General features: G+C 43.8%; 3 protein-coding genes across 8 annotated transcripts; 2 read left to right on the plus strand and 1 right to left on the minus strand.

The window, feature by feature from the left end:
- The first annotated feature begins 3,640 nt into the window (after window positions 1-3,640).
- On the plus strand, window positions 3,641-145,777 carry LOC115139576 (serine/threonine-protein kinase MRCK beta). Of its 4 annotated transcripts, none has more exons than XM_029677119.2 (38): window positions 3,641-4,559; window positions 15,349-15,440; window positions 43,354-43,437; window positions 49,215-49,310; window positions 51,164-51,312; window positions 57,863-57,956; window positions 66,607-66,807; window positions 71,225-71,473; window positions 76,883-77,126; window positions 77,322-77,441; window positions 86,783-86,916; window positions 87,638-87,880; window positions 90,359-90,469; window positions 93,022-93,275; window positions 93,697-93,802; window positions 94,049-94,173; window positions 94,325-94,430; window positions 97,759-97,907; window positions 102,311-102,399; window positions 104,898-104,977; window positions 105,942-105,971; window positions 109,482-109,565; window positions 109,942-110,022; window positions 110,126-110,231; window positions 110,449-110,585; window positions 111,025-111,164; window positions 111,257-111,338; window positions 116,590-116,806; window positions 117,262-117,324; window positions 119,378-119,619; window positions 119,977-120,331; window positions 122,148-122,245; window positions 125,197-125,281; window positions 130,670-130,787; window positions 137,743-137,860; window positions 140,251-140,359; window positions 142,105-142,175; window positions 144,152-145,777. In XM_029677119.2, exons 1-38 carry the CDS (start codon window positions 4,385-4,387, stop codon window positions 144,254-144,256), a joined length of 5,142 nt encoding a protein of 1,713 aa, XP_029532979.1. In that variant the 5' UTR covers window positions 3,641-4,384; the 3' UTR covers window positions 144,257-145,777. The 4 variants fall into 4 exon arrangements, with proteins under 4 accessions (XP_029532979.1, XP_029532980.1, XP_029532981.1 ...); XM_029677120.2 differs by having other exon boundaries at window positions 130,673-130,787; XM_029677121.2 differs by lacking the exon at window positions 105,942-105,971.
- Window positions 145,778-159,729: 13,952 nt separating this feature from the next.
- On the minus strand, window positions 159,730-166,986 carry LOC115139577 (cell division cycle-associated protein 4-like). 3 transcript variants are annotated; one of them, XM_029677124.2, is made up of 3 exons: window positions 166,785-166,986; window positions 165,266-165,338; window positions 159,730-161,961 (listed from the first exon to the last, which is right to left on the minus strand). In XM_029677124.2, the coding sequence occupies exon 3, from the start codon at window positions 161,952-161,954 to the stop codon at window positions 161,148-161,150; it is 807 nt and encodes a 268-aa protein (XP_029532984.1). In that variant the 5' UTR covers window positions 161,955-161,961; window positions 165,266-165,338; window positions 166,785-166,986; the 3' UTR covers window positions 159,730-161,147. The 3 variants fall into 3 exon arrangements, with proteins under 3 accessions (XP_029532984.1, XP_029532985.1, XP_029532983.1); XM_029677125.2 differs by lacking the exon at window positions 165,266-165,338; XM_029677123.2 differs by lacking the exons at window positions 165,266-165,338; window positions 166,785-166,986 and adding an exon at window positions 163,195-165,251.
- Window positions 166,987-187,717: 20,731 nt separating this feature from the next.
- On the plus strand, window positions 187,718-195,333 carry LOC115139578 (probable G-protein coupled receptor 132). Its single transcript, XM_029677126.2, has 2 exons — window positions 187,718-187,847; window positions 191,958-195,333. The coding sequence occupies exons 1-2, from the start codon at window positions 187,805-187,807 to the stop codon at window positions 193,034-193,036; spliced, it is 1,122 nt and encodes a 373-aa protein (XP_029532986.1). The 5' UTR covers window positions 187,718-187,804; the 3' UTR covers window positions 193,037-195,333.
- The last annotated feature ends 22,723 nt before the right edge of the window (window positions 195,334-218,056 follow it).

Below are 218,056 nucleotides of genomic sequence, written 5' to 3' on the forward strand. Positions count from 1 at the left end.
TCATGGTTTGGGCCTGCTTTTCTTCAGCAGGGACAGGGAAGATGGTTAAAATTGATGGGAAGATGGATGGAGCCAAATACAGGACCATTCTGGAAGAAAACCTGATGGAGTCTGCAAAAGACCTGAGACTGGGACGGAGATTTGTCTTCCAACAAGACAATGATCCAAAACATAAAGCAAAATCTACAATGGAATGGTTCAAAAATAAACATATCCAGGTGTTAGAATGGCCAGGTCAAAGTCCAGACATGAATCCAATCGAGAATCTGTGGAAAGAACTGAAAACTGCTGTTCACAAATGCTCTCCATCCAACCTCACTGAGCTCGAGCTGTTTTGCAAGGAGGAATGGGAAAAAATGTCAGTCTCTCGATGTGCAAAACTGATAGAGACATACCCCAAGCGACTTACAGCTGTAATCGCAGCAAAAGGTGGCGCTACAAAGTATTAACTTAAGGGGGCTGAATAATTTTGCACGCCCAATTTTTCAGTTTTTGATTTGTTAAAAAAGTTTGAAATATCCAATAAATGTCGTTCCACTTCATGATTGTGTCCCACTTGTTGTTGATTCTTCACAAAAAAATACAGTTTTATATCTTTATGTTTGAAGCCTGAAATGTGGCAAAAGGTCGCAAAGTTCAAGGGGGCCGAATACTTTCGCAAGGCACTGTAAATACACCTGTACTGCGATACTATGATGTGTCAAAACCTGTCACGATTCAGAGTGACTCGAGCCAGTATGAACTTGGCTGTTGCCTCATGCAACAGGGCCATCCTGTGGCATTCGCCTCTAGGGCACTCACACCAACAGAGCAGAAATATGCCCAGATAGAGAAGGAGTGCCTCAGCATTGTGTTTGTATGCCAACACTTCCACCACTACCTGTACGGGCATGACAACATTATCGCAGTAACAGATCACAAGCTTCTGAGTGCTATATTCAGCAAGCCTCTTCTGAATGCCCCAAAACGACTGCGGAGCATGCTACTGGCCCTACAAACTACAACCTCAAGGTGGTGTATAAGCCAGGGCCAGAGATGTATGTGAGTGACACGCTCAGCAGGGCTACATCAGGCACACACACTCCATGCATGAACAACACACAGTGTGTAGCTTACAAACAGAGAAAGTGGATGTTGAACACATCAACCAGACTGACTACCTCAATGTTACGGACCAGCGCCTTACACAAATCAGACAGCACACAGACAGGGACGAGCACTTCCAGGCATTGAGGTATGTGATTCTGATGGGCTGGCCTGACTGCAAGGAAGAAACTTCTCTAGCCGTCAGAGAATATTGGCCAGTCAAAGAGGAGCTCAGTGTACAGCCACCAAAAATACTTAATCTGAAGGTTTCCCATTTGGGATCGTTGACAGACAGAGATATAAAAAATATAGACAAACTGGGAAAAGTGAAGAAACTATCAAAATGTGTTAAGTTAATACCTGAAAAAATCCTAAACTGTTCATGTTGGAAATTATTACTAGGTTTGTTTTGTTAGTGAATTGACAGCTCCTGTCCTATTTTATAAAAGGGCAGATGTTATGGGTGTAAGATGGCACAGTGATGACATCTGTTGGTAAAGGTTAATTGCTACATCTCCAGTGTTTTTACCAGTGTGCTTGATATACCTGGATGGATTGTAATGTACTGATCAAGACTGGTTACTCGCATCAATGCCTCTGTCTCGTCCTTTAACATCCAAACAGTCACACCAGATACTGACTGATTTTCTGATCCATGCCACTACCTATTTGTTTTAGGTATCTGTGACCAACAGATGTATATATGTATTCCCAGTCATGTGAAATCAATAGATTAGGGCCTAATTAATGTATTTCAGTTGACTGATTTCCTTATTTGAATTGTAACTCAGTAAAATCTTTGAAATTGTTGCATGTTGTGTTTATATTTTTTGTTTCAGTGTAGCTACAGAATTGTGACGTGATATGTGATGCTCCATATCATAGTGTCAAATATATTGATAAAAGTCTCTTTGTCTAAGATAGATTTACATGGTTATCAAAACATGTTTCTACAATTGATAAAATGAATGGTGAAAAAACTGTTGGAAACATTTCTGTGGTTGACCGCTAGGTTTTATCGGTATTATGACGCCTCCACTGTGGGGCTCAGTTGGGATGCAGCTACCCTCATTTCTCTTCAGTCTAGCCTGAGTCCATCAAAGAACAGGAAGTTAACAAAACAGAAAAGAAAATGTAAATATGTGGTTTTCAGCGATGGCTTTATGGGATAGCTAGCAACTTGTAAAAAATGACCCATTCCTATATGTAAGTGCTATTTTAATAGTAATATTAAATAATACACATTGGCTGTTAAGTCACATGACTGTTGACTTCCATTTATGTTTATTGGGATGGTAATGACGTTTGTTTTTGATTAGAATTATTAGGTGGAGGTCGCTAGCTACAATAGTGTCTTCAACCTAGCCTAGCTTTAAGTTAGCTAGCTAGCTGCTCTGCAGTGCAAGCTAGCTTGACTTGCTATAAAGTTAAAGAAACAAGTTGAGGAAAAAGTAACTAAACAAAACATGTTTTATTATCACCTGAAACAATATTTGTATCATGTCTTGAATAAAAAGGTCATATTTTGCAATCTCCCAAAATAAATGCAATCTCTGATGAGAGACAGGCTCTCCTCCAGTGGTGTGTATGGAATGGGATGGGTAATTGTTTACAAGTTGCTAGCTATCCCATAAAGCCATCCCATGAAGCCCACAGTAGATGCATCAAAACAGCACCCCATATAAAAAAATGTATCTTCCGTCTCTCTGTGTTTCATCATTTTCCTTCTATTCACAAGAGGCTGAATGTAAACTCACTGGAGAAAGCATCCATCTCTGTATGTGAAGCCCATTTATCTGATGCTGTCTGGTCAAAAATAATATGATATTGTTACATTGAATACAAGGGAAGCCAGCGAGCATTTGGCTTCTCATGATATATATATTTTTTTACAATAGCCAATCAATGTTGCGCTAATCTGAGAATATGAATGATCCTGGTGCACCAAAAAAAAGGGTAAAGGGAAGCCAATTTGGCTTCACACCAATCACATCACCTCAAAAGCCAAAAGTCATTTACAGAAAAAACTTTAGGCCTATGGTAATGACATTTGTTTTTGATTATAATTATTAGGTGGAGGTCGCTAGCTACAATAGTATCAAGGCACAGTGTCAAGGCATATGTACTAACAGGTTATAGAGGAAACAACACAATTATAACAACACATAGATTGTAATATGGCCCCTTTTCCTGGTTTAGCTTCACATGTGATTTTGCACGCTCTCCTCCAATTTGCATAACAAACACTACACTTCTCCATTCAGGTTCAGCAGTGGGGCAAGACTCCATGAAGATGACTGACCTAAGATGTAATGACATACGTTACGATGTAAACGGGCACAAGACTCCGTGAAGATGACGTAAGGCGTAATGAAAAGCGTCACGATGTGTACAGGGCATTATTTGATGTGTATATTTTTTGACAGGCAAATACCCAAAAAGCGTTCCATATTAAAGCACCATTGCTCCCAGTGTCCGTCAATCATAGAATGACGTCACCTATCCATTGCGTTTCCGGTGTGGGTAGGCAGGGGGCTCCATATTCCCTGGTCTCGACTCTTCTGCAAACTAGGGAGAGACAAGGCTGGACATGGCTTCAGCTCCGTTGTGAGTCACACCGGCTACTGTTGGATGCTATTAAGAAAAAATGGTTTAATCTACGAAAAGACAGCCACTCCACAATTTTGTGTGTATACCCCTCTTTAGCAGTGTTGAAGAAGATGTATTGGGAATGCGAATGAGTAGATAATCCGACCGGTCAACCTGAGATTCGACGGGAGGAAAACCCGACATCACTTGTCGGGATTAAAGCAAATGGGACCCACTGAGCCTCGAGTCTGAGTGAAGGGAACATGGTGGCGACGCTTAGAAGAAGGCAAATCCATGGATAAACATTGTTTATCAAAATGTCCGTCTTTTCTTTTTTCTAGCTAGCTAAATTGGAGTTTGGGATTTCAGGGGTGTATTCATTAACTCTAACGTTAACTATGTATTGTTTAAGCACTAGACGGAAGCAAACAGTGCAAACTAAACGGGGAGGGACCCACTTGAATTTTGTCGAATAGAAACTCGTTTTCCTTTCAAAACGTTTCATTTTGGAGTGAGTGGTTTTTGTTTCAAAACGTTTTGCAACATACTCGGCATAATGAATACACCCAAATGCTCCACTTTGGGAAAATAAATCTTTACTTTTTCGGTTGCGCTTGAAGGGGGTAGGGTTAGATTTCTTCTTCCATACCAACCCGGGGAGCGGTTTTTCGACTAAGAGTGGTAACTATCTTCGCTCATTGATAGAAAAATGTCAGCGAAGGTACGCCTGAAGAAGTTGGAGCAATTGCTCTTGGACGGAACCCAAAAGAACGCAAATTCACTGAGCGTGGAGACCCTTCTGGATATACTGATATGTTTGTACAACGAATGCAGCAACTCTCATTTGAAACGAGAGAAACACGTGACGGACTTTCTGGAATGGGGTACGTTTTTACATTTGGTAACCTGCTCTGATTTCACGGTCTGTGACAGGGCTTGTGCTCTTTATGTGCAATTATACGTTCTCCGTTACTTGTAACCAATCTATGCGAACTCTGTATCTGACAAGCGAACTGCATTTCTGGCCTAGCTAAGAGTCAGTCATTTGGAATAATTACATAAAGCTCTAGCATACTCGCACTTAAACCAATTAGGCTACTTATATTTAAAAAATCATGGTACATTGTGCATATAGTTTGTGAAATAACCAATACCTTCATGATCATTATTTTGTCTATACCTCTTCACACTAAACATTCGTTTCTGAAATGTGGCCGGGTTAGTGTTCTCTTACAGAGGTGAATGTACTGTTTCTATTGGATTGCTTATCTATTGTGACTCGGTGTGTGTGGAATCAAAATACAAACAGAATGCACTCAAAAGGATTGTGTTTTGTCGGGGAAACCAGTTGCTGATTTTGACCCTCCTTCAGCCTGTCCTATCAGGCACTGTTTACATTTTACTTGTCAGGGCTGTTCTACAAATGTGACCACATCTCCAATTTGAACCTCATATCCAAGGAATGGTGTTCAGAATCAGGTGAGGCTCATAACCTCGTGGTTTATAGTTTCCAGGTCAAGGGAAATTGAGGAATGTTCCAACTAAAATTGATTAATTTAGCCAAATAGGCCAATTGTTATTATTCAGAATGAATAACAAGCAAACTATTCTTCGTGACAGAATTCCTCATGTTTTATGTCAGGACCCCCCCCTCCTGCTCCAGTCCAGACACACAAACTGTAGTCCACCCTGGCCTTTGGGCTGCAGTCATTCGATACAATGAGAGGATTCTCTAACTTGGGCTTTTCATTGACGTCATTAATGAGATTACACCCCGGTGTGTCTGCTCCTGAAAATACGGTCGCTGTCATCAGAAGGTGCTACAACTCTGTTTTCACTGTCAAAGAGAGTCCAGTGCACCACTCCTCCTTGGGTCCTGGAACTATCTTAAGTCAGCATCCGATGAGGGGGGGGAGAGAGTATGGCTACACAGTTTCCTGCCCTACCACTGGATTCATCACATGGGCTCATTTGGTTTATCTTAGGCCTGTTTGTGAATGGTCCTTCAACCAGGGCAGCTAAAATGAGATCTACTGTCCTGTGGGTTTTCAGTCCAACCCTAATTTAACACACCTGATTCTACAAATTAGCTGCTTAACGAGCTGAATCAGATATGCTAAATTAGGGTTGGATTAGAGTCAAGTTTATTGCTGTGGTCTTGGTCAGATCGAACACCTCTGGGTTGTGTTCAGTCACCACAAAATGGGTGAAAGGTAGAGTGATATACACTACCGGTCAAAAGTTTTAGAACACCTACTCATTCAAGGGTTTTTATTTTTTTAAACTATTTTCTACATTGTAGAATAATAGTGTAGACATCAAAACTATGAAATAACACATGGAATCATGTAGTAACCAAAAAAGTTAAAAGAAATCCAAATATGTTTATTTGAGATGCTTCAAATAGCCACCCTTTGCCTTGATGACGGATTAGCACACTCTTGGAATTCTCTCAACCAGCTTCCTGAGGTATTCACCTGGATTTGCATTTCAAATAATACACTGCTAAAAAAAAACAAGGGAACACTAAAATAACACATCCTAGATCTGAATGAATGAAATATTCTTATTAAATACTTTTTTCTTTACATAGTTGAATGTGCTGACAACAAAATCACACAAATGATCAATGGAAAACCAATTTATCAACCCATGGAGGTCTGGATTTGGAGTCACACTAAAAATTAAAGTGGAAAACCACACTACAGGCTGATCCAACTTTGATGTAATGTCCTTAAAACAAGTCAAAATGATGCTCAGTAGTGTGGGTGGCCTCCATGTGCCTGTATGACCTCCTTACAATGCCTGGGCATGCTCCTGATGAGGTGGCAGATGGTCTCCTGAGGGATCTCCTCCCAGACCTGGACTAAAGCATCCGCCAACTCCTGGACAGTCTGTGGTGCAACGTGGCGTTGGTGGATGGAGCGAGACATGATGTCCCAGATGTGCTCAATTGGATTCAGGTCTGGGGAACGGGCGGGCTAGTCCATAGCATCAATGCCTTCCTCTTGCTGACACACTCCAGCCACATGAGGTCTAGCATTGTCTGGCATTAGGAGGAACCCAGGGCCAGCCGCACCAGCATATGGTCTCACAAGGGGTCTGAGGATCTCATCTCGGTACTTAATGGCAGTCAGGCTACCTCTGGCGAGCACATGGAGGGCTGTGCGGCCCCCCAAAGAAATGCCACCCCACACCATGACTGACCCACTGCCAAACCGGTCATGCTGGAGGATGTTGCAGGCAGCAGAACGTTCTCCACTGCGTCTCCAGACTCTGTCACGTCTGTCACATGTGCTCGGTTCACCAACTACTTTGCAGACAGAGTTCAGTGTGTCAAATCGGAGGGCATGCTGTCCGGTCCTCTGGCAGTCTCTATGGGCGTGCCACAGGGTTCAATTCTCGGGCCGACTCTTTCCTCTGTATATATCAATGATGTTGCTCTTGCTGCGGGCGGTTCCATGATCCACCTCTACGCAGACGACACCATTCTGTATACTTCCGGCCCGTCCTTGGACACTGTGCTATCTAACCTCCAAACGAGCTTCAATGCCATACAACACTCCTTCCGTGGCCTCCAACTGCTCTTAAACGCTAGTAAAACCAAATGCATGCTTTTCAACCATTCGCTGCCTGCACCCGTACGTACGCCCGACTTGCATCACCACCCTGGATGGTTCCGACCTAGAGTATGTGGACATCTATAAGTACCTAGGTGTCTGGCTAGACTGTAAACTCTCCTTCCAGACTCATATCAAACATCTCCAATCTAAAATCAAATCTAGAGTCGGCTTTCTATTCCGCAACAAAGCCTCCTCCACTCATGCCGCCGAACTTACCCTAGTAAAACTGACTATCCCTACCGATCCTCAACTTCGGCGATGTCATCTACAAAATAGCTTCCAATCTCAACCACACTGCCCTAACCCATCTGGACAAGAGGAATACCTATGTGAGAATGCTGTTCACCGACTACAGCTCAGCATTTAACACCATAGTACCCTCCAAACTCGTCATCAAGCTCGAGACCCTGGGTCTCGACCCCGGTCTACAAAAAAACAATTGAGGTCTTGGCTGGTTTCTTTTGACTTTCCCATGATATCAAGCAAGGAGGCACTGAGTTTGAAGGTGTACCTGTGGATGCATTTCAAGGCCTATCTCCAATAGGCTAATCGACATCATTTGAGTCAATCACAAGCTTCTAAAGCCATGACATAATTTTCTGTCATTTACCAAGCTGTTTAATGGCACAGTCAATTTAGTGTATGTAAACTTATGACACCGTGAATTATAAGTGAAATAATCTCTGTAAACAATTGTTGGAAAAATGACTTGTGTCATGCACAAAGTAGATATCCTAACCGACTTGCAAAAACTATAGCTTGTTAAAAATACATTTGTGGAGTGGTTGAAAAACAAGTTTTAATGACCTATGTGTGTGAACTTCCGATTTCAACTGTAGGTGCCTAACTTTATGCTAGGCTAGTGGTTAGGGTTACATTTAGAAGCTAGTTTAAATGGTTAGGGTTATTTATGCTAGGGGCGGCAGGGTAGCCTAGTGGTTAGAGCATTGGACTAGTAACCGGAAGGTTGCAAGTTCAAACCCCCGAGCTGACAAGGTACAAATCTGTCGTTCTGCCCCTGAACAGGCAGTTAACCCACTGTTCCTAGGCCATCATTGAAAATAAGAATTTGTTCTTAACTGACTTGCCTGGTTAAATAAAGGTAAGTCAAATTTTCAAAAATAAAATGGGTAAGGTGATAGTTAGCGGAAGGGTTCGCTAACATGCTATGTAGCTCAAGTTGTAAGTAATTGAAAAGGCTAAAGTTGTCCGTGAGGAGATTCGGTTATATACGCCCACCCATCCACGCGGACCAATCAGCCTACTTTAGTTTTTGCGTTAAGAAACCATGTCTAATGTAACTGTACCAAACGTAACCTAACATACTAATTATAGTGTCCTGGATTTACGTTTACGATGTTACGTCTGAGACCAGGCTGGCAGAGTAGGCAGGCCAGCTCAATGGAGAGAGGCAGAAGCCTGCTCATACAGTGCATTCGGGAAGTATTCAGAATGTTACTTTACAGCCTTATTCTAAAAAGTATTAAATGTTTTCCCCTCATCAATCTACACCCAACACAATACCCCATGATGACAAAGCATCATCCTCCCGTGCTCCAATTTGTGTGCTCTGAGCACGGTAGTATGCATTTTGAGAAACACTGTGAGAGAATCTGACTAGTAGCTTAGCATTTGAAGCAAACTCAAACATTGAAAAACAACCTAATTGTGAACAAAACAATGTAAATCACCAAGACTTTAAAGTCAATTAGACCAACTTTTATGCCTGTGCCAGCTCTTCTAAAAAGGGATCTTCACCACTTAAATCAGTGAGCACAGCACCCCATCTATGCAGTGTTCCTGCACGTCAGGGGATATATATATATATATATATACACACACACACACACACACACACAGGGGCAAAAAAGTATTTAGTCAAATCAAATTTATTTATATAGCCCTTCGTACATCAGCTGATATCTCAAAGTGCTGTACAGAAACCCAGCCTAAAACCCCAAACGGCAAGCAATGCAGGTGTAGAAGCACGGTGGCTAGGAAAAACTCCCTAGAAAGGCCAAAACTTAGGAAGAAACCTAGAGAGGAACCAGGCTATGTGGGGTGGCCAGTCCTCTTCTGGCTGTGCCGGGTGGAGATTATAACAGAACATGGCCAAGATGTTCAAATGTTCATAAATGACCAGCATGGTCGAATAATAATAAGGCAGAACAGTTGAAACTGGAGCAGCAGCACGGCCAGGTGGACTGGGGACAGCAAGGAGTCATCATGTCAGGTAGTCCTGGGGCATGGTCCTAGGGCTCAGGTCCTCTGAGAGAGAGAAAGAAAGAGAGAAGGAGAGAATTAGAGAACACACACTTAGATTCACACAGTCAGCCACCAATTGTGCAAGTTCTCCCACTTCAAAAGATGAGAGGCCTGTAATTTTCATCATAGGTACACTTAAACTATGACAGACAAAATGAGGGAAAAAAATCGAGAAAATCACATTGTAGGATTTTTACTGAATTTATTTGCAAATGATGGTGGAAAATAAGTATTTCTGTCTGGGAACCCATGCTTTGGTAATGATGATGGATGGGGTGTACAGTCTGGCCCATACTGAAGGGAGCAGGAGAGATTTACTGCTGTAGATTGAGTTGACTTTGGGTAGTGCTGCACATCCATCAGGGTCAGATTCTGAGTAGGGCTGCCAGTCCAAGACGGTTGGAAGCGGTCTTCACGTTCCTGCTCTGTCACCGGTAGCCTATGTCATGGCTTCGGTGTTGGAAAGTACTGACTGACTTTTGCCATCAATCCCTCTAGCCAGGACAGCGGAGTCAATCACCACCTTCCGGAGACACCTGAAACCCCACCTCTTTAAGGAATACCTAGGATAGGATAAAGTAATCCTTCTCACCCCCCCCCCACTTAAAAGATTTAGATGCACTATTGTAAAGTGGCTGCTCCACTGGATGTCATAAGGTGACTGCACCAATTTGTAAGTCGCTCTGGATAAGAGCGTCTGCTAAATGACTTAAATGTAAATGTAATGTAAATGTAGGCTATATCATCCTGTTACATCTGCGATTTATTACCTCCGCCCTCTGAGTCCTGTTCAGTTTAGGTGTCCTGTTTAAGATGACAACATACTTTTAGGCTAATGTTTCATATAGACGGATGAATGAAATACATCTCGGGCGAGGGGAATTAAGTTAAATATACTTAAATTATATTTAAAGCTTCCTCTTTAACATCTTGCAGTGCACGTCCACAAATCGTAGTTGCGGTTGACATGAATGGCATTCGTTTAAGGCTACCAGTAATCTATTTAATTAGGAGACAATGGTTCTTCTTTCCATCAGTGTGAACAGCTGATGCCTCTGTCACTGGGCTGCCCGTTCTCCAAGTGGCACTCTGTCCTGTGCCAAGCGTATACCCTCTGGATCTGTACGGGAGCCTAAAGCAGCTGTCAAAGCGGCAGGCACCCTCCTGCATACTGAACATTCTATGGCGTAAAGAACGACCAACTACCTAAGGGGTTCAAAGACACTGGCTGCTAGAATTGTTGAAGTACTCTATGTACTGAATACATTTTTCCAAAGCAGCTCAGTGTAGGCAGAGACCTAATTAGAGTTTGAGCTATGAATGAAAAAGCACTGCTCTCTACATTTCCATTCGCGCTATTGTGATGTTTGCCAAAAAAGTGCAAGTAATTTCATGACTGTTGCGGAGATCCTATAAAAAGTACATTAATACAAAGCTTCTGTAGCTGGTGTTTCACTTTCCGCATGGAATCATTCTGATTGCCGGTGATGGGAGTTTATTGTAATTGACAAGATGGGGCTTGCGTGAATTACAGAAATAACACATCATTTAGGCTGAGGATATGAAAGTCCGGTCTTTGCCTTCAAAGGGTTTAGCTAGAATCATGTTGGCACTTCAATCGACATAGGACGCCTGATGGTTGTGTGGAGACACTAGCGTGCAAGTAATTTTCGTTGTCACTTTCCTTATTACTAACAAGGCCCACATGTCGGCCTTTCACTGTCGCTCTCTTGGTATGCTTATGCAGAGCGTCAAATCGAGATTATAATCTGAGAGCTCATTTCATAATGCTGGTTTACGTAATCGTTCAGGCAATCCAGTGTTTGGGTGATTGGTGGGTGGTCACTTGGCCCTCTGCTATCTGCTCTGTCAAGGGGACACTGCCTACCCACATTTTTATTGGTTAAGTAAATCCTCACCACCTCACCTTGAATGCTGCGAGGGACCAATCACATCAGAGATTTAAAAAGAAAACCTAACAGGGACCTGAAGGCAAAGGGTGCGCTCAGTTTAAGTTGTCAAAATCATCAGTGCTAATGGTCCACAGTTTTTAGCATGCACGTTTGTTACATTTTGTGGTAGCCATTACTCCACACTTCATGTGTGTATCGTGACCCTTTTGTGAGCTCCATTGCCGAGCCGTGAACCCGTCATTCTGCGTGTAGGCTATGAAGGATCTGCCACAGGAGGGAATGAACGTCTCGTCTGTTTAAATGAACACCGTCGAGAGGCAGGTTGCTCCCTCTGTTTAGAGAAAAAGGCTTGGGAGTGATAAACGCACTCTACACAGGATCGGTCTGCATGTCCTCATATGGCGAGGAGTGCTGCAGATTGGCTCCTCGCAGGCCCTGCTTGGGTCGGTGCCAGCCCTCCCGCAGAGCCTTGTAAACCGGGGAGGAGGGTTGGAGAGATGGGGTACAGTGCTCAGTTTGTGGCTGTGTTGTGAGGTCTGTTGGCCATACTGGCTCATGACTTCGTCTGCTGGTTTGTCTGTTTTGACCAGATCACTGTGGAGACAGGTTTATTTTCCAAATAAGCATGCTCTATTAGACTTGGCTGCCGTTTCCCAAATAGTTTATGATGGAGTTAAGGCATATTTATACAGAATAAAGTGTCAGCACTTGGAAGCTAGGGATGGGCACGATTAATCGACTATCTGAACGGGCCTATTTTAACAATGGAAAGACTGTCTAAATTAAATAATTATCTCTATGACATTTGAAATTCAAAACTTGTATGACAGACATACCGTAGCATAAATCAAATGTATTTATATAGCCCTTCGTACATCAGCTGATATCTCAAAGTGCTGTACAGAAACCCAGCCTAAAACCCCAAACATCAAGCAATGCAGGTGTAGAAGCACAGTGGCTAGGAAAAACTCCCTAGAAAGGCCAAAACCTAGGAAGAAATCTAGAGAGGAACCAGGCTATGTGGGGTGGCCAGTCCTCTTCTGGCTGTGCCGGGTGGAGATTATAACAGAACATGGCCAAGATGTTCAAATGTTCATAAATGACCAGCATGGTCGAATAATAATAATAATAATAAGGCAGAACAGTTGAAACTGGAGCAGCAGCACGGCCAGCCTACACAGGCTGTAGCCTACACAGGTTTCACGCGCTTGTTGTTATTGTCGGGCATTCAAAGTGACACTAGGCTACAGTCGGGCTCCATGTGTAGCTATCAATGTCAGATCTCTAATCAATGCAAAATGGAATTAAAATTACAGAACTCAATTGGCTAAATGAGGAGTAGGCTACAACAAGCAACCATCAGGTAGGTCGTTTTTAAAATTTGAATAAAGTTGTAGACAAGGACAAAGTGCAGCACAATATGGCTGGCTATCTTTGTTAGCTTCGATTTGAAGCAGTCAAGAGAAGCACTACCAGATGGGATGATGGATAATGTATGGGATCTACAAGTTTGTTTCACTTGCACCAGTCTGCATGGCTCTCTCCCTCCTGTGTGTAATTGACCGGCCCCAGCCCATCCCCCGCTCTGATGTAAGCAGAGCTCCCAAGTCAGCAGGCTGCACATCAAGCTAGTTCCCAACTTTTAACCTCTTCAGTCGACCCTCTACTTTTTTGAACATTCTGTTAAAAATCGCGCAACATTTCAGCGCCCTGCTACTCATGCCAGGAATATAGTATATGCATTTGCTTAGTCTGTGTGGATAGAAAACACTCAGACGTTTAAAAAACTGGTTAAATCACTGCTGTGGCTTTACCAGAACGGCATTTACATCGAAAAGCACAGGAAAAACTGATCACTGAAAATGGGGAAAATATATCCATGCGCTACTTGAACCCATTGATAAACGTGAACCACAATTAATTGACTGAGGTTGCAGTACCTACAGCTTCCACAGGGTGTCTAGAGTCTTGTCATTTCCCTTCGAGTTTTTTCTTGGTCAAACACATACAGGACACCGTATCTAATCCGGTCTAGGACCGGATATTTTCGTTGAGTTTCTAGCCGGACATTTTTCCAGACGGACAGCTAATGATCTTTACATCGCCTCCTGATTAATTTTATCGCTTATTAACGTTTACTAATACCTAAAGTTGCATTACAAACGTATTTCGAAGTGTTTTGTGAAAGTTTATCGTCGACTTTTTGAATTAAAAAAAATGACGTTACGTTTTGAAACTATGTTTTCGTTTATCACACAGTCTACATATAACGATATCTAGGCTTTATATGGACCGATTTAATCGAAATAAAGACCCAAATAGTGTTTATGGGACATCTAGGAGTGCCAACAAAGAAGATGGTGAAAGGTAATGAATGTTTTCTATTTTATTGTGCGGTTTGTGTAACGCCGAAATGCTAATTATTTTGTTTACGTCCCCTGTGGGTCTTTTGGGGTGTTGCATGCTATCAGATAATAGCTTCTCATGCTTTCGCCGAAAAGCATTTTAAAAATCTGACTTGTTGCCTGGATTCACAACGAGTGTAGCTTTAATTCGATACCCTGCATGTGTATTTTAATGAACTTTTGAGTTTTAACTAATACTATTAGCATTTAGCGTAGCGCATTTGCATTTCCAGAGCTCTAGTTGGGACGCAAGCGTCCCGAGTAGAAGCAACAGGTTAAACATGTATTTTGACTATCTGGGTTTCCGAAAACATTTCATGATTATTGAAATAGTGATATTTTAAATACCCATCCCTATTGAAAGCCTAAGTAACATTTTCAATGCGGTTGGTAACATTGCCACAAACCCTCTTTGATCCCATTTTGTATGTAACACATCAGCATAACAGACAAAGATAAGTTGTCACCTTCTTTCTATTCATTGGATAATGTTGTCAAATGGTCTAATGTAAAACATCATGGTCTTTTGAAATTTGTGTGTAACAACGTGTGGATATTCACACAGGTTCGTCCTATGGTTGAGAAACTGAGGAACACAGACCGACTGCTCGTGCTTCATGCATGGCTCATGTGAGCGAACTGCTATACTAAAACAGATTCACCTAACATGATACAACAGGGACATTATATGATGGTGTAATGTGAGTGAACTGCTATACTAAAACAGATTCATCTAACATATGATACAACAGGGACATTATATGATGGTGTAATGTGAGTGAACTGCTATACTAAAACAGATTCATCTAACATATGATACAACAGGGACATTATATGATGGTGTAATGTGAGTGAACTGCTATACTAAAACAGATTCACCTAACATATGATACAACAGGGACATTATATGATGGTGTAATGTGAGTGAACTGCTATACTAAAACAGATTCATCTAACATATGATACAATAGGGACATTATATGATGGTGTAATGTGAGTGAACTGCTATACTAAAACAGATTCACCTAACATATGATACAATAGGGACATTATATGATGGTGTAATGTGAGAGAACTGCTATACTAAAACAGATTCATCTAACATATGATACAACAGGGACATTATATGATGGTGTAATGTGAGAGAACTGCTATACTAAAACAGATTCACCTAACATATGATACAACAGGGACATTATATGATGGTGTAATGTGAGTGAACTGCTATACTAAAACAGATTCACCTAACATATGATACAATAGGGACATTCTATGATGGTGTAATGTGAGTGAACTGCTATACTAAAACAGATTCACCTAACATATGATACAACAGGGACATTCTATGATGGTGTAATGTGAGTGAACTGCTATACTAAAACATGATACAACAGGGACATTCTATGATGGTGTAATGTGAGAGAGGTGTATGCCCAGAGTTAATTTTTCCCCATTTTGTTATTGCAGTGAAGCCGTTCACCACCACCGTGAAGGAGATGCGTCTGCACAGGGAAGACTTCGAGATGCTCAAGGTGATCGGCAGGGGAGCATTTGGCGAGGTAAGAGTGCCTGAAACAACCAGTCATGCTTCAATTCAGTATAAAGCTTTATTGGCATGAAATGCATGGGTTACCCTGTCACTATCGTGAGTGGAAAAGCTTTGATGAGAGCCAGAGAGGAGGTATGCCAAAGTTTTTCAAATGTTTTCAGATGTCCCAGGGCCATCTTGTCCCCGCCCCAGGGCCGTCTAGTCCCCGTCCCGTCTAGTCCCCGTCCCATCTAGTCCCCACCCCAGGGCCGTCTAGTCCCCGTCCCGTCTAGTCCCCGCCCCAGGGCCGTCTAGTTCCCGTCTAGTCCCCGTCCCGTCTAGTCCCCGTCCCGTCTAGTCCCCGCCCCAGGGCCGTCTAGTCCCCGTCCCGTCTAGTCCCCGTCTAGTCCCCGTCCCAGGCCTATCTATTTTGTAGATCCATATAACTTGCAGATCATATTCAGTGATGATATTTTGTGTTATCCACCTCATACGTCGCTATGGGCACAAACAAACAACGGAAGTGATGGATTCGACTTTGGCTTTACTTCCCTACTGCAGTGTGCCGGTGGCAAACTTCCTGAGTAAAAGTGTTAGGTTAGATTAGGACCTAATGAATATATTAAAATTGACAGACTTTCTTATATGACCTAATTCTTGCATGTTGCGTTTTTATTTTAGTTCAGTTTATTTGACTTATTTCCCCCTGACCCTACCACCGCGCCCCTAATTGGAGTAAACTAATGGACAATGACACTTGGGCTTCTACTCCCAGCTAATACACACTTCATACATTTGACATTAGTTAGCTTATTTTTAGTCCCTCTCTGAACACCATCCAGGTTTGATTTCTATTTGACATTTTCCAGCTGTGCGGTGTTGTTTCACAAAAGCTCTGAGCCTTTCTATTCTCATAGTTTCTACTGATTGTAAATGAAAGATACACATTTTTGCTAAGAGTGTTTATTATATTATTGACTATGATGTTTCAAATCACCCAGCAGTGCTATTTGCAGAGTTAGCTCCAGATAAATGTTGTAATTCTTCAGCCATTCCTGAACGGGGCGGCAGGGTAGCCTAGTGGTTAGAGCGTTGGACTAGTAACAGGAAGGTTGCGAGTTCAAACCCCCGAGCTGACAAGGTACAAATCTGTCGTTCTGCCCCTGAACAGGCAGTTAACCCACTGTTCCTAGGCTGTCATTGAAAATAAGAATTTGTTCTTAACTGACTTGCCTGGTTAAAAAAAGGTAAAAAAATACAAAATAAACCTATCAAAAACAAGCTACATATGGACAGTACCAAAACAAATGACCTAATGTTTCTGTCTCTTCGTAGAAAAATCTGCAGAGCTGGGATGCTTGTATCCCCCATATATATACCATTCTATTGGTTTCAAGAATTTTGTATTATAATTTAAATTGAAAAACTAAGTTTCGTATCCGGCGTCGTTTTGTGTATCAGTTAGTAAACCATGTGCTATGGAATCGGTATATCAAGAATCTCTTCCCAACTTTTTTGCAATCTATATGGCCAAGCTTTTTTGTCATTACATTTAATTGGGGTACTTTTTTATTTATCACAATTGTCTTTTAAAGACCAAAATTGGTTAATGCAGGGTCGACAGACAAGTTCCTTACTTTCTCACTCTTCCACTTGCCTCTTCCATTTTTGCAGCAATGCTGCAATTAGTTAGTTGTAATTTTTGGTAGAGCAGACATTTCAATATATTTTTGTTTGTGAAATACTTACATATTGTGAAATACTTACGTATTCCAACAATGTAGAGAGAAAAATAGAAAAATAATACATACACAATGACTAATGATAACTTTGCTATAAACACAGGGTACCAGTGTATATAGATAATAAAACAGTAGCAGCAGCGTATGTGGGTCAAACGAGTTGGAGCAATGCAGTTAGTTCAGGTAGCTATTTGATTAACTATTTTAGCAGTCTTCTGGCTAAGGGATGGAAGAAGCTCTTCAGGGGCCTGTTGGTTCCAGACTTGGTACATTGGTACCGCTTGCCGTGCGGAAGCAGAGAACAGTCTGTGGTAGCTGGATTCTGACCTTGTTTAGGGCATTTTTTATTTGATATAGAGGTCCTGGATGGCAGGGAGCTCGGCCTTGGTGATGCACTTGGCCGTATACACTACCCGCCGTAGTGCCTTGCGGTCGGATGCCAAGCAGTTTCCATACCAAGCGGTGATGCAGCCAATCAATGGCCAGTCCATTAGCTGCTCCGGCCCACAGATGGAAACCCCTGTCTGTGTCCCAAATGGCACCCTATTGTTAAGTTCATGTTTTAAGTAGCCCAATACTTCTGTAATTACAGCGCTGTCCCTCTGTTGTTAGTGTGCTTGCTCAGAAGTCACTGTTGGACCGGGCCTGAGTGTAATGGCCATTATGTACTGTGCTGATACTGTGAAGTAAACGTTATTCAAGTGGAACCTGATCATCGCGTCATTTGGCGTTGAACATTGGTAGCAGAGGATGCCTAATAACAATGTGCCACCTTGCTTCGACGAGAAGAGGTCGTGTGAAAGTTTGGAATTGAACTTGGAATCTGGACGCGAGTTACCAATCTAGACAAGAAAAAATGAGCACTTGCGATTATATTATAGTTCAAGGGTAGCCTGAGAGATACAGCACTGCGCCAATAACGGATGGAATCCAAGTGAGTTACGTGGCATACTATACTGATCAGCAGAGAAATGGCGCGAACAAGTCACGTTCTTAAGACAGCCAGACAAGGGCTCCATTGCCTGGAACCAATCCACTGGAACATTTGAAGGAGATCAAAAATGTGCAATTTGTCAAAGCACTTACCATTTGGTTTGAAGACTGTCCGCATAAAAACAAACAACTTAAACTAACAGAGGAAAATGTAAGCACTGAGAGAGCAGTATAACATTACACTGTTATAAAACAAATGTTTCAGATACCAAGATTTTTTATAGTTGAATCCTTAGGATATGCTGTGATTGATACTGCATGAACACGCACAGTGTGTGATTTTAAAAAAATTACCTGATAGCTATGTCAGTGAATTAAATCGGAAGGATGTTCAAAATATGATTTGACCTTAACCAGTCCGGTTTCAAGGCAGCTCAGTCAGACTCTCTCTCCACTGTTCTCAACCTCCTTCTCGATCTATCTGCAGCCATTGACACCGTGAACAATCAGATCCTCCTCTCCACCCTCTCAGGGTTGAGTGTCTCAGGCTCTGCACTCTCCTGGATTGCATCCAACCTGGCAGGCTGTTCCTACCATGCAGCGTGAAGAGTATTTGTGTCTGTACCATGTGCTCGCTCTACTGGTGTCCCCCAGGGCTCGGTTCTGGGCCCCCTCATTTATCTTTACATCAATTTCTCTGCTCTGTCATATCCTCACATGGTCACTCATCATTGCAATGCAGATGACACAACTACTTTTCTCCTTCCCCCCAACCTTCCTTATTCTCCCATGTCATCCCGCTATTCCGAATACTCCACTGGTTTCCAGCCAACGCATGCATCATCTTCAAGACCCTGGTGCTTGCCTAGGGAGCAGCAAGGAGAACTGTCCCTCCTTACCTTCAGGCTATGCTTAAACCCTACACCCCAACCCGAGCACTCTGTTCCGCCACCTCTGGTCTCTTGGCCCTCCCACCCGTATGGGAGGGCAGTTCGTGCCCAGCAATGCTGCCCTACCTCTTTGAAGGGTATCTTAAATAACTCTCATGGCACCCTGACACACAAATTGGTTATTCTAAGTGTCACATTGAAACAGAGGTGGTTCCTGCAGATATCTCCTTACTATTAAGCAAGACTTCCTTCAAGAAGGCAGGAGCTGTACTAAACATGGAAAATGACAAGGCAGGGATGTTTAAACACCCAGTGTCCCGTGAACATACTACCTCAGGACACTATTGTGTACATTTTTTTACAGTCACAGAGCACATGGATGTTCTGACAGTCACAGAGCACATGGATGTTCTGACAGTCACAGAGCACATGGATGTTCTGACAGTCACAGAGCACATGGAGGTTCTGACAGTCACAGAGCACATGGAGGTTCTGACAGTCACAGAGCACATGACCACAGAGTGAAAATACGGCTGAAAGTATTGTTGAAACTTCAGAAACAGTTTGGACATGCTACAGTTGACAGACTTCAGAAATTAATCAGCGGTACTGGGAGTAATGATGAGAGTATTTCTATTCAATGGCAGATAGTGAGCATGTCAATGAAACAACAGGCCAGAAGTACAAAAAAAACCTAAGCCCAGACCAGTTTTTTTCAGTGCTGGATGCCTTGTGAACACAAAGAAACCCAGTGACGTCATCAAGCACTTCATTCATTACTGGATAAGTGTGCGTGGCCCTGCCCCAGAAATTGACAATGGAGAAGAGTTCAATAATAATGAAATGGCAGACTAATTCAACATGGAAATAAAAACTGCTGCATCCAGTCCATGGAGTACTGGACTTGTGGAGAGACATAATCAAAGACTCAGAGATTATGCTGGAAGTGATGCAAGACAATGAATGTGACTGGGAAACAGCCCTAGATTGGGAGCTGATGGCAAAGAACTCCATGCACAATGTGCCTGGCTACAGCCCATACCAGCTAGTGTTCAGGCAGAACCCTAATCTTCCCACTGTACTAGTTGACGAGCCACCAGCAACCAGAAGCTTTACTCAAGCTGACACTTTCTGTTACTGAGTGTCTTTAGGAGCACAAGATCCGATGCTTCTTTTTATAGTCAGTCACAGAATCCGCTGGGGGACTGCACCTTTCAGCACTACATGCAGCGGGAAAGGCATTCACTGAAGAGGTGTTCAGAGAGAATTTGCAGGGCTCTGTAAACAATTCTGTCCCACAGATGAGAAGTACGAGACTGGAGACAAAGTGTACCACAAATGAGTTGACTGTCGAGTGGAAAGGACCCGGAGTCGTTATTGGCCAATATGGCGATATTTGTGAGGCACAGAGGCACCATTGTCTGGGTGCACCACTGAAGATTGCAGAAGTTAAATAAATGATCAACAAGTTGGAAGGGCTGTTGCTGAGAATCTGCATATCGAAAAGGTCACCGACACAAACCTACCAGATGTCGCATCCACTGATATGGACACTGAAACTGACACAGGAAATGGAGCAGAGACCTTCAACCATGACACAGGTAATACTTTTGAGGAAAACATTGAACAGCAGGCACATGTTAAAACATGGTTGTTCCAATCTGAAAACTGCACAAACTGTTAAATGCATGGACAGAGAAAGTGGTATTCCACACACAGCAACATTCGAGCAGAAAAACATTCGACCAGAACTAGAACAACTTTCAGTACTCTGAACCAGCTGCCCTTTCTGTTACTGTGGTCAGTGGACCTGTCACTTGTAGATATTCTCAGAATTGAAACAATCTAGAATGACTGAATGACATTGATGAGGATGATGTCGTCGAAACAAATGACGTGTCATTTGACCTGCTTTAACAAGATGAGCTCAGTAATTGGAGGAAAGAAACTGAGGGTGTCAAAGACATTGGCCAAAAAAATATCTCAACACGGTGGATGTGTTCCCTTGAATAATTCTTTACTGGAATAGTGCCAAAAGCATGGCTAGAGGTTTTGAGGAGCTGGCAACTAAAGAACTCTCAAAAGACTCACCGACATGAGTCTGTGTCATTGACAGTGGTCTGGTAGAAAAAAAATGCATACTTAAACAACTTCTTGATGCACCCATCCCGTTAGCGGGATCATTTTCGTCAACATCCGCTGAATTGCAGAGCGCCAAATTCAAAATTAAATTACTAAAAATATAAAATGTTCATGAAATCACAAGTGCAATATAGCAAAACACAGTTTAGCTTGTTGTTAATCCACCCGGTGTGTCAGATTTCAATAAAGCTTGTCGGCAAAAGCTATCCAAGCGTTTATGTAAGGACATCTCTCTCAGTAGACAAAATATTACAAACAGCTAGCAGCCAAGTAGATTGGTCAGAAAAGCATTAAATTAAATCGCTTAACTTTGATGATCTTCGGATGTTTGCACTCACGAGATTCCCAGTTACACAATAAATGTTCCTTTTGTTCCATAAATATTATTTTTATATCCAAAATACCTACATTTGGTTGGCGCGTTATGTTCAGAAATCCACAGGCTCAAGCGGTCACGACATCGCAGACAAATTCCAAATAGTATCCGTAAAGTTCATAGAAACATGTCAAACGTTTTTTTGATAATCAATCCTCAGGTTGTTTTTACAATATATAATCGATAATATTTAAACCGGGACTGTAGCTTCTTCAATAGGAGAGGGAGAGAGTAATGTCTGCTCCAAGCTGTTGCGCATGCAAAACTCTGCTGGCACCCAGACACATCCACTGACGCGATGTGATCTTTCTCGCTAATTTTTCAAAATAAAATCCTGAAACTGTCTAAAGACTTCACACCATGGGGAAGCCATAGGAAAATGAATCTGGTTGATATCCCTTTAAATGGAGTGAAGGCAGGAAATGGAACAGAGAGCTTTCAGGAAAAACACTTCTGGGTTGGATTTTCCTCAATATCAGTTCTGTTATACTCAGACAATATTTTGACAGTTTTGGAAACTTTAGAGTGTTTTCTATCCTAATCTGCCAATTATATGCATATTCTAGCTTCTGGGCCTGGGAAATAGGCAGTTTAATTTGGGTACGTTTTTCATCCAAACATCAAACTACGGCCCCCTACACTCAACAGGTTAATTCTATGGACATAAGCTGCATTTCTGCAGGGAACATTGCTGTCAAGGGACATTCACACCCGACCTCTGCCTGAAGTTAAGGGTGAAGGAACTGTGGGAACTAAAGTGTGTGTATGGCCTGGAAGATGCATCACTCTACTGGTACAACAAAGTCAAGGCAACAATGCTGAGTACAGAAGGAAAAATGTCAAGTGGATCCTGCCGTCTTCTACTAGCTTGATCAAGACTGCAATGGCTGGAGTTCTCTCCTTTCATGTTGATGACATCATCTGTGGTGGCTCACAGACCACAACAGTGATTCCACACCGCAAAGCCATTTACCTGGACAGCTGTGAGGGGCGTGGCACTCTTTTTTTATGTTGTTTCAGTTGCCGGAATAATACTGATGCAACAGGAGAGGTACATCATGAATCTTCAACCCATCCATTTGGATTCTTCAAGAGCCATATAAAGAGACTCCTTCCTCCCTCTGCAATTGAAGCTGATCAGCTGAGGTCAAAGATGGGTCTAATTATATGGGTTGATAGACAGAGGAGACCTGACGTAATGTTTGATGGCTGCAACTTGGCATTCAACACAAAACATGCCACTGTACAAACCATGCATGAGGATAACAAAGTGGTTTGTAAACTGAAATCCGAACAAGTGACTAAGGTTTCAGCATGTGGGAAAAGATGACTCTGAAACTAGTTGTGCCTCCACCTTTATGTTTATGGAGGCACAAAAGGTGGACATCTAATTGTCTTATTGGGACGAGGAAGGAAGATTCTCACCTATCTGTTATCAAAGTATCAGCAGGGTTGTCAGGAGCACACTTGCTAGAAAACAACCTTGCTCCTGCAGATGGAATTGACAATGCAACATTGTTCTCAGAGCTTGACTAATTTAAAAAAATGTTAAATAAAATACCACTGGTGAGGCAAAAAGGCCTGTGGTGTGTGTCACTGACAGCTACTCCCTAGTTGATGCTGTCAACCAAGTCTGTGACAGAAAATAGTTCATTTTGAGATTAGCAGCGTCAAGGAACTTATTCTGGCTCTGAGAATCCAGCGGATTCTGTGGTCAGCTACAAAGGAACAGCTGGCTGACTGACAAAGTGTAATCCTGAAGGCACTCAGTAATGGAAAGTGGCAGCATGTGTAAAAATGTCACGTGACATTGCCACATGACCCATTGAAATGAGGGACTTGAATAATGCTTAGCCATTTAATTATTTGTTTTGTCTTTCAAGAAAAGTGTGAGAATAAGTTAAGTATCCTTAAACTTTTGTAATTACGCTGCTCTCTCGCTCTGTTATTAGTGTGGCTGTGCAGAGGTTACTGTTGGACCGGGCCTGAGCATAATGGCCGCTATGTACCGTGCTGTGAAGTAAACGTTGTTAAACTGGAACCTAGTCGTTGTGTCCTTTGGACTTAACGCTATTCCCTATATTGTAAGTGCAATACTTTTGACCAGAGGCCTATGGGCCCTGGTGCACTGCATAGGGAGGGAATAGGGTGCCATTTTGGATACAGCCCATCATTCATAGAATGTGAGGGAGTTTAACTGTGTGTGTGTGTGAGAGAGAGCGCGAAAGGGAGACAAAGATGGGGAAGAGTGTTTCCAATGTGTGTGTGTGTGTGTGAGAGCCTGTATCATTTTGTGTTCCTGCCTTGTCTCAGCTAGAAGTCCTCAGACTTGGACGACTACTTGGTACTATTTAAAATGCACACACACACACACACACCGAACACACGCTAGGCACAAGGAGGTCCGGACAACAGCCCTGCTTCCAGGAAATCCTCAGGAAAGGAATACCGTACCCAAGGGGAAACGCTGACCAAAATAGTGTTTCCCTTAACAGATAATGTCCCGTACACACGCGCACACTGATAACATGCCATTTCATTTAAACTGGGCAGGGCCACTTAAGTTCAGTCCAGTGCTTTGGCTGCTAGATAGGATGTGGTTTGTTTGCTATAAGGGCTGGTAACACTGCTAAAGTTCAAACTTGATGATACTTTTTGGGAATCCAATACTCAATACTCATGTCACTTTTTGCTAGTTAACACAATTCAACCATTTGTTATTGTCGATTTGAAAATATAAGACCTAGTTGTAAGCGCTAATTTAATACTTGGTAACTCACACACTTGTTACTTTGCACTTTCTCACAGTGAGTGTTTCTGTGTGAACAAGGCTGCAAGTCTCCACGTCTTGTAAGCTGTTGTTGTCGTCGACTCTGCCCTACCTCGCGCCCTCTGCAGTTTCCTGTGGGCTTGTAAGTTACACGATGCCTTTCCAGATAAACAGGAAATGCAGGCCAAACACTTATGATGGATAGTGCCTCTGTCTCTCTTACCACATTCAACAAAGTCCTTTTCAGGGAGAAATGGAGGTCAGAGAACCATCCCTCTCCGACTAATGCCAAAAAACTCACTCCGTCCTGACTGTTCCTTCCTCCCTTTGAAACTCACCCTGCATGACTTTTTAAAACAAGGGAGAGCAAGAACGAGGGTGATTAAAGTTAGAGGGAAAGAAGAGGGAAAGGGAACCAAGAGACGGGAGAAAAAGCCAGATAATCACAGAGTGATGTATGAGTAGAGGGAAAGGGAACCAAGAGACAGGAGAAAAAGCCAGATAATCACAGAGAGTGATGTATGAGTAGAGGGAAAGGGAACCAAGAGACAGGAGAAAAAGCCAGATAATCACAGAGAAAGCGAGGGGGGATAAGGGACCCAAGAGACGGGAGCAAACGTCAGATATTCAGAGAGCGAGGGGAAATAAGGGGGATACGGGAACCAAGAGACTGGAGCAAGCGTCAGATATTCAGAGAGCGAGGGGAAATAAGGGGGATAAGGGAACCAAGAGACAGGAGCAAACGTCAGATATTCAGAGAGTGAGGGAATTAAGGGGGATAAGGGAACCAAGAGACAGGAGCAAACGTCAGATATTCAGAGAGCGAGGGGAAATAAGGGGGATAAGGGAACCAAGAGACAGGAGCAAACGTCAGATATTCAGAGAGCGAGGGGAAATAAGGGGAATAAGGGAACCAAGAGATGGGAGCAAACGTCAGATATTCAGAGAGCGAGGGGAAATAAGGGGGATAAGGGAACCAAGAGACAGGAGCAAAAGACAGATCCTCACAGAGAGGGAGGGGAATTAAGGGGGATAAGGGAACCAAGAGACAGGAGCAAAAGACAGATCCTCACAGAGAGGGAGGGATGAGAAGAGGGAGCCAAGAGACTGGAGCAAAAGCCAGAATCACAGAGGGCGAGGGGAAAGAAGAGTGAAGGGGAAAATAATACAGAGACCAAGGGGGAAGGAGAACGCAGATGGATGCCAAAGTGGATTTGGTCCAACACAGACTAGACCGGCTACTCTGTGTGCGCAAGCGTTTTTTATTTATTTATTTTTTTACATGTATTTCAATCAGTTCACCCACACTGCTGGCACCTGTCAACCAGTGTTTGTGTTGCCAAACACTGGTCAGAAAGTATTCAGACCCGTTCACTTTTTCCACATTTTGTTACGTCACAGCCCTATTCTAAAATGGATTCAATAAAAAAAAAATCCCATCAATCTAACCACAATACCTCATAATGTCAGAGCGAAAACAGGTTTTTAGAGATGTTAGCATATTATTCAAATTAAAAAACATACCTTATTTACCTTATTTGCTATGCGACTCGAAATTGAGCGCATGTGCATCCTTTTTTCATTGATCATCCTTGAGATGTTTCTTCAACTTGATTTGAGACCACCTGTTGTAAATTCAATTGATTGGACATGATTTGGAAAGGCACACACCTGTCTATATAAGGTTTCACAGTTGACTGCATGTCAGAGCAAGTCAAGCCATGAGGTCGAAGGAATTGTCCGTAGAGCTCCGAGACAGGATTGTTTCGATGCACAGATCTAGGGAAGGGTACCAAAATATGTCTGCAGCATTGAAGGTCCCCAAGAACACAGTGGCCTCCATCATTCTTAAATGAAAGAAGTTTGGAACCACCACGACTCTTCCTAGAGCTGACCGCTCTGCCAAACTGAGCAATCGGGGGATAAGGCACCTAAAGGACTGTGATCGTGGGAAACAAGATTCTCTGGTCTGAATGCCAAGCGTCACGTCTGGAGGAAACCTGTCCTTGAGTGGCCAAGCCAGAGGCCGGACTTGAACCTAATTGAACATCTCTGGAGAGACTTGAAAATGGATGTGCAGCGATGCTCCCCATCCAACCTGACAGAGCTTGAGAGGATCTACAGAGAAGAATGAGAGAAACTCCCCAAATACAGGTGTGCCAAGCTTGTAGCGTCATAACCAAGTAGATTCTAATGCATGTAAATGATATTTCAAATGTATATTTTTATACATTTGCCAAAATGTCAACAATCGGGTGTTCCTTTGACATTATGGGATATTATGTGTATATTGATTAGGATAAAAAGTACTTTGATCAATTTTAGAATAAAGTAATGAAATGTGGAAAAGTCAAGGGGTCTGAATACTTTCCGAATGCTCTGTATTTTGAATGCTAGAGAGTGACTGCTAGAGAGAGTGACTGCTAGAGAGAGAGAGAGAGTGACTGCTAGAGAGAGAGAGAGTGACTGCTAGAGAGAGAGTGACTGCGAGAGAGTGCCCGTGCAATGATTTATAGCAATGATATTCGACTGATAAGCTGTATAAAACTCTGCAGCTGCCATAAAAAATGTTGAAGAATATAAGGTGACCCTGAAAGCCAGAAGGAGATGGGTAAATAAGACGCGCCGCCGGTCTTTACAGGCAATGCTGCAGCAAATGCAGCCTACCTGTCACAAGACCATGATGATACTGTAGGTCTACACACTGAGGTCTGTCCCCACCATGAGCATTCATCATGCAGAGGGCAGTAGTTATGCCGATTTAGACATCACTTATCATTTAAGTTCATGCTGTTCATATAAATCATTTATTCTAATTTACTGGTTTCTCGCAGTTATTTATCCTGGGAAAAGTGACTCGTTTTGAGGGGTAAATCTCGCTTACAGAGTTCCCGCCATTCCACCCTAGTAGCGTATGATTCAAAAAGTTAGCTACGCTAATATATATAAAAGTATGTGGACACCCCTTCAAATGATTAGAGACAGCTATTTCAGCCACACCCGTTGCTGACAGGTGTATAAAATCGAGCACACAGCCATGTAATCTCCATAGACAAACATTGGCAGGTGAATAGCCTTCCTGAAGAGCTCAGTGACTTTTTCAACGTGGAACCGTCATAGGATACCACCTTTCCAACAAGTCAGTCCGTCAAATGTCTGCCCTGCTAGAGCTGCCCCTGTCAACTGTAAGTGCTGTTATTGTGAACTGGAAATGTCTCGGAGCAACAACTGCTCAGTCACAAAGTGGTAGTCCACACATGCTCACAGAACGGGACCGCCGAGTGCTGAAGCGCGTAGCGTGTAAAAATCATCTGTCCTTAGTTTCAACACTCACTACTGAGTTCCAAACTGCCTCTGGAAGCAACATCAGCACAATCACTGTTCTTTGGGAGCTTCATGCAATGTGTTTCCATGGCCAAGCAACGGCAAACCAGCCTATATTGACCATGCTCAATGCCAAGCGTTGGCTGGAGTGATGACTCATGCTTCACCATCTGGCAGTCTGACGGATGAACCTGGGTTTGGAGGATGCCAGGAGAACGCTACCTGCCCCAATGCATAGTGCCAACTGTAAAATTTGGTGGAGGAGGAATAATGATCTGGGGCTGTTTTTCATGGTTCGGATTCGACCCATTAGATCCAGTGAAGGGAAATCTTAACACTACAGCATACAATGATATTCTCAACAATTATGTGCTTCCAACTTCATGGCAACAGTTTGGGGGAAGGCCCTTTCCCGCTTCAGCATGACAATGCCCCCGTGCACAAAGTGATGTCCATACAGAAATGGTTTGTCGAGATCGGTGTGGAAGAATTTGACTGGCCTGCACAGAGCCCTGACCTCAACCTCATCGAACACCTTTGGGATGAATCGGTGCAACATCAGTGCCCGACCTCACTAATGGTCTTGTGACTGAATGGAAGTAAGTCCCCGCAGCAATGTTCCAACAGCTAGTGGAAAGCCTTCCCAGACGAGTGGACTCTATTGCAGCAAAGGGGGGACCAACTATATTAATGCCCATGATTTTGGAATGAGCTGTTCGATGAGTAGGTGTCCACATACTTTTGGACTTGTTTATTTCATCTAACATATCCAGGAAATGGTACTAAGGTAACATATGGAATTATTTTGAGATGGTCATACCATGGCATTTAGCTATTTGATTTGAAATTGTCTAACCCCTTTTGGTATATTACATTTTTAAAATAATATTTCATGAAATATTGAATTTGGCCTTTACTAAACTCAGCAAAAAAAGAAACGTCCTCTCACTGTAAACTGCGTTTATTTTCAGCAAACTTAACATCTGTAAACATTTGTATGAACATAACAAGATTTTACAACTGAGACAAACTGAACAAGTTTCACAGACATGTGATTAACAGAAATGGAATAATGTGTCCCTGAACAAAGGGGGGGGTCAAAATCAAAAGTCAGTATCTGGTGTGGCCAACAGCTGCATTAAGTACTGCAGTGCTTCTCCCCCTCATGGACTGCACCAGGTTTGCCAGTTCTTGCTGTGAGATGTTACCCCACTCTTCCATCAAGGCACCTGCAAGTTCCCAGACATTACTGGGGAGGGGGGTAGCCCTAGCCCTCACCCTCCGATCCAAAAGGTCCCAGACGTGCTCAATGGGATTGAGATTCGGGCTCTTCGTTGGCCATGGCAGAACACTGACATTCCCGTCTTGCAGGAAATCACGCACAGAATGAGCAGTATGGCTGGTGGCATTGTCATGCTGGAGGGTCATGTCAGGATGAGCCTGCAGGAAGGGTACCACATGAGGGAGGAGGATGTCTTCCCTGTAACACACAGCGTTGAGATTGCCTGCAATGACAAGCTCATTCCGATGATGCTGTGACACACCGCCCCAGACCATGATGGACCCTCCACCTCCAAATCGATCCGCTCCAGAGTACAGGCCACGGTGTAACGCTCATTCCTACGACGATAAATCTGACCATCACCCCTGGTGAGACAAAACCGCGTCTAGTCAGTGAAGAGCACTTTTTGCCAGTCCTGTCTGGTCCAGCGGCGGTGGGTTTGTGCCCATTGTCGACGTTGTTGCCTATGGGTGTGTTGAGGAACTGCCTTACAACAGGCCTACAAGCCCTCAGTCCAGCCTCTCTCAGCCTACTGAGGACAGTCTGAGTACTGATGGAGGGATTGTGTGTTCCTGGTGTAACTCGGGCAGTTGTTGTTGTTGCCATCCTGTACCTGTCCCGCAGGTGTGATGTTCGGATGTACCGATCCTGTGCAGGTGTTGTTACACTTAGTCCTTGTAGTGGCAGACCATCAGCTGTCCGTCCTGTCTCCCTGCAGTGCTGTCTTAGGCGTCTCACAGTACGGACATTGCAATATATTGCCCTGGCCACATCTGCAGTCATCATGCCTCCTTGCAGCATGCCTAAGGCACGTTCACACAGATGAGCAAGGACCCTGGGCATCTTTCTTTTGGTGTTTTTCAGAGTCTGTAGAAAGGCCTCTTTAGTGTCCTACGTTTTCATAACTGTGACCTTAATTGCATACCGTCTGTAAACTGTTAGTGTCTTAACGAGCATTCCACAGGTGCATGTTCATTAATTGTTTATGGTGCATTTAACAACCACGGGGAAACAGTGTTTAAACCCTTTACAATGAAGATCTGTGAAGTTATTTGGATTTTTACGAATGATCTTTGAAAGACTGTCCTGAAAAAGGGATGTTTCTTTTTTTGCTGAGTTTGATTAACATGTTCATAAATGGTGAAAAAGAAATATCATAATCAAATCAAGTTTATTTATAAAGCCCTTCATACATCAGCTGATATCTCAAAGTGCTGTACAGAAACCTAGCCTAAAACCCCAAACAGCAAGCAATGCAGGTGTAGAAGCACGGTGGCTAGGAAAAACTCCCTAGAAAGGCCAAAACCTAGGAAGAAATCTAGAGAGGAACCAGGCTATGTGGGGTGGCCAGTCCTCTTCTGGCTGTGCCGGGTGGAGATTATAATAGAACATGGCCAAGATGTTCAAATGTTCATAAATGACCAGCATGGTCCAATAATAATAAGGCAGAACAGTTGAAACTGGAGCAGCAGCACAGCCAGGTGGACTGGTGACAGCAGGGAGTCATCATGTCAGGTAGTCCTGGGGCATGGTCCTCCGAGAGAGAGAAAGAAAGAAGGAGAGAATTAGAGAACGCACACTTAGATTCACACAGGACACCGGATAAGACAGGAGAAGTACTCCAGATATAACAAACTGACCCTAGCCCCCCGACACAAACTACTGCAGCATAAATACTGGAGGCTGAGACAGGAGGGGTCAGGAGACACTGGCCCCATCCGAGGACACCCCCGGACAGGGCCAAACAGGAAGGATATAACCCCACCCACTTTGCCAAAGCACAGCTCCCACACCACGAGGGATATCTTCAACCACCAACTTACCATCCTGAGACAAGGCTGAGTATAGCCCACAAAGATCTCCGCCATCATAAGGTTGTGCGGTGTCTGTCCACATCGCTGATGTGGAAGGCAACATAGGCTGATGCGGTGTATTGAGATGCAGCCCATGCAAAAAAAGTATCTTTGTCTTAAACGGACAGGTTTTGATGGATGTTTTTATTATGTTACTTTTATTGACGTATGGGTGCGTCAATAGACTTATGGTTTGATTCAGTTGGTTTTGGTATTTTAACCTGCATGTTGAGATTGTGTCTGGTGGGGATAAACACAATGATCATGCAGACGATGGTGCACACGGATGCATGGGCGGAACGGTTTGGTCATTGTGTAAGAGGTCAACATCATGACTGAAAATGACATCCTAGCCTAAATAGTGCGCTAGTGGTTAGAGCGATGGGCCAGTAACCGAAATGTTGCGAGATCAAATCCCATTTACATTTAAGTCATTTAGCAGACGCTCTTATCCAGAGCGACTTACAAATTGGTGCGTTCACCTTAAGACATCCAGTGGAACAGCCACTTTACAATAGTGCATCTAAATCTTTTAAGGGGGGGAGTGAGAAGGATTACTTTATCCTATCCTAGGTATTCCTGAAAGAGGTGGGGTTTCAGGTGTCTCCGGAAGGTGGTGATTGACTCCGCTGTCCTGGCGTCGTGAGGGAGTTTGTTCCACCATTGGGGGGCCAGAGCAGCGAACAGTTTTGACTGGGCTGCGCGGGAACTGTACTTCCTCAGTGGTAGGGAGGCGAGCAGGCCAGAGGTGGATGAACGCAGTGCCCTTGTTTGGGTGTAGGGCCTGATCAGAGCCTGGAGGTACTGAGGTGCCGTTCCCCTCACAGCTCCGTAGGCAAGCACCATGGTCTTGTAGCGGATGCGAGCTTCAACTGGAAGCCAGTGGAGAGAGCGGAGGAGCGGGGTGACGTGAGAGAACTTGGGAAGGTTGAACACCAGACGGGCTGCGGCGTTCTGGATGAGTTGTAGGGGTTTAATGGCACAGGCAGGGAGCCCAGCCAACAGCGAGTTGCAGTAATCCAGACGGGAGATGACAAGTGCCTGGATTAGGACCTGCGCTGCTTCCTGTGTGAGGCAGGGTCGTACTCTGCGGATGTTGTAGAGCATGAACCTACAAGAACGGGCCACCGCCTTGATGTTAGTTGAGAACGACAGGGTGTTGTCCAGGATCACGCCAAGGTTCTTAGCGCTCTGGGAGGACACAATGGAGTTGTCAACCGTGATGGCGAGATAATGGAACGGGCAGTCCTTCCCCGGGAGGAAGAGCAGCTCCGTCTTGCCGAGGTTCAGCTTGAGGTGGTGATCCGTCATCCACACTGATATGTCTGCCAGACATGCAGAGATGCGATTCGCCACCTGGTCATCAGAAGGGGGAAAGGAGAAGATTAATTGTATGTTGTCTGCATAGCAATGATAGGAGAGACCATGTGAGGTTATGACAGAGCCAAGTGACTTGGTGTATAGCGAGAATAGGAGAGGGCCTAGAACAGAGCCCTGGGGGACGCCAGTGGTGAGAGCGCGTGGTGAGGAGACAGATTCTCGCCACGCCACCTGGTAGGAGCGACCTGTCAGGTAGGACGCAATCCAAGCGTGGGCCGCGCCGGAGATGCCCAACTCGGAGAGGGTGGAGAGGAGGATCTGATGATTCACAGTATCGAAGGCAGCCGATAGGTCTAGAAGGATGAGAGCAGAGGAGAGAGAGTTAGCTTTAGCAGTGCGGAGGGCCTCCGTGATACAGAGAAGAGCAGTCTCAGTTGAATGACTAGTCTTGAAACCTGACTGATTTGGATCAAGAAGGTCATTCTGAGAGAGATAGCGGGAGAGCTGGCCAAGGACGGCACGTTCGAGAGTTTTGGAGAGAAAAGAAAGAAGGGATACTGGTCTGTAGTTGTTGACATCGGAGGGATCGAGTGTAGGTTTTTTCAGAAGGGGTGCAACTCTCGCTCTCTTGAAGACAGAAGGGACGTAGCCAGCGGTCAGGGATGAGTTGATGAGCGAGGTGAGGTAAGGGAGAAGGTCTCTGGAAATGGTCTGGAGAAGAGAGGAGGGAATAGGGTCAAGCGGGCAGGTTGTTGGGCGGCCGGCCGTCACAAGACGCGAGATTTCATCTGGAGAGAGAGGGGAGAAAGAGGTCAGAGCACAGGGTAGGGCAGTGTGAGCAGAACCAGCGGTGTCGTTTGACTTAGCAAACGAGGATCGGATGTCGTCGACCTTCTTTTCAAAATGGTTGACGAAGTCATCTGCAGAGAGGAGGAGGGGGGGAGGGGGAGGAGGATTCAGGAGGGAGGAGAAGGTGGCAAAGAGCTTCCTAGGGTTAGAGGCAGATGCTTGGAATTTAGAGTGGTAGAAAGTGGCTTTAGCAGCAGAGACAGAAGAGGAAAATGTAGAGAGGAGGGAGTGAAAGGATGCCAGGTCCGCAGGGAGGCGAGTTTTCCTCCATTTCCGCTCGGCTGCCCGGAGCCCTGTTCTGTGAGCTCGCAATGAGTCGTCGAGCCACGGAGCGGGAGGGGAGGACCGAGCCGGCCTGGAGGATAGGGGACATAGAGAGTCAAAGGATGCAGAAAGGGAGGAGAGGAGGGTTGAGGAGGCAGAATCAGGAGATAGGTTGGAGAAGGTTTGAGCAGAGGGAAGAGATGATAGGATGGAAGAGGAGAGAGTAGCGGGGGAGAGAGAGCGAAGGTTGGGACGGCGCGATACCATCCGAGTAGGGGCAGTGTGGGAAGTGTTGGATGAGAGCGAGAGGGAAAAGGATACAAGGTAGTGGTCGGAGACTTGGAGGGGAGTTGCAATGAGGTTAGTGGAAGAACAGCATCTAGTAAAGATGAGGTCGAGCGTATTGCCTGCCTTGTGAGTAGGGGGGGAAGGTGAGAGGGAGAGGTCAAAAGAGGAGAGGAGTGGAAAGAATGAGGCAGAGAGGAATGAGTCAAAGGTAGGCGTGGGGAGGTTAAAGTCGCCCAGAACTGTGAGAGGTGAGCCGTCCTCAGGAAAGGAGCTTATCAAGGCATCAAGCTCATTGATGAACTCTCCGAGGGAACCTGGAGGGCGATAAATGATAAGGATGTTAAGCTTGAAAGGGCTGGTAACTGTGACAGCATGGAATTCAAAGGAGGCGATAGATAGATGGGTAAGGGGAGAAAGAGAGAATGACCACTTGGGAGAGATGAGGATCCCGGTGCCACCACCCCGCTGACCAGAAGCTCTCGGGGTGTGCGAGAACACGTGGGCGGACGAAGAGAGAGCAGTAGGAGTAGCAGTGTTATCTGTGGTGATCCATGTTTCCGTCAGTGCCAAGAAGTCGAGGGACTGGAGGGAGGCATAGGCTGAGATTAACTCTGCCTTGTTGGCCGCAGATCGGCAGTTCCAGAGGCTACCGGAGACCTGGAACTCCACGTGGGTCGTGCGCGCTGGGACCACCAGATTAGGGTGGCCGCGGCCACGCGGTGTGGAGCGTTTGTATGGTCTGTGCAGAGAGGAGAGAACCGGGATAGACAGACACATAGTTGACAGGCTACAGAAGAGGCTACGCTAATGCAAAGGAGATTGGAATGACAAGTGGACTACACGTCTCGAATGTTCAGAAAGTTAAGCTTACGTAGCAGGAATCTTATTGACTAAAATAATTCAAATGATACAGTACTGCTGAAGTAGGCTAGCTGGCAGTGGCTGCGTTGTTGTTGTTCTATCTCTCTATAGTGCTGTTTCTTGTATTATGGTCTCTTGTTTCTTTAGAGGTTTCACTTTGTTGTCCTTTTCTTTTCCTTTTTCTTCTGTCCCAAATCCCGAGCTGACAAGGTACAAATCTGTCGTTCTGCCCCTGAACAAGGCAGTTAACCCACTGTTCCTAGGCAGTCATTGTAAATAAGACTTTGTTCTTAAACTGACTTGCCTAGTTAAATAAAGGTTGGATTTAAATAATGTCACTTAAAATATAGCCCCAGTAGGTAACCTATAATAAGTTAATCAATGCATAGCAGTGGCACTAACATACCTTAAGGGAACTTTTTTTGACATTTGCCATATAGTTAGTGAGAAAGTCCCTTACTAGACGTCCGACAACTTTTCTAAAATTCGGACGGTGTCGGGCCGTGCTGCAGGGCCGGATCTTCCAGGAAGTCCTCAAACGAACTCTCTCGGACATTCGGTTTCAGTTTTATAAAAAAATTCCTCTCTCCCGGTAAATCCCAGAAGAGGGCGAATGGAATCATATTGCAAATGTACAAAACATCACCAATCACGACGTGGCCTCATCTCCTAAACGGAAAATATTTAGACGAAACTTGGTGAGCATAGGTTTGGCGTAATGGGCAGTTGGCCCCGAACAAGATGGCGTCTAGGTCTCAACGGTTTTTGAGTTATGGCCATTTTTCTGGGATTAAAGGTAAAAAAGGTCAAACATTTAAATAGAGAAATAATTTTTCCGCTTCACGTCAAAGTAAATGAACCTACGGTGTCAAAAACAGAACCAGCCATTTATTGATCGTCATTTAAGAGAAATCGTACAATGTCAAATTGGTGATGTTCAAAAATAGGTGTGTTTTTTTTTATTTTTAAGTTACAGATCCAGTTGCAGTGTGTTCATACGAATCGTTTTAAACTGTGCTTCCGAGCTCTGCAAGCTCACCCTCCGTAAATAAGTCAGTTCTTAACAGACTTAAAACTCAAAATTCTATAAGTGCCTACCCCAAGGAGGATATTTGTTCACTTTCAGCTTCCTGTGTAAACCGGAAGTGCCATAAAATTATGTCATAGGTGCTATTTTGAAGGGTTAAAAATGTCTGATCTTTTCAAAAACTGCATGTGTTATTAGGCAACCGTCATGAACTGTAAATCAGTAATTTCTCCCAACAGATGTCAAAGAAAAGCTCTACACACACACACACACACACACACACACACAGCAAGGATGGAGTGACAAAGTGCGGTGCTTAAAGACACACAGAGCCAGGCCTCCCGGGTGGCTCAGTGGCTGTGCCACCAGAGACTCTGGGTTCGCGCCCAGGCTCTGTCGTAACCGGCCGCGACCGGGAGGTCCGTGAGGCGACGCACAATTTGGCCTAGCGTCGTCCGGGTTAGGGAGGGCTTGGCCGGTAGGGATATCCTTGTCTCATCGCGCACCAGCGACTCCTGTGGCGGGCCTGGCGCAGTGCGCGCCAACCACACTGGTCAAAAAAGAAAAAAAAGAAGACACACAGAGCCTACAATGGCATTTCCATATTCTCAAGGCCGTGCCGAGTTCAACAAGATGCCCCGCATGACCGTAGCTCGCTCTGAGTGCAGCGACCGTGAAAAAAGTAGGCCCAAAATTAAGCCTGGCCCTAAATTTCATTTGCTTTTGGGTGACAGTGGGAGAACCTTTAGGGTGAGAAGCACAATTTGACCTCAGGAACGTTCCTGAGGTTCTCCCGATCTGTGCAAGCCTAACCTTGACCGTGTGGCATTAACCCTTAACAGTTAAAAGGTGTTTACATCAAACAGTTTTCAATGACTTCTCTCCCCATAGGAATACATTGCCTGCACCCCTAAATTCAACCTGAAGCCTATGTGGGTTATGAATGTCTTTTGAACCTGTCTTCGATGACAATCCATCATGCCACTATGACGTCTAGCTGTGTTGATTCTAAGATTCCTGGACCAACCGGAAGTGGTTAAAATCAGCCTAAAAGTGTTTTTCCATACCCAACCAGCATTTTGTGATAAATAGTGCATTCAACCCTGTGTAAATCGGTCAGTTCTTAACGTAAACACTTAAAACTCAGGATTCTGTAAAGGCATAGCCCAATCAGGATATGTGTTTACTTATAGCTTCCTGTGTCAACCGGAAGTGCCTTAAAAGGTGTCGTAGGGGCTGTTTCGAAGGGTTAAAAAGGTCAGATCTTTTCAAAACTTCATATGTGTGATTAGGCAACCCCCATGAACTGTAAATCAGTCATGTCTTCCATAAAAATTTCCAAGAAAAAAATCACACACACAGCTAGGGCAGAGGGACACAGAGAGACAGACAGACAGTGCCTGCAATAGTTACCTTTGTTCAAACTAATAAAGAACTGTCAGATCTAGAGTTCTGAAACTTTAGAAACCTGTTCTAGACCTCAGGTCGATAGTGCGTGGTGAGTTACGTGGCTCTAGAAGGTTCTCAGGCCGAGAAACAGCCTCGTACATTTGCAATGACTTCAATTCATTTTGACCATTACGAAAATGATGACATTTAGAAAAGTCCCAGAGTCGCAAGACTAGGTGCATTGAAACCGGCTCGGCCCATAGAGACGGACCCCAACGTTTCTGTCCGATAGCTCATTCAAGGACCCCGTAGCAAGGCATGGAAAAAAGTGGATTTTCAGCACCAATTAAAATCTTGCTCTGGCACCAAATGACCTATCGAGCCGAAACTCAGGATTCGGGGTCGCCTCACATAGGCCTACACACAATGTCAGAACTGGACCCGCAGCTAGAACGTAACTGTGTTTTACGTTTTTATTATGTTTTAAACTGAAGGCGCTATGAATTTCGGGCCTGCTCTGAAATATGTGATAGTTGGCTTCTAAACGAGTTGGGAAAAGTGGGTTTGGTTCAGATGGTATCAGTTTGGTTTCAGAATGACATCTAATTAACTGATGGACACGGACTTGCTAGTTGACTTTTGTACATTTGCAATATGTTTAAACAGAGAGGGACCATCACTGAAATGGCATTCTGAAATCAACACCAACGAGCGATGGAGAGGAACCAGAAACACTGCCCATCCCGAGTTCATCGGGCCAGTCAATTTCTCATTTCTGTAGGATTTTTGAGCATGACTAATTTGTGATGGTAAATGCCTATTGAAACATGTTGCGCATGCACAGCCGTGCACCTGGTGATTGGAACGTGTTACCAGGAGCACATTTTTCAAATGGTTTTTAAATGCCATTACGGGGTAGCAAGATGTCCACGGTTGGATAGGGAGCACCCCCCACCCGTGTCCATCCAATTTGGATGTTTTTCAAAAAAATCGTTAAACAACAGTCCCACTTCTCCCTCATCTTACATGACAAATAGACCATCTAGGTTGATTCATGGCTTAACATAGTGCTATATATCATTTTGGCAGTATAAATGCCTTTTGGACATGGTTCACTGACTTTTGGGTTTGTAAACCGACTTCCATTGATCGTACATGGCAAATGGGCATAACACTCTGATTTGGCACTTTCAAATCTTTCATATTGCATTTGGACATTTATTATGGCATTTGGCCAAAAAGAAAAGTGACTTTTGACTTCCTATTTAATCATATTGCAAATGGACAAAACATATGCCTTATGCACAAGTAAAAAAAAAAAAAAAATGATAATAAAATATGACATGTGTAATACATGTGTAATTGACACAAATCGAAAGAATTTCAAAAACGGTTTTGGAAGTTTTTGGAAATTTATTCAGTTTTTCAAATTTGCAATATGAAAAATCACAGTGGAGGGCACTCGCCATCTGTTGGATTTTTGGAGTGTTACACTTGGCATTTGCAATATGGCATTTGCAATCAACTTTGAATGAAATGACGCCGAATTGAGTGGTATTGGACACCGTGTATATGGTTCGTACAGTGCCAATGACTTCCATTCATTTTTGTACATTTCAGGGGGGTGTTCCCTTACATTTTGATCACCACCTGCTTTCCATATTCACTACAGCTACACTACTATCCTCACCACCTGCTTTCCATATTCACTACAGCTACACTACTACCCCCCCCCCCCCCCCCCCCACACACACACACAGGGCTGTGCAAGTGCATGAGGGCTTTGAGGGATTCTGTACCCGATAAGTCATTCAGTAACCCGGGCATCAGATCCAATGGAAGCTCTTCGACCTCTCGCCTTCCACTCAGTCAATCATGACGAACTTGGTGCAGATTGTATTAGAAAGTATTGGAAGGCCTTTGTCAAGTCTCTTTTAACTCCTTAGTTTCACTCTCAACACACTTTTTTTTGTTTTGTTTTCATGTCCTTCCATACAGTGCATTCAGAAATCATTCAGACCTCTTGACTTTATCCACATTTTGTTACTTTACTACAGCCTTATTCTAAAATGGATTAAATAGTTTTTTTCCCCCAAATCTATCTACACATGATACCCCATAATGGCAAAGCAAAAACAGATTTCTATCAATGGTAGCATATGTATAAAAAATAATAAACTGAAGTATGTAATACGTATTCAGACCCTTTACTCTGTGCCTTTTTAGGTGCCTTTTTGGAAAACTCCAAGTGGGCTGTTACAGTTGAAATCGGAAGTTTACATACACCTTAGCCAAATACATTTAAATTAATTTTTTCACAATTCCTGACATTTTAATCCTAGTAAAAATTCCTTGTCTTAGGTCAGTTAGGATCACCACTTTAGAATGTGAAACGTCAGAATAATAGTAGATTGATGTATTTGAGCTTTTATTTCTTTCATCACATTCCCAGTGGGTCAGAAGTTTACATACTCAATTAGTATTTGGTAGCATTGCCTTTAAATTGTTTAACTTCGGTCAAATGTTTCGGGTAGCCTTCCACAAGCTTCCCACAATAATTTGGGTGAATTTTGCCCCATTCCTCCTGACAGAGTTGGTGTAACTGAGTCAGGTTTGTAGGTACCCTTGTTCGCACACACTTTTTCAGTTCTGCCCACAAATGTTCTATAGGATTGAAGTCAGGGCTTTGTGATGGCCACTCCAATACCTAGACTTGTTGTCCTTAAGCCATTTTGCCATTTTGTCCGTTTGGAAGACCCATTTGCGACCAAGCTCTAACTTCCTGACTGATGTCTTGATGATGATTTTACTTCAATATATCCACATAATTTCCCTGCCTCATGATGCCATCTATTTTGTGAAGTGCACCAGTCCCTCCTGCAGCAAAGCACCCCCACTGCATGATAATGCCAACCCCGTGCTTCACGGTTTGTATGGTGTTCTTTGGCTTGCATGCCTCCCCTTTTTTCCTCCAAACATAACGATAGTCATTTATGGCCAAACAGTTCTATTTTTGTTTCATCAGACCAGAGGACATTTCTCCAAAAAGTATGATCTTTGTCCCCATGTGCAGTTGCAAACCATAGTCTAGCTTTTTTATGGCGATTTTGGAGCAGTGGCTTCGTCCTTGCTGACCGGCCTCTCAGGTTATGTCGATATAGGACTCGTTTTACTGTAGATATAGATTGTACCTGTTTCCTCCAGCGTCTTTACAAGGTCCTTTGCTGCAGTTCTGGGATTGATTAGCACTTCGCAAAACAAAGTACGTTCATCTCTAGGAGACAGAACGTGTCTTCTTCCTGAGCGATATGACGGCTGCGTGGTCCCATGGTGTTTATGCTTGCCTACTATTGTTTGTACAGATGAACGGGGTACCTTCAGGCATTTGGAAATTGCTCCTAAGGATGAACGAGACTTGTGGAGGTCTACAATTTTCTTTCTGAAGTCTTGGCTGATTTCTTTAGATTTTCCATTACATAATTTTCCAAGCTGTTTAACTTCTCCAGGGTAGGGGGCAGCATTGGGAATTTTGGATGAAAAGCGTGCCCAACTTAAACTGCCTGCTACTCAGCCACAAAAGCTAGAATATGCATATTATGCATATATATTATGTTTTGGATAGAAAACACTGAAGTTTCTAAAACCTTTTGAATGATGTCTGAGTATAACATAACTCATATGGCAGGCAAAAACCTGAGAGAGAAAATCCAACCAGGAAGTTGGAAATCTGAGGTTTGTAGTTTTTCGACTCTTGCCCTATCGAATACACAGTGTCTGTGGTCATGTTGAACTTCCTAAGGCTTTCACTAGATGTCAACAGTCTTTAGAAACTTGTTTGATGCTTCTACTGTGAAGTGGTGCCGAATGAGAGGGGAATGAGTCAGAGGTCTGCCAGCAGCCACAAGCTCCACGAGCGACCTGTGTTCCATTGCATTTCTGAAGACAAAAGAATTGTCCGGTTGGAACATTATTGAAGATTTATGTTAACATCCTAAAGCTTGATTCCATACATCATTTGACATGTTTCTAAGGACTGTAACGGAACTTTTTGACATTTCGTCTGCTCCTAGTGAACGCTCTTCGTGACTTTGGATTTGTTTACAAAACGCACTAACAAAAGTAGCTATTTGGAAATAAATGATGGACATTATCGAACAAAACAAACATTTATTGTGGGACTGGGATTCCTGGGAGTGCATTCTGAGGATCATCAAGGTAAGTGAATATTTATAATGCTATTTCTGACTAATGTTGACTACCAACACGGCGGATATCAATTTGGCTTGATTTTTCATCTGAGCGCCGTACTCAGATTATGGTTAGCTTTTTCCGTAAAGTTTAAAAAAAATCTGACACAGCGGTTGCATTAAGGAGAAGTTTCTTTAATTCTGTGAATAACACTATCGTTTATCAATGTTTATTATGAGTATTTCTGTCAATTTAATGTGTCTCTCTGCAAAATCACCGCATGTTTTGGAACTACTGAACATAACGCGCCACTGTAAACTCAGATTTTTGGATATAAATATGAACTTTACCAAACAAAACATACATGTATTGTGTAACATGAAGTCCTATGAGTGTCATCTGATGAAGATCATCAAAGGTTTGTGATTCATTTTATCTATATTTCTGCTTTTTGTGACTCCTCTCTTTGGCTGTGTTTTTCTGTGACTTGGCTCTGACCTAACATAATCGTTTGGTTTGCTTTCGTCGTAAAGCCTTTTGAAAATCGGACACTGTGGCTGGATTTACAACAAGTGTATCTTTAAAATGGTGTAAAATACATGTATGTTTGAGGAATTTTAATTATGGGATTTCTGTTTTGAATTTGGCGCCCTGCAGTTTCACTGGCTGTTGACAGGTGGGACGCTACCATCCCATGTACCCTAGAGAGATTAAAGGCACAGTCAACTTAGTGTATGTAAACTTCTGACCCACTGGAATTGTGACACAGTGAATTATAAGTTAAATAATCTGTTTGTAAACAGTTGTTGGATAAATGACTTGTCATGCACAAAGTAGATGTCCTAAAAGACTTGCCAAAACTATAGTTTATCAAGAAATGTGTGGAGTGGTTGAAAAACGAGTTTGTAAACTCCCGACTTCCACTGTAAGTTTATGAAATTTATTTTACCTTTATTTAACTAGGCAAGTTAGTTAAGAACAAATTCTTATTTTCAATGACGGCCTAGTGTTTTGTTTTAAAAGATTCTAATTCAATTTAAAACCATGTGGGAACATGGTTAACTGCCTTGTTCAGAATGACATATGTACCTTGTCAGCTCGGGGAATTGAACTTGCAATCTTTCTGTTACTAGTCCAACGCTCTAACCACTAGGCTACGCTGCCTCGCCTTTCCCCAGATATGTCTGAAGCACTATGACTGTTGGTTTAGATGTATTTGGCCTGTAAGTGCATGTGTACGGTTTTGAATTGGCATCTTAATAAATCTTATTTTTCTTCAATTTCTGCCTAAAATGACATACCCAAATCTAACTGCCTGTAGCTCAGGACCTGAAGCAAAGATATGCATTTTCTTGATACCATTTGAAAGGAAAAACTTTGAAGTTTGGAAATGTGAAATTAATGTCGGAGACTATAACGTAAAAGCTAAACCAAACCAATTTGTTCCCCCCAATCTTTGAAATTTAAGAGTACATTGAGACAGCGATTTTAGGTGTAATTTAGTTGTCCACAAGATGGCAGCAGTGTGTGCAAAGTTAGACTGCCAGGAGTTTGCCAAAATGTGCCGAAGTCGTCAATTTATACATCTTTAAAGACTTTTTAATCATAGCTCATTAACAGCTCTCATACATATGTCTAGGGTCAGAACTATTTTACGGACCAGATTCTCCACAAGCCAGTTAACTACAGTGTTTTTCCCCTAACATTGTACATTGTACATTGTACGATGTTAGGGGAAACACTGTAGTACGCCGACTTGCAACGGAAAAATCTAAAGGAGCGTTTTTTTATTGAACTAGTCCAGTTAGTCCCTCCCTTTTTCTGTCCATTTTCTTCCATTTGCTGCCTAATGAACACAAGCCTATATTCCCCCTTAATGCATACTGGATGTTGGTGTGAGGATCAAAACTCTATGGCTGCCACCCATGTTGCACCCCAATCCCTAGGGCTCCCGAGTGGAGCAGCGGTCTCCGGTACTGCATCTCAGTGCTAGAGACGTCACTACAGACCCTGGTTCCATCCCAGGCTGTATCACAACTGGCCGTGATCGGGAATCCCGTGGGGCGGCGCACAATTGGCCCAGCGTCATCCGGGTTAGGGGAGGGTTTGGCTGGAGGTAGGCCTTCATTGTAAATAAGAAGTTGTTCTTAACCTTTATTTAACTTGGCAAGTCTGTGAAATAAATACAAATAAATAGTGTACTACTCTTGACCAGGGCCCAATATAGCGACTATGGTGCCATTTGGAATGCACCCACTATCTTAGAAAGCATTGTGTCCTGGGGGAGGCTCCTAGTTTACAGTAACTAGGCCAGTAGGAACGGGCAGGAAACATCAATAAGGAAGAACCTGCAATTCTCAGGCTGCATTTTAATTGTGTATTAATGATTTCTCTCTCCCACTCTCTCCCCTCCTCCATCTCTTTATTTATCTCTCTCCCACTCTAGGTTGCGGTGGTGAAGATGAAGAACACAGAACGCGTTTACGCCATGAAGATCCTGAACAAGTGGGAGATGCTGAAGAGAGCCGAGGTAAGGATCATACTGTAGTGTCCAAAATCTCCAATTGAAAGCTATAAATAGAAGAGCTAGAAGGTATATTCCCAGTCAAGTCAAGGTCCTGTGCTGGATGTAGTTTTATTTGTGATAGAGAAGAGCCATTTCTGCATACTGATTTGTGCTCCCAATAAGTGCTCAAGGCTTCATTTTCAATACACTTGTATTTGTTATGGATCCCCATTAGCTGCTGCCCTCTTCCTGGGGTCCAGCAAAATTAAGGCAGATTATACCAATTTAAAATCATTACAATGCATTCACATATTTCACAACACACTGTGTGCCCTCAGGCCCCTACTCCACCACGACCACATATCTACAGTAATAAATCCACGTGTCTGTGCCTATGTTTGTGTTTCTTCACAGTCCCTGCTGTTCCATATCGTGTATTTTTACCTGATTTTAAAATCTGATTCTACTGCTCGCATCAGTTGCCTGATGTGGAATAGAGTTCCATGTCGTCATGGCTCTATGTAGTACTGTGCGCCTCCCATAGTCTGTTCTGGACTTGGGGACTGTGAAGAGACCTCTGGTGGCATATGTATGGGTGTCTGAGCTGTGTGCTAGTAGTTTAAACAGACAGCTCGGTGCATTCAACATGTCAATACCTCTCACAGATACAAGTAGTGATGAAGTCACTCTCCTCCACTTTGAGCCAGGAGAGAGTGACATGCATATTATTAATATTTGCTCTCTGTGTACATCCAAGGGCCAGACGTGCTGCCTTGTCAAGGGCCAGACGTGCTGCCTTGTCAAGGGCCAGACGTGCTGCCTTGTCAAGGGCCAGACGTGCTGCCTTGTCAAGGGCCAGACGTGCTGCCTTGTCAAGGGCCAGACGTGCTGCCTTGTCAAGGGCCAGACGTGCTGCCTTGTTCTGAGCCAATTGCTATTTTAAGTCCTTTTTTGTGGCACCTGACCACACGACTGAACAGTAGTCAAGGTGTGACAAAACTAGGGCCTGTAGGACCTGCCTTGTTGATAGTGTTAAGAAGGCAGAGCATCACTTTATTTTAGACAGACTTCTTCCCATCTTCGCTACTACTGCATCAATATGTTCTGCTTAAATGACTACAGACCCCTAGCACTCACGTCCGTAGCCAAGTGCTTTGAAAGGCTGGTAATGGCTCACATCAACACCATTATCCCAGAAACCCTAGACCCACTCAAAATTGCATACCACCCAAACAGGTCCACAAATGATGCAATCTCTATTGCACTCCACACTGCCCTTTCCCACCTGGACAAAAGGAACCCCTATGTGAGAATGCTATTCATTGACTACAGCTCAGCGTTCAACACCATAGTGCCCTCAAAGCTCATCACTAAGTTAAGGATCCTGGGACTAAACACCTCCCTCTGCAACTGGATCCTGCACTTCCTGACGGGCCTCCCCCAGGTGGTGAGGGGTAGGTAGAAACACATCTGCCACGCTGATCCTCAACACTGGAGCCCCTCAGGGGTGCGTGCTCAGTCCCCTCCTGTACTCCCTGTTCACCCACGACTGCGTGGCCAGGTACGACTCCAACACCAAGTTTTCAGACGACACAACAGTGGTAGGCCTGATCACCGACAACGAATGGACAGCCTATAGGGAGGAGGTCAGAGACCTGGCCAGGTGGTGCCAGAATAACATCTTATCCCTCAACGGAGATGATTGTGTACTACAGGAAAAGGAGGACCGAGCAGGCCCCATTCACATTGACGGGGCTGTAGTGTCCACATCACCAAACTAGACAGTCTTGAAGAGGGCACAACGAAGCCTATTCCCTCAGGAAACTAAAAAAATTTGGCATGGGTCCTCAGATCCTCAAAAGGTTTGACAGCTGCACCATCGAGAGCATCCTGACTGGTTGCATCACTGCCTAGTACGGCAACTGCTCAGACACTGACCGCAAGGCACTACAGAGGGTAGTGTGTACGGCCCAGTACATCACTGAGGCTAAGCTGCCTGCCATCCAGGACCTCTACACCAGGCAGTGTCAGAGGAAGGCCCTAAAAAAATGTACAAAGACCCCACCCCAGTCATAGACAGTTCTCTGCTACCGTAAATCATGCAGCGCGTTGTTTCAAGATCGCAGATTTTAGAGTAACAACAAATGTCAGTACATATGCGTCTTACATCGGCTGAAAGCTTCAATTCTTGGTAATATAACTGCACTGTCCAATTTACAGTAGCTATTACTGTGAGAAAATGCCATGCTATTGTTTGAGGAGAGCTAACAACAAAACACTTTGTTCAACGCGATAGGTTTGATAAATTCACCTCTGAAGGTGAAATGTGTACTTACATTAACCCGTCTTGAGAAGTTGCTTCAATATACCCACATAATTTCCCTACCTCATGATGCCATCTATTTTGTGAAGTGCACCGGTCCCTCCTGCAGCAAAGCACCCCCACAACACGATGCTGTCAACCGTGCCTCATTGTGGTTTTTAGTGACTGAGAGGAGGAGGGTCATTGTGGTTTTTAGTGACTGAGAGGAGGAGGGTCATTGTGGTTTTTAGTGACTGAGAGAAGGAGGGTCATTGTGGTTTTTAGTGACAGAGAGGAGGAGGGTCATTGTGGTTTTTAGTGACTGAGAGGAGGAGGGTCATTGTGGTTTTTAGTGACTGAGAGGAGGAGGGTCATTGTGTTTTTTAGTGACTGAGAGGAGGAGGGTCATTGTGTTTTTTAGTGACTGAGAGGAGGAGGGTCATTGTGTTTTTTAGTGACAGAGGAGGAGGGTCATTGTGGTTTTTAGTGACTGAGAGGAGGAGGGTCAAATGTGGTTTTTAGTGACTGAGAGGAGGAGGGTCAAATGTGGTTTTTAGTGACTGAGAGGAGGGTCAAATGTGGTTTTTAGTGACTGAGAGGAGGGTCAAATGTGGTTTTTAGTGACTGAGGAGGGTCAAATGTGGTTTTTAGTGACTGAGGAGGGTCAAATGTGGTCTTTAGTGACAGAGGGTCAAATGTGGTCTTTAGTGACAGTGGGTCAAATGTGGTTTTTAGTGACTGAGGAGGGTCAAATGTGGTTTTTAGTGACTGAGGGTCAAATGTGGTTTTTAGTGACTGAGGAGGGTCAAATGTGGTTTTTAGTGACAGAGGGTCAAATGTGGTTTTTAGTGACAGAGGGTCAAATGTGGTTTTTAGTGACAGAGGGTCAAATGTGGTTTTTAGTGACCGAGAGGGTCAAATGTGGTTTTTAGTGACCGAGAGGGTCAAATGTGGTTTTTAGTGACCGAGAGGGTCGAATATGTGGTTTTTAGTGACCGAGAGGGTCGAATATGTGGTTTTTAGTGACCGAGAGGGTCGAATATGTGGTTTTTAGTGACCGAGAGGGTCGAATATGTGGTTTTTAGTGACCGAGAGGGTCGAATATGTGGTTTTTAGTGACCGAGAGGGTCGAATATGTGGTTTTTAGTGACCGAGAGGGTCGAATATGTGGTTTTTAGTGACCGAGAGGGTCGAATATGTGGTTTTTAGTGACCGAGAGGGTCGAATATGTGGTTTTTAGTGACCGAGAGGGTCGAATATGTGGTTTTTAGTGACCGAGAGGGTCGAATATGTGGTTTTTAGTGACCGAGAGGGTCGAATATGTGGTTTTTAGTGACCGAGAGGGTCGAATATGTGGTTTTTAGTGACCGAGAGGGTCGAATATGTGGTTTTTAGTGACCGAGAGGGTCGAATATGTGGTTTTTAGTGACCGAGAGGGTCGAATATGTGGTTTTTAGTGACCGAGAGGGTCGAATATGTGGTTTTTAGTGACCGAGAGGGTCGAATATGTGGTTTTTAGTGACCGAGAGGGTCGAATATGTGGTTTTTAGTGACCGAGAGGGTCGAATATGTGGTTTTTTAGTGACCGAGAGGGTCGAATATGTGGTTTTTTAGTGACGGAGGAGGAGGAGGGTCGAATATGTGGTTTTTAGCGACAGAGGGTCGAATATGTGGTTTTTAGCGACTGAGGAGGAGGGTCGAATATGTGGTTTTTAGCGACTGAGGAGGAGGGTCGAATATGTGGTTTTTAGCGACTGAGGAGGAGGGTCGAATATGTGGTTTTTAGCGACTGAGGAGGAGGGTCGAATATGTGGTTTTTAGCGACTGAGGAGGAGGGTCGAATATGTGGTTTTTAGCGACTGAGGAGGAGGGTCGAATATGTGGTTTTTAGCGACTGAGGAGGAGGGTCGAATATGTGGTTTTTAGCGACTGAGGAGGAGGGTCGAATATGTGGTTTTTAGTGACTGAGGAGGGTCGAATATGTGGTTTTTAGTGACCGAGAGGGTCGAATATGTGGTTTTTAGTGACCGAGAGGGTCGAATATGTGGTTTTTAGTGACCGAGAGGGTCGAATATGTGGTTTTTAGTGACCGAGAGGGTCGAATATGTGGTTTTTAGTGACCGAGAGGGTCGAATATGTGGTTTTTAGTGACCGAGAGGGTCGAATATGTGGTTTTTAGTGACCGAGAGGGTCGAATATGTGGTTTTTAGTGACCGAGAGGGTCGAATATGTGGTTTTTTAGTGACGGAGGAGGAGGAGGGTCGAATATGTGGTTTTTAGCGACAGAGGGTCGAATATGTGGTTTTTAGCGACTGAGGAGGAGGGTCGAATATGTGGTTTTTAGCGACTGAGGAGGAGGGTCGAATATGTGGTTTTTAGCGACTGAGGAGGAGGGTCGAATATGTGGTTTTTAGCGACTGAGGAGGAGGGTCGAATATGTGGTTTTTAGCGACTGAGGAGGAGGGTCGAATATGTGGTTTTTAGCGACTGAGGAGGAGGGTCGAATATGTGGTTTTTAGCGACTGAGGAGGAGGGTCGAATATGTGGTTTTTAGTGACCGAGAGGGTCGAATATGTGGTTTTTAGTGACCGAGAGGGTCGAATATGTGGTTTTTAGTGACCGAGAGGGTCGAATATGTGGTTTTTAGTGACCGAGAGGGTCGAATATGTGGTTTTTAGTGACCGAGAGGGTCGAATATGTGGTTTTTAGTGACCGAGAGGGTCGAATATGTGGTTTTTAGTGACCGAGAGGGTCGAATATGTGGTTTTTAGTGACCGAGAGGGTCGAATATGTGGTTTTTTAGTGACGGAGGAGGAGGAGGGTCGAATATGTGGTTTTTAGTGACAGAGGGTCGAATATGTGGTTTTTAGCGACTGAGGAGGAGGGTCAAATATGTGGTTTTTAGCGACTGAGGAGGAGGGTCAAATATGTGGTTTTTAGCGACAGAGAGGAGGGTCAAATGTGGTTTTTAGCGACTGAGAGGAGGGTCAAATGTGGTTTTTAGCGACTGAGAGGAGGGTCGAATATGTGGTTTTTTAGCGACTGAGGAGGAGGAGGGTCAAATATGTGGTTTTTAGCGACAGAGGAGGAGGGTCAAATATGTGGTTTTTAGCGACAGAGGAGGAGGGTCAAATATGTGGTTTTTAGTGACTGAGAGGAGGAGGGTCAAATATGTGGTTTTTAATGACTGAGAGGAGGAGGGTCGAAGATGTGGTTTTTAATGACTGAGAGGAGGAGGGTCAAATGTGGTTTTTAGTGACTGAGGAGGAGGGTCAAAGATGGGGTTTTTAATGACTGAGAGGAGGAGGGTCATTGATGTGGTTTTTCAGGAATACCTCATTCAGACTGACCTGTATGAAATTGACATTTAAAAAAATAGTATTTTACTGTTTCCAATACTCTGTTGATCCACATTTGTTTGTGTGTATGCTCACCCTTGTGTGCATGAAAGTAGGGAAATGTCATAGCTGACCCCTCGATGTCATTGTTTCCTACACAGACGGCGTGTTTCCGCGAGGAGAGAAACGTTCTAGTGAACGGAGACTGCCAGTGGATCACCACCCTCCACTACGCCTTCCAGGACGACAACTTTCTGGTAACAGTTTTACACACACGATGTTCTTCTATCCTCGTGGGGGACCTAAAGTACATTTTCATTCAGAATCCTATTTTCCCTAACCTAAACCCCAAACCCTAACTCCTAAACCTAACCACTAAACCCTTACCCTAATTGTAACCCTGAACCTAAAATAGCCTTTGTCCTCATGGGGATGTGGGAAATGTCCCCACAAGGGAGTTTTGTTTCTTGTTTTACTATCCTTGTGGGGACATTTGGGGATTTTAGTTCCCCACAAGGATAGAAGAACCAACACACACACACTTGTGTATAGTCTGTCTGGGTGTGTAGGATCTGTGTGTGTTTATGTATACAGTGTATTCAGAAAGTATTCAGACCCCTTCACTTTTTCCACATTTTGTTACGTTACAGCCTCATTCTAAAATTGATTGTATTTTTTCCTCATCAAATCTATACACAATACCCCATAATGATAAAGCGAAAACCGTTTTTTTTTTTTTTGCGAAATTATTAAATATTAAAAACAGATACCTTATTTACATACAGTGGGGAGAACAAGAATTTGATACACTGCCGATTTTGCAGGTTTTCCTACTTACAAAGCATGTAGAGGTCTGTAATTTTTATCGACGGGCCTGGACATGCGCTGGCTTGAGCAGGGGGACCTTGCGTGCGCTGCAGGATTTTAATCCATGATGGCGTAGTGTGTTACTAATGGTTTTCTTTGAGACTGTGGTCCCAGCTCTCTTCAGGTCATTGACCAGGTCCTGCCGTGTAGTTCTGGGCTGATCCCTCACCTTCCTCATGATCATTGATGCCCCACGAGGTGAGATCTTGCATGGAGCCCCAGACCGAGGGTGATTTACCGTCATCTTGAACTTCCCTCATTTTCTAATAATTGCGCCAACAGTTGTTGCCTTCTCACCAAGCTGCTTGCCTATTGTCCTGTAGCCCATCCCAGCTGTGTGCAGGTCTACAATTTTATCCCTGATGTCCTTACACAGCTCTCTGGTCTAGGCCATTGTGGAGAGGTTGGAGTCTGTTTGATTGAGTGTGTGGACAGGAGTCTTTTATACAGGTAACGAGTTCAAACAGGTGCAGTTAATACAGGTAATGAGTGGAGAACAGGAGGGCTTCTTAAAGAAAAACTAACAGGTCTGTGAGAGCCAGAATTCTTACTGGTTGGTAGGTGATCAAATACTTATGTCATGCAATAAAATGCAAATTAATTAAAAATCATACAATGTGATTTTCTGGATTTTTGTTTTAGATTCCGTCTCTCACAGTTGAAGTGTACCTATGATAAAAAAGTACAGACCTCTACATGCTTTGTAAGTAGGAAACACTGCCGATTTTGCAGGTTTTCAAATACTTGTTCTCCCCACTGTAAGTATTCAGACCCTTTTGCTATGAGACTCTCAATTGAGCTCAGGTGCATCCTGTTTTCATTCATACCCAAGAAGACTCGAGACTGTAATCACTGCCAAAGATGTTTCAACAAAGTACTGAGTAAAGGGTCTAGATGCTTATGTAAATGTGAAATTTCAGCTTTTTTATTTGTATGAATCCATTTTTTGCTTTGCCATTATCTCTGCAATACCTGGTGATGGACCACTGTGTGTTAACACAATATAACCTGTCTCTCCTCTGTAGTACCTGGTGATGGACCACTGTGTTAACACAATATAACCTGTCTCTCCTCTGTAGTACCTGGTGATGGACCACTGTGTGTTAACACAATATAACCTGTCTCTCCTCTGTAGTACCTGGTGATGGACCACTGTGTTAACACAATATAACCTGTCTCTCCTCTGTAGTACCTGGTGATGGACCACTGTGTTAACACAATATAACCTGTCTCTCCTCTGTAGTACCTGGTGATGGACTACTATGTGGGCGGTGACCTCTTGACCCTGCTCAGTAAGTTTGAGGACCGTCTCCCAGAGGACATGTCCAAGTTCTATGTGGCAGAGATGGTGCTGGCCATCCACTCTATACACCAACAACACTACGTCCACAGGTAAGAGGGATGTGTGTCAGTGTATCTGTGACCGATATGTAGAATGGCAGATCTCTCTCTGGAAGTGTTGAAAAGAGGTGAATGTGAATCTGTAACAGGTACAGAGTAGGCAGATCTCTCTCTGGAAGTGTTTGAAGAGAGGTGAATCTGTAACAGGTACAGAGTAGGAGTAGTACCACTAGACTACCTGCCGCCCCAGTGTGTCTGTGTCTGTGCGAGTACGGCACAGTACTTCACCGGGACCAAGCTTCCTGACATCCAGGACCTCTATACCAGGCGGTGTCAGAGGAAAGCCCTAAAAATCATCAGACACCCTAGTCATAGACTGTTCTCTCTGCTACCGCATGGCAAGCGGTACCGGAGCGCCAAGTCTAGGACCAAGAGGCTTCTTAACAGCTTCTACCCCCAAGCCATAAGACTCCTGAACAGCTAATCAAATGGCTACACAGACTATTTGCATTGCCCCCCCCCCCCCCCCAACGCTGCTACTACTCTGTTATTATTTAACAACTTTACCTACATGTACATAATTACCTCAAATTCCTCGATACCGGTGCCCCCCACACATTGACTCTGTACCGGTACCCCCTGTATATAGCCTCCACATTGACTCTGTACCGGTACCCCTGTATATAGCCTCCACATTGACTCTGTACCGGTACCCCTGTATATAGCCTCCACATTGACTCTGTACCGGTACCCCCTGTATATAGCCTCCACATTGACTCTGTACCTGTACTCCCTGTATATTTAGCCTCCACAATGACTCTGTACCGGTACCCCCTGTATATAGCCTCCACATTGACTCTGTACCGGTACCCCTGTATATAGCCTCCACATTGACTCTGTACCGGTACCCCTGTATATAGCCTCCACATTGACTCTGTACCGGTACCCCCTGTATATAGCCTCCACATTGACTCTGTACCGGTACACTCTGTATATAGCCTCTACATTGACTCTGTACCGGTACCCCCTGTACATAGCCTCCACATTGACTCTGTACCGGTACCCCCTGTATATAGCCTCCACATTGACTCTGTAACCGTAACACCCTGTATATAGCCTCCACATTGACTCTGTACCGTAACACCCTGTATTTAGCCTCCACATTGACTATGTACCGGTACCCCCTGTATATAGCTTCCACATTGACTCTGTACCGGTACCCCCTGTATATTTAGCCTCCACATTGACTCTGTACCGGTACCCCCTGTATATAGCTTCCACATTGACTCTGTACCGGTACCCCCCTGTATATAGCCTCCACATTGACTCTGTACCTGTACTCCCTGTATATTTAGCCTCCACAATGACTCTGTACCGGTACCCCCTGTATATAGCCTCCACATTGACTCTGTACCTGTACTCCCTGTATATTTAGCCTCCACAATGACTCTGTACCGGTACCCCCTGTATATAGCCTCCACATTGACTCTGTACCGGTACCCCCTGTATATAGCCACCACATTGACTCTGTACCTGTACTCCCTGTATATTTAGCCTCCACAATGACTCTGTACCGGTACCCCCTGTATATAGCCTCCACATTGACTCTGTACCTGTACTCCCTGTATATTTAGCCTCCACAATGACTCTGTACCGGTACCCCCTGTATATAGCCTCCACATTGACTCTGTACCGGTACCCCCTGTACATAGCCTCCACATTGACTCTGTACCGGTACCCCCTGTATATAGCCTCCACATTGACTCTGTACCTGTACTCCCTGTATATTTAGCCTCCACAATGACTCTGTACCGGTACACTCTGTATATAGCCTCTACATTGACTCTGTACCGGTACCCCCTGTACATAGCCTCCACATTGACTCTGTACCGGTACCCCCTGTATATAGCCTCCACATTGACTCTGTAACCGTAACACCCTGTATATAGCCTCCACATTGACTCTGTACCGTAACACCCTGTATTTAGCCTCCACATTGACTATGTACCGGTACCCCCTGTATATAGCTTCCACATTGACTCTGTACCGGTACCCCCTGTATATTTAGCCTCCACATTGACTCTGTACCGGTACCCCCTGTATATAGCTTCCACATTGACTCTGTACCGGTACCCCCCTGTATATAGCCTCCACATTGACTCTGTACCTGTACTCCCTGTATATTTAGCCTCCACAATGACTCTGTACCGGTACCCCCTGTATATAGCCTCCACATTGACTCTGTACCGTAACACCCTGTATTTAGCCTCCACATTGACTATGTACCGGTACCCCCTGTATATAGCTTCCACATTGACTCTGTACCGGTACCCCCTGTATATTTAGCCTCCACATTGACTCTGTACTGGTACCCCCTGTATATAGCTTCCACATTGACTCTGTACCGGTACCCCCCTGTATATAGCCTCCACATTGACTCTGTACCTGTACTCCCTGTATATTTAGCCCCCACAATGACTCTGTACCGGTACCCCCTGTATATAGCCTCCACATTGACTCTGTACCGGTACCCCCTGTATATAGCCACCACATTGACTCTGTACCTGTACTCCCTGTATATTTAGCCTCCACATTGACTCTGTACCGTAACACCTTGTATATAGCCTCCACATTGACTCTGTACCGGTACCCCCTGTATATAGCCTCCACATTGGCTCTGTACCGGTACCCCCTGTATATAGCCTCCACATTGACTCTGTACCGGTACCCCCTGTATGTAGCCTTGTAAGTAAGCATTTTGCTGTAAGGTTGTATTCGGGCACGTGACAAATACAATTGTATTTTATTTGGTCTAATGCTTTGGGAATCTGTGAGGAGGACTGAACGGGGAGGGAATTTGACCACAGCCAGAGAGAGGAAGGGTCTGGTACCATTTCGATCTGTAGTCCTTTTCCCTTAGCCCCTACCCATCTGAATGGGATAGATATGTGTAATTGCCAACAATGCGGCGAAAGTAGGCTTTCCAATTGGGCTAAGTGGAGCCTTCTGCAAATTGCTATTCCCCCTATGGCATCCTTTCAGATTTGGGAACACCGGAGGGGCCAGGGACCACAATGGAATGTGCCGTATGAGACTGATGTACTGCAGTGAGATAGAGGGGGAAACGGAGGGAGAGGTACAAGATTAATCCACGGAGGGAGGGTGGGATAGAAGGGGAACGATGAGCGAGGGAGAAAGAGATGAAGTGTGAGAGAGGGGGAGCGACAGAACAAGAGAATGAAAGTGTCGGGGGAAGCCTACTTTCTCTCTGTGACACACACTCCGACACACTTGCTGACTCACACACTCCAAAACAAACACACATACTAGAGCTGGGACTATAAACCGAAAATGATTCACTGACTTTACCGATCAGTTATCAAGAGAAATGTGAAGTTTTGAAATGAAATACGTTTACGAGTATGAGTGATTGTTAACCCTTTACAGTCATACCTGTACACGGGGTGAAAATGGCAGATCTGAGCACTAATATGCCCTTAAATTGGAATGTAGAGGCTGTACAGTAATTGTCAGAGCTCTGGCTCTGCGCTTCACGGTGCGGTTTTGACTGACAACCGCTCTGAATTTGAGCACCTCGCGTGACAGGAAGTTGTCCCCATCCCTCCCTGTAATTGGACAACTTTTTGCAATTTTTTTGTTGTCTGAGGGAAATACTGAAAATGAAGATGACTCTATGTATTTTGAAAGATGAGACGTTGACGATTATAATAAATACCTCTTTGATGTCATGAAAGCGAGTCCAAATATGCATTTCACGTTTCCAATTCATAAATCTCCCGTTCGATGCACAGTTCCAGGATTACGTCATACCCTAGATTGTTCTGAACACAATTATTGCGAAGACAATTTGCCGCGGCACACGTACCTGAATGCACTCATGACTCCTTTCTCTCCGCACCGACATTGCGTTCTGTTTCTCTGAATTGCCTTGTGAAAGCCTGACACTGTAAGATCGTATTTTATGACTAAACGAGTCATGTTGGCAATAGAATAAGCTTTCAAATCATGGCCACCTGAACCATATTATGATTTATAATGGACCGTTTTTGGATTGTGTAAACAACAGGAATTGTGTGATGGCGGGGATGCAGGGCTGTGTTCCAAGGGAAACAACTACATGTTGTTCCTGAACGGCAAAGCAAGGAGAGCTCAAAAAGTAGCTTCTAGTTAACTTTTTGTCAAGTCATAAAAGTGCATTGAAATTGCTTAGGATCTGTTCACACTTTGGAGAGGTGTGTGGCCACTTGGAGACACCAGTTTGTCCTCACTTTTAATTGTTTTGGTCTTATATTGCACCTACAGTTGAAGTCGGAAGTTTACATACACTTAGGTTGGAGTCATTAAAACTAATTTTCAACCACTCCACAAATGTCTTGTTAACAAACTATAGTTTTGGCAAGTCGGTTAGGACATCTACTTTGTTCTTGACACAAGTAATTTTTCCAACAATTGTTTACAGACAGATTATTTCACTGTATCACAATTCCAGTAGGTCAGAAGTTTACATACACTAAGTTGACTGCTTTTAAACAGCTTGGAAAATTCCAGAAAATTATGTCATGGCTTTAGAAGCTTCTGATAGGCTAATTGACATCCTTTGTGTCAATTGGACATGTACCTGTGGATGTATTTCAAGGCCTACCTTCAAACTCAGTGCCTCTTTGCTTGACATCATGAGAAAATCAAGCCAAGACCTCAGAAAAAAATGGTAAACCTCCACCAGTCTGGTTCATCCTTGAGAGCAATTTCCAAATGCCTGAAGGTACCATGTTCATCTGTACAAATAATAGTACGCAAGTATAAACACCATGGGATCACGCAGCCGTCATATCGCTCAGGAAGGAGATGCGTTCTGTCTCCTAGAGATGAACGTACTTTGGTGCAAAAAGTGCAAATCGATCCCAGAACAACAGCAAAGGACCTTGTAAAGATGCTGGAGGAAACCGGTACAAAGTATCTATATCCACAGTAAAACGAGTCCTATATCGACATAACCTGAAAGGCCGCTCAGCAAAGAAGAAGCCACTGCTTCAAAACCGCCATAAAAAAGCCAGACTATGGTTTGCAACTGCACTTGGGGACAAACATGGTACTTTTTTGGAGAAATGTCATCTGGTCTGATGAAACAAAAATAGAACTGTTTGGCCATAATGACCATCGTTATGTTTGGATGGAAAAGGGGAGGCTTGCAAGCCGAAGAACACCATCCCAACCGTGAAGCACGGGGGTGGCAGCATCATGTTGTGGGGGTGCTTTGCTGCAGGAGGGACTGGTGCACTACCCAAAATAGATGGCATCATGAGGGAGGACAATTATGTGGATATATTGAAGCAACATCTCAGTCATGTAGTTAAAGCTTGGTCGCAAATGGGTCTTAATGGACAATGACCCCAAGCATACTTCCAAAGTTGTGGGAAAATGGCTTAAGGACAACAAAGTCAAGGTATTGGAGTGGCCATCAAAGCCCTGACCTCAATCCTATAAAAATGTGTGAGCAGAACTGAAAGTGTGTGCGAGCAAGGAGGCCTACAAAGCTGACTCAGTTACACCAGCTGTGTCAGGAGAAATTGGTCAAAATTCACCCAACTTATTGTGGGAAGCTTGTGGATGGCTAGCTGAAACGTTTGACTCAAGTTAAACAATTTAAAGGCAATGTTGCCAAATAATAATTGAGTGTATGTAAACTTCTGACCCACTGGGAATGTGATGAAAGAAATAAAAGCTGAACTAAATCATTCTCTCCACTTATTCTGACATTTCACATTCTTAAAATGAAGTGGTGATCCTAACTGACCTAAGACGGGGAATATTTACTAGGATTAAATGTCAGGAATTGTGAGTATTTGGCTAAGGTGTATGTAAACTTCCGACTTCAACTGTATCCCACATTTTCCAGGAATATTGTTACTGAATGTATCCAGAGTATTTTCAGATTTCCTTATCAACAAATTCGGTGAAAAGTACTGTAAAATGTCACAAAATCAACAGTGGTAATGTTTGGATTCAGTCTTGTCAGGTGTAAAGGGTTCATGGGAAAATTGATGGCTCCAACCATCATGGTAGTTGTTTAAAGGATAAAATAACTGTGAAATTAGAAGAGGACAAACACCACCGTACACTTAGTTTGTTCTCTCCTCTAATGGTTGTGTGAATGAGTGTATCAATACACAATCATATACAGTGTATTGATATTGTGTGTGTGTGTGGCCTATTAGTTTGCATTGGGCTTGTTGCGTTTAGGTGTTTATGCCGTGCCCAGCATGGTGCCAGGATTAGTACAACAGAGGGCACTGCCAGGGTGCGGGAGTAGAGGGGGAACGGGAGAGAGAGGGACGGTGGATAAACAATGGCGAGCTGTTCAGCTCAGATAGCCACCCGGGAGAGAAATGTTGAGGGGAGGGTGTGTGTGTATTGATCCGTACATTTTATCTGATGCAATTTAAGGTGCTCTTTAAGACAATGTCACAATCATATACAGGGCTATATATTGGTGGAGAGGAGACGCACATGGCCAATCCTAACCATTTCTGTCTCTCTCTCTACCCCTCTCTCTCTACCCCTCTCTCTCTCCCTCCTCCAGAGATATCAAGCCAGACAACGTGCTGCTAGACATGAACGGCCACATCCGGCTGGCCGACTTTGGCTCCTGCCTGAAGATGATGCAGGATGGCACGGTCAGTCAGACACACAGGTTTAGCCAATAAGTTGGAATCTGCCCTCAGGTGGAAACCGCTCCACTTGCTGCCCCACCACCATTGATTTTGATGCCGAGCTGAGGAGCTACACACAGCATGGTTAAAAGAACACACTGAACAGCACTGGCACTGCAAACTGCTTCCAGAGGGAGCCACTGCTAGGAAACAATACAGCTTCTCAGCTCTTCGTGGGACTGGTTTTTGCAGGGCCTGGTCAGCACGGTCGGAGTAGTACGCCATGGACAGGTAGACACATGAAGGGTACAGCTCCAGGTTGAGGGAGGATGGATGCAGCACTGGGTCACCTACAGTGCAGTGCCCATGGAGCAATGTAAAGCTCTCTAGACACATAGGACTTGAAGCCTCTCTTTCTCTACACATACCAGCCCCTTTAGCTCCAATAGACAGGAAATCAAAATGCTTCTACTACTGTATGTGTGTGTCACGTGTACACGTGTGACAATGACATAACCCCACAGGCTATGCCTCATCTTCAAAACACGTCACAAGCGTAGAATGCAGTTGAATATACAGAAGTTCAGGCTTTTTTCTCACTGACTGACCCTGTGTCCCAAATGGCATCCTTTTCCATATACAGTACACTGCTTTTGACCAGAGCCCTTTTTTGTTTACAAGAAAGCGTCACGTTCCCGGTACCAAAAAGCTCTGTAGCATGATAGCTAACATTTAAAGTCCTTGACAAACTTAAGTGAGTGGGTGATGACCATGAAAACAAGCTTGACTGCTTCTGGCTTTATCTAGCTCTATTTGGGATATTTTACCTCGCTAACTTGCTAGGTAATCAATCCTCCTCTGACATATGTGATAATCTAGTTGCATGTGATTGTATCCCGCGCTTGGTAAACAGGGGTTTCTGATGATGAACTGGGCTCGCTACTTTTCATGACGGGCCGGTAAATGGGTCTATAGGGGATAGGGTGATATTTCGTGAGATTAGTCAGGTCAATGAGGAGTGGCTTACAGTAAATACTTCCAACTATAGAAATACAATGACTAGAGATTACAGTAGATTCTAATTATTTACATACAACAAGGACCTGAACAATCTTAAAGAGAACTAGTACCACAAGTAGAAGCCACATTCGAATGTAACAGCCTTGTGCAGCAGCAGCACTCCGGGTGAAGTTTTCCCTAGGAACAGATCTAGGATCAGCTTCCCTTCGTCAAGGGGCAACTTCACCCTACTGCAGCAGCAGCACTCCGGGTGAAGTTTTCCCTAGGAACAGATCTAGGATCAGCTTCCCTTCGTCAAGGGGCAACTTCACCCTACTGCAGCAGCAGCACTCCGGGTGAAGTTTTCCCTAGGAACAGACTGCACAGCAGCTAACATCATCCAGTTTTAGTCGATTCAAATGGTAATGGTGGCTATATAATCTGATTTGGGTGTCATAGGGGGCTTCACTTAGTGTCTTTTTCACAGAACCTGATTAACTCACAACAAGAAATATGCTCAATTTAGGTTTAGCCAGTAAGTGTATATTATATTTTTAATCAGTGTTGTTTAAAGTTGGAATCTGCCTTAGGGGGAAAAAGTGCCACCACTGTTGTTGCTGAGCTGAGGAGCATCGCTCAGCATGGTAAAAATACCCTCCAAGGATGCTCAAACCTCTCCCCAAGCTTCCTCTGACTTTGCAGTTTCCTCCATTTCCCACAAAGCCACTCAGGATTCTGCTCTCTGAGCCACTGGGCAGCACCATGCAATAGGAGAAATGTGATGGACCCTCCTGTTAAATGACACATTTCTTCATGTAACAACATAGAAACAAAAGGATCAATGGCTCATTCAAGAAAATACAGTCTCCCTCTTTGACATGGGCCAGTATAAATCTGACATATGCGATATACATTTTTGCGTTCTAAAAGTAATCTTCCTATTAACTTCTGGTCTCGTGAGAGTGGCTTTATCACAATGCTATGTCGTACCAGCTGTATTTCGACAAGGGCTCATGATACACATGAAATGACCCGGAGAATCGATAGAACATGCTCAGAGAAGCCCCCAAAATATATATCATTCAAAATGGGTGAATCTTTCCTTGAAGGTCTGACTATATGCCTTTAGTCTCTAAACTTCTTACACAAAGCTTAACGACAGTCCAAGCAGTGTATGCAATGTCAAATTACCATTAAATTTGATTAAAAATCAAAGTAGCTCAGGAGTGGCGTAATCTGTCTAGGAATCAAGCTCTTCATTTTTTATTAAGATTTGTCTCCCTCTTAAAAACCTAGCATCTGTAAATGAAAAGTAAATGACGTGATATGCCGAGCGCCCTCAAATTTCAGCGGGTGTAAAATGGAAAGAAGGTCTGCATCCCAAATGGCACCCTATTCCCTACTACAGTGCCTTGCAAAAGTATTCATCCCGCTTGGGAGTTTTTCCTATTTTGTTGCATTACAACTTGTAATTTAAATAGATTTTTATTTGGATTTCATGTAATGGACATGCACAAAATAGTCCAAATTGGTGAAATGAAAAAAATTACTTTTTTTCAATAAAATTGAAAAAATTGAAAAGTGGTGTGTGCATATGTATTCACCTGCTTTGCTATGAAGCCCCTAAATAAGATCTGGTGCAACCAATTACCTTCAGAAGTCACATGAATCTAAGTGTCACATGATCTCAGTACATATACACCTGTTCTGAAAGGCCCCAGAGTCTGCAACACCACTAAGCAAGGGGCACCACCAAGCAAGCGGCACTATGAAGACCAAGGAGCTCTCCAAACAGGTCAGGGACAAAGTTGTGGAGAAGTACAGATCAGGGTTGGGTTCTAAAAAAATATCACAAACTTTTAACATCCCACAGAGCACCATTAAATCATTATTAAAAAATGGAAAGAATATGGCACCACAACAAACCTGCCAAGACTCACGGACCAGACAAGAAGGGCATTAATCAGAGAGGCAACAAAGAGACCAAAGATAACCCTGAAGGAGCTGCAAAGCTCCACAGCGGAGATTGGCGTATCTGTCCATAGGACCACTTTAAGATGTACACTCCACTGAACTGGGCTTTACAGAAGAGTGGCCAGAAAAAAAGCCATTGCTTAAAAAAAAAAAAAAGCACACGTTTGGTGTTCACCAAAAGGCACGTGGGAGACTCCACAAACATATGGAAGAAGGTGCTCTGGTCAGATGAGACTAAAATTGAGCTTTTTGGCCATCTAGGAAAACACTAGGTCTGGCGCAAACCCAACACTTCTCATCATCCCGAACACCATCCCCACAGTGAAGCATGGTGGTGGTGGCAGCGCCATGCTGTGGGGATGTTTTTCCTCGGCAGGGACTGGGAAACTGGTCAGAATTTAAGAAATGATGGATGGTTCTAAATACAGGGCCATTCTTGAGGGAAACCTGTTTCAGTATTCCAGAGATTTGGGTCTGGGATAGAGTTTCACCTTCCAGCAGGACAATGACCCTAAGCATACTGCTAAAGCAACACTCGAGGGGTTTAAGGGGAAACATTTAAATGTCTTGGAATGGCCTAGTCAAAGCCCAGACCTCAATCCAATTGAGAATCTGTGGTATGACTTAAAGATTGCTGTACACCAGCGGAACCCATCCAACTTGAAGGAGCTGGAGCAGTTTTGCCTTGAAGAATGGGCAAAAATCCCGGTGGTTAGATGTGCCAAATTTATAGAAACGTACCCCAAGAGACTTGCAGCTGTAATTGCTGCAAAAGGTGGCTATACAAAGTATTGGCTTTGGGGAGGTGAATAGTTATGATTAACATATACAGTGAGGGGGAAAAGTATTTGATCCCCTGCTGATTTTGTATGTTTGCCCACTGACAAAGAAATGATCCGTCTATAATTTTAATGGTAGGTTTATTTGAACAGTGAGACAGAATAACAAAAAAATCCAGAAAAATGCATGTCATAAATTGTATAAATTGACTTGCATTATAATGAGGGAAATAAGTATTTGACCCCCTCTCAATCAGATAGATTTCTGGCTCCCAGGTGTCTTTTATACAGGTAACGAGCTGAGATTAGGAGCACACTCTTAAAGGGAGTGCTCCCAATCTCAGCTTGTTACCTGTATAAAAGACAACTGTCCACAGAAGCAATCAATCGATCAGATTCCATGTACCGGCACATAGACTCTGTACCGGTACCCCCTGCATATAGTCTCATTGCTAACCGGTGCCCCTGCACATTGACTCTGTACCGGTCCCCCTGTATATAGTCTAATTACTAACCGGTGCCCCTGCACATTGACTCTGTACCGGTACCCCCTGTATATAGCCTCCACATTGACTCTGTACCGTAATACCCTGTATATAGCCTCCACATTGACTCTGTACCGGTACCCCCTGTATATAATCTAATTACTAACCGGTGCCCCTGCACATTGACTCTGTACCGGTCCCCCTGTATATAGTCTAATTACTAACCGGTGCCCCTGCACATTGACTCTGTACCGGTACCCCCTGTATATAGCCTCCACATTGACTCTGTACCGGTACCCCCTGTATATAGTCTCCACATTGACTCTGTACCGGTACCCCCTATATATAGTCTCATTATTATCCGGTGCCCCTGCACATTGACTCTGTACCGGTCCCCCTGTATATAGTCTAATTACTAACCGGTGCCCCTGCACATTGACTCTGTACCGGTACCCCCTGTATATAGCCTCCACATTGACTCTGTACCGGTACCCCCTGTATATAGTCTCCACATTGACTCTGTACCGGTACCCCCTATATATAGTCTCATTATTATCCGGTGCCCCTGTACATTGACTCTGTACCGTTACCCCCTGTATATAGTCTCATTGCTAACCGGTGCCCCTGCACATTGACTCTGTACCGGTACCTCCTGTGTATAGCCTCCACATTGACTCTGTACCGGTACTCCCTGTATATAGCCTCCACATTGACTCTGTACCAGTACCCCCTGTATTTAGCCTCCACATTGACTCTGTACCAGTACCCCCTGTATTTAGCCTCCACATTGACTCTGTACCAGTACCCCCTGTATTTAGCCTCCACATTGACTCTGTACCGGTACCTCCTGTGTATAGTCTCCACATTGACTCTGTACCGGTACCTCCTGTGTATAGTCTCCACATTGACTCTGTACCGGTACCTCCTGTGTATAGTCTCCACATTGACTCTGTACCGGTACCCCCTGTATATAGCCTCCACATTGACTCTGTACCGGTACCCCCTATATTTAGCCTCCACATTGACTCTGTACCGGTACCCCCTATATATAGTCTCATTATTATCCGGTGCCCCTGCACATTGACTCTGTACCGGTCCCCCTGTATATAGTCTAATTACTAACCGGTGCCCCTGCACATTGACTCTGTACCGGTACCCCCTGTATATAGCCTCCACATTGACTCTGTACCGGTACCCCCTGTATATAGTCTCCACATTGACTCTGTACCGGTACCCCCTATATATAGTCTCATTATTATCCGGTGCCCCTGTACATTGACTCTGTACCGTTACCCCCTGTATATAGTCTCATTGCTAACCGGTGCCCCTGCACATTGACTCTGTACCGGTACCTCCTGTGTATAGTCTCCACATTGACTCTGTACCGGTACTCCCTGTATATAGCCTCCACATTGACTCTGTACCAGTACCCCCTGTATTTAGCCTCCACATTGACTCTGTACCGGTACCCCTGTATATAGCCTCCACATTGACTCTGTACCAGTACCCCCTGTATTTAGTCTCCACATTGACTCTGTACCGGTACTCCCTGTATATAGCCTCCACATTGACTCTGTACCAGTACCCCCTGTATTTAGCCTCCACATTGACTCTGTACCAGTACCCCCTGTATTTAGCCTCCACATTGACTCTGTACCAGTACCCCCTGTATTTAGCCTCCACATTGACTCTGTACCGGTACCTCCTGTGTATAGTCTCCACATTGACTCTGTACCGGTACCTCCTGTGTATAGTCTCCACATTGACTCTGTACCGGTACCTCCTGTGTATAGTCTCCACATTGACTCTGTACCGGTACCCCCTGTATATAGCCTCCACATTGACTCTGTACCGGTACCCCCTATATTTAGCCTCCACATTGACTCTGTACCGGTACCCCTGTATATAGCCTCCACATTGACTCTGTACCGGTACCCCCTATATATAGTCTCCACATTGACTCTGTACCGGTACCCCCTGTATATAGTCTCCACATTGACTCTGTACCGGTACCCCCTGTATATAGCCTCCACATTGACTCTGTACCGGTACCTCCTGTATATAGTCTCATTATTATCCAGTGCCCCTCCACATTGACTCTGTACCGGTACCCCCTGTATATAGTCTCCACATTGACTCTGTACCGGTAACCCCTGTATATAGTCTCATTATTATCCAGTGCCCCTGCACATTGACTCTGTACCGGTACCCCCTATATATAGTCTCATTATTATCCAGTGCCCCTGCACATTGACTCTGTACCGGTACCCCCTGTATATAGTCTCATTATTATCCAGTGCCCCTGCACATTGACTCTGTACCGGTACCCCCTATATATAGTCTCATTATTATCCAGTGCCCCTGCACATTGACTCTGTACCGGTACCCCCTGTATATAGTCTCATTATTATCCAGTGCCCCTGCACATTGACTCTGTACCGGTACCCCCTATATATAGTCTCATTATTATCCAGTGCCCCTGCACATTGACTCTGTACCGGTACCCCCTGTATATAGTCTCATTATTATCCAGTGCCCCTGCACATTGACTCTGTACCGGTACCCCCTGTATATAGTCTCCACATTGACTCTGTACCGGTACCCCCTATATATAGCCTCCACATTGACTCTGTACCAGTACCCCCTGTATATAGTCTCCACATTGACTCTGTACCGGTACCCCCTATATATAGCCTCCACATTGACTCTGTACCGGTACCCCCTATATATAGCCTCCACATTGACTCTGTACCGGTACCCCCTATATATAGCCTCCACATTGACTCTGTACCGGTACCCCCTGTATATAGTCTCCACATTGACTCTGTACCGGTAACCCCTGTATATAGTCTCATTATTATCCAGTGCCCCTGCACATTGACTCTGTACCGGTACCCCCTATATATAGTCTCATTATTATCCAGTGCCCCTGCACATTGACTCTGTACCGGTACCCCCTGTATATAGTCTCATTATTATCCAGTGCCCCTGCACATTGACTCTGTACCGGTACCCCCTATATATAGTCTCATTATTATCCAGTGCCCCTGCACATTGACTCTGTACCGGTACCCCCTGTATATAGTCTCATTATTATCCAGTGCCCCTGCACATTGACTCTGTACCGGTACCCCCTATATATAGTCTCATTATTATCCAGTGCCCCTGCACATTGACTCTGTACCGGTACCCCCTGTATATAGTCTCATTATTATCCAGTGCCCCTGCACATTGACTCTGTACCGGTACCCCCTGTATATAGTCTCCACATTGACTCTGTACCGGTACCCCCTATATATAGCCTCCACATTGACTCTGTACCAGTACCCCCTGTATATAGTCTCCACATTGACTCTGTACCGGTACCCCCTGTATATAACCTCCACATTGACTCTGTACCGGTACCCCCTGTATATAACCTCCACATTGACTCTGTACCGGTACCCCCTGTATATTTAGCCTCCACATTGACTCTGTACCAGTACCCCCTGTATATAGTCTCCACATTGACTCTGTACCGGTACCCCCTGTATATAACCTCCACATTGACTCTGTACCGGTACCCCCTGTATATAACCTCCACATTGACTCTGTACGGTACCCCCTGTATATAACCTCCACATTGACTCTGTACCGGTACCCCCTGTATATAACCTCCACATTGACTCTGTACGGTACCCCCTGTATATAACCTCCACATTGACTCTGTACGGTACCCCCTGTATATAACCTCCACATTGACTCTGTACGGTACCCCCTGTATATAGCCTCCACATTGACTCTGTACGGTACCCCCTGTATATAACCTCCACATTGACTCTGTACCGGTACCCCCTGTATATAGCCTCCACATTGACTCTGTACCGGTACCCCCTGTATATAACCTCCACATTGACTCTGTACGGTACCCCCTGTATATAGCCTCCACATTGACTCTGTACGGTACCCCCTGTATATAGCCTTGCATGTTATTTTGCTGCTGCTGTTTAATTATTTGTTAACTTTATTTTCTATTTTTTACCAAACACTTTATTTAAAATAATATATATTAACTTAAAGCATTGTTGGTTAATAAGGGCTTGTAAGTTCACTGTAAGGTCTACACACGTACTCTGAAAACAACAGGTAACAGACTAAATTTGATTTTCTTTTAAATGTTTCTAAAAATTGAAATGTTTAAACTTGATGAGGTGCTTGAAGGCCGTAGTGGGTTTTTCAGATTGTATTTGAATATATATATATATCAGAGCAAACACACACTGGGTTTTTAATACTTAAATAGGGTCTCATTATACACACCCAAACCCCTTTGATTTCATCACAGCAGGACCTCTTTACAAGTACAATGTTAAATCGTGCTTCTCTGACAACCTTTCAATTCCACCCCTCATTTGTAGTTCCCTACCTCTCTCCCCCCTCTATCCTCTCCTATTCTAGGTCCAGTCGTCTGTGGCTGTTGGCACTCCGGACTACATTTCCCCTGAGATCCTGCAGGCCATGGAGGACGGCATGGGGAAGTATGGCCCAGAGTGTGACTGGTGGTCCCTGGGGGTCTGTATGTATGAAATGCTCTACGGGGAGACGCCCTTCTATGCAGAGTCACTGGTGGAGACCTACGGCAAGATCATGAATCACGAGGTAAACTTGGAAACTGGCTGACATTTTTTTTAAGTTTAGTTTGTTGTGACAATGTGGTGATGTGAAGCGGAAAGTGGGCCTTCAAAGTCTATGCTTTCACACATTTGTGTCCATTCCTAAAAACAAGGAAAGTAAGCAAGGATAGGATGCCATGCAAGAGAATTGGGTCACAGGTATGTGTAGGGAAATCTGGTATTAGATCTGTGTTTAAGGACCAGCGTGTTGCCTACCTCTGAGTCAGGACAAAGTGAGGGGGCCCTAGTGACTAGCTTGCCACAATCTAGTGAATTTAGCTTGTGTGTGTGTCATTAGCATCCAAACTGCCTTAGTGACAGCTAGCAACTCGCATATGCTTTTCCTGCCTCCTTTTCTGAATCTATTGGCCAGCAATAAGTGCTACATATTCCAAACATTTGATTAATGATTTTTTTTAAACGATTTATTGATTGTTTACTTCCAAATGTACAGTATTTCACCGTGTTTAACATAGTGTTTAACATGATTTTTGAATGACTACCACATCTCTGTATCCCACACATACAATTATCTGTAAGGTCCCTCAGTCGAGCAGTGAATTTCAAACACACATTCAACCATAAAGACCAGGGAGGTTTTTCAATGCCTTGCATAAAGGGCACCTATTGGTTGATGGGTCAATATTAAAAAAAGAAAAAAAAAAGAAGACATTGGATATCCCTTTGAGCATGGTGAAGTTATTAATGACACTGTGGTGTATCAATACACCCAGTTACTACAAAGATCTAGTCATCCTTCCTAACTGTTGCCGGAGAGGAAGGAAACCGCTCAGGGATTTCACCATGAGGCCAATGGTGACTTTAAAACAGTTTGATCAACAGCATTGTAGTTACTCCACAATACCAACCTAATTGACAGTGGGAAAAGAAGAGAGCCTGTACAGAATAAAAAATATTCCAAAACATGCATCCTGTTTGCAGTAAGGCACTAAAGTAATACTCTCAAAAATGTGACAATGCAGTTAACATTCTTCCCTGAATACATTACTGAGGACCACACTCCATATTTTCAAGCATAGTGGCGGATGCATCATGTTATGGGCATGCTTGTAATTGTTCATATGCGGAGTGCCAGAATTGCATAACTGCTAGAATGGCCATGAAGGTCATTCTGACTGTTGATATTTCAATTGTATAAATATTCCATAATAAATCATATGTTGCTAAATAAATGCATTTATTATGTTAAAATAAGTCCTAAGAAACCTGACTGGAAGACAAGTTTCCCACCCAGCTGGCCCATCCAAACTACACCTAAACAATATTGAAACTAATTCCACACATATAATAATAGATGTGGCCTAAAGACAACATTAAATTGACAATAGTCTGATGGGTGACAATTATAAATTGTTGAATAGAGAATGGAGAGACTGATGACCTGCGGAGAATGTATTGATAGCGTGTATTGACAAAGAAGCAAGGAGCTTACCAAATAGCACTCCGTCTATATCGTTCTACAGATGTCCATGCAGGCCAGATGTTTTGATTGCTATACCCTACTAGAAAGAGCAGATTTCAAGGTTTCTGATTAACCTATTTTTGTCTAACAATTGTACAAATTGTCTTAGCGCATAGTTGAAACAACGGCACTCCACGAGTGAAATCCAATTTTGTATTTGAAATGCTGTCTTTTGATGGTTTTACGTACAATGCATTTGGAAAGTATTCATACCCCGTAACTTTTTCCACATTTTGTTACATTACAGCCTTGTTCTAAAATTGATTTAAATTTTTTTTTTTTTTTATCTCATCAATCTACACAAAATGCCACATAATGACAAAATGTCACATTTACATAAGTATTCGAACCCTTTACTAGTACTTTGTTGAAGCACCTTTGGCAGTGACTACAGCCCTGAGTCTTCTTGGGAATGACTCTACAAGCTTCGCACACCTTTATTTGGAGAGTTTCTCCCATTCCTCTCTTTCAACTCTTCCAGCTCTTTCAGGTTGGATGGGGAGCATCGCCGCAACAGCTATTTTCTAGTCTCTCCAGAGATGTTCGATCATGTTCAATTCCGCGCTTTGGCTGGGCCACTCAAGGACATTCAGAGACTTGTCTCGAAGCCACTACTGTGTTGTGTTGGCTGTGTGCTTAGAGTCATTGTCCTGATGGAAGGTGAACCTTCACCCCAGTCTGAGGTCCTGAGTGTTCTCGAGCAGGTTTTCATCAAGGATCTCAATGTACTTTGCGCTGTTTTCCTTTCCCTCGGTCCTGTCTGCCAGTCCCCCGCTGCTGAAAAACATCCCCACAGCATAATGTTGCCACCACCATGCTTCACCGTAGGGACGGTACCAGGTTTCCTCCAGATGTGATGCTCGGCATTCAGGCCAAGAGTTCAATCTTGCTTTCATCAGACCAGGGAATTTTGTTTCTCATGGTCAGAGTCCTTTAGGTGCCTTTTGGCAAACTCCCAAGTGGGCTGTCATGTGCCTTTTTACTGAGGAGTGGCTTCCGTCTGGTCACCCTACCATAAAGGCCTGATTGGTGAAGTGCTGCAGAGATGGTTGTCCTTCTGGAAGGTTCTCCCATCTCAGTGGAACTCTGGATCTCTGTCAGAGTGACCATCGGGTTCTTGGTCACCTTCTTGGACACCTCCCTGACCAAGGTCCTTCTCCCTCGATGGCTCAGTTTGGCTGGGCGGCCAGCTCTAGGACGAGTCTTGGTGGTTCCATACTAATTCCATGTAGGAATGATGGAGGCCACTGTGTTCTTGGGGACCTTCAATGCTGCAGAAATGTTTTGGTACCCTTCCCCAGGTCTGTGCCTCGACACAATCTTGTCTCTGAGCTCTACGGACAATTCCTTCGACCTCATGGCTTGGTTTTTGCTCTGACAGGCACTGTCAACTGTGGGACCTTATATAGATGTGTGCCTTTCCAAATCATGTCCAGTCAATTGAATTTACCACAGGTGGACTCCAATCAAGTTGTAGAAACATCTCATGGATTATCAATGGAAACAGGAAGCACCTGAGCTCAATTTCTAGTCTCATTTCAAAGGGTCTGAATAATTATTTAGATAAGTTATGTATATCTTATTTTTCCAAACATTTCTGAACCTGTTTTTGCTTTGTCATAATGGGGTATTGTGTGTAGATTGAAGGGGGAAAAACATTTAATCAATTTTAGAAAAAGGCTGTAATGTTACAAAATGTGGGAAAGTCGAGGGGTCTGAATACTTTCCGAATGCACTGTATAGCCTACATTAACATAAATTAATGAAATGATGTTCTTTCAAGTATTTACATTTCGTATTCTAATGTTACTAACACCTTCATAAACACAACCAAATGACATTGGCTCGAAGGGGGGGTCCATTTATTTATCAAACTGGTTGGCTATTGGTGTTCCTCGAGGCCCAGCTGTTCTACTGTTAAATATACATATGGTCATTGTGACCTTCATGGTGCTTTGAGGATCAGTTTTTGTAGTTTGTTATATTTGTCTGCTAGTACTGCTAGTGTAAAATACACATATTTAGGGAAGGTGGATTCAAGGTTTTTATTGAAAATGGTCAGATTGGCTGTTTTCTTTTTTAGCAATTCTAGTGTTTAGGATTTGAGTTTTTCAGGATGAAAAGGAAACGGAATGGAGCTAAGCACAGACAAAATCCTACAGGTAAACCTGGTTGTCTGCTTTTCCACCAGAAATCAATTCCCCTCTCAGCAGGACAATAACCTAAAACACCAGGCCAAAATGGTTGTCTATCAATGATCAACAACCATTTTGACAGAGCTTGAACAAAATTTTTTCAATAAAAATGTATACATGTTGCACAATCCATGTGTGGAAAGCTCTGAGAGACGTACCCCGAAAGACTCACAGCTATAATCACTGCCAAAGGTGCTTCTACAAAGTATTGACTCAGGTGTGAATATTTATGTAAATGAGATATTTCTGTATTACATTCTCAATAAATTAGCAAACAATTCTTAAACATGTTTTCACTTTTTCATTATGAGATATTGTGTGGAGGTGGCTGATTTTATATATATTTTTTCTTGATTCATTTTTAGCTCAGGCTGTAACACAACATTTGTTGAGGGGTTTGAATACTTTGTGAAGGCATATATACATGTATATCTCTGTAATTCTGTGGATTTGCCCTTTTCCTGCTGTCTTTCTGACTTTTTCTTTGTAGGTCTCACTGCTGTCCTACTTCTTTTGCCGTTCCTGTGCCTCATTTGGTCAGGCTCCCTTATGTTACTCCCTCTTTCTCTGAACTCGCCTTCATCGCTCCCCCTCTCTCTTTCATCCCCCTCCTGCTTCTTTTGCAGATGTTTATATGTGAGTGTTTAGTGTTATTGTAATGAATGCTATTGACACTATAAAGGAGATTTTAAGTCCTGATTCCTCTCTTCCCTGCTCTCTCACAGGAGCGTTTCCAGTTCCCCTCAAACATCAGCGATGTGTCGGAGGACGCCAAGGACCTGATCTCGCATCTCATCTGCGGCCGCGAGCGCCGCCTGGGCCAGAACGGTATCGGCGACTTCAAGGACCACCCCTTCTTCGCCGGCATCGACTGGGATCACATCCGCTCCACTGAGGCGCCCTACATCCCTGACGTCAGCTCGCCATCTGACACCTCCAACTTCGACGTAGACGACGATATTCTTAAAAACCCGGTGGGTGGACTTGGGGAAACAAGCCATCTAGTTAATGATAACAGAAAAATAGCTAGCAAATGCTACCTAGACTCAAGCTAGCCCGTTAACACAAACTGGAAACAAGCTAGCCCGTTAACACAAACTGGAAACAAGCTAGCCCGTTAACACAAACTGGAAACAAGCTAGCCCGTTAACACAAACTGGAAACTAGCTAGCCCGTTAACACAAACTGGAAACTAGCTAGCCCGTTAACACAAACTGGAAACTAGCTAGCCCGTTAACACAAACTGGAAACTAGCTAGCCCGTTAACACAAACTGGAACCTAGCTAGCCCGTTAACACAAACTGGAAACTAGCTAGCCCGTTAACACAAACTGGAAACTAGCTAGCCCGTTAACACAAACTGGAAACTAGCTAGCCAGTTAACACAAACTGGAAACTAGCTAGCCCGTTAACACAAACTGGAAACTAGCTAGCCCGTTAACACAAACTGGAAACTAGCTAGCCCGTTAACACAAACTGGAAACTAGCTAGCCCGTTAACACAAACTGGAAACTAGCTAGCCCGTTAACACAAACTGGAAAATAGCTAGCTCGTTAACACAAACTGGAAACTAGCTAGCTCGTTAACACAAACTGGAAACTAGCTTGTTATGGGTGTAAGATGGCACAGTGATGCCATCTGGTGGTAAATGTTAATTACTGCAACTCTAGTGTTTTACTGGTGTGCTTGAGATACCCGGATGTATTGCAATGTACTGAACAAGACTGGTTACCTGCATCACTGCCTCTATCTAGTCATTTAACATTCAAACATGGTGTCGGATAACTAACCTTGCTTTCTGCAAATTAGTCACCTGTTCTGGTTTACCAAAAAAATGCTTATTTGAGTAAAACTTCACCGGAATTGGCCTTTAGCTTCAGTGTTGTTAGCACCGGTTAGACATGACAGCGAACATTCCCCCTCCCGCCGTTATGAAGCTCAGCGGGGATTGGAGCACGAACTGGGATACTTTTAAAGGTGAATTAGAGGACTATGCGCTAGCAACGGGACTTGTGGAAAAGGACGATGAGGTAGTGGCTGCCACTTTGAGGACTACAATGGGAACTGAATGCCGACACGTATATACAAACACAACCTGAACCTGACAGCAGCTCAGCAAGGTAACGCTACAGCTATTCTTGATGCTCTTGAACATTACTTTAAGCCAGCAAAGAACGTTATCTACGAGCGTTATGTTTTCGGGTATTGCAAACAGGAGAACGGGGAGTCCATTGACAGCTTTGTCAAGGGAAAAGGCAGCTTATGGTGCTTTAAGAGATGAACACATCAGAGATAAGATTGTGCTTGGCCTAACTGATGAGGGCACCCGCAGACGTTTGCTGACAGAACGTGACCTGATGCTGGTCTTGGCAGTGGAGACATGCCCTGCAGCAGAGCTTACTGATATACGGATACGGTCCATGGAGCTAGAAAGGCAACATATGGACAATGTCAATGATACATTCAGGCAGCCAGTAAAGAAATCCCCCTTTGCCACAGCTAATGCTAATACTACAGCCAACTCTGCTGTAGACAACCCCAATACATGCCGATATTGTGGCATTTCTCATGGACGAGGAAAAGAACACTGCCCAGCCTATGGAAAAATATGCAAATCCTGTGGTACAGCTAATCACTTCGCAAGGGTCTGCATGAAAAGCAAGAGAAAGGAGGGTAACGTGCACTCCATGGAAACAAACACAGATGAAGGGAACGACAGCACAGAGGATGTACATGCTAGCGAGTGCATAGGGGCAGTGAGGGAAAAAGGACAAAAGTGGTTTGTCACTCTGCTACTTAATAATAAACCACAGCAATGCCAGATAGATTCAGGGGCCACATGTAACGTTATGAGCCTTAAAGATAAAAGGAGGCTTGCACCCAGAGACAAACTCACACAGAGTAGCACCAAGCTGAAACTGTATTCAGGCCAGTTCATGACCTCTTTAGGCCTGTTTGTGACAGTGTGTTTTACGTGGCCAGAAACACACCCTTGAGTTTGAAATAGTTGAGGCTAGTCAACAGCCATTACTGTCAGGTTCTACATGCGAGCGCCTTGGGCTTATTAACTTTACCATCCCAGCTGATCTTAACATTCTAGACAAAGTCCAGGCTGGGCCCCTGAGCAAGGAGACACTCCTAAGCAAGTACCATGATGTCTTCAACGCACCGGTCGAGTCAGTTCCCGGGGAAGTCCACTTTGAGTTGGACGCAGCAATCCAGCAATGTACCAGTGGCCATGAAAGCAGCTACGAAGGCTCAGCTTAACAAACACGAAGCAGATGGCCACATCATACCCGTCAGCCTACAGACTAGTTAAGTAATATGGTAATCGTCAAGAAACCAGATAAGCTACGGATATGCATTGATCCTAAACGCCTCAACCGGGCTCTGCGGCGTTCACATTACATTATGCCCACGTTGGAGGGTGTTCTTTACAAGCTCCCAAAGGCCAGAATCTTCACGCTCGTGGACACCAGAGATGCCTTCCTGCAGTGCAAGCTCGACGAGCCCAGCAGCTACATGACCACCTTTTGGACACCCTGGGGCAAGAAGAGGTGGTTGAAGCTTCCGTTTGGTGTCTCCGTGGCTCCAGAGGTGTATCAGCGGAAACAGCATGAGCTGTTGATGAGACTCAGTGGCGTGGAACCCATAGCAGATGACATCGTCGTAGTGGGCTGTGGGAACAGTGATGAGGAGGCAGAATGTGACCATGACGCCAAGCTGCTGGCCCTGATGGTCAGATGCAGACAGGTCAAGCTAAGGCTAAGCATAAAAAAGCTTCAGTTTAAAGTGCCAGAGGTCCGCTTTCATGGGCACATCTTGTCCTCCACTGGATTGAAGGCGGATCCTGAAAAAGTGAAGGCTGTCTTGGAAATGCCCCACCCATCTGAAGGGAGTGCAGCGCTTCTTCGGATATGTCACCTACCTGGCCAAGTTCCTACCGCGGCTCTCTGAGGTGTGTGAGCCACTAAGGAGGCTCATGGACAAGGACAGCATCTGGCATTGGCTCCCAAAACATGACGCAGCGGTGAGGGAAATAAAACAACTGGTCACCCAGACACCTGTACTGTGATACTACGATGTGTCAAAACCTGTCACGATTCAGAGTGACACAAGCCAGTATGGACTTGGCTGTTGCCTCATGCAGGAGGGCCAGCCTGTGGCATTCGCCTCTAGGGCACTCCAACAGAGCAGAACTATGCCCAGATAGAGGAGTGTTACAGCGTTGTGTTTAAATTCCACCACTACTTGTACGGGCGCGACAACATTACCGCAGAGACAGATCACAAGCACCTTATTGCTATATTCAGCAAGCCTCTACTGAATGCCCCGAAATGACTGCAGAGCATGCTACTGGCCCTACAAAACTACAACCTCAAGGTGGTGTATAAGCCAGGGCCAGAGATGTATGTGAGTGACACGCTCAGCAGGGCTACTGCATCAGGCACTCGCACACGGCTCCATTCATGAACAACACGCCGTGTGCTGCTTACAAACAGAGCAAGTGGATGTTGAACACATCAACCAGGCTGACTACCTCAATGTTACGGACCAGCGCCTTATACAAATCAGACAGCACACAGACGGGGACGAGCAACTCCAGGCATTGAGGTCTTTGATTCTGATGGCCTTACTGCAAGGAAGAAACTTCTCTAGCCGTCAGAGAATATTGGCCAGTCAAAGAGGAGCTCAGTGTTCAAAACTGAGTAATTGTCAGAGAGTCATTATTCCCCAGTCTCTGCGCCCTGAGATGTTGGCGCGTGTGCACTCGAGTCGCATTGGAGGTGAGGCCTGTCACAGACCAGCACGTGACACACTGTATTGGCCAGGAATGCAGAGTGAAATCAGACTGTCAGTAAATGCACAATCTGCAATGAATATGCCATTGAGCAACAGAGAGCGAGACGATGATGTCACACAAGCTACCGATGCGCCCCTGGCAGAGAGTAAGTCTAGATCTCTTCCAGCACAGTGGCAAAGACTTTCTGCTGGTAGTCGATCATTACTCAGGCTTCTGGGAGATTGACCTCCCCGACCTCTCAGCAGAGACAATGATCAAACGCTGCAAGGCTCAGTTTGCCCGCTATGGCCAGCCAGATAGGGTAATTTCATACAATGGACCCCAAGTTGAGTTCCGAAAATTTCCTGCAGAATGGGAATTCGAGCACGTCACTTCATCACCACGGCACCCAAAAGCAGCTCTGCCAGTAGCCAGCACTCTCCTTGAGCCATGTGTGGTGACAGACATGCTGGTGAAGCTACGTCACAGAAGACAGGTCTCCAAGTTCATCTACGACAAATCAGCAAAAGACTTACCTGAGCTCAGGGTGGTTGAAACGGTGCGAATGAAGCCACTGCCAGGGGACCGGACAGGCCTCTGGAGACTCGGATCCTTTGTACAGAAAGTGGCACCACGCTCTATTATTTGGTCGAAGTGAATGGATCACTGATCCGTCGTACCAGGGTTTACCTTCGGATTGCTGAGCCAGCACCTACTCAGAACCCCGATGGTCAAAGGGGTCGCATGACGAAAGACGGAACCCCAGCAAGTCACATGGGGACTGAGGGACTGGGCGAAGAGCCAGGGGATCACAGGTCGGCCGTTCCCTCGCCCATCAATACTCCCCTTAAACAGTCAGGTGACACGCCTTTTCGGGGACCCGCAGTCCTCGCAGACAAGCCCCCTGCCTTTTCACACTGCGGGCGTCTTTCCCAGCCACCAAAAATACTTAATCTGTAGGTTTCCCATTTGGGATTGTTGACACAGAGATAAAAGTGAAAAGAGTATCAAAATGTGTTAAGTTGTTACCTGAAAAAAATACAAAAAGAACCTACACTGTTCATGTTGGAAATTATTACTAGGTTTGTTTTGTTAGTGAATTGACAGCTCCTGTCCTATTTTATAAAAGGCAAGATGTTATGGGTGTAAGATGGCACAGTGATGCCATCTGGTGGTAAATGTTAATTACTGCAACTCCAGTGTTTTACCGGTGTGCTTGAGATACCCGGATGTATTGCAATGTACTGAACAAGACTGGTTACTCGCATCAATGCCTCTGTCTCGTCATTTAACATTCAAACAGAGCTAGCTAATTAATGCTAACTAGAAACAAGCTAGATCGTTAACACTAAATGGAAAGGAGCTAGCTAATTAATGCTAACTGGAAACGAGCTAGCCTGCCAAGCTAAAGTGAATGAACTCTATTTCACTGATTGGCCAGCGAAAGACACTCAGTTACAGTCCCAGGTCCCTGGTTAAGAATGAAAACCATAAGTGGTTTTGTCCTCCACGACCTCAGTAGTTTAATTACCTCTTCCCTTGGTCAGTTTGGCTGTTCGACTCGACCCGATTTCTCTTTCTTTCTCTCTCCTACCCAACAGGACATTGGCCCTCCAGTTACGCTCACAGGCTTCACTGGCCAGCACCTGCCCTTCGTGGGCTTCACTTACACCACGGACAGCTGCTTCTCGGACTGTGGCAGCGTCAACAGGGCCGGACTGTCCGACGGGGGCTCCCAGGAGGGCGGTCCCAGGGACCAGGAGAGGGAGCTGGGGGTTGAGGTTTTCGAGAGGAGGATCCGCCGGCTGGAGCAGGAGAAGCAGGAGCTGAGTCGCAAGCTGCAGGGTGAGAGGGCAAAAAGAAACACACACACACACAGATCGCATGCGTAGACACACACACCAGCGAGGCCAGGAGAAACACTCACACAGCATGCACACACAGACAACCTTGATACACACCCTTAGTGTCCCACAGTTTAAAGTGGACATGACTTCTGACCCTTGACCTGTGTTTCTTGCCCCCTATGACCCCCTCCAGAGTCCACTCAGGCTGTGCAGTCTCTCCACGGGCCAGGCCGCGGTGCCTGCACCCAGGGCCGAGACAAGGAGATGAAGAAGCTCAATGAAGAGATTGAGAGGCTCAAGAAGAAACTTGCAGGTCAGTGTCTCTCAATGTAACCCAATCTGGCAACCCAATGTCATTGACTAGCAACTCAACATTCTCTGGGCGTTGAAATCAGGCCTGGCTGGAACACAAAGGTCAAATACCTGAAAGTGTTTGATGTGCCCTTGGTTTACTTTTGGGGCTATTCCTGGGAAAAAAACGTAGTGTTCTGACCCAAAAGGTTTTCTTCAGGAGAATCTACCAAGATGGATACCATTGCTACAAGGGAGGAAGATTGAAATTCAACGGGCACACCGAATCTACAGTGGCAGTAATAACCATAGCCGTCCCCGCACCCTCATATTCTGCCTGTTAACAAATGAGGACCGAGTGGATATTCTGCGGTGAACCAGAGCCCTGGAGAACCCACCAAGACATGGGAGATCCAATCTGGCACTCTACCCAGAATACAACAATGAAACTGAAGAGGAAATCCTTCGACAATGACAAATGACAGCAAGAGGACTTCACCCGTTCCTAATATACACAGCCATCCTGAAGATCAGGAAACGAGTTTAGGAACACTCCAGTATTTTCCATAATGTGAAAGAGGCATAGGCATGCCTTGCAGTTGAGGGCAACTACTAAAGAAGGACCCTGCTTATCGCCCCCCCAATTCTTCCAGATTCTCCCCATGGCAAATTAAAGAAACAGATAACCACGGCCCCCCTCCTTCCTTGGATACCCCATCGCATGAAAGGTAATCTTAACTAGTAAGATGGACACAACTAATGCTAAGCTAACTAGCTAACGTCACCCATGTTTATTTGTTATTCAGTGACATAATGTAGTTTATTTGGTATGAGGGGCCTGGTGGATTTGTTAACAGGGCTGTTGGCATGCTGGTTATATGGCTAAGATGCAGCTGGCTGGCACATGGCTCTCTAGCTGAGTTGGCTAGCTTGCTAGGTTAGCTGGCTGGCAAGTGGTTCGCTAGCTGAGTTGGCTGGCTAGGTTAGCTGACTGGCACGTGGTTCGCTAGCTAAGTTGGCTGGCTGGCTAGGTTAGCTGACTGGCACGTGGCTTGCTAGCTGAGTTGGCTAGCTTGCTAGGTTAGCTGACTGGCACGTGGCTTGCTAGCTGAGTTGGCTAGCTGCCTAGGTTAGTTGGCTGGCACGTGGCTCGCTAGCTGAGTTGGTTAGCTGGCTAGGTTAGCTTGCTGGCACGTGGCTCTCCTAGCTGGCTGGCTCGTGGTTCGCTTGCTGGCTCGTGGTTCGCTTGCTGAGTTGGCTAGCTGGCTAGGTTAGCTGGCTGGCACATGGTCGCTGGCTGGCTAGGTTAGCTGGCTGGATAATTATTGGGTTCAGGCTGCAAACTGTAGCTGGCTAAAATATTTAGTCGTCAGTAAAGCAGTCCTGGTGTAGGGTAAACATTATGGGGATTGACTTTCAGAGCACTCAGCTTGGTATGAACGTGTTCTGTGAAAAGTAATTTTGCCACGTATTCATGTCATGTTGGATAAAAACAAGTGGCTGACAGAATGGCACTGGACATGGGATGTGTGTCGCTGTTTGGGAACCTCATGATGTTAGCAAATTTGAGTTCCTACCAGCCAAAGAGAGCAGTTGACGCTATAGACTTCCTCTCTTGTGGGTGGTTACTGTTTCTATTATTGTTAAAAACCTGAGTTTGTTCAAATATATATAATGGTGCACAAATATATTTTTTCGTCTATATTGAAGTAGGTGTTTTTTAAATTGAATTTCTTGTTTATTTTGTCATACACACATCCATAAATATTATAGGACTAAGGTTTTAAATGAACCGTGAGCTCACCGTAATGTCGTTAAATTCCCATGGTTTGAACTCTGCTATCAAGTGTACCAAATGCTTAGAATACATCGGACGCAAAAAGATTGTCTATATATAGATTCCAAAACAGGTACTATAAATGTGTTGCTCAGTCCTCAGCCACTAACAAAATCAAAGGGGTTTTCATATTATTTGATAGAAAACTACGTGTTCAGATTGTGGGTTCTGATAATGACGATGCAGGACATTTTGTATTTGTAACTACGGTTATAAATCACACTAAGATGTGTTTCGCCTCAATCTACTGTCCAAACTTACCTGATTCTATTGTCCTTAGTTCTATTTTTAAGACTTTCAGAATACCAACTTGTTGTGGGAGGAGATCTTAATCACGTATGTAATTCTCAGATAGGTCTCATGTTTCATCTCACTCTCAAGCTGGTCAGGCCTCTGGTGATCTCATTTGCTGCTAATATTTTAGACACCTGACATCTAAGGAATTTGACTGTCAAAGATGCTACTTTTTTTTTCTTCAAGACATAATACATTTTCACGGATAGACTACATATGTGACAACCTATATAAACGGGTGTATTCAGACAACCAAGCTGCTCCCCGTTGTCATTTCTGACTATGGAGCTGTCCTCTATAGTACCTTACTTGACAGCTCTAAGCAGAAAGGTACCTACCAGAAGATGGAGCATTGCTGCAGAATAAGGCTTTTTTGACACAAATTTCAGCAAAGTTGACATTTTTATTGTTTAATACAGATACAGCCACATCCCCCTCAGTTACTTTGGGAGGGGACAAAATGTTTAAGGGGAAACTGTAGCTCGTTTCCCTCAGATCTTAATTTAACTCGCAGTAAAAATTTAAAAAAGTAGTAGATCTGGAAAAACAGATTGCTCTGGTTGAAAATGAGCAAAAACAAAAATGTACAGAGCAAAAGGGGAAGATTTTTTACATGATTAAAAGATGGTTAGAACACTTTACTGCAATCTAAAGAAGAGTTTATAATGCATCGCGCAAGATTAACATACTATTCTAAGGGGGAGAAAGCTAGTCGTTTTTTGGATGCAAGGCTTAAGCAAAATTAGGCATTTTCTGGTATCAATACAATTCAAACACCATCTGGTAAGATGTCACATGACCTGGCAGAAATGAATAATACATTTAGGCAGTTTTATTCCCAATTATATACCTTTTGAGGTGGACCCTGATCATAGTAAGATGACACACTTCTTATCATCATTGGACTTTCCCAAACTCCACAGAAAGCAATCTGGAATCCTTGATTCCCCACGTACTCTTGAAGAACTCAGGAGTGCATTAACATCTATGAAAAGAGGCAAATCACCAGGACTTGGTTTCCCTCCTGAGCTGTTTCTTGATATATGGTACTAATTCTTGGTTCTATCAATCATGCATTCAAATATGGAGAATTCCATAGAGACCTCACTGATTGTGGTTTGTTTATTTATTTTTTAAATGCAAAATCTCCCATAGACTGTAAAAGTTATAGGCCCTCAAGCCTTAATACAACAAAGCACAAGCTGTTTGCAAAGGTACTTGCCATCAGATTGGAACTGCTTGTTGGAAATCTAATTGGTGATTATCAAACTGGGTTTATAAAGGTTCGTTTAGCCTCAGACAATATTAGACGTCTATTCCACATCATAAATGAGTCCAAAAATGACCCAGTCCCTGCTGCACTTTTTAGTTTGGATGCAGAAAAAGCCTTTGATAGGCTAGAATGGAACTATTTATGGTGTGTTTCGGAGGCCTTTGGTTTTGGTAAAGGATTTATCTCCCATGTTAAAAACATTGTATTCATGCGTCCCAAGGAGTTGTGCATACAGGAAAAATTATATCTAAGACTTTCTGTTTACAACGTTCCACAAAACAAGGATGTCCGTTATCACCAACGCTCTTTGCACCATCTTTGGAACCCCTTGCTCAAGTGATTAGATTCAACTTATTTCACCCATCAATATTAAAGGTAGCATAAAGTCTCACTCTGCCGATCACACCTTATTGTATTTCTTAGACATCTCAATTTCTCTTTCACTGATTCTAAAAGTATTTACTATTTTCAGTTAATTCTCTGGATATCAAATAAACTGGGGAAAAATCTATACTGGTGCCCCTTAATTGCCCTGCGAAATTGCTTACTTTGCTTGCTACATATCCAGTGCAGTGGCATGAGGCAGACTTTATTTATTTGGACATATGCATACCCACCAAAATTTCTCAAGTTTGCAGAATGAACTATGTCAAACTAAAAGAGGAGATCACCTCTGATTTGCAGAGAGGGTTCTCTCTTATCTCATTACAAGGTAGGATTGCTATAGCAAAAATGAACGTACTCAGTCGACAACATTTTATTTTCTCTGTGCTGCCTGTACCACTTCCGCCAAAATACATTGAGGAATTGAAGTCAATGACCTCAGTTTATTTGGAATAATAAAAAGCCACACATTCGATATGATACTCTTATGCAGTTAAAGGGAATAGGAGGCTTGTCTCTTCCACGTTACAAATTATATTACTTGTCTTTACAAATAAAATCCTTGAGTATGGTCCGATGATTCTATTGCAGCTTCTTGTAGAGGCATGGAGGCACTTGTTGCACCGCATAGACTTACAGTGAAGGTTCTTCCGGTATCAAGGTCAAAACAGCATTCATAAAATTTGGTTCAATTATTTCCAACTCATTACAAGTATGGTACTACGCTGATGAACATATAGGCAACACTAAGACGTTCTGTGAACCTTCTCCTATATGACATAACCTGCTGACAAACAATAAGCCTTTTGTGTACCCATTGTAGACGGATAAGAGTGTGCATACGCTGTGATGTATAATGATAAGGGACTGATGCCTTTCCAGGACCTCAAACAAATGTATTCACTTCCAGGCTTTTCATGGTTCCTTTACTTTACTTTACAGTTAAGATCTTTGTTAAAAGCTTATGGTGTACCATGGGATGCCCCGTTAACATCCCACATAATGCTTACATGGATAGACCCTTCATTAACATCTAAAATGGTCTCTGATACTTATGATTGGCTGCTGTCTGTTAACATCCCACATAATGCTTACATGGATAGACCTTTCATTAACATCTAAAATGGTCTCTGATACGTATGATTGGCTGCTGTCTGTTAAATGCTTTACATTGGGTGTCACTAGTATGGAACTGTGAAATGCAGGGACTGGGACACAACCTGAACTGAGATATCATTTGGGAGAATGTATTTGTTTCCTCTAAAAACCCAGCACACCAGCTTATACATAGAAGTTATGGAACCCCATTTAGACGTTTTTAAGATTAAGCTGATTCCTACTCCAATATGTGATAGATGACATATGAATGCTGTTGGAACACCACTAATGCACATGTTTTGGGAATGTCCTGTGGGGTCCCAGTTCTGGTCACATGTTTTGGGAATGTCCTGTGGGGTCCCAGTTCTGGTCACATGTTTTGGGAATGTCCTGTGGGGTCCCAGTTCTGGTCACATGTTTTGGGAATGTCCCGTGGGGTCCCAGTTCTGGTCACATGTTTTGGGAATGTCCCGTGGGGTCCCAGTTCTGGTCACATGTTTTGGGAATGTCCCGTGGGGTCCCAGTTCTGGTCACATGTTTTGGGAATGTCCCGTGGGGTCCCAGTTCTGGTCACATGTTTCAGATTTCCTTACAAAATGATGGGTTTCCCTGTGAACAAAGATGCACCTTTATTTTTATTGAATGATGACTCTTCACTTGTTCTGCAAATGGTTCAGAACAGAATCATTCATGCGGGGTTAACAGCAGCAAAAAGGTTATCCTTAGTGCTTGGATTACCCCTACAATCCTCCCGTCTCAAACACGGGGAATCATATTTTCAAGATATTGTTCGTGTAGAGCGATCAGTGGCCATTATAACAAAGCTCGGGCAAATCCAGTTGATGCAAGGGATCTATTATGCTAAACTCTATCAGATGTCAACAACTCTTGACCAAGCAATGGACCTGCATGGTAGGGGAGAGTGGGGACGACATTTTATTTTCTGACAATAATAAAGAGTATTTTTTTATTGTAAACTCAACTTCCTTTCTGTATATGTCATATTGTGCACTCAAATAATTGACTTCTGACAGTATGAAAGTATGTTTATTGTAAAAATAAAATATATATAATATACACACACACACACACACACACAGTTGAAGTGTGAAGTTTATATACACCTTAGCCAATTACATTTAAACTGTTTTTCACAATTCCTGACATTTAATCCTAGTAACAATTCCCTGTCTTAGGTCAGTTAGGATCACCACTTTATTTTAAGAATGTGAAATGTCAGAATAAGTGCAGAGTGATTTATTTCAGCTTTTATTTATTTCATCACATTCCCAGTGGGTCAGAAGTTTACATACACTCAATTAGTATTTGGTAGCATTGCCTTTAAATTGTTTAACTTGGGTCAAATGTTTCGGGTAGCTTTCCACAACCTTCCCACAATAAGTTGGGTGAATTTTGGCCCATTCCTCCTGACAGAGCTGGTGTAACGGAGTCAGGTTTTTGGCCTCCTTGCTCGCACACGCTTTTTCAGTTCTGCCCACAGATTTTCTATGAGATTGAGGTCAGGGCTTTGTGATGGCCACTCCAATACCTTGACTTTGTTGTTATTAAGCTGTTTTGCTACAACTTTGGAAGTACGCTTGGGGTCATTGTCCAGTTGGAAGACCCATTGCGACCAAGCTTCAACTTCCTGAATGATGTCTTGAGATGTTGCTTCAGTATATCCACATAATTGTCCTCCCTCATGATGGCATCTATTTTCTGAAGTGCACCAGTCCCTCCTGCAGCAAATCACCACCACAACATAATGCTGTCACCCCCGTGCTTCACGGTTGGGATGGTGTTCTTTGGCTTGCAAGCCTCCCCCTTTTTCCTCCAAACATAACAATGGTCATTATGGCCAAACAGTTCTATTTTTGTTTCATCAGACCAGAGGACATTTCTCCAAAAAGTACAATTGTTACGAATCCCTTTTGGCCCGACAGTCTAGGGGGGATGGTAATGAGACCCGTAACATAACTCATGCAAATTATAATTGTGACAAAGTAAAAATGAGAACGAAATAACCACGACTACTGAAATCTACCGTCAAACTCAGGGTTTATTAATAAACACACGGTAATGGGGGGAGCAGGAAAAGGGGCTGAGCTGGACCCAAGAAAAGAAACAATAAGTATTCAAAAACACCCCTAAGCTAGACTAGCCTACTTTAACAACAGCTAACTAACTAACCAAAAATACAGTGGGTGGTCCGGTCCGCCCAGTTCTAACTAGTGTATTTAACAAAGTCTACCTACGGGTAGTGTATGCCCATGGGCGACTTGTCTTGGTTTCCCCTTTTCCCACCAGCAAACAAACACAAACACCATAACCAAAAACAATACTCACAGGTGAGGACAAAGTGCTTATGGAGGTGCTCAAACAAAAGAGAGGTTAATACACAAAGAGAGAGTAAAACACAGAGACCTACAGACATGGCATTTAGAGAGAGATTGAGCTCTAGAGCAAACAACTGACAGGGTTTTTAAACCAAGGGAAAGGAACTGTGATAGGGTAGGAAGCAGGAGGTGTGTCTTCTGATTGGGGAGTGATGATTTTCACCTGTGAGGGGAGAAGGAGAGAAAAGAACACAGGATATACACACACACAGGATACACACACAGGATACTGGTATCCGTAACAACAATATTTGTCCCAATATGCAGTTGCAAACCGTCGTCTGGCTTTATGATGGTGGTTTTGGAGCAGTGGCATCTTCCTTGCTGAGTGTCCTTTCATGTTATGTCAATATAGGACTTGTTTTACTGTGGATATACAGTGGGGCAAAAAGGTATTTAGTCAGCCACCAATTGTGCAAGTTCTCCCACCTAAAAAGATGAGGCCTGTAATTTTCATCATAGGTACACTTCAACTATGACAGACAAAATGAGGGGGAAAAATCCAGAAAATCACATTGTAGGATTTTGGAAAATAAGTATTTGGTCAATAAACTTTTGTTATCTCAATACTTTGTTTGCGCGTTTAGTTCACAAATCCAAATTGACGAGACGCAGGCACTTAGTCCAGACGAAAAGTAAAAAAAGTTATATTACAGTTAGTAGAAACATGTCAAACGAAGTATAGAATCAATCTTTAGAATGTTTTTAACAATCTTCAATCATGTTTCAACCGGACAATTCCTTTGTCTTTAGAAATGAAAAGGAACGCAGCTCACTCTCACGGCCGCATGCATGACTTAGCTCATGGCATTCTGCCAGACCTCTTAGTCAAACGGCTCTCATTCGCTCCCCCTTCACAGTAGAAGCCTGAAACAAAGTTCTAAAGACTGCTGACATCTAGTGGAAGCCTTAGGAAGTGCAATCGGACCACATTTTACACTGTATATTGGGTAGGCAAAGACTTGAAAGCCTACAAACCTCAGATTTCCCACTTCCTGGTTGGATTTTTTCTCAGGTTTTTGCCTGCCATTTGAGTTCTGTTATACTCACAGACATCATTCAAACAGTTTTAAAAACTTCAGATTGTTTTCTATCCAAATCTACTAATCATATTGCATATCTTAGCTTCTGGGCCTGAGTAGCAGGCAGTTTACTCTGGGCACCTTATTCATCCAAGCTACTCAATACTGCCCATAAGAAGTTAACAAGAAATTTGTGAAGTGGTTGAAAAATTAGTTTTAATGACTCCTAAATGTATGTAAACTTCCTTCTTCAACTGTATGTATATATATGTGTGGGGGTGCTTTTCTGTTGACACAGTCAGTGATTTATTTAGAATTCAAGGCACACTTAACCAGCATGACTACCACAGTATTCTGCAGCGAAATGCCATACCATCTGGTTTGCCCTTAGTGCGACTATCATTTGGACAATGACCCAAAACGCATCTCCAGGCTGTGTAAAGGCTATTTGACCAAGAAGAAGAGTGATTGAGTGCTGCATCAGATGACCTGGCCTCCACGATCACCCGACCTCAACCCAATTGAGATTGGTTTGGGATGAGTTGGACTGTAGGAAAAGCAGCCAACAAGTGCTAAGCATATGTGGGAACTCTTTCAAGACTGTTGGAAAAGCATTCCTCATGAAGCTGGTTGAGAGAATGCCAAGAGTGTCAAAGGGTGGCTACTTTGAAGAATCTCAAATATATGTATTTGTTATTTCATAGTTTTGATGTCTTCACTATTTTTCTACAAAGTAGAAAATATTAAAAATAAAGAAAAACCTTTTGAGTAGGTGTTGTCCAAACCTTTGACTGGTACTGTGTGTATATATAAGGCACATCTATGGTTCTTCATCTGTAGGGCTCAGTTCTTGTCACCTTTTGCATAAACAAAGTAGTATGTTTTATTAGTTATTTATTAGTTAGTTAGTTTATTTTTACAAAATAAATCAAAGATTTCTTCCTGAAACTCAGTCTGAAGCCCTTCTCCAGTAAAATTGTGACCTTTTGGGAAACATTGACCCTAACCTATCACCATCCCGCTAACCAGGAAGTCCCTCCCCTTTTTGCCATCTTTCAGACTCTGATAAGCTGGAGCACCAGCTGGAGGAGGTGGTGGTGCTGCGCCAGGACTTCGAGAGCTCCTCCTCCAAGCTGAAGACCCTGGACAAGCAGGTCAAAGGCCTTAGACTAGAGAAGGAGGAAATCCACAAGGTAACATCACTCTTCTCCCTCCCCCCGACCTCCAGGCTCATTTTTATTAGTGCACACCATGTGTTTGTTATTGGACAAGTTCAGGCAGCCATAGAAACCCACCATTTTCACATTTTGGTGTGGAGCTGGAGATGATGCATTTGTTCGGTGCTAATTATCTATGTACGTTTTAGTGTCAGTCGAGCTTATAATTGGTAGTTCACTGATTACTTTTTATTTCTCTCCCGATTCCTCTCCTCTCATCCTCCTTTCTCTCTCTTTCTCTCATGCTTTCGCTCCCTCTCCTCATTTCATCTACTCACCTTTCATTCTGTCTGTCTCTGTCTGTTTCTCTCTCACCATCTCTCCTGCCTCCTCTGCTCTCTCTCTTTTCTTTTGCTGCCCTCTCACTCCCTCCCACCCTTCCTCCTCTGCTCTCTTTTCTTTTGCTGCCCTCTCACTCCCTCCCACCCTTCCTCCTCTGCTCTCTTTTATTTTGCTTCCCTCTCACCCTTCCTCCTCTGCTCTCTCCTGACTTTCTTTCTCTCCATTTCCCTCGCCTCTCTCACCTACCCACCCACCCTTTCACTCAACCTTTCTCTCCCTTCCTTCTCTTCCCTATCTACAACCTACCTCCCCCACATCTCACCCTCCTTCCTTCTTTCCCACTCTCTCCCTCCCTTATCTACTCTCTCCACCTCTCTCTCACCCCCATGCTTCCCCTCTCCTTCTCCACCAACAGCAACTGGTGGAGTCCCTGGAGCGCCTCAAGTCCCAGACCAAGGAGCTGAAGGAGGCCCATAGCCAGCGGAAACTGGCCCTTCAGGAGTTCTCTGAGCTGAGTGAACGCATGGCCGAGCTGCGTTCCACCAAGCAGCGCCTCTCGCGCCAGCTCCGCGACAAGGAGGAGGAGATGGATGCTGCTGTGCAGAAGGTGGACGCAATGCGCCAGGACATCCGCAAGACTGAGAAGACTCGCAAGGAGGTGAGACGGAAAAGTGACTAGCGCGCTGCTCACTAATGCTAACACTTAAAGTGCTAGCATTTAGCTTGTAAGTAACAATTTGCTTGGTTTTGCTTTATAACACTTAGCTCGCTAACAGTTAGCTTACTAACCTTTACCTTGCTAGTACTTAGATTGCTAACTCTTAGCTTGCTAATGTTTATCTTGTTCACTTGCTAAGTCTTTGCTTGCTAGCATCAATAATGGTGGATAATTTAAGAGAGTTCACTCAGGCCATTTACTGTTGAAAAAAATTGTCACGGTTCCTGTCTTTGTAAGTGGTCGTTTTCTCTCGTGAGTATACTTTCCCGTGTGAGCTCACGGTTCCTTCATTATCTCTGGCATGCTCACGCGAGATAGGGAACAGCTGCTTCTGGTCAACTTATTGTCCCCACCACGCTCGCCCCACCCACCCCATCCTGACCAGAAACAATTCGCCAGTGAGATGTCTCCTTTCTCTATAGTCTCTGGGACACCACCTCTGCAGGTCAGGGGCAATAAGCAAACCAGAGTGGCCCTGCCCCGACCTGAAAACATTTAGGTGGTTTCGCTTTCTCTACCATCTCTGGTAACATTTGGCTTGCTAAGTCTTAGCTTACTAACATTAAGTTCACTAACACTTAGCATGCTAACAATTGTGGATAAAGTTAGCATGCCGGAGGTGGAATGGCAATGTGTTAGCAACATTAAGCAAATTAGCAATGTTTAGCTTTCTGTGATAAGGGCATAATTGGTTGTGGTTGATTTGTGTATTATTAACTGTGTGTGTGCTTATGTGACTGTGTCTATACAAGAATACCAGACTCTAAACCTCAACACACAACCTGTTTTAGTGCTATGGCTCCTCCTGCCGTTCAGAAAGCACAAACCAACTTTTCTCCTCTTGTCACGCCCTGACCATAGAGATGTTTATTCTCTATGTTGGTTAGGTCGGGTGTGATTAAGGGTGGGTTATCTAGGTGAATTATATATCTATGTTGGCCTGGTATGGCAGCTGTTTATCGTTGTCTCTGATTGGGGATCATATTTAGGTAGCCATTACCCCATTGTGCTTTGTGGGATCTTGTCTATGTATAGTTGCCTGCGAGCACTACCTGAGCTTCACGTTTCGTTTAGCGTTTTTTGTTTTCTTTGAGTTTCACTACCTAATAAAGAGGATGGAACTATACCATGCTGCATCTTGGTCCACTCATTATAACGATCGTGACACCTCTCCAGCTGTATCTTTTATCATCAGCTTTTTATCCATTTGTTTATTTCTCCATTTGAATGTCAGAATCCCCTTAACCTCTCTGGGATATGTGGGACGCTAGCGTCTCACCTGGCCAAAAGCCAGGGAGAATGTAGAGCGCCAAATTCAAATAAATTACTATAAAAATCAAACTTTCATTAAATCACACATGCAAGATAGCAAATTAAAGCTACACTTGTTGTGAATCCAGCTAACATGTCAGATTTCAAAAAGGCTTTTTGGTGAAAGCATACGATGCTATTATCTGAGGATACCACCTCCGTAAACAAAGAGAGAATAGTATATTTCAACCCTGCAGGTGCGACACAGAACGCAGAAATAAAAATATAAATCATGCCTTACCTTTGACGAGCTTCTTCTGTTGGCACTCCAATATGTCCCATACACATCACAAATGGTCCTTTTGTTAGATTAATTCCGTCGATATATATCCAAAATGTCCATTTATTTGGCGCGTTTGATCCAGAAAAACACCTGTTCCAACTTGCGCAACGTGACTACAAAATATCTCAAAAGTTACCTGTGAACTTTACTCTATGCAAACGGAACGCCGGAGTTCTGTTTGCGTCTCTCTGTTTGCGTCTCTCTCTACACAGTTCTACGTACCTAAGTGCAGCTGAATTTTTTTGGAACGGACCGTATAAGATACACCATAGCTCAGTTTGCATAGAGTTTGTAGAGCCCTTTTAGGGGTTAGGAAACATAATACACACACTGCCAAAACAACCCAGGGTTGTATCTCAGTAGTCCTAAAATAGCATCCTCCACCTCCACTGACATTGAAGAACTAGGCAGGTTAAAGCGAATTCCTAGAAGGCTTCCTCCATATTGCTTTGGCCTTGCCTGTGTTTTTAGATTAGTGCAGAGTTTAGACTATTGGCATGCACCCTCAGGCCTTCCCCGAGATGTGCGCTAAGAGTCCACATGGGTTTTGGTGACCCCAGCTGAAGTTAATGGGGACAGGGAGGGTGATAAACCAATGTCTCATCTCCTCACCATCTCCCAAATACTGTTCATTCATATTCACAGTACTGGTATGCATAATGCCAATACACATATTTACTCAATACATGCCCATGAATGTTTGGTGTGGTTCAGAATGAGAACGTGGTATATGTGTGCATAAATATTTCCTGGTGGAAGGATATAAAACTCTGTGTGTATGTTGACGTTAACCTCTGCTTTGTCTCAATGTGTTTGTGTGTTAGCTGGAGGCCCAGTTGGAGGATGCCAAGGCGGAGGCATCTAAGCAGCGTAAGCTGCGCGAGCACAGCGAGGTCTACTCCAAACAGCTGGAGATGGAACTGGAGATCCTCAAGGTCAGAGTTCACACGCGCTCCTTTTCACTGATGTTCCTGTGCTCTTTCACGTTCTCTCCCCTCTCCCTCCTCTACCTGTCTCAACTCTCCTCTCCCTACCCTACTAGTACCTCTCCTTCTCCCCACCTACCTCTTTCTCCTTTCCCTGCTGTGCTTCCCTTTTCCACCATTTTCCCTATTGTCGTACTCTCTCCCCTATCCCCCTGCTCTCCCTTTCATTATCTTTCCCCTCCCCCACTTCCTCGCTCTCTCCACTATCCTCGTACTCTCTCCCCTCCCTTCCCCCCAGCTAGCTGAGGGGTCTTCCCTCTGGCATGGCTATATATAGTTGTGTGTGTGTGTTTGTTGTTGTTGGCAATGGGTCTAGACTAACAGCTGGCCCCCATAGAGCATTATGGAGGCTTGACTGGGTTGCATTAGAGCAAGGTTTATGGCCTGGCATGCGAAACTACTTTACTGTATATACTTCTTATCTAAACCAGGGCTGACTCAGTCAGGGCTGGATTGGGAGGTCCCTTGGCTTCTAGGAAGCAAGGCAATAATGATGAGAGAAAAAATGAGAGAAGCATTTCAGACATTCTTGTCTGTCGTTTTTGTGACGTTGCTAGCCTGTCACTTTGTCCACCCCATTTTCAGATTTTTTCCTTTTCAACAGGGGTTCAAACTGTAGAACCCAGTTCCTACATTTGAATATAAAAATGGATTTTATCCAACAAAACAATGCTACATTTTATCTCTGGGACCCTCAGGATGACAAATCAGAGCAAGATTACTGAATGTAAGTACATTATTTACCCTCAGAGATGAATGTATCACACCAGTTGCCGTGATGAAAGTGTTGTTGTACACTCTCCTCAAACAATAGCATGGTAGTTTTTTATTGTGAAAGCTACTGTAAATTGGACAAAGCAGTTAGATTAACAAGAATTTAAGCTTTCTGCCCATGTCCGGGAAAGTTTGTTACTTACATCATTCTAGTCACAATAGCACACGTATGCAACAACCGTCCCGGTATAGGGACACCGATCCCGTAGATCCTTAACCTCTCTGGGATTTGTGGGACGGTAGCGTCCCCCACCCCGCCAACAGCCAGTGAAAGTGCAGGGCGCCAAATTCAAAACAACAAAAATCTCATAATTACAATTCCTCAAGCATACAAGTATTTTACACCATTTTAAAGATACAATTCTCGTTAATCCAGCCACAGTGTCTGATTTCAAAAACGCTTTACAGAGAAATCACCACAAACGATTATATTAGGTCACCACCAACTCACAGAAAAACACAGCCATTTTTCCAGCCAAAGAGCGAAGTCACAAAAAGCACAAATAGAGATAAAATGAATCACTAACCTTTGATGATCTTCATCAGATGACACTCATAGGACTTCATGTTACACAATACATGTATGTTTTGTTCGATAAAGTGCATACTTTTACCAAAAAAATGTCATTTTACATTGGTGCGTTACGTTCAGTAGTTCTAAAACATGCGGTGATTTTGCAGAGAGCCACATCTATTTACAGAAATACTCATTATAAATGTTGATGAAAAATACAAGTGTTATACATGGAATTAGAGATATACTTCTCCTTAATGCAACCGCTGTGTCAGATTTCCCAAAAACTTATGGAAAAAGCAAACCATGCAATAATCTGTGTACAGCGTTCAGACAACAAAGCAGCCAAAAAGATATCCGCCATATTGGGTATTAGTCATAAATTAGTCATAAATAGCATTATAAATATTCACTTACCTTTGATGATCCTCATCAGAATGCACTCCCAGGAATCGCAGTTCCACAATAAATGTTTGTTTTGTTCGATAATGTCCATTTATGTCCAAATAGCTTCTTTTGTTAGGGCGTTTGGTAAACAAATCCAAAAGCGCGTTCAGGTCCAGCCGAACATCGGACGAAAATGTAAAGTTCCGTTACAGCCCGTAGAAACTTGTCAAACTAAGTATAGAATCATTCTTTAGGAAGTTTTTATCATAAATCTTCAATGTTCCAACCGGAGAATTCCTATGTCTGTAGAAAAGCAATGGAACGAGAGCTAACTCTCGTGACCGCGCCTCAGAGCCTGTGGCACTCTGCCAGACACCTGACTCATTCCTCTCTCATTCGGTCCTACTTCACAGTAGAAGCCTCAAACAAAGTTCTAAAGACTGTTAGTGGAAGCCGTAGGGAGTGCAACATAACCAATATCCCAATGTATCTACAATAAGGGCTGAGTTAAACTACAAGCCTCAGATTTCTCACTTCTTGGTTGGATTTATCTCAGGTTTTCGCCTGCCATATGAGTTGTGTTATACTCAGACATCATTCTAACAGTTTTTTAGAAACTTCAGTGTTTTCTATCCAATACTACTAATAATATGCATATATTAGCATCTGGGACAGAGTAGCAGGCAATTTACTCTGGGCACCTTATTCATCTAAGCTACTCAAACCTGCCCCCGTGTCACCAAGAAGTTAAGAGGATTTATAAACTTTCTCTCTCATGTTGTACATTTCTTGTTTATTTGCCATTTCTCTCGCTTCCTCCCCCCAGGTGAAGCAGCTGGGCAGCGCGCTCGGCAGCGGAAGCAGCAGCCCAGGGCTGCTTCAGGAGCTGTCCAAGGTAAAGTCGGAGCTGGATAAGAAGGTGCTGTCCTACGAGGAGGAGCTGGTGCGCCGCGAGGCCTCCCACACCAGCGAGCTCAAGGGCCTCCGGAAAGAGCTCCACGACTCAGAGGGCCAGCAGCTCTCCCTTAACAAGGAGCTGCTTGTACTCAAGGACAAGCTGGAGAAAGCCAAGAAAGAGAGGTGGGTTTAGGATAGGCTTTTCCAAGAGCAAGAGGTGGGTTAGGATAGTAGAGGTCTAGCTAGGACAGGTTTTAATAGCATAGGCTTTGTTGAGAGTGAAAGGTGGGCTAGGCTAGCATCCACTATAATTATTTATACCCATTGATTCTTGGAGAATATAACTTGTGAGCTCAGTTCAACTGTCGTCCCCCATCAGAACCCCAAATATAAACTTGTTTTACTCCAACCTTTGTAATCAACCTAATTATAAACAAGTACTACAGCTTCAAAACAAGCCTTTCATTTCGAGCTCATATGAACCGTCTATAGATGTAAGAGGGGCTACATTTGCCCTGTCCCCAAGCTGTTTAACCAAGGGTGACCGACTGTTTGACCTGCAGACTTGAGTACTTGAGATCTCATTCTGTGCGTGTGTGTGCAGGCAAACCGAGATGGACGAGGCAGTAGGCGCTCTGAAGGACAAGTACGAGCGTGAGCGCAGCATGCTGACCGAGGACAACGGCAAGCTGACCGCGGAGACCGACAGGGTAAGGACCACACATACGTACAGAGGTACACGCTGTGGGAAAGACAGGCGTTGTGACTGGACACTTAACCTGACACTCTCTCTTGCTATCGCTCTTTTCTTCTCCCCCCCACTCTCTACCTCTTTCCTGCTCTCTCCTTTCCTGTCACTCTCTTTTTCTCTCTCCCCCCTCTCCATCTCCCCCACTATCTCCCGGTCCCCCGTCCCCCCCTCCATCTCCTGCTATCTCCCGCTTTCTCTCTCTCAGCTGTGTACGTTTGTGGACAAGCTGACCGCTCAGAACCGTCAGCTGGAGGACGAGCTGCAGGACCTGGCCTCCAAGAAGGAGAGCGTGGCTCACTGGGAGGCCCAGATTGCCGAGATCATTCAGTGGTGAGGGGAAAGGCAGCTATACGGGGCCGTGAACTTGTCCAATAGGATAGCAAATGTTCCTTTTCTGTTTTTAAAATGTTTAAACCCTGTGTACGGCCTGTATAGATTCTTCAGAAACCTTTCCCAAGCTGATGTCTGTCTGACCCCGTAGGGTGAGCGATGAGAAGGACGCCCGCGGCTACCTGCAGGCCTTGGCCTCCAAGATGACCGAGGAGCTCGAGTCACTCCGCTGCTCCAGCCTGGGCCCCAGGCCCCTGGTAAGATGGGTACCAGAGAGAAACCCACGCACACGCCCCATCCCCTCCGGGGTGTTTGTATCCAGGAACTATATATGTCATTGTTAAATTACCCCCCCGGTCTGAGCGCAGGCGTCTCCTTTCCCTTGTTGTCGTGATTCTAAAGTTCCCTTACTGAACACATTTATCCTTTCATAACAACTTGTTTTACACACGCTCTATTGACACTACACCCGGATGTTAATTGAAGCAGGTCAGGTGCCTGACTGGGAGGGTACAGCAGCTGTTTCTGAGCACCACAAGCTGTGTAGTGTGTAGGCTACACCCTGTCTACTCATTTTACCTTGTCATTACTGCTGTGCTGTGGTATAAACCTACAATTTTTCCGATGCCCCAGTGGTGCTTCCCAGTGTAAGTTTGCCGGAATGACTCATAGGAGCGTGAGGGTACAAGTACACCCCCTGGACAGAACGGTAATCTGTCGCAGGGCCTTCCTTACCCCCAATATATTTCCTTAATGCTGAGTGCCAAGTACAGACAAATCCTATTTTTATAGTTTGGTATCAACCTTCCAATCTCAGGGCGAACACGCTAACACAAGGCCACACTGAGTTGGCCCCATAGTGCACGACTTTTGACCAGAGCCCTATGTATGGAATACGGTGCTTTTGGAGTAAGTTTGACTTACTGTAGGCCCATAGGGCTCCTGTTAAAAGTACAGAACTATGTATGGTATAGGTTGCTTATGGAGTAGGTTTGACTTGCTGTAGGCCCATAGGGCTCCTGTTAAAAGTACAGAACTATGTATGGAATAGGGTGCTTATGGAGTAGGTTTGACTTGCTGTAGGCCCATAGCGCTCCTGTTAAAAGTACAGAACTATGTATGGTATAGGGTGCTTATGGAGTAGGTTTGACTTGCTGTAGGCCCATAGGGCTCCTGTTAAAAGTACAGAACTATGTATGGTATAGGGTGCTTATGGAGTAGGTTTGACTTGCTGTAGGCCCATAGTTCTGTACTTTTAACAGGAGCCCTATGTATGGAATAGGGTGCTTATGGAGTAGGTTTGACTTGCTGTAGGCCCATAGGGCTCCTGTTAAAAGTACAGAACTATGTATGGTATAGGGTGCTTATGGAGTAGGTTTGACTTGCTGTAGGCCCATAGGGCTCCTGTTAAAAGTACAGAACTATGTATGGTATAGGGTGCTTATGGAGTAGGTTTGACTTGCTGTAGGCCCATAGGGCTCCTGTTAAAAGTACAGAACTATGTATGGAATAGGGTGCTTATGGAGTAGGTTTGACTTGCTGTAGGCCCATAGGGCTCCTGTTAAAAGTACAGAACTATGTATGGAATAGGGTGCTTATGGAGTAGGTTTGACTTGCTGTAGGCCCATAGGGCTCCTGTTAAAAGTACAGAACTATGTATGGTATAGGGTGCTTATGGAGTAGATTTGACTTGCTGTAGGCCCATAGGGCTCCTGTTAAAAGTACAGAACTATGTATGGAATAGGGTGCTTATGGAGTAGGTTTGACTTGCTGTAGGCCCATAGGGCTCCTGTTAAAAGTACAGAACTATGTATGGTATAGGGTGCTTATGGAGTAGGTTTGACTTGCTGTAGGCCCATAGGGCTCCTGTTAAAAGTACAGAACTATGTATGGAATAGGGTGCTTATGGAGTAGGTTTGACTTGCTGTAGGCCCATAGGGCTCCTGTTAAAAGTACAGAACTATGTATGGAATAGGGTGCTTATGGAGTAGGTTTGACTTGCTGTAGGCCCATAGTTCTGTACTTTAAACAGGAGCCCTATGGGCCTACATTGAAAATAAGAATAATTTTTTCTTAACTGACTTGCCTAGTTAAATAATAAATAAATGCTGTTTAATCAGCTTCTTGATATGCCACACCTGTCAGGTGGATGGATTATTTTGGCAAAGGAGAAATGCTCACTAGCAGGGATATAAACACATTTGTACTCAACATTTAGGAGAAATAAGCTTTTTGTGCTTATGGAAGATTTCTGGGATCTTTTATTTCAGCTCATTAAACATGGGACCAACACTTTAGGTGTTGCGTTTATATTTTTGTTCAGTGCAATTAAAAATGGAAAGCCATAAGTATTCAACCACTTTGTTATGGCAAGTCTAAATAAGTTGCATGGACTCACTCTGTGTGCAATCATTTTGTTAAACATGATTTTTTTTATGACATCTCATCTTTGTATTTCACACATACAATTATATGTACGGTTTCGCAGTCGAGCAGTGAATTTCAAACACAGATTCAACCTCAAAGACCAGGGAGGTTTTCCAATGCCTTGCAAAGGGCACCTATTGGTAGAAGGCACTGTATTTGACATGGCTTTCAGTCACAATGAACAAAATGTAAGCAATTACTTTTCATATAGCACTCAAGCTACTTTGAGTAGAAAGGGCTCCACATTTGTGCTGTGCAAAAAGTACACACAATTTAATGTCCTGGACTGTGCTCCATATTGACGTTTGTACAGTGGTTCACATACACTATATAGCACTGTATCGATCCTGAATGTGATATTGATATGAGCATCCATTCCAGACATATTGCCCCCCCCCCCCCCTTCTCTCTCTCTTTCTCTCCTGTCTCTCTTGCTCTTTCTCTAACCTCCCCCCATATGATGCGTCATCATTTCCTGGCTCGTTAGGCCGCGATGTTACGCGATCCGCCAGCATCCACGGAATGTCATCCTGAAAAGTCCATTTGTCATCGGCAGCTGAATGGCGCTCCCTCCTTCGCTCAATTTAACACGTCCATCGCATTGTGTTTGTGAAAGAGGGTAGGGTGGAATTAATGAAATCTCATAGGATTTTTTGCACCTGCTGAATTGTATTTTAGTTGGGCCGATATGGTTATGTTTGAGGTTTTATTGTTGAACAGGTGTTTTCATTGAGGCCATGTTCAGTTATCTTTTTTTCTAGAATGACGGATTCTTACGTCTTACACACTCTATTGAATTACATGTGGACTATTACATCACAGCTTGATTATAGACAGGAACCCAGTGATTCCTGGGAAACCAGTCACCAGACTTACCATGGAGAGACTGTGAATACAGGAGCAGATTCAGCACATAGAGGAAGTCACCTTATTGGCCAGTTGCAGAGTCACTCATCTCTGACAGGAATCAGTTAAGTGACTTAGTTAGCTCATTTTGGCCCACCAGAGAATCCAAACCACATTCCTGGTGTTGTCAGCGCCGTACTCTTAACTGCACCCCATACTCAGAGCGAGTTGAATTGACCACTGATTAATGTAATCACATGAAACCTTGCTCCCCACCCTGAATACAATATAATAATCCTGCCTCATCCCCAGGACCCCCTGTGGAAGGTGCGCCGCAGCCAGAAGCTGGACATGTCGGCCCGTCTGGAGCTGCAGTCGGCCCTGGACGCTGAGATTCGGGCCAAGCAGCTCGTCCAGGAGGAGCTCCACAAGTTCAAGGCCGCCAACATCTCCTTTGAAAGGTCAGCCCCGCCCAGGCGACCCCCACCGTAAAGAAGAGAATGTGCTCAACTCTAAATCCTCTTATGTAATGGCATAGGTTTTGCCTTGCACCTTCCTCAGTGCGCGTGGTGTGACGCACCGGAATTGCAAGGAAGGCGCTGCCATACGATGTTGCAGCTTTGTTTTGTTACAATATTAGTTTTATTTTTCAGATACACAATATAAAGCATTCTATTTGGAATATGTGACCGGCCAGCTCAATTCAGTATTGTGGAGCAAAATTTGAAATGGTGTTTTTTACATTGGATAAAGTAGAGACTCATGCATTTCAGGAACAATGGGAACGTAATTTTGCTTTGAAAGTTGATAAACTTGTAACCCCACTTTTTTAGAAAATGGCCTTTTAATGTTTTGGTACACCTACTGGAGAGCTCTTTGTCTACACCCATTGAGCATCGTTCACACCTCTAAAGACTTAGCCCCACCCATCCCTTTAACCTGTTACTCTTACCCTCTACTTTTTTGAACATTCTGTTAAAAATCGCAACATTTCAGCGCCCTGCTACTCATGCCAGGAATATAGTACATTCATATGATTAGAATGTGTGGATAGAAAACACTCAGACGTTTCTAAAACTGGTTAAATCACGACTGTGGCTATAACATAACGTGCGTTACATCGGAAAGCGCAGGAAAACCTGATCACAGAAAATGGAAATAAATATCCTTGCGTCACTTCCAGCAATTGTTAACAGTGAATCGAATTACATAAGACCGAGGTTTCAACTCCCACAGCATCCCCATGTTGTCTAGAGTCTTGTGATTTGATTCAGCTTTGATTCTTGGTTGAACCGAATCAGGGGAACCACTTACCTCCAGTCTCCGCCCAGATAATTTGGAAGAGCTCCCTCCTGAAATTTTTTCCAAGACGACAGCTAATGATTTTTACATCGCCTCCTGATGAATTGTATCGCTTATTAACGTGTACTAATACCTAAAGTTGCATTACAAAAGTATTTCGAAGTGTTTTGTGAAAGTTTATCGTCGACTTTTTGAATTTTAAAAAATTACGTTACGTTATGAAACGCTGTTTTTTTCCGTTGATCACACAGTACACATATAATGATATCTAGGCTATATATGGACCGATTTAATCGAAAAAAAGACCCAATAGTGATTATGGGACATCTAGGAGTGCCAACAAAGAAGATGGTCAAAGGTAATGAATGTTTTCTATTTTATTGTGCGGTTTGTGTAACGCCGAATATGCAAATTATTTTGTTTACGTCCCCTGCGGGTCTTTTGTGGTGTTACATGCTATCAGATAATAGCTTCTCATGCTTTCGCCGAAAAGCATTTTAAAAATCTGACTTGTTGCCTGGATTCACAACGAGTGTAGCTTTAATTCAATACCCTGCATGTGTATTTGAATGAATGTTTGAGTTTTAACTAATACTATTAGCATTTAGCGTAGCGCATTTGCATTTCCAGAGCTCTAGTTGGGACGCAAGCGTCCCGAGTAGAAGCAAGAGGTTTTAAGGATTCACATGTGAGTCCATGTACTAAACAACCAAAGATTAAGGCTAAAGGCTGGTTTATACTACGGGTGTGTTTGTAAATTTACAATCTGGAGTGCCAGAGTGTGCTCAAAGTGCTGAATTCAGAGCATTGTCATATTGTCCGTTTGTAAATTCAGAGCATTTCGCTCTGTGTTCAGTGTGCGTACTGGATGTTCTGGCCGGAGTAGGGTTGATCCGAGCGTTCTGACCTAACGGCAGCAGTCAAGTACCCACGCTAACTGGCTAACGTTGGCTAGCTTGCTAGCTACTTCGACACCTATGAGAGAACAGCTCATTCTGACCATTTTACTCACCCTAGCAGAGCTGGTTAGGCTGTTTTTATGTTATTCAGAGCATTGGTGACTGTAACTGTGCTGCTGGCAACAATTTAATTACGCTTTTTTACCAACAATAACTGACACCGGCCGTATTCAACGGGTGTTGAGCGTTCGGAAATGTCAGTTATTCTGTGCTCCGGCACACTCAGACAACAGTGCTCTGAAATCGCAGTTGATAGCCAGAGTGAATTTATCAGCTATGTCTATTGACAGTTGTCGCAGTGACATCATGAACATTCTATTAAAATGGTTACTTGCATAGTAGAGGTCTTTTGTTTAGATGTGTAGCTAGTGGCGCATCGGTCTAAGGCACTGCATCTCAGGGCTAGAGGCATCACTATAGACCCTGGTTAGATTCCGGGCTGTATCATAACAGGCCGTGATTGGGAGTCCCATAGGGCGGCGCACAATTGGCCCTGCGTCGTTAGGGTTTGGTCGGTGTAGGCAGTCATTGTAAACAATAATTTTTTCTTAACTGACTTGCCTAGTTAAATAAAATAATAAATAGCATAACAATGAACCATAATCCCAACTCATAACGTTACTACCATGCATGAATTTGCAGGTATCTAACCAACCAGATTCAATGTTAGCTAGCTACATTAGGCTATAACTAGCAATGCAATTGGCTTGGAGATACGAATAATATAACTACACACAGATCATACACGTAACGTTAGCTATCGAGCCAGCCAGCTAACGTTAAACTAGCTAAAAGTACACTTTATCTTGAAATGAAAACGACTTTCTGACAAATAATATATAATCCGGAGACAGGTTTTTACACAACAGCCTTCTGTGTGTTCTCTTTTCAACTCCGTCTGCATATTTGCAATCAAACACTAGAATTTTAGTGTTTAATCTCCTTAGCGATCATTCTCTAATTCCACTGATTTCAAAACTCGGTCCTCCAGAAAGTGGAGAGCAACACTTTTGCAGTTTTACTACGTGTTATCTTTCAAAAAAGCTGTGTTAGAATGGATTACTTACACATACTGACCAGCTCATGTTATAGACAGAAGTGTGCAACATGGCAGACCAATCCAAAATAATGTCTCGGCATGTCCAGCCCAGTCGTTTTCTCAGCCAATCAAGACTTTTTCTGTGGCTAAACCAACTAGGCTCATAATTAAACATTTTATTCGGATTTACAGGTGGCAAACAAGTTTGTTATTAAGGCACATAAAAGTTCACATGTTCCAGAAGTCATTTCTGCCAAAAAACACATTTTGATTTAAAAAAAAGTTTAAATGCAGTCGTGACACGTGACATAGACCTACTTTCCTGAAACGAGTCACATATGAAGTTAATATACGGTACCACACAAAAGTTTGGACACACCTAGTCATTTGAGTTTTTCTTTCTTTTTACTATTGTCTACATTGTTGAATAATAGTGAAGACATCAAAACTATGAAATAACACATATGGAATGCTGAGCACTTGTTGGCTGCTTTTCCTTCACTCTGCGGTCCAACTCATCCCAAACCATATCAAATTGGGTTGAGGTCGGGTGATTGTGGAGGCCAGGTCATCAGACCAAAGGACCGATTTCCACCGGTCTAATGTCCATTGCTTGTGTTTCTTGGCCCAAGCAAGTCGTCTCTTCTTATTGGTGTCCTTCAGTAGTGGTCTCATTGCAGCAATTTGACCAAGAAGGCCTGATTCACACGTGTCCTCTGAACAGTTGATGTTGAGATGTCTGTTACTTGAACTTTATGAAGCATTTATTTGGGCTGCAATCTGAGGTTCAGTTGACTCCAATTAACTTATCCTCTGCTGCAGAGGTAACTCTGGGTTTTCCTGTGGTGGTCCTCATGAGAGCCAGTTTCATCATAATACTTGATGGTTTTTGCGACTGCACTTGAAGAAAATTGAATTTTTCCGTATTGACTGATCTTAAAGTAATGATGGACTGTCGTTTCTCTTTGCGTATTTGAGCTGTTTTTGCAATAATATGGAATAATTTGGTCTTTTACCAAATAGGGCTATATTCTGCTTTGAAGAAACTCAAATATAAAATATATTTTTATGTTTAACACTTTTGTTTACAACATGATTCCATATGTGTTATTTCAGAATGTTGATGTCTTCACTATTATTCTACAATGTAGAAAATAGTCAAAATAATGAAAAACTCTAGAATAAGTAGGTCTATCCATCTATTGACTGGTACTGTATTTATTTAAAAAATAAGAAGAAGAATTTCAACCTCACTTCAACCTTAGCCCTGAAAACTAACCCCACATACATACACCACACACGTTACCACCCCACATGGTTGGCTCCAGGCATTTGACCTTTCAAGGGATGTGGAGACACATGTATCTTCTCAAGGGTCAAACGTGAAAGATCTAATGCAAGGTAGCTAGATGTTGATCTATGCGAAGATGTAGTGTTATTTTGAATAAGTAAGCATGACTGATCTTCTTTCACATTTGAATGCCATGAGGAGGATGACGTGGAAACCACGTGTTTTTCTCTCTCACCCCATGACACACACACTCTCTTTCAATCTCTCACACAGCAAACTAAAGGATTCCGAGTCCAGGAGCAGGGAGATGGCGGAGCAGCTGGAGAGCATGAAGAAGGACTTGGAGAGCCGCTCGGTCAAAGGTTGGCCAACCATGCTCTAACCCTGAACCTAACCTCTGGCCAACCATGCTCTAACCCTGAACCTAACCTCTGGCCATCCATGCATTACCCTTAAACTGTCCCTGGCATATGCCACCTTACACAAATACATTGCCAACAAAAAGTATTCATACCCTTTGACTTTTTCCACATTTTGTTGTTTTACAGCCTGAATTCAAAATGTATTCAATTGATTTTTTTCTATCCCTCTACAAACAATACCCCATAATGATAAAGTGAAAACCCGTTTTAATAAATGTTTGCAAATTTATTGAAAATCAAATACAGAAATATCTAATTTACATAAGTATTCACACCCTTGAGTCAATACTTTGTTGAAGTACCTTTGGCAGCATTTACAGCTGTGAGTTTTTCTGGGTAAGTCTCTAAGAGCTTTCCACACCTGGATTGTGCAACATTTAACCATTATACTTTTCAAAATTATTCAAGCTCTGTCACATTGGTTATTGATCATTGCTCGACAAACATTTTCAGGTCTTACCATAGATTTTCAAGGAGATTTAAGTTAGAACTGTAACTATGCCACTCAGGAACATTCACTGTCTTCTTGGTAAGCAACTCCAGTGTAGATTTGGCCTTGTGTTTTAGGTTATTGTCCTGATGAAAGGTGAATTCATCTCCCAGTGTCTGGTGGAAAGCAGACTGAACCAGGTTTTCCTCTAGGATTTTGCCCCCAGCTTAACTCCATTCCGTTTATTTTGTATCCTGAAAAACTCCCCAGTCCTTAACGATTACAAGCATATCCACAACATGATGCAGCCACCACTATGCTTGAAAATATGTAGATGGTACTCAGTAATATGTTGTCTTGGATTTGCTACACACATTTGTTATTCAGGACAAAAAGTGAATTCCTTTGCCACATTTATTGCAGTGTTACTTTAGTGCCTTGTTGCAAACTGGAACGCATGCTTAACCTCTCTAGGGTATGTGGGACGCTAGCGTCCCACCTGGCCAACATCCAGTGAGATTGTAGAGTGCCAAATTCAAATACAGAAATACTGTATTATAAAAATTCAGAAATTATACAACTATTAAACATTAGGTTTAAAGATGAACTTCTTGTGAATCCAACAACGGTGTCAGATTTCAAAAATGCTTTACGGCGAAATCATACCTTACAATTATTTGAGAACATAGCCCAGCAGACAAATCATTACAAACAGTAACCAGCCAATTAGAAGAGTTACACAAGTCAGACATCTTCATATGGTTGCACTCAGAAGACATTAATTTATTCAATAAATGTTTCTTTTATTCGATAAAGTCTCTCTTTATATCCGAAAACCTCAGTTTTCTTCAGTAATCCACAGGCTCAAACGCAGTCACAAAATCCAAATTGTATCCGTAAAGTTCATAGAAACATGTAAACGATGTTTATATTCAATCCTCAGGTTGTTTTTAGGCTAAATAATCGATAATATTTCAACCGAACAATAACGTTGTCAATATAAAAGGTAAACAAGAAAGGCACTCTCTGGTCGCGCACATGAAAAAGCTCTGTGACACGGCAGGGTCCACTCATTCAGACTGCTCTTACTCCCTCATTTTTCAGAATACAAGCCTGAGAAAAATTCTAAAGACTGTTGACATCTAGTGGAAGGCATAGGAACTGCAATTTAAGTACTAAGTCAATGGATACTGTAATGGCATTGAATAGAAAACTACAAATAAACAAAAATCCTACTTCCTGAATGGATTTCTCAGGTTTTCACCTGCCAAATCAGTTATGTTATACTCACAGATATTATTTTAACAGTTTTGGAAACTTTAGTGTTTTCTATCCAAATATACTAATTATATGCATATCCTGGGTAGAAGGCAGTTTAATTTGGGCATGCTTTTCATTCAAAATTCCAAATGCTGCCCCCAACCCTAGAGAAGTTTTGCAAATGTTTACTCCTCAACTTATTTAGGCGTGCCATAATTAACAAATGGGTTAAATACTTATTGACTCAAGACATTTCAGCTTTTCATTTTTTATTACAGTGAAACATATATTTATGTATGTATGTATATATGTATGTATATATGTATGCCAGTGAAAAAAGAAAAATCTCTATTTAATCTATTTTAATCAGGCTGTAACAACATATTGTGGAAGAAGTCGAGGGGTGTGAATACATTCTGAAGGTGCTCTAGGCTGTTAGATTCTCTTCATCTGGACTAATATAAACAGTATTTGGCTATACTTCATACAAATGTTGTCTTATTGTAGTTGGTCGTACAGGTTTAGAATAAGGTTTGTTTGGTTTTATTTGATCATTGGAGATCCACAAACATCCATAACTTCTAAGGATTACCTCTCAGTTATAAACAGAACATTACATTTCTTTCTCTAGTAATGTCAGTTACATGTTTCCCTTCAACTGTACAAATATTAACAGTATTCCTCTCTAGAATCGTTTAAATGCAGGCTATGAACATAATAGCTGACTGTCCTTTTCTTCTAAACACAGGGATGAAACTGCCTGATTTCCAGGACTCAATTTTCGAGTACTTCAACACCTCTCCCCTGGCCCATGACCTGACGTTCAGAGTGAGTGTCTCTCTGCACGTCTCTCTCCATCACATGTCCGTAACAAACCTTAATAGCCACTGTCTCGCCGCCTCTGTGTGTATTGGTGGTGACAGGCCGGTGGGAGTTGATAAAGATATTTCAAAGGGTGGGAGACTTGGCACACAAACATAAACAGACACACACACACACAGACAGACTGGCGCTGTTGTCACACTCTCATTGTCAAACACATTTACACACACACTAAAATCCTTAGATGCAGTGATTGAGAGACACACAGTTCAACATGTGAGAGTGCCAAGCCCCGGAGTTCATATCACCAAGCCCTCTGATGTGCTCAATCACCTCATCACCTCAAAGGACTTCAATAGCGCGGAGGGGGGACGCGAACGGTATCATACTTCCTGACCCTCTCCCCACAGAATACATCGGTGTTATGTTACCCATCGGCATATGGTAAGCCGATGCAGCCACCACGGTTTGGACAGGATCTGCAGTGAAAGTCAGTCATGAAAGGGAGGAACTGCACCGGAGAGAGTAGGGTTACAAGAAAGCTGGCCGTGACCTGAACTTAACGAGAGAGAAGCTAGTTTGGTCTAACTGTTTCCCCTCATTTTCATCTCAACGCAAACGTGAACTATGGTTTTTTTCACCGCCTGGCTGCCTCAAGTTTGTTAAAAAAACGGTTTAGTCAGCATCGAAGTCACAACAGGTCAGCTTAAAGGCCCCAGAAAACCTGTTTTAAGTGTTTGTTCAGAGGAAACTTATTTTGTCTCTGTTCCTTCTAGTCTCTTAGGGTCATAAATTGACACAGGATAAACCATCGGAAACGATGGTCTAATTATGTTCTCGCAGTAAACCCTGGTAAATGACCTTGTCAACTCTTGACCCCCTTGTGTTATTTTCTTTGCAAAATAAACACCCGAAAAACCTGTGCTTTTTATTTTTTTGGTCCCTCTCGTGTGTCACCATTCCAAAAAAGGACTCGGTCTCTTCCTCGTCTGCATATGAAGTAAGTTTGCTGCTCAAAGCTCCTTACCCCTTTTTCTCACAGTTAACCCCTAACCCGAGGGGTTGTGCTGCCAGCGTATAAAAAGGTTGGGAGGAAAGCATTGAGCTTCCTCCTGGTGTGTTGCCCTATTTTTTAGCAATTAGCCGTTATCCAGTAGCATGCTAATATGGACTAATGCTCCTTTAATGTCTTGTCTCATATAGTAGTGTGCATACTCTTATAGTTTGAACTTTTCTTAGTATTTATATTGTTAATATTGTGAACAGGTTCGTTGCTACACGTTTAGTGAAATAAAATAACTTGTGATTAGCACAGGTTTTGGCTAATGCTAATTTAGCTAGAAGGATGTTATGCTAAAATTGACCTTTTCATAGCTGGTGGCACTCTTCTCCCCTAGTAAACCTCCCCCTAAACCTGCATAGCATGTGTTGGGCACTAAAAGGTTACTGAGCTGCTCCTCTAGAACATGCTTCCTTATCAGAATCCCACACCGTTAGCATTAGCCGGCCCTCTAACGGCTAATACCGCTAACGCCAGTCATAACTCCTCAGTGGTGTAGCCAATCACCTCACAAAACCCTGTTAACTATTAGCATACTTTTATCTTCCTCCACAACTAACGACGAGTCAAAAGGAATAAAACCCTACAGCAGCACACTGAGATGAGCAGGACCTTTTCACTGTGTCTTTAGTCAGTGAATGAGTGGGAGGATATTTAACCTACCCTTCATTTTACTTTAATTAAAAAGTGATTAGCGTCAGATACCTCCATGATTTCTCCTAATCTTGCCAAACTTTTTTCAAAAGTCAAAACCTTATCTGTGACACTGTTAGGCTATACGTGTTCAATGTAGACTACATAACGTTTCAGTTGATACGCTCCGTGGTTAAATTGACCATGGTTACGTGCAATTATTGTGTGTAGTCAGGTCAATATAATATTTCCTTTAAAGTGTTTAAATGCTTGGCAAAAATAACCATTTCCCTAATAATCATGTTTACATCTGAAATCAGGCAACCTGATGGGACTTTTGATAAAAAATCGGCAATCAAAATGAACGTTCTACCACAGTGACCACGTTGTTTTTGCAAAGCCTATTTGAGTTCGGACATATAAAGTTTGTTTTAAAACTATAAGATGCATTCTTTCAGATTTCACAAATACACAACTGGAACACAGATGAAGCTGTTTACATATGTCCTAATAATTTGAAAGATTGCTCAGAAAACCAGGTGTTTTTAATCGGCGTATGCTTACCTCGATTATGACATTACGCCAATTAAGATAAGCAGAGTAAGGCGTTTACATGACTAATGCCATACGTGGCCTTCTGCCATAAGCAGTTTAATATTGAATTGTGTGTTCATGTAAACGTACTCATTGTTAGACTCTGAAGTGGGCCGTATACTGAAGGTTTCCCACAGATTAGTAGATCGACATCAAAATAGTGTATGATGACATGATTTGTGTATAATACAGTATACTTATGTTTTAGACAATACAGTGCCTTCAAAGTATTCACACCCCTTTACTTATTCCACATTTTGTTGTGTTACAACCTGAATTCAAAATGGAATGTGTCACAAATTTGACAAATTAATAAGAAATGGAAAGCTCAAATGTCTTAAGTCGATTAGTATTCAACCCCTTTGTAAATAAGTTCAGTAGTAACAATGTGCTTAACTAGTCATATAATAAGTTGCATGGACTCTGTGTGCAATAATAGTGTTTAATATGATTTTTAAATAACTACCTCATCTCTGTACCCCACACATACAATTATCTGTAAGGTCCCTCAGTTGAGCAGTGAAATTTAAACAGATTCATCCAAAGACCAGGGAGGTTTTCCAAAGCCTCACAAAGGAGGGCACCTATTGGTAGATGGGTAAAAAAAAAAAAAAAAAGCAGACATTGAATAATCCTTTGAGCACGGTGAAGTTATTAATTACACTTTATTTGGTGTATCAATACACCCAGTCACAACAAAGATACAGACGTCCTTCCTAACTCAGTTGCCAGAGAGGAAGGAAAGCACTCAGGGATTTCAACCGAAGGTCAATTGTGACTTTTAATAGCTGTGATGGGAGAAAACTGAGGATCGATCCACAACAGCATTGTAGTTACTTCACAATACCAACATAAATGACAGGGGGGGAAAAGAAGGAAGCCTGTAAAGAATACAAATATTCCAAAACATGCATCTGGTTTGCAATAAAGGTATTTTCAAGGACTCCCGAGTGGCGCGTTGCGGTCTAAGGCACTGCTTCTCAGTGCTAAAGGCGTCACTACAGACCCTGGTTCGATCCTGGGCTATATCACAACCGGTCATGATCGTGTCCCATAGGGTGGCGCACAATTGGCCCAGCGTCGTCTTAGGGTGTGGGAGTGAGGGTGTGGCCGGGGTAGGCCGTCATTGTAAAATTTGTTCTTAACTGACTTGCCTAGGTAAATAAAAATAAGCCAATAAAGTAAAACTGCAACAAAAAATGTGACAAAGAAATGTACTTTGTCCTGAATACAAAGGATTATGTCACGGAGTACCACTCTTCATATTTTCAAGCATGGTGGTGGCTGCATCATGTTATGGGTATTCTTGTCATTGGCAATTACTTTTTTTTTGGTAAAAAGAAACAGAATAGAGTTAAGCACAGGCAAAATCCTAGAGGAAAACCTGGTTCAATCTGCTTTCCAACAGACACTGGGAGACATTCACCTTTCAGCAGACAATCTAAAACACAAGGCCAAATATACACTGTAGTTGCTTACCAAGACGGCATTAAATGTCCCTGAGTAGCCTAGTTACAGTTTAGACTTAAATCAGCAGAAAAATCTATGGCAAGACTTGAAAATGGCTTGCCATAGTAAATAATAATGTTCAAATATTGTACCCTCCAGGTGTACAAAGCTCTTAGAGAATTACCCAGAAAGACTCACAGCTGTAATCACTGCCAAAGGTGATTCTAACGTATTGACTCAGGGGTGTAAATACTTAGGTAAATAAAAAATTATAGATTTAATTTTAAATTTATTAACAAAGTTCGTAAAACAAGTTTTCACTTAGTCATTATGGGTTTTTGTGTGTGTAGATGTGATAAAAAAGCAATTTAATCCATTTTTAATTCAGGCTGTAACACAACAAAATGTGGAATAAGTCAAGAGGTGTGAATATTTTCTGAAGGCATTGTAAATATGGGCTGATGTATTTTAGTTTTATTCACAAAAACACCATACATGTCCCTAGTATGCCTTCATGATGTTCAAATACTATTAGCGTTGGCAGTTCCTATGTGTGTGTGTGAGTTGGTGCAGGTGTTGTTGAGATGTGTTCCTCGCCTCAGATACTGATACTCATTTATCAAAACACTAGTTAGTACATGGAAAACACAAGTATTTGAGGAGAGGAACACGTCTGGACACAACACAAGCATTGAGACACTGGAAATTAGTACCACCCGCCCAGTACACAGACACACACACTTACTTGTCCTGTCATTCCTCTCCCTCCTCCAGAGCAGCTCTGTCAGCGAAATTGACTCCACGCCTCAGAAGTCCGACGTCCTCTCCTCGTCAATCTCTGTAGCATCTGAACAGGATGTGAGTGTCCTGTCTCTCACACACACTTCCATCCCGGCGCACATTCCTCCCATACATCCTTTCTTCATAGTCATTTTTCCAGTCAATTAATTAAATACATTTCTAGAATTAACATTTGACCTTAATCCTGAATGTAGCTCATTGAATGACTATCTTATCCCAGTAAAGCGTAGTTCAGTTTCACAGTGTAGAACCAGAGGTATTTTCATTAGGGTATGCAAAAGAAAATTGTGTTTCTTATTGGGCAACTCAATGTAGTCCCTCCCTGTTTCAGTAAATTATCTTCCATTTGGTGCCTTATGAACACGACTCAGCTCTATCCTTTTTCCAGTCTGACCTGCTGACTTGTGAACTTTGACCCCTCTCTCTCCCACAGGATCCAGTCCCCAAGCCCCCTGCTGCTGCCCCTGCCGTCCCGTCCCCTGTCTATCTGACATCGCTGCTGACCGCACCAAAGGTACCACCTGGCCACACACGCACACGCTGTCAGGTAGTCTGTAATGCTTGGCTATGTGTTGTTATCTCTCTCTTCTTGTGTGTTTGCGTGCGTGTGCCCGCAGCCCAAAGCTCACCATCTGAGCATCAAGACCTTCTCCAGCCCCACCCAGTGCACCCACTGCAGCTCTTTGATGGTGGGCCTCTTCCGCCAGGGCTACGCCTGCGAAGGTAGGTTTCATACACACGAACGACCACGCTCTCCGCCGCCATTCTCGGTGAGTTGGGGGACTGAGGAAACTATGGGTGGCATTTTTTTCCGGCAAACACACACACTAAGTAAACAAACTGTAACATTTTAAATAAACAGCAGATCTGATAGTGCAGCTCGCCATTGTACTGCATGTATCCTTGTAAACTAATTCTCTCTCTCCCTCGATCTCGCTAGTGTGCTCCTTCATTTGCCACGTGTCCTGTAAGGACAACGCCCCCCTGGTGTGCCCCATCCCCCCCGAGCAGGCCAAGAGGCCGCTGGGCATCGACGTACAGAGGGGCATCGGCACCGCCTACAAGGGCTTCGTCAGGGTGAGCACCTAGTGAAGGGTTATGACCATAGAAATAGAATGACTAGAACATGCATTCTGGCCGCATGTTGTGCGTAATTCAGTTACATGATAATTCACTACTATCATTTTTGGATGTTGTATCTGATGTAATTCATGTTAAGTTCGTGTTTGAAGTATCCCTATACTTATTACGGTGCTTTCACTCTGTTATTAGTGCGCCTGTGCAGACGTTTCCCTTGTTGTTGGACCGGGCCTGAGTGTAATGGCACCTATGTACTGTGGAGATACTGTGAAGTGAACGGTGTTAAACTGGAACCTAGTCGTTGTGTCATTGGGAGTTAACAATCAAAACATCTCAAATTCTGTCCAGCTTAACAAGATGGGAACTGTAGCGTGTATTGGAATTGAACAACATAAACAGACCTCAATTGAAAGGTTGCTGCTCCCCTCTCCGTCAGATCCCCAAGCCCACGGGGGTAAAGAAGGGCTGGCAACGGGCATACGCTGTGGTGTGTGACTGTAGACTCTTCCTGTACGAGGTGCCTGAGGGCAAGTCCACCCAGCCAGGCGTGGTGACCAGTCAGGTCCTGGACCTCAGGTAGGATCTGTGTGTGTGTGTGTGTGTGTGGGGGGCGGGTTGGGTGTGTGTGTGTATGTGTTTGTAACACTATGTTCTGTGTATGTCCACAGGGATGAGGAATTTTCCGTCAGCTCCGTCATGGCCTCAGACGTCATCCACGCCACCCGAAAAGATATCCCCTGCATATTCAGGGTAATCTTCAAACTGCAGCATGTGAAATGCTGTATGTCTAAAGTTATTATATTGACCCTTTTTTATAATATATTCCTACTATGGGATGATGTTTCCTATCGGAGAAAACCCAATAAACAATCTCTTAAGTGAAGTCATTATTGTAACACGTTCTGAAGGATGTTATAACTATGCGTTACTATGGAGCGTTGTATTGAATCATACACGTAATAAGTGTATCATAACACACTACCCTTCTTGTGAATGTTATTAGATTGATTACTCTATCATTTCACTCTAATCTACTGTTAATATGGGGTGTTTCATATGTCAAAGTCAACGCAAACAAAATTGAAATAAGAATAATTAAACATGGGTTTTATATAGCACTTTTCTGCTGCATTTCCATGGAGACTTTACCCCCACACCAGTGTGTTGCCAGTGTTTGTTGCGCTACCCCCTACTTTTTTCAATTTCCGCCTGAAGACATACCCAAATCTAACAGCCTGTAGTTCAGGCACAGAACCAAGGATATGCATATTCTTGGTACCATTTGAAAGAAGACACTCTGAAGTTTGTGTAAATGTGAATTGAATACAATGGTTTAGATAATACAATGAAAAAAAACATCTTTTTTTATTTTTGTTTCATCATCTTTAAAATGAACAAGATAAAAACAAACATTCAGATAGGATGATAGGGACAAACATAAGAGGGCAACAGTACTTGTGCAAAGTTTCAGAATGATAACTTCCAAAATGAGTGTGCTACATGACATTTATCATGAAGTCACCCAGGTGTCCCACACAAGTAGCCCAAATGTACCCAAGTGGGGGGTGTATTCTAACACACACACACCCCATAAAATTGAGAAAAAAATATATACATTTACAAAATAACATGGGTAAACTATTTACACACTTTCAATATTTGGAAGACCCTCAGTCCCATTTATATAGCCCTTTGTACATCAGCTAATATCTCAAAGTGCTGTACAGAAACCCAGCATAAAACCCCAAACAGCAAGCAATGCAGGTGTAGAAGCACGGTGGCTAGGAAAAACTCCCTAGAAAGGCCAAAACCTAGGAAGAAACCAGGTTATGAGGGGTGGCCAGTCCTCTTCTGGCTGTGCCGGGTGGAGATTATAACAGAACATGGCCGAGATTTTCAAACGTTCATAGATGGCCAGCAGGGTCAAATAATAATAATCACAGTAGTTGTAGAGGATGCAACAGGACAGCACCTCAAGAATAAATATGAACAGTTTAGGGTTCCATAGCCGCAGGCAGAACAGTTGAAACTGGAACAGCAGCAAGGCCAGGTGGACTGGGGACAGCAAGGAGTCGTCATGCCAGGTAGTCCTGAGGCATGGTCCTAGGGCTCAGGTCCTCCGAGAGAGAGAGAAAGAGAGAATTAGAGAGAGCATACTTAAATTCACACAGGACACCGGATAAGACAGAAGAAGTACTCCAGATATAACAAACTGACCCTAGCCCCCCGACACAAACTACCGCAGCATAAATACTGGAGGCTGAGACAGGAAGGGTCAGGAGACACTGTGGCCCCATCCGATGAGACCCCCATACAGGGCCAAACAGGAAGAATATAACCCCACCCACTTTGCCAAAGCTCTACACAATATTGTGCTGCTGATGCCTGGTGCCATAGCAGTCTCTTTCTGCTGTAAAGCAGAGGGTCACCAAGCATGTGGTGCAGGTGATCGGGGACTTCATCTTGCAAAGAACACAGCGACTCCTCCATGCTGTGCCATTTTGGCCCTGAGGCACATCCATGCCTGCAGAAATACATTTGGGCAGATGAACACTTGTGGCAGGAGCAGAAGGGACAGAGGTAGAGTAGGTAGAACGTGGTGCTGCAGCCAGCAAGCTCCTTGATGAGCAGTTCTCTGAAGGCTTTCTGTGAGAGGAAGGGCCTTCCAAAGCTCTTAGCCATTTCCTTGTGTAGGATGAATGCATTCACCACAGCAATATCGATGAAATGATAGAAGAACGTCTTGTACCATTTCATCGTCTTATGGAGAACATTGTAATATTCTATCAGCGCATCTGATAGGTCCACACCTCCCATGCTCTTGTTGTAGTCCTTTACTGCAGTTGGAATGGGGACGTTTTTGGTGGTCCATGCCCCGGCACCGTCCTTCACACGTCTGATGACATGATCCCCATTGAAGGACTTGTGGATTGTTGTGCACATCACCACCTCTCTGGTATCCATCCACTTTACAAACAGCAGGCCATCTTCACGGATCCATCGCATGGTCCCCCGCTCAGCCCGCTTAGGCATGTCGTTCACCTTCGTCTTCGGAAAGCCCACCCTGTTGGTACGAATGGTGCCACAAGCCCACACTTCCCGCTTCCTAAGGTCTGCAAACAGGGTAGGGCTTGTGTAGAAGTTATCCACAAACAGTTTGTAGCCCTTCCCCAGCAGTTGAAAATCCAATAACTCTATTACAGAGTCATAGCTAAGTCCCTTACCGGTAGCAAAACTGTTCTTCCCCTCATAGACAAAAACATTGCATGTGTAGGCACACACAGAATCAGCCAACACAAACAGCTTGTAACCCCACTTGGTTGGTTTGTTTCTCATGTACTGTTTGAGGCCAATTCTGGCCTTTGAGGCTACCATCCTCTCATCTATTGACACATTCTGGGCTGGCTGAAAGTAGGTTTTGCAGGCCTCAACAGTGTTGTAGTAGAGAGGTTTTATTTTGCACAGTCTATCAAACGTTGCTGTGCCTCTCTTCTTGTCATTCGCTTCATCAACCTTTGAGTCACTGATGTGAAGCGTATGTGAGAGAACCAGAAACCTTTTGCAGGACATAACAGTCATGGGGAAAGACAGTTGGTAGAGAGATGACATTTTCCAGTAGTCCTTCAGCCTTTTCAGCTTCACCAGCCCCATGTAGACGACCAGTGAAAGGTAGCAGAACAAGTCTGACATGGATACGGGCTTCCATGCTACAGTTTTGCCTGCTTGCTTCTTCTCCCCATACTTATTCATGTTAGACACGAGCGAATCGACAACAGCTGAAAAAGCTGAAGAGGGCTGTAAAGTTTGTCATACTCACCTGAGGTCCTGGCTCCCTTTTCGGCCTAAATGTTGGTTGAGGTGGCTCCACATCATCTTCTAGGACAATGTGCCAACGCCCTTCTGTCCCTTCGTTAGCAGGTGGTACACTTCCCCTCCTCCGCTTCTTTGTCAGTGCCTTCACACCTCTAGATGGCCCGGGAGGTGTGGAGCTGGAGACAACAGGTGTCCGGCTGGATGAACCAGCTTCCGTGGGGGATGGACACCTTGGCACTGGGGGCTCCCAGTGTCACTGTGAAAGAAAATGTTCAGTTAGAATAGTTTCACATATGAGCCCTGTATCAACAGGTATAATAAATATATATATATATAGAGAGAGTACAGGGAACATAAAGTGCTGTTCCATTTCACTTTGGCCATTGTTGTGGACCTGCCTCAAATATGCTATTTCATGTGGGGGTGGGGTGGAGCGGCAGACACACGCATCTTGAACATGCTCCCTCTAATCCATAAACTGTAGACTGAGAGGAAGAAGCATGGTCGCTGTGTTGCGATGTGTGGGTTTGCTGTTACATTCTACTCCATTCCATTTTATATATAATATATATACACACACACACACACAAACAGGCTATGGGTCATTCACATACATACAAACATACCCCCACCCACAACGCATAGCCAATGTGTACTTTACACATTTCATTACATTTTTATATATTGGAAATCAAATGTTTTTTAAAGAAAATCACAAATAATATTTATATTATTAATTTCAAACAACGGCATTAGCAGAAACTTAGAACTTAGTTTTGGACTGGTAAGTTCTATGTCCTCACCGTTCAAAAAAATATGCTTCCATTTTGGAGTCATAGCTATGGTCGCTAACTGAATCTGAATCTAAAAGATCTGTTTCACTGTCACGATCAATTTCCTCTATAATTTTGTCTACATTTGTATATCTAGTCTTAATTTAGCTTTCCCTGACTTATTCGCCATGATGTTCGATATATAAACAGCTGAAGATGCGCGTTACCAAAAAGGGCTGTGCGTCACAAACTTGGCTCCTTCTAGTATGAATGTTCAATTGCTGTCTTTACACAGGAGTTTACTACATGGGTTGGTCTTCTAAGACATAAACGTTACCTATTGCCGTTTACCTCAGCTCATTGGCTATCTACCCAGCAAGATTTCAAGACCGTCAGTGTTCATTGGGTTAAAATACAGTCAATCAACGAAACAGCGGGAAAATCTTTTGTGCACAAGGATGTCATTACTTGTCTTCAAATCAATCAATACGTCCCGTGAATCAGTCAATCAATCAATCAGTCAATACGTCCCGCGAAATGACCCATCAGGTTTGATTGTGTTACAAACAAACCAGTTGATTGCAGTGAAACCAAACATGACTGGAAAAGTCACGTTCTGTGTGGGTTATTTACCTGGAATGTGTCGTCGAAAATGGAATGAGACGGAATTCACGACACAAGCGGTTCACAAAATGGTTTCGTGTTAGGCTATAAAAACGGATTTTATCAAACAAAATATCATTCATTGTGTAACAAGGAGCATTGGGATTGCAAACAGACGAAGATCGTCAAAGGAAAACAATTTATTTTAATGCAGTTTGTGATTATTACGCCTGTGCTGGTTGAAATAGTTGTTTTTTATGGGGCTCTATCCTCAGATAATCACATCGTATTCTTTTGCAGTAAATCCTTTTTTAAATCTGACAACGCAGTTGGATTAGCAAGATTCTAGGCTTTCGATACATGTGAGACACTTGTATTTTCATGAATGTGTAATGACTATTTATGTAGCGATCACCGTATGTTGTGGAATTTCAGCCCGCTACCGGGTTCCGTGCTCGGAGAGGTTAATAGTAACTGTAGTGTAATTGTGTCCATTAGGAGTGTGACACTGGGAGAGCAGAATCAACAACTTCTGCATCATCAAGACTGCTTTGTGAGAAGGTGTTAAAGTTTGAACTTGGCCATTGTTTTGTAAATGCCAGCTAAAAAGTACCAGTGACCTGGCTTTTGCCCCAGGTGAAAGCAGGTTTTCCGGACCATGGCCCAGTGAAACAACGGGTGCCGGCCCGCGTAGATGGAAAAAGAAAAGTCTGAGCCTTTTGGGTAAAACACTGGGGTCAATCCTGTGGTAATGCACCATTGAAGGACCCAAAGACACTTCCTGTTATTATTAACCCTCGCCTCTGCCCCAGGTGACATCATCCCTGCTGAACTCGCCAGTGTGCGCCGCCTCCCTACTGGTGCTGGCGGAGAGCGAGGCGGAGAAGAGGAAGTGGGTTGGCATCCTGGAGGGCCTTCAGAGCATCCTGGCCAAGAACCGCCTCAGGAACTGCGTGGTGCACGTCATGCACGAGGCCTACGACTCGTCACTGCCCGCCATCAAGACCATGCTCTCTGCCGCCATCGTCGGTGAGTTGGAGGAAATGGGGAGACTGTATGTGACATTTACGTCTCACCAACACAACTGCGCTGTGGGTTTTTGTGTGTGTGCGCGAGGCATACGACTCGTCACTGTCTGCCATCAAGACCACACTCTCCATGATAAGTGAGTAAGGGACAGTGGGCCTCTTGTCATTCGTGACCAGCAAGACATTTGTGTAAATATTTTCTTCTGATTACAGCTTTTACACAGTTTAGTAGCTGGAACAGGCAAAACAACAATATTCAAGGGTTAAATATTTGTTCAATCTCTTGTGGGTTTTGTTTATGCGTTTTTCATAGAAACAAATGTAAGGTATGTATTGATGTATTAGTTCCAGAATGTGTGCAGGAAAAATGGAAAGAGAGAGCGAGGGAGAGAGAGGTGTATGCAGAGAATGTGTGAGTGTCAGAGAAAGTGTGACTGACTGCTCTTCTCTCTGCAGATCGAGAGCGTATCGCCCTGGGCACAGAGGAAGGCCTGTTTGTAGTGGAGGTCACCAGAGATGGTAAGAACTTACTTATACGACATCAGGTCATATTCACCCATAGGCCGTTTTCACATATGACATTCGATACCATGGTACCGTTTGCTGGGTGTTTTCACCGTTTGACATCCGATACCATGGTACGGTTTCCTGGCCGTTTTCACCGTTTGACATTTGATACCATGGTACCGTTTGCTGGGTGTTTTCACCTTTTGACATTTGATACCATGGTACCGTTTGCTGGGTGTTTTCACCTTTTGACATTTGATACCATGGTACCGTTTGCTGGGTGTTTTCACCGTTTGACATTCGATACCATGGTACGGTTTCCTGGGCGTTTTCACGTTTGACATCCGATACCATGGTACGGTTTCCTGGGCGTTTTCACGTTTGACATCCGATACCATGGTACGGTTTCCTGGGCGTTTTCACGTTTGACATTCGATACCATGGTACGGTTTCCTGGGCGTTTTCACGTTTGACATCCGATTCCATGGTACGGTTTCCTGGGCGTTTTCACGTTTGACATCCGATACCATGGTACGGTTTCCTGGGCGTTTTCATAGTTTGACATTCGATACCATGGTACCGTTTCCTGGGCGTTTTCACGTTTGACATTCGATACCATGGTACGGTTTCCTGGGCGTTTTCATAGTTTGACATTCGATACCATGGTACGGTTTCCTGGGCGTTTTCACGTTTGACATCCGATACCATGGTACGGTTTCCTAGCCGTTTTCACATATGACATTCCATAGAATGGTTACGATTTCCTGGGCGTTTTCATAGTTTGACAACCGTTTCCTGGAGCAGTTGTGAAAGTTTGACCATATACGGTGTGCTTTCACAAGACCTGAAAATCACAGTTTCATGGTGCAATTTGTCGAGACGCTCATTCTGCACGACAGTAGCAAGCTAACTTGTTTACAACGGGCAAAACAGTTCCACTCAACTGGCACGTCACGATACCTGTTACTTTGGTCCTGGATCTTGGACCCACCACAGGATTTGTTTCTACCCGAGTTCATTTAAATCTCATTATCTGGATCAAACAGGGATATGTGAGAGCTCCCATCGAGGCTCAGATGATATGAACACAACTGGTTTTGTGCACAGCAACATGCAGACTCCTCCATGCAGCTCAACATTCTTTTGAGTTCTATGATCACATGATGCTCTGCAGATGTTGATAGAATGACCAAATCTGTTGATAAGCAACTGCTTGCTAAGGTTATGGTTAGGTTTAGAATAAATGTAAGGTTAGAGCTAGGGTTAAGGTCAGTAGATGGTTAGTTGAAATGTTACGGATTGACTTTCCAAATAAGTTGTTAATAGGATACTTACGAATACTTTCCAAAATTAAAATCTCTTGGCCCTTGTTAAAGGAATTAAATTGCTCTATGTTTTAATACCCAATTAAAATTAAACACTCTGTCAATTCATAAGGATTTGTAATTCCCTTATTTTATAGTAATAGACAGAGCCCAGTCATAAAGTCAAACAGCAGAGTTTATTCACGAGAGTACTCCATACGATACAGTTTACCACAGGTTATAAACTGAACATGACATCATTAGTTCCAACACCAACCCGTGTCATCTCCGTTTCCAGTACAAAGGCTGTATCTCAAGTCTTCCCACATCCGTCTCCCTACCAATTTAATATAATTTACGAGTCAAGGTTTTCTTGTGTAGATAAGCATTCTAGCTAGTCTGATTCATTTGTACCAAGGAACAGACAGTCATTGTTCTAACTCTTGACCACATTCACACACATTATATTCAGCACTGAGATCAAGAAAGAAAATTCATACATATACAGTAACATAATAGTATTCTGATTAGTACATATACAGTAACGTAATAGTATTCTGATTAGTACATCCTGATTGAAATGTATACATAATTAGTCATTATAGATAAAAAAAAATCCCTTAACAGCCCTTCAAGTTTTCTGAGCAATTGTTGGACATAAGACTATAAAAACATCAAATCCACTCCAAGTGATTTTAATCAGTTGGGAAGCCCTGCCCTAGAAACTCCCCTGTTGACTCACCCCTCTCTCCCTCCTCCAGTGATCGTCCGTGCGGCTGACTGCAAGAAGGTACACCAGATCGAGCTGATCCCAAAACAGAAGATGGTGGCCCTGCTGTGCGGACGCAACCGCCACGTGCACCTGCACCCCTGGGGGGCGCTGGAGGGGGCTGAGTCGGCCTTTGACATCAAGTTGACGGAGACCAAGGGCTGTCAGGCGCTGACCACCGGCGTGCTGCATCCCGGGGGACCCGCCTGCCTGCTGGCCGCCATCAAGCGCCAGGTCTCTATTTTATTTATGTATTTATTTACACATGCAGGCAAATTTAGTGACTAAAGTAAAACAAAGTTAATAAAAGAGTTCCAATACAAAATAGTTCAAATTACATGTGAAGGTGAAGTTGTGACTTTTATAAGAAATAGGGGGGGAAAGTCATAAGATACATCGATCTTCCCCACTTCAAAACAAACAACATATAAAGGTAGCATCCATAAAGTCTTCATAAGAACTGCATCGATGCTTTGCATATCATTCATAAGCGAACTCATACTAGCTACATCAAAGGTGACATGAAAGGTCCTTTACATCTGCTGCTTTGCCTGAATGTATGGCAAAATGTCCCCCCTCCACCTCTACCAGGTGCTGTGCTATGAGATCACCTGGGCCAAGCCGCACCACCGCAAGCTGTGGGAGGTGCAGGCCCCGGGGGTGGCCCAGTGGCTGGGCATGGTGCGTGAGCGCCTGTGCGTGGGCTACCCCTCGGGCTTTGCCCTGCTGGCCCTCCAGGGTGAGTCATCGCCCGTAAGCCTGGTGAGCCCCGGGGACCCGTCGCTTGCCTTCCTGGCCCAGCAGCCCCTGGACGCGCTGCACGCCCTGGAGGTGGGCACGGCTGAGCTGCTGCTCTGCTTCAGCCAGCTAGGCATCTATGTGGACCCCACAGGAAGGAGGAGCAGGGCCCAGGAACTGATGTGGCCCGCCACACCGCTAGCCTGCAGTACGTAGCGGTTTTGTTTTATTTTAAGTGGTTAAGTTGGGTTAGGCAAGGTTTGGAGAAGAAATGCAGTGGCCTTGCTGGTCTAACGGTAATGCTGCAGCAACTGGCACACACATCTATGGTTTCGGCACACGTTTGAATCCAGCCTACTGCTCTTTGACACAATTTCTCCCTGTCCTTCCCCACTGTCATCTTCTATCTTAAAATGTACAGTGTGCTCAAAATGTATTGTGACAATGACAATGATGTTGTTGTTTTGGCTCTGTACTCCAACACTTTGGATATGAAATGATACAATGACTGAAGTTAAAATGCAGACTGTCAGCTTTAATTTGAGGGTGAACCGTTTAGCACTTTTAGTACATAATACCCCCATTTTAGGGGACCAAAAGTATTGGGATGAATTCACTTACACTACCAGTCAAAAGTTTGGACACCTACTCGTTCCAGGTTTTTTCTTTCTTTACAATGTAGGATAATAGTGAAGACATCAAAACGATGAAATAACACACATGGAATCGTAAAAACCAAAAAAGTGTTAAATCTAAATATATTTGAGATTCTTCAAAGTAGCCACCCTTTGCCTTGACAGCTTTTCACACTCTTGGAATTCTTGGTTACAACTGCCACGTCTTGGTGAGACGCAGAGTCGGTGAACGGATGATCTCTGCATGTGTGGTTCCTATTGTGAAGCAAGGAGGAGGAGGTGTGATGGTGTTTTACTCGTGACACCGTCTGTGATTTATTTAGAAGTTAAGGCACACTTAACCAGCATGACTACTACAGCATTCTGCAGTGATACGCCATCCCATCTGGTTTGCGCTTAGTGGGACTATCATTTGTTGGCCCAAGCAAGTCCTCTTGTTATTATTGGAGTCCTTTAGTAGTGGTTCCTTTGCAGCAATTTGACCATGAAAGGCAGTTGATGTTGAGATGTCTGTTTCTTGAACTCTGAGGCTGGTAACTCTAATTGAACTTATCCTCTGCAGCAGAGGTAACTCGAAGTTCTTCCTTTCCTGTGGCGGTCCCTCATGAGAGACAGTTTCATCATAGTGCTTGATGGTTTTTGCAACTGCACTTTCAAAGTTCTTGAAATGTTCCGCATTGACTGACCTTCATGTCTTAAAGTAATGATGGACTGTTGTTTCTCTTTGCCTATTTGAGCTGTTCTTGACATAATATGGACTTCGTCTTTTACCAAATAGGGCTATCTTCTGTATACCACCCCTACCTTGTCACAACACAACTGATTGGCTCAAACACATTAAGAAGTAAAGAAATTCCCCAAATGTACTTTTAACAAGGCACACCTGTTAATTGAAATGCATTCCAGGTGACTACCTCATGAAGCTGGTTGAGAGAATGCTTAGAGTGTGCAAAACTGACATCAAGGCAAAGGGTGGCTACTTTGAAGAATCTCAAATATATTTGATTTGTTTAACACTTTTTTTGGTAACTACCTGATTCCATATGTGTTATTTCATAGTGTTGATGTCTTCACTATTATTCTACAATGTAGAAAATAAAGAATAACTATTGAATGAATAGGTGTGTCTTGACTGGTACTGTTTGTGTATTAAAGTATTTTTTTCACAATGTCGGCTCCAGATAATAGTGATAGAGACACCTTGTAACAGCCTATGTAGAATGCCTGAATGCTTGATAGCAGAAATTGTTAGCTATCCGAAGGGGCACTAAAAGACAACATTTTTATATTATTGAAACATGAAAATGATCTGGTATATTGGATCCTACAAATAGATTAAATTGTGGAGGCCTCTGTTTTTGCTCAGCGTGCCTCCTGTGTGTCCTCCAGGCTCCAACTCTTCTTACCTGACGGTGTACAGCGAGTACGGAGTGGATGTGTTTGACATCCACACCACCGAGTGGGTCCAAACCATTTCACTGAGGAAGGTAAGAGTAGCTTTCCATGGTTACCCACCCATCCATATCGCTCCTGCCAACTGATGAGTCTGGATTTGCCTCCCTCCCCAATGATTTCTAGATTGCAAACACATTCTCACCGTTCTGATTGGTCCCAGAAACCGATGGGTTAGGCCTGAACAGGCTTACATGATGGTGTGATTAACTTTGATACTCTGATTGGTTAAATTTGTTAGAGACGATCCAACCGCTGATTAATTTTTGTACAACGCCCCTCATTTTGAAGTCACACAAATGACTTGTAAGATTGCAGTTTGACTAAATGTGTGTAGCGATCGATAAATTAAATTCAGAGTGAGTCATCAGGCAAAAGAGCAGAGCTGCCCGTACAACAGTCTGGAATGTCCATCTGTGTGTGTTGTGTGCGGTATGTCTAGTCTACACTGTGTAGCTGTTAGCGACAATGCTAATGATAAACGGAAACCTGAAAAAACAAAACGAAGAAAACAGAATTTGTGAAAAAAAAACATAATGGAACCAGTCAAAAATCTGGATTTTATACGGCTCTACTAGACTTAGTTCACTCTTATCTATTGAATTTGTGTCAATGGCATTACCTTGCCCATGTAGAACAATGGTTCTGGTTGAACATAATGCTCTATTTCATGTGTTGGAACATTTTTGATTAGTGGCAACAAAAAAAATCTGCCTTGCCTGCATGCAGAAGTGAGGTCTGCATTTTCTTGTGCATGTCACTAGATGTATTGTGAAATTACATGGTTCCCTTTGTGTCCCCCACTGCATGACTGCCTGTTGAAAGTACACAAGAGTGTCCCTGCATGGACGGGTGGTGTAAATGCACCAATGACGTTAAAATGAATCTGTCACCCGTGTCTGCTTGTACAGTCGTGGCCAAAAGTTTTGAATGACACAAATATACATTTTCACAAAGTCTGCTGCCTCAGTATGTATGATGGCAATTTGTATATACTCCAGAATGTTATGAAGAGTGATCAGATGAATTTCAATTAATTGCAAAGTCCCTTTTTGCCATGCAAATGAACTGAATCCCCCAAAAATATTCAGTCCTGCCACAAAAGGACCAGCTGACATCATGTCAGTGATTCTCTCATTAACACAGGTGTGAGTGTTGACGAGGACAAGGCTGGAGATCACTGTCATGCTGATTGAGTTTGAATAACAGACTGGAAGCTTCAAAAGGAGGGTGGTGCTTGGAATCATTGTTCTTCCTCTGTCAAACATGGTTACCTGCAAGGAAACGCATGCAGTCATTATTGCTTTGCACAAAAAGGGCTTCACCGGCAAGGATATTGCTGCCAGTAAGATTGCACCTAAATTAACCATTTATCGGATCATCAAGAACTTCAAGGAGAGCGGTTAGATTGTTGTGAAGAATGCTTGTCCGGAAAAGAAAAGCTTGTCCGGAGAAGACAAGGTGAGCACTACCATCAGTCCTGTCATGCCAACAGTAAAGAAACCTGAGACCATGTGTGGGGTTGCTTCTCAGCCAAGGGAGTGGGTTCGCTCACAATTTTTGCCTAAGAACACAGCCATGAATAAAGAATGGTACTAACACATCCTCCGAGAGCAACCTCTCCCAACCATCCATTTACATTTTACATTTAAGTCATTTAGCAGACGCTCTTATCCAGAGCGACTTACAAATTGGTAAACATTTCAACTGTATTAAAATGACTTTCTTTCAGTTCCACAAAACATGCACACCTATCATTAAAAAAAAGAAGAAAGAAGTGATCTTCCTCCTCTTTCTTGTGACGCAAGTGTCAGGACAGTGCGTTAAATCCCAGATTAAGCTTCAGCATTCTTATAGATTCAATTGAAAGACATTGTGCACATTTCAGCCATTTACCGGGGTGTGTTTGACAGGTCATTACGAACATTTACGCGGTCATAACATTTAATGGGGAGAAGAGAAAAAAAAAAAAGACACAAGATAGAGTCTCAGAAGTAAAAATGAAAGCAATCCACCCAGGAAGATTTAAGAGAAGGAACAGTTTGGTGACGAACAATGCCTTTTCCAGCATGATGGAGCGCCTTGCCACAAGGAAAAAGTGATAACTAAGTGGCTCGGGGAACAAAACATTGATATTTTGGGTCCATGGCCAGGAAACTTCCCAGACCTTAATTCCATTGAGAGCCAGGTGCACCGGTTTGTGTCAAGAACTGCAACACTGCTGTGTTTTTCCACGCTGAATGGTCCACCACCAAAAGAACATCCAGCCAACTTGACACCTCTGTGGAAAGCATTGGAGTCAACATGGGCCAGCATCCCTGTGGAACGCTTTCGGCACCTTTTATTGACGAATTGAGGTGATTCTGAAGGCAAAGTGGGTAGGGTGCAACTCAATATTAGGGAAGGTGTTCTTAATGTTTTGTACACTCATTGCCATGTGTCGATATGGTGTTGTAGCCTGTAAGATATTCATGAGCAGGCTAAATGAAATGTGTGAACAGGTGATCCACTACACACATTTGATCATGTCACATATTTAGACACATAGGCATTCAAAACTCACTTAGGCAGATGCATAGATTCTCACACACACACGTGTACACAGCCACATCCCTCCAACTCCTGGAGACCTACAGTCCTGCAGGTTTTCACTCCAACCCTAATCTAGCTCACCTGATTCTAATAATTAGCTGGTTGATAAGCTGAACCAGGTTAGTAAGAACTGGGTTGGATTGAAAACCTGCTGGAGGGTAGCTCTCCAGGAACGGGGAGCCAAATTCCCCATCTTGGTGAGTGTATGAGAGGATGCATGTTCTAATCTTGGGTAAGTGTTAAAAAGTGTGTGCACCCATGAGTGAGAAGAGTGTTAGTGTCTTTGTGCACTTGTGTTTTTACGCATCATGTGCATGTTTATGTCCCTTCATGCATGTATGAATGTGTGCATTTGTAGTGTGGATTGGTGTAACCCATGTCCCTGCCCCCTCAGATAAGGCCTCTAAATGTGGAGGGCAGTCTGAACCTGCTGGGCTCCGAACAACCACGCCTCATCTACTTCAGCAACAACTCCACAGGTACAAATAAACCTCAATATACTCACTCACTTACATATGGCCCAATACACAACTATATCTCAATATACTCACTCAGTACATACAGTGCCTTATTCCACATTTTGTTGTTACAGCCTGAATTCAAAATGGATTTTATATATATATATATATAATTTTTTAAAACCTTTTATTTAACTAGGCAAGTCTGTTAAGAACAATTCCTATTTACAATGACGGCCTACCAAAAGGCAAAAGACCTACTGCGGGGACGGTGGCCTGGGATTAAAAATACAAATAAATTAAATACAAATATAGGACAAAACACACATCACGACAAGAGAGACAACACTACATAAAGAGAGACCTAAGACAACAACATAGCATGGCAGCAACACATGACAATACAACATGGTAGCAACACCACATGGTAGCAGCACAAAACACGGTACAAACATTATTGGGCACAGACAACAGCACAAAGGGCAAGAAGGTAGAGACAACAATGCATTACGTGAAGCAGCCACAACTGTCAGTAAGAGTGTCCATGATTGAGTCTTTAAATGAACAGATTGAGATAAAACTGTCCAGTTTGAATGTTTATTGCAGCTCGTTCCAGTCGCTAGCTGCAGCGAACTGAAAATACGAGCGACCCAGGGATGTGTGTGCTTTGGGGACCTTTAACAGAATGGGTGTTGTATGTGGAGGATGAGGGCTGCAGTAGGTATCTCAGACGGGGAAGTGAGGCCTAAGAGGTATTTATAAATAAGCATCAACCAGTGGGTCTTGCGCTGGGTATACAGAGATGGACAGTTTAAACGGGGGAATAGATGGCAGTGATGTGTCCTATGAGGAGCATTGGTGGCAAATCTGATGGCCGAATGGTAAAGAACATCTAGCCGCTTGAGAACACCCTTACCTGCCGATCTATAAATTATGTCTCCGTAATCTAGCATGGGTAGGATGGTCATCTGAATCAGGGTTAGTTTGGCAGCTGGAGTGAAAGAGGAGCGATTACGATAGCGGAAACCAAGTCTAGATTTAACCTTAGAGAAAGCTTGTTGGACACTAAGAAAGCTTTGTTGTATAGCATTTAACACAAAATCCGGGGAGGGGCAAGCTGAGTATAAGACTGTATCGGCAATTAAATGGATGAGTGAGCTTCCTGGTGCCTGAGCTATGTTGTTGATGTAAATTGAGAAGAGCGAGGGGCCTAGGATTGAGCCTTGGGGTACTCCCTTGGTGACAGGCAGTGGCTGAGACAGCAGATCTTCTGACTTTACAACCATCTCCACAGAGGAACTCTGGAGCTGTCAGAGTGACCATCGGGTACTTGATCGCCTCCCTGACCAAGGCACTTCTCCCCCGATTTCTCAGTTTGCCCGGGTGACCAGCTCTAGGAAGAGTCTTGGTTGTCCCCAACATCTTCAATTTAAGAATGATGGAGGCCACTGTGTTCTTGGGGACCTTCAATGCTGCAGAAATGTTTTGGTACCCTTCCCCAGCTGTGCCTCGACACAATCCTGTGTCGGTGCTTTAAGGACAATTCCTTTGACCTCATTGCTTGGTTTTTGCTCTGACATGCACTGTCAACTGTCAGACCTTATATAGACAGGTGTGTGGCTTTCCAAATCATGTCCAATCAATCAAATTTACCACAGGTGGACTCCAATCGAGTTGTAGAATGTGGCGACAGTAGTGGAGAAGGTAGTAAGTTTTAAGTTCCTCGGTGTACACATCAGCTGCATTAAGTACTGCAGTGCATCTCCTCCTCATGGACTGCACCAGATTTGCCAGTTCTTGCTGTGAGATGTTACCCCACTCTTCCACCAAGGCACCTATAAGTTCCCAGACATTTCTAGGGGGAATGGCCCGAGCCCTCACCCTCTGATCCAACAGGTCCCAGACGTGCTCATTGGTATTGAGATCCGGGCTCTTCACTAGCCATGGCAGAACACTCACATTCCTGTCTTGCAGGAAATCACGCACAGAACAAGCAGTATGGCTGGTGGCATTGTCATGCTGGAGGGTCATGTCAGGATGAGCCTGCAGGAAGGGTACCACATGAGGGAGGAGGATGTCTTCCCTTTAACGCGATGATGCTGTGACACACGGCCCCAGACCACGACGGACCCTCCACCTCCAAATCGATCCCGGTCCAGAGTACAGGCCTCGGTGTAACGCTCATTCGTTCGACGATGAACGTGAATCCGACCATCACCCCTCGTGAGACCAAACCACGACTCGTCAGTGAAGAGCACTTTTTGTCAGTCCTGTCTGGTCCAGCGACGGTGGGTTTGTGCCCATAGGCGACATTGTTGCCGGTGATGTCTTGTGAGAACCAGCCTTACAACAGGCCTAAAAGCCCTCAGTCCAGCCTCTCTCAGCCTATTGTGGACTGTCTGAGCACTGATGGAGGGATTGTGCGTTCCTGGTGTAAGTCTTGTGTTGTTTCCATCCTGTACCTGTGATTTTCGAATGTACTGATTCTGTGCTGGTGTTACACGTGGTCTGCCACTGCGAGGGCGATCAGCTGTCTGTCCTGTCTCCCTGTAGTGCTGTCTTAGGCGTCTCACAGTACGGACATTGCAATGTATTGCTCTGGCCACATCTGCAGACCTCATGCCTCCTTGCAGCAAGGCATGTTCACCCAGATGAGCAGGGACCCTGGGCATCTTCTTTTTGGTGTCTTTCAGAGTCAGTAGAAAGGCCTCTTTAGTGTCCTAAGTTTTCATAATTGTGACCTTAATTGCCTACCGTCTAATGCTGTTAGTTTCTTAACAACTGTTCCACAGGTGCATGAACATTAATTGTTTGTGGTTCATTGAACAAGCATGGGAAACAGTGTTTAAATCCTTTACAATGAAGGTCTGTGAAGTTATTTGGATTTTAATGTTTTATCTTTGAAAGACAGGGTCTGAGTTTATATCTGTTCGATCCTTTCCCTGTAGGTTTTACAGACAATCCCCACCACTTGGACGCAACCCTTCTAATTTAGTGTATCCTGCATGCGCGCAACCCATGTGGAGTTCCAGGTCTCTGGCAGCGTTAGGAACTGCTCTACAACATCCCTAGAGTACGACCCTACCTCACACAGGAAGTGGTGTAGATCCTAATCCAGGCATTTGTCCTCTCCTGTTTGGACTACTGCAACTCTCTGTTGACTGGGCTCCCCGCTTGTGCCATCAAACCCCTGCAACTTATCCAGAACGCAGCAGCCCGCCTGGTTTTCAGCCTTCTCATGTTGACCCCTGTCAACCCGCTCCTCTGCACACTCCACTGGCTTCCAGTCAAAGCTCTCTTCCACTACAAGACCATGGTGTTTACCCCCGGAACAGCAAGAGGAACTGCCCCTCCCTACCGTCAGGCTACGCTCAAACCCTACACCCCAACCCGAGCACTCCGTTCTGCCACCTCAGTTTCTTGGCCTTCCCACCCCTATGGGAGGGCAGCTCCCACTGCCCAGTCCAAGCTCTTCTTTGTCCTGGCACCCCAATGTTTGAACCAGCTTCCCCCTGAAGTTAGGACAGCAGAGTCCCTGCCCTTTTTCCGAAAACATCTGAAACCCTACCGCTTCAAAGAGTACCTTAGATAATCACCCCCCTCACTAAGTCGCTCTGGATAAGAGCTTCTGCTAAATGATAAATATAAATGTAAAAGTGTGAGTGTCTGAACTAACCGTCATTGCTTCCTCTGTCCTTGTTTCCTCCACACCTTGCCTCTCCTTGAAAAGTGCATTAGAAAGTGCAATGTGCTTTGAGATGGAGGTGAGGAATGGAGGAAACAAGGAAAGAGTCTTAATTACATTGAGTGACCTCTGACCTTCTCATCTAATGAGTTTTAAGGAGACGAGGAGGTGACTAATCAAGGAAATGCAATTTAGATTATTCCAAGGAGAGAGGAAGCAAGTCTTTGACAGCTATTACCATTTTGTTGACTGTGCTAGACTGACTGACTGAGTTACCATAATACCCATGGCCTGTCCAGAAACAATCCCTAGCACCTACTGCCCAGAGTCTAGACACTTGTGGAGATCTGAGCTGGATTGATGGATGGTGACATGTGCCCTCTGGTAGGCTCAGTGAAATTGTGGCGGTGTTGCTTACACCTGTCCAAATCTGTCAGATCTCCACAAGTGTCTAGGGGTTAGGGGGTTGTTTCTGGACAGGACCACACAACGACTCAGGTGTGTGGTTCACTTACAGCATGACACTTGAGGCATTGGTTGTGTGTAAAGTAAAACTGCAAAGAATGTAGCAATTGGCTTTTTGTCCTGAATACAGAGTGTTATGTTGGGGGCAAATCCAATACAACACATTACTGAGTACCAAGCATAGTGGTGGATACTTCATGTTATGGGTATGCTTGTAATTGTTAGACTGGGGAGTTTTTCAGGATAAGAAATAGGGATTGCAGCTAAGCACAGGCAAAATCCTAGAGTCAAACCTTTTTCTTTCTGCTTTCCACCAGACACTGGGAGATTTATTCACCTTTCACCAGGACAATAACCTAAAACACAAGGAAATATCTACACTGGAGTTGCATACCAAAAATACAGTAAATGTTCCTGAGTGGGCGAGTTAGTTTTGACTTAAAAATCTACTTGAAAATCAATGGCAAGATCTGAAAAATGTTTGTCTAGCAATGATCAACATCCAATTTCACGGAGCGTGAAGAATTTCGAAAATGTTTCACAATCCAGGTGTGGAAAGCTCTTAAGCGACTTACCCAGAATGACTCACAGCTGTAATCACTGCCAAAGGTGCTTCTACAAAGTATTGACTCCAGGGTTGGAGATACTTATGTAAATGAGATATTTCTATTTCATTTTCAATGCATCTGCTAACATTTAAAACTAAAAATACATTTAAATCACTAATTTTGGGGTATTGTTTGCAGATTGGTGAGAGACATTTTTTCATTTAATCCATTTGTGTATTAAGTCGAGGGGTATGAATACTTTCTGAGGTTACTGTATACAGTATCCCCAAATACTCACCTACACCTTAAAGGTAGACTCAATGAAATGACGTTGCCGTGAGCAGCCCCACAGATGTTGAGATGAGCGAGATGCATGACTTCACTCTCACACTGTCACACACAGTATCTACCCATGTGCGCGGTTTGGCTTCACACTGCTACAATGTGGAAGCCAGGAGGAGAAGTTGAGCCTCACGCTTCAACACTCTTAGTTGTTGAGGAAATTGACCCCCTATGCTATTTTTCTTTCTGCATATACATCATATCGCTGAGTCTACCTGTAATATACTTACTAACTACTGACCCCTCAATGCCTTAACTCACTACTACCTCCTCAGGCACAACTACACCTATACACAATATAGTCATTAACGAATCCTCAGGGGCATTTCGCTCTCAGTACAGCTTCTCAATATAGTCTCTCTCCTCCAGAAGGTGACCTGGCCATCCCAGAGACGTCTGACAACTGTAAGAAGCTGATGATGAGGACGCGCAGCAAGAGGAAGTTCCTCTTCAAGGTCCCCGAGGAGGAGAGACTTCAGCAGAGGAGGTATCCTTTTTTTCCAATCCTTTTTATACTTGAATTGCCTTTTGGACTGTGAAGCAGTAAAGTAGAGAGGGGAGACAGAAAGTAGGGGCATAGACAAGGGAGGTGGAGTCTGGGCTTGAACCACAGTCGCCAGGAGTTTTTTTGTGGTCTGGAGTCGAGAGCGCTACTGCTCGACCAGACTCCAGCATCAGAGGAGGTAACATTACTCTGTTCACTCATCATTATTATACCTTTCATTTCATTTTTTTCCGCCTTTTCTTAATATGTGACCGACCTGCTCGATTCGGTCTTATGTAGCAAAATTTGAAATGGTCTTTTTTTACATTGGATAAAAGTAGAGACTCGGTATATCAGACACTACAGTTGAGGAACAATGGGGAAGTAATTCTGCTTTGGAAGTTGATAAACTTGTAACCTAACTTTTGAGAAAATGGCTATAACTAGCTCTGAGATTAATAATATTACTACACAGGTCATACACATAATGTTAGCTAGCAAGCCAGTCAGCTAACGTTAGTTAGTTAGCTAGCTAACAGTACGCTTTAACTTGAAATGAAAACAACTTTCTGACACGACATATAATATCTGAAAAATGTAGCTAGCTAGACTATATTACCCATATACATGGATGGACGCTTCTTCCTCTGTCACGGATGCCACGGTTGTCCTTAGTTTGAAGATGTAATCTGGAAACAGGTGTTTTATACAACAGCCTTCTGTGTTCTCTTTTTTTTTTTTTTTTTACTCTTTCTGCATATTTGCAATCAAACGTCAGAATTTTCTCCATATCCTTAGCTATCATACTTAATCCACTGATTTCAAAACTCGGTGCTCCAGAAAGTGGAGAGCTACACTTTTGCAGTTCTACTACGTGTTATCTTTCAAACAGCAGCGTTAGAAAGGATTACCTACACATACTGACCACCTCATATTATAGACAGAAGTGTGCTACATGGCAGACCAATCCAAACTCCTCTCTAGGCATGTCCAGCCCACCCATTATGTCAGCCAATCATGGCTAGCGGGAAGGATCCTGTCTTTTTACGTGGCTAAACCGACTTGGCTCGTAATTTAACAATTTTATTCGGATTTACAGATGGCATGAAAGTTGACATGTTCCGGAAGGCATTTCTGATTTTTAAAAATACAATAATTACATTAAAATGGCTCTCCTGTGAAGTAGTGATGCGCAACACACGCCTAGTTTCCTGAAACTAGTCACATACCGGTATCAAAGCCGAAACCTTTATTTCCGCCAAACGACCTAGTAATCATTTCAGTGAAGTTCTGCCTGCGGCTTATTATGTAACATTGGCACGCACTACGCTCTTAAACTCTTGATGGTTGCTAAGGGGTACCCATTAATCATCCTCCTGCCAGTTCTAAACTTTGCAAGGCTATCTCTTCTCATAGCCCACCACTAAGCATGCACTGTTTTCTTACCCACAACTGGATAGATCCAAAAATAATTATAGTGGGAATAAATAACCCTGAATTATGAACATTTTGCTTTCTGAAATTCCTAAAGTCATCCAATCCTTGTAATAAATTGGAAGCAATAGTGTGGCCAACTAGATGATCATTTCAGTAGCTTTTTTTATTGGGACAGCGTCATCGCGCTGCTTGGGGACTCGTCTTGATAACTAGGCTCTGATCAGGCCCTACACCCAAACAAGGGCACTGCGTTCATCCACCTCTGGCCTGCTCGCCTCCCTACCACTGAGGAAGTACAGTTGAGCCCAGTCAAAACTGTTCGCTGCTCTGGCCCCCAATGGTGGAACAAACTCCCTCACGACGCCAGGAATATTCCGGAGACACCTGAAACCCATTTTCAGGAATATAAAGTAATCCTTCTCACCCCTCCCCCTTTTAAAGATGCACTATTGTAAAGTGGCTGTTCCACTGATGTCTTTGAACGCACCAATTTGTAAGTCGCTCTGGATAAGAGCGTCTGCTAAATGACTTAAATGTAAATGTAAATGTAAAATATTACATTTTTATAGATTTTTCACTGAATGTCTGTTTGGATATTGGTTAGGCTGCAATCAGGCTAGGAAAAAGGGTGCTTAGTTGAGTTGGCCTTTTTTAATTTATTTTTATAACTAGGCAAGTCAGTTAAGAACAAATTCTTATTTTCAATGACGGCCTAGGAACAGTGGGTTAACTGCCTGTTCAGGGGCAGATCATCTTGTCTAGTTTTCTCATTTATTAGAACATTTTGAAAGCTTATTTTGCTCTTCACTCGCAGTTGCATAATAGCCTAGACCTACTCCTGACCAAAAGCCTGTGACTTCACTGACAATCAATCAATGTGATTTTGTTTCACTGTATCTGTCAGTGTAGGCTATTTGGTTAATTGGTTTTTGGCTGGGCAAATAAATGGAGGTGGTATAGCTCATTCTGTCACTGATCAGAAGCATTTAGCTTGTGGCCTTCCAAATGGTGCAGCAGTCTAAGGCACTGCATCGCAGGACTGGAGTTGACACTACAGACTGTGTCACAAACGTCCGTGACCGGGAGTCCCATAGGGCGGCATGCAATTGCCCAGTGGTCTGGGTTAGGGGAGGGTTTGGCCGGGCGGGGGGGTGCTTTACTTAACTCATCGCGCTCTAGTGACTGCTTGTGGCAGGCCGGGCTCCTGCAGGCTGACTTTAGTCGTCAGTTGAATAGTGTATCCTCTGACATACTGCAGTTGGGCAGTTAACCTAAATCGATTATGGCAGCCCCCCGCACCTCTCTGATTCAGAGGGGTTGGGTTAAATGCTGAGGACACATTTCAGTTGAAGGCATTCAGTTGTACAACTGACTAGGTATCCCCCCTTTCCCCACATTGGTGCAGCTGGCTTCCAACTTTAGCGGGCGGGTGTTAAGAAGCGTGGTTTGGCGGGTCATGTTTCGGAGGACACATGACTCTAACTTCGCCTCTCCCGAGCCCGTTGGGGAGTTGCAGCGATGATACGAGATCGTAATTGGATTTAGAAACATTTAACATGCAATAATGTAGCCTAAATCAAGTGGTCATCTATCACCGATCAGAAACATTTAACATGCAATAATGTAGCCTAAATCAAGTGGTCATCTATCACCGATCAGAAACATTTAACATGCAATAATGTAGCCTAAATCAAGTGTTCATCTATCACCAATCAGAAATATTTAGCATGCAATAATGTAGCCTAAATCAAGTGTAGGCCTATTATTTTAGCTCAATCACATATAGGCAAGTCCAAAAGGCTATGGAGGTTGTGAAATATGAACGAGACATGCTTTTGCTAATATTTTCTATCAGGATGAATGAAGGTAAGACCCCTACGCCTGCTCCCTAACAAACAGAGTAGGAAAGCTGGAAAGCTGTTAGAAAGCTGGATCAACTCAGAATACCTAAGAGTGAATTAAACTATTTTGAAAAAGCAATTAAGGGAATAAACTGGAATGATCTCTTGTCCTATACAGACGTGGAAGCTGATAGTCAGGTTTTTCTATCCACAATCCAGACTACAATAAATGGCTTCCTAAAGAAAATCAAATCCAAACCTGGCCAAAAGAGCACACTTCCTTGGCTAAATGGAGAAATCTGGAAATTGATGAAAGAACGAGATTATGCTCTAAAAATAGCCCTAAAATCTAAATTAGAGCATGACAGACATAGGTTTACCATGTTGAGAAATAAGGTGATAAAAGAAATCAGACAGGCCAAGGCAAACTTTTTTTATTAACATAATTGGTGAAGCAAAGGGAAATTCTAAATTGATATGGGAGAATCTAAAAAAGTTAACAGGGAAAGACCATAGTAACACTGCAAAAAGACTAGAAATCATGGTGAATAACAATCTAACACAGGATGCAGTTGAAATAGCAACAGCCTTCAATTCCTACTTTATTGACTCTGTCAGGTTACTGACACAGAACCCCTCCACTGATTTCTTGTGCTCGGTGCTAGTGAATGACACTCAACCTGTCTTCATCATAAGGGAGGTTTCTGAGTCAAAGGTGTGAACAAGGTGATTAGCTCACTAAAGAACTCTAAAGCCAAAGATGTGTTTGGGATGGACTCTACCTTTCTTAAAAACTACAAAGAGTCACTCATTGGCCCCATTACTAAGGTCACCAACACATCTATTGGTCTCGGTGTGTTTCCAAGGGTATGGAAGTCGGCCATAATAACGGCCATCTTTAAATCAGGCGACCCTGCTGACGTGAGTAACTACAGGCCCATTAGTATACTACCTGTGGTGTCAAAGGTTGTTGAAAAGTGTGTAGCAGAACAACTGATTGCCCACCTCAACAACAGCCCCTTCACATTACACTCCATGCAGTTTGGCTTCAGAGCGAAACACTCTACAGAATGGGCCAACTGCTTTCTTCTGGAAAATGTGAAGTCCAAGATGGACAAAGGGGATGCTGTTGGGGCTGTGTTTCTGGACCTAAGGAAGGCTTTTGATACTGTTAACCATGAGATTCTCATCACAAAATTGTCCAAGTTCAACTTTTCCCCTGATGCCTTGAGATGGATGAAATCATACCTTGAAGGCAGAACTCAGTGTGTCAGAGTGAGCAATGAGCTGTCGCCCACTCGTAGCTATGATGTGGGCGTGCCCCAAGGGTCAATACTGGGGCCCCTCCTGTTCAGCCTGTACATTAATGATCTGCCTTCTGTCTGTACTGGGTCTGAAGTTCAAATGTATGCAGATGATACAGTGATATATGTGCATGCAAAGAGCAAACAACAAGCTGCACAAGAACTCACTACTGTAATGGTCCAGGTTACAAAGTGGCTCAGTGACTCGTGTTTGCATCTCAATGTGAAAAAAACTGTTTGCATGTTCTTCACAAAGAGGGCAACAGATGCTACTGAGCCAGATGTCTATGTGTCAGGGGAGAAGCTCCAGGTGGTATCCGATTTTAAGTACCTTGGCATCATACTTGATTCCAACCTCTCTTTTAAAAAGCATGTGAAAAAGGTAATTCAAATAACTAAATTCAATCTAGCTAATTTCCGATTTATACAAAATTGTTTGACTACAGAGGTAGCAAAACTGTACTTCAAATCTATGATACTCCCCCACTTAACATATTGCTTGACTAGTTGGGCCCAAGCTTGCTGTGCAACATTAAGACCTATTCAGTCTGTCTACAAACAGGCTCTCAAAGTGCTTGATAGGAAGCCCAATAGCCATCATCATTGTCACATCCTTAGAAAGCATGAGCTCTTGAGTTGGGAAAATCTTGTGCAATACACAGACGCATGTCTTGTATTCAAGATCCTTAATGGCCTGGCTCCCCCTCCACTCAATATTTTTGTTAAACAGAAAACCCAGACATATGGCAGCAGATCCACAAGGTCTGCCATGAGAGGTGACTGTATAGTTCCCCTAAGGAAAAGCACCTTTAGTAAATCTGCATTCTCTGTGAGAGCTTCCCATGTCTGGAATACACTGCCATCAGACACACATAACTGCACCACATATCACACATTCACAAAATGCTTGAAGACCTGGCTCAATCAGATTTGTGAACATGGTCCCTAGCTGTGTGTTGCCGCTTTCCACGTTGTCTGTTGTCTGTAGCTTGTGAGGTGTGGAAACACTCTGTTGCTTTTATGAATTTTGTCTTGCTGCTTTTTGTTCTATGTTGCTCTGTCTGTATGCTATGTCTTGCTTGTCCTATGTTGCTATGTCTTGCTTGTTCTATGGTGCTATTGTCTATATTGTAATTGTTTTTAATAACCTGCCCAGGGACTGCGGTTGAAAATTAGCCGGTTGGCTAAAACCGGCACTTTTACTGAAACGTTGATTAATGTGCACTGTCCCTGTAAAAATAAAATAAACTAAACTAAAAAAAGAGATTTAAGTAGATAAAGAAGCATGGGCCTTAAGCTCTGTTTGAAAATATAACTTTTTCCGTGACACAAGTTGTGTGGGAAAAATATTTGTTGTATTTTATTCTGTTAAATTCTATTATATTCTTAGTATAAAATACACTACATGGTCAAAGGTATGTGGACAACTCTTCAAATTCGTCTATTTCAGCAACACCCATGCTGTCGGGTGTTTAAAATCGAGCACACAAGCATTGGCAGTATAATGGCCTGTACTGAAGAGCTCAGTGACATTCTAGCCGGCCTACGAACAAATCTGTGTTTGGTTGATGCCAGGAGAACGCTACCTGCATCTATGCTTCGTGACAACTGTAAAGTTTGGTGGATGAGGAATACTGGTCTGGGGCTGTTTTTCATGGTTTGGGCCCCTTAGTTCCAGTGGAGGGAAATCTTAACACTACAGCATACAATGATTTTGATTTTGTGCTTCCAACTTTGGGGAAGGCCCTTTCCAGTTTCAGCATGACAATGCACCCGTGCACAAAGCGATGTCCATACAGGAATGGTTTGTCGAGATCAGTAAGGAAGAACTTGACTGGCCTGTACAGAGCCCTTACCTCAATCCCATCGAAACACCTTTGGGATGAATTGGAATGCAGACTGCGAGCCAGGCCTAATCGCACAACATCAGTGCCTGACCTCACTAATGGTCTTGTGGCTGAATGGAAGCAAGTCCCTGCAGGAATGTTCCAACATCGAGTGGAAAAGCTAGTGGAAAAGCTAGTGGAAAAGCATATGCAGCACTCCTTCAAGAATGTTGGAAAAGCTTTCCAGGTGAAGCTGGTTGAGAGAATGCTTAGAGTGTGCAAAGCTCTCAAGGCAAATGGTGGCTACTTTGAAGAAATTAAAATGTAAAGTATATTTTGACTTGTTAAACACTTTTTTGGTTGCTACATGATTCCATATGTGTTATTTCATAGTGATGTCTTCGCTATTATTCTACAATGTAGATCATATAAAAAGAAAGAAAAACCTTTGAATTTGTCAGTGCACTCACTCATTCTCAGTTCCACTCACTCACAACTATTCACAATAATACATACTGACCATTGTTAACCACCTGTCTTGTGTTGACAGAGAGATGCTGAGGGACCCTGAGCTGAGATCCAAGATGATCTCTAACCCAATCAACTTCAACCACGTGGCACACATGGGCCCCGGCGACGGCATGCAGGTCCTCATGGATCTGCCTCTGGTAAGGGCCTCAACTGACCACCTGTCAACACAGCTTGAGCCAAAATGTCTGCCTCATCCTGTATTCATAACCCACGAACAAAAATGGCCTCCCAACCCCCTGATAAGCTTGCTGATATTGCGGGTGACAAAACAGGAGCCATAACAGCTGGATTCTAACGATCACAAGACACCGTTGGAGCCAAAATTGTGTCTCCTGGCATATTCTGACAACAGCAGCTCCCACTCCTAACTCCACAGAATAGCACTATACTACCTTCTAGATGTCACCCTTCTCCTACTTTCCACCATCTCTGCCCATGTTTTCCTCCTCCTTTTGGAGAATGACCCTATAGTCCACACCCTCTTTCACTTTCTCCCTCCCTCTTTCCTCTCTCTTTTTTTCTCTGTGTCCTGTTTGTCATTTTTTCCCTCTCTCTCACCCCCCGCCCGGCCCAGCAGCAGGGGAGAGTACCACCCCCTCCCCCTCATCCTCCCACCACCACACCCTGATCTCCCCACCGAGCAACTTGGAGCACGTCTATCACATGAGCCTTGTGTCGGCCGACCTCTACCTGCAAAAAGAACCTGCCACCACCACCTACTTGCTGCAGCACTGCATCCTGCCCCAGTTTTCCTCCTCTCCCTCCACCTCCTCCCTAGGAAGGGTAGGCCTAACCTGACGCTTCCCACCCCTCCTACCTCCTCCAATTACATATCTACACCCTATGCCAGGGTTACTGGTAGTCAAATACGAGCCTGGAGTACTGCATCCTGCCCCAGTTTTCCTCCTCTCCCTCCACCTCCTCCCTAGGAAGGGTAGGCCTAACCTGACGCTTCCCACCCCTCCTGCCTCCTCCAATTACATATCTACACCCTATGCCAGGGTTACTGGTAGTCAAATACGAGCCTGGAGTACTGCATCCTGCCCCAGTTTTCCTCCTCTCCCTCCACCTCCTCCCTAGGAAGGGTAGGCCTAACCTGACGCTTCCCACCCCTCCTGCCTCCTCCAATTACATATCTACACCCTATGCCAGGGTTACTGGTAGTCAAATACGAGCCTGGAGTACTGCATCCTGCCCCAGTTTTCCTCCTCTCCCTCCACCTCCTCCCTAGGAAGGGTAGGCCTAACCTGACGCTTCCCACCCCTCCTGCCTCCTCCAATTACATATCTACACCCTATGCCAGGGTTACTGGTAGTCAAATACGAGCCTGGAGTACTCCCTCCACCTCCTCCCTAGGAAGGGTAGGCCTAACCTGACGCTTCCCACCCCTCCTGCCTCCTCCAATTACATATCTACACCCTATGCCAGGGTTACTGGTAGTCAAATACGAGCCTGGAGTACTGCTGGTTCTCGTTTTCTCTCTTTGCTTGTTAATTGATTGACTCACTTTATTTTTTAATTGGGCAGATTTACCTGGTGTCCCAGGTCTGAATCAGTCCCTAATTAAAGGGAAATGATACAACTGGCTGTACTTCTACCCTTATGGCCTAGATTTGAGGAAAAGATCCTTATGCACTTGTGTGAATCTGAAGGGATAAGCAATATGATTGATCATACCTATCTAACCGTTAGTCTCCACAAGTAAATAGGGAGTTGGTACAAGGGGTCGACTTGGGACTGGGCCTATTTCCAGTGTTCCTGCCGACCTCTCTCACCCAGTCTTCCTTCTTCCCATTCCTTTCCCTTCTCGCTGTTCTTTTCTCCATTTGAGTTTTTCGAAAGCTGGGGTGGTTTTATTTCGGCTGATGTCATATGAGTGTGTTTTTCTGTACTGGCTGCAGTGTGGTTGTGTTTTGTGTGATCTCTGCATATTTGTCATCTTAAAAACCGCAACATACTTGAAACGCTTACCTTAGGGTTTCAATGGAGAGAAAGATTTGAAACAAGGTCAATTTCATTAGTAGACAGCCACCAACACCAAAAGTGAAGTAGACACTTCTCTATGGCTATTTCCCCCCATAGAATTCTGTGAAAACATGCCACGTGTGACTTGTTTCAGTCAAACGGGGGACTTGCTGTGCATTTGGAGTTTATTTATCACAAAGTGCGTGTGTGTTTGCGTGTACAAGGCTGTTGTAAGTAAGCATTTCACGGTATGGTCTACACCTGTTGTATTCGGTACATGTGAGAATAACAATTTTATTTGGTTTAATGTGTGAGCATCCATGTAAATGTCTTGACATTGTCTGCTCATATACATGGGTCATGTTCATTAGGCACCCAACGGAATTAGTCAATGAATTAGTCAATAAGAAACACAAATTAAAAATGTCAAAAAAATGATTTCTGTTGTCTGTCCTAATGAGCATAAACCTGTTCACTCATATATTAAGGTCCTTCTATACCAATGGCTGTATTTGTCATTGTCTTACGGTCTGTGTGTGTTGGCGACTGCGTTGCGGCACAGAGTGTGATGCATTCTTCTCAGGACGACCTGGCCAAGGATAAGCCCCGCCCGCTATCCAGTATCTCCCGGCAACAGAGGAGCAAGACCCACATCACCCGCACGGCCTCTGGTGAGAGGATCCCAAGCACACGCACCTTCTACATGTTTATTTTTTATTTTACCTTTATTTAACTAGGCAAGTCAGTTAAGAACAAATTCTTATTTTCAATGACTGCCTAGGAACAGTGGGTTAACTGCCTTGTTCAGGGGCAGAACGACAGATTTGTACCTTGTCAGCTGGGGGGTTTGAACTTGCAACCTTACTAGTCCAACGCTCTAACCACTAGGCTACCCTGCCGCCCCGAACACATACAACACATAATGCATACATTTCAACACACACACTAGTAAATACATTCTCTCTCTGTCATTGATGCTAATGCTCTATGTCTGTGTGTGTGTGTCTCGCTGTGTGTGCGTCTCGCTGTGTGTGCGTCTCGCTGTGTGTGCGTCTCGCTGTGTGTGCGTCTCGCTGTGTGTGCGTCTCGCTGTGTGTGCGTCTCGCTGTGTGTGCGTCTCGCTGTGTGTGCGTCTCGCTGTGTGTGCGCGTCTCGCTGTGTGTGCGCGTCTCGCTGTGTGTGCGCGTCTCGCTGTGTGTGCGCGTCTCGCTGTGTGTGTGTGTGTGTGTGTGTGTGTGTCTCGCTGTGTGTGTGTGTGTGTGTGTGTCTCGCTGTGTGTGTGTGTGTGTGTGTGTCTCGCTGTGTGTGTGTGTGTCTCGCTGTGTGTGTGTGTGTCTCGCTGTGTGTGTGTGTGTGTGCGTCTCGCTGTGTGTGTGTGTGTCTCGCTGTGTGTGTGTGTGTGTGTGTGCGTCTCGCTGTGTGTGTGTGTGTGTGTGTGTGTGTGTGTGCGTCTCGCTGTGTGTGTGTGTGTGTGCGTCTCGCTGTGTGTGTGTGCGTCTCGCTGTGTGTGTGTGTGCGTCTCGCTGTGTGTGTGCGTCTCGCTGTGTGTGTGTGTGCGTCTCGCTGTGTGTGTGCGTCTCGCTGTGTGTGTGTGTGCGTCTCGCTGTGTGTGTGTGTGCGTCTCGCTGTGTGTGTGCGTCTCGCTGTGTGTGTGTGTGCGTCTCGCTGTGTGTGTGCGTCTCGCTGTGTGTGTGTGCGTCTCGCTGTGTGTGCGTCTCGCTGTGTGTGTGTGTGTCTCGCTGTGTGTGTGTGTGTCTCGCTGTGTGCGTCTCGCTGTGTGTGTGTGTGTCTCGCTGTGTGTGTGTGTGTCTCGCTGTGTGTGTGTGTGTCTCGCTGTGTGTGTGTGTGTCTCGCTGTGTGTGTGTGTGTCTCGCTGTGTGCGTCTCGCTGTGTGTGTGTGTGTCTCGCTGTGTGTGTGTGTGTCTCGCTGTGTGTGTGTGTCTCGCTGTGTGTGTGTGTGTGTGTGTCGCTGTGTGTGTGTGTCTCGCTGTGTGTGTGTGTCTCGCTGTGTGTGTGTGTGTGTCTCGCTGTGTGTGTGTGTGTGTCTCGCTGTGTGTGTGTGTGTGTCTCGCTGTGTGTGTGTGTGTGTCTCGCTGTGTGTGTGTGTGTCTCGCTGTGTGTGTGTGTGTCTCGCTGTGTGTGTGTGTCTCGCTGTGTGTGTGTGTGTGTGTGTCTCGCTGTGTGTGTGTCTCGCTGTGTGTGTGTCTCGCTGTGTGTGTGTGTGTGTGTCTCGCTGTGTGTGTGTGTGTCTCGCTGTGTGTGTGTGTGTGTGTGTGTCTCGCTGTGTGTGTGTGTGTCTCGCTGTGTGTGTGTGTGCGTCTCGCTGTGTGTGTGTGTGTGCGTCTCGCTGTGTGTGTGTGTGTGTGTCTCGGGTGGTGTGTGTGTGTCTCGGGGGGGGTTTCACTGTGTCATGAAGGAGGTGCAGACATTGGAGGAGCAGGATCGTCGCGGAACATCTCCAACCCAGACGGGGACTTCGAGAGAGAGGTAAAGACCCCAGACTTCGCACACACACACTGACTGTTACATTAAATCACTTACACATGTACTCAATCTATGCCCCTCTCTTTTCCCTGTCTATCCCACATTCTCCGTTACATCACATTCAACTATCTTCCTGGGTATGATGACACATTCTCTGTTACATTAAATTCAACTATCTTCCTGGGTATGATGACACATTCTCTGTTACATTAAATTCAACTATCTTCCTGGGTATGATAACACATTCTCTATTACATCACATTCTCTATTACATCACATTCAACTATCTTCCTGCGTATGATAACACATTCTCTATTACATCACATCCTCTGTTACATTAAATTCAACTATCTTCCTAGGTATGATAACACATTCTCTGTTACATCTCATTCAACTATCTTCCTGGGTATGATGACACATTCTCTACCGTAACCGACCGGGAGGTCCATTGGGCGACGCACAATTGGCCTAGCGTCGGGAGGGCTTGGTCGGTAGGGATGTCCTTGTCTCATCGCACACCAGCGACTCCTGTGGCGGGCCAGGCGCAGTGCGCGCTAACCAAGGTTGCCAAGTGCAAGTTCCTCCGACACATTGGTGCAGCTGGCTTCCGGGTTGGATGCGCGCTGTGTTAAGAAGCAGTGCGGTTAGGTTGGGCTGTGTATCGGAGGACGCATGACTTTCAACCTTCGTCTCTCCCGAGCCCGTACGGGAGTTGTCATTTTAGACAATTAGAAAACCAGCTGTTTTAATCAGTGTATGCTTACTCTGCCAATTAAGATACACAACATCACCAAAAGTATGTGTACACCTGCTCGTTCAACATCTCATTCCAAAATCATAGGCATTAATATGGAGTTGGTCCCCCCTTTGCTGCTATAACAGCTTCCACTCTTCTGGGAAGACTTTCCACTAGATGTTGGAACATTGCTGCTATAACAACCTCCACTCTTCTGGGAAGGCTTTCCACTAGATGTTGGAACATTGCTGCTATAACAGCTTCCACTCTTCTGGGAAGACTTTCCACTAGATGTTGGAACATTGCTGCTATAACAACCTCCACTCTTCTGGGAAGGCTTTCCACTAGATGTTGGAACATTGCTGCTATAACAGCCTCCACTCTTCTGGGAAGGCTTTCCACTAGATGTTGGAACATTGCTGCTATAACAACCTCCACTCTTCTGGGAAGGCTTTCCACTAGATGTTAGAACTAGATGTTGGCATTCCAATTCATCCCAAAGGTGTTTGATGGGGTTGAGGTCAGGGCTGTGCAGGCCACCGATCTCACCAAACCATTTCTGTATGGACCTGGCTTTGTGCACTGGGGCATTGTCTTGCTGAAAACAGGAAAGGGTCTTCCCCAAACTGTTGCCACAAAGTTGGAAGCCCATGTTGGAAAGGTGTCATGTTGAAAGTCACTGAGACATTCTGCTGCCAATGTTTGTCTATGAAGATTGCATGGCTGTGTGCTGGATCTTATACACCTGTCAGAAACGGGTGTGGCTGAAACAGCCAAATCCACTCATTTGAAAGGGTGTCCACATAGTGTAAGTGGAGTAGGTGTTTACATGAACTATTTCCTTGCTCTAACTACTGCCATAATCAGTTTAATATCGAATTATGAGTGTGCATGTAAACATACTCACTGTTTTCACATGCTAACATTTTAGCATTTGTAGCACAAATCCCATTCAAGTCATGAAACCAATGTTAGCCTTTTTCGCACGTTATGTCCAAATAATCTGAAAGTATCTCAAATTGATTGTTAATAAAGCTCAACAAAATCACTTGTAGACGTGATGTACGAAAAAAGCTAATATCGGTCCCATGACTTGAATGGGATTTGTGCCACAAATGCCAGAGAAACTAAACCAAAGCATGGATTGCTGTCATACCTTGTCCATAGACTGCTTACAGGCTAAAGAAACCAATATGTAATATAATCCATCTTTACCATAAACACTCTCTCTCTCTTCCCTCAGCCGGACTGGGACTCCACCAAGCACTCCACTCCCTCCAACAGCCCCAACTCTCTCCACCGCAGCCAGCTAACGCTGGATGGCCTGGAACACGCCCTGGACGGCTGAGGACCCCACCACCCTACACACACACACAATACGTGTTTAATCACTCAACGCACCTACATTCAACATAAAACTTGTGTATCACTGCAGAAGTGCCAAGAACAGACTGTGTCCCAGCCCCCACCCTGATTTTAGATGAACGTTTTGGTTCCCCCCCATTCCTACTTGTCTTCTTTCCTCTCTTCCTTTTCACTTTGTTAAGGGAGGGTGCCACCATGTACACTCCACAGCACTACTAGCAATCCTGTGCTGACATCTCTCCCCAACACACACACACCTCTCCAGTTCCCTGTTGGGGGAGACACCCATTTTCCTATGAGTTTTTATGGGTTATTCATACTTAGTTTAGGTTATTGATACATAGATGCATACGATGACCGAATTAAAAACTAAGATCAATGACGATAGGACACTCGCAGGGGAAAAAAAACATTCATGATGAACTATCCTAATCATAGGTATATGTTTGTGTTTCTAAGAAAAGAGTGAAGGATAACTTTTTGTCTTAAACTATATAGTATGGGGTACACACAACTGAACAGTGAAAGAAAGGGCAACCTTCTTCAAAGGGACCATAAACCCCCCCCCCCCCCCCCCCCCCACATTCCAGACCCTGTCGTACTGGTGTTGTAACCCTTATTGAGCTGTTCCCGGACTAGTGGCCATTAATTTGAGAGCAGTCCCTACACAGGGGACGAGCTGCCACTCAACAGACTGCAGGGGTTTTACTGTTAAGCTAAACCAGTGGGCATCTTTTACAGCAATTACACATCTCCCGCCAGTCTTTATAACGTGGATTGTTTTTAACTTAGATCTTTTGCTATAAAAGTGTAGTTGGCAAAACCAATGCGCCATAGCCACATAATCATGAGACTAAGACATGGTGGGAGTCTGAACAGTGAAAAGGACCACAACTCACAAGCTGCTGCTGTCGTTTGCTATGTTTATATAAGTATGTGTGTGAAGAGCCGCTCACCCATAGAGAGAGAACCTCCTGGACGAGGCCCTTCATTTTTAACCGTTCAATCATGAGCCTAGTTAAATAAATCAAAAGCGGAGGTATAGTCATAGCGCCAAACCGCCACGAGGGGGCATGTGAATAGTGGTCCTCAATTGAGGGACGTTTCATTGTACAGCAAGAGTGTGAGATACTGTACAGGCATATCCAGTTTAATCACTAGTGTGCCTTCAGTGCCATTTTCTTTTTTTTGTCTTGCAGCACCACATTCAGATCAATTACTGAAGTGACTTTAACTCTGCAGGCCATCGGTGAGGGGGGGTTCAGAAACACTGTATTAAACTTGCACATGTTTTAATCCCAGGAAAATCCTCTTTGATTTTGTCAGTGATCTTTTATTTTGCTTTTTTTCCTGGTCTTTTCAGCTCTGAAAATGTGACTTTTTTTCTCTCCTCGAAACACTACTACTTTTTTTCCTCTTAAATCACCAGTTGAAATCTTTGTAATTATTGAATTGTTAGCAACAAACATGTGAACAGAAAATAAAATAATATCTGTTGTGCTTTGCTTGTCTCTGTGTGTGCTGTTTTTTTCTATACTGTATTATATATGGATTATTTCATGCATTTTCATCACCTAAAAAAACTACTTTAATGCTATGAATTTTTTTTTTTTTTTAATTGTGATTCGTGAAAAATTTCTAGAAAATGATTAATGAAAAAAACATGAATGGGTAAAAGTTCATGAGAAGGACAGTTGAAGTCAGAAGTTTACATACACTTAGGTTGGAGTCATTAAAACTAGTTTTTCAACCACTCCACAAACGTCTTGTTAACAAACTATAGTTTTGGCAAGTCTGTTAGGACATCTATTTTGTGCATGACACAAGTATTTTTTCCAATAATTGTTTACAGACAGATTTTCACTTATAATTCACTGTATCACAATTCTAGTGGGTCAGAAGTTTACATACACTAGGTTGACTGTGCCTTTAAACAGCTTGGAAAATTCCAGAAAATTATGGCTTTAAAAGCTTCTGATAGGCTAATTGACATCATTTGAGTGTACCTGTGGATGTATTTCAAGGCCTACCTTCAAACTCCGTGCCTCTTTGCTTGACATCATGGGGAAATCAAGAGAAATCAGCCAAGATCACAGAACAAAAATGTAGACCTCCACAAGTCTGGTTCATCCTTGGGAGCAATTTCTAAACTCCTGAAGGTACCACGTTCATCTGTACAAACAATACTATGCAAGTATAAACACCATGGGACCACGCAGCCATCACACCACTCAGGAAGGAGATGCGTTCTGTCTCCTAGAGATTAATGTACTTTGGTGTGAAAAGTGAAAGTCAATCCCAGAACACCAGCAAAGGACCTTGTGAAGATGCTGGAGGAAACAGGTACTATATCGACTTAACCTGAGAGGCCGCTCTGCAAGGAAGAAGCCACTGCTCTAAAACCACCATAAAAAAGCCAGACTACGGTTTGCAACTGCACATGGGGATTTAGGTCTGGGCTTTGACTAGGCCATTTAAAAAAATATTTCCCCTTAAACCGCTCGAGTGTTGCTTTAGCAGTATGCTTAGAGTCATTGTCCCGCTGGAAGGTGAACCTCCGTCCCAGTCTCAAATCTCTGGAAGACAAACAGGTGTCCCTCAAGAATTTCCCTGTATTTAGTGCCATCCATCATTCCTTCAATTCTGGCCAGTTTTCCAGTCCCTGCCAATGGAAAAACATCCCCACAGCATGATGCTGGGATGGGGATGGTATTCTCGGGGTGATGAGAGGTGTTGGGTTTCCCCCAGACAGTATTTTCCTTGATGGCCAAAAAGCTACCTTTTAGTTTCATCTGACCAGCGTACCTTTTTCCATGCATTTGTGGAGTCTCCCACATGCCTTTTGGTGAACACCAAACGTGTTTGCTTATTTTTTTCTTTAACTTCTTTGGGATAGGGGGCAGCATTTTCACTTTTGGATGAATAGCGTGCCCAGAGTGAACTGCCTCCTACTCAGTATCAGATGCCAATACATGCATATTATTATTAGTATTGGATAGAAAACACTGAAGTTTCTAAAACTGTTTGAATGATGTCTGTGAGTATAACAGAACTCATATGGCAGGCAAAAACCTGAGAAAAAATCCAAACAGGAAGTAGGAAATCTGAGGTTTGTAGTTTTTGAACTCGGCCCTATCAAATTCACAGTGGTATATGGGTTATTTTGCACTTTCTAAGGCTTCCACTAGATGTCAACCATCTTTAGAACGTTGTTTCAGGCTTCTCGTGTGAAGGGGGGGTCGGATGGGAGCTGTTTGACTAAGGGGTCTGCCTGCAGCCTCGTTCTCAGTCATGTGCTTTCACATGAGAGGTATCTCTCGTTCCATTGCTTTTCTACAGACAATGGAATTGTCCGGTTGGAACATTATTGAACATTTATGATAAAAACATCCTAAAGATTGATTATAGACTTAGTTTGACAAGTTTTTTTGACCTGTAATATAACTTTTTTAACTTTTCGTCCGACTGGACCTGAACACGATTTTGGATTTGTTTACCAAACGACCTAACAAAAGAAGCTATTGGACAAAAATGGACATTATCGAACATTGTATTGTGTAACATGAAGTCCTATGAGTCCTATGAGTGTCATCTGATGAAGATCAAAAGGTTAGTGATTCATTTTCTACATTTGTGCTTTTTGTGACTCCTCTCTTTGGCTGGAAAGAGTTGGTGGTGACCTAACATAATCATTTGTGGAGCTTTAGCTGTAAAGCATTTTTGATATCAGACACTGTGGCTGGATTAACAAGAATTATATCTTTAAAATGGTGCCTAATACTTGTATGTTTGAGAAATGTAATGTAGTTTAGCTGGGTCTCTCACTAGTTAACTATAAGCTTGCAATAATCATCGAATTAATGTCCTGTGGAAATCTAATTAGCAATATTAGTTTAGTAGAACCCCCCAGGCTTAAACTCTAGAGCAGCGGTCCCCAACCACCGGGCCGCGGGCACGTTTGCTACCAGGCAGCACGGAATGGATAAACATTATTATTTTAAAATCGGTAAGATCGCTGGAGAGCTTCTTCAGAAGGGGTAAGGGAGATAAAAGGCCCAACGACGATGCCGATAATGCAGAGACAGCAGAGCCTGAGACTGCAAAACAAAAAATAAAGCCTCATTCAATAGAAAATATGATGAGTCCTACCTAAAATATGGCTTTATTGCAACAGGTGACTTGCATGCTCCAAGCCCCGTGCATAGTATGTGGAGATAGGCTATCCAGGGAAGGTCGCTTGCCAGAGTGTTTGCGTTACGAGAGCCGCTGCAGAGATTTTTCAGAAAAAAAAGTCACCACTGGCAGCACATTTCAATGACGAGGAATGGGTTGCAAAAGTTGCTTACCTGTGCAACATACTCAACCTGCTCAATGAACTCAATATGTCTTTAAGTTGGCAGATAAAGAGTCTGCATTCAATGCCAAACGATATGTGGGGACGGCGAGTGGACAGGGGCATGTTTGACATGTTCCAAACATTAGTGGGATTTTGGGAGAGACTGACACGTCTTTCTCCCAGCTGGTGTGCGATCACCAAGCTTCGCTGTCAATGGAGGTCGAGCGTTACTTCCCAACCGCCAAAGACCCACGAAGTGCGAAGGGATGGATCCACGACCCATTTGTGAACGTCCCAGGTGAATCGTCCATGTCCGTGCAGGAAGATGATCAACTCCTTGAGGTTGCAAATGACAGTGGCCTTAAAAGTATGTTTGAGAACTTCATCTCTGCCGACCTTCTGGATTAAAATCAAGGCTGAATGTCCTGAGAGTCACAAAAACACTGAAAACGTTGCTTCCATTTCCAACATCCTATCTCTGCAAAGCGGGGTTTTCCACAATGACGGCAACAAAAACGAGTAGACTGGACATTAGGAACGGAGTAGACTGGACATTAGGAACACCCTTCGGGTGTCACTGTCTCCCATCAGATGGGACCGTCTTGTTGCCTGGAAACAAGCTCAGGGCTCCCACTGATTCAGCGACATGGTGAGTTGCAATGTTTTTATTATATGGTCATTAGAGAAAAATATGCACTTTGTATTTAGAATATTGTCACGGTAGACCTACTTGAACTAAAATGTTATGGAAAAGCAGCTATACTAAAATTATAGGCCTAATCTATATTCCGGTTGTGTCGTGACCCCCCCACAGCCGGTCCGGAAAAGTATTGTCTATATGAGACTGGTCCATGGTGCAAAAAAGGTTGGGGACCACTGCTCTAGAGGGTTAATGTTATTGTCATGTCCAATGTCCTAAAAATAACTTTCCTCAGTTTTTACGGGTGCACAGTTAATGAAACCAATGCTGCATACTCCAGTAGTAAAACAGTCTCTCAAGCGCTCAAAATGGGAAAGGATTCAGCTGCTCAACAGGACCTTGATTAGCGGACTGCTGTGTGTAGGAGCAGCTTTGGATAAAAAGTCTGCACACCCAGTATCTCTAGATGAAGGGTTGACAAACAGTGTTTTATACAGTAGCCCATCATAGCAGTATTTTACTTTGTAGGGGGTTGGGTCTTGCTCAAGGACACAACGGCAGGAGATGTATACATGGGATCAGAGACACGTGAAGTAAGTTGAGGCAACACAAAGTTAGCTGAGACAAGCGGGTGATAATGTCTCTCAGCCCTGGAGGCAACAGCTATACAACCAGGAGAGCGCAAGGAGGGGTGCAGGCTGTGGCGGAAAGTGGGAGGAGAAAAAAACAAACAAGGAAGTGCAGTGCAGTGGGGATATAAGGCCTGGGAGTGGAAGGAAGGGGAGAGCGGACAGACTGCTCACTGCTCTGTCACTGGGTGACGAGATGAGTCACGTACAGGTAATTGGTTAGTCACTATGCAAGACACCAAGAAGCCCTCAACTACTGATTTCGTTGGGGTTGAGCATATGGACCCAGAGTGAAAGTGGAAATAACTGCCTGCAACATTTTACCTACATTCTGAAGTATCAGAATGACTTACTTTCTAAAGTATTTGGTCTCAAACAACACTAAGGACACAAAGATGCTCACTTGATTATTAGCAAAAACAATCAATTAATTGTAACATGCCTCCTTTCAGAAAGGTCTGCTACTAATAGACACAGCATGAGATTATTACTTAATGTGCATTGTTGTACAGTGAACAGTCGAGCGAGAGTCAGCGGATAGCCTTTTATGATGTATTGGTGTCAGCATTTATTAGACCGAAAAGGACTGATATAAAATGCAGAGAAACACTGAACATTTTTTTGCATTTCAATATTTGTCCTGAACAGGGCACTCTAAACATGTCGATGAGCCAATATTGCCATTGGCTCTCTACAGCAAGACCGGTGTCACGGGATACTAGGAGTGGTGGGTTGGAATCAGGGGGAGAGAGCAGGGTTCAGTATATTGTGATTTATTCTCAGGCCAAAAAACGGTCACGCCAACATATAACAGACCAGCCCAAACACAGGACCAAACAGTCCGGAGAATACACACATGAAAACCACATCCAACAGAGTAACAAAAAACAATCCCGCACAAAACAAGGGCAGGACAAACTACTACATATAGGGAAGCTCATTCAACTAAAATACACACAGGTGAAACTAATAAGACAAAACCAACAGACAAACGAAAAAGGGATCGGTAGCGGCTAGTAGGACGGTGACGACGACCGCCGAACACCGCCCGAACAGGCAGGGGAGCCAACTTCGGGCGGAAGTCGTGACAGTACCCCCCCCCGACGCGCGGCTCCCGCAGGGCGCCGCCACCGGCCTCGAGGACGACCCGGAGGACGAGGCACAGGGCGATCCGGGTGGAGGCGGTGGAAATCTCTCAGGAGAGAAGGGTCCAAAATGTCCCCCACCGAAACCCAGCATCTCTCCTCCGGACCGTACCCCTCCCAGTCCACGAGGTACTGTAGGCCCCCCACCCAGCGTCTCGAATCCAGAATGTCACGAACCGTGTACACCAGGGACCCCTCAATGTCCAGAGGGGGCGGAGGGACCTCAGGTACCTCACCTTCTTGCAGGGGACCAGCCACCACCGGCCTGAGGAGAGACACATAAAACGAGGGGTTAATACGGTAATACCTAGGAAGTTGTAACCTGTAACACACCTCGTTTATTCTCCTCAGGACTTTGAATGGCCCCACACACTGCGGCCCCAGCTTCCGACAGGGCAGGCGGAGGGGCAGGTTTCGGGTCGAGAGCCAGAACCTGTCCCCCGGTGCAAACACGGGGGCCTCACTGCGGTGCTGGTCAGCGCTCCTCTTCTGCCGTTCTCCCGCTAACTTTAGCGAGTCCTGGACGGCTTTCCAGGTGTCCTTGGAGCGCTGTACCCATTCCTCAACCGCAGGAGCCACGGTCTGGCTCTGATGCCATGGGGCCAGGACTGGCTGGTAACCTAACACACACTCAAAAGGGGACAAGTTAGTTGAGGAGTGGCGTAGGGAGTTCTGAGCGAGTTCAGCCCAAGGAACATACCGTGCCCACTCACCAGGCCGGTCCCGGCAATAGGACCACAGAAACCTGCCCACATCCTGGTTTACGCACTCCACCTGCCCATTATTCTCGGGGTGAAAACCTGAGGTTAAGCTGACCGAGACCCCCAGTCTCTCCATAAACGCCCTCCACACTCTGGACGTGAATTGGGGACCCCGATCAGAAACGATGTCCTCAGGCACCCCATAGTGCTGGAAGACATGGGTAAACAAGGCCTCCGCAGTCTGCAGGGCCGTAGGGAGACCGGGCAACAGGATGAGACGACAGGACTTAGAAAACCGATCCACAACGACCAGGATCGTAGTACTTCCCTGGAACGGGGGAAGGTCGGTAAGAAAGTCCACCGATAAGTGTGTCCACGGCCGTTGTGGAACGGGGAGGGGTTGTAACTTCCCCCTAGGCAGGTGCCGAGGAGCCTTGCTCTGAGCGCACACTGAGCAGGAGGAGACATAAAATCTCACGTCCTTAGCCAGCGTGGGCCACCAATATCTCCCTCTAAGACTCCGCACTGTCCTCTCGATGCCAGGATGACCCGAGGAGGGGAGAGTATGAGCCCACCGGATCAGCTTATCCCGGCTCTAACCGTGAGGCCCTCTCTATCTCCGCGTCCACCTCCCATACCACCGGTGCCACGAGACATGAAGGTGGAATGATGGGAGTTGGCTCAACGGACCGCTCCTTGGTATCATAGAGGCGGGACAGCGCGTCGGCTTTGGTGTTTTGGGAGCCTGGCCGGTATGAGATGGTAAAGCGAAACCTGGTGAAAAACATGGCCCATCTAGCCTGACGTGATTTAGTCTCCTCGCTGCCCGGATATACTCGAGATTACGATGGTCAGTCCAGATGAGAAAAGGGTGTTTCGCCCCCTCAAGCCAATGTCTCCACACCTTCAGAGCCTTGACTACAGCTAACAACTCCCGGTGCTTCCTCGAAAAGAAGGCACAAGGGCGGAGCTTGGGTGGCACGCCCGAGCGCTGGGACAGCACGGCCCCAACCCCCGCCTCGGACACGTCCACCTCCACTATGAACGCTAAAGAGGGGTCCGGATGCTCCAACACGGGCACATTGGTGAACAGCTCCTTCAAACGACTGAAAGCTCTGCCCACCTCTGCTGACCAACGCAAGCGCCCGGTCCTCCCTACAGCAGTGATGTGATGGGAGCAGCCACCTGACCAAAAGCCCGGATAGACCTCCGGTAGTAATTGGCAAACCCTAAAAACCGCTGCACTTCTTTCACCGTGGTCAGAGTCGGCCAATTACGCACGGTTGTAACGCGGTCATCCTCCATCACCACCCCGGAGGTGGAAATACGATAACCCAGGAAGGAAACGGCCTGTTTGAAAAACTCACATTTCTCCGCCTTGCAATACAGGTCATGCTCCAGCAGTCGCCCAAGTACCTTACGCACCAGAGACACATGCGCCGCGCGTGTGACAGAATAGATCAAGATGTCATCGATGTACACTACCACTCCCTGCCCGAGCAGGTCTCGGAGAATCTCATTTACGAAGGATTGGAAGACGGCTGGAGCATTCTTCAACCCATATGGCATGACGCGGTACTCATAATGACCAGATGTAGTACTAAATGCGGTTTTCCACTTATCTCTTCCCTGGATACGTACCAGATTATACGCACTCCTCAGGTCCAGTTTTGTGAAGAAGGGCGCCCCGTGAAATGATTCCACCGCCGTAGCGATGAGAGGTAGTGTGTAACTAAACCCCACTGTGATGGAATTTAGACCTCTATAATCAATGCACGGACGCAGACCTCCATCCTTCTTCTTCACAAAAAAGAAGCTCGAGGAGACGGGTGATGCGGAGGGCCGAATGTACCCCTGTCCCAGCGCTTCAGCAACATATGTTTCCATCGCTACTGTCTCCTCCTGGGACAAGGGATACACGTGACTCCTAGGAAGTGCAGCGTTCTCCAGAAGGTTTATCGCGCAGTCCTCTCGACGATGGGGTGGTAATTGGGTCGCCCTGCTTTTACTGAAGGTGATAGCCAAATCGGCATATTCAGAGGGAATGCGCATGGTGGAAACCTGGTCTGGACTCTCCACCGTAGTCGCACCAACGGCAACTCCTATACACCTGCCTGAACACTCCTCTGACCACCCTTTAAGAGCCCCCTCTCACCAGGAAATCACCGGGTTGTGTTGAGCTAGCCAGGGAATTCCCAACACCACTGGAAACGCAGGTGAATCTATAAGGAACAGACTAATCTGCTCCTTATGATCCCCCTGCGTTACCATGTCCAGCGGCACCGTAGCCTCCCTAACTACTCCTGACCCTAATGGTCGGCTATCTAAGGAGTGCACGGGAAAGGTAGGTCTAACGACACCAGGGGAATCCCTGGCCTTAACGCGAGCCCACGATCCCTGAAATTCCCAGCTGCGCCTGAATCGACTAGCGCCTTATGCTGTAGAGAGGGAAGAAACCCAGGGAAAGAAGTTAACACATACATATAACCGACAGGAAGCTCTGGGTGAGTCTGGTGCTTACTCACCTGGGGTGATCGAGTAGTGCTCCGCCTGCCCTCCCGACTCCCAGAAGAGTTCCTCCAGCACCGGTCGGCCGTGTGCCCTCGCCGACCACAACTGGTGCAGGAGGACACTCTTCCTCCGGTCCCCCTCGAAGCCGCCCCTCCTAACTCCATAGGGATAGGGGCAGGAGGGCTGGAAAGTGGAAACGACAGGACCTGATCCGAACTCCCGCGGGCAGCCAGCAGGTTGTCGAGACGGATAGCCAAGTCAATGAGTTCATCCAGTGTGAGGGTGGTGTCCCGACATGCTAGCTCCCTGCGGACGTCCTCCCTGAGACTGCATCGGAAATGATCTATCAGGGCCCTGTCGTTCCACCCTGCTCCTGCGGCCAAGGTCCTGAACTCCAGGGCAAAGTCCTGCACGCTCCTCGTCTCCTGACGCAGGTGGAACAGCCATTCACCCGCCCCCCGACCCTCTGGTGGATGGTCAAACACAGCTCGGACCATTCCACACTGCGTTGGCCCACTCGAGGGCTCGCCCAGTCAAACAGGAGACGAGGGCTCTCACGCTCTCCTCTCAGGAGGGAGTAGGACGCACGGTAGCCAGGTACAGTTCCAGTTGTAGAAGGAAACCCTGGCACCCAGCCGCCGTTCCATCATATTCCCATGGGAGCGTCAGCCGAAGAGCCCCGGAGCCAGATGTGGTAGCAGGAACAGGAGGTGCTGGAGGAGGGGGTGCTGGAGATGAGGTGGGGAGGCCACTCCTCTCCCATCGATCCATCCTCTCCATCATTTGGTCCATTGCCGAACCAATCCTATGAAGAACGCTGGTATGATGGAGGACTCTCTCCGCCATCGATGGGAGAGGAGATGCGGCTGCTCCTGCTGATTCCATGTGATCCAGTGCGGGATTCTGTCACGGGATACTAGGAGTGGCAACACCTGTTCCCCATTTGACCTAGATATTTTGTGTGTATGCATTGATATGTAGGCTACGTGTGCCTTTAAAAAAAATGTATGTAGTTCTGTACTTGAGCTGTTCTTGTCTATTGATGTTCTGTATTAGGGTGACTCTCACGAAATCTTGGTTTCAAAGATTTCAAACATGAAATCTTTAAAGACTTGCATTAACACATTTCCTTTTTAGGCATAAATAACAAGGTCTGAAGTGTTCATGCGCATTAAATTGTCAGTAAACACATTTTTTAACATATTTTCCAAAACAAGTCCTCAAAAATCTCATTACCGCAACAGTACAAAAACGTCAAGACCATTAGGAAAGCTAATAATCAATTATTATTATTTGTTTTATTGAAAATGTTAGTCATGCACAGTTACTTGAAACTCTGAAATAAATAAATATAACATTTGATTTTGACTGCTCTCTCATTACCGCAACACCTTCCTCAATCTACAACCTAATATTTTGAATCATTGAAACCTGACATATTTTCTAAATGATGTGGCAAGCCTGAAAGAACGTAACGTATAGATTCTGCACATGCATTTAAGAGCCAACTATTTTTCCATTTGTTAAATGAACACCTGTTGCGGTAATGATACCTATGTTTCGGAAATGAGGATGATTTCAATAATGATAATAAGTATACTGAGACTGAGGTATGATTAAAAACATGACGTGAAAAAAATAAATGAGATATTGGCACAATCATGGATTCAAGTCCAATCAAATTAATTTTGCAGTGCTTCAAAAGTACATAACATACATAGGCTAAAAACATACAAAAACAGAACAGGACATGTCACTACACACACTGACCTGGGGATGATGTTTCTATGACCCCAAGCTGGTGCAGCTTCTTTATCTTCAAGCCAAAGTTTCCATGCGTTTTGCAAGCACGTTTCTCTGTCTGACTTATTTACAATTACAGGCCTCTCTCATCTTTTTAAGTGGGAGCACTTGCACAATTTGTGGCTGACTAAATACTTTTTTGCCCCACTGTATATTCATTTGAGGACAGGTCCAAAATCATTAAACATTTATGGCAATTTAGCTAGCTAGCTTGCTGTTGCTAGCTAATTTGTCCTGGGATATAAACATTGGGTTGTCATTTTACTTGAAATGCACAAGGTCCTCTACTCCGACAATTAATTCACAGATAAAAGGGTAAACCGAGTTCATTTCTTGTAATCTCTCTTCCTTCAGGCTTCTTCTTTGGACTTTATATGGTGGTTGGCAACCAACTTTAAGGTGCATTACCATCACCAACTGGACTGGAGTGTGGACCTTTCAATCACCCTTTCAATCACCCACATGGGTATATGCTCCTAAAAACCAGTGAGGAGATAGGAGTGGCAGGACCTGCAGTGTCGAGCATCACAAATAGAACCAAGTTCTATTTTAGCGTGTGGCTACGCAGACGCTAGTTGACACGTGCAAGCAATGTGGGAGCAATGATTGAATAACATGTATGTGTACATTTATTTTGCAACACGTGCGGTCTGGCCAGCATGTACGGGGTGTGGTGCAGTCTTCAAGTGTGCCACGTGCAATAAGCTCCATGGGAAGAGGGAACTCCAGCAGATGGCAGAACTGCCAGCTGAGTGGCTACAGGTAGCATCACCTTTCACTTACGTAGATGTGGATGCTTTCGGCTCTTATGCACATGGGAGTTGGTCTCACGCCGCACCAGAGGAGGACACGCCAATAGCAAAAGGTGGGTGGTGATATTCTCGTGCATGTGCACAAGAGCTGAACACATAGAAGTCATTGCACAAGAGCTAGAAGTAATTGAATCACTAAGTGCTTCCAGCTTTATAAATGCCCTGAGAAGATTCTAATCAGAGGCATAGCAACGCAGATACATTCAGATTGCGGAACAAACTTTGTTGGTACTTGCTGAGACCTGAGGATGGATGGATCAAGCTCCAATTCAGAGAGCAAGTAGAGGTATCTCCAAGAACAGAAATGTAGCTGGGTATTCAACCCACTCCACTCATCCCAAATGGGTGGTGCATGGGAGTGGATGATTGGCATTGCACGTCGTATCCTCGACTACATGCTCCTCAAAGGTGGATCTTCACACCTTACACAGTCCTGACAACACTGATTACCAAGGTCACTGCTGTGATGAATGCCAGGCTCTTGACCCAGAAGACTGGCGTCCCCCCTCCTCCACCAGCCAAGTTCGGGGAAGTAGGACTCTACAAGCAAGAGTGGAAGCAGGTACAAAGTCTAGCGGACACCTTTTGGAAGGAGTATCTCTGCACGCTGCACAGCCGATGCAAGTGGCAGGACAAGAGGCCAGATCATAAAGAAGGGTATGTTGTCTTAATGAAGGACAGTCAGGGTAAAATAAATTAATGGCCATCGTTGTGAAGACCCTTCCCAGCCGGGACAGGATGGTGAGGAAAATCAAAGTGAAAGTTGTCAAGGAGGGAACTACTTCTCTTGGCCTATCTCCGAAGTGGTTTTCCTTCTTTCTTCAGAAGACCTCAGTGGTCAGAGTTAGGTTTATGTGGGATTGTTAAAGACCCCAGGCAGGGAGTGTTTTGGACCTGTTAGTTGTTTAGCACCCCCTAGTGTCAGTTTAAGTGCAGAAGCGTAGAATTTACCTGTTTGTGTCATGTGACAGGAAGCAGTTTCCGAAGTCAAGCAATGTGTAAGATGTGCAAGTGTGACAGAGTAGTTACAGTCCTTCTTTATAAGCTTTGTAAGACGCGATGTCTAAGTACATTTGTTTATTAACACAAGATAAAAGTGTGTCACTTTTCATGTTTCTGTAAAAGATGAAGAATTGAGTTAGCTGATAAAAACGTTGCATTAGCTTCAGTGCTATTTCTCCCTAGGGACACCTAGTGTAGCAATATCAAGAATACAGTTGCATTCTAGTAACCTTATTTTATATTTAAATCTAGATTGAGTACTCGTTCCTTATTTAGTGCAGTTAATGTGTAAGCCATTCTGTGCTCTATACTACTGTAACTAAAAACATGTACTTCTCGTGTTTGTTGCAGTTTCACACTGTGATTCAAGTAAACTTCCAAAACGGAACCCTGCTTCTCAGAGTTATTTGAATGAGTGTTTAGCTAACTGTATAGCTGGATAAGGGCTACTGTACATTTAGAGAGTCCAGTATAATGACATTATAGACAATTCTGTGCTTCCAACTTTGTGGCAACATTTTGGGGAAGGCCCTTTCCTCTTTCAACATGACAATGCACCCATGCATAAAGCGATGCCCATACAGAAATGGTGTGTCAAGATCGGTGTGGAAGAACTTGACTGGCCTGCACAGAACCCTGACCTCAACCCCATCGAACACCTTTGGGATGAATTGGAACACCAACTGCAAGCCAGACCTAACCGCACAACATCAGTGCCCGACCTCACAAATGCTCTTTTGGCTGAATGGAAGCAAGTCCCTGCAGCAATGTTCCAACATCTAGTGGGAAGCCTTCCCAGAAGAGTGGAGGCTGTTACAGCAGCAATGTTCCAACATCTAGTGGAAAGCCTTCCCAGAAGAGTAGAGGCTGTTATAGCAGCAGTGTTCCAACATCTAGTGGAAAGCCTTCCCAGAAGAGTGGAGGCTGTTATAGCAGTAATGTTCCAACATCTAGTGGAAAACCTTCCCAGAAGAGTGGAAGCTGTTATAGCAGCAATGTTCTAACATCTAGTGGAAAGCCTTCCCTGAAGAGTGGACGCTGTTATAGCAGCAAGGACCAACTCCATATTAATGCCTATGATTTTGGAATGGGATGTTGAACGAGCAGGTGTACACATACTTTTGGTCATGTAGTGTAGATATGAAACACAGGCAAATCATGTTTTTGACTGCACTGAGCCTTTAATATGGCATACCACAAGAGTAACATAACTTTTCTGGGAGTTTGTCAACAAAGCCTAGAGGCGTTACTACAGATCCTGGATACGATTCCAGGCTGTATCACAACCGGCCGTGATTGTGAGTCCCAGAGGGCAGCGAACAATTGGCCCAGCGTCGTCCGGTTTAGGCCGAGGTAGGCCGCCATTGTAAATAAGAATTTGTTCTTGACTGACTTGACTAGTTAAATAAAAAAATTAAAACATTGAAATCAGGTCCTTAGTTCTTGGGTTGTGATGACATTTGATTGTAGCGACATTACCCAATACCTGGTAACCTTGTCAAGAGGCTCAGATCTATTGGTATAACGGTGAGGGGCTTGAGATTGCACTTCTAAGGAAGGGTGTAGTGACCTTAACCTAAGAACAACCTCATTAAGAGGTCCGGAACTTGTCATAACAGCTAAGGTATTGGGTTGACATTCAAGTCTGGGACTGGGATTCAAGTTCTGTTAGGGCTGTCCTTGAATTCACTGCAGTGTCTGAATTCCTAGCGGTACGTCAGTAGTTGAAATCGCCAGCAGCAGGAATTATTTTTTTAAGCAGGAAATCCTACAAATTTGAATCAGAGACGTGATTGTTTTGAATAAGAAAAGGGCTCTTTCGTGCAAAGATTGGCAGAAAAACTCAAAATACTGGGTAAGCACACAATTCATTCATATGATTTTGGAACCTTTATTAAAAATGGTATAAACTGCTAGTTTACTCATGAAAAGCATCATCTTCTCAAGCTCATTGTCATGCATGTCAACTTCATCATAAAAAAAAGAAACATGGCATCTACATTTATATTTAAGTCATTTAGCAGACGCTCTTATCCAGAGCGACTTACAAATTGGTGCGTTCACCTTAAGACATCCAGTGGAACAGCCACTTTACAATAGTGCATCTAAATCTTTTAAGGGGGGGTGAGAAGGATTACTTTATCCTATCCTAGGTATTCCTGAAAGAGGTGGGGTTTCAGGTGTCTCCGGAAGGTGGTGATTGACTCCGCTGTCCTGGCGTCGTGAGGGAGTTTGTATCTCCCACCTCATGGCTGTTTAATCAGAAATCAGTTGTTTACTCACAATATTATCTTGTGGCCGAGTGCAGGCTTTGAACGTGGTAAAAATAAACCACTCTGTTGGAATAGGTCAGCTGAAAAGCACAATTCTTTGCACGTTCTCAGATTGGTTTGAATAAGGTCATTACTTCACTAAAAGTATGCAAAGAAAGTCAAGAAACCAAATACAAATTGATGTTTGAAAGGTGAAAAGCTTCTGCAACCGTTAGTATTGCCAAGGTTGAACATCACCATATGATTGAAATTAATAAATAAATAAGTAATCACAGAAAATTTGACATATACCCATTGTAATTATTCACTTGTAAGGAGACAATATAAGAACATATGTAACTTTAATAGCAAACAAACGGCACCACATGCTAGGTGACAGCTAGCCGCAGTGCAAGATGGAACGGTCTGGCTCAAGAAGGCCATGTGTTCATTAGGAATACTGTACATAGTGCATATAGCACCAAACCATAGACCAAGATCACATTGTGAGCATACTGAACATAATTCACGTTTTCAACCATGCCTATTTGCTCTTGTAGCTCAGACACAACCAAAGATAAACCCGTGAAAGACTAGGTAAATTAGTCCCTAATCACACATTGAGCTTTTGTGCAATCGTTCTTGCTTACAAATGTAAAAAATTAAAAAAGACAGGCGAGAACAATTCCCAGACTGTCTCTATAGTAAAACATATATACTTTAACTACACATATTTTCTTTAAAAAAAAGATTATTAATGTAAATGTTGTGCTGCTCTGAATTCATGTAGTGTAATAGGTACAATCATTTAAACCAAAAAGAGTACATATTGAAATACAAAGTAAACATAATAAATAAGTATGGTGAACTTGAGAAACTGTTAACCTCTCAGATAAAAAAATAAAAAAAATGGCATTGCATGGAGACGGATATCACTCAGTTTCCATACAGAGGAAGGTATGTAGATACTGTATGTTCACACATACAAGACAAAAAGTCAGAGGCACAAGTTCAACCAAACAGTCAAGTTTTAAGTCTATAAGCTATGAGCCGACAATGATCTCCATAATGTGGTCAAGTTCACTGAGATCGGTTCTACAGCTGGAGTTGGACGCGGGGCCATGGGAGGAGGCCATGCTGTCCAGAAGGTTGTAAGGCCCCATCTTGGGGGTGCTCTGAATGCTTGTGAGCATGGTGTCCAAGTCATAATACGAGGCATCAACGGCTGAGAACAGCTCCTCTAGTGCCGGGTCTGACCCAGGGGTGCCATTTTTGATCTCGAACGTCCCAAACACCTGCCCCATCACTGTTTTAGCCCCCTGCCCAGACTCGACCTCTGAACCGGAGTCTTTGATGACCCGGTCCTCTACCGCCGCCATTCTCAGTTCTGCCCTGTCCCAGCAGTGGTCGATGGTCCCCAAGAGGGCCGGGGCCCCGTCGCTAAATGTCACAGAACAGAGAGCCTCGTCCGTTACCACTTCTTCCTCGCGGCAACCATCGTAGCCCATCACAGAGTAGAGCTTGGGCCCACCGCCCTGCTGCTCCAGCGCCGATGACCGACACAAAACCTCGGTGGCCACCAGGTGGTCAGATGGGCCAGAGCCGCCGAAAACCTCAGTGACCAACTGCCAGCTACCGTCATGGGTCATCTCCTTCTGGATATGGCGCACCGTGTTGGCAATGAGGACCGAGCGGCACATGTTGGGCTCCACCAGCACGTGGCACAGCTGCAGCTTGATCAGAGACATGTCCAGCAGGGACTGGCGCTGCCGGCTGTACAACGCCACCTTGTTGTCCGTCGCCGCGTCCACACTGTCAAAGAACTTGCGTTTGGTGCCCTTGGAGTACATGTTGGCCCTGTGGGTGGAGCCAAATAGGACTTTGGTTAGAACATAAAGCTTTTTAATAATTAGCCTTTTCCATTCACTTGTTTAGCATGTTAAGCTTAGTATTTCAGTGTTTTATATTGTTCTGTAAAGATGTCAAAAGCCCTATTTACTTATTGTAATAAGATTTCTTAATAAAACATACTAGAATATCAAGATTTCAAAAGGCTGTAATGACAATTTGCTAAGGCTAGAAATTAAATGTATATCCCCCGAGTGCACCTGAAAATCAAAGATATTATCAATAATGTACTTGTGTTCATTTACTTGACCTTTCCTATGGGTATGGACAGGCACATACGAGGCGGGTTCTGAATTAGCTACATTACTGAACTAGCTCTCGAAACTAAGCGGCATTCTAGTTTAAAAATACATATTTCTCACTGATATGAAAGGTCCTTATCCTTCAAAATCATACCGCAAGCGACACGTCTTAATGTTCAGATTGAGCATCGGGGCTCTAACAAAACTCCCCTGTAAAGACGACACCTTCGTCCAATGACTCCTATGTGTAATCTAATGGAACTGAGAGTTATGATGGGTATTGAACAACTGTTTCTGTTCTTAACTCTCTTTCAGGTCTTTTCAGACAGACCTGGAAGGTGCCAGCTAAGTGGAAAATCCAACTTAGATCACCACTGATAAAGAAATATATAATTTGCTACCAGAATTCTTGTGATTAGAGCACACTAGCTCTCCAGTCTTGAAACCGATAACAAGGCTTGTGTTACGGTAGAGGGAAAGAAAGAGGAACAATGGCAGAAAGGCATTCGTCTGAACTGATACTAATCTCTGCCGATTATCTGGGCCAACGGCCACATCTTCTAATATGACATTTTAGTAAATGCCTTTTAAGACAGAGGGAGTCAAAAAAATACATGTTTACAGGCAAAGAGTTACATCAACTAAAAAAACAGTTTATTAACTGTCAAGAGCATATTCCAACCAATGTCAGCATTGGTAAATCATTTTCAAAAGTACATACAGTGGCCCTAAAATAAAACACATACACAGACTTGTTTTAGCCATTTGCAAGAAAGGTGAAACATGAAGATGTGGAAATTGGACCTTTGTCAATTCAAGCATAGTGGCAATAACCCACTTCTGATGCAAGCATTAGTAATATTAACCCAAAATATCACACCGAGTACCAATAAAATGGCAGACACGCACTGAAAATGGCTAAACAGCACTTTGTACATACATCCAGAACTGAGACGAGTGTTGGACACTTGCCTCCAGCCACGGCGGCCAGCCAACCAGAGCTGCGGGAGCCTAAAAGTGACAAACATGCAACTAGAGCAGGGACAACACATGACAGTTCCAGCATGTCAATGCACATTACATCCAATGTCACTGGGTGACCTGTGTGTGTGCAGAGGGGGGAGGGAAAGATGCACTAGAACTCAGCTACTGGGACCAGGTGCTGAGGAACTATGAAAGGCTAATAACAATGCCCGCTTTACCTCCTCAATGCCAAGTTGTTTGTGTCACATCGGGTTAGAACCTAGTGTGGTTGTTTGAGCTACAGGAAGCGGGAAGGTAGTATGCATCGTTTTGAACACCAAACCAACAAACTGTTACCGTAATTTCCGGACTATAAGCCGCGACTTTATTCCCACGCTTTGAACCTCGCGGTTTATACAATGACGCGGCCAATTTATGGATTTTTCCCGCTTTCACAAGATTCATGCCACCAAAAAACTGAGCACCGTCACATAATGTGACGTAAATCGAGCGCGCTCAAACTTCCCAAGTAATTTTGTCACCCTCATGGCAAAGACACGGAGAAATGCATATGATGCAGCTTTCAAGTTGAAGGTGATCGATCTGGCTGTTGGAAAAGGAAATCGAGCTGCTGCACGGGAGCTTGGCCTTAATTAGTCGATGATAAGACGTTGGAAACAGTAGCGCGAAGAACTGACTCAGTGCAAAAAGACAACAAAAGCTTTCAGAGGGAAGAAAAGCAGATGGCCCAAAGTATTTGCAGCCACTCGACATCAGTGTAAATCGTGCATTTAAGGTGGCGCTCCTTGTTCAGTGGGAGGCTTGGATGACAAGTGGGGAGAAATCCTTCACTAAAACGGGCCGCATGCGAAGAGCAACTTATGGTCAAGTCTGCCAGTGGGTCCTGACAGCGTGGAGCATTGTCAAAAAATCCACTATCATCAACGGGTTTCGAAAGGCTGGACTGCTGCGTGTTGAAGGGGCAGCATGAGCTCAGCGGGGTATTTGCCTCCGGATGAAAGTGACGAGAGCGACAATGAAAACGATCCAACATCGGATGAAGCAATTCTGAGGCTATTCAACTCCGACACAGAAGGAGATGACTTCAGTGGTTTCAGTGTACAAGAGGAGGAAGATAGTGACCAAGTTCATTTGTTTCAATGTACCGGTAGGCACCTGCGGCTTATAGACATGTGCGGCTTATTTATGTACAAAATACATATTTTTTAATAATTCAGTGGGTGCGGTTTATATTCAGGTGCGCTTAATAGTCCAGCAATTACGGTAGTTGCAGGCGAAAACTAAGAACCACATACATAATGCAAAAAATATATAATGTTGAAGGGTGGAATCGTTATGCAAATTACAGGATTTGTTTGATAGTCACAAAGATCACAGGAGGAAATCTCCTGACCCCTCCTGTCTCAGCCTCCAGTATTTATGCTGCGGTAGTTTATGTGTCGGGGGGCTAGGGTCAGTTTGTTATATCTGGAGTACTTCTCCTGTCCTATTCGGTGTCCTGTGTGAATCTAAGTGTGCGTTCTCTAATTCTCTCCTTCTTTCTCTCTCTCGGAGGACCTGAGCCCTAGGACCATGCCCCAGGACTACCTGACATGATGACTCCTTGCTGTCTCCAGTCCACCTGACTGTGCTGCTGCTCCAGTTTCAACTGTTCTGCCTTATTATTATTCGACCATGCTGGTCATTTATGAACATTTGAACATCTTGGCCATGTTCTGTTATAATCTCCACCCGGCACAGCCAGAAGAGGACTGGCCACCCCACATAGCCTGGTTCCTCTCTAGGTTTCTTCCTAGGTTTTGGCCTTTCTAGGGAGTTTTTCCTAGCCACCGTGCTTCTACACCTGCATTGCTTGCTGTTTGGGGTTTTAGGCTGGGTTTCTGTACAGCACTTTGAGATATCAGCTGATGTACGAAGGGCTATATAAATACATTTGATTTAACAACCGTTAGCTGTAAGGATAACACATAACATTGAAGGGGGGGGATCAGTCAAGGTTGAGATGAAGGCGTGGGAGATTAGCCTACCTGACACAAGAGCGTCATCCCAGCACTGTAGAGACATTGACCAGAATGCAAGCCGACACATCCTCTACAGCAGCTATGTCAGGGGACACACAGCAGCAGCTATTTCACTTCCTTGCCCATTTGCAGTCATTTGAGAAAGTTACATTGTTTTTAGGGCAATGTGGAAGTGACATACTGAAAGTGAAATGACATTTATGTTTCAAAAAAAGAAGTTGCATCTACGTACTTATTTCCCACACCTCAAATCGTGAAGCAATTTATGAGCATTTTCCAGGGTGAATAAACTCCCAGATGCCTCTTGTATGGCAAATTGCAACAAAAATCTTTACAGGTCAACTGATGTTCAAATTGCCTACGGTGGATTGGATTATTTTAATACTTCATCTTTGTACACAGCACTGCAGTAACAAACCTATTGGACAGTTGAGTTTCCGGTGTTTGCTTTGACAGTGACATTAAACTCCAAGAGGGCCTTAATAGACTGATGGGCTTTTTTTTCTTATAAAAATGTCAATTTTAAAAGAAAAAAAATAACTGCCAAATAAAATGAACATCTGCCCTTTTGGCCACATATTATCCCTCAAAGAAATGTTGCAGTTTAGTTGCTGCAGTCAACTGCGGTATTGTGGACACAGTAATTGCAGAGAATTTAATTGCAGTTTACCTCCCCTCTCATGTATGAATCATGATTTTACTGCTGTGAGAATGTAGCCAGAGCTCGTCATCATCTGGCCAGTAATGGCAGCACTGTGACCACATCAGGACTTGGGGCGAACGGAGGAGTGACATGAACATGGGTGGAGCGTCCACAGTAGGGAGGCACCATCCTTTGTTAGAAGTAGCAGTATGTGGAGCTAATTCAACACTTCCACAATGTAAGAGGCCTGGAGGGTGGCAAGGGGGGAATGTGAAAACCCTGAAGATGAGCTACTAGGTTTTATCATTTACATCCACTGGTGTAGAGGTCAAATGATCCCTTACGAAAAAAGATTGCAGTCAGAGTGCAGTATAACTGCAGTATGCGGAAAATACTGTGTCAAAAAAGTTTACAGTATAAACATGCATTATTATAAGACAAAACTTGGTCCACCACGATAAATTACTTTACATGTTGTTTGTGACATCCTCTTAACTTACTTTTAGACACGAATATAAAAACCTAGAGGGAAAAGGAGGCCATTTTGAATTGACAATCTAACGTTATTCTGGCCAAATTCTGGTCGCCGAAGGCGCCAACAATTAGTTTTAAAATGTATCCTGGGACCACGTCTGGATGTAACCCATCAAAGTGCTGATTTATTACCAGTCTGCTTACTGGTAACAAGGTTACAGTGTAACAAATATCTATGGAAAGCCTTAAATACCGCTCGTAAACTCCATGATAACTTACGTTCGAAATCGACCGCGCATTTGAAACACTTTCGGGGGACTTTTATTTTTAAAGAGCAAACTGACCATTTTAAAACTCGTTACACTCAACACACATTACGTAATGCATATTTCAATGTGTTGGGCTTACCTTTACAAAATCCGTTTTTTTAGCCGAGGGTTCATGTGAATAAACAAATTAAAGGCGTAGCTTCCACCGACACAGATTGCAGTCGAAGCACTGCTGCTTGTCGTGAGCGGACACATAGGTCTTGATCGACAGGCCGTCTGTTGAAATGGGGGAAAACATTAACAAAAGCCACACTGAAGAAACAGGAGACGCCACACCAGTATTCTGCCAGCAGCACAAATGATGACGACAAGTTTTTATGGTAATGAAGAAACCTTCAAAATAAAAGACCCCATTTCAATGTGGATAACTCAAAGACATTGAATTTTGGCCACTTTTATTGTGCCAACAAGAAAAGGCATTAGGTTGTTTAAGTAAACAAATAAACAAATATGGTTTTCACATTTATTTTAACAGAGAAGTCATACTGAGACTAGGATCTCTTTTACAGATGAGCCCTGCATAAATACTTGAAACACATACAATACACAAAATTACAAAACACTAAGAAAAACAGACACATTTATCAACAGAGATCATTACTCTGAACTGACCAAGGGGGACAAGATCATCTAATAATCTGTAAATTGTTCCACATATAAAGGGGGCAAAAAAACTAAAAGCAGGTTTATCCAACTCTGTGGAGACCAAAGGGGCCTCCAATGTTATCCAAGCCTGAGACCGGGTTTGGTAATTTGTCAGTCTAAATTAAATGAATGATGATAGACACAAGTTTCTGCATGAGTGCATTGTAGATAAACACAAGAAAATGCTGTTCTCTTCTTACATACAAAGAGGCCCGCCCAAATCACTTTTTGATACAAAGCACAATGGTGAGTTATTTTACCATCACCGTATAAACCAAAGGGCACAAGGGAAAACATAATCTAGTGGTTTAAGTGTAGATGCTGCTGCATGCATACAGACGGTGGCGATTTTAGCATGTCAATATTGGTGGCGCAAACAATGTTTTTTGGGGGGGATGCATGCCGGCAAAGCCACAACACAACACTAAACAATACATGTATTGCACTATAACAGTGACAAACGGTGCCCACAAACTGTTAGGGCCTACATAAAGCTGTCCCAACAGTAACATGGAGTGAATCCTTACCACCACTACACCTCGCGCTCAGCGGAGCCTTGTCTGGCAGCGAAACAGTTTATTCAGCCTCATTTACTGCCTTTTTGAAAAACATAGCTGATATGGCTGACTTGCTTAAACAAATGTGGTTTCTACTGACATTTGAGATGTATAAACTATGGCATAAGGTGACGACGAGTGGATAAGAGGGAATCCATAATTTCGATTAAGACATTATTGAGTGAGCTAGGACGGACGTAGTCAATATAACTATTTGTTCAGCACTTTTGAAATGTACAGTGACAGAATTCAGAACATGGGCTCTTCTTACAGTATTCTCCCTGTACACCAAGTCTGAACCGTAGGATAAATAAAGGGGGCATATAAGAAAACAATGAAAGCTCTTACAATATTCAATGATTATTGTAAGAGGCTATAGGCTACATGTGCACCAGGCTATAGGCTACATGTGCACCATCAAGTCAGAACAGTAGACTAAGTTATGAGGGAGGAAAGGGACCAAATTATTAGGGTGAGGCACATGGGCTGCTACAGCTTACTAAACAACATACACTTAGTATTACTTTCTTGGCCACAGTATACATATCTCTCTGGCATATTAAATCATTTATGCAGCAGCATACAATATATTTTTGGACTCACCTTGTTGTGCTGTGCTCAGTTGAACAGGAAGGTGGCGCAGCGGTCCTTCTTGTGGGCTCTAGAAAGAGACCTGAAATCCCGAGTTGGATGACCTTTCAAAATAGTTTTCCATATTTTCCCAGTCGTAGCTAGTTTTATCTGAGTTTCCAGTTGTCTTAAACTCACTGAAGTCTGAGATTTCCCAGTTCCGAGTTTCCAGTTATTTTGTAAGCGGCAGAAGTAGGAAGGAACTCACTCAATTTGTGTACCATTCAAACCAGTCATTACAAATTCATTTAAATCTGCGTTATGGGATGTAAAAAGCATGCATTTTGTTTTGTTTTGTATTTAGCACTAACTTTAGAGCCAATAGTGACCTCTGCAGTGCTAGAAAATCAGACTTCAAATGGGAATAGGCTTGGCCACCCGATAGAGCAATGGAACACAAATCTGCATACAAATTAAACTTTTTTTTTACTGCAATACCAATGCGCTTTACATAAGATTGTAAACAGTAACAGCGGGGGTGTATGCCTTATGGTTAACGAGACGTGGTGTGTTCACAACAACATACAGGAACTCAAGTCCTTCTGTTCACCTGATTTAGAATTCCTCACAATCAAATGTCGACCGCATTATCTACCAAGGGAATTCTCTTCGGTTATAATCACAGCCGTATATATTCCCCCCAAGGAGACACATCGATGGCTCTGAACAAACTTTATTTGACTCTTTGCAAACTGGAAACTACATATCCTGAGGCTGCATTCATTGTAGCTGGGGATTTTAACAAGGCTAATCTGAAAACAAGACTCCCTAAATTGTATCAGCATCTGTTCAACGCTGGTCCGGCCAATCTGATTCCACGCTCCAAGACTGCTTCCATCACGTGGACTGGGATATGTTCCGCATTGCGGCGAACAACAACATTGACGAATACGCCGATTCGGTGTGCGAGTTCATTAGTACGTGCATTGAAGATGTCGTTCCCATAGCAACGATTAAAACATTTCCAAACCAGAAACCGTGGATTGATGGCAGCATTCGCGTGAAACTGAAGGCGTGAACCACTGCTTTTAATCAGGGCAAGGTGACCGGAAACATGACTGAATACAAACAGTGTAACTATTCCCTCCGCAAGGCAATCAAACAAGCTAAGCGTCAGTATAGAGACAAAGTAGAGTCGTAATTCAACGGCTCAGACACAAGAGGTATGTGGCAGGGTCTACAGTCAATCACGGATTACAAAAAGAAAACCAGCCCCGTCACGGACCAGGATGTCTTGCTCCCAGGCAGACTAAATAACTTTTTTGCCCGCTTTGAGGACAATACATTGCCACTGACACGGCCTGCAACCAAAACATGCGGCCTCTCTTTCACTGCAGCCGAGGTGAGTAAAACATTTAAACGTGTTAACCCTCGCAAGGCTGCAGGCCCAGACGGCATCCCCAGCCGCGCCCTCAGAGCATGCGCAGACCAGCTGGCTGGTGTGTTTACGGACATATTCAATCAATCCCTATCCCAGTGTGGTGTCAGGAAAATAACCTCACACTCAACGTCAACAAAACTAAGGAGATGATTGTGGACTTCAGGAAACAGCAGAGGGAACACCCCCCTATCCACATCGATGGAACAGTAGTGGAGAGGGTAGCAAGTTTTAAGTTCCTCGGCATACACATCACAGACAAACTGAATTGGTCCACCCACACAGACAGCATCGTGAAGAAGGCGCAGCAGCGCCTCTTCAACCTCAGGAGGCTGAAGAAATTCGGCTTGTCACCAAAAGCACTCACAAACTTCTACAGATGCACAATCGAGAGCATCCTGGCGGGCTGTATCACCGCCTGGTACGGCAACTGCTCTGCCCACAACCGTAAGGCTCTCTAGAGGGTAGTGAGGTCTGCACAACGCATCACCGGGGGCAAACTACCTGCCCTCCAGGACACCTACACCACCCGATGTTACAGGAAGGCCATAAAGATCATCAAGGACAACAACCACCCGAGCCACTGCCTGTTCACCCCGCTATCATCCAGAAGGCGAGGTCAGTACAGGTGCATCAAAGCTGGCACCGAGAGACTGAAAAACAGCTTCTATCTCAAGTCCATCAGACTGTTAAACAGCCACCACTAACATTGAGTGGCTGCTGCCAACACACTGACTCAACTCCAGCCACTTTAATAATGGGAATTGATGGGAAATGATGTAAAATATATCACTAGCCACTTTAAACAATGCTACCTAATATAATGTTTACATACCCTACATTATTCATCTCATATGTATACGTATATACTGTACTCTATATCATCTACTGCATCTTTATGTAATACATGTATCACTAGCCACTTTAACTATGCCACTTTGTTTACATACTCATCTCATATGTATATACTGTACTCGATACCATCTACTGTATCTTGCCTATGCCGCTCTGTACCATCACTCATTCATATATCTTTATGTACATATTCTTTATCCCCCTACACTTGTGTGTATAAGACAGTAGTTTTGGAATTGTTAGTTAGATTACTTGTGGGTTATTACTGCATTGTCGGAACTAGAAGCACAAGCATTTCGCTACACTCGCATTAACATCTGCTAACCATGTGTATGTGACAAATAAAATTGGATTTGATTTGATTTGACACACACACACACACACAAAAAAGTGTGTTTGGTGTTCAGATTGTATCAGTTTGGTGTCAGAATTATATCTAATTGACTGATGGACGCTGACTTGCTAGGTGACTTTTGTACATTTGCAATATGTTTAAACAGTGAGGAAAGGAACCATCACCAAAATGACAGATTGAAATCAACACAAAAAATGCCATCACCATAGTCTCTAGGCCGTGCCGAGTTCAACAAGATGCCCCGCTTGACCATAGCTCGCTCTGAGTGCAGCGACAGTGAAAAAAGTAGGCCCAAAATGAAGCCTGGCCCTAAATTGCAGGTGCTTTTGGCGGACAGCGGCGGAACCGTTAGGGTTAGAAAAACAAATCAACCACAGGAATGTTCCTAAGGTCTGTGCAAGCCTAACCGTCACCATGTGGCATTAACCCTTAACAGTTAAAATAAGGGTTAAAAAAAAGCAATTATTAGGAAATGGAAGACATACAAGACCACTGATAATCTCCCTCGATCTGGGGCTCCACGCAAGATCTCACCCCGTGGGGTCAAAATGATCACAAGAACGGTGAGCAAAAATCGCAGAACCACACGGGGGGACCTAGTGAATGACCTGCAGAGAGCTGGGACCAAAGTAACAAAGCCTACCATCAGTAACACACTACGCCTGTCACGAGTCCGACCGAGGGTGGTTTCCCATCCCGGTCGGGTGGCGCTCGGCGGTCGTCGTCACCGGCCTATTAGCTGCCACTGATTGTCTTTCTTCCCCCTTCTTGTATGTTTATTGGTAGCACCTGTTGGTGAATGATTAGTTTGTCTTTATTAGACAGCCGGCCCGCCTGGTTGTTGTGCGGGATTAATGATTGTAACCTTCGGCTCTAATGTAGAGGAACGTGTTTGTTCCTGGTCGTGAAATTTCAGTTGTACCTTTCACATTCCCCGTGTTTGTGGCCGTTATTATTGTGAGCACCCTGTGATGCGTTGGTGCATTAAAAGAGCACAGCTTTGCACTCTCTGTCTCCTGCGTCTGACTCCACACCCACGACACCCGGAGCATTACAACGCCGCCAGGGACTCAAATCCTGCAGTGCTTAAGCCAGTACATGTCCAGGCCCTTCTGAAGTTTGCTGAGTTGCATCCAAAGAACACCATACCTGCTGTGAAGCATGGGGGTGGAAACATCATGCTTTGGGGCTGTTCTTCTGCAAAGGGACCAGGACGACTGATCCGTGTAAAGGAAAGAATGAATGGGGCCATGTATCATGAGATTTTGAGTGAAAACCTCCTTCCATCAGCAAGGGCATTGAGGATGAAACGTGGCTGGGTCTTTTAGCATGACAATGATCCCGAACACACCGCCTGGGCAACAAAGGAGTGGCTTCGTAAGAAGCATTTCAAGGTCCTGGAGTGGCCTAGCCAGTCTCCAGATCTCAACCCCATAGAAAATCTTTGGAGGGAGTTGAAAGTCCGTGTTGTCCAGCAACAGCCCCAAAACATCACTGCTCTAGAGGAGATCTGCATGGAGGAATGGGCCAAAATACCAGCAACAGTGTGTGAAAACCTTGTGAAGACTTACAGAAAATGTTTGACCTCTGTCATTGCCAACAAAGGGTATATAACAAAGTATTGAGATAAACTTTTGTTATTGATCAAATACTTATTTTCCACCATAATTTGCAAATAAATTCATTAAAAATCCTACAATGTGATTTTCAGGATTTTCTTTTCTCATTTTGTCTGTCATAGTTAAAGTGTACCTATGATGAAAATTACAGGCCTCTCTCATCTTTTTAAGTGGGAGAACATGCACAATTGGTGGCTGACTAAATACTTTTTTGCCCCACTGTACAACATTTAAAACGGCCAAGTTCTATTCACAACGGTATTCAGTTGGTAAGAGACAGACATTATGTAAATACTAGGAATAGATTGCCCACCATCTATGCATTATCCAGACAGAAAAGAGAAATAGGCAAAATAAGATTTTCGATTTAGAGCAATACAGAAATCGAATAAATTAACTGAGCAAACTAGAAACCTTTCAATGTATACATTTAAACATGATTTTAAAACGATTTAAATATAATACATAGAAATGTTGTGGGACTATAGTAGATGAAGAATCAATATTTTTTAGATTGAGTATTTATTGGGTCATTATGTTAGTATATTATGTATGTTTTGTAATAGTGTGTTATATGTGAAAATGTGTTTGTATTATGAATTGTATTTTAATGTTTTAGGACTCTTGGGGACTAAAAGAGATCCAAATCAAATCAAAATCCTCTCCCAACTCGGCACTTCTCACACCCCATCCCCAACATTGTGTATCTCAATGCATACATTTTAAACAAACATACAAACAGAAATTAAACAAAAAAAGCTCAGTTTAAACCAAGAAGTTAGTTTCCACACATGGAACGTACAGTGTAATTCTGAAATACATAGATCACCACCATTCTAAGAGGATCCTTGCACCATAATAGCTGATACCTCAGATTCTAGGTAATTTAGATAAGGTTCCCATACTTTGTAGAACTGATCTGTTTTAGAATGTAATGTACATCAGATATTACAGTGGCATCCATTCAAATAGTGTCTTATAACAATCTTTAATAGAAGGAACCTTATCACTAATCCACTGTAAGATAATGTTTGTCCTCACTGTGACGGTAAGGATGTTGTAAAGCCTCCTCCCACCAACAGAAGTAACATGCCTACTAGGGAGACCTAACAGCAAAGAAACTGGGTCCAATTCTAGATCAACACCTAGGATCTTTTCAATTTCTTTTCAACTTTCACCCATTATATAAAGTCGTCCCCTAGACCAAATTTAGTCAAAGCAAAGAATAGGTAAGACCACTCCACACAGTCAAATGCTTTCTCAGCATCTAGGGAGAGCACAAGGCCATCCATAGCACTTTGTTGGTAGGCTTGAATTACATTAAGAAGCGTCCTGACATTGCTACATGAAGCCAGTTTGGTCTCCTTTCACAATAAATGGCAGCGAGTCCTCTATTCTTGTGGCTAGAATTTTAGAAAGCAATTTTCTATCCGCATTCAGATGTGAAATGGGTCTGTACGAAGATCAAGACTCTGGGCATTTTCCGTTTTTGAGAATAAGTGATATGTTGGCTTCTCAGCGTTTGAGGGAGGTGGGCATTTGAAAATGAGTGGTTAAACATATCACACAATGGCTCAAGGATCAGGCCATGGAACTCCTTATAGAACTCACTACAAAACACGTCTGGTCCTGGGGCCCTAACATTTTGCAGATTCTTAATTGCAAACATTATCTCTTCCTCGGTAATAGGGACATTAAGGAGAGACCTCTGTTCTTCGGAAATAGTTGGGAGCTCAATCTTAGAAAATAAGTCCTCCATTAATTTGGGTGCGCCATTTGTCAGTTCTGAGGCATAAAGATTTGCATGACGTTTCTTAAATTAGTCATTTATCAATTTCTTTTCATATAAATGATTGCCATCAGAGTCAGTAATAGTACCAATTGACTGAGAGTCAGCTTTCTTTAGCTAGGTACGCTTATCGCCATGTTCATATAGATTTTGCCTGACAAATCTCATTTTCTTTTCAGCATCCTGAGTTAGGCGAGAGTCCGACCTTGATCTAAGGACTGATATTTCCTTTAGTAGGGCAGGAGTGGGAGTTTTAATGTAGTCCTTCTCTTTAGTACCTACTTCACCTTCTAACTTTTTTTTCTTCACGCTTTTCCGCCTCTTCGTGGCTGTGTATGACATAATCAGACCCCTGCCGTATGCTTTACAGGTTTCCCAAAGGAGCGAGGGGTTATCTGTTGATTGGGAGTTAACCTCCAATGTCTTGACCGGTTGAATGCCCCTTTGAGTTTTATGTCCAGGATCACCTCCGCGTAATCAGATATGACTAGGCTTCCTATCCTAGCGGATAAAATAGACTGCAAAGATGTCCTGGGCATAAAAAAGTAATCTATTATAGTCTGACATCCATGAGGTGCAGAGAAAAGTGAACTCTGTTGGAGGGATGAAAAGTTCTCCAAACATCAGCATACCCCAGATCAGCACAAATAGCTTTAAGTGACTTAGCTTGAGGAGAGAGTGAAGCTATACCGCTGGGAAACTTGTCAATAAGGGGGTTCAACAAAACAATTCAAATCTTTTAATTCTGGAAAGTCTAGAAATACCTTAGTGAGGAAATCAGGGGGGGAAGTAAATATTCATTATGGAAATACCCTGCCCTTGTAAAGTACCATTCATTATAACAAAACAACCAAATTGATGGCGACGGTCCCCAGTCCAGAGCTTCCGGCAACGGTCCCCAGTCTAGAGCTTCCGGCAACGGTCCCCAGTCCAGAGCTTCCGGCGATGGTCCCCAGTCTAGAGCTTCCGGTGACGGTTCACAATCCAGTGGTTCCTGCGACTGTCTGCGGTCTTGAACCTCCAGCGACCGTCCGCGGTCTGGAACCTCCTACGACGGTCCACCGTTTGGAACCTCCTGCGACAGTCCACAGTCCGGAACCTCCTACGACGGTCCACGGTCCGGAACCTCCTACGATGGTCCACAGTCCAAAACCTCCTGCGATGGTCCACGGTCCGGAACCTCCAGCGACGGTCCACGGTCCGGAACCTCCAGCGATGGTCTGCGGTCTGGAACCTCCTACGACGGTCCACGGTCCGGAACCTTCCGGCGACGGTCCCTGGGCCAGCGCCTCCAGGCAAGATGTTCAGTCCAGCTCCAGGGCAGGAGCCTTCCTCTGCGCCAATGTCCAGTCCAGGCATGGCATCCAGTTCAGCTCCAAGGCCGGAGCCGCCTTCGGCGCCGATGTCCAGTCCAGGCATGGCATCCAGTCTTGCTCCATGGCAGGAGCCTTCCTCTGCGCCGTTGCCCAGTCCAGGCACGGCGTCCAGTCCCGCTCCATGGTAGGAGCCTTCCTCTGTGCCGATGTCCAATCCAGGCCCGGTGTCCAGTTCTGCTCCAAGGCTGGAGCCTTCCCCTGCGCCGGTGCCCAGTCCAGGCATGACGTCCCTCTCCAAGGCCGGAGCCTTTCTCTGCGCCGGTGCACGGTCCAGGCATGGTGTCCAGTCCTTCTCCATGGCAGGAGCCTTCCTCTGCGCTGATGTCTAGTCCAGGCACGGCATCCAGTCCCGCTCCAAGGCCGGAGCCTTCCTCGGCGCCGGTGCCCAGTCCAGGTGCGGCGTTCAGCCCAGCTCCATGGTCAGGGGCCTCCTCTGCGCCGAGGCCCAGTCCGGGCACGGCGTTCTACCCGGCTCCATGGCCGGACCAGTGGTCTGGACGGGGACAAAGTCCCGCACCGATGCTGGATCCGGGGGAAGAGCGGGTTCTTCACCCCGCACCTGAGCCGCAACGGATGCTGGCGGATCAGCGAGCGGAGTAGGTACTTCGCCCCGCACCGGAGCCGCCACCAGATGCCCACCCGGACCATCCCCTATAGTGTCAGATTTTGCGGTCGGAGTCAACACCTTTGGGGGGGTGTACTGTCACGCCCTGAAAATAGAGAGCCTTTTTATTCTCTATTTTGGTTAGGTCGGGGTGTGACTAGGGTGGGCAATCTAGGTTGTTTTATTTCTATGTTGGCCTGGTATGGTTCCCAATCAGAGGCAGCTGTTTAGCGTTGTCTCTGATTGGGGATCATATTTAGGCAGCCATTTCCCCACTGGGTTTTTGTGGGATCTTGTTTATGTGTAGTTGCCTGTGAGCACTCCATAGCTTCACGTGTCGTTTGCTCTTTATTGTTTTTTTTTTGTGTGTTTCACTTCAATAAATATGTGGAACCCAGATCACTCTGCACTTTGTTCCAATGACAATCGTGACAGCATGTTGTCGGAAAGTTTTGAGAAATAGCCGTCAAGACTCAATGTAGGATAACTTATTTAGCAAATTCTACCACTTTCTCAAGCTAGAAGATTAATGTAAAAAGAGAAATTTACGGCGCCATTTTGTCCCCCCCACTCTTGCATTCTTAACAATATATACTAATGTCATTACTTGGCAGCAGTTACAACACACATCTGATCTAATTCAAATGTGTTTCTCATTGAAAGATGGGAATCAGTAAAATTCTAGATATCTGAGCATCTCAAAGAGAAATCTCTGTCATCTATTTGAAATCCACACCACATATACAATGTAAAACAGTGTTACTCACATGTTTTTGTAAGGGGCACACTTTGGGTTGAGACAATCATTCAGAGGGCCGCACAGATCTTTAATTCGTCGTACTTTTTCTTCCAATATTATCAATTTTCAATTGAAAGCAAATTCAGAGCAATAGAGCACATGCAGTTGATTGGAAGGAAAGCACATCACAAATATATATATATATACACACATCAAAGAGGCTACATCTCATGTATAAGACCCATATTAAGGGTTACCTCAGGTGGATGAGTGAAAATGTCCCTTCTGCCTCTTGACTGAATTTATTCAAAATGCATTGTTGTTGCAATCCAGTGTGCATTGGTCAATCTGTTTCTCTTTCACAATGGTAATTGTTGAAAATGTTGCTTCACATGAATAAGTGCTGACAAAAAAATGATGTCCACACTGCTTCAGAAGTGGATACTCTTTCTGACACAAGGCTCCAGAAATGGGTAACACCTGATCTTAGTTCACCTTGCAATGTGTCATTTGCCTGCAGCTCTACTATCTCACTCTCTATTCCAGCACAGTCAGGACAGAGGGCTGTGATGACTGGGGGTAGGGGATATCACTGGCACATGAAAGGGGTTCTCAATGAAGTTGAAAATCTCCTTGTACTCCATGATATCCTTGAATCTTGACTCCAACTTCAACTCTTATACACATTAGAAATGTGTATATTTATAGTGCATGTCTGTAATTTCTTACATTTTGCATTAAAGCATTGAGTTGCAAGTTAAAGCAAAACAATACACAACACAGTTCAACATCCAACTTCAACTCTTCCAACACACGCACAAATGCATCATCGCTAAAATGTTGCAGTATGTCTGGGTTGGATGTGGTGACTGCTCTGAGTTTTGGGAAATGAACAACCTGTCTGTCAGGTATTAACAGTAGGGGGATTTTTTATTTTTAAATGATGTGACCACACACAGCATTCTGCCTGGAGTTGTAGCTTTCCCTTGTAGCTGTAGCTTCACCGTGTTCAGGTGGCAGGTGATGTCAGTTCAAAAAAACTGTTTAATACCCACTGTGGATCATCCAGCTCTAGCTCCTCGCTCCCATCGCTTGGAGCGCCGTCAGTGCCAGATTTGACCAGTAATATTATTAGCAGCAATGAATGGGCTTCCAGAATATGCTCTCTCGTTTGTCCCTGAAGGGGCAGTAAACATAAATGTTCCTCTGTACAACTCGTTTTGAGGGAAGCGGACCCAAACACATGATTGGGCAATGTCACTCTGATCAGTGCTTTCGTCAAGCGCAATACTAAAACACGGCGCCACAGTAATCAGTCCCTTACCGATGTCTTCTATGCATCTTGTTATGGTCGAGTCTGAGAGTTGCAGTCCCTTAATTTGCTTTAAAATAGCTTCCTTGTTTGTGAAATCGGCATACAATATTTCGGCTGAGGCCAAAAAAACATTATTTGACAAACTCCGCGTCTGTGAAGGCCTTCTTGTTTCTCACGAGTATCCAAGCAATCCGGACGTGAGTGCTACATGCCAGTAGTCATTTAGGCAGGTTGCCTTTGTGTTCTTGGGCACAGGGACTATGGTGGTCTGCTGACAACAGGAAAAGGAGCACCGAGCACATCCCTATTCTCATCGACGGGGTTGTAAGTGAAGCAGGTTGAGAGCTTCAAATTCCTTGGTGTTCACATCACCAACAAACTAGAATGGTCCAAATACACCAAGACAGTCGCGAAGAGGACACGACAAAGCCTATTCCTCCTCAGGAAACTAAAAAGATTTGGCATGGGTCCTCAGATCCTCAAAAGGTTCTAAAGCTGCAACATCGAGGGCATGACTGGTTGCATCACTGCCTCGTACGGCAATTGCTCGACTCCGACCGCAAGGCACTACAGAGGGTAGTGCGTACGGCCCAGTACATCACTGGGGCAAAGCTGCCTGCCATCCAGGACCTCTACACCAGGCAGTGTCAGAGGAAGGCCCTAAAAATTGTCAAAGACCCCAGCCACCCCAGTCATAGACTGTTCTCTCTACTACCACATGGCAAGCGGTACCAGAGTGCCCAGTCTAGGACAAAAAGGCTTCTCAACAGTTTTTACCCCCAAGCCATATGACTCCTGAACAGGTAACCAAATGATTACCCAGACTATTTGCACTGTGTGCCTCCCCCCAACCCCTCTTTTACACTGCTGCTACTCTCTGTTAATCTTATATGTATAGTCACTTTAATTATACATTCATGTACATACTACCTCAATTGGCCCGACCAACCAGTGCTCCCGCACATTGGCTAACCGGGCTATATGCATTGTGTTCCGCCACCCGCCACCCACCAACCCCTCTTTTTACGCTACTGCTACTCTCTGTTCATCTATATGCTATATGCTATATGCATAGTCACTTTAACCATACCTACAAGTACATACTACCTCAATAAACCTGACTAACCGGTATCTGTATATAGCCTTGCTACTCTTATTTTAAAATGTCTTTTTACTGTTGTTTTATTTCTTTACTTACCTACACACACACCTTTTTGTCGCACTATTGGTTAGAGCCTGTAAGTGAGCATTTCACTGTTGTACACCTGTTGTATTCGGCACACGTGACAAATAAACTTTGATTTGATTTTGATTTGAATCTCATATGTTTCCTCTGTGGTTCTCTCTGCAACAGTGATAGATCTGCCCATCATTTGTTGTTCTTTGAGCGGTCCTTTGAGTTGCGTTATTTTGTTGTTTCTAAAGTTGCTTTGTGGCAGATATGTTTTGTCAAAGTTGGCATTGTGTGGCTGGAAATGTTGCTCTGAATTTGCTCGTTTAAAATGGGAAAATAAGACAAAGTGAGCTAGTCCCATGATGCAGTACAAAAAAGTACTTGTCTGTCCATCTCTTGGAACGTTGTGTTCTTGAATCGACTGTATCCTTCTCTGGTGGTTGTTCGTTCATAACTGTCACCTTGTTCTCCAGATCTTCTCCCACATTTTCATTGTCAATAGATTTATTTATGTTTCTTTTTTACAATAAATCGATCCATGTCGACCAGACTGCAAAATTGGCTAGTAGCAAACTGATGTGTCGATCGCTGGAGCTGAGCAGATGTGCTCTATTTCAACAAACATTCTATTTCGGCCTTTCTGTTCAACAGCTGCGCTACATTGCCATCTATCTGTCGTCCAGGGAACAATAGATATATTCAATGAAGTGATTCAGGCCTGCATTAAACACATTGAATTGAAATTGTATCATTGTTATGTATTATGAATGGAAAATGGGAAAATCATCGCGAGCCGCAAATTAAGGGCTCGCAGGCCGCACAATGAGTATTACTGATGTAGAACAACTTGTGTCAGAAAAGGAATCGCATCAGCATTCTTTATTGCATTTATATCTGTTACATTCCTGGTAGTGTTCAGAAATATCAGAAATACTTTATTTACAGTAGCATGTCTGTACTTCCTTACATTTAATCAATGATGATGCCATCTCTAAAGTTTTAATGAGGAAAAATAGACAAATTGCAACAGAACTCTGTGTTGGGGGTAATAATTACTTACAGTAATATATTTAAGCAATGAGGCCGGGGGGGGGGGGGGGGTGATATATGGCCAATATACCACAAACCCCCAAGGTGACTTAATGCTTATTGCTCATTGCTGGTTATCAATGTAATTAGAGCAGTACAAGTAAATGTTTTGTCATACCCGTGCTATACGGTCTGCTATACCAAGGCTTTCAGCCAATCGGCATTCAGGGCTCGAACCACCCCATTTATAATTAAGCAATAAGGCACGAGGGGGTATGGTATATGGCCAATATACCATGGCTAAAGGCTATTCTTATGCACAACGCAACGCATAGTGTCTGGATACAGCCCTTAGCTGTGGTATATTAGCCTTATATCACAAACCGCAGAAGTGTCTTATTGCTATTTAAACTGGTTACCATTGTAATTAGAGCAGTAAAAATGTATGTTTTGTCATACCCATGGTATACGGTCTGATATACCATGGCTGTCAGCCAATCAGCATTCAGGGCTCGAACCACCCAGTTTATAATATAGCAATTTATTACTTTTATGAGTAACGGAGTAACATAACAAGTTACTGTCTTCAAGTATTGTAATCTTATACAGTTACTTTTTTAAGTAAGCTGTACATTACTTTCAGAAGCATATATCTATATATTTTTTAGAGCATTGTCTCATGCTAACAGAATTCATGCTGTACCCTAACCTGTACCCTAACCTATTTCCAATAGGTTATTGCATGATTTTGAATGAAAAGCGTGCCCAAATTAAACTGCCTGCTACTCAGGCCCAGAAGATAGGATATGGATAGAAAATGGATAGAAAACACTCTACAGTTTCCAAAACTGTTAAAATAATGTCTGTGAGTATAACAGAACTGATATGGCAGGCGAAAACCCGCGGAAAATCCAACCAGGAAGTACTATTATCTTGAAAGGCTGTTTTTCCATTGAAAGCCTATCCACCATACAAAGACTTTAGGACCCAGTTCACGAACTCTGTGTGGCCAGTCTTTAGGCATTGTTTCGGACTTTTACTTTGAAAAATTAGGGAGATACAGCACTTTCAATGAGAGGCCAGTGGAAATTTCCAGACATCAGCCATGCATCTGATCGGGAATGCGCCTTTCTTGTTTCTCCTTTCCTATTGACAAAGCTATTGTCCGGTTGAAATATTATTGATTATTTATGACAAAAACAACCATCAGGATTGATTTTAAACATCGTTTGGCATGTTTCTACTAGCTTTTAATGTAAATATTTTACTTTTCATCTGGACTTAGTGCACTTAGTGCCTTAAGCATTCAAATTACTGGACAAAACGCGCAAACAAAAATAAGGTTTTTAGTCATAAAGCGGGACATTATCGAACAAAATTAACAATTATTGTCTATCATGGAGACCTGGGAGTGCCACCAGATGAAGATCATCAAAGGTAAGTGATTAATTTGAATGATATTTCTGACTTTTGTGACACTCCTTGGCTGGAAAATGGCTGTATGGGTTTCTGTGGCTCGGTGCTGATCTAATATAATCGCAAAGTGTGCTTTCTCCGTAAAGCCTTTTTAAAAATCTGACACAGCCGTTGCATTAAGGAGAAGTTTATCTTTATTCGTATGTTTAACACTTGTATCGTTTAGTATTTCTGTAATTGGATGTGGCTCTCTTCACTTTCACCGGATGTTTGTTTGAGACAATGCATTTCTGAACTTAACGCGCCAATGTAAACTGAGATTTCTGGATATAAATATGAACTTTATCGAACAAAACATACATGTATTGTGTAACATGAAGTCCTATGAGTGCCATCTGATGAAGATCATCAAAGGTTAGTGATTAATTGAATTGCTATTTCTGACTTGTGAGCCATCTCCTTGGCTGGAAAATGGCTATACGGTTTTCTGTGACTAGGTGCTGACCTAACATAATCACATGGTGTGCTTTCGCAGTGAAGCCTTTTTGAAATCGTACACTGTGGTTGGATTTACAAGAAGTTTATCTTTAAAATGGTGGATAATACTTGTATGTTTGAGGAATTTTAATTATGGGATTTCTGTTGTTTTTAATTTGGCTCCCTGCAATTTCACTGGCTGTTGTCGAGGTGGGATGCTAGCGTCAAAAAATATTTATAGAGCTGTTATCTTCCGAATAAACTCTTAAAGACCTAGTAATATTTTACATCAATAGCAGTCAATAACAATCATCATCTTAATTCATTCTCATCTGAAAGTTGTAAATTACTTTATCTGCACGAACCCTGTCTAACAAGTTGAATCAGCAATACAAAATTGCGTTTAATTATTTATTTACTAAATACCTAACTAATCACACAGAATTACACATACATACAATTAATCATAACTTGATTACAAATTACTTCATAAAGGAAAATGTCCCTAGCGGGCGGAACAGATATGAAAGCTTGTTACACAAAAGAAAAGGGGCTGGGTCGAGTGAAGGAGCGGGAAGACTGAGGAACAAAGGGAATAAGCTGGGCTATCGTAAATACAGTATCTATTGCATTCTAAATTACCACCCATTTGGAAAAGGAAAATGCAATAAATATTTACTCTGAGCTGCGCCATGTTATTTGATGGGATGTTGATGGAATATTCTCTTAATCCACAGAATTTAAAACATGACTGTTATTGCAATGTTCTCATTTAACGAGTATCGAACGTTAATATCTAATAACATGGTAACCACATTCTGGGTAAGTTCTATTTGACATTAAGGGAATGGTCTCTTGGAAATATTCCTTGCACATAACAGGAACAGTACTATTAAAATGTTAGTTAATGACCTAATGGGACTCTTAAGGGAAGGTTCTCTAAAGTTGTTGGAATGTTTGTTAGCTGGTTACTCTATTCGTGGAACGACCCACATTCTATTTATTGTTATGTAACGTGATTGATTGATTGATTGGTGGTTCTTTTGCTGAAGGACCAGCAGCAGTTGATTTTGTACTGGGGAAACGTGGAGAGGTTTGCCTGAGGACAAGAAGATCGAGGAAATCCTCAGTAACTCGGTAAAATAGGCTCTAGGGTGAAATTTCCCCTAGGTACAGATCTAGGATCGGCTTCCCCTCCCCCAATCCTAACCTGAACCATTAGTGGGAAAAATGCTAAAGTAAAGCAGTATCGTGTCTATGGGCAACTTCACCCTACAGTCATAATCAGTCATCTATAGTCATCATCACAGGTTGGCCTCAGTCACATGATCTGAGAGCTTTTCTATTACCAACCATGGACTGCCTCTAGCGCAACACTTAAAGTACACACTAGAGTTTACTAATCAGCTACACATAAAAACCTGAATTAGTTCAATCAGTGGTACGAGTAACTGATTTAGAGGAAAGTCAGAGTCAATGACCACTGAGTTACGTTGAAGGGCAGACATGCGTGCAGGCTTTTGTTCCAGCCTAGAACTAATACACCCAATTCGGTTAATTACAGTCTTGATCTGTAGTCCGAATTAGGTGGTATAGGGCGAAGCTGGGCAGTACAGCCTGTACATATAGTGACTCTACTGACGGAATGAGGTCAATATCCTCCCAGGATACCCGGGCCAGGTCGATTCGAAAGGCCTGCTCGCTGAAATGTTTTAGGGAGCGTTTGACAGTGATGAGGGGTTTTGTTAGACCACAATCCCATTACAGATGCAGGCTATGAGGCAGTGATCGCTGAGATCTTGGTTGAAAACAGCAGAGGTGTATTTAGAGGGCAGGTTGGTTATGATGATATCTATGAGGGTGCCCATGTTTACGGATTTGGGGATGTACCTGGTAGGTTCATTGATCATTTGTGTGAGATTGAGGGCATCAAGCTTAGATTGTAGGATTGTGTTAAGCATGTCCCAGTTTAGGTCACCTAGCAGCACGAGCTCTGAAGATAGATGGGGGACAATCAATTCACATATGGTGTCCAGGGCACAGCTGGGGGCAAAGGGTGGTCTATAGCAAGTGGCAACAGTGAGAGACTTATTTTTAAAAGTAGAAGCTCGAATTGTTTGGGTACAGACCTGGTTAGTAAGACAAACTCTACAGGCTATCGCTGCAGTAGATTGCAACTCTGCCCCCTGTGGCAGTTATACCTTGTCAGAAAATGTCGGATGGATGGAAATGTCAGGGTTTTTGGTGGTCTTCTTAAGCCAGGATTCAGACACGGCTAGGACATCCGGGTTGGCAGAGTGTGCTAAAGCAGTGAATAAAACAAACTTAGGGAGGAGGCTTCTAATGTTAACATGCATGATATCAAGGCTTTTACGGTTACAGAAGTCAACAAATGAGAGCACCTGGGAAATGGGAGTGGAGCTAGGCACTGCAGGGCCTGGAATAACCTCTACATCACCAGAGGAACAGAGGAGGAGTAGGATAAGTGTACAGCTAAAGGCTATAAGAACTGGTCGTCTATTACTTTCAGAACTGAGAGTAAAAGAAGCAGGTTTCTGGGCGCGATAGAATAGATTCAAGGCATAATGTACAGACAAAGTTATGGTAGGATGTGAATACAGTGGAGGTAAGCCTAGGCATTGAGTGATGATGAAAGAGATATTGCCTCTAGAAACATGTAAACCAGCTGATGTCACCGCATGTGTGGGAGGTGGAACTAAAGGGTTGGCTAAGGCATATTGAGCAGGGCTAGAGGCTCGACAGTGAAATAAGACAATAATCACTAACCAGAACAGAAATGGACAAGGCATATTGACATTAGGGAGAGGCATGCGTAGTCGAGTGATCATAGGGGTCCAGTGAGTAGTTGGGCTGGCTGGAGACGCGTCGAATCAGACAGCTAGCAGGCCGGGGCTAGCAAGCTAGCAGAAGGGCCTTAGAGGGACATCACAACGGAGGAAGTCTGTTATGGCCTCCTCATGCAGAGCCTCCTGCGGTTACGTCGATAGACCAGTCTTGATGGATTAGTAAGGTTCCGTTTAGCAAAGGGTTCCAGTCCAGTTGGCAAAATAGGTATAGTGGCTCAAGAAATTGGCCAATGGATCTCTTCAGCTATCAGTTCCGCGGCTAGCGGGCTAGCAGATGGGCATTCAGGGGACGTCGCGACAGATGGGCCTGTTGGAGAAAAAAAAAACTCGGGCAGATTAGTCAGTAGTCCAGTCGTGATGGATAAGCAGGGCTTCGTGTAGTAAAAGGGGTCCATGCCAATTGGTAAAATAGGTATAGTGGCCCAAGAAATTGGCCAATGAACCTATTCAGCTAACAGTCCGATATGCTTTAGACAGCTGAATAACCCCCCTCGGGCAGATTATGTCGGTAGTCCAGTCGTGAAGGAGCTCCGTACCGGCAGTAAAAGGGGTCCGGGCCAATTGGCAAAATAGGTATTGTTTTTTATTTATTTTTATTTCACCTTTATTTAATGAACCAGGTAGGCTAGTTGAGAACAAGTTCTAATTTGCAACTGCGACCTGGCCAAGATAAAGCAAAGCAGTTCGACACATACATCAACACAGAGTTACACATGGAATAAACAAACATACAATCAATAATACAGTAGGCCCAGAGTGGCTGATGGACCTCTTCAGCTAGCCGGGAGATGGGCCTAGCATGGGCTAGCTCCAGGCTAATTGGTGCTTGCTTCGGGACAGAGACGTTAGCCAGGAGTAGCCACTCGGATTGCAGCTAGCTAGCTGCGATGATCCAGGTGAAAAGGTTCAGAGCTTGCGGTAGGAATCTGGGGATATGGAGAGAAAATAGGTCCGGTATGCTATGTTTTGAATTGCGTTGTGCAAACTGGCGAGAGTTTTCCGAGCTAAAGGTTAGCTGATGACCGCTAGTAGTGGTTAGCTGACTACTAGCTAGTAGCTAGTGAGCTGGCTACTAGCTAGTAGCTAGTGAGCTGGCTAGCTTCTCTTGAGGGATTCCGGTTCAGAAGTAAAGAAAAATACCTTAGAAAAAACAGATCCACACCACATTGGATGAGGCGGGTTGCAGGAGAGTATTTTGAAGTTGAGGTTTAGAAAAATATAAAAAAGATTTGCGAAGAAAAATATATAAAAAGATATATACATGGGACACGACAAGACGACGGCAAAGACGTCTGACTGCTACGCCATCTTGGAATGGAATGTAAGTTATTTGGATTGAGAATTCTTTCTCCTTTTATTCTTTCAGTTCCTCTAGAGCTTTCGAAAACAAGTCTCTGTGCTGTCTTATTTTTGGCCATGTTTTTGTGCAATTTTATCTAAGTTTTTAGGCTGCAAGTATGTTCAGGGATGGGGCAAGTTCAGAACAACACATGCAGTGATCCCACTAACCATTGCCATAGTCTATTTAATTACTTAAACAATATCCTTCGGCATTGTCTAAATGCTAACACTAATGCATGTCCTTCTGTTTTTACACAGAAGACTAAGTAAAGAACATCAACAGACATTTCAGAGCAGTTAGCTCAGATATGGCTCCTGGTGTTGGCTCTAACATATTGTGCAATGGCCTGCACTTTTGAATCATTAACCATTGAGTAAATGATACCAGGTTTTGTTTTACAAATTGAGCTCTGAATCCAACCGAAATTCAAATAGTTAACTTTACTAGTCTGTTATCAGTGGAGTTTATTGTCTGTAGGCTATTCACTTTTGCAGCTCGGTTGCATGTAGCCCGATTCATTTATTGTAGGGTTATTTTTTTGTTGTTTAAAACGAAATTTTGGATTAATTCAATAGCCACATATGTACACTATTCATTTATATTGTAGAGATTTGTTATATAAAGCCAGATTGTCAAGCAGGTAAAATAAATGTAGTTGTATACAGCACAAAAAAAAAATATTGCATGTGCTTATGCATGTCTTTTTCAATAAGTAATTGCAATTTATGAGGAGGTGGTAGCCAGAGTTCACTGGAGCAATAAATAAATAATTGTCTGTCACTTGATATTACTATATCAAACCACGTGACACTTGAGAGCGCGAGGACTAAGACCTCCCTGCGCGCGTAGGTGGACGTGCATACAGCTTTTTAACGGTTTCTGAATGGAGCATGTATGAAGATGGAACAAGCATCTCTTGCAGACAACAATGAATGAACACTTTTTACAGATTTCAAGAGACGATACAGCTAAACGGTGAGTTTATCTGACAAATGTTGATACGTGTGATGGTGATAATTGTAACTTTTAGGAAATGATTGATTTAACATCAGCTCTGGTCCAGGTCGTTAGTGCGCGTTCCTTCGCAGTGCAGGTCACCTCAGTCACTGGTAGTCACGAGCAATAGTCACTCATTCATCTATGGGTGGGTGGTTGAGAACTCAGTTGGGGGTCTGCTGCATTAGTTGTTATTGTTGTAGCCGATATTGGGTAATTTTACCCATACATGGAAATGAAATAAAATAGTGAGTATTGGTGGTTAGCCTGCTTTCTTATATTTTTTTTAGTATTAGAAAGCAATTGTGATTATACATTCTAGGCGGCTATTCAGTATTAAGTGCCCAATAAAATGAGCAAGCATAACGTAGCTGTTCAGCTTGCCACCTTGTTGATTTAGTGTGTTATTTGTTATTGGAAACAAAGGGATTATCGATATGTAATGAATATATGTCATTGTAAGTTTAATTGAAATTGTCTGGCAATTGCCTTGTCTTTTTTTGTTCCAAAATCACAGCTGAAATCTAAAATAGTCAAATATTTTTCATCAGTCAGGTTGTTGTTGTAACCTTGTAGTGCATGTTGTTTATAAAAATACACGTTGACTTGTTGACATTTGATGCCAAGTACTGTGACACTAATTCCGTCCAGAGGGAAGGAATGCTACTGAAAGAGGCCACGACACGCAAACTCGGCCAGTTATATCTTAACCCTATTCTCATAATCATGTGTGTCCCATCCCGTACACTGGCTATAGCCTAGATACAATGTAGATCTACACGACCCACATGTCTCCCATTCAAACTATCAAGTGAGTTGAAAGAGGCCCTGAGACCTCCTCTCCCCAAATATGTCCGGAGCACCGAGATTAACGGGTGTGAAATGAGCGTGCATCCCTCTCACTTATGGCAGGCGATACATTGAGAAAATGTTACTTTTTTCTCCGAAAGTAATCGTGTCCTCCTTAACGGTTGATGTGTGTCAGGAAACAGAGCATGTAACACAATGAAGACAAAGCCTTACATCAGGCCGAGTAACCCCGCTTTCTTTCAATATCGATCCAAAGTATCTATCTAGTGGGGATTCTATTTCAGGCACAAGCTTGGTTTCAGAGATAATAAATATATATACATTGTTCAGTGTATATATATATATATATATATATATATATATATATATATATATATATATATATATATATATAATGTCAATGCACTGACTGAACCAATGTCATGGTCCATTGTTCAGTAGAAGCTATACAGCCTGGGCTATGAATTCCGAATGGTAAATTTCATGTAAAATTAATATACGTTACTTGTAGTACTGTATTAATGATTCAAATATACATTTGTCTAATCTACAGTACCAGCTCCTTGTCTCACTTGCCAGGCAGCGGCTCCCTGAGGCTTGTTTTTCCAATTCTGTAGTTATCCATTCATTAAGCCATCTTATTTGAAATGTAACTGGGAAATGAACAATCACTTATTTAAGCATCGATATTGAACAGCCACAAATGAGTGTCGCTCTTGTTCGCGGTGATTGTACCGGTCACAAGTAAAATGGTAAAACAAGGCTTCTTGACCCATACTCATTTCTGAAGTGACTATGTTATTTTATCAAGTAAAGACTGTTTCAAGTAAAAACTGGGTTGAACCATTTCTCCTCAGCACATCACAGGGACTGTCAGCTGTGTGACTGCAGGGTTAAACCTCAGACATTTTCAGTTTAAAAAATAACGCAAGCTAGATGTAAGACTCTCTTTGCCTTGGCTTAGGGTGAAGTTGAATTAAATCACTCTTTCGACTCAGGTCACTCAACAATTAAAATGCCTGAACTGGTTATCACCAGTTGGCTAGTATGTTGTTCAAAAATACCCTAATTCATCATGTCCTCATTTATTGATTAATTGCAAAACCTCCTCCAATCTCAGTAATTTGTAGGTATAAATCTTCATTAGATTTCAGATTTATTCTAATCTAATATATTTGATGACTATGATATCTATCATTCACATGTCATCAGTGTTAAGTGGTGCACTTGTTTTTCCATCTACAGCATTTCCCCTCCTTTCTCCTCTGAGATGTGTGATGAATTTTTCAGGAGATGCCTTGTTAAGCTTGGGGGCTTGGATAAGAGGCGGAAGCGAGAGCAAGAGAGAACTGGTGGGGGTGGGTTCTGGTTTAGAGTTGTTGTTTTGCTGTGAGTGGTTAAAAGCTGTCCGTAGCCTACACCTCATACGGTTAGAGCTCTGTTGTGTGTGTGTGTGTGTGGTTAGATTTCTGTTGTGGTCTTTCTTTTCAGGCACAGATGTTGCTAAGCAAAGAGGGGATGAAAAGGTTAAATAATACAATTATACTGATCAAAAATATAAATTCAACATGTTAAGTGTTGGTCCCATTTTTCATTAGCTGAAATAAAAGATCCCAGAAATGTTCCATATGCACAAAAAGCTTATTTCTCTCACATTTTGTGCACACATGTGTTTACATCCCTGTTAGTATTTCTCCTTTGCCAAGATAATCCATCCACCTGACAGGTGTGGCATATCAAGAAGTTGGTTCAACAGCATGGTCATGACATAGGTGTACCTTGTGCTGGGGACAAAAAAGTGCACTAAAATGTGCAGTTTTGTCACACAACACAATGCCACAGAAGTCTCAAGTTTTGAGAGAGCATGCAATTGGCATGCTGACTGCAGGAATGTCCACCAGAGTGTTATGTTCATATCGACCGGCCTCACAAATGCAGACCACGTGTAACCATGCCAGCCCAGTACCTTCACATCGGGCTTTGGGTCTGGCTCCCCACTGGGTGGGCCTGGCTCTCAAGTTGGTGGGCCTATTCCCTCCCAGGCCCAGCCATGCTGCTCCCCTGCCAAGTCATGTGAAATCGATATAGGGCCTAATTGATTTATTTTCATGAATTGATTTCCTTATATGAACTGTAACTCAGTAAAATCGTGTTACAAGTATTTGAAAAATTATTTCTGAGAGGAGGGAGAGAAATACTCTAGGGCGGTGTTACAATTAGGTCTAGATATAGCTTTATTTGGAAAGCAATTTCTGAAAGGACACCATTTCTCTCAGAAAGTATGAGGCAATCCCCAGAAAGAGAAGTATAGGGCTACAGTGGAAACAGCCCCTAACGTTAAAGTAAAGAACAAACCGTGAGGAAGCCAGACATCTAAAGGGGCAGTCCAGTACTGTCTCCCTTTACAAACCTAGGGTTGTGTTCACACAACGGAAAACGAAAATGAGCGCTTCTGTTCGGGGTCCCTCGTTTGTTTCAGTGCGTTCTCTTCCATTTTCTTCCATTCTTCCACTCTGGTCAAGAATAGAATGTCATCGAGGTTAGTTAACAGAAAGTAGGTTTCAGTTGAGATACATCAACCAGGGTCAATATTTTAGCCTCTGACGGAGTTGTGGTATTACTTGTTTACCGTGTTGTCTTTGGTTGCTTGCTAATTGTTTATCAGCAAAGAAGAGCTTTAACATGCTAACAACTCAACATGCTAAGTGCAATGTTTTCTGAATATTCCTTGCAGACTCACCTGCACATTTTCATAAAGCCGAGGGCTGACTATAAACCATGTTGCCACTTTTGGACAGTCGCACATAATCATGCATGTGACCCACAATGCATATGACCCAGCTTCTGTATCCTTGAGCAACTTACTCATTGGTCCTTTAGTGGCCCCCAAGGGAGGGTTATATGGCCTTTCCTGTGAATACAGAGGGTAATTATGTGTATGTCTCTGTATGTGTATGTAAGTTAGGTAAAGTCTATCACATTAACAGAAGACAAAGACCAAAAAAAAGCTTTGAAATAAACCATTAAAACTCTAATTGTGATCAATATTAAAATACCTTTATTAAGTTGCCTTACAACCAAAGGCCATCTATAAGCATGATTTGTTCTGCAGATATCCAGCCAATATGAATAACCTGGAAAAGTCTCTGGAAATAGGGTCTGCAAATAGAGTGATTTAGAGTTAATCTTGTGATTTCCTCATTTGTATTTACATACATTTTGGCATCCTGAAATGGGAAATGTGACTTCTTTTTTCCCCTCTCTCTCTTTACCCTTCAGACACCATGCATGACCCGACTGTGACTCAGACCAGCGTGGCTGCCATCAACTGGAGCACTGATGCTCCCCCGTGCACCCCAAACTACGAAGAGGACCGCGTGCCCCTGGTGGTGCTTTACAGTGTGGTGCTGGTCATCGGGCTGCCTGCCAATATCGTTACTGTCTACCTGACCTTCCTCCAGGTGCGCCGCAAAAATGTCCTGGGCATCTACCTGTTGAGTCTGTCTGTGTGTGACCTTATGTACCTCTGCACCCTGCCCATGTGGGCCAACTACGTGAACGCGGGCCACCAATGGCGCTGGAGCTCCATGGCCTGCAAGGTGACAGGCTATTTCTTCTTCAACAACATGTACATCAGCATCTTCCTGCTGTGCTGCGTCTCCAGTGACAGATATGTGGCCGTGGTCTACGCCGTGGAGTCGCGCGGCCTTCGGCGACAGAGACTGGCGGTTGCAGTTACCGTGGCCATCGTCTTGGTGGTGTTCGTGGGCCACGTGCCGGTGTTTACCATGCCAGAGGGCGATGCGGCAGAGGGGCAGCGGCGCTGCTTCGAGCCAGGCAAGGGCACGTCCACCGTGACGGGTTTCAACTATGCCCGCTTTGTCATTGGCTTCCTGTTCCCCCTGGTTGTGCTTGTGGTCACTAACCGTGCCATCCTGGCCAACGTGCAGGCTAGCACAGGGCTAAGGCAGTGCCAGAAGGAGCGGGTGCGCTACTTGGCGTTCGCCGTGGTGGTCCTCTTCCTGGTGTGCTTCGCGCCATACCATGTCATTCTGCTGCTGCGTGCGGTCACCTTCCACTTCCCCGAGCTGCAGAATTGCCATTTCCAGGAAAGCCTCTATACCCCTTACACTATCTCCCTGGGCCTGTCCACCTTCAACAGTGCCATCAACCCCATCCTCTATGTGCTTTCCAGCGACAACATCCGCAAGGAGCTACGTCGCGGCCTTGCAGGCCTCCGCGGGCGAGCCACCCTGCGGCCACGTTCCACCGACAGCAGCCAGCACAAGATGCACAACTCCAAGAACTCGTCAGAGGTGGCGGCCGCCACACAAGAGGGGGAAAAGCATGGTCGTTGATGGCAGAGGAAGGTTAGGGGTTCGATGTACAGCATGTATGCTCAAACTATGGGAGCCAGGGGGATATGCAGGTGTGACTACTGAAGGAACCCTGGACTGGTGACTTGCAGGTACTCTGGAATATTAAACAGAATCAGCATAGAGCCAGGTGGAACCCCAAACATAGCAAGAGCAATGGGGGACGATGTAATCCATCTATCCCAGAATCTGACTCAAATCTGAAATTATATAATTGAAACGGTTCAAGTAGGGGCATTGTCTCCCTATTGATGGCATCATTCTAACAAGACTCGCAGTTGCCATCTGTCTAACGGCAAATGTTGCAAAGTTTGATAAGAGAATGACGGCACAAACAGCACAAACCATCATTCTGTTATCCAACTTTGCACCTGCACTGTTTATCAAGTAAATGTGTTTTTTTGTCAAATTTTCTGTGGAAATTGTTTGACGCACTCATTGTGCATAGAGTTGTATGGTTTGTTTACCTTTGCAGTCATTGGTTTTTGTTTGACATACATTTTAAAGTGAAAGATCTGAGTGTCTCTGTGAACTGGCGTTGTTAGCATCCCTTAGTTTCATATGGATGGATCTGAGTTCAGCCAGCAAGTTGGTTCAGCCAGCAAGCAGACACTAGCTAGCTAGCAAATTTTCGTGCACATTACGATTTTCATAAACACACCTTAGATAGATGTAGAATTAGGAAAAAACGTCAATATTAGCTACAGATTTATCGTTTTTGGTAAGACTAACTCTGACTCTTTTGAGGATGAAAGGGGGTTCAGTGGACGATGTCACCTTGGTAACATTTTCTAATGTTAGGACAGCATATTGTAGCCTAACGCCTTGTTAGCTATCCCAGATTGTTTGCGAGTTATTACACAAGGCCTTGATTCCCCAGAGCCTTTGTAGCATTGAATCAATTGAGTTGTATTTTGCGACTAGGCTACTGTTTCTGTGACAGCATGTGCGTAATGATGTGCCCTATCTGTAATTTAGTGCATTATTATTGGGTAAACATAATAAGCAGCCTCAATTGCCTATTTGCAGCCATAGGAGGTAAAATCTCTCTAGGAGCTGATCCGTCGTCAGTATTGTGGAATAATTCTAATGCCAATGTATTGAATGGAGAAAGCTGATCCGAGAACAGTGCTGCTTTTCTTTGGATCCTATCAGTATCGACACATGGTCTAACAACGCACTTAGAGAACGCCCTCTCTGCGTGTTTGTTTGGAAAACACTAAACAGGTTGTAAAGAAAGGTTCATCTGGTACGATCGTCGTAATGCTTAAAGGCCCAGTGCAGTCAAAAACATGATTTGTATATATTTCCACACCATAAAGTTGGAATAATACTGTGAAATTATTCTGGTACCCTTTAATGTTAGAGCTGTTTGAAAAGATTGCCTGAAGTGTCTGTCTATTTGGGTGGGATGGAGTTTTGGTCTGCCTGGTGACATCACAAGGCGGTGACCACTCCCAGACAGTCCTAGCAGAATTCTTGCTTGAGACATTGCTCTTTGCTAAGAAGCTATGTTTTTGTTTCTTTCTGACCATTTTAACTGAAAACAATCACATTAGGATACTTAATTGATATCCAGAAATGATTTAATATTGAGATTTTAAAAAATGGCTGCATTGGACCTTTAAGTTACATCACAGCTGGGAAACGAGGCCCTGATCTGAGACATTAACGTTAAGTTCATTTCTGCGTCATGTTTTGCTCTTCATCTCCAGATTAAGGACTTGCCAATGTTTTGACAAACTCAGCAGTTATTTGTGTCCATATGAAAGACACGTTTGAAACTTGCCTCTCTGCTGATAATGTAGGAGTGAGAAGCTTCTACAAAACTGTCTATTACTGAAGCTTTTCTATGAAATAATGTGTTTTCCTTTGGAGGAACAGTATTTGTTAAGTAAATCGTGCAAAAGCTAATCCAATATGTTATGTTGCAATACATAGATATTGTGTTTCACAGTAGATGCATAGATCTACATCATGTTCTTAAACTTTAATCAAGTGTATTTTGAAAACAAGAATAATTGTAGTATTCGTCATGTTTTAGGTGTTAAGTGTTTTGTAACAATGTAAATATAAGTCAAGACATAATCTTCATATAACCTTTTATAGCCGCAATATAACATTTTATATACTTTGGTGTTTTTCCTCCTATATTGCAGACCATTGTAAAAGTTTGTAAAAAAGCAAAAGTTTGTTCTTTTTATTAGAAAATTGCACTTCTTGAATATTATTTATACTGTTTCTGAACATTTTTAAGTAAACATTTGAAGTAAAATGTCTCATTTCAGTTTCATTATTGAAGTGGATGTCTGTACATATGTATCTTTCTATTACTGGTGAGGAGTTTCACACTAAAAGGGTAACACATAAAATAGCACTAAAAAAAGCATTCCTGCACTAATACACTGTCAGATTTTTTAGTTGGCACTCTTTCGTGAGATGGAAAAAACTCTGTTAGTGTCACAAATGATCTTACATCTCTGAACGTGCAGATGAAAATGTGTTTAAGAGCTGTGTCAACAGAAAGAGGATCCGGTAAGCTTGTGGTTTGGAACTTTTCTCATTTTCGTTTTCGCTGACAAAGAATACATTAAACTGTTAGGTCTAGCTCTTCCCAGGCCTTCATTTTGGTTCTCACATTTATGTAAACAATGTTCATTAAGGTGGACAGATTTAATTCAATGGTTAATGATACTGCGTGTATAAATTACTATATGTGGTTTCGTTCGTGGTAGAAGTCGGAAGTTTACATTCACTTAGGTTGGAGTCATTAACTTGTTTTTCAACCACTCCACAAATGTCTTGTTAAACTATAGTTTTGGCAAGTCGGTTAGGACATCTACTTTGTGCATGTCACAAGTCATTTTTCGAACAATTGTTTACAGACAGATTATTTCACTTATAATTCACTATATCACAATTCCAGTTGGTCAGAAGTTTACATACACTAAGTTGACTGTGCCTTTAAACAGCTTGGAAAATTCCAGAATATTATGTCATGGCTTTAGATGCTTCTGATAGGCTAATTGACATCATTTGAGCCAGTTGGAGGTGTACCTGTGGATTTATTTCAAGGCCTAGCTTCAAACTTAGTGCCTCTTTGCTTGACATCATGGAAAAATCTAAATAAATCAGCCAAGACCTCATAAAAACAATTGTAGACCTCCACAAGTCTGGTTCAGTCGCCTGAAAGTACCACGTTCATCTGTACAAACAATAGTACGCAAGTATAAACACCATGGGACCATGCTCAGGAAGGAGGCGCGTTCTGTCTCCTAGAGATGAACATACTTTTGTGCGAAAAGTGCAAATCAATCCCAGAACTCCAGCAAAGGACCTTGTGAAGATGCTGGAGGAAACAGGTACAAAAGTATATATATCCACAGTAAAAGAAGTCCTGAAACATATGACCTGAAAGGCCACTCAGCAAAGAAGAAGCCACTGCTCCAAAACCGCCATCAAAATGTCAGACTACGGTTTGCAACTGCACATGGGGACAAAGATCGTACATTTGGAGAAATGTCCTCTGATCTGATTAAACAAAAATAGAACTGTTTGGCCATAATGACCATCGTTATGTTTGGAGGAAAAAGGGGGATGCTTGCAAGCCGAAGAACACCATTCCAACCGTGAAGCACGGGGGTAGCAGCATCATGTTGTGGGGGTGCTTTGCTGCAGGAGCGACTGGTGCACTTCACAAAATAGATGGCATCATGAGGGAGGACAATTATGTGGATATATTGAAGCAACATCTCAATCTCAATTAAATATTGGTCGCAAATGGGTCTTCCAAATGGACAATGACCCCAAGCATACTTCCAAATATGTGGCAAAATGGCTTAAGGACAACAAAGTCAAGGTATTGGAGTGACCATCACAAAGCCCTTACCTCAATCCTATAGAACATTTGTGGGCAGAACTGAAAAAGCATGTGTCAGTAAGGAGGCCCACAAACCTGACTCAGTTACACCAGCTCTGTCAGGAGGAATGGGCCAAAATTCACCCAACTTATTGTGGGAAGCTTGTGGAAGGCTACCCAAAACATTTGACCCAAGTTAAACAATTTAAAAGGCAATGCTACCAAATACTAATTGAGTGTATGTAAACTTCTGACCCACTGAGATTGTGATGAATGAAATAAAAGCTGAAAAAAAATCATTCTCTCTACTGTTATTCTGACATATTCACATTCTTAAAATAAATTGGTGATCCTAACTGACCTAAGGGAATTTTTACTAGGATTAAATGTCAGGAATTGTGAAAAACTGAGTACAAATGTAGTTGGCTAAGGTGTATGTAAACTTCCGACTTTTTGACAGTTCATCAAAAGTAAAGAAGAAATCCCAGCAGAGATTGTTCCACATCTAGGGAGGATATCATGATAATAATTACAACAGCAACATGCTTGAAGTGTCTTTTCATTTTCTTACAAAAACAGAGTCAACCAAGATTTCACTGCAACTCTGTTTCTCATGGGAAACGTGTCTATACTAAATAATGGCTAAATAAACATCCAATGTGAAAGAAAAGTATCCACAATGGCAGCTCTGTGTACAATCTCCTCAAAGGAATAGGCACATGCATAAAAAAATGATTAATGCTTAATATAATTATGTTTAATAGAACTCTTTCTCTCTCACTTGCCAATCATCTTCATGCCCTGCCTGTGTCATCATGCACACAGTGCATAACACAAGCGCAGTCACTCAGTTTACGTGCTTAATTCGACTGATATTTCAGACCCTCACCATGTCAGTAAAACATGCCTCACCTCTCACACTAGCATAACACCTGTGTATCCCAGTTACAACTCAGCCCTATTGATATAGCTTACTGCCATTCCATCCCGGATTACAATACTTCATTATGATTTGATTTTGACAGAATGTTTATCTTAGTGTGCTGTATTTGACAGTTTTCCATGGTGGAAAAATAGGATAGTTGTGCATTTAAGTGTGTGAACCTGTGATGTGTCTGTGAAGAGTGTTTGTGTTCCATAATGTGATGCATATTCTATTTGCGGTCGCATCTGCACTCGGTCCGCAGTTTTATGTCGTCCTTAACATAGGAGACTCTGCTAGCTAGCCAACAGCTAGCCAACGTCTACCGAACAGAACTTCTGCACTCAACAATCCGGTCGCATTTCGCTTCGCTCCACAGGTAGTATCACATTTTTCATTTCATTTCATTACAGTACAACGGCTTGATTTGTTTGATCGTAGCTAGCTACATAGCTAGCTACATAGCCGTCTTTGTATCAAAGATAATTGTGTAGTCTAGAGCGATTTCCTAGGTTAGCTAGCCAGCTATTGTCGTTCTTTTAACGCAACGTAACGTAATCAACACTGCTAGCTAGCCAGCTAGCCCCGAATAGCAGCACAGTAGAAACTATTACACTCAACGGAACGACTTGATTAGTGTAGTGTCAACAACGCAGCCAATGCCAGCTAGCCTACATAGTCAACAACGCAGCCTCTGCCAGCTAGCCTACTTCAGCAGTACTGTATCATTTTAATCATTTTAGTCAATAAGATTCTTGCGACGTAAGCTTAACTTTCTGAACACTCGTGACGTGTAGTCCACTTGTCATTCCAATCTCCTTTGCATTAGCGTAGCCTCTTGTGTAGCCTGTCAACTATGTGTCTGTCTATCCCTGTTCTCTCCTCTCTGCACAGACCATACAAACGCTCCACACCGCGTGGCCGCGGCCACCCTAATCTGGTGGTCCCAGCGCGCACGACCCACGTGGAGTTCCAGGTCTCCAGTAGCCTCTGGAACTGCCGATCTGCGGCCAACAAGGCAGAGTTCATCTCCGCCTATGTCTCCCTCCAGTCCCTCGACTTCTTGGCACTGACGGAAACATGGATCACCACAGACAACACTGCTACTCCTACTGCTCTCTCTTCGTCTGCCCACGTGTTCTCGCACACCCGAGAGCTTCTGGTCAGCGGGGTGGTGGCACCGGGATCCTCATCTCTCCCAAGTGGTCATTCTCTCTTTCTCCCCTTACCCATCTGTCTATCGCCTCCTTTGAATTCCATGCTGTCACAGTTACCAGCCCTTTCAAGCTTAACATCCTTATCATTTATCGCCCTCCAGGTTCCCTCGGAGAGTTCATCAATGAGCTTGATGCCTTGATAAGCTCCTTTCCTGAGGACGGCTCACCTCTCACAGTTCTGGGCGACTTTAACCTCCCCACGCCTACCTTTGACTCATTCCTCTCTGCCTCCTTCTTTCCACTCCTCTCCTCTTTTGACCTCACCCTCTCACCTTCCCCCCTACTCACAAGGCAGGAAATACGCTCGACCTCATCTTTACTAGATGCTGTTCTTCCACTAACCTCGTTGCAACTCCCCTCCAAGTCTCCGACCACTACCTTGTATCCTTTTCCTCTCGCTCTCATCCAACACTTCTCACACTGCCCCTACTCGGATGGTATCGCGCCGTCCCAACCTTCGCTCTCTCTCCCCCGCTACTCTCTCCTCTTCCATCCTATCATCTCTTCCCTCTGCTCAAACCTTCTCCAACCTATCTCCTGATTCTGCCTCCTCAACCCCTCCTCTCCTCCCTTTCTGCATCCTTTGACTCTCTATGTCCCCTATCCTCCAGGCCGGCTCGGTCCTCCCCTCCCGCTCCGTGGCTCGACGACTCATTGCGAGCTCACAGAACAGGGCTCCGGGCAGCCGAGCGGAAATGGAGGAAAACTCGCCTCCCTGCGGACCTGACATCCTTTCACTCCCTCCTCTCTACATTTTCCTCTTCTCTCTCTGCTGCTAAAGCCACTTTCTACCACTCTAAATTCCAAGCATCTGCCTCTAACCCTAGGAAGCTCTTTGCAACCTTCTCCTCCCTCCTGAATCCTCCTCCCCCTCCCCCCTCCTCCCTCTCTGCAGATGACTTCGTCAACCATTTTGAAAAGAAGGTCGACGACATCCGATCCTCGTTTGCTAAGTCAAACGACACCGCTGGTTCTGCTCACACTGCCCTACCCTGTGCTCTGACCTCTTTCTCCCCTCTCTCTCCAGATGAAATCTCGCGTCTTGTGACGGCCGGCCGCCCAACAACCTGCCCGCTTGACCCTATCCCCTCCTCTCTTCTCCAGACCATTTCCGGAGACCTTCTCCCTTACCTCACCTCGCTCATCAACTCATCCCTGACCGCTGGCTACGTCCCTTCCGTCTTCAAGAGAGCGAGAGTTGCACCCCTTCTGAAAAACCTACACTCGATCCCTCCGATGTCAACAACTACAGACCAGTATCCCTTCTTTCTTTTCTCTCCAAAACTCTTGAACGTGCCGTCCTTGGCCAGCTCTCCCGCTATCTCTCTCAGAATGACCTTCTTGATCCAAATCAGTCAGGTTTCAAGACTAGTCATTCAACTGAGACTGCTCTTCTCTGTATCACGGAGGCGCTCCGCACTGCTAAAGCTAACTCTCTCTCCTCTGCTCTCATCCTTCTAGACCTATCGGCTGCCTTCGATACTGTGAACCATCAGATCCTCCTCTCCACCCTCTCCGAGTTGGGCATCTCCGGCGCGGCCCACGCTTGGATTGCGTCCTACCTGACAGGTCGCTCCTACCAGGTGGCGTGGCGAGAATCCGTCTCCACACCACGTGCTCTCACCACTGGTGTCCCCCAGGGCTCTGTTCTAGGCCCTCTCCTATTCTCGCTATACACCAAGTCACTTGGCTCTGTCATAACCTCACATGGTCTCTCCTATCATTGCTATGCAGACGACACACAATTCATCTTCTCCTTTCCCCCTTCTGATGACCAGGTGGCGAATCGCATCTCTGCATGTCTGGCAGACATATCCGTGTGGATGACGGATCACCACCTCAAGCTGAACCTCGGCAAGACGGAGCTGCTCTTCCTCCCGGGAAGGACTGCCCGTTCCATGATCTCGCCATCACGGTTGACAACTCCATTGTGTCCTCCTCCCAGAGCGCTAAGAACCTTGGCGTGATCCTGGACAACACCCTGTCGTTCTCAACTAACATCAAGGCGGTGGCCCGTTCCTGTAGGTTCATGCTCTACAACATCCGCAGAGTACGACCCTGCCTCACACAGGAAGCGGCGCAGGTCCTAATCCAGGCACTTGTCATCTCCCGTCTGGATTACTGCAACTCGCTGTTGGCTGGGCTCCCTGCCTGTGCCATTAAACCCTACAACTCATCCAGAACGCCGCAGCCCGTCTGGTGTTCAACCTTCCCAAGTTCTCTCACGTCACCCCGCTCCTCCGCTCCCTCCACTGGCTTCCAGTTGAAGCTCGCATCCGCTACAAGACCATGGTGCTTGCCTACGGAGCTGTGAGGGGAACGGCACCTCAGTACCTCCAGGCTCTGATCAGGCCCTACACCCAAACAAGGGCACTGCGTTCATCCACCTCTGGCCTGCTCGCCTCCCTACCACTGAGGAAGTACAGTTCCCGCTCAGCCCAGTCAAAACTGTTCGCTGCTCTGGCCCCCAATGGTGGAACAAACTCCCTCACGACGCCAGGACAGCGGAGTCAATCACCACCTTCCGGAGACACCTGAAACCCCACCTCTTTAAGGAATACCTAGGATAGGATAAAGTAATCCCTCTCACCCCCCCTCCCCCTGAAAAGATTTAGATGCACTACTGTTCCACTGGAGGTCATAAGGTGAATGCACCAATTTGTAAGTCGCTCTGGATAAGAGCGTCTGCTAAATGACTTAAATGTAAATGTAAATGTAAATGTATTTGTGGACGTTTTCTCCCCCACCAACACAACCACTGTCTGAGCAGCATTAACAGGCCTATTCAATTATTCTGCTGAGAGATTGATGGACTTATCAAACAGACTTTCCACCTCGTCAGCCTGATTCCAGGAAGTCCTGAATATACTGTACAGTGGTCATAAATAATAGGTTTTAAAATAGAAAGCTCTGGGATGTGTTTTTACTATGTCAAGCATAATCGGACAAGGAGGCAAAAGGGCAACTCTTATGTATAGCATCTGGTCGACAGGTAATATCAATCAAACGGCTTCAGGAAAATAGAAAAGCAGTTGGTAATGCCATGAAATGTATTAGTCCGAAAAGAGTATTACATCAACATTTAAAAAAAGAAGGATTTGGTAATAACATGAGGGTTGACCATTCTTTAGTTTAAACAAACACATGATCACTAACAAAGCGTGATCACATCATCATACTACAGAGAATGGCCAAGGGGATGCAAAAGGACACATACCCACCACCACAGCACTCCACTAAATCATAGTGGGATAACTACACAGGTCATACGGTGTGACCGGGACAGAGAAACGGTCATCTGGTGCATCCGCCCACTCCTACCACACACACCTTATGAATATTTAATCCACTAAATGACCAAGACAGCCTGCTTAATTGGACCCTGATTAATATTTAAGTACCCAGTACCGGGCAACAGCCAATAGGGCCCTCTTCTGCTCAGGGGGAACACCCCAGCCCCTCCCCTTTGCCAGCATTCTACTTGGTCCGGCTGGTGTTTGTTGTTACTGTACCCGTCTGTCTGAGTCTGAGAGCTGGGTGGCAGTGACAGTGGCACTGGCAACTGTCTGGACAGCCTAATGGCCTATGGGGGCTTTGAGGGGTCCTCAATCTCAGCTGGTGGCCATTTATGCATCATTCACCTGACTACACTGTTCAGCCCCACCCTCTCGTAACCCCTGTCTCCAGGCAGGCTAGGCAAGGTATGGGGGTGTGAGATAAACAGAGCAGAGCTGACTGGAAAAGGGTGTGGCGTGGACTTGGGTTGAGGAAGAGTGAGGAGGGAACAGTTGTTGACAACGTTCCCCTGTCCTGTTTTTAAATAGTTTTGAGGGCTTGTCTGGTCACAACTTGCAGACTTGTTTACGTGTTACTGTGCGTTTTGTTGCCAACCTTACTTTGCTACCTGACAACTTTACAGTTTTTACTTTTTAATTACCGTTTATACTTTTTTTCATTCAACTTTTTCACTCCGGACGTTTTATCTGGACATGGTTCGTCAGGACCTCCAACAGCCGAAGCTAAGTAGTAACATTAACATGATGCCTTCTAATTGCAGTCGCTGTACTCCTAATATACAGGAAAACTATCGCTTTATGGTGAGGATAGCTGTGCTGCAAGCCTTTGATGCGATTGGCCTGACTGAAACATGGCTTAAGCCTGATGAATTTACTGGGTTAAATGAGGCCTCACCTCCTGGTTACACTAGTGTCCATATCCCCCGTGCATCCCGCAAAGGCGGAGGTGTTGCTAACATTTACGATAGCAAAATTCAATTTACAAAAAAAAAAGAAAATTCATCTTTTGAGCTTCTAGTCATGAAATCTATGCAGCCTACTCAATCACTTTTTATAGCTACTGTTTACAGGCCTCTTGGGCCACATACAGCGTTCCTCACTGAGTTCCCTGAATTCCTATCGGACCTTGTAGCCATGGCAGATATATTATAATTTTTGGTCATTTTAATATTCACATGGAAAAGTCCACAGACCCACTCCAAAAGGCTTTCGGAGCCATCATCGACTCAGTGGGTTTTGTCCAACATGTCTCTGGACCTACTCACTGTCACAGTCATACTCTGGACCTAGTTTTGTCCCGTGGAATAAATGTTGTGGATTTTAATGTTTTTCCTCATAATCCTGGACTATCGGACCCACCTTTATATTACATTTGCAATCACAACAAATAATCTGCTCAGACCCCAACCAAGGATCGTCAAAAGTCGTGCTATAAATTCTCGGACAACCCAAAGATTCCTAGATGCCCTTCCAGACTCCCTCCGCCTACCCAAGGACGTCAGAGTACAAAAATCGGTTAACCACCTAACTGAGGAACTCAATTTAACCTTGCGCAATACCCTAGATGCAGTCGCACCCCTAAAAACCAAAAACATTTGTCATAAGAAACTAGCTCCCTGGTATACAGAAAATACCAGAGCTCTGAAGCAAGCTTCCATAAAATTGGAACGGTAATGGCGCCATACCATTCTTTTTGATACTGTCGCAAAGCTAACTAAAAAGCAGCATTCCCCAAGAGAGGATGGCTTTCACTTCAGCAGTAATAAATTCATGAACTTCTTTGAGGAAAAGATCATGATCATTTGAAGGCAAATTACGGACTCCTCTTTAAATCTGTGTATTTCTCCAAAGCTCAGTTCTCCTGAGTCTGCACAACTCTGCCAGGAACTAGGATCAAGGGAGACACAAGTGTTTTAGTACTATATCTCTTGACACAATGATGAAAATAATCATGGCCTCTAAATCTTCAAGCTGCATACTGGACCCTATCCCAACTAAACTACTGAAAGAGCTACTTCCTGTGCTTGGCTCTCTTATGTTGAACATAATAAACGGCTCTCTATCCACCTGATGTGTACCAAACTCACTAAAAGTGGCAGTAATAAAGTCTCTCTTGAAAAAGCCAAACCTTGACCCAGAAAATATAAAAAACTAATCGGCCTATATCGAATCTTCAATTCCTCTCAATTTGTTTTGAAAAAGCTGTTGCGTAGCAACTCACTGCCTTCCTGAAGACAAACAATGTATAGGAAATACTTCAGTCTGGGTTTAGACCCCATCATAGCACTGAGACGGCACTTGTGAAGTTGGTAAATTACCTTTTTAATGGCGTCAGACCGAGGCTCTGCATCTGTCCTCATGCTCCTAGACCTTAGTGTTGCTTTTGATACCATTGATCACCCACACATTCTTTTGGAAACTCAAATGGGTCTACACGGACAAGTTCTGGCCTGGTTTAGATTTTATCTGTCGGAAAGATATCAGTTTTTCTCTGTGAATGGTTTGTCCTCTGACAAATCAACTGTATATTTCTGTGTTCCTCAAGGTTCCGTTTTAGGACCACTATTGTTTTCACTATATATTTTACCTCTTGGGGATGTCATTCGAAAACATAATGTTAACTTTTACTGCTATGCGGATGACACATAGCTGTACATTTCAACGAAACATGGTGATGCCCCAAAATTGCCCTCGCTAGAAGCCTGTGTTTCAGACATAAGGAAGTGGATGGCTGCAAACTTTCTACTTTTAAACTCAGACAAAACAGAGATGCTTGTTCTAGGTCCCAAGAAACAAAGAGATCTTCTGTTGAACCTGACAATTAATCTTGATGGTTGTGCAGTCATCTAAAAAAAAACTCTGAAGGACCTCGGCGTTACTCTGGACCCTGATATCTCTTTTCACGAACATATCAAGACTGTTTCAAGGACAGCTTTTTTCCATCTACGTAACATTGCATCAGGAACTTTCTGTCCAAAAATGATGCAGAAAAATGAATCCATGCTTTTCTCTACTGCAATGCTCTACTTTCTGGCTACTCGGATAAAGCACTAAATAAACTTCAGTTAGTGTTAAATACGGCTGTTAGAATCCTGACTAGAACCAATTTTTTAAATCATATATCTCCAGTGCTAGCCTCCCTACACTGGCTTCCTGTTAAGGCAAGGGCTGATTTCAATGTTTTACTGCTAACCTACAAAGCATTACATGGGATTGCTCCCACCTATCTTTCTGATTTGGTCCTGCCGTACATACCTACATGTATGCTACGGTCACAAGATGCAGGCCTCCTAATTGTCCCTAGAATTTCTAAGCAAACAGCTGGAGGCAGGGCTTTCTCCTATAGAGCTCAATTTTTATGGAATGGTCTGCCTACCCATGTGAGAGACGCAGACTCGGTCTCAACCTTTAAGTCTTCACTGAAGACTCATCTCTTGAGTTGGTCATTTGATTGAGTGTAGTCTGGCCCAGGAGTGTGAAGGTGAACGAAAAGGCTCTGGAGCAACGAACCGCCCTTGCTGTCTCTGCCTGGCCGGTTCCCCTGTCTCCACTGGGATTCTCTGCCTCTAACCCTATTACAGGGGCTGAGTTACTGGCTTACTGGTGCTCTTCCATGCCGTCCCTAGGAGGGGTGTGTAACTTGGGTGGGTTGAGTCATTGATGTGATCTTCCTGTCTGGGTTGGCGCCCCCCTTGGATTGTGCAGTGGCGGAGATCTTTGTGGGCTATACTCGGCCTTGTCTCAGGATGGTAAGTTGGTGGTTGAAGATATCCCTCTAGTGGTGTGGGGGCTGTGCTTTGGAAAAGTGGGTGGGGTTCTTTCCTGCCTGTTTGGCCCTGTCCGGGGGTATCATCGGATGGGACCACAGTGTCTCCTGACTCCTCCTGTCTCAGCCTCCAGTATTTATGCTGCAGTAGTTTGTGTTGGGGGGCTAGGGTCAGTTTGTTATATCTGGAGTACTTCTCCTGTCTTATCCGGTGTCCTGAGTGAATTTAAGTATGTTCTCTCAAATTCTCTATTTCTCTTTCTTTCTTTCTTTCTTTCTTTCTTTCTTTCTTTCTTTCTTTCTTTCTTTCTTTCTTTCTTTCTTTCTTTCTTTCTTTCTTTCTTTCTTTCTTCCTCTCGGAGGACCTGAGCCCTAGGACCATGCCTCAGGACTAGCTGGCATGATGACTCCTTGCTGTCCCCAGTCCACCTGGCCATGCTGCTGCTCCAGTTTCAACTGTTCTGCCTGCGGCTATGGAACACTGACCTGTTCACGGGACGTGCTACCAGTCCCAGTCCTGCTGTTTTCAACTCTCTAGAGACAGCAGGAGTGGTAGAGATACTCTTAATGATCGGCTATGTAAAGCCAAAGGACATTTACTCCGGAGGTGCTGTCCTGTTGCACCCTCGACAACTACTGTGATTATTATTATTTGATCAGGCTGGTCATTTATGAACATTTGAACATCTTGGCCATGTTCTGTTATCTCCACCTGGCACAGCCAGAAGAGGACTAGCCACCCCTCATAGCCTGGTTCCTCTCTAGGTTTCTTCCCAGGTTCTGGCCTTCCTAGGGAGTTTTTCCTCGCCACCGTGCTTCTACACCTGCATTGCTTGCTGTTTGGGGTTTTAGGCTGGGTTTTTGTACAGAACTTTGAGATATCAGCTGATGTAAGAAGGGTTATATAAATACATTTGACTTGACAATGTTAGATGGTTCAGAAGGGTCAGTGAAAAGGGCATGTGACCCTATAACCGCTCGATACTGAGTGGGTGAGCTGAGTGATACAGGAGGCAGACAGTGGCTTTTGGGCTCTGTTCAAAAGTAGTACACTAAAAGTTGTGTACTACATTCAAATATAGGATCTTAATTTGATCACCCTGTTGCAATGCAGAAAATATGAAATGTGTAGTGTATTTGAGATTCAAAAATGCTTCTGAAGTTTGTAATTTCCACTTTGACAAATAGTCAACCCTTTCAAAAATGTATATTAATTATAATACTAATAATAATTGGAATAGGGTGCCATTTGGGACACAAACAGTATCTCATCAGACAGTATCTCATTCCAAAGTTTGAAAGTTGTCCCCTTGCCAAAGTCTGATAATTTACACCCAATCACAAATCAAGCGATAGCCTCCCTACTCCCTAGAGCCGGGGTTCTTAATCCTGACCCACATGGGTTGAAGTTGAGCTTTTTCCCAGCAGTAAGTCACCTGATTCGGCTAATTAAATGGTTGATGATGTCACGACTTCCACTGAAGTCGGCTCCTCTCCTTGTTCACCGGCTTTCTAGCCATCGCCGCTCCATTTTTCATATGTCCATTTGTTTTGTCTTGTTCCATACACACCTGGTTTTCATTCCCCAATCAATCATGTATTTAGTCCTCTGTTCCCCATCATGTCTTTGTGTGTAATTGTTCATTGTTAATGGTGTATGTTCACGCGCGTGTGTTTGGGCACTTATATCATTATTTGTGCCTATTGTTGAACGGAATAAAAGTGCGCCTGTTTACTCTACTCTGCTCTCCTGCACCTGACTTTGCCTCCCTTACACAGCCTTAACATATATATAATACTAATAATACACAGCCTGAACAGATGAGACTTGTGTAGATCTGAAATAAGCAATGTCGTTGAAGGCCCACGCACATCCTTGCCCTTTAGGTTCTGTTTCCACCATTTTCCTTCTATCTATCCAATCGTTTCAGATGTGCACTACTGTCCAGGGTGTGGTTAGGGGTCTGTCTGGTACTGATCTGCCGTTATGGCTCTATGCTTAATAAAACAGGGAAGTAACACATTGTAGGTGACTGATTCTCTCAGTCAGACCATAAAGGAGAGCGATTTAAACTAAATGATCAAGAGGAAGTGTGCAGAGGAAACGTCTATATACAGTCCTAACAGTTCTGAGGTCTGTGTATTCTGGTTGTGTCAGTGTGAGAAATTATTCTGTGGGAGTTCTGGGTTGACAAAAAGAGGAAGTGATGCAGAACAAGTTCTGTTGATTAGTTGTATGGAACTGTTACAGAATAGACATACAGTATAACCTGGCTTCTTAGTTTGAGACTTGAGTTCAAAAGGGACAATTTTATTCATCTTGACCTGTTTCAACAGTTGCACAGAACAGTCCATGATAAAGAGCACGATCTTGGCTTGATCGTATCATAATTAAGCAATGGTGGAATTCTTAAAGCAGGGTGTCGCCATAGGGACCCACAGGAGTGCACGTCATCCAATCCAGCACTTAGACAAGTCAAGGGCTTGATGATGGTTCAAAAGACTACTATGTAGTATGACACATATGGAAAACATATTCATACACTAGAAAAATAACATGTTTCTAAAGTAGCTGTTTACAGTATATGGCGTGCTGGCAAGAGTGTTTAAACGCTTTGAGTCTCCCACTGTAACACCGGCGTCTTTTAGTGCCTCTAACCCCTTTTAAACATTGTGTGTTTGAAGTACAGACTTCTGGGTTTTTGCGTTGTATTTTTCTATTTCTTCTGCATCCACCAATACCAACCATTAGCTGAACTAGAGCGGTGTTTTGATCCCGGAAATGTTTTTTTCTTACAAAAACATCTTACCCCACTATGAAAAGATCAGACTCTCGAACACGCACATGTAATCTGTTTTGCTCTATGGTGCTCACAAGCCACACAAAAGTCATTCCAACGTTCTTCTACATAGAAGATAATAGGAAATCCCAGGACATAGTGTCTATGTCACTGCAATAAGCTCATAGTGGCTCTCACAAACTCCAAACTGCACACAGTTGTCACTGACTAGCCTGATATTAATTTCCCACTGAGCAAACCATTTCTGTACTACTTTTACTTGAAGCCCTGGTTTCATAATAATAAAATGGTTAAGCATTTCAATGTGAGGCTAAATATGAGGGCAGAGCGAGCAAATGAATTACATTTGTGAATTACAGCTTTTTCACACTGACCCACTTCTCTGCTGTTTGAGTTCAAATCTGTCAGTTTACCAAGGTAGTTTGTTTTCCATGCTCTCTCTTTTCCTCCTTCTGTACACTGTCTGGTCTCTCTAGTCTCTGAGGCTCTTTCTTTTGTTCTTTCTACTGCTCCTCGCTCTCTCATGGCACTGCCCTTTATATCTTCCTTTTTCCTGAAAGACGTGAATTATTAATGCACAAATAAGGGTTGACTCCCACTGACTTTAGCCTCAGGATCCAAGTACACTTGGATCCTCCAGCATTCCTTGGGAAAAGCTTCTCCCTTCCCCAAAGGATGATTCCCCAAATGTACTGGATCTCAGGAAAGCCTGAAAAAGCTGATACTATCAATATGTGAAAAATTATGCTTCAGGTACAGTATATCATAGACTATTATCCCACTTTAGATAATGCAGTCATTGCATGAGGAAACAAAAGATGTCAATCATTTTGTATATTTCTGTTGTTCAACATAAAATAAATATCAAAAAGGGCACAGACAAAAGTGATAAAAAGTTGTATAATAAGATAGGTGCTAGAAGGATACATAGTTAGAGGGGACCACCAGTAACTGACTTCATGTTCTTGCTCAGTTTTGCATTTTACATCCAGAATTTTACGGGAAACATACACCAACCCAAATCCCAGATCTGTGGTTATGGGGCAACCTTAACCTGCAGCTGTTTTCTGCAACCTGCATGTATTGTCTGCATTTACATGAAAAACAGAGATACCAATAGGTGAACGCACCAATTTGTAAGTCGCTCTGGATAAGAGCGTCTGCTAAATGACTTAAATGTAAATGTAAATGTCTCTGGGAAGAGTAGAAAATTGGGTCAAACAAATGTACACGTTTTGCTGTTTTATGGACCTATGTCTCCCCCTGCTGGCTAACTGAGGTACAAGCAGGACCAGTACGTGTTGACGATGATTTACATGGTGGTGGTAGTCCTGTGTTCTTCAAACCTGGTCCTGGAGAAGGTGTGCAGGTTTTTGTTTCTACCCAGTACTAACACACCTGACTAAACAAATCAACTAATCTTTCATCCTTAGCTCATGTGTTAATTATACTTGACTCAGCAGTGAAGGCTGCTGAGGGGAGGACGGCTCATAATAATGTCTGGAACGGCGCAAATGGAAAGGCATCAAACACATGGAAACCATGGAAACCATGTGTTTAATGTATTTGATACCATTCCACTTACTCCGCTCCAGCCATTACCACAAGACCGTCCTCCCCAATTACGGTGCCATCAACTTCCTGTGCTTGACTGGAACAAAAGCCCGCACACACTATGGATCGACAGGATGGAGGTAGGAGAAGGTCACCTAACGAAAAAAAAATCCTTGTCAAATCCTTGGCAACAGATTATGCATGGACAGACAGAAAAACAGACACAAACACACACACACACACACAAACATAAATGACTGGGTGGGTGGATGGATGGACAGATGGATGACGGATGAATGGATGGGTATATATTGTAATTGTAGTTATTATAGCCAACCTGTCAGTAGAAAGTACATTCAAAACATGACTTCTGTCCAGCTGGGGTAACTGTTGATCCTTCCCCTGTTTTGAAGTCTCTAACAATTATCTATGTCTGCTGAGTTGAAGAGAATGTACATTAAGTTGTTCTACCATGCCACACAGATGGCAAATCGGAAACTCATGACTAAGTGGTTTGCTCTCATTTCAGAGTTTGGGCTGTTGCTCTTCTGACACGCTACCACCACTGTAATTATAGACGGAATATATGAGTAACGTTGAAGTTGGGCTCCAATACATTGTTTACCTCAAATACTTTGTGCTCAAAACGGTGACATTTTCACTAATGTTTCAAACCCAACAGGGAGTGAATAGTCCCTTTGGTGCCATTCAGACATTCAATTCAGACTAATCATTGGGCTACTGAAGTGGTACTAGTAGACAGGTATAGCAACTCCTGCCTTGGTAACACTGTGTAGTAGGTAGCGCAAATGCTGACTAACTTCCTCTAGTTGGCTCATGAGTCACTACTGTGAGTCTGAGGCACACAGACAGCAAGTGCACACAAATCAACATTTAAAAAATGCATAGTAACCAACTCAGGTAAACACTTGTCAAACTTGTTCGGACATATTGCGACATGTACAGTTGATGTCGGAAGATTACAAACACCTTAGCCAAATACATTTAAACTCAGTTTCTCACAATTCCTGACATTTAATCCGAGCAAAAATGCCCTGTTTTAGGTCAGTTAGGATCACCACTTTATTTTAAGAATGTGAAATGTCAGAATAATAGTAGAGAGATACATTTATTTCAGCTTGTGGGTCAGAAGTTTACATACACTCAATAAGTATTTGGTAGCATTGCCTTTAAATTGTTTAACTTGGGCCAAACATTTCGGGTATCCTTCCACAAGCTTCCCACAATAAGTTGGGTGAATTTTGGCCCATTCCTCCTGACAGAGCTGGTGTAACTGAGTCAGGTTTGTGGGCCTCCTTGCTCACACACGCTTTCTCAGTTCTGCACACAAATTTTCTATGGGATTGAGGTCAGGGCTTTGTGATGGCTACTCCAATACCGTGACTTTGTTGTCCTTAAGCCATTTTGCCACAACTTTGGAAGAATACTTGGGGTCATTGTCCATTTGGAAGACCCATTTGCGACCAAACTTTAACTTCCTGACTGATGTCAATATATCCTCATAATCCTTATAATACCCGGGGTCCGGTATGCTATGGTTTGAATTGCGTTGTGCAAACTGGAGAGAGTTTTCCGAGCTAAAGGTTAGCTGTAGACCGCTAGCAGTGGTTAGCTGACTACTAGCTAGTGAGCTGGCTAGCTTCTGATGGGGGATTCTGGTTCCGAAGTAAATAAAAATACTTTAGAAAAAACAGATCCAAACGACATTGGGTGAGGCTGGTTGTATTTTGAAGTAGAGGTTTAGAAAAATAGAAAAAAGGATATACCAAACATCAACCTGTGCGTGGTAAATACCAACTAACATCAACCCGTCCATGGTAAATACCAAACAACATCAACCCGTCCATGGTAAATACCAAACAACATCAACCCGTCCATGGTAAATACCAACTAACATCAACCCGTCCATGGTAAATACCAACTAACATCAACCTGTGCATGGTAAATACCAACTAACATCAACCGGTCCATGGTAAATACCAAACAACATCAACCCGTCCATGGTAAATACCAACTAACATCAACCCGTCCATGGTAAATACCAAACAACATCAACCCGTCCATGGTAAATACCAAACAACATCAACCCGTCCATGGTAAATACCAAACAACATCAAACCCGTCCATGGTAAATACCAAACAACATCAACAACATACCAAACAACATCAACCCGTCCATGGTAAATACCAAACAACATCAACCCGTCCATGGTAAATACCAAACAACATCAACCCGTCCATGGTAAATACCAAACAACATCAACCCGTCCATGGTAAATACCAAACAACATCAACCCGTCCATGGTAAATACCAAACAACATCAACCCGTCCATGGTAAATACCAAAAACATCAACCATGGTAAATACCAAACAACATCAACCCGTCCATGGTAAATACCAAACAACATCAACCCGTCCATGGTAAATACCAAACAACATCAACCCGTCCATGGTAAATACCAAACAACATCAACCCGTCCATGGTAAATACCAAACAACATCAACCCGTCCATGGTAAATACCAAACAACATCAACCCGTCCATGGTAAATACCAAACAACATCAACCCGTCCATGGTAAATACCAAACAACATCAACCCGTCCATGGTAAATACCAAACAACATCAACCCGTCCATGGTAAATACCAAACAACATCAACCCGTCCATGGTAAATACCAAACAACATCAACCCGTCCATGGTAAATACCAAACAACATCAACCCGTCCATGGTAAATACCAAACAACATCAACCCGTCCATGGTAAATACCAACTAACATCAACCCGTCCATGGTAAATACCAACTAACATCAACCGTCCATGGTAAATACCAAACAACATCAACCCGTCCATGGTAAATAAATCAACCATGGTAAAACCAACTAACATCAACCCGTCCATGGTAAATACCAAACAACATCAACCCGTCCATGGTAAATACCAAACAACATCAACCCGTCCATGGTAAATACCAAACAACATGGTAAATACCAACATCAACATGGTAAATCAACAACATCAACCCGTCCATGGTAAATACCAAACAACATCAAACATGGTAAATACCAAACAACATCGTCCGTCCATGGTAAATACCAAACAACATCAACCCGTCCATGGTAAATACCAAACAACATCAACCCGTCCATGGTAAAAACCAACTAACATCAACCCGTCCATGGTAAATACCAAACAACATCAACCTATCCATGGTAAATAGCAAACAACATCACCCTGTGCATGGTAAATACCAAACAACATCAACCCGTCCATGGTAAAAACCAACTAACATCAACCCGTCCATGGTAAATACCAAACAACATCAACCTATCCATGGTAAATAGCAAACAACATCACCCTGTCCATGGTAAATACCAAACAATATCAACCTATCCATGGTAAATACCAACTAACATCAACCCGTCCATGGTAAATAGCAAACAACATCAACCCGTCCATGGTAAATACCAAACAATATCAACCTATCCATGGTAAATACCAACTAACATCAACCCGTCCATGGTAAATACCAAACAACATCAACCTATCCATGGTAAATACCAACTAACATCAACCCGTCCATGGTAAATACCAAACAACATCAACCTATCCATGGTAAATACCAACTAACATCAACCCGTCCATGGTAAATACCAAACAACATCAACATCAACCAGTGCATGGTAAATACCAAACAACATCAAAATCAACCTGTGCATGGTAAATACCAAACAATATCAACCTATCCATGGTAAATACCAACTAACATCAACCCGTCCATGGTAAATACCAAACAACATCAACATCAACCAGTGCATGGTAAATACCAAACAACATCAAAATCAACCTGTGCATGGTAAATACCAAACAACATCAACCTGTGCATGGTAAATAGCAAACAACATCAACATCAACCTGTGCATGGTAAACAGCAAAAAACATCAACCTGTGCATGGTAAACAGCAAACAACATCGAAATCAACCTGTGCATGGTAAATAGCAAACAACATCGAAATCAACCTGTGCATGGTAAATAGCAAACAACATCACCCTGTGCCTGGTAAATACCAAACAACATCACCCTACACATCCTCTTTGTTCTTCTTTGCCCTTCTCTTCTGTTGGTCTACACATCCTCTTTGTTCTTCGTGGCCCTTCTCTTCTGTTGGTGTACACATCCTCTTTGTTCTTCGTTGCCCTTCTCTTCTGTTGGTCTACACATCCTCTTTGGTCTTCGTTGTCCTTCTCTTCTGTTGGTCTACACATCCTCTTTGTTCTTCTTTGCCCTTATCTTCTGTTGGTCTACACATCCTCTTTGTTCTTCGTGGCCCTTCTCTTCTGTTGGTGTACACATCCTATTTGTTCTTCGTTGCCCTTCTCTTCTGTTGGTCTACACATCATCTTTGTTCTTCGTGGCCCTTCTCTTCTGTTGGTCTACACACCCTCTTTGTTCTTCGTTGCCCTTCTCTTCTGTTGGTCTACACATCCTCTTTGTTCTTCGTTGCCTTTCTCTTCGGTTGGTCTACACATCCTCTTTGTTCTTCGTGGCCCTTCTCTTCTGTTGGTCTACACATCCTCTTTGTTCTTCGTGGCCCTGCTCTTCTGTTGGTCTACACGTCCTCTTTGTTCTTCGTGGCCCTTCTCTTCTGTTGGTCTACACATCCTCTTTGTTCTTCGTTGCCCTTCTCTTCTGTTGGTCTACACATCCTCTTTGTTCTTCGTGGCCCTATTCCTTACACAGGAAATGCCGATCAAGCAGAAGCCATATCATTTGTCCCCAGCGACGCTAATCATCAAAAAGGGACTCATTAATGATATGTTGACACAAGATCTAATTGAATGTTTCTCCTCTCCCTGGGCTGCTCCTGTTGTCCTCATCCCAAAAAAGACCGGTGGTCTTAGATTTTGTGTGGACTATAGAAAGACCAACAATGTTTCCCAGAGTGATGCCTATCCTCCTCCCACCATCCACGAGATCTTGGAGTCCTTGTCTGGTGCTGTCGTATTCACTACCCTTGACCTCAATAGTGGTTATTGGCAGGTTGAGATGGAACAGGAAAGCAAGGACAAGACTGCTTTTGTCTGTGCTGAGGGCTTGTTTTCCTTTAAGGTCATGCCTTTTGGATTAAAGAATGCACCTGCTACTTTCCAAAGACTCATGGAGATTGCGTTAGGTGAGCTCAAAGGGAAGATCTGTTTCGTCTACCTGAACGATATAATTATCTACTCCCAGACCAGAGAACAACACTTTCAAGATCTTCAAGCAGTGTTGGATAAGCTAAGAGAAGCTGGTCTGACATTGAATATGAAGAAGAGCAACTTCTGCCAAACCTCCCTGAAGTTCCTTGGCCATATTGTGTCTTTTGACGGCATTCATGTTGATCCTGAAAGACCAAGGCTGTACAAGACTTCCCTGTGCCAACCACACTCAAAGCCCTTCAACGGTTCCTTGGGATGGCTGGATGGTACCATCTGCTTGTGTCGAACTTCTTCCAGGTGGCAGAACCACTCAACGCATTGAAGAGAAAGGGAGCAAAATTCCAATGGATGGCAGTGCCAGACCTTCGAACCCTGAAACGACACTTCGTCACACCTCCCATTTTGGGTCATCCCAACTTTGACTGGCCTTTTGTTTTTTACACTGATGCAAGTGATGTTGGACTTGATGCTGTCCTAGTCCAACAGACTGAACTTGGCAGTGAACAAGTGCAAGCGTACTGTCACACTCTGACCATTATTTGCGTTGTTTGTTTCTATGTTTTGTTTGGTCAAGTTGTGATATGAGTGGGCATTCTATGTTGCATGTCTAGTTAGTCTGTTTCTATGTGTTTTGGCCTGATATGGTTCTCAATCAGCGGCAGGTGTTTGTCGTTGTCTCTGATTGGGAACCATATTTAGGTAGCCGGTATTGTGTTGTGGTTCGTGGGTTATTGTCTATGTGATGTTGCATGTTAACACTCAGTTTCTATAGCGGTCATGGTCGTCTGGGCAGTTTGTTTTGTTTGTTTAGTGTACTTTGTGTTCTTTTCGTCTATAATTCAAAGTATGTATTCACACCACGCTGCGCTTTGGTCTCCTCAATATGACGATTGTGACACTGTGCCAATGTTTGTGTTGCTTCACAGTCTCCGCTGTACAATAAGGTGTTTTTTAAATCTTTTTTTATTTTTTAATCTAATTTTCTGATGGCATGAGTTGTGAAGATGCACAGCTCACATAATCTGACAGAAGAGGGGCAGCGTGGGGAAGAGAGGGTCAGAGGAGAACATCCGGGGGTCCTGGATCAGAGAGAGATGGTGGGGGATACATTGAATATGCCCTTTTATGTGTGCTGAGATGAAGAGAGCTTTAGCTGAAGCTGGGGTAACATCTCCTGGGAAGGATGAGATGTGTTACATCATGATGGCTCATCTCAGTGACACTGCAATGGGGAAAGTATTGGGCCTTTAGAATAAGGTGTGGCAGGAAGGGAAACTGTCTGGAGGGTGGAAGCAGGCGGTAGTGGTGCCGCTATGGAAACCAGGGAAAGACTCTACTAGTCCTTCAAGCTGTAAGCCAATAGCATTGACATCTCACGTATGTACATTTATGGAAAGGATGATAGCGGAAAGACTGACGTACATCCTGGAGTGTAGAGGACTAACGTCACCAGATCAAAGTGGGTTCAGGAAAGGCAGGGGAATGATGGATCCTGTACTGTGCCTTGAGTCAGTCATACGGAAGGAACAGGCAAATAAGGGGGTGGTGGTATACATTTTATTTGATGTAGAGATGGCTTATGATATGATGTGGAATGAAGGCCTGCTTATCAAGATGGATAACATGGGGGTTGGAGGAAGTGTTTTTAACTGTGAGGGTGGGGAGCTCTATGTCAGAAAGCTACAAAAAAACGCTTCTATCTCAAGGCCATCAGACTGTTAAACAGCCATCCCTAACATAGAGTCAAATATCTTGCCACTTTAATAAATGTAATAAATTGATTTAATAAAGGTATCACTAGTCACTTTAAATAACACCACTTTAATAATGTCTACATATGTCTACATATCCTCACCATATTACTCATCTCATATGTATATACTGTATCCTATACCATCTAGTGAGTTTTTCCTAGCCACCGTGCTTCTACACCTGCATTGCTTGCTGTTTGGGGTTTTAGGCTGGGTTTCTGTACAGCACTTTGAGATATCAGCTGATGTAAAAAGGGCTATATAAATACACACAGCCATCACTCATCCATATATGTATATGTACATATTCTTATTCATCCCTTTACATTTGTGTGTATAAGGTAGTTGTTGTGAATTTGTTAGATTACTTGAAATAGAAGCACAAGCATTTCATTACACTTGCATTAACATCTGCTAACCATGTGTATGTGACCAATACAATTTGATTTGAGGTAGATAATTGTATCCCCCAGGGAAGTGTAATTGGGCCTTTGTTGTTCTCCAATATGTATCAGACCTCAGGATAAGACCAAGACACAGACAGTTCAAAGTAACAAACATTTATTACAAAAACAGGGGGCAGGCAAACGACAGGTCAAGGGCAGACAGAGGTCA

The sequence above is a fragment of the Oncorhynchus nerka genome, linkage group LG13, assembly GCF_034236695.1.
Source record: "Oncorhynchus nerka isolate Pitt River linkage group LG13, Oner_Uvic_2.0, whole genome shotgun sequence".
Taxonomy (NCBI): Eukaryota; Metazoa; Chordata; class Actinopteri; order Salmoniformes; family Salmonidae; genus Oncorhynchus; species Oncorhynchus nerka.

Coding starts and splice junctions, on each gene's coding strand:
- LOC115139576 (XM_029677119.2), top strand. CDS start 4,385: ATGTCAGCGAAGGTACGCCTGAAGAAGTTGGAGCAATTGCTCTTGGAC. Junction 97,908..102,310: donor GCCAACATCTCCTTTGAAAG/GTCAGCCCCGCC, acceptor TCTCTCACACAG/CAAACTAAAGGATTCCGAGT. Junction 120,332..122,147: donor CGCCACACCGCTAGCCTGCA/GTACGTAGCGGT, acceptor TGTGTCCTCCAG/GCTCCAACTCTTCTTACCTG.
- LOC115139578 (XM_029677126.2), top strand. CDS start 187,805: ATGAACACTTTTTACAGATTTCAAGAGACGATACAGCTAAACG. Junction 187,848..191,957: donor AGAGACGATACAGCTAAACG/GTGAGTTTATCT, acceptor TTTACCCTTCAG/ACACCATGCATGACCCGACT.